Source organism: Bos taurus, chromosome X (assembly GCF_002263795.3).
Source record: "Bos taurus isolate L1 Dominette 01449 registration number 42190680 breed Hereford chromosome X, ARS-UCD2.0, whole genome shotgun sequence".
NCBI classification, from domain to species: domain Eukaryota; kingdom Metazoa; phylum Chordata; class Mammalia; order Artiodactyla; family Bovidae; genus Bos; species Bos taurus.
In genome coordinates, this window is record NC_037357.1 from 20,396,443 (window position 1) to 20,684,800 (window position 288,358).

General features: G+C 40.9%; 2 protein-coding genes, 2 non-coding genes and 1 pseudogene across 4 annotated transcripts; 1 reads left to right on the plus strand and 4 right to left on the minus strand.

Moving 5' to 3' along the window:
• Positions 1-68,569: 68,569 nt before the first annotated feature.
• On the minus strand, positions 68,570-70,895 carry LOC112445178 (RNA-binding motif protein, X chromosome-like). Its single transcript, XM_024988773.2, is given in 7 exon segments — positions 68,570-68,696; positions 68,791-68,905; positions 69,182-69,331; positions 69,834-69,863; positions 69,866-70,004; positions 70,447-70,553; positions 70,754-70,895. Coding segments are annotated over 7 exon segments (777 nt in total). The 5' UTR covers positions 70,863-70,895.
• On the minus strand, positions 70,673-70,748 carry MIR2484 (microRNA mir-2484). Its single transcript, NR_031273.1, has one exon. It is a non-coding gene; the product is annotated as a microRNA mir-2484 (primary transcript).
• Positions 70,896-87,186: 16,291 nt separating the features above from the next.
• On the minus strand, positions 87,187-87,259 carry TRNAC-GCA (transfer RNA cysteine (anticodon GCA)). Its single transcript has one exon. It is a non-coding gene; the product is annotated as a tRNA-Cys (tRNA).
• Positions 87,260-97,128: 9,869 nt separating this feature from the next.
• On the plus strand, positions 97,129-177,859 carry LOC112441455 (transmembrane 9 superfamily member 2-like; annotated as a pseudogene).
• A 7,621-nt stretch (positions 177,860-185,480) lies between these two features.
• LOC112445104 (probable G-protein coupled receptor 101) lies at positions 185,481-190,464 on the minus strand. Its single transcript, XM_059883912.1, has one exon. The coding sequence runs from the start codon at positions 188,371-188,373 to the stop codon at positions 186,862-186,864; it is 1,512 nt and encodes a 503-aa protein (XP_059739895.1). The 5' UTR covers positions 188,374-190,464; the 3' UTR covers positions 185,481-186,861.
• Between the last annotated feature and the right edge of the window lie 97,894 nt (positions 190,465-288,358).

A 288,358-nucleotide genomic window follows, 5' to 3' on the forward strand; every position in this document is an offset into this window, starting at 1 on the left:
CCGGAATATAGCCTCCACTAGGGGAGGGGTCTTGTCTGCCTTGATGAATGCTGTCCCCAGCAGAGTGCCTGGTACACAGCAGACATTTTAATGACTTAAAACCAACATGTTTTCCTTGCTAATGATTTTTGTACTTTTACTGAGATATAATTGACATAATGAATCACACATAGTTAAGATGTATGATTTAATGGATTTTGACATATGTATACATCCCATGATACAATCATGCACACACAATTCAAAAAATTTTTCTGTCATCCCCCAAAAGTGTTATTGTGCCCTTTCAACCCCATCTTCCCTCCTTTCCCTTAAAATCCCAGACAATGAACAATCCTTTTTCAATCCTATAGATTAGTTTGCATTTTCTAGAATCTTGTATAAGTGGAATCATACAGTATGGACCTTTCTGTTGTCCGGTTTCTTGCAGTTAACATCATCACTTTGAGATTCATTCATGTTGTTGTATCTATCAATAATTCTATAAGAAAGATTTGACCTCCAGATATTCAGTTTGATATAATTATATTTATGAGCAAAATAAGTATAGTCAATCAAAAGTTTTCATTGACTTTTGATCCATGACCAAATCTAGGTAATGGAAATAAAACCAAAATCCATGTGTTGATCAATGAAATTCTTAAATGTAACCTGCTTAAATATACTTTGATATCTCATTTCACCAGTTTTCTCACAAATGCTCATCAAAATTGTATTCTACAGACAAACAAATCCGGCAGTATTATTGAGGTATCACTTATATTTTTTGTTGAAGAATAAAGCCTGGGTAATTTCAGGAACCCAGCCTTGTTCAAAATAGGCTTGAGCCCACTGGGGTTATTGGGGTGAAAATCTGCCTCATTTTAGACATTGGCTATCGCAAATGACTGTAGGCAATAGAGTAAAATCAGAAAGGCAAGGCCATCTCAAAGCAGAAGAAACACTTCTACTAGTATAAAGATTGGAAGTTAGGGTTGGTATGGGCAAATGTCAAGAAAGCAAGGCATTCCAGGACAGTAGCAACCATACGGGTGAAATGACTAACCAGGGAATCCAGGGCAATGAAAAGAAGTTAATGACCTGGGGGAACAGAGTGGAGGGTTGAAAGACAGGAGATCATAGCGGCACAAAGCACAGGCTTTACATAAGAGTATGAAAAAATAAAATGCTATGCAAAAGTTACCTTGTCAAGCTTGCAAGAAGAGAATGGCAGAAGTAAAGGTGGATACATGTATCCAGAACTTGCATGAAATTACCTCACTGACTCATTTAATTCAAGCAGAAGCCTAAGTTTTCTCTTCCATCATATGAATATTAGAGTCTACCCATTTTGATGAACAACATTATCTGCTCTCCTTCTGCCATACAGAAATCTAGCGACTATTTTATCTAAGCACACAGTCCAGTTCAGTCACTCAGGTGTGTCCGACTCTTTGTGACCCCATGGACTGCAGCATGCCAGGCCTCCCTGTCCATCACCAACTCAAGGAGTTTATTCAGATTCATGTCCATTCAGTCAGTGATGCCATTCAACCATCTCATCCTGTTGTCCCCTTCTCCTCTCGCCTTCAATCTTTCCCAGCATCAGGGTCTTTTCAAATGAGTCAGCTCTTCACATCAGGTGGCCAAAGTATTGGAGTTTCAGCTTCAACATTAGTCCTTTCAATGAATAGTCAGTATTGATCTCCCTTAGGATGGACTGGTTGGATCGCCTTACAGTCCAAGGGACTCTCAAGAGTCTTCTCCAACACCACAGTTCAAAAGCATCAGTTCTTCGGTGCTCAACTTTCTTTATAGTCCAACTCTCACATCCATACATGACTACTGGAAAAACCATAGCCTTGACTAGACAGACCTTTGTTGGCAAAGTAATGTCTCTGCTTTTGAATATGCTATCTAGGTTGGTCATAACTTTCCTTCCAAGGAGTAAGCGTCTTTTAATTTCATGGCTGCAATCACCAACTGCAGTCATTTTGGAGCCCCCAAAAATAAAGTCTGACACTGTTTCCACTGTTTCCCCACCTATTTGCCACGAAGTGATGGGACCAGATGCCATGATCTTAGCTTTCTGAATGTTGAGCTTTAAGCCAACTTTTTCACTCTCCTCTTTCACTTTCATCAACAGGCTGTTTAGTTCTTCTTCACTTTCTGCCATCAAGGGTGGTGTAATCTGCATATTTGAGGTTATTGATATTTCTCCCAGCAGTCTTGATTCCAGCTTGTGTTTCCTCCATCCCAGCGTTTCTCATGATGTACTCTGCATAGAAGTTAAATAAGCAGGGTGACAATATACAGCCTTGATGTACTCCTTTTCCTATTTGGAACCAGTCTGTTGTTCCATGTCCAGTTCTAACTGTTGCTTCCTGACCTGCTTATAGCTTTCTCAAGAGGCAGGACAGGGGGTCTGGTATTCCCATCTCCTTCAGAATTTTCCACAGTTTATTGTGATCCACACAAAGGCTTTGGCATAGTCAATAAAGCAGAGATCTATTTCTGTTTTATTGACTAAGCACACAACATGATACCAGATATGAAATCAATTTCATAATAACCTTAAAAGACAGACATTGAACTTTCTGAAAAGATGTTTTAAATCTGGGTTTTCTGAACAGGATTGTAACTTTGAATTTCTATAATCTTGGTATTGTATTCAAGTAATATTGCTCAGATTTGTTAAAAGGTAGCCAGTATGTACTCTATTTTGAAAACTATATTTTTTGCAGATTTTTTCAAATTAAATTTATACATAGATTTCCTAAGATAAAGTGGAACATAAATTATGAGCAAATTTTTTAAAAAGATAAAGCAACTATATAACAATAAAAATTAATTTAAAATTAATTAATTAATTTAATGCCCCAATTTTTTTTAAATTTGAACAAAAGCTGTACTTTAATTAATAATATTGTACCACATGTTAATTTTCTGGGTTGTTTATTTTTCTTACAATGTGATATTTCTTTATGTTCTCAGAATTGGATTTCAAGCCTTATTCAATTTTTTTAAAATCACTAAGATAATAAACTTTCTAGACTTTTAGCAGTAATACTGGATGCCAAAATACGTGGAACTATACCAAAGTTTTGAGTGAATATGAGTTAAAAATGTAACATTCTATTCATACTAAGTCAAACAAGTGGAATCAAACTGTCATAAATTTTTTAGCTAGGCAAAAATCCATAAGTTTTCTAAAATATATATGTATACAAAAGCTTTTCTACTATGCTTGATAGATAAAAGCTTGAGAAAGACTATCAAAAAGAAAGAGACAGAGAAATTGGAAAACATAAACTAAATGAAATGGGAGCACTGGAGTTGATTTTTTCAACTTGAAATTACATATAGATTTCACCTAAAATAAAGTATAACATAAATTTTGAGCAAATCAAATTTTTTAAAAAGATAAGACAACTATCCTCTTATAAAAATTAATTTTAAATTAATTAAATGCCTCCCACAAAATTTTTTTAGTATAGTGCTTTTTTTCAGTTAATTAATGTATTTTGATTGGAGGATAGTTATTTTACAATATTGTGATGGTTTTTGCCATACAAAGAGCAAAGGTTTCTGGTTCTACTTCAGATCTTTAATACCACACACCTTGGGCCACTGAAACTGCCTCATCGCTGGCTTTCCCCCTTCATCCTCTCATCTTAATGAATTCCCTTGCAGAGCACAGTTTGGTTGATTTTCCAAAAACACCTCTGTAATCGTTGAATATTCCTGCTCAAAAACTCTCAAAGGCTCTCCATCACCTAAAGTAGTCATTTACAAATGACAACGTACAAAAATAATCACCTCTTGTGATGGAGGGAGGAGAAAGGCATGAGAGTGGAACTTGTGCCGATCAGTAAATTGGTAATATTATATTAAAAATAAAAAAACCTACAGCAAATAAGGCAAGTGTTAACATTTGTTAAAACTGGTTTCTGGGTACATTGGAACCCATTATGTTATTTTCTTAACTTTTCTGCGTTTGGAATAATCGTAATTGATTTTTGAAATTTTAAATCTAAGGCACTTGTTAAAAAGATTTGGGGGTTCAATTCCCTAATACCCCAGTTTAGAGGATCTGCAGTGGGACAAAGGAATCTGTATTATTAAAGTATCCCCTTGATTCTGAGGCAGTGGACCAAGGTCACACGTGAAGAAACAAGTTGTTTTACAACCTTATACTCCACCAAAATTTCTGCAAACACCGGTGATAATTTCAGTATTCACAAGAACAACAATCCAACTGCATGACCACTCAGTTTCTTGACCTCCTGTACCTGTAATTGATATAATACCTCTCACTCCCTCTTTTTATTGTGAAAATGGATCTGGGGACTTTCAGGCTGTGTTCTTTTGCCAGCAGGTTTGAAATATTTTATCTAGTAGATGGTGGTGGAAAAACCTGGCAGGAAGAAGGGGCTTTACTTCCTGTTTCCTGTGTGTTTCCTCCATAGGCTCCTGGTAAGACCACCCCCCTACCTACCCCACCCCCGCTGACACCTCACCCCCACCCACCCCACCCTCCACTTTCCTAGCACCCACCTTCTGTGCACTGGCTTCCTCAATGCACAGTGGGTGGCAATTTCCCCTGGCACCACCCTCGGGTGGTTCTGTAGCAGTGTTTCTGGTGAGATACCTCCCCTATGAATGGGAAACATCCTGGAGAAGCACGTTTTCAGCCAGTTCCAGAGGGTGGATGTCCAGCAAGTTCCTCTGACTCAGCACACCACAGGCAACTTCTCTAACAAGGCCTGGATCTCAGCTATACAGGGAAAGAGAGATTATCACAGCTCTGTGAGTAGTGACTATTACATATTGTTTTTATATTGTCTGCCATTGTATATTATATCTGCTCTTCCTATATTCTTTTAGAGTTCCCTTGACTTCTTACCAGCCAATCTCTTATTACTCCAGTCCCCTGTTATCGTTAGTAATTCTTTACGTTAAACTTTTCCTGTTAAAATCCCCCTGTGCTTTATCTGTCCTAATTGGACCCAGACTAACATGCTTCATCATCTTCAGTGAACTCACCTCCACTTTAGCTAACCACTTGCAAGGTCACACCTTGTACTTGGTCATTGAACAAACTTCTCTGCCTCCTGCATCATGAATTCAAGCACTACATTTTCTAACCACAACCAACTGTCTTTTCAGCTTGTTTATTCAGTTACTCCCACTACAATTAATCCTTAGCCACATAGCGATCCCCAAAGCATGGTTTTCTAAGATGATTATACAAATTTACATTCCCACAAGCAGGGTATGATTTCCTATCACTCCATATCATAGCTAACACTCCATATTACAGACTTTTTAATTTTTAAAAATATTTTTGTGGGTGTGAAATTTACTCTTGTATGATTACTAATAAGGTTGAGCCTTTTTTTTTTTTTTTTTGGCTGCAACACACAGCTTGGGGGATTTTAGTTCCCCAACCAGGGATGGAACCCAGGACCCCTGCAGTGAAAGCACAGAGTCCTAACCGCTGGACCACCAGGGAAGTCCCAAGAATTTTTTAGTATGTTGATTCAGATCAGATCAGATCAGATCAGTCGCACAGTCCTGTCCAACTCTTTGTGACCCCATGAATCACAGCACGCCAGGCCTCCCTGTCTATCACCAACTCCCGGAGTTCACTGAGACTCACGTCCATAGAGTCAGTGATGCCATACAGCCATCTCATCCTCTGTCGTCCCCTTCTCCTCTTGCCCCCAATCCCTCCCAGCATCAGAGTCTTTTCCAATGAGTCAGCTCTTCACATGAGGTGGCCAAAGTACTGGAGTTTCAGCTTTAGCATTATTCCTTCCAAAGATATCCCAGGGCTGATTTCCTTCAGAATGGACTGGTTGGATCTCCTTGCAGTCCAAGGGACTCTCAAGAGTCTTCTCCAACACCACAGTTCAAAAGCATCAGTTCTTCGGCACTCAGCCTTCTTCACAGTCCAACTCTCACATCCATACATGACCACTGGAAAAACCATAGCCTTGACTAGACGAACCTTTGTTGGCAAAGTAATGTCTCTGCTTTTGAATATGCTATCTAGGTTGGTCATAACTTTCCTTCCAAGGAGTAAGCGTCTTTTAATTTCATGGCTGCAGTCACCATCTGCAGTGATTTTGGAGCCCCCAAAAATAAAGTCTGACACTGTTTCCACTGTTTCCTCATCTATTTCCCATGAAATGATGGGACTGGATGCCATGATCTTCGTTTTCTGAATGTTGAGCTTTAAGCCAACTTTTTCACTTTCCACTTTCACTTTCATCAAGAGGCTTTGTAGTTCCTCTTCACTTTCTGCCATTAGGGTGGTGTCATCTGCATATCTGAGGTTATTGAGATTTCTCCCGGCAATCTTGATTCCAGCTTGTGCTTCATCCAGTCCAGTGTTTCTCATGATGTACTCTGCATAGAAGTTAAATAAGCAGGGTGACAATATACAGCCTTGACGTACTCCTTTTCCTATTTGGAACCAGTCTGTTGTTCCATGTCCAGTTCTAACTGTTGCTTCCTGACCTGCATACAGATTTCTCAAGAGGCAGGTCAGGTGGTCTGGTATTCCCATCTCTTGAAGAATTTTCCACAGTTTGTTGTGATCCACACAGTCAAAGGCTTTGGCATAGTCAATAAAGCAGAAATAGATGTTTTTCTGGAACTCTCTTGCTTTTTCCATGATCCAGCAGATGTTGGCAATTTGATCTCCTGTTCCTCTGCCTTTTCTAAAACCAGCTTGAACATCAGGAAGCTCACGGTTCACATATTGCTGAAGTCTGACTTGAAGAATTTTGAGCATTACTTTACTAGCATGTGAGATGAGTGCAATTGTGTGGTAGTTTGAGCATTCTTTGGCATTGCCTTTCTTTGGGATTGGAATGAAAACTGACCTTTTCCAGTCCTGTGGCCACTGCTGAGTTTTCCAAATGTGCTGGCATATTGAGTGCAGCACTTTCACAGCATTATCTTTCAGGATTTAGAATAGCTCAACTGGAATTCTATCACCTCCACTAGCTTTGTTCGTAGTGATGCTTTCTAAGGCCCACTTGACTTCACATTCCAGGATGTCTGGCTCTAGGTCAGTGATCACACCATCATGATCATCTGGGTCGTGAAGATCTTTTTTGTACAGTTCTTCTGTGTATTCTTGCCATCTCTTCTTAATATCTTCTGCTTCTGTTAGGTCCATACCAGTTCTGTCCTTTATCGAGCCCATCTTTGCATGAAATGTTCCTTTGGTATCTCTGATTTTCTTGAAGAGATCCCTAGTCTTTCCCATTCTGTTGTTTTCCTCTATTTCTTTGCATTGATCACTGAAGAAGGCTTTCTTATCTCTTCTTGCTATTCTTTGGAACTCTTCATTCAGATGTTTATATCTTTCCTTTTCTCCTTTGCTTTTCTCTGTTGATTGGCCACAAATATTTCCTCTTCTGTAAAATCTTTGTTCATTTCTATTGCCCCTCTTTTACTAGGTTGTTTGTCTTTTTGTTATTGAGTCATAAAAGTTTGTCATACTGGGACTCCATGCTTCCACTGTGCAATGGGAAGGCGGGCAGGTAGGGGGTATCTGTGTTTGTTCCCAGGTCAGAGACCTAAGATCCATAAGCTGAAGTGTGCAACCAAAATAAAAAAACAAAAAAAGTTTGTCACACCTGGTGGATACTAAGGTCAATGTCAGTTATTTGTTTGCAAATAATTCATTCTGTAGCACATTTTTTAAAATTTTATTTTATTTTTAAACTTTACAATATTGTATTAGTTTTGCCAAATATCAAAATGAATCCGCCACAGGTATACCTGTGTTCCCCATCCTGAACCCTCCTCCCTCCTCCCTGCCCATACCCTCCCTCTGGGTCGTCCCAGTGCACCAGCCCCAAGCATCCAGCATCGTGCATCGAACCTGGACTGGCGACTCGTTTCATACATGATATTATACATGTTTCAATGCCTGTAGCACATTTTAAGAAACAGAGGTCCTCAATTTTTTAAATAAGAGACTTTATCTCACTCTCATATAAAACAAATACAGAATTTGGCAGTCCAAGGCTAGCATGCAGCTTCCTAGTCATCAGAGATCTACTGATGCTACTTTTCAGTTACTTTGCCATTTTTAGCTTCCCACCTCATAGTTCAAAATGATTCTTTGTGTGAATTTGGATTAAGCAGTGGGTTTGATGTTGTTGTTGTTGTTGTGGCTGCACAACATATGGGATCTTAGATCCTGGACCAGGGATCAAACCCACGCCCCCAGCAGTGAAAGCACAGAGTCTCAATCAGTGGACCACCAGGGAAGTCCCCTCAACGGTTTCTTAGATATCACACCAAGGCCACAAGCCACAAAAGAGAAGAAGAGATAAACAGGTCTTTCTCAAAATTAAAATTTTTCCTTCAAAGGACACCATCAAGAAACTGAAAAGACAACTCACAGAATGGGAGAAAATATTTGCAAATCATATTTCTGATTAGGGACTTGTATCCAGAATATATATATATATGTATATAAAACTCTTACAACAACAGAGAGACAAATAGCTAAAAATGGGTAAATTGTCTGAAGAGACATTTCTCCAAAGATATACAAATAGCTAATAAGCACAAGAAAGGATGCTCAACATCATTAGCCTTCAGGGAAACACAAATCAAAACCACAATGAGATTCCAGTTCACACCTATGAGGATGGCTATGGTAAAAAACACACACACACACACACACACAGACAATAACAAGTGTTGGCATGGCTGTTGCGAAATTAGAGCCCTCATACATTGCTGGTGGAAATGTCAAATGGTACAGCTGCAGTGGAAAACAGTTTTGCAGTGACTCAAAATGTTAATACAGTTATCATATGTGCTAACAATTCCACTCCAAGAGAAATGAAAACATGTCCACGTAAGATCTTGTACACAAAGATTCATAGCATCATTACTCATAATAGCCAAAAAGTGAAAACTCAAATATCTATCACCTGATGAATGGATAAATAAAATGTTACAAGTGAATATTATTCATTTTACAAAAAGAAATGAAGTACAGACACATCCTACACATGGATGAACCTTGAAAACTTTATGTTAAGTGAAAGAAGCCAGTCACAAAAGATCATGTATTGAATGATCAGTTATATGAAGTGCTCAGGATAGGCAAATCCACACAGATAGAAAGTAGAACAGCAGTTGCCTAGGACTGAGGTGAGAGTTGAGGGGAAATAAGGATTGACTGCCAATGGGTATGAGTGGGACTTCCAGGCGGGGAGGAAGAAGTGAAGAAAATATTCTAAAATTGATTTAGTGATGGTTGCCCAACTCTGTAAATATACTAAAAGCCATTGAATTGTACAGTTTAAATAGGTAAGTTATAAAAAATAAATAAATAAATAGGTAAGTTATACAGTATGTTAATCATGTCTCAACAAAATTGCTATTTTTTAAAAGGCCATTGTGGGACTTCCCTGGTGGGCCAGTAGTAGGACTCTGCACTCTCACTGGCGAGGGCCCAGGTTCAATCCCTGGTCAGGGAACTAAGATCCCACAAGCTGTGAGGTGCAGCCAAAAAAATAACAATAAAATTAAAAGGCAATTGTGATGAGCAAAAAATAAATAAATAAAACAGACTGCTTGGACACTAGTCATGACATTTGCATTCCAACCAAAATGTCAGGATGGGGGACTAAAACTGAAACTCCTCCCTCCCCACACACAGTTTAATAAGGAAAATGTATAACTTACTGAAAGACTGAGGGAATATGATGATCTCCTTTGTCCCCAGCATCTAGATTTAATCATTGGAAACATTCTGCCATATTTCACTTGCCTAAATAGGCACAGTGGCTATATTTTTCTAAATAAATGATTAAATAAGTTGCAGACATCCTATCACCCTAAATCACCCTAAATACTTCAGCATGCCTCTCCTCAAATTAAGGATATTTTGAACATAAGCAAAATTCACTAATGCCATCCAATATTCAGTTCATATTAAGACTTTCCCATTTGTCCCTAAAATGTTTTTCAAAGATTTTTTTTTCAATACAGCATCCAATCAATTTGCCCCTCCTCCTGTCGTAGAACTGAATTTGCCTCTAGGCAAAAATCTGAGTGACCATAGGGTTCTTCCCCCTTTGTTTCCCTTCTCTTGGGGATCAAAGTCCTGTGCTGCTGGTTGTCTCAATTTCTGGAAAGAGTTGTTTCATATATTCTGACTGGTTTTCAAGTTGTTTATATTGAGAGGAAAAGTCCGTACCACATAATCCTTTATGGGTAGAAGCAGAGGTTGGCTTAGCCTACATTTTTTTTTTCTTTTTTGGTGTGCACCATTTTTAAAGTCTTTATTGAATTTGTTACAATATTGCCTCTGTTTTATGCTTTGGTTTTTTGGCCACAAGGCATGTGAGATCTTAGCTCCCTGACCAGGGATTGGCCTGCACGCCCTGTATTGGAAGACAAAGTTTTTGGGGTTTTTTTGGCTGTGCTGGGTCTCTGTGGCTTTTGGGTGGGCTTTCTCTAGTTGCGGTCAGCGAAGGCTACTCTTTGTTATGGTGCTTGGGCTTCTCACTGCAGTGGCTTCTCCTCGTGGAGCACAGGCTCCAGAGCACGCGCGCTCAGAAGTTGTGGTGCGGGCGCCTAGTTGCTCCGAGGCCCTGGAATCTTCCCAGACGAGGGAATGAACCCTTGTTGCCTGCACTGGCAGGCGGATTCCAATCCACTGTGCCGCCAGGAAGTCCCAAAGGCAAAGTCTTAACCACTGGGCTGCCAGTGAAGTTCCTGGCTCAGTCTACTTTTAATTATGTCTTCTATATCATACAAGTGAGACTGAATATAGTTTGTTTTTGTTCACTTATAATCCCTCTTTGGATATTAAGGATACTAACCTTTTGATATATACTTTTTAAATTGTTTCCTCGTTAGTATTTGCCTTTTTTACATTTTATTAATTTCTTAGCAATTACTATACAGAAATTTTAAATTTTGTACATAATAAAATATACCAATCTTTTCCTTTATGATGTACATCTTTTATATCATGCCTAAAGTTTTTCCTCAAGGTCATTTTAGAAACTTATCCTAGGAAAATATGACAAGTTTGGAAGATTATAAAATCACAATCTACAGAACAAAAAAAAGTTAAGAAATTAGGTTTCATCAAAATTAACAACTTTTGTTCTTTGAAAACCCATTTGAAGAGGATGAAAAGACAAGCTACAGACTGAGAGAAACTCTTAGAAACCATATATGTGATAAAGACCTACTATCTAGAATACATGTTAAAAAGCCTAAAACACCTTTTAATACATTTTAAGCTCAGTGTTAAAAAATAAACAATCCAATAGAAAATGGGCAGAAGACATAAACAGCTCTTGAAACAGGACATGCGGATGGCAAATAAACACATGAAAAAGATGTTAAATATCATTAGCTACTAGGGAAATGCAAATTTAAATCACAGTGAGATCTGACTACACACATATCAGTAGAGCTAAAATAAAAAAACAGTGACAACACCAAATGCTGCTAAGGATGCAGAGAGACTGGATCACTCCTATATCACTGGGAGGAATGTATAATGTTGCAACCACTATGGGAAAATAGTTTGTGGGGAAAAAAAGTTGTGTGGCAGAAACCAATATGACATTGTAAAGCAATTATCCTCCAATTAAATATTTTTTAAAAAAATCTAAAAAAAAGTTGTTTTTAGTTTGTTAAAAAAACCAAGCATGTACTTGCCATCTAACCCAGCAATTATACTCCTGGAAATCTAGTCCAGAAAAAATAAAAATATCAATATCTATACATAAATGTTCAAAACAGCTTTATTTGTAGCAGCCCAAACTGGAAATCAACCAAATGTCCTTCCTTCAACAGGCAAATGGATGAACGAACTGTGGTCCATCCATATCATGGAATCCTGCTCAGCAATAAAAAGGAACAAATTATCGATACGCACAACAGCCTATGTGGATCTCAAGTGAATGATGCTGAATGCAAAAAACCAGTCCCCAAAAGTTACATAGTGTATGATTTCATTTATATAACATTCTTGAAAAGACAGATACCCACAGGTCTCACAATGCCAGAGGTACAATATACACTTTAAAAAAAATTATTTATTAATTTGGCTGTTCCATGTCTCAGTTGTGGCATGCAGGATCTTTTAGTTGCTGCATATGGGGTCTAGTTCCCTGACCAGAAATCAAAACCAGACTGCCTGCCTTGGGAGCTCGGAGACTTAGCCAATCCTTCCCTTAGGATCATGAGGGAAGTCTCTGGATTCACTTTAGTATCTCACACCTTGATTGGGCCTTTAGCACTACCAAGTAATCTTACTGTATTTCTCTAGTTCAATTACTGTTCCACTTTATCAGAAGATTATTGAAAACACTGGCTTCTCTCATCAGATCTGCATCTTCCTCTCTACGCTCCTCACTGCCAGATGATGATCTTGCATATTTAACTGAGAAAATTGAGCCAGTTATCTCCCCTTCTCCAAGTCAACCAAGCTATCTGCATCTGTACTCATCTGCTCTGGCCTCCCTCCTATTATAATCAATGAACTGTGGGTGCTCCTTGCGAAGATCAACCTCACCCACTCAAGGACTTTGCTCTTGCAATTATCGCCCCCTATTTCCTGCAACAGTATTCTCTTAGTCTGCTACTATAATAAGGAAGAAAAATCTTACTCCATATTGGATCCATTTCTTTTCCTTTAACCTTTGTGTTCTATTGCTTTTGTTACAAGTTAATCACTAAAGAGATGTTGCCTATAGCTTCAGTTTAGTTCAGTTCAATTCAGTCGCTCAGTTGTGTCTGACTTTTTGCAACCCCATGGACTGCAGCACGCCAGGCCTCCCTGTCCATCACCAACTCCTGGAGTTTACTCAAACTCATGTCCATTGAGTCGGTGACGCCATCCAACCATCTCATCCTCTGTTGTCCCCTTCTCCTCCCACCTTCAATTTTCCCAGCATCAGGGTCTTTTCAAATGAGTCAGTTCTTCGCATCAGGTGGCCTAAGTATTGGAGTTTCAGCTTCAACATCAATTCTTCCAATGAACACCCAGGACTGATCTCCTTTAGGATGGACTGGTTGGATCGCCTTGCAGTCCAAGGGACTCTCAAAAGTCTTCTCCAACACCACAGTTCAAAAGCATCAATTCTTCAGTGCTCAGGTTCCTTTATAGTCCAACTCTCACATCCATAAATGACCACTGGAAAAACCATAGCCTTGACTAGATGGACTTTTGTTGACAAAGTAATGTCTCTGCTTTTTAATATGCTGTCTAGGTTGGTCATAATTTTCCTTCCAAGAAGTAAATGTCTTTTAATTTCATGGCTGCAGTCACCATCTGCAGTGATTTTGGAGCCCACCCGCCAAAATAAAGTCTGCCACTGTTTCCACTGTTTCCCCATCTATTTGCCATGAAGTGATGGGACCAGATGCCATGATCTTCCTTTTCTAAATTTTGAGCTTTAAACCAACTTTTTCACTCTCCTCTTTCACTTTCATCAAGAACCTCTTTAGCTGTTCTTCACCTTCTGCCATAAGGGTGGTGTCATCTGCATATCTGAGGTTGTTGATACTTCTCCCAGCAATCTTGATTCCAGTTTGTGCTTCATCCAGCCCAGCGTTTCTCATAATGTACTCTGCATATAAGTTAAATAAGCAAGGTGACAATATACAGCCTTGACATACACCTTTTCCTATTTGGAACCTGTTGTTTCATGTCCAGTTCTAACTGTTGCTTCCTGACCTGCATACAGATTTCTCAAGAGGCAGGTCAGGTGGTCTCGTATTCCCATCTCTTTCAGAATTGTTGACAGTTTGTTGGGATCCACACAGTCAAAGGCTTTGGCATAGTCAATAAAACAGAAATAGATGTTTTTCTGGAACTCTCTTGCTTTTTCAATGATCTAGTGGATGTTGGCAATTTGATCTCTGGTTCCTCCGCCTTTTCTAAAACCAGCTTGAACATCTGGAAAGTCACAGTTCACGTATTGTTGAGCCTGACTTGGAGAATTTTAAGTGTTACTTTATTAGCGTGTGAGATGAGTGCAATTGTGCAGTAGATTGAACATTCTTTGGCACTGCCTTTCTTTGGGATTGGAATGAAAACTAACCATTTCCAGTCCTGTGGCCACTGCTGAGTTTTCCAAATTTGCTGGCATATTGAGTGCAGCACGTTCACAGCATCATATACCTTAAAGTAGACATAATGGTCTATTTCCCAGGACCCTGCCTCCTAAGCAATGAAGTTAAGCTAAAATATCTTAGCTCACAGGAAACATTCTGACCAGGGCCACCTGTAAAAGGCTGCAGGAAAGAAGACATCAACACATCTCCTCTGGAGTCTACCGGAACCAGGAAATATTTGCAACAACTTATTGTCTTTTGGGGCTTCCCTGGTGGCTCAGATGGTAAAGAATCTGCCTGCAGTGCAGGAGACACAGGTTTGATCCCTGGGTCAGGAAGATCCCCTGGAGAAGGGAATGGCTACTCACTCCAGTATTCTTGCCTGGAGAATTCCATGGACGGAAGAGTCTAGTGGGTTACAGTCCATGGGGCCACAAAGAGTTGGAGATGACTAAGTGACTATCACACACACACACCTCCCCCTCTTTGTACAATAAAAGAAACTAGCATCCAAACCTGGGCAGGATGTTTCTTTGGGACACTGGTCCACCATCTTCCCAGCCTGCTGGCTTTCCTAATAAAGCCACCACTCCTTGCCCAACAGCTTGTTTCTCCATTGACTGGCCTGTTGTGCTGCAAGCAATATGAGTTTGGACTCAGTAACACTGGGGTTGCCATAACAAAATACCACAGACTGGGTAGCTTAACAGCAGAAAATTTATTTTCTCACAATTTTGGAGGTTAAAAGTCTGAGATCAAAGCTTCAGCAGTCTGGATTCTCCTGAAGCCTCTCTTTGGCTTGCAGATGGAGGCCTTCTTGCTGTATCTTCATATGGACACCTGGCTGTCTACACACGTCGTGTCTGGTGTCTCTGTGGCCTTCTTTTCTCATAAGAACTTCAGTCATACTGGATTAAGACCCACTGTAAAGTGAAAGAGGAGAGTGAAAAAGTTGGCTTAAAGCTCAACTTTCAGAAAACGAAGATCATGGCATCTGGTCCCATCACTTCATGGGAAATAGATGGGGAAACACTGGAAACAGTGTCAGACTTTATTTTTGGGGCTCCAAAATCACTGCAGATGGTGACTGCAGCCATGAAATTAAAAGACGCTTCCTCCTTGGAAGGAAAGTTATGACCAACCTAGACAGCATATTCAAAAGCAGAGACATTACTTTGCCAACAAAGGTCTGTCTAGTCAAGGCTATGGTTTTTCCAGTGGTCATGTATGGATGTGAGAGTTGGACTGTGAAGAAAGCTGAGTGCCAAAGAATTGATGCTTTTGAACTGTGGTGTTGGAGAAGACTCTTGAGAGTCCCTTGGACTGCAAGGAGATCCAACCAGTCCATACTAAAGGAGATCAGTCCTGGGTGTTCTTTGGAAGGAATGATGTTGAAGCTGAAACTCCAGTACTTTGGCCACCTCATGTGAAGAGTTGACTCATTGGAAAAGACTCTGATGCTGGGTGGGATTGGGGGCAGGAGGAAAAGGGGACGACAGAGGATGAGATGGCTGGATGGCATCACCAACTCAACGGACGTGAGTTTGAGTGAACTCCGGGGAATGGTGATGGACAGGGAGGCCTGGCGTGCTGTGTGATTCATGGAGTTGCAAAGAGTCGGACACGACTGAGCGACTGAACTGAACTGACTGAAAGACCTCACTTTAACTTAAACACCTCTCTAAAGACCTTATCTCCAAATATAATTACATTCCAAGGTACTGGGGTTTAGGACTTCAGCATACGAATTTTGAGAGGCCAGAATTCAGCTCATAACAATCTCCATGTTATCAAACCCAGTGGTCAATTATAAAGACACATTAGTAGTTCTCAGTGGCATTTGAAACATCAGATTACTCTCTCCTTGAAATCAAGGTCACTACATATGGTTGTTCAGGTTGTCCACTGCACAAGTGCCTTATATCTAAGTCAGTGCCATTCACAATCATAGATACTTTAGTTATTAGCAAAATGTTCATATTTTTACAATTTGAGGACTCTAAGTTTAAAATCTGCAAGCTTTTTTCAACTGGTGATTTCAGTATTCATGTATATGATCAATTCAATATCTGTTTTCTCAGTTGCTTGAGGAGAAATGAGTTTGGAGAGTATCACAGAATCAGTTTGTGGCATATTATCACAATTGAAATATCACAGTTATCACTATAGGTTATCGGCCTACAGGTGCCCTTGAAAGCATTGAAGGAACTTAGAAATTGTTTGACAAAAAGTGAACCATGATGTTTAAGCTAAATATATTAATGATGCTAAACAAACTAAGGCCTATTAAAATAGAGACTAACCTCTTCAGTGTAAAAACATAAAACGGGAAAAGACAACTCATTTAAACTGTATATCTATGGTGATCAATTTCAAGCTAAGCTTTTTTCTATATTGTATACAGTATCATATTTAAAAGAAAAGTTTATAATAATTAAAGACTATCATGGCTGTATTCATTTCCTAGAGCTGCTATAGCAAATTATCACAGAATTTTGTGGCTTAAAACAACAAAAATTGGACTTCCCTGGTGGCAAAGTGGATAGGAATCTGTCTGTCAATGCAGGGAACACAGGTCTGATCCCTGGTCCAGGAAGATCTCACATGCAGTGAGGGTAGGGAGCAGCTAAGCGCATGTGCCACAAGCACTGAGCCTGAGCTCTAGAGCCCACGAGCCATAACTAATGAACCACTGTGCCACAACTACTGAAGCCCAAGAACCATAGAGCCAGGAAATCGCAACTGCTGAGCCTGCGTGCAGCAACCACGGAAGCCCATGCTCCTAGAGCCTGTGCTCCACGAGGGAAGCCCACGCACTGCATCTAGAGAGTAACTCGCACTCTCTGCAACTAGAGAAAGCTCGAGTGCAGCACTGAAAACACAGCACAGCGAAAAATAAATAAATAAAGCACTGTGAAAAGAAAAACAACAAAAAGTTGTTCTTCCATAGTCCTGGAGGCCTGAAGTCTGAAATCAAATAGGGCCCTGCTGTCTTTAGACATTCTAGCGGAGAAGCCATTCTCTGGTCCTACCAGCATTCCCTGCCTTCTACCCACATCACTAAAACCTGTGCCTCTATCTTCTTTTTGGCCGCACTGCACAGCATCCTAGTTCCCCAACCAGGAACTGAACTTCTGCCCTCCCTCTGCAGTCGAAGCACAGAGTCTTAAGCCCTGGACCACAAGGGAAGGCCCTGCCTCTCCTTTATAAACACACTTGTGATGGCATATAGCGACCACCTGGAAAATTCGTAATAACCTGAAGGCCTTTAATCACCTCTGCAAAGATCCTCTTTCCAAATAAGATTACATTTACACGTTCCTGGGTCCTGACTATTCAGACTAGTGGGCTTCCCTGGTGGCTCAGCAGTAAAGAACCCACCTACCAATGCAGGATACCTGAGTTCCATCCCTGGGTCAAGAAGTTCCCCTGGAGAAGGAAACGCAACCCATTCCAGTATTCTTGCCTGGAAAGTCCCATGGGCAGAGGAGCCTGGTGGGCTACAGTTCATAGGGTCAAAAAAAGTCAGACATGACTTAGCAACTAAACAACAACAATTCAGCCTAGTACAAATCTGCCTTTTCAGTGTTTCAAGCAATATGTTAGAGAGTAATAATACAAATAGAAAATATAATTATGATTTATATTTAAATAAACTTCGAGGTGGTGCTAGTGGTAAAGAATGTCTCCTGCCAATGCAGGAGATGTAAGAGATACAGGTCGAGAAGATCCCCTGGAGGAGGGCATGGCAATACACTCTAGTATTCTTGCCTGGAGAACCCCATGGACAGAGGAGCCTGGTGGGCTGCAGTCCATGAGGTCACAAAGAGTCGAACACAACTGAAGCGACTTAGCACGCAAACAATAAATATATAATTTATAAATACCTATATATATATTTATGTCATTAATACATATAATATATAAATATAAAATAATAAAAATAAGCTAATACATCTAGGAAGGCTTAAAATGGAAATGACTGATGATATTATGTAAGAAATGAGATATTGATGATCTTTGATGTATGAGGAACTGAAATATGGAACTGAAAAGCTGGTTACTAAAATCTAGTAAGCCTCTTGTTGAAGTACGCCATATATTTGCAGCAATGTTGCTGTTGTTATTGAGTTGCTAAGTCGTGTCTGACTCTTTGTGACCCCATGGACTGCAGCATGCCAGGCTTCTCTGTCCTTCACTATCTCCTGGACTTTGCTCAAAGTCATGTCCATTGAATCGGTGATGCCATCCAACCATCTCATCCTCTGTTGCCCTTTCACCTCCTGCCTTCAACCTTTCCAAGCATCAGAGTCTTTTCCAGTGAGTCAGCTCTTCACATCAGGTGCCCAAAGTATTGGAGCTTCAGCTTCAGCATCAGTCCTTCCAATGAATGTTCAGGGTTGATTTCCTTTAGGATTGAATGTTTTAATCTCCTTACTGTCCAAGTGACTCTCAAGAGTCTTCTCCAACACCACAATTCAAAAGCATCTATTCTTCAGCACTCAGCCTTCTTTATGGTCTAACTCTCATATCTGTACCTGACTATTGGAAAAACCATAGCTTTGACTAGATGGACCTTTGTCGGAAAACTGATATCTCTGCTTTTTAATATGCTGTCTAGAATTGTCATAGCTTTTCTTCCAAGGAGCAAGCATCTTTTAATTTCATGGCTGCAGTCACCCTCCACAGTGGTTTTGGCGCCCAAGAAAATAAAATCTGTCACTGTTTCTGCTTTTTCCCCATCTATTTGCCATGAAGTGATGGGACTGGATGTCATTTTCTTTATTTTTTCAATGTTGAGCTTGAAACCAATTTTTTCACTCTCCTCATTCACCTTCATCAAGAGGCTTAGTTCCTCTTCACTTTTTGCCACTAAAGTGGTATCATCTGCATATCTGAGGTTGTTGATGTTTCTCCCGGCAATCTTGATTGTAGCTTGTGCTTCATTCAGCTGGGCATTTCACATGAGGTACTCTGCATATGAGTTAAATAAGCAGGGTGACAATACACAGCCTTGATGTACTCCTTTCCCAATTTGAAACCAGCCCATTGTTTCATGCAAGGTTCTAACTGTTGCTTGTTGTCCTGCATACAGGCTTCTCAGGAGACAGGTGGTGGTCTGGTATTCCTATCTCTTTATGAATTTTCCAGTTTGTTGTGATCCACACAGTCAAAGGCTTTAGTGTAGTCAATGAAGCAGAAGTAGATTTTTTTGGGGGGGTGGGGGGAAGGAGCAATTTCATTCTTTTTTCTGTGATCCAATGAATGTTGGCAATTTGATCTCCAGTTCCTTTGCCTTTTCTAAATCCAGGTTGTACATCTGGAAGTTCTCATACTGCTGAAGCCTAACCTGAAGGATTTTGAGCGTAATCTTGATAGCATGTGCTATGCTGTGCTTAGTCACTCAGTCGTGTCCAACTCTTTACGACCCCATGGACTATAGCCCTCCAGGCTCCTCTGTCCATGGAGATTCTCCAATCAAGAATACTGGAGTGAGTTGCCATGCCCTCCTCCAGGGGATCTTCCCAACCCAGGGAGTGAACCCAGGTCTTCCTCATTGCAGGCAGATTCTTTACCATCTGAGTGACCTAGGAAACCCAAGAATACTGGAGTGGGTAGCCTATCCCTTCTCTAGGAGAAGTCCCCAACCCAGGAATTGAACCAGGTTCTCCTGCATTGCAGGCAGATTCTTTACCAGCTAAGCTACCAGGGAAGCCCTGGTAATGTGTTAAATGAGTGTAACTGTGTATAGTTTGAACATTCTTTAGCATTGCTTTTCTTTGGGATTGGAATGAAAACTGACTTTTTCCCGTCCTGTGGCCACTGCTGAGTTTTCCAAATTTGCTGGCATATTGAGTGCAGCACTTTCACAGCAACATCTTTTAGGATTTGAAATAGCTCCACTGGAATTCCATCACCTCCACTAGCTTTGTTCATAGTAATGCTTCCTAAGGCCCACTTGACTCCACACTCCAGGATGTCTGGCTCTAGGTGAGTGACCACACCATCGTGGTTATCTGGGTCATTAAGACCTTTTTTGTACAGTTCTTCTGTGTATTCTTGCCACCTCTTCTTAATCTCTTCTGCTTCTGTTAGGTTTTTGCCATTTCTATTCTTTATTGAGCCCATCTTTGCATGAAATGTTCCCTTTGTATCTCCAGTTTTCTTGAAGAGATCTCTAGTCTTCCACACTATTTTGTTTTCCTCTGTTTCTTTGCATTGAGAAGGCCTTCTTATAACTCCTTGCTATTCTCTAGAACTGTGCATTCAGTTGGGCAGTAATAGTTCACCGGATACATTTCTGAATACTTCTAGAGCTCTCAGGATGTATTTAATTTCATCAATAATGGTCACCAATAGAGAATGCAGTTTCCCCCAATTAAAATGTATTAAGAACTGCTTAAGGACTTCCCGGATAGTCTAGTGGTTAAGACACCACCTGCCAATGCAGGGGACACTGGTTCGATTTCTGATCTGGGAACTAAGATCCCACAGGCCACGGGGCAACTAAGCTGATGTGCTACAATTCCTGAAGCATACTTGCAGAGTGGCTTGCTCTGCAGCAAGAGAAGCCACTGCAATGAGAAGCCCGCACATGGCAACTAGAGAGTAGCCCCACTCACTGCAACTAAAACAAACCTGTGCAAGGCAAGGAAGACCCAGCACAGCCAAAAATAAACAAATAAAATAAAAAACATAACAAAAGACACTTTAAGAAAAGAAAAAGAACTACTTAATGTCTACAGTCTCAAAAGAAAACTGTCATATATAGTGATTATTTCTATAGACAAAAAGCAAGTCAGTATTGAAACTGTCATAAAGATTTCTGTTTTCATAAAAATAAGATGTAAAACTGTTAAATAATAAATTATTAGGCGCTGACAGTTTTGAGCTCCTAATGTTGTGATTAAATCTTTGAGTTGTTTCTACTTTTGTCTTCAATATTTGATTTGTATAATTTATACAGAATGACTTTATAGTTTTATAATTGTTATACTGGAAAATAAATAGCACACTAACAATTATTTTTTTAACTTGAAGAAGAGATAGGGCTTCTTGTTTGTCTTGTTATTTGCTTTATTTTTGTTTCACAAAGGAATAATATGGCTTAGCAGTTGCTCCACTTGAAACAGATTCTTCATTTGGCTTCCAGACTGCCACGTAGTTTTCCTCCAGCATCACTGGTTTCTGATTGTCTCTTTCATGGGTTCCTCCCCTCCTTCCATAAGTTAAATATTGGAGCACAGCAGGGCTCAGTTGTTGGGCACCCTCTCTTTTCTATCTATGTTCACTCCCTAGCTGATTTCATCTAGGGTCATGCTACATTTCCTCTCAAATAGAGAAGACTAGTTTAAAAAATAAAAATTAAAAAAGGGATTTTACCCACAAGGCAACTTTCCTTTCCATAAGGAAATGTTATAAAGGTACAATAATTAAACACGTGTGGTGTTGACTCAGATAAGTGAACAAATCAGTACCTCCCTTGAAAATAGAGTGCCCAGAAACTAACCCATGCACATGTGGGAATTTGGTATATGTTAGACATGGTATTTAAAACAGATAGGGTGGGAGGAAAACATATATTAATGCATATATGTGGAACCTAGAAAAATGGTGTATATGATCTTACTTGCAAAGCAGAAACAGAGACATGGACATAGAGAAAAAATGTACGGATACCAAGAGGGAAAGGTGAGGGGGTGGTGGGAGAATCAGGAGGTTGAGATTGACATATATACACGGTTGATGCCATGTATAAAATAGACAGCTGAGAGGAGCATACTATATAACACAGGGAACTCTACTTAATTCGCTGTGGTGACCTCAATGGAGGGAAATCCAAAAGGGAGCGGATATATGTATACACGTGGCTGATTGATTTTGTTGTGCAGGAGAAGCTAACACAACATTGTAAAGCAACTATGCTCCAATATAAATTCATCGAAAAAAAAGAAAAGGAAGACTTCCCTGGAGGTCCAGTGGTAAAGAATATGCCTAATGCAGGGGTCATGGTTTCGATCACTGGTCCAGGAGGATTCCACATGCCTCGCCGCAGCTAAGCCTGTGGGCGCAACTACTGAGCCCGAGCGCCACAGCCCGTGCTTCTCAACGAGAGAGGCCACCACAGTGAGAAGCCCACTCACTGCAACTAGAGAAAGCTCACACACAATGAAAACCTAGCACAGCCAAAATAAAGTGAAATAAATATTTTAAAAAGAAAAAATCAATAGGGTGGGAATTCCCTACCCCACACTTCCACAGCAGGGAGCCCAGGTTCAATCCCTGGTTGGGGAACTAAGATCCCACATACCAAAACTAAAGATCCTACATACTGTGTGACATGACCAAAATAAAAATTAATTACATTAAATTAAATTTACAGGGAAAATATTGACTTCTCCATAAATGATGCTGGGACAACTGACTATCCATTTGGAAAAGAGGTAGATCACCAACTCATACACTAACAAAAACAACTTTCAGAAGAAATGAAATAAATCTTTATGTACAAAACCATGGGCTTCCCTGGTGACTCAGATGGTAAAGAATCTGCCTGCAATGCAAGAGGCACGGGTTTGATCCCTGGGTTGGGAAGATTCCCCTGGAGGAGGGCGTGGCAACCCTCTCCAGTCTCTTTGCCTAGAGAATCCCATGGACAGAGGACCATGGGGTCACAAAGAGTGGGACACAACTGAAGTGACTTAGCACGATGCACACACATATTATAGCAGCCATGGTTTCTGTCTCTTTTATGACCAGTGTACCCATTTTCCAGCTCCTGGGAATGCTGCAGCCAACAGCTTACAACTGCAGCCTTCTCCTTGGATTTGCTCTTAGCTGTTGGGGACTATCTTGCTGTATTAGTTTTTTATTACTACAATTTTAGGGGCTTTAAACAACACTAGTTTGCTATCTTACAGTTCTGTAATTCAGAAATCCAACATGGGTCTCATGGGACTAAAATCAAGGTGTCAGTAGGACTGTGCTCCCTTCTAGATGCTAAGGCAGAATTCATTTCGCTGCCTTTTCCAGCTTTTAGAGGTTACTTACTGCTATGTTCTGAATGGTTGCCTCCTAACCACTAAATTCTATTGAAACCTTAACCTCAAAAATGATGGCATTAGGAGATCAAGCCTTTGGAAGGTACTTAGGCTATGAGGGTGGAGCCATAATAAATGGGATTAGTGTCTTTTTTTTTTTTTTTTTTTTTTTTTGCACACTACATAATCTTAGTTCCCTTACCAAGGATTGAACCCAGTCCATGGCAGTGAAAATGCTGAGGCATAACCACTAATCCCAGAATTCTTGGGATTAGTCTCTTATAAAAGAGGCTCCCAGTCCATCCGACCATGTGAAGGCAGTTGCTATGAACCAGGAAGAGGTTGTTTTTTAAACTACCCAGTATATGGCATTTTCTTGTAAGAGCCTGAACACCATTCCCTGGCTTTTGGGCCCCTGTCTCCATCTTGAAAGCTAGCAACAACTAGTTGAGTCTTCACATCGAATCTCTGACCCACTCATATGCCTCTCTCTTTCATTGTTTAAGAACTCGTGTAATTAGATTGGGTTGCCATGTCCTTCTCCAGGGGATCTTCCCCACTCAGGGATCAAGCCCAAGTCTCTCTGCAGCTCCCTGCATTGCAGGCAAGTTCTTTACCACTAAGCCACCAGGGAAGCCCAGCTGGATTAGCACCTGGATAATCCAGGCTATTCTCCCCATCTCAAGGTTTATAGCTTTAATCACATCTCCAAAGCATCTTTGGCTATGTAAGGTAACATTCACAAATTTTAGGGATTAGCACATGGGCGTCTTGGTGGGGGTGGGCGTAATTTTGCCTAAGCTGGAGAAATACAATTAAAAACAAAATCTCTCCAAACTCAGAAATCCCTTGCACAGTGGTAGCAGAGAAAGAAAAACACTTAAACCAGAATGTGATGTGGATCACAGGTAATCTACTAAGAGATTTCAAAGACTGAAAGCAATCTCACCCTTTTGTATGGCCAGGCAAATACAACCTATTATACACATGGTTTGTTTGTTTTTGTTTATTTTGGCCTTGCCATGCGACTTGTGGGATCTTAGTTCCCCAACCAGAATTGAACGCGGGCCCAGCAGTGAAAGTGCCAAGTCCTAACCACTGGACTGCCAGGGAAGTCCCTAAACGGTAATTACTTCTTCAGCAAAAGGACCTGACAGCACCATTTGTCACACAGTTAATCCGAACTTTACTTGGTAATTGGGGTGATCATCTGTGTTAGCGAATTTATCAAGTTAAAAAACAAACATCTTATATCTTTATGGCAAGTTGTAGTTTTGCAACTTGAGTGAAGTACCTACCAAAGTTAGGCTCGTACCCTCCCACAGAAGCTAGGAGATAAGGGGGCAATCTCTCCTGAGGTTTATATCAAAGAGTTGGTTCCCAGGTCCACAAGAGAGAACTTCCTGGGTCACAAAGCTGGCACAAAGTCTATAGTCTTCAAAAGGATAGCACTGAAACATGTATATTACCATATGTGAAATAGATCCCCAGTCCAGGTTCGATGCATGAGACAGGGTGCTCAGGCTGGTGCACTGGGATGACCCAGAGGGATGGGATGGGAAGGGAGGTGGGAGGGGTTCAGGATGGGAACACATGTACACCCGTGGCTGATTCAAGTCAATGTATGGCAAAAACCACCACAATATTGTAAAGTAATTAGCCTCCAATTAAAATTTAAAAAATGGAGGTGTCAGTGTATGGCAAAACCCACCACAATATTGTAAAGTAATTAGCCTCCAATTAAAATAAATAAATTAATTTTAAGAAATAAAATAAATTTCAAAGAGATGAGAAAATGCTTATTATTACAAGTTTTCTAAAATAAGTGCTTTGAGAAAAAGAAGAAGGAAATCTCACACTTTATTTTCAACCAGGAGAATTAACCTTCTTGAACTGATACCATTTGCAGCAACATGGATGGACCTAGAGATGATACTAAGTCAGAAAGAAAAAGATAAATACCATAAGATACCAGTTACATGTGGGATCTAAAATATGACATTTATCTATAAAAACAAGTTACTCTACAATGAACTTATCTACAAAACAGAAAAAGATTCACAGACATACAAAACAAACTTATGGTTATTGAAGGGGAAAGGGAGGAGGACAGATAAATTAGGAGTTTGGGAGTAGCAGATACAAAGTATTATACATATTGATAGAATGAATAAACAACAAGGCCCTACTGTATAGCACAGGGACTATATTCAATATTCTGTGATAAACTATAATAGAAAAAGAATATGAAAAAGAATGTCTATATATGTATAACTGAATCACTTTGCTGTACATTAGAAATGTTTTTTTTTAATTTTTATTGAAGTATAGTTGATTTATATGTACAGTAGAAATTAACAATTACGTGCATGTGTGTTAAGACGCTAAGTCGTGTCTGACTCGTTTGAGATCCCATGGACTGTAGCCTGCCAGGCTCATCTGTCCATGGGATTTCCCAGGCAAGAATACTGGAGTGGATTGACATTTCATTCTCCAGGGGATCTTTCCAATCCAGGGATCCAATCCACATCTCCTGCATTGCAGGCAGATGCTTTACCACAGAGCCGCCTGGGTAGCCCATTAAATCAACTATGCTTTAATAAAATAAGCTTTCTTAAGAAGTGTCTTCCTTGTTTAAAATATTTATGTATTTATTTTTGGATGTGCTGGATCTTCGTTGCTTTTCAAGGACTTTCTCTAGTTGCAGCGAGCAGGGGCTACTCTCTAGTTGTGGTGTGCAGGCTTCGCGTGGGGGCTAAAGCATGGGCTTTAGGCATGTGGGCTTCAGCAGCTGCAACACATGGGCTCAGTAGTTGTGGCTAGACACATGGGCTCTAGACTGTGGACTCGGTAGTTGCAGTGCACAGGTTTAGTTGCTCCTTGGCATGTGGAATCTTCCCAGATCAGGGATCGAACCTTTGTCCCCTGCATTGTGAGGCAGATTCTTAACAACTGCTGCTGCTAAGTCACTTCAGTTGTGTCCGACTCTGTGCGACCCCATAGACGGCAGCCCACCAGGCTCTCCCGTCCCTGGGATTCTCCAGGCAAGAACACTGGAGTGGGTTGCCATTTCCTTCTCCAATGCATGAAAGTGAAAAGTGAAAGTGAATCGCTCAGTCGTGTCCGACTCTTAGCGACCCCATGAACTGCAGCCCACCAGGCTCCGCTGTCCCTGGGATTCTCTAGGCAAGAGTACTGGAGTGGGTTGCCATTGCCTTCTCCCAGGAAGTCCCTAAGTACTTCTTAATAAATTTTAATTTTGGGAAACTGTATCCCATGAGTGAAGTCCAAAGAGTCTTCCTTTTAAGGGCAATAAATGTATCCTGAGTTTCCACTGATTATACAAGTAACATCACATTTACATGATGTTAGGCCTTTCAATAATTGTTTCATCTTTCCAAATATTTTTTTTCAGATGTGAAATACAAAGAGACACACGTCCATCATCTAGCATCAAAGTCTCATTATGAGACACCAGTTCAAGAATACAGATTGAAACTGTACATGATTTCATGTACATGATTCTAATGTTTTACGTCTTGAAGGCAAACTCATTTTGTGGGCCATTTTCACGTTGGTCTAAATCAATACTTACACTATTGTAACAGTCCATTGAATATCTATAGATAATAGACATCCACCTTTGTTTATCCCGTCATACTGAGACGGGAGAGACTTGTCTCCAAGTGTTAATCAGACCTGTCTTCTGGAGTTCCTATCTGTAGATGCGAGCTTTCCATTTGTCTGCTAATTAGATGATTTTTAAAATTACATCAACCTTCCAATCAAACCAGCTGAAATATTCTGTGTTATATTTAGAGCTCAAGTACATAGATGCAAGACCCTGAAGCTGGGAAAGACTGACCCTGAAGCTGGAAAAGACTGAAGGCAGGAGGAGAAGGGGATGACAGAGGACGAGATGGTTGGATGGCATCACCAACTCAATAGACATGAGTTTGAGCAGACTCTGGGAGCTGGTGATGGACAGGGAAGCCTGGGGTGCTGCAGTTCATGCGGTCACAAAGAGTCAGGCATAACTGAGTGACTGAACAACAACAATCAAAAATTATTAATGAGGATGGTCCCACTTGTACTCTGCTAATAATTGGATTGTTAGATTTTAAATTGAGATCAAGTCCAAACTGAGAGTACAAGTTAGAGTTGATTGGAAATATGTGGTTTGGGGAACCATTAAGCATGCAGAAAGAAAAAGTTATGTCATAATGTTTCTTTTCTTAGTAAATTTGATTCTTAAAATAATTAGAATAAGCACTGCTGTGAGTAGGACAGCCATGTAGCTTCTGAGAACAGTAATCAATTTTCTAGAATATCTCTTTTCAATTGAGTTCAGTATCAATATCGGTGGTTCTAGAAAGATCCTTTGTGGAAAACATAGTGCAATTTTCCTGCAGTGGGAAGCATGAATCCAGCTAAGTTTCTCCTTTACCTTTATAGCCATATGGGTGATCAGCAGCGCTTAAAAGCGTTCAACTCAGCCCATCTTTTGACTGGAATACCTTAATACAGATGAAGTTTTCCAGTTGGTAGAGGCGGAAGACTTCCTCCGATGGGTCCTTCCAGGTCCTATAACGTTGTCTCAAGGTTTCCAGGGAAGAGAGAAGCCTTGTTTAAAAAATCTTTTGCCCATGCCACATGGCATAGTTCCCTGACCAGGGATGGATCCTGTGTCCCCTGCATTGGCAGTGTGGAGTCCTAACCACTGGATCGCCAGAGCAGCCCCCTGACTTCTATCATTTCATGGTTTACAAGTTATCATATTTCCAGGGATTTGATTATTATCCTATTTTCTGTGGTCTTATATATAAGTTTCTAAGAGTCTCATAAATGTATCCTCCTATAAATATGAAATTTAAAGCTGTAATTCCTACTTTATGATTCTTGACCTTTAACATATCTAGTTTTTCTATCAGAAGCACTTAATTTAAAACAAGATTAAAAGAAAAGTTAGATTTGTCTTTTACACAGGCTATGTTGTATTAAAAATAATTTTAAAAAATCTACCCTGCCGAAACTGGAAGTGAACCCAGGTTTACTAATTCAAACCAAAAGATCCTGATTAAGATCACCTTCTCTTTCTCAGGCCAAAGGAAGAGAAATTTTATTCAATTCTGTATGTATTTACTTACTTTTGGATGCACCTCACAGCATGTGGGACCTTAGTTCCCCGACCAGGGATGGAACCCACCCTCCCTGCAGTGGGAGTGTGGAGTCTTAACCCCTGGACCTCCAAGGAAGTCTCAAGAGAAAACTTTCCAAGTATTGCACATGGTAACGAGAAAATTCAGTTAAATCAGGCACAGGACCTGGTGGTCTCAGACCCAAATTCATAAAGCTGCCAAACTTGCAAAGGGAGAGATTCCATACTTGCTTGCAGGCATGACTTAAATTTTAAATAAGGCTCTAGGCCATGTTAACATGGTAGATTGCTGAGTCTTAGCCAAGGAGTTTGATTCTTTGCTCTACACATCCAGAGGACTGAGGCTTACAGGAATCTGCAAAAATTTGCATACTTCCTGAACAACAGTAGAAATAAGGTGACTTCCTCTGTCCTAGCCAATATGCTCTAGTATCTCAAAAGGGGGAAATATATACATTGAGAGGTTTACCATCGCCTGAATATTGGCTTTTGAAGTAGGCAACATTTCAGGCCATCCAAACATCGTACATACCATAACCAGACACAGTCTCTTACTTTTCACAACCATTATGAAATCCAATCTATGGAATCCAATCATCACCAGGTTCCTGGTTAAGTTGGTTAGGGAGATTCTCCTGTGTTACCTTGGGAGAGGCCTGTAAAGAATTCTGCTGACAAATAGCACATCCCTTTAAATGTTTTTGCCTTTAAAATACGTTTTTTATTCAGATGGATTTGTTGAAGACACACTAACCACGACACAAGGATTATTACTAGGGGCTTCCCAGGTGACTCACTGGTAAAGAACTTGCCTGCCAATGCAGGAGACATGGGTTCCATCCCTGGGTCGGAAAGATCCCCTGAGGAAGGGAATGGCAACCCACTCCAGTTTTCTTGCCTGGAAAATCCCATGGACAGAGGAACCTGGCAGGCTACAGTCCAAGGGGTCGCAAAGAGTCGGACACAACTGAGCATGCACTCAAGATTATTGTTAGGTAATTCCCACAGCCCAGATTTACTGCAGGGTTTGGGGCACTGAGTGTAGCAGTAAATTTGGGCTGTAGGAATTACCTAACAATAATCCTGAGTGCATGCTCAGTTGTGTCCCACTCTTTGCGACCCCTTGGACTGTAGCCAATGTTCCAGATGTTCAAGCTGGTTTTAGAAAAGGCTGAGGAACCAGAGATCAAATTGCCAACATCCACTGGATCATCAAAAAAGCAAGAGAGTTCCAGAAAAACATCTATTTCTGCTTTATTGACTATGCCAAAGCCTTTGACTGTGTGGATCACCACAAACTGTGGAAAATTCTGAAAGAGATGGGAATACGAGACCACCAGACCTGCCTCTTGAGAAATCTGTATGCAGGTCAGGAAGCAACAATTAAAACTGGACATGGAACAACAGACTGGTTCCAAAGAGGAAAAGGAGTATGTCAGGGCTATATGTTGTCACTGTGCTTATTTAACTTCTGTGCAGAGTACATCTTGAGAAACACTGGGCTGGATGAAGCACAAACTAGAATCAAGATTGCTGGGAGAAATATCAATAACCTCAGATATGCAGATGACACCACCCTTATGGCAGAAAGTGAAGAACAGCTAAAGAGGTTCTTGATGAAAGTGAAAGAGGAGAGTGAAAAAGTTGGCTCAACATTCAGAAAACTAAGATCATGGCATCTGGTCCCATCATTTCATGGCAAGTAGATGGGGAAACAGTGGAAACAGTGGCAGACTTTATTTTGGGGGGCTCCAAAATCACTTCAGATGGTGACTGCAGCCATGAAATTAAATGACGCTTACTCCTTGGAAGAAAATTATGACCAGCCTAGACAGCATATTAAAAAGCAGAGACATTACTTTGCCAACAAAGGTCCATCTAGTCAAGGCTATGGTTTTTCCCATAGTCATATATGGATGTGAGATTTGGACTATAAAGAAAGCTGAGCAATGAAGAATTGATGCTTTTGAACTGTGGTGTTGGAGAAGACTCTTGAGAGTCCCTTGGACTGCAAGGAGATCCAACCAGTCCATCTAAAGGAGATCAGTCCTGAATATTCATTGGAAGGACTGATGTTGAAGCTGAAACTCCAATACTTTGGCCACCTAAATGCAAAGAACAGACTCAAGACCCTGATGCTGGGAAAGATTGAGGGCAGGAGGAGAAGGGGACTACAGAGGATGGGATAGTTGGATGGCATGACGGACTCAATGGACACGAGTTTGAGTAAACTCCGGGAGTTGGTGATGGACAGGGAGGCCTGGCAAGCTATAGTCCATGGGGTCACAGAGTCGGACACGAATGAGCGACTGAACTGATTAGCCCAAATTTATTTATTTATTTGTAATTAATTTATTTATTTTAATTGGAGGCTAATTACTTTACAATATTGTAGTGGTTTTTGCCATACATTGACATGAATCAGCCACGGGTGTACATGTGTTCCACATCCTGAACCCCCCTCCCACCTCCCTCCCCATCCCATCCCTCAGGGTCATCCCAGTGCACCAGCCCTGAGCACCCTGTCTCATGCATCAAACCTGGACTGGTGATTTGTTTCACGTATGATAATATACATGCATCGATGCTATTCTGTCAAATCATCCCACCCTTGCCTTCTCCCATGGAGTCCAAAAGACTGTTCTATACATCTGTGTCTCTTTTGCTCTCTTGCATATAGGGTCATCGTTCCCATCTTTCTAAATTCCATATATATGCATTAGTATACTATATTGGTGTTTTTCTTTCTGGCTTACTTCACTCTGTATAATAGGCTCCAGTTTCATCCACCTCATTAGAACTGATTCAAATGCATTCTTTTTAATGGCTAAGTAATATTCCATTGTGTATATGTATCACAGCTTTCTTATCCATTCGTCTGCTGATGGACATCTAGGTTGCTTCCATGTCTTTGCTATTGTAAACAGTGCTGTGATGAACGTTGGGGTACACGTGTCTCTTTCAATTCTGGTTTCGTCAGTGTATGACAAGCAGCGGATTGCTGGGTCATATGACAGTTCTATCTCCAGTTTTTTAAGGAATCTCCACACTGTTCTCCATAGTGGCTATACCAGTTTGCATTCCCACCAACAGTGTAAGAGGGTTCCCTTTTCTCCACACCCTCTCCAGCATTGTTTGTAGACTTTTTGATAGCAGCCATTTTGATCGGCATGAGACGGTACTTCATTGTGGTTTTGATTTGCATTTCTCTGATAATGAGTGATGTTGAGCATCTTTTCATGTGTTTGTTACCTATCTGTATGTCTTAGGTCCCATTTGTTTACTTTTGCTTTTATTTCCATTACTCTGGGAGGTGGGTCATAGAGGATCCTGCTGTGATTTATGTCAGAGAGTGTTTTGCCTATGTTTTCCTCTAGGAGTTTTATAGTTTCTGATCTTACATTTAGATCTTTAATCCATTTTAAGTTTATTTTTGTGTATGGTGTTATAAAGTGTTCTAGTTTCATTCTTTTACAAGTGGTTGACCAGTTTTCCCAGCACCACTTGTTAAAGAGATTGTCTTTTCTCCATTGTGTGTTCTTGCCTCCTTTGTCAAAGATAAGGTGTCCATAGGTGTGTGGATTTATCTCTGGGATTTCTATTTTGTTCCACTGATCTATATTTCTGTCTTTGTGCCAGTACCATACTGTCTTGATGACTGTGGCTTTGTAGTAGAACCTGAAGTCAGGCAGGTTGATTCCTCTAGTTCCATTCTTCTTTCTCAAGATTGCTGTGGTTATTCGAGGTTTTTTGTATTTCCATTCAAATTTTGAAATTATTTGTTCTAGTTCTCTGAAAAATACCATTGGTAGCTTGATAGGGATTGCATTGAATCTATAGATTGTTTTGGGTAGTATACTCATTTTCATTATATTGATTCTTCCAACCCATGAACATGGTATATTTCTCCATCTATTTGTGTCATCTTTGATTTCTTTCATCAGTGTTTTATAGTTTTCTATATATAGGTCTTTTGTTTCTTTAGGTAGATTTATTCCTAAATATTTTATTCTTTTCATAGCAATGGTGAATGGAATTGTTTCCTTAATTTCTCTTTCTCTTAATTTCTGTTTTTCATTGTTCATGTATAGGAATGCAAGGGATTTCTGTGTGTTAATTTTATATCCTGAAACTTTGTGATATTTATTGATTAGCTCTAGTAATTTTCTGGTGGAGTCTTTAGGGTTTTCTATGTAGAGGATCTGGAGAAGGCAATGGCACCCCACTCCACCACTCTTGCCTGGAAAATCCCATGGATGGAGGAGCCTAGTAGGCTGCAGTCCATGGGGTCGCTAAGAGTCAGACACGACTGAGCGACTTCACTTTCACTTTTCACTTTTCACTTTCATGCATTGGAGAAGGAAATGGCAACCCACTCCAGTGTTCTTGCCTGGAGAATCCCAGGGACGGCAGAGCCTGGTGGGCTGCCATCTATGGGGTCGCACAGAGTTGGACACGACTGAAGTGACTTAGCAGCAGCAGCATGTAGAGGATCATGTCATCTGCAAACAGTGAGAGTTTTATTTCTTCTTTTCCAATCTGGATTCCTTTTATGTCTTTTTGTGCTCTGATTGCTGTGGCTAAAACTTCCAAAACTATGTTGAATAGTAGTGGTGAGAGTGGAACAGCCCAAAATTAATCCCTTTTTCAATCCATTTTCCCATTTCCTTTTCTGAAATATATTTTTAAAAATAAACAGAAATTTCTTATCATATTAAGAATAAGGCTTCTGAGAATTCCCTGGTGGTCCAGTGGGCAAGGGTTCAATCCCTAGTCAAGAAACTAAGATCATACAAGCTGTGCAGCAAAACCAAATCAACCACTACAAAACAAATAAGGCTTCTACAACCTAAATGTCCATGAACAGATGAATGGATAAAGAAGATGGGGCATAGTTTCCAGTGGACATTCATGACTGGCATGCTGTCCCCAATCTAGGCCACAGACAGTTATACACGGTGCCTTTGGAAAGCCCAGGGCACAGTAGCCAGGGTCCACATTGGCCAAGTCATAATGTCCATCCACACCATGTGGCAGAACAAGGAGCACGGGACTGAGGCCCTCCACAGGGCCACGCTTGCGTCCCCTGGCCACCAGAAGATTCACATCGCCAGGAAGTGGGGATTTACTAAGGTTAATGCTGATGAATTTGAAAACATGGTGGCAGAACAGCAGCTCATCCCCGATGGCTGTGGGGTCAAATACATCCCTAAAATTTGGCCCTCTGGACAAGTGGTGGACCCTGTGCTCATGAAAGCCTTGGCACTGGCCCCTCCTTACTCATGCCCACCAATAAATCCTAGTTTCTTTCCAAAAAAATGTGGCATATATTGCAATGGAATACTACTTGGCCATAAAAAAGAAAATGTTGCCATTTGTAGCAACATGGAGGAACTTGGAGGGTATTACATTAAGTGAAATAAGTCAGACAGAGAAAAGCAAATACTGTACAATATCACTTATATGTGCAAACTAAAAACTATAATAAAAAGAAAAAGAGGCAGACTCACAGATAAAGAGAATGAACTAGTGATTGGAATTCCCTGGCTGCCTAGTGGTTAGGACTCCATGCTTCCACTGCTGGGGCCCTGGATTTCATCACTGGCTGGGCAACTAAGACACTGTAAGATGCAAGGGGTGGTAAACAAAAAAAGAGAGAGAGAGAGAGAGAAAACAAGGGCTTCCCTTATGGCTCAGTGGTAAAGAAACCACCTACCAGTGCAGGAGACATGGGTTCGATCCCTGATCTGGGAAGATCCCATATGTGGTGGAGCAACTAAGTCAGAGCATCACAACTATTAAGCCTGTGCCCTAGAGCCCGGGAGCCACAACTATTGAGCCCACACAGCCCAGAGCCCATGCTCCACAAGTGAAACCATCACAATGCGAAACCAGAACACTGCAACTAGAGAGTAGCCCCCACTCCCCACAGCTAGTAAAAGACTGCTCGCAGCAGCGAAGACCCAGCACAGCCATAAAGAAATAAGAACCAATTAGTGGTTCAGGGGCAATATACCAGTGGGAGAGTGGGAGGTGTAAAGTACTGGGTGTGAGACATGCTCACAGATACATTGTATAACAGAGGGAATACAGCCAATATTTTGGAATAACTGCAAGTGGAAAGTGACTTCTTAAAAATTGTACAAAACAACAAAAAAAATTGTACAAAACATTACATTTTTTAAAAAATAAAATCTCCCAGCTGAAAAAATAATAATAAATTACAAAAAAAAAGAATAGGGCTTCTAAGTTTGTGAAGTCTGCCATGTTTTAACAGCAGTTTTTGCCACTCTGTCAGCAATGTGAACTATTGGTACCACAAATCACCTTGCGGTTTTCTGTGAGATTTTGTGTTTTTCACTTCTAAATAAAGTGAAAATTCTCCATTTTTTAAATTGCCTTGTTGCATGACAGACACCAAACATACATTTATTATTAGTGCTGTGTGCTTAGTCACACAGTCATGTCCGACTCTTTGCAACCCCATGGACTGTATGCAGCCTGCCAGGCTCCTCTGTCCATGAGGATTCTCCAGGCAAGGATTCTGGAATGGGCTGCCATGCCCTCCTCCAGGAGATCTTTCCAACACAGGGATTGAACCCAGGTCTCCCACATCGCAGGCAGATTCTTTACTGACTGAGCTACCAGGGAAGCCCTTTATTATTAGTCTATACATTATATATTTAAGTCCAGACCAGAGACTGTAGCTCTAGTAACTGATATTAACTCATCTGCTTGTGTTGGCTTAATTCCAGACAAAACGTGAGTTTCAATGACTGTATGACAAGTCAGCACAGCATTGGAGGACATAAGTGGGTCACTTTTAGCTACAGTACATTGCCCATTGGTAAATATCATTAAATCTGAATTTATTTTCCTTTGGCAACCCCACACAGTTTGAGGGGTCTTAGTTCCTGGACCTGAGATTGAACCCAGGCCACTTCAGTGGGTGGAAAACGCTGAATCCTAACCACTGGACAACCAGGGAATTCCCTTAAACCTGCATTTTTAACAAGAACAGCACATAAAACAAGTCAGAATTTTTTTTCAAAATTTGGACTCCTCAAAGCTGAAGGAGAGGCTATCATCAATTTCAGTTTTTCAAATCCTCTTCAGATTCTAAGGACCAAACCAGAAGATCTGGAGGTGAACCAGGCAATTGCTTCATCAGAAGATTTGTCCCCTCTGCAAAAACTGGAATCTACTGTCTACAGCTCTTTTGTGCTCATCACAAAATTATCTCAGGTTTTTTAAGTAACAGATAGATCTGCAAAATGGGCTAGGTCCCAGGCTGCCACACACTGTGGCCTACAGCTGACAACAGATGTCCTGTTTTACCTCAGATCAGCAATATTTTGATTTGTCCAGTGAGGCCTTATGCTCCTGTGAAGCAAAGAACTGTACCAAAGCCAAAGTATCAATCAGTTTTATATTGTTCTTTGGTTTCTGAGATTAGTGACAAATCATCTACAACACTAGTGGAACAAATTTCTCTGTTTTCCTGTAAATGACTAGAAAAAACAATAGAGGAGTCTCAAAACCCATGAGGAATTCTTTGCCATAAATACTGAACTCCTGAGGACTTCCCTGGTGGCCCAATGGGTAAGAATCTTCCTGCCAATGCAGGGGACACGGGTTCGATCCCTGGTCTGGGAAGATTCCACACGTCATGGAGCAGCTAAAGTCAGTGTGCCACAGCTACTTAGCCTGCATCCTGTACACACTGAAGCCCACGTGCTACAACTATTGAAGCCCACATGCCTAGAGCCCATGCTCTGCAACAAGAGAAGCCACTGCAATGAGAAGACCGTGCACTGCAACTAGCGAGTAGCCCCCTATCACCACAACTAGGGAAAACTCTGTGCAGCAACAAAGACCCAGCACAGCCAAAAATAAATAAAATAAATATATAAAATTCTTAAAAAATTGACTCTTTCATTAGCAAAAGCAGATAAAGATAGATTTATCCACTAGAGAAACAGAAAGAAAGGAGGGTGAAAGGAAGGAAGGGAGAGAAGAAAGAGAGAGAAAGAAACAAAGAGGAGAACAGGGGAGGAAGGGAGGCTGTGGATGTGAGCCAGGGCTTATGGTAGAAGATGCTATTACAGGACTGGACTCCCTAGTAGCAACAGGGGTGATAAGATTCTGGAAAATGTGAGGTCAGGTGGTAGCACTTAAGCATGAGAAGCACGGTGGGTATAAATACTGTAATGGGCACCGAAGGTACAATCTCACCAAAGTGTGCCTGACCCATGCATTTCAAATGAGATGATTCATAGAACACTGAATTCCTAGGGGCAAGACCATTCTCTTTCATAGAGAGAGAATGAGATGGTTGGATGGCATCACCGACTCAATGGACATGGGTTTGAGCAAGCTCTGGGAGTTGCTGATGGACAGGGAATTCTGGTGTGCTGAAGTCTATGGGGTCGCAAAGAGTTGGACATGACTGAGATACTGACTAATATATATATATTAAATAAGCAGAAGTCTGAGGTTGCTATGGAGAAGGCAATGGCACGCCACTCCAGTACTCTTGCCTGGAAAATCCCATGAATGGAGGAGCCTAGTAGGCTGCAGTCCATGGGGTCGCTAAGAGTCAGACACAACTGAGCAACTTCACTTTCACTTTTCACTTTCATGCATTGGAGAAGGAAATGGCAACCCACTCCAGTGTTCTTGCCTGGAGAATCCCAGGGACAGGGGAGCCTGGTGGGCAGCGGTCTATGGGGTCGCACAGAGTCGGACATGACTGAAGTGACTTAGCAGCAGAGATTGCTATAGACTGAATGTTTGTGTCCCCCTCAAATTCATATGTTGAAACCTAATCCCCAAGGTGATGGTATTTGGAGATGGGACCTTACAGAGATGATTAGGTCCTGAGGGTGGAGCCCTCATGAATGGGATTGGTGTCCTTACAAAAGAGACCCCATACAGATCTCTCATGCTTTCTGCCATTTAAGTTACAATGAAAAGATGGCTGCCTGTGAACCAGGAAGTGGGCTTTCACCAGACAACAAATCTGCTGTCACCTTGATTTTGGACTTTCCAGCCTCCAGAAGTGTGGGAAATAAACGTTTATTGTTTATAAGCTACCAAGTCTCTGGTGTTTTTATTTATAGCAGGTCAAATGGACTAAGACACAGGTCAACTGCCCCAGTGGAAAGTCACATCTCTTTTCCCAACTTCCAGAACTGAGACAGTTCTCAGATCCCAAAATCCATAAAGTGAAGATAAGGCCAGGTTCCCATAAGGAAGGACCCTAAAAAAACATGGCACATATATCTGGTAGAGATTTCCTCAGTCTGAAAGTCAGGGTCTATGACCATTTACTCAGCTGGGGAAAGGAGAGTACACTTTCAAGGTCTATTGGAACCAGGAAATAAGTTGACACTGATGCGCAGCAGCCTAACCTGCCATGTGGCTGCCCTGCTAGAGAGGGCTATATGAGGGTCAGATGATAATGAGAAAAACAGTATCAGCTCAGGTCTGTCTCTGTAGGTCCAGTAGTTATCTCCATGACTCCCAGATGAATAATTGCAATGAATATATTAGCAGTTAGTAGATATCTTACATTAGTTCCTTGATCTACAAAGTAAGAGATATTATAATAGGAAAGGCCCTATGAAAGACCCTGAAACTCTCTCCCACCCCAAAACATTCCAAGGGCCAAAATGGTAAATTAAAAAAAAAAAAAAAAAAAACCTCACATCCCTGCACAGGCATGGGGGTGGGAGCAAAGATTAGTGTCACTCTCAAAACATTAAATGATGTAAGAGTCATGATCCCAGGCTTCCTGGGTGGTCCAGTGGTTAAGAATCTGCCTGCCAGTGAAGGGGACATTGGTTCCATCCCTGGTTAGAAAACTAAGACCCATATGCCATGAGCCAACTAAGCCTGTGCACCACAACTATTGAGCCCACACTCTAAAGCCCGGGAGCCACAGCTACTGAGCTCGCATGCTGCAAGAGCTTTCACTGCAATGAGAAGCCCGTGTACCAGTGAAGTACGCAGTGAAGAGTAGCCCCTGTTCACTGCAACTAGGGAAAGCCCATGTGTAGCACAGCCAAAGACCCAGCACAGCCAAAAATACAAATAAATAAACTTTTTTTTTGAAAAAAGAGCCATGATCTCTATCATATGCCCATTTAATCAGTCTGGATGTGGTCTCTTTACTAGAGCAGATTACCAGGTGGCCACAGATTTGGGCAGATATATTCTTTTCACACACATCAGGAAGGAAAATCAGAAACAGGTTCCATTCACATGGGACAGACACCAAGACTATATATTCACAGTCTTACCCCACGGCTATGTTATTTCTTGTACTCTCTCTCATAATATAGCACAAAGGATACTAAGCCATCTGGATACTTCCTAAAGCATTGTATCGGTCCACCATACAGATGGTATCGTGTTAATTGGACGTGAGGAGCAAAATGCAAAAGTACCCTGGATGCCCTGATAAGACACACACTCTAGAGAGCTGGAGAGAAACCCTACAAAGATTCAGGAGGCAGGTTGGACCCTTTGGGTCTGGAAGCAACATTCTGCACTTGGAAATACTGCACTGGTCCATTTATTGAATGACGCAGAAGGCTACTCATTTTAAATGGGGCTCAGAGCAAGAAAGGCCTCTGTAGCAAGCCTCAGCTGTAGTAAATGCAATCCTGTTATTTGGGTTAGTGAAATGCATGATCCAGAAAGTTCCATGAAGGCAGAGGTATTGGTGGTTTAAAAAAAAAATGCCATGTGGAGTCTCTGACGAGGCCAAATAGGAGCAATGCAGTGCTATTACTTAGTGTTCTGGAGCAGGGCCACGCCATCAGGAAGCAGAGAATTATATACCATTTGAAAAGAGCTCCTGGCAGGCTGCTGGGCCCTAAAAGAGATTGAACACCTGAACTTGGGACATCAAGTGACCACGTTCCCAGAACTGCCTATCATGAGCTGGATCCTGTCTGATCTACCCAGCCACAAGGCTGGGCAGACCCAGCAGAAATTCATTCTAAGATGAAGTGGTACATCCAACGGGATTGGGATCAAGCAGAGGACACAAGGAAGCTGTAGGAACAGGTGGTCCAGACATTTATGTCACCCACCACTGTTGCACTGGGGTCTCTCCTTCAAATCTCACCTATGGGCACATGAAATGCAGCATCCCTTATGACAAGCTGCAAGCAAAAACAGAGCTCAAACTTGGTTCCTGGATATGTCGGCCCAGTGTTTGGGTATAAGCTGAAAACGTGCAGCTGCTTCCCTACCACTCCGCTCAAGGATGTCCCGGAAAGACAGTGGGCAGAGCTTTTGATGGTACACTTGGTCATCCACTTTGTGTGGAAGAAGTGGCTTGAGGTTATAATATATATTGGTTCACGGCCAACAGTGAATGGTTTGGTTGGTTGGATAGGAGCTTGGATGGGAAAGATGGAAAGATTGGGAGGTCTGAGGAAGAGGCATGTGGATATACTTATGCGAATGGGCACAAAGTGAAGGATTTTGTCTTTTCATAAAATGACCAAGGAGACAGGATGATCTGGTCAGTTGATATCAGCCAGTCTGTCCTCTGCCATCCCAGTTCTTGAACAATGGAGTAGGCACAGTAGCAGTGATGGCAGCTATGCATGGGCCCATCAGCCAGGGCTTCACTGTTGTACACATTGCCATGGCCAAATGTTAACATTCCAGCAAGAGACCAACACCAAGTCCCCAGTATGGCACCATCCCTTGAGGATATCAACGATTCACTTGCTGTCAAAATGATTACATGACCCCTTCCCTTTGACAATGTCAACTGTTCATTTTGACACACATGCAAATTATGGATTTGCCTTGACTAGCCCACAAGGTCTCAGGCAGCATCTCTATCTGAGGGCTCACAGAGCATCTGCTCTAGCAATACATGCCAAATTCCTAGTCCCATAGGGAGAAGCAAGGGAGGGGGACAGAGGAGTCTGGAGTGTTACCTCAGTGGGTGTTCCTCCACCTGCAAACTGGGGGAATGAGGAATAAATAGCTCCCTCATCTTGGGTTGGGTTCCCCAGAAGCAGTTGCTGAAACGTACATGCAATAACTTAAGGAAGTTCTCCCAGGACAACCTGATAAGAGAATGGAGGAAGTGGAACAGGAAAGAGGAAGAAGCTAAACAAATATGTACTTTCTGACAACATCTTGTGGAGGGTTGCTTCAGTGTGATCCAGCAGGAGAATACTGAATGGAAATTCTGCCTCAGAGCTTGTCCCTACTTGAGGCAAAGGAACTACATACACATACTCTCACAGCAGTCAGTCACTGGGTAAAGACTGTCCACGACTGGCAGATGGGAAGAAAAGGGGTTGTGTAAGGATGACTATAAACTCAGAGACAATGCCAGCTCTCTGCATGTACAAGCAAAGTGGCTCCATTAACCCAAAACCAGGCTTCTAAGAGCAGTAGAGACACAGGTACAGAAGCAAAGCGACAACAAAAGCCAGTGGAATTGTGCTCACAAATTGTTAAAAGAATTCGAGGTTTGCTAGAGTGGCTCATGTGGAGAAGGCAATGGCAACCCACTCCAGTACTCTTGCCTGCAGAATCCCATGGGCAGAGGAGCCTGGTAGGCTGCAGTCCATGGTGTCGCTAAGAGTCGGACACGATTGAGCGACTTCACTTTCATTTTTCACTTTCATGCATTGGAGAAAGAAATGGCAACCCACTCCAGTGTTCTTGCCTAGAGAATCCCAGGGACAAGGGAGCCTGGTGGGCTGCCGTCCATGGGGTCACATAGAGTTGGACACGACTGAAGCGACTTAGCAGCAGCAGCAGAGTGGCTCACTGAAGTCAGGAAAAAGTTTATGGTTAAGCCTTGAGTAACACGGGTTTGAACTGCGAGTATCTAATTATATGCATAGGTTTTTTTTACAGTAATAAACACGACCTACTATACCATCCGCCATTGGCCGAATCCGAGATGTGAAACCTCAAATATGGAGGAACCACCCAAATGGAGCAGATTTTCAACTGCTCAGAGGGTTGGTGCCCCTAACTGTCGAATTTGTCAAAGATCAACTGTAATTACTATTATCAGTTTATTATAAAAGGATACAACTCAGGAATATCCAGATTGACAAAATGCATTGGGCAAGGTCTGTGGGAAGAAAGCAGAGCTCCATGCACATTCCAGGCATACCATTTTTCCAGCACCTCCATGTGGTTACTAACTGGGCAGCTCTCTAAATCCACACTTTTGAGTTATTATGGAGGTTTCATTCCTTAGACATGAATGATTAAATCACTGGTCATTGGTTATTGATTCAACCTCTACCCTTCTCCCATCCCTAGATGTTGGAGGTTAGTGCTGAAAGGTCCAACTCTCTAATCACAAGATTGGTTCCCATGGCAACCAGCCCTATCTTTGGGGGCTTTCCAAAAGTCACCTCATTAATAGAAACTTGGTTGTGGTTCAAAGGGGGTTGTTGTGAATAAGAAAAGATACCTTACATCAGTGTCTCTTTTGCTGTCTCGTATACACTGATGTATAGAACAGTCTTTTGGACTCTGTGGGAGAGGGAGAGGGTGGGATGATTTGGGAGAACGGCACTGAAACATGTATAATATCATATATGAAACGAGTCGCCAGTCCAGATTCGATGCACGATACTGGATGCTTGGGGCTGGTGCACTGGGACGACCCAGAGGGATGGTACGGGGAGGGAGGAGGGAGGAGGGTTCAGGATGGGGAGCGCATGTATACCTGTGGCGGATTCATTTTGATATTTGGCAAAACCAATACAATAGTGTAAATTTAAAAAATAAAATAAAATTTAAAAAATTAACAACAAAAAACTTTCAAAAAAAAAAAAGAAAAGATACCTTAATATCTCTTATCACTTAGGAAATTTCAAATTTTTTAGCAGCTCTGTGCGAGCAATGATGAGGAAAACCAAGTATATATTTCTTATTGTAAATCACAGTATCCCTGGAGGGGATCCAGGCAGAACAACAACAGTAATGACTACACATCCCTAACACACATCAGTTTTTTAAAAATATAACTTTATTGGGAATTCCATGGTGGGCCAGTGGTTAGAACTTCATGCTCTTCCTGTTTGTTCAAACTCTGGTCAGGAACTAAGATCTCATAAGCCAAGTGGCAGAGCCAAAAAATGTATTTATTTCTTTACTGATGCAAATTTACATATCATATAATTTACCCATGTCAAGTGTACAATTCCATGATTTTTGGTAAATTTACCAAACTGTATGATTGTCACCATAAATCCATTTTAGGACATTTTCATCATCCCAGTAAAATCCTATTTACTGTTAATGCTTGTTCTCATCATGAGGCCCATGCAACCACTTTCTGTCTCTATGGATTTGCTTGTTCTGGACATTTCATATAAATGGTATCATATAATACATGTGATACAGTATGTGTATCAATACATGTAGATACAATCTGCAAACTTTCTTATCTGGTTTATTTCACTTACCATCACATTTTAGAGGTTCAGTGGCATAGTGGCATGTATCAGTACTTCATACATTTTTGTGGCTGAATGACACTCTGTTGTATTACAGTTTGTTTATCAATTCATCAGTTAGTTGACATTTGGTTTGCTGCTTCTTTTTGGCTATAATGTAGCCCCTCCTTGAAACATTCTTGTACTAGTCTTTTCTTGGGTACTCATTCACCCTAGAAAATAACTGCTGGGTCATATGGTAAACTTATAACTAAACATTTTAAGAAACTGCCAAACTGTTTTCCAATGCACATTCCCATAAATATTCTGCACCATGTACATTCCCATCAGCCATCTGTGAGGTTTCCCATTTCTCTGTATCTTTACAATAACAATAATTGTTATTGTCTACTTTTTTTATTTTAGCCATTCTAGTGGGTATGTGATGTTATCGCATTTGGGTTTTAATTTGCCTTTTCATAGTAATTAATGATATTGATCATATTTTCAAATTTATTAAGGTATAGTTTGCATACCATAAAATTCACCTCTGTAAGAGTTCACCAATTTTTAGTAGATCTACAGAATTGTGCAATCATCACCTTCATGTTCATTTGCAGTTAATCTTCACTCCCAAACCTAGGTAACAGCTAACCTAGTTTCTGTCTATATAGATACGTCTTTTCTGGACATTTAATATAAATGCAATCATAGAATAGGTAGTTTTTGCACCTAGTTTCTGAATGTTTTTGAAGTTCATCCATGTTATAGCAGGGCTTCCCTCATAGCTCAGTTGGTAAAGAACCCACCTACAAGGCAGGAGATCCTGGTTCAATTCCTGGGTCAGGAAGATCCTCTGGAGAAGGGATAGGCTACCCACTCCAGTACTTGGGCTTCCCGTGTGGCTCAGCTGGTAAAGAATCTGCCCACAATGTGGGAGACCTAGGTTCGATCCCTGGGTTGAGAAGATCCCCTGGAGAAAGGAAAGGCTATTCACTCCAGTATGCTGGCCTGGAGAATTCCATTGTGAACTGTACAGTCACAAAGGGTCGGACACGACTGAGCAACTTTCACATATTTAGCAGGAAACAGTAGTCTGGTTGTTTTTAATCTCTAAATAGTATTCCACTGAATGAATATATTTCATTTTATTGTTCTCCAGTTGATGGAGATTTTGGATTGTTTCTAACCATTGGCTATTATGAATTAAGCTGCTACAAACATCCATGCATAAGTCTTTCTGTGAACACGTTTTCATTTCTCTTGGATACATACCTAGGAGTAGAATTGTTGGGTCACATGGTAACTGTGTGTTTAAGTTTTTGAGGAACTGTCAAACTGCTTTGCAAAGTGGCTGAAACATTTTATATTTCCAACATCAATACACAAGGGTTCAAATTTCTCTACATTTTTTGCTAACATTTATCATTATGAGCTTCCCAGGTAACACTAGTGGAAAAGAACCCACCTGCCAATGCAGGAAACATAAGAGATGCAGGTTCAATCCCTGGGTTGGGAAGATCCCCTGGAGGAGGCCATGGCAACCCACTCCAGTATTCTTGCCTGGAGAATCCAATGGACAGAGAAGTCTGGCCCACTACGGTCCATAGGGTTGCAAAGAGTCAGACCTGACTGAAACTACCTAGCACCCATGCAAGTAATCATTATAAAATATCATTTGTCTCTAGTAACATTTTTATCACATTGTATGAACACATCTTCTTTTATCTTCTCACTTGCAACATATTTGTGTCTTTGAAATTAAAGTACATCTCTCATAGATAATACATAGTTTCATTTTGGGTTTTTAATCCACTCTGATAATACTACCTTTGATTAAGTCACTTAAGCCATTCACAGTTAATGTTATTATTGGCATGGTTGGATTTATGTTGGCCATTTTGCTAATTTTTTATGTATATGTCATCTGAGGAATATTCTGTCCCTCTTTTAATTATTGCCTTATTTTTTATTAAACACATTTCTACTGTATCTTCTTCATTCCTTTGTTGAATAATTTCTCTATTTTTTGAGTTATTTTTCTTAGTGGTTGCTCAAATTTTTTGTCATAACATAGATATTACCGCTTGTGGCATTCTTTTTTTTTTCCTGTGGTTTCAACTTACTGTTTTATGTCATTTATTTGTTCTAATATAGTTTCATTCCTTCTCTCCTCTGCTTGATATTATTGTCATATAGATCACATCTTTTTATGTTAAAAGCCCAATAATACAATTTTATAATTATTATTTTATGGAGTTGTTTAAAAAATCTATTCAGATGAGAAAAGAGACGTACTACAGATATATAATTTCTGTCTTTGTATAACTGCCTACATAATTATCTTTAGTATGCTCTTTGCTTCTTTGTACAGATTTGATTTACTCTCTGGTATAAAATCTTTTCACCCTAAAAAAAAACTTCTTTTGATATTTTTCCCATTTAATTTAATTTACTTATTTTTTGCTATTTCTTGTGAAGTAATTATGCTAGCAATACATTCTCTCACAGGTTGTTTATATGGGAATTTGTGTTGCCTTCAGTTTTTTATTTGTTTAATTGCAAAATGATCACCACAATAAACACAATAAATCTAGTTAACATCCATAAGCACACATAATAATTTTTTTCCTTGTGATGTGATCATTTTTTCCTAAGATCTACTCTGTTAGCAACTGTCTTCAGTTTTGAAGAATAGTTTTCTGGATATTGGCTTCCCTGGTGGCTCAGCTGGTAAAGAATCTGCCAGCAATGTGGGAGACCTGGGTTCGATCCGTGGGTTGGGAAGATCCCCTGGAGAAGGAAAAGGCTGCCCACTCCAGTATTCTGGCCTGGAGAATTCCATGAACTGTATAAGTTGCAAAGAGTCAGACACGACTGAGTGACTCTCATATTCATTTTCTGGATATAGCACTTTGGTTTGACAGATTTTTCTTTCAATACTTTGAAAGTGGAAGTGTAGAACTAACTGTTCCATTGAAGAGGCAAAGTTAAAATTTTACATAACCTCCTGCTCCTTGCAAAGTTTGGATCACATAGGTCTCAGAAAGTGGGGACTCACAATACTAGGAACTGGAGCTTATCTCACTCACCCTTGTCCTGCTGTTTGCAATCTCCCAGCCCCTGCAAACCCACAAACCCACAAACCCGCTTAATCATACCTGTCTGTGTATAAAAACTCTGTAAGCCCTTTGTTCAGGGCTCAGAGCTTAGAGTGTTAACCCCTCTGGGCCTGCTGGCATAATAAATGTGAGTTCTCCAACTCTCCAAGTGTGGTGCTTGGTTTCTCGAGTACTAGTTTCTGCAACACCATCATCGCAAGATTCCTTCATGCAATCTCTTACACCAACCTCAAAACCTTCCATGCCCCAGTGCCCAGTCCTTGGCAACTACTAATCTGCTTCTCATCTCTATAAACTTGTGATTTTAAGAATGTCATATAAATTAAACTATATATTATGTAACATTTGGGATTAACTTTACTTAGTACAATGCTCTGGAGATTTACCTAGTTTGTGGCATGAATCAAGTTCATTCTTCTTTATTGCTGCACATTACTCCATGCTATGGAGGTAGCACTTTTTTGTTTTTGGCTGTGCCAGGTCTTAGTTGCAGGATATTTGATCTTCATTGCGGCCTGCAGGATCATTAGTTGTGGTATGCAAACTCTCTGTGCCATGTGGGATCTAGTTCCCTGACCAAGGATTGAACCCCGGACCCCTGCATTGAGAGCTTGGAGGTTTAGCCACTGGATCACCAGAGAAGTTCCCAAGATTTCTTTTTAAGGAGCTTTTTTACTTTGTGAATTCAAACATCTTTCGTGGTAAAAGGGCTATTCAGATGATCTATTTTATCTTGGTTGAGTTTTAGTACAGGCCCACCTCATTTCATTGTTCTGCACTTTATTTCACTTCGCAGATACTGTGTTTTTCACAAATGGAAGGTTTATGAGCATCAGACAAGTCTATTGGCACCATTTTTCCAGCAGCCTTTTCTCGTTTCGTGACTCTGTGTCACATTTTGTTAATTTTCACAATAGTTCCAATTTTTTCATTATTATATTTGTTACAGTCATCTGTGATCAGTGATACTTTATGTCACCATTACAAAAAGCTTACAACTCACTGAAGGCTCAGATAATGGTTAGCTTTTAGCAATAAAGTATTTTTAAATTAAGGTATGTACATTGTTATTTTAGACATAATGCTATTGCACATTGTGTGGTTAGGCCACTCAAGATGGTTGTTCTCTTGCTCTCTGTATATCCCCTGCCCAACCAATGCGTGCTTCACCTACACTCTACTCACATGACTGACCTTCCTATGTACTTGCCTCAGGCCCCAGCTAGTTATTGTTCTTGTCAAAGTTGTGGTGAGGGGCTTGCCCCTCTGCTAGTTGCCCTGGTAACTAATGAGCCCACCTGATGTCAATTCCCCTATAACTGGAGATCTCCCCTCCATCCACCACACACAGTGGGTGGGGTATCTCTGCAGGACCTTGCTTCTGTCATGTAAGCTCCTCCCATCCATCAAACCAGTGATGTCTCTGTCACTGACTAAGGGCTCTTTCTTTGGTCTTGAAGCTGGGGAAGCACAGGACTTGTAAGCCTGCAAGGGGCAGTCTAACACCCATTTAATTAACTACAGTATAGTGTAAACATAACTTTTATATGCACTGGGAAATAAAAAAACTGGTGTGACTCTCTTTATTATGATATTTGTTTTATTGTGGTGGTTTGGAACCTAACCTGCAATATCCCTGAGGTAAGCCTGTACTGTATTAGTGTTCTCCAGAGAAACGGAACCAACAGGATATAAATAGATATACAGAAAGAGATTTGTTATGAGGAAGTGTCTCATAATTATGGAGGCTGAGAAGTCCCATCTCCATCTGTAAGCCCAGGAAACCTGGTGGTATAGTTCCAGTCCAAACCTGAAGGCCCAAGAATTAGGCAGGGGTGGGGGGGCAATGGTATAAGATGAAAGTGAAAGAGGAGAGTGAAAAAGTTGGCTTAAAGCTCAATATTCAGAAAACGAAGATCATGGCATCTGGTCCCATCACTTCATGGGAAAGAGATGGGGAAACAGTGGAAACAGTGTCAGACTTTATTTTGGGGGGCTCCAAAATCACTGCAGATGGTGACTGCAGCCATGAAATTAAAAGACGCTTACTCCTTGGAAGGAAAGTTATGACCAACCTAGATAGCATAATTGAAAAGCAGAGATATTACCTTGCCAACAAAGGTCCGTCTAGTCAAGGCTATGGTTTTTCCAGTGGTCATGTATGGATGTGAGAGTTGGACTGTGAAGAAAGCTGAGCACCGAAGAATTGATGCTTTTGAACTGTGGTGTTGGAGAAGATTCTTGAGAGTCCCTTGGACTGCAAGGAGATCCAACCAGTCCATCCTAAAGGAGATCAGTCCTGGGTGTTCTTTGGAAGGACTGATGCTGAAGCTGAAACTCCAGTACTTTGGCCACCTCATGCGAAGAGTTGACTCACTGGAAAAGACCCTGATGCTGGGAGGGATTGGGGGCAGGAGAGAAGGGGATGACAGAGGATAAGATGGCTAGATAGCATCACTGACTCGATGGACATGAGTTTGAGTGAACTCCGGAGTTGGTGATGGACAGGAAGGCCTGGCGTGCTGCGATTCATGGGGTCGCAGAGTCAGACACGACTGAGCGACTGAACTGAACTGAACTGAATGGTATAAGTTGGTTCAAGTCCAAAGGCCTGAGGACCAGAGCATAGATGTCTAAGGGCAGGAGAAGATGGATTTCTCAGCTCAAGCAGAGAGCAAATTCATCCTTCCTCTGCCTGTTTTGTTCTTTTAAGGCCCTGAATCTATGATGCCCATCCACACGGATGAGGGCAGTCTTATTTAGTCTACCAACTCAAATGCTAATCTATTCCAGAAACACCTTCACAGACACCCAGAAATAATATTTTACCAGTAATCTGGGCTTCGCCTAGACCAGTCAAGTTGACACATAAACATCACAGGTACCTCGTGGGTTTGGAGGAGTTGGTACATTTCTTCTGTTTTCAAATATGTGAGTGTCAAATTGTTCCTAACATTCCCTTTCACATCTTTTCAGTGTGTGTAGGATCTTAGTTCTATCCTTTGTTTGATTCCCAATATTGGTATTTATAATTTTAAAAAAATCTTTGTCAGTCTTGCTAGAGGTTTATCAATTTTATTGATTTTTTAAGAGAATCACCTTTTGCTTCATTGATTTCTCTACTGTTTTCCTGTTTTTAATTTCAGTGATTTCTGTTCTTATTCTTTCCTTCCTTCTGTTTCCTTTGGTTTCATTTTGCTTTTTGTTTTCTAGTTGATTGAAAAGGGAACTTAGATTATTGAATTGAGACCTCTCCTCTTTTCTAATGTAAACAGCATTTAGTGTTATAAATTTCTCTTTTGTGGAATTGTAAAATGGTGTAGCCACTTTGGAAAACAATGTGTCTTGTTTTCTTTTTTTACTCAAAATGGTAAGCAATGTGTTACCATATGACCCAGCAGTTATGACCCAGCAGTTTGACTCTGAGGTATCTTCCCAGGAGAACTGAAAACATGTTCACACACACCAAAACCCACACAGTATTACTTATGACAGCCAAAAGGAATAAACCACTCAAATGCCCATCAGTTGTGGAATGGGTAAACAAAATGTCTTATATCCATACAATGGAATATTACTTGGCAAAAAAGTAAGTTCTGATACAGGCTACAACATAGATGAACCTTGAAAATACTGTGTTATCTAAAACAAGCCAATCATATATATTGTATGATTTCATTCACATGCAAGTAAAAAGCAGGCAGATCCATAGAAACAGAGAGTAGATTAGTTATTTCTAAGGCCTGGGAGCAAGGAGGAATGGGAAACTGCAATAGGTACGGGATTTCTTTGGGGGGCAATGAAAGTATTCTTAAATTAGATAGTGGTAATGTTGTACAGCTCTGTGAATACACTAAAAACCACTGAATTGCACACTTTAAGAGGGTAAAGTCTATCTCAAGCTGCTATATAAAAAAAAATTTCCCTTTCAGCACTGCTTTAGCTCAGTCCCACATAGTTTGATCTGTTTTATTCAATTCTGTGTCTTTTTTAATTTCCTTTGAGAGTTTCTCTTTGATCCATGGGTTATTTAGCAGTGCTAAAGATTTATTTCTAAGTGCTCATAGATTTTCCTATTGCATTTCTGATATTGATTTCTAGCATGGTTCTATTATAGTTAGAGAACATATCCTATATGATAGGCAGAATAATGGTTCCCCCAAAGATGTCTACATTTGATCCCCAGAACCTATAAATATGTTATATTACATGGAGAAAAGGAGTTAAAGATGTAGATAGAATTAAAGTTACTGATCAGTTTACATAAAGTAGGGAAATTATTCTGGATTATCCGTGTGGGCCCAATCTAATCACAAGAATTGTAAAAAGTGGAAGAAAGAGGCCAAAGAGGTCAGAGAGATGTAACATAACAAGGACTTCACCTGCCATTGCTGTCTCTGATGTTGGAGGAAGGGGGATACAATCGAAGGAATCTGGTAGCCTCTATAAGCTGGGAGGGCTTCCCTGATGGCTCAGCAGTAAAGAATCCACCTGCCAATGCAGGAGACGCAGGAGAACCAGGCTCAGTCCCTAGGTCAGGGAGATCCCTTGGAGGAATGGTGACCTGCTCCAGTATTCTTGCTGGAGAATCCCATGGACAGAGGACCCTGATGGGCTACAGTCCATTAGGTCTCAAAGAGTCAGACATGACTGAAGCTACTGAGAACACAGAAGCTGGGAATATCCTTCAGTTTACAACCTGCAAGTAAACACGGACCACAGTTCTGCAACCACAAGGAAATGGAATCTACCAACAAGGCAACTGAGCAAGAGAATGGATCTTCTTGAGCCTACTGAGAGGAGTGCAACTGTCCTAACACCCTGACTTTAACTTGATGAGACTTGGACTCTACCTCCCTGTGTTACAGTCTGGAAAGTGTCCCAGGCCAGAGAACTGGAGTGAATATGCGGCTCCCCTCATGTGTTTCTCTTTTCTCGGGATTGTATTCCTGTAATACTTACTAAGCAATGCCTGAAAAAGTTGTCTCATATTTTATCCAGTTTTACTGTTGCTTATGGTGGGAAAGTGGGTTCAGTACCAGTTACTCCATCGTGGTCAAAGGTGGAAGTCGCTTTCTTGACTTTTCCGTGTCGCACTTCAATATTTTTTAAAATGTTTTTTAAAAGCTAAAGAAGATTACTATAACACACAGATAGTTGGACTCCTCAGGAATGAAGGTTTAGGTTATATCACCAAGTAAAATACCATTAACTGAAGTAAAAGGGTATAATAAATGGATCTTTTAGGGAGAATCTTATAAATACCAGTTATGGCCTTGTGACTAGTCACCTAAGCAAGGGCTATAGATTCCACTTGAATTTTGTCCCTTGTTGTATCATACTCTTGTTTCCTCCCAATAGAATGTTAGGGGAGAAATTTAGCATTTTTAGTCCATATCTAGGAGAATATAGAGGTAAGATCCAAGAAATTCTGCATTTGGAGTTGAATGCAATTATTCACAAAATTTGGGTTATCTTTCTTTGGGGTTGGCCGTGGAGCAGTATGGTACTTCCCTGGTGGCTCAGTGGTAAAGAATCCACCTGCCAATGCAGGAGATGCAAGTTCGATCCCTGAGTAGGGAAGATCCCCTAGAGAAGGAAAGGGCAACCCCCTCCAATATTCTTGCTTGGGAAATCCCATGGACAGAGAGGCCTGGTGGGCTACAGTCCAGTCACAGAGAGTCGGACATGCCTGAGTGACTGAACAACAAAATGGAGCAGTATATTTGGGGTATATGCAAAATAGTCAAAGTGTGTTAGGCAGAGACATTTTGGGAAGAGTAAGGGGAGAAAAGGGTATTCAACCATTCAACATATTTGTTGAACTTTTACTCTGCCAGGCTTTTAAGACACATCAATAAACAAACAGGTAGTTTCCTAATCTCTCAGAGGTTATATTCTAACAAGGAAGGACAGAAAATAAATAATGGTTATAATAGTAGGTAAGAAAGTAATAAAATTATGGGGGAAAACTAGAGCAGGGTAATGGAGTTCAGGCCTGCTGGGCACGGGGAGAGATGGGATGCTTTGCATGTGTGCTCAGTCATGTCTGACTCTTTGCAACCCCGTGGACTGTAGCCTCGGAGAAGGCAATGGCACCCCACTCCAGTACTCTTGCTTGGAAAATCCCATGGACGGAGGAGCCTGGTAGGCTGAAGTCCATGGGGTTGCTAAGAGTCAGACACGACTGAGCGACTTCACTTTCACCTTTCACTTTCATGCATTGGAGAAGGAAATGGCAACCCACTCCAGTGTTCTTGCCTGGAGAATCCCAGGGATGGCTGAGCCTGGCGGGCTGCCGCCTATGGGGTCACACAGAGTCGGACATGACTGAAGCGACTTAGCAGCAGCAGCAGCAGCAGGACTGTAGCCTAGCAGGCTCCTCTGTCCATGGGATTTTGCAGGCAAGAATACTGAAGTGGGTTGCCATTTCCTTCTCCATGGGATCTTCCCAACCCAGGGATCGAACCCATGTCTCTTGTGTCTCCTGCATTGACAGGTGGATTCTTTACCACTGAGCCACCCTGGAAGCCTGGGATGGGCAGACTGCAGCATTAAATAGGAGAGTCAGAGTAGGCCTCATTGAGGGGATGAGATGAGCAAAGACTTGAGGAAGATGAGAGAGTTAATCAAATGGATGTTTTCAACCCAGTTAGGTTTTCTGCTTAGGGTCATCTACTGCTACTGCTAGGAGAAGGCAATGGCACTCCACTCCAGTACTCTTGGCTGGAAAATCCCATGGACAGGGGAGCCTGGTGTGCTGCAGTCCATGGGGTCGCTGGGAGTCAGACACGACTGAGTGACTGCACTTTGACTTTTCACTTTCATGCATTGGAGAAGGAAATGGCAACCTACTCCAGTGTTCTTGCCTGGAAAATCCCAGGGATGGGGGAGCCTGGTGGGCTGCTGTCTCTGGGGTCGCACAGAGTCGGACACGACTGACGCGACTTAGCAGCAGCAGCAGCAGGGTCATCTAAGGCTAATATTAAGGCACTGCCTGGGCCAGGCTATTCTCTTGAGGTTCCGGGGAAGAATCAGCTTCCAAGCTAATTTGGGTTGATGGTATTATTTAGTTCCTTTTCCTTGCTGGCCTTTCTCAACTTCTAGAGGCTACCCTTCGGAGAAGGCAGTGGCACCCCACTCCAGTACTCTTGCCTGGAGAATTCCACAGACAGAGGAGCCTGGTGGGCTGCAGTCCATGGGGTCGCTAAGAGTCAGACACGACTGAGCGATTCACTTTCACTTTTCACTTTCATGCATTGGAGAAGGAAATGGCAACCCACTCCAGTGTTCTTGCCTGGAGAATCCCAGGGACGGGGGAGCCTGGTGGGCTGCCGTCTATGGGGTCGCACAGAGTCGGACACGACTGAAGTGACTTAGCAGCAGCAGCAGCAGCAGCAGAGGCTAGCCTTATTCCTTGACATGATCCCCCTCCATCTTCAAGCAAGTCATGGCATATGAAATCCTTCTCATATTTGAATCTCTCTGACTGCCTCTGTGCTAACAGCTAGAGAAAAAAACCCTCTGCTTTTAAAGAGTTCATGAGATTATATTGGGCCTACTCAGGTGATCTCTCTTTTGTAAAAGTCAAGTGATTAATAACCTTAATTATATCTGCAAAATCCCTTTTATCAAGGAACATAATTGTGACTATGACATATCATGTCCCAGGGACTAGGCAGGGAAATCTGGGGGGCCATTTTGGAATCCTGCCTACCACAGATACAAAAAGAAATAGAAAACCTGGATAGACCTATATCTACTTAATAAATTAAATTTGCAATTAAAAAAGAAAAATCTTTCCACAAAGAAAATTCCAGGTTCAGAGGATTTCATTAATGAATTCTATCATCATTAAAGAAAAGACAGTAGTACCAACCCTGAACACACTCTCAGAAAAGAGAGGAGGAAGGGGAGTTCCCTGGTTGCCCAGTGGTTAGGACTCTGTGCTTTCACTGCCAGGGACCTGGGTTCAATCCTCTAGTCGGGGAACTAGGATTAAACAAACTTCGCAGCATGGCTAAAAAAAAGAGGAGCAAACACTTCCCAATTCATTTTATAAGACTAATTTACCTTCACGCTGTTGCTGTTTAGTTGCTCAGTCGTGTCCAACTCTTTCACGACCCCATGGACTGTATCCCGCCCGGCTCCTCTGTCTGTGGGATTCTCCAGGCAAGAATACTGGAGTGGGTAGTCATTTCCTTCTCCAGGGGATCTTCCTGACCCAGGGATCAAACCCTAGCCTCCTGTGTTGAAAGCAGATTCTATACCGCTGAGCCAATGGGGGAAGCCTGTTAACTCTTTGGTTAGGGTTTTTATGAAGGTATCATTATATAGGCATGATTACATCACTGACCACTCCTCTCCACTCCCTGAGGTCAGGAGGTGGGTCTGAAAGTTCCAGTCCTCTAATCACAGTGTTGGTTTCCTGGCAACTAGCCCCACACCCTTAGGGACTTTCCAAAAGTCATTCTATTAGCACAAACCCGGGTGTGGTGAAAACAGGCCTGCAACAAAAGACAATCATCACACATTTACCACTCTGGAACTATTTGAGGAACTGAGGACAAAAACTAAGTATTACAGCAAAAGATGCTCTTTTCATGTCTATCATTCTGGAGCTGTTTCAGAAGAAGCTGGGGATGAAGATCCAACTACTTACTTCTTATCCCATCACAACATCATATTACGTTTTGTCAGTAAAGGACACTGTAGAGAGATTATAAGAAGAAAAAAGGACTTTTGCTTTTGGGGTGACATAGGCTTGCCTGGCAGGCTCCTGCAGCATGTGTTTCTCCAGCCAGGGCAGCTTCTTCTGGTGGAGGTGGGTGTCTCCAGCCTCAGGCCCTACTGTGCTCACAGCTCCTGCAGTGTACTATGGGCAGCAGTTGCCCCAGAAACTCCCCTCCCTGCTCAAGTTTTACAGCTCAGAGAAGGCAACGGTACCCTACTCCTGTACTCTTGCCTGGAAAATCCCAGGGACGGAGGAGCCTGGTAGGCTGCAGTCCATGGGGTTGCTAAGAGTCAGACACGACTGAGAGACTTCACTTTCACTTTTCACTTTCATGCATTGGAGAAGGAAATGGCAACCCACTCCAGTATTCTTGCTTGGAGAATCCCAGGGACGGGGGAGCCTGGCGGGCTGCCATCTATGGGGTCGCACAGAGTCAGACACGACTGAAGCGACTTAGCAGCAGCAGTAGCAGTAGCAGCAGCAACCAAAAGCCTCCTTCAGTACCCTAAAGGCTTCCCAGGTGGCGCTAGTGGTAAAGAAATCGCCTGCCAATGCAGGGGACGAAGGGGACTTGAGTTTGATCCCTGGGTAGGGAAGATCCCCCGGAGAAGGAAACGGCAATCCACTCCAGTATTCTTGCCTGGAAAATCCCAGACAGAGGTCCCTCGTGGGCTACAGTCCACGGGGCCTCAAAGAGTTGGACACGACTGAGCAAGTGACACTTTCACTTTCAGTACCCTAAAGGGTAGAGTTCTAGCAAGTTCTGTGGGTGTGGCACCACAGTGACTTCTCTACCATTCAACAAGTAAAGGCATGCCTCCCCAACAAGGTCTAGATTTCACCCCTGGGGTGGGAGTGGGGCTCTTCCTTGAGTACTCCATCTTGGCCATAGGAATAGTGGTTACTACATATGCTCTTAAGATTTCTCTTTACTTCTAAGTAATCCCTCATTATTCTACCCATGTTAAATAATTCTTCATGTCAAACCTTCCCTGATCAAAGTGCTGTGTAGTTTCCCTCTCCAAATAAATACTGAAATGGCCTGGAGATAGACCCTGAAAATTGACAACTCCAGACCCACAAAAACAGGATTTGGAGATTGATTTGTTCACGCCTTTGGGCTTGAGGGAGAGGAGTGACCCCACATAAAGAAAGGCAATGCCAAAGAATGCTCAAACTACCGCACAATTGCACTCATCTCACACACTAGTAAAGTAATGCTCAAAATTCTCCAAGCCAGGCTTCAGCAGTACATGAACTGTGAACTCCCAGATGTTCAATCTGGTTTTAGAAAAGGCAGAGGAACCAGAGATCAAATTGCCAAAATCCTCTAGATCATGGAAAAAGCAAGAGAGTTCCAGAAAAACATCTATTTCTGCTTTACTGACTATGCCAAAGCCTTTGACTGTGTGGATCACAATAAACTGTGGAAAATTCTGAAAGAGATGGGAATACCAGACCACCTGACCTGCCTCTTGAGAAACCTATATGCTGGTCAGGAAGCAACAGTTAGAACTGGACATGGAGCAACAGACTGGTTCCAAATAGGAAAAGGAGTACATCAAGGCTGTATATTGTCACTGTGCTTATTTAAGTTATATGCAGAGTACATCATGAGAAATGCTGGGCTGGATGAAGCACAAGCTGGAATCAAGATTGCTGGGAGAAATATCAATAACCTCAGATATGCAGATGATACCATCCTTATGGCAGAAAGTGATGAAAGTGAAAGTGGAGAGTGGAAAAGTTGGCTTAAAGCTCAACATTCAGAAAACGAAGATCATGGCATCTATTTCCCATCACTTCATGGGAAATAGATGGGGAAACAGTGGAAACAGTGTCAGACTTTATTTTTGGGGGCTCCAAAATCACTGCAGATGGTGACTGCAGCCATGAAATTAAAAGACGCTTACTCCTTGGAAGGAAAGTTATGACCAACCTAGATAGCATATTGAAAAGCAGAGACATTACTTGGCCAACAAAGGTCCGTCTAGTCAAGGCTATGGTTTTTCCAGTGGTCACATAGGGATGTGAGAGTTGGACTGTGAAGAAAGCTGAGCACCAAAGAATTGATGCTTTTGAACTGTGGTGTTGGAGAAGACTCTTGAGAGTCCCTTGGACTGCAAGGAGATCCAACCAGTCCATCCTAAAGGAGATCAGTCCTGGGTGTTCATTGGAAGGAGTGATGCTAAAGCTGAAAACTCCAGTACTTTGGCCACCTCATGCGAAGAGTTGACTCATTGGAAAAGACCCTGATGCTTGGAGGGATTGGGGACAGGAGGAGAAGGGGACGACAGAGGATGAGATGGCTGGATGGCATCACCAACTCGATGGACATGAGTTTGGGTGAACTCCGGGAGTTGATGATGGACAGGGAGGCCTGGCGTGCTGCGATTCATGGGGTCGCAAAGAATCGGACACGACTGAGCGACTGAACTGAACTGAACTGAACTTGGGCTTGAGGCAAGTGCTCCTTGCAAATGAGAAGAAAAGATGCTAGTGATCCGTGGCACAGTGAGGCAATCACAAAGCATCAAGAAGTGCCAACTGAAGCAGTGCTTTGGAAGATCAAGTAGCTGCTGTGCCTAACCATTATACCAGTAATGATGACCATCAAACTGTGATGTTGGGTGGATTTTTCTGAGTTCGGCTGAGTGCTTACAAAGAAAAAAACTATAAGCTCAAGTCCATTAATTCTCAGTTCAAATCAAAGAAAATCAAAGAGCTTGTAGGACAACCCTAAAACAAACCTCTTAAATCACAGGGCTGATATTCCTGAAAACCAAAATCATAGGATGTTGAATTACAGTGACAGTTGAATTCAGCCTCAAATTTCTCTTGTGAAAGGCAGTGATTGATAAGGAATGGGACCCTGAAACTTAGAATGGAGTTTGGACCTAGGTGAAACTGTTTGGACCTAGGTGAAATGGACAATTTTGAAGCCCCAAGCCATTTTCAACTTCCCTTACCAGTTGAAGCAGCTTGTCCTGCTATATCTGGAGAAATAAGCCTTCCTCTGCTTAAAATCCTATGATAACTTCACCTGAGGCAGAGTCCTTGAAAGGGGGTGGTATTCTCTTTAAGACCTACCACAACCACTTAAACTGCCATTAAATCCATAGCTACAGGCAAATCTCAGTCTACTCTAGGCAGTTAGATACACTTAAAACCCAGGAAGAACAGTTTATACACCAAACTGGGAGAGTGAACAGGCTAAACAGGGGAGGAACACCTTCAAATACTAAGCTAGTTAGAAGCAATGGACTAGATATATATTTGCAACATCTTCAAAACTTCAAAACTGGTGATAAGAAGTTGTAAGAAACAGAGTAAGGTATATAATATACCATTTAACTTAAAATATATGCCTTTGATGGCTGAGTTGAAGATCTCCCTTGGTAAATGTCACATAGCACTGGAAAATGTGGGTTATTTTCAAATATCTTTTGATAGTGATTTCTACCATAATTCCACAGTGATAAGAGAACTGACTCTGTGTAATTTCAATAACTTTAGACCATAAAATTTTTGCACCTTGTACTATGTCCCTGGATATTTTCCAGTGTTTCCTAGTTTATAGTCTATGGGAACTTGAATAGAATTTGTATCCTACTGTTGTGTGAAAACTGTATAAATCTAATTATGTTGAATTGGTTCACAATGCTTTTCAGGTCCACTATATCCTTCTACTTCCCTGTATATTCATTCTATTAATTTTTGAGAGTTTATTATTGAAACTCCAACTAAAACTCGTAATTTATCTACTTATAAAATAATTGTAACATACAGTGGAACTTCATGTGAACTTGTTCTGTATTTTCCAAGTCTCCTGTAAATGTGTTTGATAACACACATTTATCCTGTAAAAAGAATGATAATACTTTCATAATTAAAAAATAAAAATTAAAAAATGAATAAAATGTATACATATAAAACATTGATATATTCAATAAGAACACACAAAGAATATAGATTAAATCAATTAGAATTATTGCCACTGCTGGGCAGGGGAATGGGAGAGGGAATAAAAAGTGAAAATTAATGACAAGGGTCCTGTGTGGACTAATCAAAACAATTAAAAATTTGAGGAGTATGACTCAGGAGAGAAAGAACGAACATTGGCTTGCAGTAGGGACTTTCAGTCCTTGACAAGATGCTGGTCTAACATAAGGTGCTGCCTCCCTGCAATTCCAGCCCTAAAGATGACACACAGAAGGAAAATTGACAGATAATGTTGAAATCATTCTGCAGCATTTTACCATGCGCCAGGCACTATTAGCTCATTTAAATCATCCCAGCCAATGCTATATTAATCCCATTATACAAATGAGAAATCAAGTACAGAGAGATTAAGTAACTTGCCTAAAGTCACAGAGCTGGTAATACTGGAGCTGGAATTCTAACTCAGCCCAGATAGAACTGAGGACCACCAGAGACTGGAAGGGGCGAGTCTGGGGTGGGGGATTGGAGGTCAGGGACAAGCGGCCTAAAATGGAAGAGGTCACGCCAGGGACGAGAGAGGCCAGAGGAAACTTTCTGATTGTGTCCTTCTGTTCCCCCTTCTGTGTTGTTCTGGGCGAATCACGGTCTACTTTATCAAGCATAGCAAGACAGAACAGTGGTGTCAAGTGTCACACAGGGCAGCACCGGAGTTGCTGGGGAGCAGGGGGTATATTACACTGGCAGGTACACAGGCCGAGTCATCTCCCACCCCCACCCACACAGAGAAACCCCAGCCCTACGTCTAGAGCTAGTAAATAAACACAAGACCCTCCAAGGCAGGAATTGACCAAGATTTCGTTGAGGAATGTGAGTATCCCAAGAGAAAAAACCCAAAGGCAATGGCATGAGGACTTCCCGAGCACAGTACTCGTAGTGAGGCTGTGAAGAAGCCCTCAGAGCTTACAGACATGTTAATCCCCTAACTCATAATCATGAGCACCAAACCAAAAACCTCCACTCTTTGAGGCAAACCTTTACCATGGAAGAGAGTTTGAACGTCGTAAAGTAGAACTAAGTGACAATAACCAGCGTGCAGTGGTTAAGACTCTGGGCTTCCACTGCAGGGGGGCATGGGTCTGAATCCTTGGTTTGGGGAACTAAGATCCCACAAACTGCGCCATGTGGCCAACAAACAAGAAATGACTGTGGAACCACACCACCCCATCCACTAAAATGGTTAAATGGAACAGATCAACAGCAGCAAATATTGAAAGCAACCAGAACTTTCATAAATGCTAAGGACTAAAGTGGGTAGTCACCTTTGAAGAAAACTTTTGGCAGTTTCTTAAAATCAAGCATGTTATCATCTACTCTCTTACTACATCAATTCCACTGCAGGCTATTTCTCCAGAAGACGTGAAAATGTATGTCCAAACTTGCCCAAGAATATTCCATAGCAACATTATTCCTGATAGCCCCAAACTGAAAACACACCAGATGTCTATCAATATAGGGATAAATTACACACTGGAATTTTACCCTGCAACGAAAGGAACAAACTACTAATACAACTACATGGATGAGCCTCAAACATGTTGAAGCTAAACACAGAAGGTACATTGATGTAGATTTAATGTATATAAAGTAGTAAATTAAGCAAAAAATACCCTATCACCAGTAGAAATCAAGTCAATGTTGCTTCTCTAAGCAGGTGGGAACCTTCTGGAGGGAAACGTTCTCTCCTGATGTGCAGGTACAGCCTATTTTTCAGGACTAATCAAACTGAGCACTTGAAATCTATGCATTTCACTGTAAATATTTCAGTTCAAAAAATATAAAATACTGGGGCTTCCCTGTGGCTCATGGTGAAGAATCCTCCTTCCAATGCAGGGCAAGTGGTTGTTCCCTGATCCAGGAAGATCCCACATGCAGTGGAGTAACTACGCCTGTGAGCCCCAACTACTGAGCCCACGTGCCCTAGAGCTGTGCTCTGCAACAAGAGTTGCATCATCACAATGAGTGGCCCCCACTTGCCACAGTGAGAGAAAAGCCCGCACAGCAGCAAAGACCCACCACAGTCAAAAATATGTCAATTTTTAAATGTAGATGCTACCACTATTCACTGGAGATACACAAATTTAAGCCACAATGATACATTGATGGGGTACAGAGTAACCAAAACTCACACTGTTAGTGGTGACACAGCTTGGAAAAATCATCTGGCCATTTTCTTAACAAAACTTTCTGCTTTACATAATATCCAGCAATTTCTTACCTGTTTCATCTCTAAACCATGTACAAGACTTGCATAAGAACACCATTATAGGGATTTATTTGTAATGAAAGTGAAAAGTGAAAGTGAAGTCGCTCAGTCGTGTCCGGCTCTTTGCGACCCCATGGACTGTAGCCAACCAGGTTCCTCCTCCATGGGATTTTCCAGGTAAGAATACTGGAGTGGGGTGCCATTTCCTTCTCCAGGGGATCCTCCCGACCCAGGCTATTATTTGTAATAGCCAAAAGTAATGTAAAAAAAAAAAAATCAGTATCATTCATACATACACAACATCCTGAATCTCAAAAAGCCATCTGCCTAATGATAGCCTTATACAAGGACCCATATCTTGCATTTGTAAGTTCCAGAACAAGCAATTAGTCTGTATGTCTGGGGATGAAGGAAAGAATTGTTGAGGAAGGGCCACAAGTAACACGGTGAGGTGACAGCAACGTGCTCTACCCTGAGAAGTGTGTATGTCTTTACCAAATCTCATGATATGCTTTAGGTTGAAGTCCCTTCAAAATTTGTTCAGAGCTTGTTACTGTTCTATTGTTATTGTTTTCAGGTTGACGTGTGCAACTAAACAGAAGTTGATATGGAATGACATAGATATACCTATGGCTGATCATGTTGATGTTTCACAGACACCAACAGAATACTGCAAAACAGTTATCCTTCAATAAAAAATAACTTTAAAAAAATAAAAATTGATGGGATGGTTAAGTTTTTCTGAACAAACTGGTATACAGAGCTGAGGCTATTCAGGCTTCCCAGATGGCTCAATGATAAAAGAACGAGCTTGGCCAATCCAAGAGACCGGGTTCATTTCATCACTGGATTGGGAAGATCCCCCAGGAGTAGGAATGGCAACCCAACCAGTATTCTTGCCTGGAAAATTCCATGCACAAGATGAGCCTGGCAGGCTACAGTCCCTGGGTCACAAGTCCAACACAACTGAGCATGCACGCACTGCATGAACTGCCTGAGGTTATTTTACAGAATGAGTGTTAGTCACCAGTGTCCTACCTTTGCCACCCCATGGACAGTAGCGTGTCCATGGTAGGCAAGAATACTGGAATAGGTTGCCGTGCCCTTCTCCAGGGAATTTCTCAACCCAGGAATGGAAGAACCTGGGTCTCTTGCATTGCAGCAGCTTCTTACCATCTGAGCCACCAAGAGGGGGTTCGGTGATGAGTTTTCAACTGGCTAATATAATCTAATCACAGTGTAATTAGAAGGAGAACAACAGAGGATGATAGATGGTTGGATGGCATCACCGACTCAATGGTAAGAGTTTGAATAAGCTCCAGGAGTTGATGGACAGAGAAGCCTGGCGTGCTGCAGTCCATGGGGTTGCAAAGAGCCGGACACAAACTGAGTGAAATGAAATACATGTAACGGGAACCACAAATTGAAGGCTGTTGCAGTGGCCTGACTCAACCTCACAAAGGCAACCTACAAAGCCCATGCTTACAGGAAACCACATGTCAAGGTGGACCTTTAACATGTTCAATCATGTCACTTGCAGTTACTTGTAGCTGGCCAGGTTCCTCTGCCCATGGAATTCTCTGGCAATACTAGAGTGGGTTGCCATTCTCTACTCCAGGGATCTTCCCAACCCAAGGAACGGAACCCTTGTCTCTTAATATGGCTGGCAGATTCTCTAACCACTTAAGCAACCAGGCAAGCCAAGACACAATTACAATCCTCCAACTCGGCTTATGGAGAAGGCAATGCAGCCCACTCCAGTACTCTTGCCTGGAAAATCCCATGGACGGAGAGCCTGGAAGGCTGCAGTCCATGGGGTCGCTGAGGTCGGAAACGAGTGAGCGACTTCACTTTCACGCACTGGAGAGGAAATGGCAACCCACTCCAATATTCTGCCTGGAGGATCCCAGGGACAGGGGAGCCTGGTGGGCTATGGGGTCGCAGAGTCGGACACGACTGAAGTGACTTAGCAGCTTGGCTTTATGGGTTTCCCAGGTGGTGCTAGTAAAGAATCCATCTGCCAATGCAGGAGATGAGACATGTGGGTTCAATCCCTGTGCTGGAAGATCCTGGAGAAGGAAATGGCAACCCACTCCAGTGTTTTTTCCCTAGAGAATCCATGGACAGAGCCTGGTGGGCTACAGTCCACAGGGTCACAAAGTCTGCCTGTATCAACTTAGCCAACTCAGCTTTAGCGAGCTCAACCTTCCCCTACAAACAGGGGCCCCACAGCCAATGATACCCTGGGAACAGTGCTTCGCTGCCTGTGAGGTACTGGTACTCAACCCACCGATTGCTTCCCTTAAAGGACAGCTGTCACTAAATAGTTTTATCAAGTGCAAATGAACATGAGTCAGATGTACATAGAGCCAACAACACTAATCTTGTGCTGATTTAATGACAATCCCCAAGGGACTTGGTCTGAAGTGGGACTCACTGCCAAGTGAAATTAACCAACTTGTTTCTCCAGGAGCCCAGCAGGAAATACTAGAAACATTACAATCTTTGGTACTTTAGCTCCAGTTTTTTGGTGTTATTGCTCCATTTCAGGGCAAGGATCACCTGAATTACCTCAAGTGCCTACCCGAAGCTCCCTCCCCTAGGAAGCCAGCCATAGGCTACTTCAATGACTATGTTCCCTGGCAACTGGCTGCAAGGGCGAACAGCGCCTAAGAACTAGGGTTTGGGGGTGGAGGACGTTTGCAGATCCTTAATTAAAAGCCAAAATAAAACCCTTTTTATAATAAAGACCCCAAGCCACAAAAAATGGCACGTCAAGTTTTATTAGGTCAATACAACATTCCAAAAAGAGAAAGCCATCTATTGTATCTAAGTACTATATTCAACTACCAGTTAAACGAAGAAACACGTTATTCTGTTTCTTTTAACAACCAGTATAAATCAAGACCAATTCTTTTCCCAACAGGAGCAGAAATAAGTCTGCTGGGTCAGTAAACTATTTGGCCAAATAGCTGTCTGGTCATTAAACATTCAATTTAGTATTGGTTTACTATGTTAGTCTCTATGTTCTACACTATCTTCAAGATACCTAAATAAAATCTCAAGAGCCAAAAGGTCCTTGGGAGCCAGACCCAAGGTAATTTCGATTACAGAATGATTGAGGAAGACAGCTATGTAAAGTGCAATGGCTTTTTAAAATTTGGTCAATACCCTCATGATCTGTGATTGGAAGAGCCTGTCAAAATGAGGGTTACATTCTGCATATTTTCCACAACTGCAAACGTAAACATGACAGTACTGATATTTACTAGTAAACATTCAGAAGGTGAGTTGGTTCCTTCTAACCCAACAACTCAAATCTGTTTCTTTGAGAACATTAGCTTTTACACCATTGGCTCTAATCTTCAATGCAATAAATGATAAAGCTGTAACGATTTGTTTGCAAGACATGAACTGGGGTAGGGGGTAAAGGAAGCTTACAAAACAACTATTCTTTAAAAAAAAAACAAAAAAACAAAAAAACAAAAAACAGCAAAAGCCAACCGGCCCAATTTTGTCTCCAGTTTTCAACGTGTGCTTTCGAGCATTTCAGCTGTTTCCAGTTACTTTAGTTTCCAGATATTAGTCTTCCATTTAGTTTTAAGACTAAATCTCACTTTTGGATAAACACAAGGAAATATTTTACTTGCTGAAAAATCACTTTACTGGATAAAGTTACCTCTTATGCCTTTCAGTTTTCTAATCCAACTTTCTGACAACCAGTGGTAATTAGGAAGTTCTAAGTTGCAGTTGTCCCTATGACTTTGGGCTTCCCTGGTGGCTCAGCTGGTCAAAAATCTGCCTGCAATGCGGGAGACCTGGGTTCGATCCCTGGGTTGGGAAGATCCCCTGGAGATGCAAAGGCTACCCACTCCAGTATCTGGCCTGGAGAATCCACGGACTGAATAGTCCATGGGTCACAAAGAGTTGGATAGGACTGAGCAACTTTCACGTCACTTCTATGACTTTAGCTAAAGTAAAGTCAAAGCTGAAAAAAGAAACCACAAGAACTTCCTGACTACCTCCACTTACCCATTTCCTTAATTACTCCCCTTTCTCCATCTTGTCAATTACTTATTTTAAAGAAACTGCCACTCCCTAGTTAAGAGTGCTAACCAACTGGGGTTGATGCCTTCCTTAGAGCCACGGGAAACCTGGAAGGCAAAACTTGTCTGCACCAAACCAATTCTGATGAGTATGCTTATGCAACTGTGTGCCTTAAGGACAATCAGCAATTCTTCTGCTTCAACAGCTCTGTAAAATGAAAAGGGTGCTATCAGGTCACAAGATATTTACTGTTTCATTCAGGAAATAACCTAGGAAGCTCAAAAAAAAAAAAAAAAAAAAAAAACACACCCATCGGAATTCCCTGTTATCATTCTACCAGTAAAACTGCTACTGAAGCTAAAGACTTAGTGGCATCTGTTATCAGTTAGTTCACCCTTTAGCCAAACTGGAAAGATAAAGTATCCTTTTAAAAAGGCTCAGGAAACAGTTAGAACCTCATACAAGTTGTTCACATAGCAAAACGCTACACTGTATCACTCCAGCCAACACCTGGTAACAAGGACTAGCAAGCTGTAATACATGAAATACATTCAATACAGCTATGTTTGAGAAACCTTACTCCTTAACGTGCAGGTGTTACAGATTTACCCTGCTAATCCTAAATTAACCCATTAACAGATAACTTGCCAATATCAAGGCATGCAACATGGCAATGCCATAGTATTTATACCTATAAAAGCAGTGCAAAAACTTACCTTAGCATTGCATTTCTCTGTTGCCAGCTTTATCTAGTGTGAAAAAAATCAGCACTCCATGACCATCATGACCATGACCAAAATTCTCAACCTGTAAAAATTAAATAGGTAACTAGTTATCTCTCTAAGGAAATTCTCAAAACTTGCCTATAACTGCCCTCTTTTCCAGAAAGAAAAGGCAAGTTCAGACTTGCAGCTTAACGTATTTCGTGTTCTAACTATTTCTCTTAAGTGGTGGAAGCTTCACTGGCTTGGATGGACTGGAATGGCTAAATGGTTAAGTTGCATGGCTTATGGATTCCCATTCTGTTCCAATGGTGCACTGCCATGTTAAATCCATAAGTTGAACGGACAAAACTTATTTGAAGGAATTAAGTGCAGTGTAAGGATTTTTAGTTGGAGGTCTTCAAGTTTACTATATTCAAGAGCATCTTTTCAACTCATGGCTGGACCTGGGTCAATGCTGCCTCAGGTTTTGCTTTTTAAAGACCACTTGCAATAGATTTTCTCCATAGAGTGTAGTTTCACAGAACTAAAAACAAGTCAGGCACCAACTAAATGTCAGGTTTGCAATGGCTTACAGGGGGTAAAGAGAGGGGACCCCAAACTTAAGCATTTCCTATATTGACTAAAGACTAATTTGAAAAACGTTAAAACATGAAGCATGTTTAAAGGTCTTCATCAAAAATAAGATTTAAAAAATACCCCCTCCCAAGCCCCAGATCGCTACTGGTAAACAGCTGTATTAGGGCCTTTAAGTGTCACACATGCTTTAAAAAAAGAAATCCAAGTGTTGAATTTGGAGGACTTCTAATATGCTATCGAACACTTTGTTTTCCAAAAGTTTTTTTTTTTTTTAATCTAGAAAGCATTTCCATTGCCATGAGGTACAGTATGTTTCACTGTACTATGAGGAAGGTAAGTGTTCAATTTCGACTTAGACGGAAAAACTAGTTTGCTTTGCTTACCATCTTTGCTGTTTCACAGGCATTTGATGCTTTAAATCTGATGTGGAATGCTGATAGATTCACTTTTAGAATCATAGCCTTTGAGAATTGGGAGATAACTTCATTGCTTATCGATTCTACCTTTGCAATCAAGCTGTTCCTTAAAAGTGAGACACTACAGAGTTGCAAAAATTGAAACAGTAAGAGCAAGCATCGTTTGCAGCTTCATGGTTGGTTTTGGCCAAACTTTTATTTAGTATTTCTGTAGTTGCTTAACACACACTTAAATGGTCTTATTGGGGAGGGGGAAAAGGGGAAGGTTCTTGTAGATTCCCAAAGGAAATGTCAGAAAGGCAAAATATGGCCAGCATTATCCATTTGCTTTTTCTGGGTTTACTGGGCGAATAGCACTTTCCTTACATATATGCATCTGATCTCAGGTTTTCATACTGAGAACATTTGAGATTTCAGTTTGAAGACACTCTGAAATCCTAAGAGTAGCATACCCCGACCACCCCTAATAGCTAGCTTGTTTATATAGGCAGGAGGATTCATCTCTCCATTTTAGATGACTAGATATTTTGTGTAAAGATAAACTGCTTGCCTCATCATTTACTGGGAAAATCCTATAGAAGTGGCCTTTAGGGACACTTTTACTTGGAGATTACACCACTAGTACACATGTCAAGTCTTAACACACTTAACATTTCATTTGCTTGTTGAAAGCAATGTCATAAAATCAAAGATTAAACATGTTTTACTTTCTTTCCTCACAAGAACATAAAAATTAATGGAAAGGGAACTTAACAGGAAATTTAAAAAAAGTAACACAATCTTTCCTTTTAGTAGTCCTTGGGTAAGTTATGATAGAACAGGTTCCACTTTTGTTTGTTTCTTTGAACAGGGATTTTGGTCCAAGTTGTTTGTTTTTAATATCTGCTTCTGCCTCCCCTCTATCAGATCGGCTTCCTCACGGCCACCACCGTCTTGGTGCTCCGCGGCTTGAACTGCCTGTAGGAATCTCGTGGAGGAGGGTAACCCCTTTCCATAGAAGGGGGAAGCCCTCTTTCTTGTCTGCCAACCCGATCACGACCACTTGAGTAGAGATCACTTCGGCTGCTTGAGTTAACTGTCTCGACTTCCACCATATCCGTCACGTGAGCTGCTGTAATCATCATAGCGACCTGCTTCCACCATAAGATGGCGGGGGCCTCGTGTAGGTGGAGCACTACGTGAGTTACCTGCAGGGTCAATGGTCAGGTAATATGGCAACACTATAAATTGTATATATACAACATTTAAATCTGAATTTACAGAATTCTTGTATTAAACGTTTACTGTCTTACTGGGAGGTTTTAAACTCTGCCATTGCCTGGCCATTAACAGGGATTTGCTCATCTGCTGAGACACGGAAAATGGGTGGGTTTTAATGTTTGTTTGAAAAGACTGAAGACGGTGTGTATTCAGAGGATATTCCAGACAGCTTGTTATTTTATAGTAGACACTCAGCCAACTTTCCAGTGATAAAGTTGCAATTTTGAACTGTAGACTTTCCTTCATATTGCAATGGTAAACATTTGATCTTGTTATAAAGTTTAAATGTATTTCACTGTTGGGGGAAAACACATAAGGCTGGCCAATTTAAGCAAGCAAAATCCCCTCCAAAGCAAGCCAACAGCCCAAAAAAACTTAGAAAAAACAAAAGCCCCTCACAAGACTAGGAAAAGCCCAGCTGAATAAATTACCCCTTAAAAGCAAGCAAACATCCCTTTAAAAGCAAGCACCACAACAGCCTAAATAAACTGGCTCATGAACTAAAAACTCAAGCTGGTGATAGTCAGAGACCCTCAACCAAAATCTTACCATAACTCTCATAATGAATCTCTGTAGGAACCTCCACTTGGATGATCTGAATAGTCACGATCACGACCAATAGCCATCTCTATCACTATATTAACAAGAAATATGTACTAAGCCCCAGAACATTAGTTTTACAGCTAAAAAAAATGTTTTTACATCAAGCCATGGCAGCAAGAGCAAGTCACATACCTATAAGCCTCTTGATGGATAGTCATCACGTGAACTGGAATGACCATAATCACGGTAAGTATAATCTCTTGGTGGTGGTGCATAATCTCTTGTATCACGAGAACTTGGGTAATCTCTGCTTGAATAGCTAAAGAAACAAAAGTAACTTGGTTCATACTTCTGATAAGCTCTCCTTCAACCTTAAGTATTAAGAGACAAAAGCTACTATACTTTTCTGTTACCTGTCTTTAGTAGAATATCCATCATCTCTTGGGGACAAATAAACATCTCTACGAGAGGGCAAGGGCTCCCTTCGAGGTGGACCTCCATAACTATCTCTTCCACGTGATACAGGAGCTTAAGGAGAAATAATTTTAAAAATACAGCCAGAGCAAAGTAAAAATACAAATTTGCATTGAAGCAATGAAAAGCAGTGATTCAACCAAATATGACAATATGGATGTATATGAGGAAATCCTCTAAAATTTCTTAATTATGCAAAATTATTTTCAATGCTCTGCATTTAACTTCATGACTTCAAGTGATCTAGATACAGTTTAAATATCATTTTAGGATTCACCTCAATCCTTGTGTTATGATGGTAGAATAGACTGTCATATACAGAACATTTACCTCTTCCTCCCATTCCACTGCTGCTTCGAACTGGTCCTGAAGGGGCAGATCTTTTAGGAGGAGGACCCCCACTTCGTGGTGGTGTCCTTTTTACCGGAAGTGGTCCCCTGGAAGAACTCATGTTAAAATTCATGGAATAGCCACCATCATCTACATTAGAACAAAAAAAATCAATGTTAATACATGAAAAAGCTACAAAAGTTTTTGCTTGATCAAGAACAAGACCATTTCTGTTTGGGGGGGGGAATCTTTAGTTGTTAAGTCTATATAGAGACTGTGAGACGTGTTAGTCTATATAGACACACGAGTTAGTATAGATCAGAAAGTAGAACTGAAGGGTTCTACTGAGGTTCAAATTACTTCAAAAAAACCCCCAAGTTATTTATACCTATCAAAATTTTTCTATAACTGTTTTTCCCTATAGAATGAGTTCATCTGGATAAATAATAGCTTACTGTTAATTATTCAAGGCATGTTAATTTAACTGAGTATGCCTTCTATATTTCCCTTAAGGAAATCACTTGGTAGATGAATAAAATGTTCTCAATTTCAAAAGCTAAGGCCTTTAAAATAAAGATTAACCAAAGTACACACTGATGTATTTACAGTTCTTAATTTATATACCAAGCCTAAATCAAACTTAAGTCATTACCCATGTGCCCTCCATGGGATGGAGGTCCCTGGTTCCTCCACTTCCTCCTCTTCCTCCCCGAAGGCCTCTGGGAGGGCCTCTGCTTCTTGGAGGTGGAGGTGGTCCACGTCTACCACTTTCAAATGACGGTTTAGTGGCTTGTTCTACCTTGATGGCTTTTCCATCTAAGGACTAAATAATATCCATGGTTAATTAAAAGTATTTAAAAGAGAACTTGCTGATCCACTATGCCACTGACACTAGTAGGTCCTTCAAAATGTTTTTACCTTTCTGTTTAGCATTCAAAGTTTAAGATATTATTGAACTAAAAACGTTAAGTAATCGGTAAAGTTGCTAAAATTTAACAAGGTGAAACAATTACCAACTTATTAAGACAAATAACCAAAAAGCAAAGCCGAAGTATAATACAAAGTATCATACATAACATTTAAAACTGAACGATTTTTTGTTAAGAATACACTGAGTACAAAAGGTCCTTCTGAATTACAAGGTGCTGTAGCAGGGTCATGGAAAGGTTTATACTCAAATTCAAGAGCAGCCCTACACCAGACGTGGGTAAACAATGTGCTATTTTACAGTACTAGGAAACACTGTATCCTAAAGACACTCTTACCTTTCCATTCATGTCTCTGGCTGCATCCTTAGCATCTGCTGGGCTTTCAAAGGTGACAAAAGCAAATCCTCTAGATTTGTTGGTTTCACGATCTTTCATCAAGAGAACTAAAAAGTAGTTTTCAGGGGGAAAAAAGTGTTACTCTAGTTGAAAAGGAAAAACAAAATTAATCTGTAAAAAAGAAAGCAAGCTCAGAACTTCTTAGAGGACAAAGCACATTATCATTTCATGTGATCAATGCAATCAAAGTCATCATAGCTCACCTTTTTAATTATAATAACCCTGCATACATTTTCAGATAACTCACCTTCCACTATTCGTCCATATTTGCCAAATACTGCTTCAAGGGCTTTCTCATTGGTTTCTGTATTGAGGCCACCGATAAAGAGCTTTCCTGGGCGATCTGCCTCAACCATTTTCCCCCCTGGTTAAAATCTGTTGGGAAAAAAAAGTTACCCTCCCTTAAAAAAAGTTCAAGTTTACCCAATGTTATGTATCATGCTTATTTTTTGTTTACTAAAATCATTAACATAATACACGGAAAGCAATTCTTAAGCCTCACCAGAAAACCTGTGTAATTAGTTTAGTGACAGTTTAATAAACTGGCTTATAAAGCCAACTTAACTAATTCCTGCATCTTTAATCCACTTTGGCAGTCTTAAGTAACTACAACACTTCAAAAAGCGCATTTTACTTTAAACACTATATTTATTGCATTTTAAAAATTCAATTGTTGTTCTTTAGTTGTTAAGTCGTGTCCAACTCTCTCACGACCCCATGGACTGTATCCCACCCGGCTTCTCTGTCCATGGGATTTTCCAGGCAAGTATACTGGAGTGGGTAGCCATTCCCTTCTCCAGGGGATCTTCCCCACCCAGGGATCAAACCCTGGGTGTTACGGGCAGATTCTTCACCGCTGAGCCACCAGGGAAGCCTTAAAAAATTCAATTATCCCATCCCAATTACCCTAGTGATTTTTAAAAACCTACTCAGTCAAGGTCACAGACCAAACGCAGGTCCTCTGACCAATCCAAGAACTCTGGCTCCTTTCATTACGATTTCCTAATAAATCTAAGCAGCAATTTAAAGTTTTAACCAAGTTATGACTCTCCGTCAACAGCCCCTGCCCGCTCACATTACCGACTTTTAAAAAGCGTCAGTATTATCTCATACGAAATAACGGAATGTGGAAGCGCGCCCTGTAACCCAGTACTCAAAGGCTGCAGTGGAACCCAATTAAAACCCGTCATTAAAAACGCGTGGAAATACAAAAAATGGCGACACTTGGATTGAGCCCAGAACAACCTCCCCGGTCAAGGAGTAACTTTTGCCACCAGCGGCGCTTCAGAATTCAAAGGGCTTCCTCTCCAAGGCCGCCAATGAACAAGGACGCCGCGCAAAAAGTGCACGTGCCTGCCCGAGGTCAGGGCCATCCCCACGCAGATATCGGCGGAGGAAGCGCGGTCCTCCTCGTCCCGCTCCGGTCTAACTCCGCCACCCCCCACCCCTCAGGAGAAAACAGCCAACTTTTCCGGGGAGGCACATTACGAGCGCCCCCCTCCCGCGTCGGTTTCCCGTCGACACTCCCAGCTTTGCTAAATAGGTCGGCACCTCCGGGTTTCTATGGGCCCGCCACCCCTCATCTCCAGGGAGATAATCCAAATTGTAACGTGGCAAAATGGACGCAAGATACAAAGTAACGAAAAGGACTCACGTACTGGAGAGGTGACGACGGTCTCAAGCTCCTGCGAGCTCGCCAACCAGCGGCTTTCCTAGCAGCTCGGGCAACGCGGGAGGACAGCCGATCCTCAGAACGGAAGCTGTAAGGCGCTCGCACTACTGCGCACCGAGGGCGAACAAAGGAGACAGCAAACTTTACGGCCCGGGAACGAGGCTTCAAGGACCCGGATGGAGGCGGGGCTTAGAATTTGAAACGTGCAGGGAGGGGGAGCGGTTCCCCAGTATCCCTCACTGGCTGCCCCCGCTGTTAATCACTCTTCGCTCCTCCCTTTTTCCCGGCCCTCGTCTCGTCAGCCGGCCCCAGTTTCTAACCGTTTCCCAGCCCCCACCGGTGCTCCCACAAACCCGCGTTTTTGGCTTTCTTCTAAAATGGTTCACGGACTGCATATAATAAAGAATTCAAATTTTTGCGTGTTCTATGGTCCCCGGCAAGGTGCTAAACTTTACACCCATTAACTCCATTTAATTCTCGAAACAACATGACGAGGGTAGAACTATGCCAGTTTTGCAGAAAGGAAAAACAAAGAAAGTTTAGATAATAAAATATATTTCCCCAAAATACCTTTAACAAGAATTTTTGGTGAATGGGGAAAATTCTGATAAATGTCAGGTGGGGGAAAAAACCTGTATTAAACAGCGGGGAGATAACCCGTTTTATAGAACAATTACTGAGCACTCTACTAAATGCAGGCAGGCTCTGGGCTTGGCCGTGAGGGTACAACCCAGAATAAGCAAGACGAGGTCAAACGCGCTTCATGGGTAATGCTGCCAGATTTAGCAGGTGAAAATACAGAAAACCCTTCAGGTTTGAATTTCGGATACCAAATACTTTTTTCAGTATAATAGCTTCTCAATATGATGTACTTATTAGCCGTTTATCTGAAATGCAGATTTAACTGGAGATTTCTTTTTACCTGTCAATCCTACTCGCGGAGGGGATCATAAACGTTTTGATTTGCTAATTTCTTTAAAAACTGAAGAAGAAAATTTAAATACAATTAATAAATAAAACAATTGCATTCTGTGATTAGTGGCCAGGGAGGAAGTAAACTCCGGTGTTTTTGATGGACAATATTTAAGAGACCAAATTCGATCTAACCCTCAGGGAAGGTCTACCTGAAGAAGTGACTTTGGAGGTCAGATCTGAAGGAAGAAAAGAAACCCTCCATGGGTAAAGCTGGAGGGTAGGGGAGGATCAGAAGCTTTCAGAAAAAGAAGCACAAAGTAGAGTGAAAGACCTTGCATGTTTCAAGGGACACAAAAGGGATCCAGGGTGACCAGAATTTAAGGGGCATTTATATGAGGGAGCCAAAGGCAGGCAGAACATTCAAACCCACTACAAGATTGGCAGGGGGTAGGTGTGGAAGTAGGGACAACAATGGGGCTGTGCAAATGGACCAGGAAACCAGAAGACAGTGCCTTGAATTAGGGTTTGGTTGGCAGGTGTATATGGCAAGCAGCGGACAGGATTTGCTCATGAATCAGATGGAAAAAGCATTGAGGTATAATTTGAAAAACAGGATAAGTCATTATGGATGAGTAAATACTTGGTATTAGTAAGGGGTGGCCATTTGCTAAAACAGCTGCAAAGGAGGCAAGTTTTGGGGATGTGGGCGGGGATGGAAAAATCTGATGTGCAGAGTAAAGAATCAGGGCTAAATTTGTTGCTTTAGAATAGTAATAAAACTCATCAGAATGAATGATACCACCAAGAGAGACTAATAGTGGGGAAAAGAAGTCCCCCAATCGCACAGTACTAAGTAATCAAAAAATACAAATGTGGAGAGGAAGACACTGGAAGGAAATAGGTTAAAACTGTTACCAGTTTATCTCACCGGAAGGATAGAATTTGTGAACAGTTTGTTACTTTTCTTCTACACAGTTACAGTTGCTCTGTCTGCCATGGTGAATCTATGGTTTAATGCCAGGGAGGTGGTAGTAAATGATGCTCAACTCTCGGTCATAGTAAAAACCCCAAGGAACTTTGGAACCAGCTCTGAGTTATTAACATTAACGGAGGGAATAGTGCTCAGTAAGCATAAGAATATTTGTTGTTTTTTCTTTTCTCAGCCAAATAAAGAAAAAGCAAAGCAAGTACACGTCTACTTGTGTTCAGAATAAGTTATATATATATTATCTCTGCCAATAGTTGGGAATGGCCAGGTTGGCATAAAACACTTAATGTATGGCTCAGGAAGCAGAGTCTGCACCTCCAGGCAGAACTGCACCTCCAGGCAGAAATCCCTCCCCCTGAGGCCAGCAGGCACTCTATCTGTCTCAGATCCAGACAGAGGATGACAGGGTCTCTTCCAGTCTAGGGCAAAACAGGGCTGACTCTACCATAGATGGCTTGTCCCTTGGGTCTCAAGAAGGGCAACCAGATCACGCAGGTTTTGTGGTTGGTGCTCAGGAAATGGGGATGGGGGTGGGGAGTGGAGTGCTCTAGACTAGGGTAGACAGCACTTTCAAAGGACCGCAAGAGAGAGGAAGATGTGGTGGGGCATGTCTAGTTAAAGAATCTGTAAGAAAGGATCATTATGGCTGTGGCTTAGAATCTAGAGGTGAAACAGAGAGGACAAGCAAGTAACTGGAGAGGGAGGCAGAGGGTGTACTGATCTGATCAGAAGTGGAGGTAATCAGATTTCATCTTAAGAGATCACCATGGCTGTGCTGGGGAAGGGAGGGGCAGGAAGCAGGGTGTTGCTGATGTAGTTCCAAGAGAGAAGGGATGTGGGCAGCACTGAGGGTTAGCAACTCTGGTCCACAGGCCAGTCCGGTAAGCAAGTCTCACACTGCCCCAATGAATCTCTGAAGCCCCATCCTTCCTCTCCTGGATCTTCTAGATTTTTCTCTTTACTTCTTTCTTCCTATTTACTCCTTTGGATTATCATTAAATGTGGTTATAGTTTTCTTAACTCTGATTTTTCCTTTGCCCATTTGTTTCTCTCCAGATGTCATCTCAATGATTGATGGTCTGAGTCAAGTGATATTAAATGTGCCCCTGTGTATCCTGGACATATAATCAGTGCTAAATAAATATTGAGTGAAATGAATTACAGGGCTTCCAGGTGGTACTAGTGGTAAAGAATCCACCTGCAATGCAGAAGATGTAAAAGACATGGGTTTGATCCCTGGGTAAGGGAAGATCTCTGGAGGAGGGCATGGCAACCCATTCCAGCATTCTTGCCTGGAGAATCCCATGGACAGAGGAGCCTGGCAGGCTACAGTCCATAGGGTCGCAAAAAGTCGTACTGAGCAACTTAGCACGCACACATGAATGAAACAACAAGCTGTTTTTATCCTCCGTGGTACTTAGTATGAGATGGGTGTATAGTAAGTATTATAATGAATACTGATGGCCTTTGTCTCAAAATCCCAATTCACCTGAAAAGGGCTCACTTTTTTTTCACTGAACAAACAAAATAAAACAAAACACTCCATAGTTTTAAAAGCTTCAAACCATTAAATGGTTAAGAAATAACCTTCAGTCATCAAGCTAAGGGTCACTTTTGTGATGAGTTAGTTAAAGGAAAGCTCTCCCTGTTAGCCTTGCATTTTACAGAAAGGGCAAATGTGAGGTCACTCCTGCAGCCAGTTATGCCTGTTTTCCAAATTACAGAAAGATACTCTGCCACTTGTTCTAAAAATGTCTGTTATCTGGCATGAAACAAGGAGGAGGGAGGGAAGAATTGTATGTGATTAAAAAATTGGGAGGCTTTCCCAAGACATTTTCCCAGAAGATAGCCTACTTTGCTACAAACAAGCAAGGAAAAAAACTTTGTAACCAGTGTACAGCTTGATATAGAGTAACTGGAAGGTTGAGTGAAGATACAATTCTACTGTATCTTTTCTCTACAGTGGAGGAGATGATGACTTTTTAACCAGGCTTCATACTTGAGCTTCCCTGGTGGCCAAACTAGTAAAGAATCTGCCTGTAATACAAGAGACCCTGGTTTGATCCCTGGGTCCAGGAAGATCCCCTGGAGAAAGAAAGGCAACCCACTCCGTATTTCTTGCCTAGAAAACTCCATGGTCAAGGAGCCTGGTGGGCTACTGCCAAAAGTTGGACACAACTGAGCAACTAACGCTTTCACCTTTCATACCCCCTTAAAAAGGAACTGAAGCAAACCATAAGAAATATCTCAAAATGGTGGGGGCTGGAAAGATGATTGCATTTTCAATAACTTGTGTCAAGGCAATTAGAGAGCCTTTGGAAGGGAGAAAGAATCTGGATTGTTAGGAGAACCACTTGACCTAAATCCTACCCTGGCCAGACACCCACAATAACCATTGTATGAGTTGTTTTACTACGGAGGTCCTGGCAGGGAACATAGAACTGACAAGCCACCAGCAACCACAAGAATTCAGGAAAGGTCAAAAGGAGACCGCCAGTCTATAAGTGCTACCACCTTCCAGGATCCTTCTTGCTCAAATATCTGGGTTAAGGGATGCATTCACCACCAGGAAGGACCTGTGTCAGAATGATTGGCCAGAGACAACCCAGAAACTAATCCCATCACCATAAAACCCAAGACTGCAAGCCATGTGGCAGAGAAGTTCTCCTGGGCTCCCTTACCCTCCTGCTCTCCTTCCAGGCACCCTTCCCAGAAAAACAGCATCTGTGTCTCCTCAGACAATTCCTGAGTGATAAGCAAGAGCCCCCGCTTGGGCCCTTGAAGTGGTCCCCTTCCTGCAATAGATTCATACCACACTTTTTGAAAGAAAGTGTTAGTCACTCAGTCGTGTTGACTCTTTGTGACCCATGGACTGTAGCCTGCCAGGCTCCTCTGTCCATGGATTCTCCAAGCAAGAATACTGGAGTGGGGTTGTCATTCCCTTCTCCAGGGGATCCTCCCAACCCAGACATAGAACCTGAGTCTACTGCATTGCAGGTGGATTCCTTGGCCGTCTGAGCCACCAGGGAAGACCACATTTTTTACTTCCAAAATAAATTCCAAATAAATAAATAAATAAATTCAGCTCCAAGGTTTAATGTAAAATGTAGAACCACTGAAGTACTAGAGGAAAAATGGGTAGATACTTTTATAATCTTGTCATGAGGAACATCCATCTGCTCATTCATTTAGCAAATATTTATTCAGTGCTTATTGTGCCTCAGCACTGTTTTGATTGTTGAGAATTCATCAGTGAAACAAAAAGACAATAGTCTCTGACCACCTGCAGCTAATATTTTAGTGAGGAGGGCTAGACAATAAACAATAAATCAAAATAAATAATGTGTGTTTGAAAATGAAAGATGCTATGAAAGAAATTCTTTGGCCTTGCCTTCTTTGGGATTGGAATGAAAAACGACCTTTTCCAGTCCTGTGGCCACTGCTGAGTTTTCCAAATTTGCTGGCATATTGAGTGCAGCACTTGCAACAGCATCATCTTTTAGGATTTGAAATAGCTCTGCTGGAATCCCATCACCTCCACTAGCTTTGTTTGTAGTGATACTTCCTAAGGCCCACTTGACTTAGCATCCAGGATGTTTGGCTCTAGGTGAGTTTATCACACCATCGTGGTTATCTTGGGTCATTAAGATCTTTTTGTACAGTTCTTCTGTGTATTCTTGCCACTCTTCTTAATGTCTTCTGCTTCTGTTAGGTCATACCATTTCTGTCCTTTATTTGCCCCATCTTTGCATGAAATGTTTTGAATAGACAGACTGTAAAAATATAAGAAATATTAATATATATAACATATATAATAACATACATATAAACATATATATATAACATATATATATATATATATATATATTATATATATTTGATTTTCAACAAGAGGTGCAAAGACCAATTTATACAGGGAAAGGATAGTCTTTTCACAAATGTACTGGGAACACCCATATATTCTTTTTTTCTTTGTTTTTATTTGCTTATTTGGCTTCACTGGGTCTTGTTGCAGCACACAGGATCTTTAGTTGGAGCATGTGGGGATCTAGTTCATTGTGGTTATTCAGGTCATTAAGATCTTTTTTTGTATAGTTCTGTGTCTTCTTGCACCTCTTCTAAAGAAATTAGAACAGAGTAAGCAGGGAAGGGTGTCAGGAGACAGGAATGAAAGGATACAAAATTAAAAGGGTGGAATCTGAGTTGGCTTCAACCAGAATGTGCCATTGAAGTAAAGATAAAGGAGGAATAAGCCATCTGGGGGAAGAGTGTGCCAGAAAGACTGAAGCATACCTGCCCCCTTCTAAAAAGAGCAAAGGGATCAGTATGGATGAAACTGATGAACGAACACAAAAATAGCAGAGTCACAAGGCTAAGGCCAGATCGTGGAGGGTTTGTAGGCCCATTGGTAGAGACTTTGCCTTGTTGGGGAGGAAAAAATCATTTTCCTTCTACTCTTCAAGGTTCTTGGTTGAGATTCCCTGCCTCCCACTGTAATAAAAAGACATTAATAGAGAAAAAGAAACAAGTTTAATAACATGCATACCTCCCGTATACATGGAGGATAACCAGGAAAACTGAGTAATTCAGGAATGACTCAAGCCATCATTTTATTTCATTTTTAATGAAGTATAGTTGATGTACATATTATATGTTACAAATGTACAATATAGTGATTCAAATTTTAAAGTTATACTCCATTTATAGTTATTGTAAAATATTGGCTATGTTTTTGTGTTGCCAAGTATATCTTGTAGTATTGTGGAATCCGGAGTGGCCCAAAAACACACCTCGGAGGACACTCAAAGACAGTGGAGTACAGTTTATTACACCAGCTGGTCCAAAGGGAATCATTCCAACAAGGACCTGATGTTCTGAGCGGCCAGTTTTAAATAACCCCCGCCCGCCCACACCCTCTATGTGACTGGTACATGTTAGGCAACTTCTTATTGTAAAACTCAATCATGGACACAATGATTATACATTAGAAGGGTTCTCCATGGTTAATCTAACAGGGGCATGCCTGACTCAACTACAGTCCTCGTTTGCCATCTGTAGGGTGGGATTGTCTCCAGGAGACCTGGTTTTTCAACTAGCAACAGTTTCCTCACTCTTGGGCGGGTTCAGGCCCGTTTCCATCCTGTCTTTAGATTGATGACAGGCTCAAAGATGGAGTCTCTCCTGCTTTCCTCACACTGGCCCAACAGTAGTATATTTTTTCAAAGTTTCTATTTTGAGTATAGTTGCTTTACAATGTTGTGTGTAGCTTATTTTGTGCACAATATGGGTTGGCCCAAAAGTTCGTTGGAGTTTTTAAACTGAAAAATGGGTTTTGTTCGGGTTTTTAAAGTAACTTTTTGGCTAACCCAATGGTCTGTCCCTTTTATCCTCTACCCCAATCTTGGCCCTCCCCCTTCCACCAAGCCACCATTTTAAATACCTCGTCAGCTAAAACAGATGTTGTAGGAACCAGATACCTAAGACTATCAAGCCAAGCACAGTAAACAAAGAATATGATTGTGATGCAAATCACAAAATATTCACTCTCTATTGATAAGAGTTTCTAAAGATAAGATTATCCTTCTGTTCTTCTGCATAGGGAGAAAAGACCACTTACAAAATGGAGATTTTCCTTGTAAATGTAAATGTCTCTTACAAAGGGCAACTTCTCATGATTTTAAAACTTTTCCTGTGTCTGCTGTTTCTTCAATTATTTATTTTTGGCTGTGCTGGGTCTTTGCTGCTTGGCTTAGTCTTTAGTTGCGGGCAGTGTGCAGACTTCTCACTGCTTCCCTCGTTGGGGAGCACAGGCTTTAAGGCTCTCAGGCTTCAGTAGTTGCGCCACATGGGCTCCGTAGTTGCAGCTCCTGGGCTCTCGAACACAGTCTCAATAGTGGTGGCACAGGAGCTCAGCTGCTCCCAGGCAAGTAGGATCTTTCCAGCCTATGGGATTGAACCCATGTCTCCTGCATTGGCAGGCGATTCATTACCATTGAGCCACTTGGGAAGCCCCCTGCCTGTTTCCTTAGTAGTCATCTCAATTATAATCCTCATGGCAAAAGAGGATTTTTGACTTGGATGTGCCATTTCTGCTCTCCTTCACCTTTTGTTTAGTCGCTCAGTCATGCCTGACTCTTGCGACCCATGGACTGTAGCCTGCCAAGCTCCTCTGTCCATGGGATTCTCTAGGCAAAATACTGGAGTGGGTTGCCATTTCTTCTCCAGGGATCTTTTCCTGACCCAGGGATTGAACCCAAGTCTCCTGTGTCTCCTGCATTAGCAGGCGGAAGTTTTACAACTGAGCCACCAGGGATTAAAATCAAAAGCCACTGGAGGCTTTGACGCAGAGGAAGGACAGATTTGTCTACCCCAGAACAGGATTACATTGCTGCTGTATGCAGCAGACAGTGTAGGGAGTGTCAGCTGAGAAAAATGAACAATCCTAAAAAGTTGAGAATTTTGTTTTATTTGGTGGAATTTTTGAGGACTTGAGCCTCTCAGATCGCTCTGAGGGACTGCTCCAAAGAGACAAGGGAGGAGCCAGGATATATAGTAGTTTTTGCGACAAAAACCCAGGTAGTTGGAACATCACAAGATTTTTTGTTGTTGTTCAGTCCCTAAGTCATGTCCCTCCGACTTTGCAACCCCATGGACTGCAGCACAGCAGGCTTCCCTGTCCTTCACTATTTCCCTGGAACTTGCTCAAACTCATGCCCATCTGAGTTGGTGATGCCGTCCAAACCATCCCATCTTCTCTCACCCCCTTCCTCTTGCCCTCAATCTTTCCCAGCCTCACGGGTCTTTTTTCCAATGAGTCACTCTTTGTATAGGCGGCCAAAGTACTGGAGCTTTCAACTTCAGTAATCATAAGTTACTGTTAATTAAAAGAAAACCAGACATTTCAGGTTAATGAATCTAGTGCTTTTTCTTTGTATGGGAAGATACAAAGTCTGGACTCATTGAAATCATTCTTTTACTATGCGCCTTAACTATCCAGGGCTGGTACCCCATTCTTTCCCATCCTGAGTCCCCCAGGGTGCACATTTGGGGGCTCCCTCCAGTCTCACCCTTGCACGGTGGCAGTGGCTGATGCCTTTGATGATCGCAGCATCTTTTGTTTGATAATAAGGCAGGCAATATTTTCTTTCATGGGAGCAGGGCTGAGAGCAGGGAGACCTAGTGAAAGCTACTGTATATAAGGCCTTGCGTGCTGGGACAGCATTGCTGCTGGTGGTGGGGAGAAGTTGTCTGATTCTGGATATATTTTGAAGGTAGACCTAAAGGACTTCTTGACATGAAACCCAGACAGCACGAATGAAAACACTGATTCACTTAACTGTAAGAGCATTCGTTCATTCTCAAATTGCTTGGATGGTTCACTCATTCTTTTTTTTCAAACTGCAAACTAACTTTGTTCAAACCATGGTTCTCAACAGCCTTTGATATTTTTCATAACTTTATTAGAATTTAAAAAGCTAAGGGGGCTTCCCTGGTGGTCCAGTGGTAAGACTCTGGACTTCCACTTTTAGGGGGCAAAAGTTAAATCCCCTGGTCAGGAGAACTAAAGATCCCACTAGCCAAGTGGTTTAAAAAAAACAAAAACTAAATGTATACATGAAAAATAACTGAGAATAAGGAACTCTATAGCTTATTAGCTGCAGTAATCAATATTGTAATTATATATATAAATTAGAAATGGGCATCCCTGGGTGCTCATAGTCAAGAATCCACATGCAATGCAGGAGACCAGGGGGTTCGATCCCTGGGGTCAAAAGATCCTCTGAAGAGGGAATGGAACCACTCTAGTATTCTTTGCCTAGGAAATGCCAATGGACAGAGGAGCCTGGCGAGCTACAGTCCATGGGTCACAAAAATTCAGAAACAACTGAGCCAACTAAATAACAACAAATTAGACAATTACATGTAACATATATGTAACAAAAAACTTTCTCATTTTGAAAATATTTCTTCAAGAATTTTCCAGTCATCTTTAATATTACAGTTTCTTCAGTCTCATTGACACATCTCTTGTTTTTCATTCTCTTCTCACCCTTAAGTAATCTCATCCATTCCCAGGAAGCCACTACAGTAATATCTCTGTGGTCTCAAGGGTTTTTTGTTTGTTTGCTTGCTTTTTAGGGGGCAACCAGGGAGGCTTTCAGGGATCTTAGTTCCCTGATCAAGGATCCAACCTGGGTCCCTGGCAGTGGAGTGCAGAGTCCTAACACTTAGCCACTAAGGAACTCTCTGCCTCAGCATTTATATTTCTGTGGCAATCTCTCTGTTTTGGCTCCTCAACCTGAAGTTCAGCTTCCTGAGTGACATTACTACTCAGATACCATCCAATTAATTAACTCATTCTCTTGCCAAATATTCACGGGGTACATACTCTGTTGATCACTATGGTAGGAAACTGGTACACAGTGGTGACTAAAATGTACTTGGTCCCCACCTCGTGAAGTTTACATTCTACTTACATTCTAGTTGGGGAGGAGGTTGTGAGAAAACAAGAAAAAAACAATAAGTAGTGAAAACCTCTGTGATCAGCTGCAACAATAGAGATCTTTCTTTTTTTTTTTAATGTCGTGCATGAGGAGACTTGCAATAGCCAGAGGAGATCTCCGGGGTAGTGTCTATGTAGGCTGAGAGTTAAGGATGAGAAGCAACCACCAGGGGAGACATTCTAGATTGTTGTAGCAGCATGTGCAAAGGCCTGCTGAGGAAAGAAATGAGATGTATATGAAGCACTTAAAGGAAAGTCATATGGTGATTTAGGGCAAACAATGAAGTTAATCCAGTGGAAGGTTAGGACAGCATCAGATCAACCCAGGATCCTATAAGTCATAGTGAGTATTTGTGAGTGTATGCTAAAACGATGGGGCCACTGGGAGCTTTCAGTCTGGAGAAGCACTGGAGCTGATGCTAGTTTGAAAGATACTCTGCAGCTCCATGGAGAATGAGCTTCAGTGGAAAGCATGGAAGCTGGTAAAGGAGTTTAAGGCTGCATAAGCTCTGATGTGGCATGGATTAGGGATTGTGGACAGGATGAAAAGTGGAGAGATCAGAAAGATAGTTGGAGCAATTTGCTGGTTGTCCAGTGCTTAATGTACCCCTGATCAGAGAATTAAGATTCCCCCATGCCCTGTGATGTGGCCTATACACGTATATATATACATATATATGTATATGTATATATATGATAGATGGGAAGTTGAAACAGTGCAGAATAGTCTACCTAAGAACTAACCCCTGGTGCTAGAATGCCTGGTTCGAAGCCTGGCTCTCCCACTTTTTAGTTGCATGTGTGCATGCTAAGTCATTTCAGTTGTGTCAGACTCTTTGTGATCCTATGGACTTTGGCCCACAAGGCTTCTGCCCATGGAATTTTCCAGGCAAGAATACTGCAGCGGGTTGCCATTGCTTTCTCCAGAGGATCTTCCCAACCCAGGGATCGAACCTGCAGGACGGATTCAGGCAAATCCGTAATTTCTCTGCGCCTCACTCAGTGTGTGCATCTACAAAATGATGATAATAATGGTACTTATAGGAAGTGTCAGGATGAAATGAGTTAATATACACAGCATGTTTACCACATTTTCTAAAGTACAGTAAGCACAATTGATATTGTGTGTTAACTATTAATTTTGATGACGCACTGCGACTGAGGGAGAAATCAATGGTGGTGTCAGGCTTCCAGCTTGAACTACTGTTTGTCTCCTTGAGTCATTAGAGTGGCAAAACCTTGGTCTTGAGTAAAACTGATAATTTATGTTCTCCGTGGCTACTGGAAAAAGTCACATAATTGGGCAGGTTGGGCCTATTGTAAAATTCATGATCACAGACCCCAAATGAGACTTCAGTATTGCCTAGTAATTTTATTACATATTTTTGGTCAATCCACTCACCTGCCTTCTGCAACCATTTTTTTACAACCTTCCCCACTCTTCTCTAACCTCCTACCCAAGCACCACCTCCTACTTGCCCTCAAACATTCAATACTTGACCACAACTCTCATTTCACAGAGAAAATAGAAGCCATTAGATAGGAACTCCCTCATCTTCTGCTGGCCAAATACACGTATCTACCCATCTCCTCACCTACCCTGTCTTCCTTGCCTCCTGCTACATAGGATAGTGGTTCCCAAAGTGTAGTTAATCCGCCAGAACAGAGCAACAGAATCAACACTGTCTGGGAACTTGTTAGAAATGCAGATTTGCAGATCCCACCTCCAAACCTACATAATCACAAACTCTGGTGGAGGAGGGGGCAGTGATCAGTTTTAAGACGCTCTCCAGGGAATTCTGTTTTATTTATTTACCTTTGTTTTGTTTGTCTTTTGCTCTTGTTGTCGCCAGGGAATTCTGAGGCTCAATCCAGTTAGAGAACCAATGCAATAGAAGAAAGATGCCTTTTTCCACGTAAGGCCATTCCTTCTATTTCTTCTTGGGATAATGTCCTCCTCTGCTCTCCTGGGAATGTTATGTCATTAATTGTCTCTTTTTCATCATGTATATGCAACCTCTCCTTCTCAACTGGAACTTTCTCATGCACATGAAAGCATGCTCTGGGATGTCCCTGGCAGTCCAGCAGTTAGGACTCAGTGGTTCCACTGCAGGGGGCAGGGGTTGATCCCTGGTTGGGAAACTAAGATCCCACATGCCTCACAGCAGGGCCCCGCAAAATGCTCTAACACAACATTGTAAATTCAACAATACTCCAATAAAAATGAATTAAAAACAAACAAAAAAACACCCAAAAACATACTCTTGCCTTTCTCATATACAAACTCTCTCTTCCAATCTTTCACCCCTTCTAGCTACCAGGGGATAGTTTACTCCTCCCCAGCCAAATATCTTGAAAGAGTTGCTGCAGATGTGGGATAAGGGGGTAGTCAGTAGTCTTACTAGTCTCTCACTGCTGATGGGAGGGAAAATTGGTGCAGTCATTTGGGAGGGAGGGCAGTTTGGTATTGCAATTGTGTCTATTTGAAATTTAAATGAGCATACTCTTCCTTTTGCCTTCTTTGACAAAGTCAATGTATATAAGGCAGTGTTTTGCAGAATTGTGAGTGACTTGGGGGAAAAATAAAAGCACTTAAAAGACTATCAGTAGAAGAATGTCAAATAAATTATAATATAGTATGTGATGATCTGTGGTGCATTTATTTAAAAAATGAAGTAGCTCCATTCCATATATCATATTATACTATATAATATATGTATTGATATAAATGGGCTTCCCAGGTGTCAGAGAAGGCCGATGGCACCCCACTCCAGTTACTCTTGCCTGGAAAATCCCATAGATGGAGGAGCCTGGTGGGCTGCAGTCCATGGGGGTTGCTAAGGATCAGACACGACTGAGCGACTTCACTTTCTCTTTTCACTTTCATGCACTGGAGAAGGAAATGGCAACCCACTCCAGTGTTCTTGCCTGGAGAATCCCAGGGATGGGGGAGCCTGGTGGGCTGCCATCTCTGGGGTCACACAGAGTCGGACACGACTGAAGTGACCATAGCATAGCATAGCATTATTATTATTTTGCCTTTTTATACAGTTCATGGGGTTCTCACAACAAGAATATTGGAGTGGTTTGCCATTCCCTCCTCCAGTGGGCCATGTTTTGTGAGACCTCTTCACTATGGACCTGTCCATCTTCAGTGTCTCATAGCTTCATTGAATTACACAAGCCCCTCCCCACCGACAAGGCAGTGATCCATGAAGAGGGATGCAAACAGCTGACTCATTGGAAAAGACCTGATGCTGGCAAAGATTGAAGGCAGAAGGAAAAGAGGGCGACAGAGAATGAGATGTTGGATGGCATCACCAATTCAATAGACATGAACCTAGGCAAACTCTGAGAGGATGGTGAGGGACAGGGAGGCCTAATGTGCTGCAGTCCGTGAGGTCACAAAGAGTCGGACACAGCTTGGCAACTGAACAACAACTTTGTTAAATTATGCTGTTACCTATAACAGTAATATATTAATATATAGAAAAAGCCAGGAAGGACATACCCAAACAAATAACTATGGTTACCTCTGAAAGATGGAGAAGAAAACCAGGATTGGTGGCAGTGATCAAAGAGGAGTTTAGTCTTGTTTGTAATGTTTTAATTTTTTTTAAAAGGAAAATATATTTATATATTATTATTTAATTAAAAATCAAGTAAAAGAAAGAGTTGTCAAAAAGAGTTATCTATACCAACTACTCCATTTTATCACCTCTCACTCAATTCTCAACCCACTCCAATATGGCTTTTATCCAGATCATTTCCCTGAATAGCTCTCTTTCATGTTGCCAATGACATCTGTGTCACCACATCAAAAAGATAAAGATGTTTTCTGCTCTTTTACTTGGCCCTTTTTTTTTCTTCGTGGCCACTCTCTCCTTGAAGCACTCTCTTCCTCTGACTTCTAAACTTTCTTATATTTAACGTTCTGGTTTTCCACCTACCTCTCTGCTTGCTCTTTTTCTAACAACCCTGCACCTTATCCTTCTCTACTAGACCACAAATTCGTTGAATTTTTTTAAGACTTGCCCTAGATCATCTTCTTTTCTCATTCAGTACTCTCCCAAATGTGTGCCTGTGCTCTGCAACAAGAGAACCCAACACAGTGAGAATCCCATGCACCATAAACAGAGAGTAGCCCCCTCTTGCCACAACTGGAGAAAGCCCGCCTGCAGCAATGAAGACCCAGTGCAGTCAAAAATAAAGAAATAAATAAACCACAAAGAGATATCATCTCACACCGTTGCAATGGTTATTATCAAAAAGAACAGAAATAACAAATGTTAGCAAGGATGTAGAAAAGAGCATGCAGTGTTGGTGGGAATGTAATTTGGTACAAAGGAAAAGGAAAGTGAAGTCACTCAGTCGTGTCTGACTCTTTGCAACCCCATGGACTGTAGACTACCAGGCTCCTCCATCCATGGGATTTTCCAGGCAAGAGTACTGGAGTAGGTAGCCTTTCCTTTCTCCAGTGGATCTTCCCAACCCAGGGATCAAACCCAGGTCTCCCGCATTGATTGTGGATTCTTTACCAGCTAAGCCACCAGGGAAGCACAAGAATGCTGGAGTGGGTAGCCTATCCCTTCTCCAGCAGATATTCCTGACCCAGGAATCGAACCAGGGTCTCCTGCATTGCAGGCGGATGCTTTACCAACTCAGCTATCAGGAAGGAAAGAAAATTGGTACAGCCAGTATGGAAAACAGGCTTTGCAGGTGACTCAGCAGTAAAGAATCCACCTGCCAATGCAGGAGATGCAGGTCGATCCTTGGGTCAGGAAGGTCTCCTGGAGAAGGAATGGCTACCCACTCCAGTATTCTTGCCTGGAGAATCCCCATGGACAGAGGAGCCTGGCGGGCTACAGTCCATAGGGTTGCAAAGAGTTAGACACGACTGAACAACTAAACGGAGAAGGCAATGGCACCCCACTCCAGTACTCTTGCCTGGAAAACCCCATGGATGAAGGAGCCTGGTAGGCTGCAGTCCCATGGGATCGCTGAGGGTCGGACACGAACTTGAGCGACTTCACTTTCACTTTTCCCTTTCATGCATTGGAGAAGGAATGGCAACCCACTCTAGTGTTCTTGCCTGGAGAATCCCAGGGACAGGGGAGCCTGGTGGGCTGCCATCTATGGGTCGCACAGAGTCGGACACAACTGAAGCGACTTAGCAGCAGAACAACTAAACAACAACAACTATGTAAACAATATGGAGGGTCCTCAAAAAATTAAAAATAGAACTACCATATGATTCAGTCATTGTACTTCTAGGTATTTATCTAAAGAAAATGAAAACAGTAACTGGAAAAGATACGTTGCCTCTTCCCCCACATCCTTTGCAACATTATTTACAATGGCCAAGATACAGGAAAGCAACTTAAGTGTTTATCATCCATGGATGAATGGATTAAAGAAAATGTGGTAGAACAGATAGATACACAGTCACGCATGCAACACACAAATGGAATATTATTCAGCCACAAAAAGAAGGAAATCTTGCCATTTGTGACAATATGGATAGACCTGAGGGAGATATTCTAAGTGAGGTGAGGCAGAGAAAGAAAGATAAATACCATATGCTGCCATCTATATGTGGAATCTAAACAAAATAAAAGAACAAAAACTGAGCTCATGGGTATAGAGAAGAGATTGGTGGATGCCAGAGGTGGAGGATTGGGGTAAATAGGTGAAGGGAGCGAAAGGTACAAACTTCCAGCTATAAAATAAGTCCCATGGGGTGTAGTGTTTATAACACAGTGACTATAGTTAATAACACTGTATTGCATATTTGAAACTTGCTAAGAGAGTAAATCCTAAAAGTTTCATCACAAAGATGAAGTATGTATAGTGATAGAAGCTAAATTAGACTTATTGCGCTGATCATTTCTCAATGATCCCCATAATAAAGGGATATAGTGTACCCTTTGGATAATAAATTAATATTGGTGCAGAAATATGACTCACAGAAACTCAGCAGTATCAAGGAAAAAAGGAAACCTCTCTGTTCTCACCATATCATAGAATATATAAACTATACGAATAATTACTTGAATGGAAAACTCAATCCTCAAAGTTTTTTTTTTTTTAATCCTCAAAGTTTTAAACCTGTCTAATCAAGCTATTTTAATGTCTGCCTTGCTGTATGAAAGTCATAGGTGTGGCTAGAAGGAGAAGACCCAGAGTCAACAACTGATTAATGGGGGAGACAGAACTATAATACAGTGTAAAAGTGACAAATCGCAAAAACGCATAGGGTGTAGTGGGAGCACATATAAAGGACACTTAATCCAACTCTGTGGTGTATCCGTGGGGAGGGAGTGGTATATATGTGGAGTAGGGGGGCGGGTTTTCAGGGAAGATTTGCTAGGAAAGGTAACTTTCCAAGAAATATACAAACAAGATTTCAGCCAAGCAAAATGTGGAAGAGGAGGTGGCAGGATCAGCAGGGCCTACTAGATGAAGAAACAGCAAGGATCAATTTGTTCAGAGGCTAGAGAGAATGGCCTTTTCATGTAACTGAAAGTAGTTTTTTGGAGTGGAATCAGAGAGTGGCCTGACTGTGGGAGTGAAATTCCCATCCTTCCCCCCACCCCCCGCCCTCCGCCTCCTTCCCTGCACTAAATTTTGATGCTGGAGCATGTACGTATGTGGGGGTGAAGGGTTAGGTCATGCATGTCTTCCTGAGCAAAGGCAAAGAATTTGTACTTAATTCTTAGGGTAATGAAGAGCTAGGAGAAGATTTTTTTTTTCCACTTTTTATTCTGAGATAATTTTAGATTTACTAAAGTGTTGCAAAAATAGTACAAAAAGGTGTCATATACGTATTCACTGAGCTTCTTTTAACATGAACCTCTTACATAACCACGGTAGAAATGATCAAACTAAGAAATCAAGATTGGTACAATACTATTAATATTAACTACACTACAGACTTTATTTGGATTTCACCAGTTTTCCCACTAATGTCCTTGTGTGTGTGTGTGTGTGTGTGTGTGTGTGCACGCGCGCGTGCGGGCAGCAGGATCCAATCTGGACCCCATATTGCATTAATTTGCTCAGTAAGGGATTCTAATTATATTTATTTATTTATTTTTTTACTGTGCTGGGTCTTTGCTATGCTGGGTCTTTGTTGCTGTGTGGGCTTTTCTCTAGTTGCAGTGAGTGGGGGCTACTCTATAGCTGTGGTGTGCGGGCTTCTCATCACGGCGGCTACTCTAGTTCAGAGTACGGCCTCCAGGGCGCACAGGCTTCAGTGGCTGCAGCACGTAGGCTCAGTTTGCCGTGGTTCCCTCCAGTGCACAGACTCTGCCATAGTTGTGGCGCACGGGCTTAGTTGCTCCGTGGTTATGTGGGATCTTCCCGGATCCCAGGATTGAACCTGTGTCTCCTGCATTGGCAGGCAGTTTACCACTGAGCCTCCAGGGAAGCCCCAGTAAATGATTTTAAAGAGGAGTGTGACATGATCACATTGGTACTATCAGTTTTGAGAGAACATATTTAGACTGTGGGCAATGGGGAAGGAAAAAGTGAGCCAAGGTGGGAAGGCCAAGGAATAAGCTAATCTGCCCCATCTATGAAACATGTGCTGTAGTTTCTGGAGCTGACACACTGACCTACCATGGCAGGTTAGTTCTCTTTTTGATGTTCCAATATGCTGATTTAGAAACATGGCTTAAATAGAGTATGATTCTGCTGGATTCCAGTATTCCTTTGTTCTACTCAATTTTGGTATGGGCACGTTGAAGTGAACTGGAAAGAGGATGGGGATTGTAGCTTGGATACCTTTAACTCCACCATGGTTAGAAACATGGGGAAAAATAACTATTAAAACCTAATAGTTGCATTGGTCTGTTTTATACATTTTCACTAATGTCCTGAAGCATCTGCTTTTGTGAGGTGCCATTCCTTGTGTTTCTCTCCCTTTACAATGTTGTCTGAGTGACACTGCATTTCACAAATCCCATGGTTAAATCTATGTGCCTTTGTCAAAGATAGCTCCTAACCTGATATTTCGGAGAAGGCAATGGCACCCCACTCCAGTACTCTTCCTTGGAAAATCCCATGGATGGAGGAGCCTGGTAGGCTGCAGTCCATGGGGTCGCTAAGAGTCGGACACGACTGAGCGACTTCATTTTCACTTTCCACTTTGATGCATTGGAGAAGGAAATGGCAACCCACTCCGGTGTTCTTGCCTGGAGAATCCCCGGGACGGGGGAGCCTGGTGGGCTGCCGTCTATGGGGTCGCACAGAGTCGGACACGACTAAAGTGACTTAGCAGCAGCAATCCTTTACCTGCTTGTTTCCAGAACATTCTTAGTTAATGTAGCTGGAAATGTAACAGCTACATTATAAAATGAGTTTATTTCTTTTTTTTTTATTACCAAACATTTTTCACTCCCTTTTAAAACATTTCTTTATTTTTGGCAATGCCACAAGGTTTGCAGGATGTTAGTTCTCCAATTAAGGATTGAACTTGGGGACCCTGCAGTGAAAGCATGGAGTTCCAATTACTGGACCATCAGAGAATTCCTTCACTTTTAATTCCATTAATTTAAGAACTATATTAGATATCAGGAGGCCTGTTTTCCAGCCTTGACTTGGTCATCGATTATCTGTGTGACCTTGGACAAGCAAATTAACTTCTCCTGGTCTCAGTTACTTCACATTAAATAAATACCCTGCCTACCTCTTAATCACTTGAAGTAATGGATGGGCACAAACTTTGCAAACTCTACTGCTACATAAATAAAGGGGGTATTATCCTTCTTATCTGTACTTACTCTTATCTGTCCTTTGATTGCATCCTCTTTTGATTTCCAAATAAGGTAAAACACAAAATGTCTGTGACAGTGTGAGTTCATGTATTAATTCATATTTTCATTTATTCTGAATTACAAAGGGCCCAGATGTGCGCTATGGATTTGAAAGATAAGAAATGGATCCTGTGCTCAAGAAGCTTACTTTCAGTAGAGGTAGAGAGACAAGTAAGCACATACAATTAATACAGTGCTCATGCTCTACTTTTCTACCAACATTCATCATGGCTCAGGAGAGAGAACCCATGTCTTCCTGGAGTTTGGGGCATAGTCTACATTAAGAAACTAATTTCTTTGAGAATGGAAAGATATCCCATGCTCTTGGATTAGAAGAATTAATATCCTTAAAATGGGCATACTATCCAGAGCAATCTAGAGATTTAATGTAACCCCTATCAAATTATCCATGGCATTTTCCCAAGGAACAAATAATCCTAAAAACGCTGTGGAATCATAAAAGACCCAGAACTGTCAAAGCAATACTGAGGAAAAAGAATAAAGCAAGTGACATAATCCTCCCAGACTTCAGATAAATCTACAGTTATCAAAACAGTGTGGTGTTAGCACAAAAAACATACAGATAGATCAAGGGAACAGAATAGAGAGCCCAGAAGTGAACTCACACACCTATGGTCAATTAATCTTTGACAATGGAAGCAAGAATATACAAAGGAGAAAAGACAGTCTCTCCAATAAGTGGTGCTGAGAAAACTGCCACAGCTAAAAGAATAATTGTAGAACATTCTCTAACACCATATACAAAAATAAACTCAAAATGGATTAGAGAGTTAAATATAAGACATGACACCATAAAACAACCTAGAAGAAAATACAAGCAAAATATTCTCTGGCATAAATTGTACCAATGTTTTCTTAGGTCAGTCTTCCAAGGCAATTGAGTGAAGAGGCAGAATACAAATTCCTAGAGCCTCTACAGCACAGAGAATATGCTGTATCTCCAGGTCCAGCAGAAGGCTGGGGCTGGTGATGATCACACACTGATAACACCAGGAGGGCTATGTCTTGTTGCAGAGAATTGGAGACATAGCTTTCTGTGATGCTTCACTTCTAGAGGTTAAGAGACACAGCGTGGCAGGGAGCTTTAATGGAAAACCTTGATGGCACTATTGGAGTTGTAGAGGGTGAGGATGGTAATCTGCTGACCACTGCTCTTTCCTGCTTCTCAGAATCTCTCTGGAGAGTGAGCAGAGGGGCAGGGGCAGGCATCCTGTAGAGGACCTGGGGGGCACCCCTCCTCCAGGCAGTGCCCAGAACCCCACCCCCCTGGGTTAGCAGAATCCGCAGGCACTTGGCAGGCTGCCCAGGCTGCAGCAGTTCCGGCCTGCTGGGTTATCCTGTTTTTCAAATCTTTACAGGGGCTTCTCCAGTTTTATTGGTCAAGTTTAATCCTTTTACTAACAACATGACTAATTCTGATCATTAGTACATTTTCTCCATTCATTTCCCCAACAAACCTTTCCTACCTCTTGGGTCCAGGAGTTACCTCGCTAAAATTTCTACCAGCTTCTGCTATTGGCCAGTTAGCTGCCTTTGTTTGGTCTTGAATCGCCCCTGCCAATCTGCAGAAGATGCAGAACTCTTGGAGTGAGGGAACTTGCACAGAAATGCCCTTGGCCAGGGACACACATCTCAACATAAACAAATGACCTCTGTTCTCCAAAACTCTTGAGACACAAGGAGGGAAAATAATACGCTCTTCTATTTTTGTCCTGTGATGCCTACAATACTTCCCTGGTGGCTCAGCAGTAGAGTCCACCTCCAATCCAGAAAACTTGAAGGAGAGTGCAGGTTCAATCCCTGGGTTGGGAAGATCCGCTGGAATGGGAAATGGCAACCCACTCCAGTATTCTTGCCTGAAAAATCCCATGAACAGAAGAGCTTGGCAGGCTACAGTCTATGGAGTCACAAAGAGTCAGACAAGATTGAGCATGCACCTACAATACTCTCTAGGTGCAAATACAGACACTTTGCATTAAAAGACAGAACAAGGAGCAGAAGGTAAGGATTCTGACAGAGGCTGCAAAATAAGATCCCTGCCCTAAGAGAAAGAAAAGTTTCTTTCAGAATCTAAGAGCAACCCCCTTCCTTCTACTCTCTCTTCTTCAGTTTCCCTCCCTTTTTCCTCCTTCCCCAGATTGTGCTGTCCAACAGCATATATAACCTTAAATGTTCTAGTAGCCACACTTAAAAAAATGAAGAAATGGACAAATTCGGAGTTTGAGATTAACAGATGCACATTATTATTATAAAGTAAACACAAGGACATACTGTATAGCACAGGGAACTATATTCAATATCTTGTAATAACCTATAATGGAAACAACTCTGAAAAAGAATAGATATATACACATATATAACTGAATCCCTGTGCTGTACACTTGAAACTAATACAACATTGTAAATCAACTATAGTTCAATAAAAAATTAAGTCACAAAAAAGAAACAGATGGAGTTAATTTTAATGTTTTATTTAATGCAATATTTCCCTGGTGGCTCAGACAGTAAAGAATCTGCCTGCAATGCAGGAGACCTGGGTTCGATTCCTGGGTTGGGAAGACCCCCTGGAGAAGAAAATTGCTACCCACTCCAGTATTTTGGCCTGGAGAATTCCATGGACAGAGGAGCCTGGTAGGCTACAGTCCATGGGGTTGCAAAGAGTCGGACATGACTGAGCGACTTTCACCCTAAATATTATCATTTCAACATGTAATCAATATGAAGTTGGGGAGGTTTTGCATTCTTTTTATCATGCAAAGTCTTTGAAGCCTGGTGTGCAATGTACCATTGCAAGGCAAACCATCCAGCATCACCATAATCCAATTCTATGTCCCAACCACTGATGCCAAAGAAGTTTAAGTTGAACAGTTCTGTGAAGACCTACCACATCTTCTAGAACAAGCACCAAAAAAGATGTCCTTTTCATCACAGGGGACTGGAATGCAAAAGTAGGAAGTCAAGAGATACCCAGAATGATAGGCAAGTTTGGTCTTGGAGTACAAAATGAAGCAGGGCAAAGGCTAACAGAGTTTTGTCAAGAGAACACACTGGTCATAGCAAACACCCTTTTCTAACAACCCAAGAGATCATTACACATGGACATCACCAGGTGGTCAGTAGTGAAATCAGATTATGTTCTTTGCAGCCAAAGATGGAGAAGCTCTATACAGTGAGCAAAAACAAGACCTGGGGCTGACTGTGGCTCAGATCATCAGCTACTTATTGCAAAATTCAGGCTTAAATGGAAGAAAGTAGGGAAAACCACTAGGCCTTTCAGGTATGACCTAAATCAAATCCCGTATGATTATACTGTGGAGGTGATGAATAGATTCAAGGGATTAGATCTGGTAAATAGGGTGCCTGAAGAATGACAGATGGAGGTTTGTAACACTGTACAGGAGACAGTAACTGGAGCTAACCCAAAGAAAAAGAAATGTAAGAAGGCAAACTGATTGTCTGAGGAGGCTTTGCAAATAGCTGAGGAAAGAAGAAAAGGGAAAGGCAAGGAAGAAAAGTAAAGATATACACAACTGAATGCAGAGTTCCAGAGAATATCAAGGAGAGATAACAGGGCCTTCTTCAATGAACAATGCAAAGTAGAGAAAAACAATAGAATAGGAAAGTCTAGAGATCTCTTCAAGAAAACTGGGGCTATCAAGAGAACATTTCATGCAAGGATGGGCATGATAAAGGACAGAAATGGTAAGGACCTAACAGAAGCAGAAGAGATGACAAGAATATACAGAAGAACTATACAGAAAAGGTCTTAATGACCCGAATAACAATGAAGGTGTGGTCACTGATCTAGAGCCAGACATACTGGGGTGTGAAGTCAAGTGGGCTTTAGGAAGCGTTATTACAAACAAAGCTAGTGGAGGTGATGGAATTTCAGCTGAGCTATTTCAAATCCTAAAAAACGATGCTGTTAAGGTGCTGTATTCAATATGTCAGCAAATTTGGAAAACTCAACAGTGACCACACGACTGGAAAAGGTCAGTTTTCAAACCAATCTCAAAGGGTGATGCTAAAAAATATTCAAACTATCGTACAATTGCGCTCATTTCACATATTAGCAAGGTTATGCTCAAAATCCTTCAAGTTAGGTTTCAGCAGTATGTGAATCAAGAACTTCCAGATGTACAAGCTAGGTTTAAGAAAAGGCAGACGAACCAGAGATCAAAATTGCCTACCATTAGTGGTATCATGGAAGAAAGCAAGAGAATTCCCAGGAAAACACCTACTTCTGCTTAATTAACTATGATAAAGCTTTTTGGGAATGTGTGGATACAACAAACTGTGGAAAATTCCTTAAAGAGATGGGGGCCGAAGCAAGACCGCCTTACCTGTTTCCTGAAAGCCTGTATGAGGGTCAAGAAAGCAATATTTTGAACCAGAACATGGACCAATGGATTGGTTCAAAGTTGGGAAAGGAGTATCGAAAGCTGTATATTAACACCCTGCTTATTTAACTTACATGCAGAGTACATCATGAGAAATGCTGGATTGGAAGAAGCACAAGCTGAATCAAGATTGCCCTGAGAAATATCAATAACCTCCGATATACAGATAACACTCTGGTGGCAGAAAGTGAAGAGGAACTAAAGAACCTCTTGATGAGGGTGAAAGAAGAAAGGGAAAAACTGGCTTGAAACTCAATATAAAACAAAACTAAGATCATGGTATCTGGTCCCATCACTTAATGGCAAACAGAAGGGGTTAAAGTAGAAGCAGTGACAGATTTTATTTTCTTGGACTCTCAAATTACTGCAGACGGTGACTGCAGCCATGAAATTAAAAGATGCTCCTTGGAAGGAAATCTATGACAAACCCAGACTGCATGTTAAAACCAGAGACATCACTTTGCTGACAAAGGTCCCTATAGTCAAAGCTATGGTTTTTCAGTAGTCATGTATGGATATGAGAGTTGGATTATAAAGAAAGCTGAGTGTGGAAGAATTGGTGCTTTTGAACTGTGGTGCTGGAGAAGACGCTTGCGAGCCCCTTGGACAGCAAGGAGATCAAACCAATCAATCCTAAAGGAAATCAACCCCGACTATTCATTGGAAGGACTGATGCTGAAGCTGAAACTCCAATACTTTGTCATTTGATGTGAAGAGATGACTCATTGGAAACGACCCTGATGCTGGGAAAGATTGAGGGCAGGAGTAGAAGGGGACGACAGAAAGATGAGATGGTTGGATGGGATCACGGATTCAATGGACATGAACTTGAGCAAGCTCCGGGAGATAGGGGAGGCCAGAGGAGCCTGGTCTGCTGCAGTCCCTGGGCTTGCAGACCTGGGATATGACTTAGCGACTGAAACAGTAACATGCAATGTACACTTACAGAACATCAGTTTTGGATTAGCTGCATTTCAAGCCCGTAATAATAATCAGCGGGCAACAAGGTCCAGGAATTTCCTGTCTTCTCCCTTCCACCCACCTGCAGCAAGACCTGAAGATGGCTGGGCGGCTTACCGCCCGGTAACCCTGCTATTCTGGTACTGCGAGGCAAAGTCAAGAGGATGCCAGACTTCTGGGATGTTGGAAAGTTGAAAATCTCTCAGACTTCATCCCCACCTCTGCAACCATTCCCCAACCCTGCACCCTCCCTCCAGACTCTGCGAGGAACCTCTGAAGGAGGCGCGCGAGAAGTCGCCCAAACCGCGGGAACGTGTTCCGCAGGGATGCTGGGAGGGAGGGGAGGGGGTGATGCTGGGAGGGGGGAGGGCGGGGGAAGATGCAGCAGGACCATCACGCATGCGTACGGCGCGCGCGCGCGCGCGCGCGCGCGCGCGAGCTCATAAAAGCAGCCAGGTCGCGTAGCAACCGAGTTCCAAGCCAGTATCTCGCCTTAACAGTTGGCCTTCCCCAGAGTGCTAAGTCTCACTAGCTGGTCTGGGCTTTCCTCTGTCCTTTCTGTTCTCCTCATCATTTCCGCTTCTTCTTTCCAGTGGGTCCAATCACGCCCGCGGTGGGTGTGTCCCCAAGCGCAGAACCGGCTACTTAAATGAGTATCCGTTGTTTCTGCATGGGAACCTACCCCTGGAGCCTATGGCCCACCCTCTCCGGGCTCAGGGGGTTGCTGGTGCTGGGACTGATCCTGGGCCTTCAGACCGCCAGCTCCAACGCTTTCTATCTTCCCGGGTTGGCGCCAGTCAATTTCTGCGAAGTGAACGGAAAGACCAATTACTGTCAGGTGAGGACTAGAGGGAGGAAGTGAGATGTGAGGGGAAGGCTTCGGGTTGGAGTATCAGGCACACCGGGGCCGACCAGTGCTGAGAGCTATCTGACTCTACCCGGAATGCCTAAGCCCTCTCTGTGGGTGTGTCTCAGGGTCTCGATCGCAGAACCTCGCACTTGGCAGATCCGGATCTATCTTTTTCCCTTGATCCTCTTTCTCTCCCTCTCGGCTCAGCCCCTCCCCTCCGGTCCCCTCCCTCTCAGCTCAGCCCCTCCCTTCCCCTCTTCTCCTAGGTTCCGCCCTCCCTTTTGCCCCCGCCCTCCCCTTGGCCCGCCCTTCCTTATCTCGGTTCCCCCCTAGTTCCTGCTCCTGCTTGGTCCTGCCTACTCCCTCACAGCCCCTCCCAAGTGGTTCCAACCTACCCTCCATAGCTCCTCCCCGTTATAGCCCCTCCCCGTCATAGCCGCTCCCCCGTCATAGCACCTCCCGTTATAGCTCCTCCTTCGTCATAGCCCTTCCCTACCATAGCTCCTCCCCATCATAGCCCCTCCCCCGTCATAGCCCCGCCCCGTCATAGCCCCGCCCCGTCATAGCCCCGCCCTCCATAGCTCCTCCCTGTAATAGCCCCCTCCCCCGTCATAGCTCCTCCCATCATAGCCCCTCCTTCGTCCATAGCCCCTCCCCTCCATAGCTCCTCCCCATCATAGCCCCTCCCCGTCATAGCCCCTCCCCGTCATAGCCCCGCCCCTTCATAGCTCCTCCCCTCCCCCTCCGTCTCGGTGGTTCCTTCCTCTTCCGGTGGTTCCTTCCTCTTCCCCTACGTATAGTCTTCTCCCCACTTCCCCTTCTTGTTGTCCCCTTTTTACAATCTGCCTTTCAAGACACACTTCTCACTTGATCTTACATATAGTCACATCATGTGTGTGTCACTCCTCCTGTGGTCTCAGACATTTACCTGTTTAATTCTTGTTAATTCATGTTGTTTCCCTTGGGCCCTCTCTGCAAAAAGCAAGATAATATTTACCTCTCAGACTTGTGAGAATAAAACGAGACAAGGTATGAAAAGCACTGACAAAAACATCTGGGCACATGGTAAGCTTTCAATAAGTGGTGACCGTTATCATCATGAGTTTTCTTTAGCCAGAGATTTCTTGCTCAGTTCCTCTTCCACACGTCCCCCTGATAAATTTTGACTTCCTTCCTTGGCAGCCTTATTTTTTTAAACTAGAAACTCACTGTAAAATTTTTTTTGCAAGTAATCCATTCAAAAAGTATTAATCAATAGTAAGACTTATTTTCTGATCTCAAGTTGGCCAGTCAAGTGTGTGCGCAATGTTTTGGGTAGAAGGAACCGCAAAGGCTTTAGAGCTAAGAACAGTGCTAGGTGTGGCTTGACTACAGACTTAACAAATTGAAAGTTGGGGTTTTAGAGACCGCAGGTCTTGGTGCAGCAAATTTGCACTTAAAACCTGGAGCTTGCCTTTTCCTGTGAGAAGTATTGATAGTAGTGTTTTGAGCCATCATCTTGCCAAGTACAGTAAGTAAGAAATGTCATTAAAAACTATTTTACACCTGCCTTTTCTCTGACTGGTAATGCCTAGTCCTGTCTCTTTCTTCTTTATTTCAGCAGACTTCCTAGCAAAAATAATATAATCTTTAACCATATCAAATGTCTGGAATTTCTTTTTTTGTAAGCTCTTTTTAGATTTACTTGCCTCCTTGAATGTGTTTCTACTTTTGATTCTGAGATTGTACCTTCTTTCCTTTGGTGAGTCTCTCATTTTATGTTTAGCATGCCAAACTTCCCGAATTCAATAGTGTCCAGCCTCTTGATTTCCGATTGTTGAAATCAGATAGTGTTCTGGCCTCTTGATTTTCAGATAGGCAGAAAATTGCATAGTGAGATGAGATGATTGGAATGGCATCACAGACTCAGAGAACAGGAATTTGAGCAAACTCTGGGAGACAGTGAAGGACAGGGAAGCCTGGTGTGCTGCAATCCATGGAGTCCCAGAGATTCGGACACAACTGAGCGACTGAACAACAGTGCACATTTATACTTTGAATAAACTATATTTTTTGAGGAGTTTGATTCACAGCAGAATTGAGGCAGAGAGTATATAGAGTTACCATATGCTTGCCCCCCCTACCCCCACCCCACCCCCGACATGCATAGCCTCTCCCATTATTAACATCCCCAATCAGAGGTACATTTCTTACAGTTGGTAAACCTGCACTGAATAACATCATCACCTAAAGTCCCATAGTTTACATTAACAGTTTAATCTTTAGTATTGTACATCCTATGAGTTTGAACAAATGTATAGTGATGTGTATCCATCATTATAATATCATACAGGGTAATTTCATTACCTAAAAATCCTCTATGTTCTCTGCTCACTCATCCTAATGTCCCTTATAACCCATGACAAACCAGTGATGTATTTATTGTCTCTACACTTCTCCCTTTTCCAGAATGTCACATAGTTGAAATCACTACAGTATGTAGCCTTTTCAGCTTGGCATCTTTCACACAGTAATATGATTAAAGTCGCTTTCATGTCTTTTCATAGTGGACTAGTTCATTTCTTTTTAGTGCTGAAGAATATTCCATTGTCTAGATGGTGCCACAGTGCATTTATCTATTCATCTACTAAAGGACACCTTGGTTGCTTCCAAATTTTGACAATGATGAATAAGCTGCCATAAACATTGTGTGTAAGTTTTTTGTATGGACATGTTTTCAAACTGTTTTGAGTAAATACCAAGGAGCAAAATTCCTGGATCATGTGGTAAAAGTATATTTAGTTTCGTGAGAAACTGCTAAACTGTCTTCCAAAGTAGCCATACCATTTTACATTCCCAACCAGGAGTGAATGAGAGTTCACATGCATTTTTTTTTACCAAAATAAAATCAGAGTATACATGTTAATGACAGCAACAGCCATAAGGAAAGAGACATAAAATCTTTACAAACAAGTTTATATTCTTTGGTAGAGTTGAGGAGTGTGGGTAGTGGGGGTGTGAGTAGTCATCTCTTGCCATTCAGTTTTGGGGCAAATAACTCTTCTCATTTCAGTTGATCCTGAAGATGTCATAGAGTCAAAGCAAGTGCAATGGCTGATGCTCAAAATGACCCTGAGTCATCAAGAAGGTTAAATTGTGATCATAATGTTTCTGTTTATAGATAGGAAAGAGTGAAGTGTATTTTAGAATAATTATAAAAATAGTTAAAAATAATGCAAAAAAAAGCACTTATGCAGGTAGCTTAATTATTTCAAGTTCTTGAGTTCCATGGATGCTAGGGTCCCTATGAAGCCTCTTAAAGCTGAATATGGAATTTGGTGAACGTGTGTGCTTTCTGGGGAGATGGGCCATAGTTTTCATCATATTCTCAAAGGGTTCTATGATTTTAAAAAGTTAAGAATGGCTGAGGTATCTGAAAAATTCATATGTTCAGAGACCCTGATAATGCCAGATAAATGAAATGTTATGAATTTATCGCTATACTGTGTTAAAATTTATAACTGTACTGTGTTATAAATGTATTACACTACACTAAGTTATAAATTTATAAATATACAGTTATAAATTGGTGGGAGTAATAAACCCAATTACCTTTCAGTTACTTCATTATGTATTTTGCAAGTGCTACCTTATTTTACTTTGTATTATTAATGTTTTTTTTTCCTTCTTGCAGTCATCAGTAGAACTGTATGTAAACAGATTGGACTCAGTAGAGTCTGTGCTACCTTATGAATATAATACGTAAGTTATAAGTATTATAATTATATCTGATATAGTTGATAATAATTGTGATAATGTATATTAATTATATTATATAATATATAATATACAATATATTTATATTATATATTGTAGTATATAATATATATTATAATATATATTATAGCTATTATATATTATATACTATATATACTATATATTATTATATTATATACTATATATATATAGTATATTATATATACTTTATATATATTATATATATATATAATTATATACTGTATATTATATATACTATATTATATACTATTATTATTATATTATATATTATTATATACTATAATATATATATAATATATTATATATACTATATTATATACTATTATTATATTATATATTATTATATTATATACTATATATTATATACTATAATATATATATAATATATTATATAGTATATAATATATGATATATAACATAATATAATATAATATATAATATTATATATAAATTTTATATTAATTTATATTAATTTATGATATAATACTGTTAAGATGTGCCTTCAGTTTTTAAAGTTAGTGAATGCAAGCCATGGGTATATTAAGAAATGTGGTAAATATTATAATAATATAATAAAGGTAATAATAAAGGTATAATAAAGGTATAATAAAGGTAACAGAAAAAATGATTAGAATACAGAACTTTCAATGTAAGACAAATGCTTAAAAGATTAGGAAGTTTCCATTCTTGATTTTTCTTTATAAGAAAGGCAAATTTATAAATTTGCTACACTTTGAACCTTGAAAAAATATCTTTGCAGTTGTACCTTATTTCTAAAACATCGAATAGGTAGGTTTCTACTAAGATTTTAATGGATGAAGGTGATTAGTTTAGTAATGAGTAGTTATTATATATTGAAGATTAAAGTATGAGCATTCATTTGACAATAACAACAAATGATGCACTTCTTGGGAAAAAATGATCATAGTTTCCTTTGTATTGCTTTACTACCTCTAATTAAGCAGAAATAAAATCAGGTCTCATTTTCATTAAAATACCAGGTGTAAATGTAGGGTGTTAGTATGAGTATTAAAAATATTACTCAGGCCTACTATTTATTTTATCTTCTACGTAAACCATTTTACATTCAAATTCACTTAAAGGTAGTTGTGATTCTTTTCAGTTAGTAACCATTTGATTTGTGAATATGTGAGAATGTGTTTGGGGGCTTTTTTTTTTTTAAATTCCCTTTTGGTCTGAACTGATAATTACAGTTTCTAAATGTCTCAGTTAGAATCAAGTACAGACTTTAAGCCATGATTTCCTTATTTGTGCTTACATGTCATTTGAAGTTTAACCCTAAAAATAGTGTTAGTTTCCTTCTGATTGTGATTACCTACATTACAAAAGTCAAGAGCAGTACCATGAGCATTTTGAATCATGAATTCATAATTATCAGAGGTTGAACAATTTAAAGAGAAACATAGAATCTATCATGAAAGGTGGAGCAGCTATATAAATGATCAGGACTGATTTCTTTGTTGAATTTTTTTTAACCTTACTTAAACTTTTCTTTTTTTAGATTTGATTTCTGTCATGACTTCAAAAAGCAAAGTCCTTCTGAAAATCTCGGACAAGTACTGTTTGGAGAAAGAATAACATCGTCTCCTTATGAGGTTATTTGGTTGATCTTATTTAAAATTTTATTTTAAAATGTATCCATGAGAAGTTGGTTCCAGGACCCACTGTGGATGCCAAATCCACATATGCTCAAAGTCCATAGTCAGCCCTCCATACAGGCAGGTTCTGCATCTGTAGATTGAACGAACGTGGTTCACGTGTTAAGTTTTCCATCTGCCATCCACAGTTGGTTGAATACGTGGATGTCGAACCTTTATTGAAAAAAAATCCACATATAAGAATGACCTAGGCAGTTCAAACTTGTAGTTGTTCAAGGGTCAACAGTCATACCAAAGAGATCATTGCTTTAAAAGGAAAAGAAAAAGGAAAGGAGGTAGAATCTGGTGTTGCCAGAAGAATGCATTAATATAGTCCGGCCCCTCCAAATCTGAGGGTTCTGCATCTGAAGATTCAACCAACTGAGAATCAAAAATATTCAGGTAAAAAAATTCCAGAGTCCCCAAAAGCAAAATTAGAATTTACACGGTATTTACATTATGCTTAAAACTAATTACACAGCATTTACATTGTATATTAAGTATTGTAGGTAATCTAGAGATGATCTGAAGTATAGTTGACCCTTGAACAACACAAGTTTGAACAGTGTGAATCTAACTTATACGCAGATTTTTTTTTCCACTATATGATCTATATGGTTGGGCTGAATCTGTGGATGTGGACTCATTCAGAGGAACCGTCTATGTGAAAGCCCCACCTATAAGTTGTAGGTAGATTTTCCAGCTTCAGGGAGGGTTGATCCCCTAACCTCTGCCATTGTTCACGGGTTACCTATATAGGGGAGGATGTGTATAAGTTATATGCGTATGCATGCATGCTAAGTCACCTCAGTCGTGTCAGACTCTTTGTGACCCTCTGGAGTGTAGCGCACCAGGCTCCCTCTATCCATGGTGCTTCTTCAGGCAAGAATACTGAAGTGGGTTGGCATGCCATCCTCCAGGGATCTTCCTGACCCAGGAATGGGAACCAGTGTCTTCTGTCTCCTGCATTGACAGGCAGGTTCTTTACCACTAGCGCCACCTGGGAAGCCCCCATATGTGTATACTCTACCATTTTATATCAGGGACTTGGGCAATGGTGGATTTTGGTGTCTGTGGATCTTGATGTCTTCCACTTCGATATACTTCACTGGGCTTCCCAGGTGGTGCTAGTGGTAAGGAATCAGCATGACAATGCAGGAGAAGCAAGAGATGCGATTTTGATCCCTGGATTGGGAAGATCCCCTAGAGGAGGAAATGGCAACCCACTCCAGTATTTTGGCCTGGAAAATTCCATGGACAGAGGAGCCTGGTGGGCCTATAATTCATGGGGGTCAATATGAGAGTTAGACATGACTCAGAGACTGAGCACAATGACATACTGTGGGATGACTCTATGCTCTTTAAAGCTTTCTGCAGTAGTTGGTGGTTCCACACAATGATTTTGCCTTTCACATTTTATTTTTGCTTCAATAAAGAGTAAAAAGTTTAATTGTTTGTTCTTATATATTTTGCGGTAGGGTTGATAGTAAGTAGATATAATTGGACTCTCAGTGTCTATTGATATTGCCCTCAATATCTTAATAGATGTGAGGATAGAGTAAGGATGTTTCAATGAGCAGTTATGATTACAAAGGGCACTAATTTTTTCTTCTTTTTTTCCCAACTTCATGGAAGTATAACTAAAGTACAATAAACTATACAATATTAAAAGTGTATAATTTGATCTATATATGTGAAACCATCAGGCATTAGCCTGTTTTCCAACTTTTTATTTTTGAAGTAATTAACAGATTCACAGGAAATGACAAAAGAATGAACAGGGAGGTCTCATGTACGCTTTGCCCAGGTTTGCCAATGGTAGCATCTTGCACGTTAAAAGGAGAAGAGGATGCAGAGGATGAGAATGGTTAGATAGCATCAGTGACTCAATGGACATGAGTTGAGTAAACTCTGGGAGATAGTGAAAGTACAGGGAAGCTGGAGTACTGCAGTCTGTGGGCTCACAAAGACATTGGACACGACCTGAGTGACTGACAAACAGCAACACACATCTTTGTATAACTACACTTGAAGCAAAACTAGTAGACAATGCAACAGAGCTTATTACAGATTTCACTAGTTTTACATGCACTTATATGTGTGGTGTGTGATGCAGGTTTGTGTACCTACTACCACAGTCAATACATAGCATAGTTCTATCAGCACAGAGCTCCCTAAAGTTCTCATTTACTGTTCTTTTCTGTTTAGTTTCAGAATTCTTATGTATTCTATGTTATGATTCCCTTTGTTTGCAACAGTCATTTGCAAATAGTTTCTGCCTGTCTGTGACTTGTTTTTTTTTTTTTACTTCTTATTAGGGTCTTTCATGAAGCAAATACTTTAAATTTTATGTGCGTCCAATAATCAAGTTTTCCTTTTTGAATCATGCTTCTGGGTCTAGTCTAAGAAGACTTTGTATAGCCTTCAGCTAAAAACTTTTTTTCTATGCTTTCTTCTAGAAGTTTTTTAATTTAGCTTTATATCTTTAAGTCTGTGATCCATTGTGAATTATTTTTTGTATAAGGTATGAGGTTTGGGTTGAAATTTTTTTTCTTTCTTTTTTGCCTGTAGGTGTGCAATTACTTCAGTACCATTTGCTGAAAAGACCTTTTCAACAATTTCAATTCTTTCTCCACTACTTGCTTTTGCACCTTTTGTAAAAAAAGTCACTTGGGCCTAGTTGTGTAGGTGTAATTCCCTAGGTTCTCTGTTGATCTGTTCCATTGTCTGTGTGTCAGGCATTTGCTTTTTGATGATTAAAGTTGCACACACTCCCCCAATTTACCATTGTACTAAAAGAAAAGCGCACCTTTTCAAGAAATGCTATGCTTTGCGCACTGAAGAAACATGACAGTTCAACTCCAGTTTGGGGTTAATATTGTATGATTTCAGGATATCAGGTGTTGAATTTTCATAGTTATTCTTGCTCATTTGTTTCTGATTAACAAACTAGCACTTCACCTTGCTCATCTCCAGTAGCCAGACTTTGTAAATAAGAAGATTTCATATTAAAAGTTCAAATATTTTTCTTCTCATTTTTTGGGTAACACTTTTATTAAGGGATCATTTGCATGCCGAATAATTTACCCACTCATAAGTGGTCCCCATTTCAGTGCTTTTTTAGTATATTCATAGAATCTATAACCATCACTACAACCCAATTTTATTATAGTTTTAAGTGAAGTGTTCTAGATCAGGGTAATTTATAGAAAGCTGCAGTGGATTTTATACCCCACCTTATATAGTACTGAAGAAGGCAGGTTCTCTTGAAAAGCAGATGCTGGTGTCTAGTTTAATTCATTTCAGATGTGTACTGAAGTGTAGAGGAAATCGTTGTTGAATCATGGCATACTAATCTCTGAAGAAAAGTTTTATCTATAAGATAAAGTGCTTACTTTGTGGACATTTGGTTTGTACAACTTAGTCCAATCTCTTAATTTTTAAATTTTCTTTCCTAACAGTTTTCCTTTAACAAGTCAGAGACATGTGTGAAAGTTGTATGAAATCTTATGACACAGCAAAGGAAGATCAAAAGAAAAAGCTGGATTTTTTGAAGAAAGGAATACAACTGAATTATCAACATCACTGGTAGGTTTGCATCTGACATCGTATGACTTAAATTTTCAATTCCCTTCAGAAGCAGTTTTATAGGTTTTATTTACCTTTGGAGAAATGTATGTTGTGATAGTATAAATTAGTAGTTTACTGTAAAGTAATTAACCAGTTTGCATTCTTTGAAAATATGCTGGCATTTAGGAATGGATTGGGGGAAATCTTGATTGGGGAGTTAAAAATCATCTTCAAGGAAAGAGAACAGAATGAAAAACAATGTTTGACAGTTGGTAAACTTGTGGGTGACTTCTTTATTTGCTAGATTTTATGTAGCATCCTTTTTATTTCTTATCTGAAAACAAATTTATGTATTAGTGCCTAGCATATGGCAGGTGTTCAGTAAATAGTTGTTGAATGGGTAATGAGTGGAAGAATTAAAAAAATTTTTTTTTTCATTTTTTTGGCCATGCCACACAGCATGTGGGATCTTAGTTCCCTGACCAGGGATTGAACCCAGGCCCTTGGCAGTGAAAGAGTGGAGTACTAACCACTGGACCACCAGAGAATTCCTTAAGTTCAGATTCTTAAAAAGATTAAGTATTGGAGTACAAATAAATTAATAAAAATAAATTGGAATGTAATTTCTTTACATGTTGTGTTAGTTTCTGCTGTACAGTAGCATCAATCTGCTGTATGTATACATATACCTCTTACTTGTTAAGCCCTCCCTCCTACCTCCTCCCCATAAGTTAAGATTTTTAATCAAAGCCAATCCACAAAAAATAGTATATAATTTCAGGTAGATATTAAATAGATTTTAAAACTGCTTCTGGAGAATTCCTTGGCAGTCCAGTGGTTAAGACTCAGCACTTTCACTGCTATGGGCCTGGGTTCAATCCCTTGTTGGGGAACTAAGATCTTGCAAGCCATGTGGTGTGGCCAAAACAAAAATAAACAAGAATCTGAACTTAAATATATGTAAGATGATGTTAGTTTTGCTTTATATGAATTGCTTATTAAATCTTTTCCTTAAAAATATTTATATTTAGGATTATTGATAATATGCCAGTGGTATGGTGTCGTGATATAAATGGTGGGAATAAGTACTGTACAACAGGATTTCCAGTAGGATGCTTTGTTCCCCAAAGTGGTGAATCCAGTGATGCTTGCTTCATGCATGTAAGTATTGAGAACTTACTATAGAAATATAAGAATGTTGCTTCATTTACAATTTGCTTTCTAGTTACTTAAAAAAAGGTAAGTCTTTATATATATAAATATAGAAATGAGATAAAAACTTTTAGATAAACTATTAAAAATATTTATATTTATTATAATCTAAAATAATCTCCTAGGATTGGGATAACTTAAATTTCTAGAGTTGTACTAAACTAAATAATAAATTTATTAAATAGCTAGGTCATTTCCAAATAAAATAAGATTTTAAAACATTAATTACTAAATATTAACTTCCTCTTACGAAAAGTTTTTCTTACAGAAAAACTAAAGAGATTTTAATGTATTAATAAATATATAATGTATAATATATTTATATATAATAAATATATATTATAATATGATATAATATGGAGAAGGAAATGGCAACCCACTCCAGTGTTCTTGCCTGGAGAATCCCAGGGACGGGGGAGCCTGGTGGGCTGCCGTCTATGGCGTCGCACAGAGTCAGACATGACTGAAGCGACTTAGCAGCAGCAGCAGCAGCATAGTCACTTAAACATGAATGGGACAGCTACTATTGTCTCCATTTTATGCTAGAGGTTGAGGATACACAGACAAGTGGTCCCTTGCCCTCTAGAAGTTCATAGTCCTAAGTAGGAGATAGACTTGTGAGCAAACTGATGCAATAAAATGTTTTATGGTAGGAGACTAAGGAGCAAGGAGGATATAATTAAGGGAATGAAAAAGTATTTGTTAGACGAATGGGTGGGTGAGCATTTCTAGAAGGGAAATCAGTGTGAGATTGGTCAAGAGATTGGAAGTCTGAAATAGCATGCTGTGATTGAGGGACTGTGAGTAATTGGGTATATCTGCAGCATAAGGTTTGGAGTTTTGGGGATGCATGTAGAGATGAAGCTCAAAACAGGGGTAGGTAGAAGCCAATCATGGCAGGAGGTCCTGTATACAGTGGTAAGGAAAGTCACATTAAATGCCTATTATGAGCCAGAAGCAATGTTATATCACCCTATACACAGTGATTAATTTAATCCTTGAAACAGCCCTGTTGCTAGAATCTACTATTGCTGTTTTACAGATGATAAAATCCAATCTCAGAAACAGTAAGGGACATGACTAGGGGCAGACAGCTAGTAAGTGGGAGACATAGGACTCCAACTCAGATCTTTTTAGCTTGGAAGTCCCAATCACATGGTTTGAAATTTATCTTGTGGTTCTCAAACTGTTTTCTATTGGGTCCTAGAGTAACAGAAGTGTCTTGGGGCTGCCTTGGAGGCTGAATGGTCATGGAAGGGCAGCACTACTTAGAATCTTTCTTATATGGAGAGATTCAATGTGGATCTGCAATGGGCTGAAGGGGAAGGGAGACAGAGGAGCAGAGGCTGCCTGCCAGGTTTCTGTTTTGGAGTCTAAATGATGGTACCCTTCATTGTTTCTTTCCAGAGAAAGGGGCTGTGCTTCTTGCATTTCAGTCATTCAGGGACCACCTTGGTGATTTGTGCCATAACTGAGGCACTTGTAATTATTATTTATCTGTAATTTAAAAAATTTCTTTAAAGTTTTATTGTTATGAATTTAGAAAGGAAAGTTATATTTGGTACTGCTAGTTAAAATAGCTATAGCAAAAAGTATAGTGACCATGATATATAAAGCAATAGATATTTAATCTTTAATAGATTTCAGAGGTATTTTTTTAATATCAAAGGCTTGACATATCTAACAAGACTCATGGGGCCTGAGGTGTAGTTTGTATACATGTCTCAGGGATTCCAGCATATCAGAGCAGGCCACTAAAAGTCCTAGTTACATGAAAACTCCATCTCTTCTCCCATCTCCAGTAAAGACATCCTAGGAAAAAGGGGGCTTTTTTTTTTTTTTTTTTACACAAACATTTGTAACAATTTATGTCAGCTAACATCTGCAAACAATGTGAATGCCGCTCAGCAGGTGAGTAAATGAAGACGATATGGGGTATTCATTCCTTGTACAACAACTCAGCAATTAAAATGAGCAAACTGTTGACACATGCACAACATGGAGAGATCTCAAACTTGTATAAGCGAAAGAAGCCAGAAATAAAATTTTACAGGTTGTATGATTTCATTTATGAGATATTACTAGCAAAGGTAAAGATATAAAGACAAATGGCTTTAGATCTGACAAGCATAAGGATTTGGAGTGGAATACAGAGAAGACCAAGGCCAGAAGCTCCAATTCTTGGAGCACAGAGAAATCACTCCGAGGTAAGAAAGTTGAGATAAATGGGATAGAGTTTAGAAGTAGTAACAAAATAATTGTTTTATTTTTCAAAAGTTTTTCTTTCCTTTAAAAAAAACTGGAATATAATTGCTTTATAAAAGCTATTGTTTTGTTAAGGACCTCAATAGTCATGTGGCTCAGTCTAGGAGGCTTGTTAATACAATGCTCTGCAAAAGAGATGGCAAATATGTATTTATTTCTAATTTAACTTATAAGAACTTATTTAAAAGGAAATTATAGAAATTACAGGCTTAGTGTACATATATATTTTATTCATCTATTTTCAAGTACATAGAAAAGTAGAATACAGATTGTTTTTTCATCTACTACCTAAGATTATCTCATATATCCCCAGTGATATATATTCTTCACAATGGTAAACATTGACATAGGGAATGTGGGAGGAAAAGCAGCAAATAGCAGAAGAGAGAAGTTAATGAACAGGAGAAATTTGGGTAAATAAAGTCTGTGTTTGATACTCTAGATGAAATTCTATATGGAATGGTTCTTATTTTTGGCTGGGTCATGTAGTTTATGGGATCTTAGTTCCTTGACCAGAGATTGAACTATGGCCATGGCAGTGAAAGCGCCAAATCCTAACCACTAGACCACCAGGGAACTCTCCAAAGGATATGGACTTAATAAAAACCCTTTTTGTTAAAACAAACAAACAAAAACAGATAACAGAAAACCACACAGAGCAGATATAAAGTTTAATGAACTATTATAAGGGGAACACCTTTGTAAATGTCAGCCAGATCAAGAAATTGAATTTGGTCAGCCTCCTCAGAAGGTATCCATGTATCCTACCCATTGAAACTCTGTCGCGTCCCTTAAAATAACCACAATCCTAACTTTTCACCCTAATCACTTCCTTGAGTTTCTTTTACAGTTTTATGACCCAAGTCTACATCTCTCAACACTATGGTTTAAACTTGAGCATTTTATATATCTTTTATCAATATTTTCTTGTGTAAGTGAAAGTGAAGTTGCTCAGTTGTGTCCTGACTCTTTGCGACCCCATGGACTGAACATTCTCTTTTTGGGGGGAGCATTTTCAAACACACAGAAAAGCTGAATGAATTGTATAGTGGACACTCAGATACCCAGCACCTAGATTCTATAATTAGCATCTTTGGATTTGATTTATCACAGATTTATACATTTGTCTATTCCTGTATCATTCATCCAAACAATGGTACATTTTCCTCTGTCCCTGTTTTCTTTGAAATTGATAGATGGATCTAGTGGCTTGATTAGATTCAGGTTTGATCTCTTTGACAAGATAAGGTAGTGATGTGTTCTTTCATCAGGATGCACATAATGTCTCTTTTTAAAAAATAGGTTTATTATTTAGAGCAGTTTTAGGTCAAGAAAAATGAAATGGCAGGTACAGAGACTTCCCAGGTGCCTCTGCCCTCACACATGCATAGCTTCCCTCATTATCAACATCACTCACCAGAATGTGGTACATTTGTTACAACTGATGAATCTTCATTGATACACAGTGAAGATACACACTGTAGCACTATGTGATACACATTAATTAATGTGATACACATTTCACCTAAAGCCCATAGTTTACATTAGGGTTCACTCTTGTGTGTATTTTATGGGTTTGGACAAATGTATAATGACATGTGTCCACTGTTATAATATCCTACAGAGTAGTTTCACTGCCTTAAAAGTCTTCTGTGCTCTGCTTGTTCATCCCCCTCCACCTGGTGTCTTTTGTTTCTTTCTTTTACTGTGATAACTGGATCCACTATTCCTTAGAGGATGCTGAGGCTTCAGAAACCGTAAGCTTCCATTAACCAGGAAACAAAAACCTTTTCTCTCGCAGCATCTAGGCAGCGCCCTCTACTGACAAAGCTTCATTCAGTGCCAGCTTGCAAAGGAAACCTAGTTAAAATACTCAAAGGGCCCAGATAATTTTCACAGAGGTCAAAGAGCATGAATTTGGCAATGAGAGGCAATAAATCAATAACTGGCATACCTTACACGCATGCACTGATCAATACTCTGATGAAAGAGAGCCCTCGTTTATCTCCCAAAATCTCTGTGCAGCTTCCCTGTCTCTGGTATTCTGCCCCACAAAATCCAGCCCCCTTGGCCTCTCTGGACTTTGAACTTTGTCTTCCCAACTGGGGAGATTGCGGGGCTTCCTTGGGTACCCCTTCTCTGCACCACAGCCTGGAAATTCTCTCTGGGAAGGAAGCTTGAGGCTTCCCCTTCTCTAGGTGATCACTCTCTTAATGTTCTTTGCTGTCCAAGGTCTGAAAACCGTTTTCAAATATTTTAACCATTTGAAAAAATTGTTTAAGGTGAAAGAGTAAATCTAGTCTCGTGTTCTTCCATCATGTCTGGAGGAGGAGATTCCACTCTCCTGTTTTCTTTTTGCATACATTTGCTTGGTGTGACTTTGCCTATCCTTTCAATTTAACTTTCCAGATCTCTTTTGGATGTGTCTCTTTTATACAACATGTTGTTGGGTTTTGCTTCAGGGCATCTTCTGAAAAATCTTTTCCTCTTAATGGCTGAGTTAAGTCCATTTACATGTATTGCTATGACATTTACTCTCAGTTCTGTTATATTACATTTTGTTTACTATTTTGATATTCCACATTTTATTGATTCTAAGACTCATGTTTCCCCATATTTTATCATTTATGAAATCAAGATGTGTCTTCCAGTTGATGGCATGTTAAAGTTTAATTGGCAGTGTATTTTTTTAGCAGCACATAAAATGATATTTTGCAAATGGTGGCATTTTCAATTCCATGAAATATGATATTTCTTTGAAAAGTCTTTATGTGGTCTACATTTTATTGTTGTAATTCTTCTAATATTTAAGGTTTGAATTTCTGTTATAGTCTTTTCATTTCTACCTACTTCTTAGTCACTTTTTTTTTTTGGCCACACCATATGGTTTTCAGGATCTCAATTTCCTAACCAGAGACTGAACCAGGGCTGAGGCAGTGAAAGCTCAGAATCTTAGCCACTAGGCTACCAGGGACCTTCCAGTCACCTGTTTCTTAGAGGGTGTTATTCAGTTTCATGATTATGCATCTGGTTATGGATTTTTGTTTTGCTGTGTTTTTAATCGTGGTGTTAATTCCTTGAGTTTCCTGGATTGGTGCCTTTTATCAGTTCTGTAATTCTCAGCCATAGTCAGATCTTTTCTTCTTTCCTTTTTAGACTGCAATTAAAGCTATGTTAAGTATTTTTTTCTTCTCTACATGTCTTAAGTTTTTTTCTGTATTTTCTATTTTTTTTTCTGTACTGTGTTCTTCTGGTGTATCTTCTAGTCTATAAATTCTCTTTTCACATGTTCCTTCTTTTAAAATTTCAGTAATAATCTTTCTCATTTCTACAAGTTTTGTTGTTTTTCAAATCTGCTAGGTCATTATTTTATACTTATCTATTTTATGCACATGCTTTCACACTTGTGTTTGATGTCTTTGAAATATATTAAGTTTGGTTAATTTTAAATCTGCCTCTATCATTCCTGGATCTGAAATCTTTACAAATTTGTTTCTGCTAGTTCCCGCTCATGATTCCTTTTTACCTTGTATGCTTCGTTATTTTGACTTCATATTCATTGTTCTCAAGTAGTATTTGTGGAGTTTGAGTCCTAGGGTCAAAGTACTTTCCTTCAGAGAGGATTTTCATTTACTTCCACATTGGTGTCTTTGGGAAAGACCAGTCCGGGAACACCTTAAGGCAAATTCATAATTTAAACTTCCTGAGGCAACTTAGATGATGTAAATCCAGCCTGCAAATCTATGATTTTTGAGGACAGTTTATTTCTCTCCCCCTACCCGCATCTGGTTCTGTTTATCTTTGAGGCCATCTTCCCAATAGTCCATTGGGACTATAGGAGTAGGCTCACTTCTGGCTCACCTTTATCCTGAGTATGTTGCTTTTGGAAGGGGTAGGTGGTCTCAGCTTAGTGTGCAGAGGGTTTCATATTAGCCTTCTCATCTGGGAGGGCCCTCCCTGAGTGCCCCTTCCTCCTCCTTTGGAAGCTACCCAAACCGAAGTTCAGGTTTGCCCAAATTAGCAGGTGTCCTCAGGGCAAGAGCAGCATCAGTGCTTCCTTACCCAGCTGACCTCTCTGGCTTGCTGCTTCCCCTTAGAATTTGGCATTGGGACCTCCCTGGCAGTCCAGTGGTTAAGACTCTGGGCTTCCAATGCAAGGGGCATGGGTTTGATACCTGGTTCAAGGAACTAAGATCCTATATGCCACATGGCATGGCCAAAAAATTAATTAAAAAATAAGAATAATTAAAAAAAAAGAATTTGGCATTGGTAGTTCCTTACTTTCTTGTCACCTCATGTTGCTTTTTTAAATTTTAAAGCCTATTTCTTTAGAGCAGGTTTAGGTTCATAGTAAAATTGAGAGGAAGGTACAGAGATTTCCCATATACCCTCTGTGCCATACAGACATAACCTCCTCCATTCTCAGCATCCTCCACCAGAGTGGGACATTCATTACAACTGATGAGCCTGCATTGATGCATCACATGGTGACCACTTAAAGTCCATAGTTTACGTTAGGGGTCAATGTGCTACATCCTATGCTCATGTTGCTTTTAAGGAGATATTTGTTATGTTTATCATTTGTGCTTTGCAGCAGGAGATTTGGCCCAAATAAGATGGGAATTGGAAATCTAGTTAAAGTTTTAAAGCATAATTTTAATATGTAGTAGGAAGGAATCTTTTAATGACTTCCTTATTCTGTGCCAAGTACTGTACTAGCTCTTTCCATATGATTTCTCACTTATTCCTCTTAATAATTTCATGAATTAAGTGATGGTAGCCCCATTTTATGGACTTCCCTGGTGGTTCAGTAGTAAAGAATCTGCCTGCAATGCAGGAGACCTGGGTTCGATCCCTGGGTTGGGCAGATTCCCTGGAGGAGGGCATGGAAACCCACTCTGGTACTCTTGCCTGGAGAATCCCCATGGACAGAGGAGCTACAGGTGGGCTACGGTCCATAGTGTAGCAAAGAGTCGGACATGACTGAGCAACTAAGCAACAGCAGCAGCAGCCCCATTTTACAGCTAAGAAAACCAAGGCCCAGAAAAATTGACATACAAAAGATTGTATGTGGCAAAATATGAATTCCATCTCAATGTTGTTGTTGCTTTTTGGCTACACCATGCAGCTTGCAGGATCTTAGTTCCCCAACCAGGGACTGAACGCAGGCTATGGCAGTGAAAGCACTGAGTTTTAACCACTTGACCGCCAGGGAATTCCCTCATGCCAATGTTTTTTTGATCCAAATTCTGTTCTCTTTGCACCATCCCAAACTGCTTTTTGTATTTTTTGAACATCTACAGGATATTAGCTCTGAGAACATGTTTGAGAAGTGCCGGGCACATAGTAGATGTTCAAAAATATTTGTTGAATGAATGAATGAGCCAGACAAAATTCCTAGCCTTGTGATCATATGGGGAACACAATTTACTAGGGGATGTAAACATGTAAATACATCGACTACAATCTGATATAAGTGGCACAGATATGAGCTGAGTGCTGTGAGAGCACAGAATAAAGAATTCTTTTGTAGTAACATCAGATTTTAAGTAGAGGCTATGGCAGCAGATGAGTCTGGAGAGATAAGCAGGATTCAGATCCTGAAGGACCTTGTTACCATGTTATCTCTCAGATCCAGTACTTTATGCCTCATGGTAGTTGAAATGCTTTTCATGCGTTGATTTAATGCTTCCAGCACCCTGTAGTTCAGATGGTAAAGAATCTGCCTGCAATGCAGGAGACCCGGGTTCAATCCCCGAGTTGGGAAGATCCCCTGGAGAAGGGAATGACAACCCACTCCAGTATTCTTGTGTGGAGAATTCCATGGGCAGACCATGGGGTCACAAAGTGTTGGACACGACTGAGCAACTAACACACACCCTGTTATGATGTCTACAGTAAAGGTGCAGAAATCAAGACACTGATTGGTTAAGCAACTTGGCCAACATCACACAGGCTGGTACATGCCATACCTGAGTCTTCAACCTTGGCAATTTGACTGTGGAGTCCACTTCTTTAACCCCTATGCTGTGCTGCTTCTGGGGCTTTCCTGGTAGCTTAGCCGGTAAAGAATCTGCCTACAATGCAGGGGACCCCAGTTCAATTCCTGGGTTGGGAAGACCCTCTGGAGAAAGAGATAGGCTACCCACTCCAGAATTCTTGAGTTTCCCTGGCAGCTCAGATGGTGAAGAATCCACCTGCAATGCGGGAGACCTGAGTTCAGTCCCTGGGTGGGGAAGATCTGCTGGAGGAGGGCACGGCAACCCACTCCAGTATTCTTGCCTGGAGAATCCCCATGGACAGAGGAGCCTGCAGGGCTAGAATCCATGGGGCCACAAAGAGTTGGATGTGACTGAGTGACTAAGCACAGTGTGCTGCTTCTATTAGTGTCTATCATGGCCATACCTCCATATCAGTACGTGCAGATCTACTGTAGCTGCATTGTATTTCTCTGTATGGTTATATTATCTTTCATTTCACTGTACTGGGGGATAGTCCAACCCATCATAAGTCTTATACAGAAGCTTCTCCCACATCCTTATGGAAAAATAATCATTCACTCTCCCTTAACCACTTTTACCAGAAAAGAGCAGTCAGAAGTTTTCTTTCTTCTGAATTAGAGCAATGGTTCTCAAAGTGTGTTCCAGGACCAGTAGCATTGGCACCACCTGGGAGCTTGTTAGACATATAGAATCTCAAGTCTCACCCTAGGCCCAGTGAGTCAGAATCTGCATTTTAACAAGATCCCTGGGTGATTTGAATAAACTTTCAAGTTTAAGAAGCATTGATGTAGGATAATTACCTACAGATATAGTTGTGGCTGTTAGGGAACGAACTAAAGAGTACTTGACTGATAGAGTTTAATTCACTTTTTGGTGCCTCTGTTTTATGCCTCTGATTATAAATGTAAATATACCCTCATTATACAAAATTTGATAAGTACAGAAAAATCTAAAGAACCAGTGGACAAATGAATGCCTGTAGTCTCACTACCCAGAGACACCACAGTTTGCATTCTGCAACACGTCTTCTATTTTTTCTTGTTTCCTTACTTTAACCATAAATAAAGGCCAAACTCTTGATATGCTTAAACTTTAAGTACCTATAACATTTTATTAGTTTATTTGCATTACTTCATATTTTTGTGTGGTTAAAACCAGCAATGTATACATTTGTGAATTTTACATTTTCAATATTATTCCTTTGTAACAACTGTTTAAGACAATAGAATTAAGTAACATATTAATTTTAGGCCAGATGTTCAGGGCTGCACTTTTAATCTTATAAAAACACATTTACACTTCAGTATTCTTAATTTATAGCTTGGTTTTTTAGAACTAATATATCCCATTTTCATTCCATGCTCACAATTTATATTTTTGAGTTTATAGGAAACATTCAAACTTCTTTTAAATTTCTTTATATTTTTGCAGCCTGAATTCAACAAAACTAATACTTACTACATCTTCAACCACGTTGATATTACCATTACATATCACAGTGAAAATGAAGTAGATTGGTATGTTTCAAAATTGGTTTCTGCTAGACTTGAGCCCAAAAGGTAATTATAGAATATCTTTTAAATTAGTTCCATTAATTTAAAAATTAATTCAAAATGTAGAAGATCTCACCAGAATTTTCATTTTTAGGATATATGTGTGATATAACCTTAGACATAAAGTTTAAAAAATCAAATAGACAATTTTATACCCTTTTACTTATAGTAAGCATGCGAGTAACATGTAGTGTGAGAAAGAACTGACAGATCTGGAAGAGAATAGCCTTATTGAGGGTGTCCTAACTCTTCTTTAGTTGCTGCCACATGACAGAGATTACCTTAAGGTTTGTGTTTGTTCAGAGGAGAATTCTAGTTACAGTGGAGTCTATTAGGCAGGTACCAGCTGGGTTTGAGGAAGAATCTGCTAGCAGTTAGAGCTCTCTAACAGTTGAATAAGCACTCTCAAGAAGTAGTGAGTAGTTAACCCCTAGATGTTGTAGGAAGAGCCTAGATGACCCAGCTCTTAGAGATTTCATAATTAAGCACCCAGCATAGTGTCTGGTCCCTAGTAAGTGAATACTTAATGAATTTCAAGGGCAGTTCTGCATTGGGTAAGAGACTGGATAGGTGCAAATGATGTTCTAACTTCAAGATTCTTTGAAACTGTAGGATAAGATTGGTACTCTTCAATTAAAAGAGGGAGGAGAAATAAATCATACAGTATATCAAATCGTGATTGATATGGGTAAAATGTTACAAAATCTGGTATATTAGGATGGAGGAAGTTATCCTTTGAGACTAAGGTGAAATATTAAAGGAGGTAAGTATGGTATAGTTTTCTGAACACAGAACAAGGAATTTGGAAATTTGGATTTTAGTCTCATATCTGCTGGTTCCATTTTGGAAGTCAACCCTAAGTTCATCAAGATGGATCAGATTTCATTGTTTTTAAGTCTACCAGCCTATTTTATTTTAGCCAAGGTTGTTCCATCTGTCACAACTAATGACCAAAAGGAAAGAATAGTTAAAGAATGTACTGTACCAAGCTTTTGGCCCTGGGTACATTAACTTGATGTCTCACAGGCTCAATTTCCTCATCTACAAAAGGAGGGCACTGAATTAGGGGTTAGGGTTAATTTTAATATAGATGCTGAAGCTGAAACTCCAGTACTTTGGCCACCTCATGCAAAGAGTTGACTCATTGGAAAAGACCCTGATGCTGGGAGGGATTGGGGGCAGGAGGAGAAGGGGACAACAGAAGATGAGATGGCTGGATGCCATCACTGACTCGATGGATGTGAGTCTGAGTGAACTCTGGGAGTTGGTGATGGACAGGGAGGCCTGGCGTGCTGCGATTCATGGGGTCTCAAAGAGTCGGACACGACTGAGCGACTGAACTGAACTGAACTGAATATAGATTCTGATGCATCAAACCCAGTTTTTATTGATGTGTATTTTTCTGGGTAAAAGGGTCCATATATTTCATTAGATAAACAAGACCCCAGAAGATGAAGAACACTGGTACTTTCCAACTCTGATTTATCTTTATAAAAAGATATTCTTTTGGAAATTAGTGGCTATGTTAAATTTTTTTGAAGATTTATTTCATAAGGTATTGCAGATAGGGAATGAAAGAAAGATTAAAAGGATCAGGGCGTGTTTATCATTAACAGGATAAACAGAGCTACCCAGAGAGGCCAGGGAATGCTAACAATTGTCAAGGGCAATCACCCATGCTTCTTTGTGTATGTCACTTCTGATAAGTGGGAATAGAATTTTAGGTTCATGGACTGTGAGATCTGACTCAGAATGGCTGCTCCTGTTGAAAGTCATTTGGGTAGAAAGGTAGTTAACATACAAAGTATGATATAGGAAGCTAATCTCATCAGCTATATGAAAATCAAATTTAGTGCTTACAGGCACATTTCATACTCTCAGGCTCAGACAGAGTTAAAAAAAAGCCAAGAAAATCATTTTTTAGAGCTGTATTTATCTATCCTGCTCATGGTAATCACTTATGTATGCATGCAATAAAACTTTATCTAATCACAGTAAAGCTCATTTATTTGGTCCCCCTGAGTATAAGGACTGTGTTAAAAATTCATCTTTTCAGAATTGGGGCAGTCTGCTCAAGGTCATAGATGTGAGTTAGGCCTAATGGTTTTCTAAGTCTGAAGTCTTGTGTTTTCTTTCAGTACTGTACCCTGTTAATTTCCCTGATGGTTGCCATAGCTGATTATCTCTTTTTCCTTAAAACACCTGCTGCATGGGCTTTTGGGTTACCCCTTCCTGGTTTTCTCTTGTCTCACTGGTTGCTCATCAGTCTTCAAATTCTCAACCTCTTTTTCTTTTTTTTTTTTTTTTTGTCATTTTTGGGTTTACCACACGGTTGTGGGATTTTAGTTCTCCAACCAGGGGTTGAACCTGGGGCCCTTGGCAGTGAGAGTATGGAGTCATAACCACTGGACTGCCAGGGAAGTCCTCTTTCCTCCAAGCTCTTAATATCAGAGGGCTCCAGAACTCAGTTTGAGCTCTGCCTCTTTCTTTATACTCACCTTGGTGATCTTACCCTGTCTCCTGGTATCAGATACCACAATGACACTTAAGTCTCTGTGTGTGTTGCTCAGTTGCTTCAGTCATGTCCCGACTCTTTGCTACTCTATGGGCCGTAGCCCACCAGTCTCCTCTGTCCATGGGTTTCTCCAGGCACGAATACTGGAGAGGGTTGTCATGCCCTCCTCCAGGCGGCTCTTCCTGACCTAGGGATCAAACCCGTGTCTACTGTGTCTCCTGCATTGGCAGGCAGATTCTTTACCACTAATGCCACCTGGGAAGCCCTCTTAGGTCTCTAGACCTGTATATTTAGCTGTCTATTTGCCACTTGGATGTCTAATAGCATTTCCAACTTAACATGTCCCCAATAATCTTCTAATCTTCCGTCCAAACCCACTTCTCTTGTTGTCTTCTCCATCTCAGTAGATGGCAACTATATCCTTCTAGTTGCTCAGACCCCCAAACCATGACATCACCCTTTGATTCTCTTTATCATTCTTCCCTCATACCCTATATCTGGTCAATCCTTTAGTATATCATGTGGCTCTGGCTTTTTTTTTTTTTTGGCACACCATATGGCTTGTGGAATCTTAGTTACTAGACCAGGGATGGATCCATGCTCCCTGTGATGGAAGCCCAGAGACCACCATGGAAGAACCCATGTGGCCTATTTTAAAAACGTATTTAGAATACACCACTTGTCATCACCTCCAGCACTATCAGCTGGTCCAGACATCGTCATACTACACTGGTTGGTGCAGAAACCTAGCTGTCTCCTTGCTGCTACCCTGTCTTCTCATAACCTTTTCTCAATACAGCAGTCAGAGCATTCCTTTTTATTTTTTTCATTTTAAACTTTTATTTGTGTTGGGTATAGATGATTAACATGTTTCATAGTTTCAGGTGGAATAGCGAAGGGACTCAGCCGTACACGTACGTGAGCCTTTTTAAATTTCAGCTCATGTCAGTCCGCCACTTAGACTCTTCCAGTGACTTCCCATCTCAGAGTAAAAGTTGAAGTTGTGAAAGTGGCTTGGGAAAGCCTTATACAATCCATGTATAAGGCCAGTGGTTTAAAATAGGGCTTCTAACTTGATTAGAGACCTTTATAGAATTTTTGCCACACAGTCTCTTAAATGAAATGCAGATCTTCCCTGTACGGGGTTTAAGACCCGTACTTCAGAGCATACTTGATATGCATTATCATGCCAGTAATTTAAATTTTTCCCTTCAGTGTGAAATTGTGACCTGTAGCCTTAACAATTATGATTTCTCTAATTCATAGCTATTTTAAAATGTATTTTGGCTTTAAAGAATACGTTTTATCCTACACTTGTAAGGGCACATATGACCAGACAGTAGGGTTACAAGAATGAATACAAAGATGTGCACACCAATAACCTTTTGCAGTTGTGAGTGAGTGGTTTGATTGTGCATGTATGTGTAGAGACTGCATATTAATCTTTAGACAGAAACCATGGGGGTAAACTGTATGTTGAGTTAACTATTTCATAAATGAAGCAACATGGTTTCTCCTTTTGATTTTTCTCTCTCCCCTTTATTCTTTTATTTTTCAAGAAATGGAAGAGTCACTTTATTTCTGGACCAGGCATTTGCTAGCTTCACCAGTCCTGTCTAGTTTGGAAGCTTCTCTATTTTTTGTTTTCCATCTTTGGGGTTTTAATAATCATTCTCTTTTTCAAAACACAAAAGGTTCACATAGATATATCCTCAGGCCCTTTTATGGCTAAGCATGCATTTTAACACACAGTAGCCCTCAAATCTCTGGGTGCTTATAAATATGACTTCTGTCTCATCTATTTGATTTTCTAACTATAGTTGAGGTTACAAATAGATTTTTTTTTTTTAGTATATGGAAGAGAGGGATGGGATGAAAGATGAAAAATAAAGCCATTTACTAATAGAAGGATTAAAAAAATCTATCCACAGTCAAAGAGAAGTTCTTAAGTGTTTTGTTTTCGGCAGGATATTGAGTCTATTTGCATGTTAGGGACATTTAGAAACAAGAAATATTTTAAATTGGTAAAGAGTTTTAAATGCCAGAATATAATGAAAGGCCCATTTTTATCATCCTGCTGTTATTACATGCCCAAAGAGCGCATGAATCAGAAATTTACAATTCAATTTGATATCAAAATCCCCTTCCCTTTCTTTTCTCCCTCTCTTTACTAGCTACAACATGTAGATGGAAAACCATCTAACTTGCAATGGAACCCTATGAAATCCCTGGAGACTATACAGATAAGTTGAACATCATCTACACTTATTCTGTGAAATTTGAAGTAAGTATTCATGCCATAATCTTACTTTTTCTTCCAAATCAAGTAATATAACTGTCCTATGAAATGAAAATAAAGTTGCTCAGTCGTGTCCGACTCTTTGCGACCAGATGGACTTGCATTCCTACCAGGCTTGCATTAAATTCCTAGAAGTAGGAATTTAGATAACAGGGTGGTAAACATAAAAAGACGTATTTATTGTTTGCCTGCTCTGGGTTTTAGTTGCAGCACACAGGATCTTTGATCTTTGTTGTTGCATGCAAGATCTTTAGTTGCAGCATGTGGGATCTAGTTCCCTTATCAGGGATCAAAGCCGGGACCCTGTATTGGGAGCACAGAGTCTTAGCCACTGGACCACCAGGGAAGTCCCAGGGTGTACACATTTTGATAACACATTACCAAATTCTTCACAAGAAAGTTGCCTAGGTTGTTCCCTAGCATGCTCAGCAATACTAGGTTTCTGTCAATTAAAATCTTGCTCAGAATTTTAATTCTGTGAGTATAACAAAGTTAAGATAGATTCATACTAGGCAAAACTCCTAAGGGTCTAATATCTAAACCAGAACACCAATTTCATAATTTATTTGGAGAAATCTAAATGCTTGTTGACCACATCATTCATGTTAGCTGTTAGCACATCTGCCTATGATAAAGAGATATGAGAAAACAAATATAACAGAATAGAATAAGTAGAAAGTTTCTTGGTGAACATAGGACCCCAGAGAAAAAGGAAGACAAGTATTAAAAGATCGATATTCGTATGCACATGGACCAGATGTTTATATTCATGGGTCAGGTGCTCTTAGCCTTGGACAGTATTAGAGGTACTTCTCCAGAAAATGAACACTGGGGCTTTCCTTTCATAGGGAAAACTTTTATCACTATTGGTAGTATATGTATTTCTCTTTATAGTTTTTCTTAAAGACTGTGTCATAATTTTTGATTCAGCTTTGATTATACTTGATTTTATCAAGGCTTATTTCTTACAGCTTTGGGATGTGCTTTCCTGAGACAAAACCCTAATCACCTTATTTGGGATCAGGTCTCAAATCTCTTTGAACACTTACAAATTGTGCTTGGTTTGTGTCATTTCTATAGATGGCCTGACAGCCATTATAACACAATTCTTCCTAATCTCATTCTCAAAGCAATTCCAGTTTGGGATGCCTTGCTTTTGTCCCTATGTATCACCTAGAGTGGTTATCTCCATTTTATAAATGAGGATCCTGAAGCCAGTGAGCTGAAGTAATTTTCTCCAGATCATAGCTAGCAGGAGGTGGAAGTGATATTCAAACTCAGGTCTGTTTGGCCCCAAACTCATAGTTTTTCCACTATTCCATTCTGGCTTTCTATATTAAAGGTCTATTATATTTTCTGCCTACAGAGTTACTGTAAAGAAAATGAGAAGCGTTTATGTTAGAGAGGTGTGTGTGTACTTTGAGTCATCCACTAGAGGTCAGGATTACTTGATCCTACATCCTGGCAGTTTACCCAAAATACAATTGGTGAAAACAGGCAATTTACCAGTCCAATAAGTATAGTCCAGTCTTCTAATCTCTGGATGAAACACAGAAGTGTAATCTGGGAAAAGGAATGAAGTACAACCCTGAAGAAATTAAAATAACCTTTCCCTAGTGATTGAAAATAGTATTCCGACTTCAAGCTATTATCAGAAGTAGATTGAAGAGTGGAAGCTCTTATACATTTTTATCACTTATCAATTGGCTATATAAATTAAGTGTAGGATGGTAACAGACTTATTTGTGGTGATCATTTTGAAATGTATAGAAATATTGAATTCACTATGTGTGTAAGAACTGACAGATTTGTAGGTCAATATACTTCAAAACAAACTGAGAGAAAGAGATTGGCTTTGTGCTTACTGGAAGCAAGGGGATGAGGGGAGGGAGAATTAATGATGGTGATCAATAACTAAAACTTGGAGTTATAAGAAAAATAAGTGCTAGGGATGTAATGTACATCATGATAAATATAATTAATGCTGTATGTTATATATGAAAGTTGGGGAGTAAATCCTAGGAGTTCTGATCCTAGGGAAAACATATTTTTAAATTTCTTTAATTTTGTATCTATATGAGATGATGGATGCTCACTAAACCTATTCTGGTCATGATTTCATGACATATGTTAAGTCCCATCATTATGCTGTACACCTTAAATGTATACAGTGCTGTATATCAATTATTACTCAGTAAAGCTGGAAGAAAAAATAAATAAATAAAAAATTTAAGTGTAAGACGCTTTATGTTTACAGGAAATGTCAAGGGAAAGCAACAATTAAACTGAAGTTTAGACTCAAGCCAGAAGGCCTACATGGTTAATGGTGTTGTGGTCTGTCTTGCCTGCTGGAAGCAACTGTGGCAGTCAAAAGAGCTAAGGTGCAGGTTTAGATGCAGCTATAGCATATGGGCGGAGAAGGCCACGGCACCCCACTCCAGTACTCTTGCCTGGAAAATCCCATGGACGGAGGAGCCTGGTGGGCTGCAGTCCATGGGTTGCTAAGAGTCGGACACGACCTGAGCGACTTCACTCTCACTTTTCACTTCCTGCATTGGAGAAGGAAATGGCAACCCACTCCAGTGTTCTTGCCTGGAGAATCCAGGGAACGGGGGAGCCTGGTGGGCTGCCGTCTATGGGGTCGCACAGAGTCAGACACGACTGAAGCGACTTAGCAAGCAAGCAGCAGCATAGCATGTGGGGTTTTGAGGAAATTGCCTTATTTGGGGTTAGATTCTTAACTCCTTGTTCTTTAACTTTCCTTAATCCTGGAAGCTATTTCAGAAGAGGAATTTTCCTTCCCACTGAAACTCATTTAAGGTGCTTAGAAGGGCCTGTGGCTTCCAGATGTGGTACAATGGAAAGAACCAGACAAACCCAAGGTCTGAATCCTGGCTTTGACATTTCTTAGCTGTGTGAACTTGGGCAGGTTACATTGAGCCTATATTCTGACCTGTAAAATGGGGAATAAATAGTCACCTCATGTGATTGCTAGCAGAGATAAGTGAACAAACATATAAAATATTTTAGCACAGCTCCTAGCCGTAGTAGAACACCAGTGTTCCTGTGCCTTCTCTCAGATACAGGACCGCTTGCTTACAACTCGTCCTTTATGCAAAAGTGCTCATCGAGGTTGCAGAGTACACCTTACACAGTGGAGAATGCACTAAGCCACAATATTCTTTTTTGCCTTTACTTAATTGCTTTTACCACAATATTCTGTATCTGAACACCGGTGAAAGTGCTGTTACAGTTGTGGGGAGGGTGCAGGAAGAGTTGGGTTATGAATATCTCTCATGGGTGCTGTTTCTTTATTTTCTGTCTTGGGGTTCAAAAATGTTTGTGTTTTTTTAAAATTTTTTACCCAGTGATAATCGTACATATCAACATGTCCCAAAGTGCATTCCCAAGAATGCTAGTCAAATTTGGAAATGCTACTTCCTACTGTCTGCTTTTGTAGCTTCACAAAGCACATGAGTGTTTGATATTGGTTTTTTAGTTGCTATGTTTGACTTTTTTTCGACCCATGGACTGTAGCCCACTGGCTTCCTCTGTCCGTGGGATTCCCCAGGCAGAATACTGGAGTGGGTTGCCATTTTCTTCTCTAGGAGACCTGCCCGACTCAGGGATCAAATTCACACTCCTGCTTGGTAGGGCAGATTCTTTACCGCTGAATCACCTGGGAAGCCCACATTAGTTGTTTTAAAGTCTCCTAATAGAGGAAACCTTTGGATGAGTCTAACTCAACAGTTTAGACTCCTCTTTGACTATGGAGTACTATTCTGGAGTAACATTTCTATCCCACTGCAAGATTCTACTATGTGCACACTAGGTGTATAAGGTGGTTGTGTCTTATCGTACCTTACAAGATTCTATTAAACTAGAAATTTTTTACATTTTAAATTTAAAAAATTTATTGAACTATAGTTTGATATACAATATCATGTAAGTTCAGGTGTACAGCACAGATTCAGTTACACACACGCATTATATATATATAATATATATATATTCTTTTTTAGATTCTTTCCCCTTATAGGTTATTACATAATAGCGAATATAGTTTCCTGTCTATTTAGTAGGTCCCTTGTCAGTTGTTTTAAGTAAAAAAAAAATTATAGTAGTAATTCATGTTCATTTTAAAAATATAGAAAGATCACAAAATGTAAATAAAAGTCATTTAGAATACCACCATGTGCTGAGAACCACCATGAAAATTTTGGTGTATGGAATTAAGAGATAATTCTGAAATCATACAGCTGGGTTTGAGTTCCCTGTTTTCTACCACTACTTACTATACTAGATCTTGCCTACCATTTACCACTTCGATCTTCAGTTTCTTCATTTGTAAAACGGGGTCAATAATAGTAATATCCTACATCACAGGTGTGAAATTTAAATAAGGAAATATAACTAAAGGCACGTGGTATAGTTTCTGACACAAAGAAGGAGCTCAAACAATGCTTGCTACTAGTAGTATCATTAGGTTGTGAGAATTGGATGAGCTACATTGTTTTGTAACCTGCCCTTTTAACTTAACCATATAATGTAAACACTTTGCCATATGAATTAAATTTTCTTCTGCATTATTTAAATTTTAAACTTGGTGAGATTATATTATTTTAAATTTAATATTATGAAAATGAAAGTTCAATTCTCTACAATAAAAAATTGTATTGAACCTATAACATAGCTTTCAGTGGACAAATGAGAAGCTGTGTACTTAATTATCATTATTGAATTGCTTCAGTGGGAATGACAGAATTTGAAAATAAGTCTCTTTTTCTGGATTTCCCCAGTGGTTCAGTGGTTAGAACGCCTCGCTCCAATGCAGGGGGCACAAGTTCAGTCCCTGGTTGGGGAATTAAGATCCCACATGCCAGACAGTGCAGTAAGGAGAAAAAAAAGAAAATAAGTCTCCTTTTATCCTCCAACTAAATAATTGATTCAGGTCAATAATTGATTAAAGGATATTAAAACTGTAGATGACTGAGTGCTGGAGAAACTGGGTTATTCTCACAGTGACAAAGTAGCACTCCATAGATTATTTTCTAATTGTAAATGGGAAAATATAAAATAAATGGATAAAAATAATATGATAAATAGGAATTCATACTGATCTCCCTGATCAGTATGTCAGTATAGCAGTGGTCGTGCTAGCCCTTTCCCCTTGCTGATCTGTAACTTCTTTCTCTGATATTGAGAACCTGGCTCCCATTATCCACAAGTTCAGTTCAGTTGCTCAGTCGTGTCTGACTCTTTGCGACCCCATGAACCACAGCACACCATCCTCCCTGTCCATCACCAACTCCCAGAGTCCACCCAAACCCATGTCCATCGAGTTGGTGATACCATCCAACCATCTCATCCTCTGTTGTCCCCTTCTCCTCCTGCCCTCAATCTTTCCCAGCATCAGGGTCTTTTCAAGTGAGTCACCTCTTTGCATCAGGTGGCCAGAGTATTGGAGTTTCACCTTCAACATCAGTCCTTCCAATGAACACCCAGGACTGATCTCCTTTAGGATGGGACTGGTTGGATCTCCTTGCAGTCCAAGGGACTCTCAAGAGTCTTCTCCAACACCACAGTTCAAAAGCATCAATTCTTTGGTGCTCAGCTTTCTTCACAGTCCAACTCTCACATCCAACATGGGAAAAACCATAGCTTTGACTAGACGGACCTTTGTTGGCAAAGTAATGTCTCTGCTTTTTAATATGCTGTCTAGGTTGGCTTGCAGAATCTTAGTTCCCCGATCAGGGATTGAACCCAGGCCACAGCAATGAAAGTGCCAAGTCCTAACCACTGGACCACCAGCAATTCCCTTTAAATCTTCATTTTATAGACTATAAAACTGAGACTCATAAAGTCACTTGCCCAAGGTCACAAATGTAAAGGATTATAAATCTAGATTAAGTTGGCTACAGAATCCAGGCTCCTAAAACAACCACTTTAATGGTGTGAGTTTATTTTAATTTTTTATTTATTTTTTGACATGTGAAATCTTGCTTCCCTGACTGCCAGGGAAGTCCCCAAGGTATGAGTTTACAATGGGCAGGAAACTATGCCTGGAAACAAAGGGTGGGGATGGGAGGGCTTTACAGACAGCCCCCAGGGAGGGCGGGGCTCTGGCAGGAAGACAGTGTCTAGAGGCCAGCAGGCCCTGGGGCATCCAGAAGGCGAGGCCCTGGGGGCTGGTGGAGGGGCTGGATTGGTTCCCAGAAGCCCCGGGGTTCTGGTGGGCAGCGGAGGCCAGATCCCACCATCCAGGCCCAGGCTGGGCAGAACTCCCAGGTGCTAGGAAGACTTTTAAGAGAGAGGGCCTTGAGCTAGTCCTTGAAGGATGCTGAGGAAGGCATTTTGGGAAAGGTCATAGACTGAGTTAAAAGACCTGGAATTTAGGAATTTGGAGGGGGGCTAGAGGAAGGGCTTTCCAAGTGAGAATGTACATGTGTATGTGGGGAACAGTGAATAGATTTGTCTGAAAGAAATTTTTTCATTTGTTTATTCATTCAGCAATAGGTAATAAGTGCATCCTAGGTGCCAGGTGTTAAGTCCTGGGTATATAAAGGCCAAAAAGATTCAGTATAATACCCCAGACTTTAATCGTTTATGTGTAAACAGTATTCGTAGAAAGGTAGATTTGAAACACATTTTGAATGGCCTTGAATGCCGGGCTAAGATATTTCTACTCATCATATTTTACTTTAAAAAACTTACTGTTTATACCACCAATTAAAGATTTTTTTGATTTCACTCTAATCACATTAATTTTAGCTATGTATCTGTGTATGTGAGTTATATAAGCTTTAGCTGTGGGCTAGCTGAGACCCTAAGCCACAGGTCTTGCATTTTTTTGCAAGATGCATTCCTGATTTTCAGGCACCATAGACTAATAACTGAATTTGAGAATCAGAGAGTTTTGGTACTGGTTTACTTCAAACTCATACTTGACCTTGAGCAGGTTCATTTCTTTTCTGGACTTCAGTTTCCCTATAGTAAAGTGAGGGAATGGAGCTCAACCCTATCAGATTAATATCTTCTTTTAATAACAAATGTTTTATCCTTCTCCCTTTGCTATTGTAAAATAATTTTAATAGATACTAGATAATTAAACTTGTCTTACACATAGTTTCAAGAGACATCAGTATAACACCACAACTATAATATAAAGGAGAAATTAAAAATCAATTTTTAATAAGATATATTTCAGTCATTGTTAGATGCTTGCATCTATGTGTATTCGCATGCTCAGTCATGTCCCGCTCTATGGGACCCTATGGACTACATACAGTCTCCCAGGTTCTTTGGTCCATGGGATTTTCCTGGCAAGAATACTGGAGTATATTGCAATTTCCTCCTCCAGGGACCTATGTGTATAATCATTGTAAATATGATATATATATGAATACAGATGAATGTGAGACTATTGTATATTGGTGGCTCAAATATCACATCTTTCTAAAGGATGCCATGATTTTCTGAGATGTTGATCAATTTTAATAAAGTTTCAAGCCAAACAGTACCATTTTCCCTCAATTTACATGGGTAGTTGCATTCCTGGGGGAAAAATAAATGTATATAACTTGCTTGCCAATGCAGCAGATGCCAGAGACAAGAGTTCGATCCCTTGGTCAGGAAGAGCCCCTGGAGGAGGGTACGGGAACCAACCCCATTATTCTTGCCTCGAGATTCATATGTACAGAGAAGCCTGGCGGGTCACGGTCCATGGGTTGCAAAGAGTTGGACACGACTGAAAAGATTTAGCACACAAAAATACTTTAATTGTAAATGAAGTTAGAATCTAGCTGCAGATAATCATAAGCAGTTTTTCACGCACATAAATGGTGGATGGGGCTTTTGGAAGTTCTCAATTTTTTGTGTGGGTCTCCCAATGCCCTGTCTGGCATTCTACTATGCTTCTAATTCCAGTAGTATCCTCGCATCGTTTCATTATGTCCCCTAGAGGGTACTGTTCTCCCTGTTGAAAACAACTAGACTAAAAGAAGCTCTAGTTGCCTACCCCTTGATTTCTTTGATTCCCTGCAGGTGTTTTTACTGAGTGAAACCCATCATACACTGGGTCCTGAATCAAGAACTCTCATCTATATTTCTGCCTTTGCTTCTTGTGATTTCATTAGAAAGAGCATTAAAGACCTGCCTACCTCATATGCTTTTATGTCTTATAAAAGATTTTGAAACTCTGGGATGTAAAGATGCAGAATAATTGCTTTTAAATGGATTTAAACAATGGGTTCCACCATTTAGTTATCTTTTTACATTTGTCATTTTGTCTCAAATATGCCTTAGGATTTTAAAATAATTTCTTATTGTCTTATGGAGGAGTAGTATGTGTTGTGGACTGTTATTTCCAGCAGATGGCAGTGTTTGGTGCAAAAACTACTTGATTTAACAACTGCAGATTTTCTAGGCTCTCTTTGTATTTAAAAGCCAAACTTCGTCATGTATATTTGAAAGTACCTCTTTTTTTACGTTTTATTTTTTCTTCCAGTTTTATTGAGCTGTAATTGATATACAGCATGGTATGAGTTTAGGGGCTTCCCAGGTGCTGCAGTGGTAAAGAATTCTTCTGCCAATGCAGGAGATGCAAGAGATGTGGATTCAATCCCTTTGTTGGGAAAATCCCCCAGAGCAGGGCATGGCAACCCACTCGAGTATTCTTGCCTGGGAAATCCCATGGACAGAGGAGTCTGGTGGGCTACGGTCCGTGGGGTCACAGAGTCGGACACAACTGAGTGACTGAGTACTGTATGAGTTTAAGGTGTACAGCATTATGGTTTGACTTATATCATGAAATGATGACCACAATAAATGTGGTCACTACATAAATGTAGTGAACATTCATCATCTCATATAGATACAAAATTAAAGAAATAGCAAAGCAATATTTTTTCCGTGTGATGAGAACTCTTGGGATTTAATCTTGTAACAACTCTTATATGTAACATACAGCAGTGTTAATTACACTTATCATGTTGCACATTACATCCCTAGTACTTGTTCACCTCATAACTGGAAATTTGTCCCTTTGACCACCTTCATCTAATTCCCCCTCTCCCCACTTCCATCTCTGGTAACTACAAATATGATCCCTTTTTCTGTGGATTGATTTATTTGTTGGTTTAGAAGTATAATTAACTTACAATACTATGTTAGTTCTTGTTTGTTACAAAACAGTGATCCGATATTTCTATCCATTTTAAAATGATCACCACGATAAGTCTAGTCCATCTGTCGCCATACAGAGGTATTACATAATCATTGACTCCTCACCCTGTACATTTCATACTTGTGACTCATTTATTATGCAACTGAAAGTTTGGACCTTTTAATTTCCCTCACTTATTTCACTCCTTGTTAAAGGGCTTGATATGCGTTAACTTGCTTAAGGCAATGGACAGTAGTCTGGTGAAGAAATGCATGCAATTCAAATTTTGACAAATTAAGTCACACTTTGTTATAATAATAATATTTTAATAATAAAATGGCTAAGACAAATCCTTTCATGCAATGAATATCTATCCCTGAATTTGTCAGTCTGTAAATTCAGATTTTCTAAAAGTAAACAATTTCATACTACAGAAAAATTGCTAAAATAACACAAAGAACTCTTATAGTCCCTTTAACTAGATACTCCAATGTTTAACATTTTACTTCATTTGCTCCATTATTCGCTCTTCTCTCTGTGTCCATTATCATTAGTCTTTCTGTGAATCCTTTGAGAGCTAGATGTTGTCTCATCACCCCTAAATCTGCCAGAGTGTCTTTCCCTAAAACAAGTATACAACTGTGCAAACCAGGAATCAATATTGGCATTACAGCATTACATTACCATCTGATTCATATCCATCCATTCAGATTTTGCCAGCTGGCCAACAATATTACTTTTCCCCCTTCTGGTTCAGTATCCTTTCCAGGATTACATGTTATATTTAGTTTTTGATCTCCTCCAATCTGGGCCAGTTCTTCAGTCTTTCCCTATGTTTCATATTCTTGAAAATTTTGAAGAGTACAGACCTTACATTCTGTAGGATGACCATCAACCTGGGTCTGTCTGATGGTTCTTCATGACCAGGCTCAGGCCATGGATTCTCAACAGGAAGACTGCAAAATGATACCTCACATCAGTAGATACAAAATGTCAACCTGACCTTTCATAGATGATGTTCATCATGAACACTGGGTCATCAGGTGTTAGCTAAAGTCTACTGTTGAATTAAAAGTCATTTCAATTAAAATCCATCATTTCCATTTTTTTAAAAGCAGTGTACATTGACTTTCTTCATACCCATCCCCCACACTTTACAAAAAACATAGATACCTAATTTTATTAATTTTTTCTGCCCATTTAAAATTTTTTTAAATTATAAAAGTATGATAATACATCTATAGGAGACTTGGAAAATACAGAACAAAGTTACTATAGTTCCATTATATATTACAATTATTTTTAAGTAGATAAATTAAGATTTTTAGTTGGAGCTTCAATATCAAACTCTCAAACATTAATAGGATGAATAGACAGAAAAGTAGAAGGCTATAGCAGACCTGAAAAGTACTATGAACCAATTTAACATAATTAAGATTTATGCAATTTTCATACAACAGCAGGATACAAATTCTATTCAAGTTCCCATAGACTATAAATCAGGAGACCCTAGAACATATCCACGGACATAAAACAAGGTGCAAAATTTCATGGTCTAAAAGTATTGAAATCATACAGAGTCTGTTTTCTTATCACTGGAATTATTTTAGAAATCATTATCAAAAGATATTTGAAAATAAACCACATAATTTCAAGTGCAATGTGACATTTACCAGGAGAGATCTTTGACTTAGCCATTGAAAGCCTCAATGAAGTTCAAAGACTGAAGAAACACAGTGGGTGATTGCAGAGAAGAAAGCATTTAAATGAGAAACTAATTAAAATGAGAAATTAATATTAAAGGTACTTTAAAAACCCTGTGTTTTTTTAAATTAAATATCCACTTTTTAAATGATGGGTGCAGATACCAAATTTTAAATAATAAGTCATATTTGGTCCGTTTGTTACCTGTGTTTTCCTTTTGCTAAGAGTATGCCATTAATTTAAGGGGTAATCATACCACATTAATGGTTTAAATGTTTATCAGGGATTATCTTTTAAGATATTCATTTATTGGGGCTATTTTATAAGAAAGCTATTGAAAGGTTCAGTTTGATCATACATCAGCAGAAACAACTGGTGATTATATTTTCTTAGGTTTTAATAAGTATTGAGAACCACAGTATTAAAAAACTTTTTATCAGTTTGTTGCTGAAACATTTCAAAATACTTAAAGTACAAAAGTAAAATATTAGAATATTCTGTAAGAAATAATGACAGAAATTGAATACTGTTTTCTAAGTAAACAAAATAATAATAAACCTATTTGCAGGAGGTGGATTTGGTATGTTGTAGTGAAGCAAGTTGTCTTATAGTTCAAAATTTTAGTTCAATTAAAATAATAATATTGATAATACTTATATGTGGTGAAGGCTTCAAACCATATAGAAAATGTATAAGTAAAATTCTGCCTTCCTTTACTACCCTTCCCCTAATTTCTAGTCTCTTCCTCCGAAAGTATAACCATTGTTTTTTCTTGCAGAAAAATGTTTGCATCTACAAAATATGTATTTTTTTTGGAGGGGGAATAGAATCTTGCTGTACATACGTGTCTTACTATGTACTTTCCACCTTTATTTTTTCATTTAATGCTATTTCATAGACATGTCATCACCTAGAGATGTACATCATTCTTTTTAATGGTTACATAGTATTTCTTAGCATGGACTACCATAGTTTGTTTATTCCTATTCTGATGGGGATTTTTGATTATTTTTAGGTTTTTAAATTTAAAAACAAACCACAGTGACTCTCATTATATATGCCTATGAAGTTTCAATTAAGATGAAAATGTGGTCTGGACAAAAAGAAATGAAGTATGGGGTGGATTTAGGGTGACAGAAAAATAACAAAAAGGTGCTATTATTTCTGATGAACAGTAAACTAAATTTTTTTTCCTAGTCCCTTTCTGAAATGAGATAGTGAAGTGAAATTGCTCAGTCTTGTCTGACTCTTTGTGACCCCATGGACTGTAGCCTACAAGGCTTCTCCGTCCGTGGGATTTTCCAGGCAAGAGTGCTGGAGTGGGTTGCCATTTCCTTCTCCGGGGGATCTTCCCAACCCAGGGATTGAACCCGGGTCTCCTGCATTGCAGGCAGATGCTTTACCATCTGAGCCACCAGGGAAGCCTGAAATGAGATAGGATATCAGTAAATAAAAGTAAGATGAAAATGTCAGGCTAGATTGCATGATTCCATGAAGTTAGCAGTAAAGAAATGGAGAATGTACAGGCAGAATAACTTTGTTTTAGGATTATAACCTTTAATAAAAGGTCAGTTAAAATTTGGTCATGTGATTTTTGTATTTTTGTTTCTAGGAAAACAAACAGATCAGGTGGGGTTCTAGGTGGGATTATATTTTGGAATCTATGTCTCATACCAGCATTCAGTGGTTTAGGTAAGCACTTTATGAATTAAAGAGTAAGTAGCTTCACGGTGGGAAATGTATATACACACACACACATATATATGCATATGTGTATTTTAAAAATTATTTTGTTACCAGAGATGATCTTTTGTTCCTTCCAGTTTTATTGAGATATAATTGACATATAATAGTATAAGTTTAAAGTGTGCAGAATAATGATCTGACTTGTATTGATGACCACACAAAGTTTAGTGAATATCAGTGATCTCCTATAGATACGAAATGAAAGCAATGTAAAAAATTTCCCCTCAGTGATGAACTCTTAGGATTTACAGTCTTAACAACTTTCAGTATAACGTACATTAGTGTTAATTATATTTATCATATTGTACATTATATCTCTAGTACTTATTTAAATTACAACTGCACGTTTGTACCTTTTAATTACTTCACCCAATTCCCTTTCCCCTAACCCCCTATCAGAGATGATCTTGAGTGACAGTTTTTCTTCTCTCTGGCTAATTTCCCCTCTTCTTCTCCTCCCCCACCTCTCTACATACACAAAGAGAAACAAAAAGGAAAATCTGTTGTAAATATACTAATGTTTATGCTCAAGGGAAAAAGAAGGCTGAGATGTCCAAGAGATAGCATGTCTGCGTGTAAAGAGTAATACATGCTGGGAAGTAGGCAGGATAGGACTGTGATAGTGGACCCTGTGCAGAAGATGGAAGGAGAACAAGACAGATGCTTTCATTTGTGGGGTCAGAAAGTCTGAGCAAAGTAGAGTGTAGGAAAAGCAGTAACCAACTGGAGTGGAGGAAGGTAAAGATGTCATGAAACACTGGGAAAAGAGCAGAGAAAGATGAAAAGATTACAGATGAGAAACCAAAGCACTGCAAGTGGTCACTTAATCAAGGCAAGTCATTTAGATGAGACAATTGTGTGGAGATAATGTCTGTGAGTGAAGGTCGATTCATTCTCCAGGTGTTCATTTTCATCCCTATTAGGATGCCAAGCACTAGGGGAGGTGCTCAGACATGCCAGTGAATAAGGCACCCAGGCTTCTTCTCGAAGGAAGCTTACATTCTAGTGGAATCACAGTGAAGGGACTTGATTCCTCAGGAATCTTCAACAGGATCAAACCACAGAGTTAGAAGTCCTTCGTGACTGTGGAAGGAATAGTTTCAACATGAAACTGAAGGATGGACCAGCTGAGAATGTGATGATTGAGGCTTTCCTAAAGTGCTGACAGCGAGCATAGGATCTTCAGTTAGTAATTTAGGAGACTGATCAGAGAAGCTGATGAGAAATAGATGAAACTGTACACATAGTACCTTTCCCCCTTCATCTCTTATAATAAAGCAGTTTTGGATGGAGGAAGACTATAAAGGTAAAGATGAAAGTAAAGTGAAAGTGAAGTCGCTCAGTCGTGTCCTGACTCTTTGTGACCCCATGGACCCTACCAGGGTCCTCTGTCCATGGGATTTTCCAGGCAATAGTACTGAAGTGGATTGCTATTTCCTTCTCCAGGGGATCTTCCTGACCCCGGGATCAAACCCAGGTCTCCCACATTGTAGACAGACGCTTTACTGTCTGAGCCATCAGGGAAGTCCAAAAGATGAAAGTAAGGAAGGGTATAATTCTATGAGTATGGTCTTCTGAGGTAATGATTTTCCTTATACTGCCATTGCCTTTGTTTTTAAAAAAATATTTTATTTTGGGATGGAGGACACATGTACACCCATGGCTGATTCATTTCAATGTATGGCAGAAACCACCACAATATTGTAAAGTAATTAGCCTCTAAGTAAAATTAATTAAAGAAATATTTTATTGGTGTATAGTTGCTTTACAATATTGAGGTAGTTTCTGCTGTACAGCAGAGTGAATCAGCTATGTGTTTACATATATCCCCTCTTTTTTGGATTTCCTTCCCATTTAGGTCACCACAGAGCACTGAGTAGGGTTCCCTGAGCTAACAGTAGGTTCTCATTAGTTATCAACTTTATTTTTTAAAATTTCATTTTATTGAAGTACAGTTGATTTACAATGCTATTGCCTTTAAAGTGAGAATAGCTCCCATTCTCCTCCTCCTATTTCTATCCTCAGTCTTCCTTCTCCTCTCCCTCCTTCTCCTCCTCATTATAATGATCATATCTTAACTTTTCTAGAAAATCTTCTGTTGGGGCAATAGTCCACGTCCCATTTTGTCACACCTCCAAGGAGTCTCTTCAAATAAAATTTTTTAAAATGGTTTCTTTAAAGGGGTCATGAAAGGAAAGGGCATCCAGATCAATGGTGGGGCTAATCTCTAGTATTAATATTTATGATGTAATAATAAATGTACTTTAGTTTCTGTCTCGAGCTAATTTACTTATGACATTTAACAGACATTTTAGACATCTTAGCGGCACTTTTCTACAACAGTGCTGGTCTTTTCAGAGATTCTGGTGAAACTTTTTTAAATGTGTCTGGATTTGGCTGGGTGGTGGGATGGCTAAAGGTCTTGGTTTTCATTTGGACATAATTTTTAAGATTCAGTTTTGGAACCAGTAAGAGCTGGTAGGTAAGTGGTCCATGGGATCTTTACCCTGAAACTTGATAAAGTTAAAAGCCTTGGTCCATCTAAGGATCTACCCAAGGACAGTCAGGCAGTCATCAATTTAACCTTGACTCCTGGACTTCCATTCTCAGTTTCATGTTCTGGAACTAAGTTTGCGTTCCTGATCTTTTTCATTTCCCCTTGTTTATTTTTGGGAATGTACTCTTAAAAAGTTGTAAAATAACCTTAAGAATAGTGTTGCTTCTATTGCTTAATTGGTAATGAACTTTTGTGATAGAACTTTAAGTTCATTTAATATATTGAGGTATTATCCAAATGTATTAGCCTTTGATCCAAATGTAACTTTAGAAAACTGATTGACATGACAATTTGAATGTCTTTTACATGTGCACAAATTTTCTTTTTTACTGTTCAAATAAGAAATTTGAGGTTTAACTTCTATTTTTCCTTCTTTCCATTTTGTAGTATCTTGAATTCATTTGTCATTGTTCTCTTCTTAACTGGAATGGTGGCTATGATCATATTAAGAACTCTCCACAAAGATATTATCAGATATAATCAGGTTTGTTTTCCTGTAAATAAAAATGCACATATTTGATTCAGCCAATATTTGAATGCCTGCTTTGCCCAGTTCTCAAGGTTATGTTTCTACTTAGAGTATAGCACCTTGAATATAACACATTTTAATGTCTAGTAATTTTGCATATTGTGCTGAATCAAAGTATAGAGTATTGTGTAGATTCTTAAAAAGTATAGGTAAGTTTATTAGAGAGTTATTTGCTATCGACTCTTTGATTATATACCTTTCCATGTTCTGATCTTTCAAAATATCATTATTTAAGATTTTCATTAATTTGGAACATGAGAATATGTACAAAACATTGCAAAATACTACAATTTATGGCAAATTTAGTTTTATCTAATTTATACTCTTCTGACTCTTATGATCATTTATGTATTGATGAATTTTTAATTTCTATAGAATTAGTTGAATTCTTTTTTGTATGTTAAATCATGTTGCTTTTTCCATGAAAATCAAGCCAGTTGTGTGCTTTACATAATTAACACACTCCCTTCAGTGCAAAATTTAGAGAATGGCTCATTTGTATGGCAGGATCACATACCTGCCAGAGACCTACTTTATCCAAAATGAGCCATTAGTTTGTCTTTAGAGGAAAATTAGTTTTCTGCTAACTTTCAGAGCTCTTGTAACTTTCTGTCATAATAACTCCTGCGTTTATTAAAGACTTTCTCTTATGCAGGAAGATATCCAGAAGGATTACGGTTGGAAGCTTGTTCATGCAGATGTATTCAGACCTCCAAGGCTTGGAATGTTGTTATCAATTTTACTGGGTCAAGGAACACAAGTTTTGATTATGACATTTATTACTCTATGTGAGTAGGCTCAGATCAATATGTGTCATCTTCAACATCCTGACATAGGTTAAACTTTGATTCATGTGTACAAAAGAACTGAAAATTCTACCCTAAAGTTTAAGGAAATGTGTATTTTATAGTATATTTTAATGAGTATTTGTAGTATATTTAAAATAAAATTTGTATTTTATTTTAAGGGTATGGATCTGAATATGTTCCTATATCAAGGACCTTTCATAGTTTCTTCAGTTCTGAATAATTTATTGTAATGTCCAATATACATGTTCCTTGCTTTGCATGTGGGTAGATCATATTTTAGGTGGGCTCAGGGAATTGTAATTCAGAGATTAGGATTTTGAAATGCTAAGGCAAGCCTAAGCGCTGGTCTTGAAATGTATAAATGAAGTGGCATCGTTAGTAGGTTCACAATGGCTGATGAACTCTCTCTGCCTTCATTATCAACCAAGAGTAGAGTTTGTCAGTTTTTGATAACCAGAGTGGGGATTTTCACAAACAAAGCTTCTGTAAATAAATGGCTTATTAGGTGTTTCAGATGTCAATGATAACTTCTAACTTTAGCTCTTAAGGTTATGTTTTCCTGGGACCGAGTCTCATTGTGATGTTCCGCCCCCCCCCCCCCCCCCGCCTTGAATAAAAGGAAACAGAAGGAAATTTTTGTGGGGAAAAATGATTTGCTCTTTAGGGAGTGACTACTGGAGTAGGGAAAGGGACGATCTTCTCTTTGATTTTGATTTAAAATAATATAATTAATGATTTAAACAAGGAGGTTAAAGACTAAATTGAAAACACAGTTTGCCTTGTATGGGATCAGACTTTTCGTTAAGAACAGATTGTCAAAAAATTAGCTAAGTAAGTAACATCAGAGAATTTCCCTGTATGCTGTTTCATAAAAATGTCTTAATAAGGTGTCTTTAATATATTATAAAGCCTTATGTGTTTTGAGGCTATCATTGTCACTGGTTTGATATTTCTTCTTTGTGCTTTTAGTTCTTGCCTGTCTTGGTTTTCTTTCTCCCGCTAATCGTGGTGCTTTAATGACCTGTTCTGTTGTGTTATGGGTCCTTATGGGAGCATCTGCTGGATACGTGTCTGCTAAGGTGTACAAGTGTAAGCATTACTATTATTATTCCAAGTTGGTGTGTTAAATATAGAAATTAAAAAGCTTGAAAATTTTAAAAATTGCATCAGGAATTTTAGCTGACCTAGCAAAATATAATTGTGTCCTTGTTACTGTAAAATATTTGTAAAGTGGACTAAATCTAGTTGCCCTAGTAATTATTCTGTCCTTTACTTCCTCAGCGTTTAGAGGTCTGAAGTGGAAGACAAATTTCTTTCTGACGGCACTGCTGTGTCCTGGGTTAGTATATGATGTTCTCCTTTCTCTACACAATTATAATCTTTCTTATACTTTACCTTGGAAAAATCATTGTACACAATAATGAAGAGTAGAATGGAGGTGAGTGACCACTGTTTTTTCTGTGGCTGCAGCATTCTTTTTTGGTGTATTTGCATTCTTTTCATCTTTTTGTAACCCTTAGTACAAAGAGATGGTGATGGTGCTGCAGTATTCAATTTTGATCTTTGTTTTTGAAGCAGGTTTCATAAATGCTCATCTCAGTTATGCATCTTGCCTTATGTATCATGTTAGAGTGGCAGCTTATATACCACATTGTGTTATTCTCCTTGTCTCTGCCTTCTGTGATTATTTCTTCCTATCTCACCTTGTTACTGCAGTGTCATTAGTGACTGCAGACCCCAGGCAGAGTCATGGTCAGAGAGGGAGTCAGGGTGGTGCTGCACAGTGGCTCTTAGGGAGCTCTTCTGGTGCCCTAATTCTAAAGATGCAGAATCAACATGTTCAAGGTCATACGTGAAGTCAGTAATGGAGCTCAGGCTATGTATTGGCTTGGCCAAAAAGTTAATTCGGGTTTTTCCATCTTGTGGAAAAGCATGAGTGAACTTTTTGGCCAACCCAATATCCCTGACCAGTGCTCTTCCCATAATGCCTCACCAATAAGGTGCTGACTTGTTTTGAGTTTTATCTTCAGATTCTTTAATATGTTTTATCTTAGTCAGCTCGGGCTACTGTAACAGAATACCATAGACTGGGTGGCTTAAACAACAGCCATTTATTTTCTCACAGTTCTGGAGGCTGGGAAGCCCAAGATCAGGGCATCAACAGGATAGAGTCCTGGTGAGTGCTCTCTTCTTGGTTGCTGATGGCTGCCATCTTGATGCATCCTTACATGGCAGAGGAAAAGAGAGACACTGAACTCTACAGTATTTCTTCTTGTAAGGGCACTAATGCCATAATGAAGGCTGCACCCTCATGACCTCATCTAAACCTAATCCCTCTCCCAAGGCCCCATTTCCAAACACTATCACATTAGGGATTAGGGTTTTTTTTTTTTTTTTTTTAAACTTTTTATTTTGTTTTGGGGTATATGTGATTGACAATATTGTGATAGTTTCAGGTGAACTGTGAAGGGACTCAACCATACATATACATGTATCCATTCTCCCTTAAACTCCCCTCCCATTCAGACTGCCACATGACATTGAGCAAAGTAGGGATTAGGATTTTAATATAAGATTTTTGGGAGAAACAATTCAATCCATAGCATGTTTGATTTAAAAAAATTCTTTCTTTAATATGTTCTGGAGGACTTTTTTTTTTGTAGGAAATGTCATGGATTATATCTTAATTGTTACATGGAACTTAAAAAAAATTGTGTCTTTTGGCTGCACTGGGACTTGATTGCTGCATGGCTTTCTCTAATTGTGGTGCACAGACTTCTCATTGCGGTGGCTTCTTCTGTTATAGAGCCCAGACTCTAGGCGCGTGGGCTCAGTAGTTGTGCCTCATGGGGTTAGTTGCTCCATGGTATGTGAAATCTTCCCAGATCAGGGATCAAACCCATGTCCCCTGCATTGGTAGGTGGATTCCCAATCACTGAACCACCAGGGAAGTCCTGTTTTGTGGTAATTTAATTTCTATTTGTTGTAAAATTCCCATGTCCTTAATGCTAGAAGTGTGTCACAATAATGCATATATGTATGCTCAGTCACTCAGTTGTGTCCGACTCTGTGACTCTATGGACTGTAGCCCACCAGACTTCGCTGTCCATAGGATTTCCCAGGCAAGAATACTGGAGTGGGTTGCCATTTCCTCCTGCAGGGGATCTTCCCAACCCAGGCATCAAAACTGTGTCTCCTGCATCACCTCTCCTTCATCACCTGTATTGGCAGGCAGATTCTTTACCACTGAGCCACCTGGGAAGCCCCGTCACAATGGTGGAAATTCTATAATGGAAGTTATACATAATAAATTCAGTTACATTGTATACTAATCAGTGACAAAATGAGAGCAAATGCTCTGTGACTGAGTATAAAGCCATCATCAGTGCAATGCAGTGATAGATGATACATTCAGTAGACTCATAATGTTTTATCTACGTGTGGCTTTTCCCTTCAACTCCAGGGAAAGGCTTGAATATTCCAAGTTTGCACATCAAATACATGTACCACAGAGTTTTTGATTTATTTAAAATAAGGACAATGCACTCCTTTTCCCCTTGCCACCTTGAATAGAGCCATCTGCTTTTTCTATAACTCTTTTCAAGTGAACTAGAATGGGTGGTCTTTCCTGAGCTTTAATACCTTTATGTAAGAAAGCAATGTCCTTGACGATATTTCAAATATTTGTTGCTTCAAGTTCAAGACTCAGATGAATCTGAAATTGAGTAACTTTGGCACAAAAGTGCCATTGTGCAAAAGTCATTATACTGGATTGTAATACAAGGGATATTGTGAGCAAGAACTAGTCAATAAACCATCTACTATTCTCTTCATTATTTAGTTACTCATTCAACTTATTTATTGTATTTTTGAAAATTTTTTTTTACTATATTTAATGCATTATGCTAGGCACTGGAGAGGAAATAAATGTAAATCTCTCCTGAAACTGCCTTCATGGCTTCAGATGAATAATAATGGCCTATTTTTTTTCATCAGACAGATGTTCCATCTCATTGTAAAAAGAAGTTACGTACGTCATTAGAATAGAAAATTTAAAAGAATTAGAATATGCTGTGTCACTAAGCTTGATTAACTAAATTGAACAATTAATGTCTGGAAATGAATTAGCATTTTCAGTGCACTATGAGCTGTTTTTATCTTGTTTTCTATGGGATCAATTTTGAAGGATGTTTTAGACAGCAAAATTAAAAAATTCGAGTGGAAGTCCCTAATAACATGGCTCAGGGTTACAGGGACTATGAAATGGTTCAGTATCAAATCACAGTTTTATGAAAATGTATTTTTTTTTATTTGAAAAGCAGCTGTTAACAGTAGTTGTCCCCTAGGTGGGTTGCTGCATGGCTGGGGGACAGGAGTGTGAAGGAGACTGTTTTATACTTATTTTCGCTGTTTCTCTATGTTTCTTTTTCTTTTCATATTGTATACCATATACATGTGTTCAGTTCGGTTCAGTCGCTCAGTCGTGTCCGACTCTTTGCAACCCCATGAATCGCAGCACACCAGGCCTCCCTGTCCATCACCATCTTCCTGAGTTCACTCAAACTCACGTCCATCAAGTTGGTGATGCCATCCAGCCATCTCATCCTCTGTCGTCCCCTTCTCCTCCTGCCCCCAATCCCTCCCAGCATCAGAGTCTTTTCCAATGAGTCAACTCTTTGCATGAGATGGCCAAAGTACTGGAGTTTCAGCTTTAGCATCATTCCTTCCAAAGAACATCCAGGGCTGATCTCCTTTAGAATGGACTAGTTGGATCTCCTTGCAGTCCAAGGGACTCTCAAGAGCCTTCTCCAACACCACACTTCAAAAGCATCAATTCTTCGGTGCTCAGCTTTCTTCACAGTCCAACTCTCACATCCATACATGACCACTGGAAAAACCATAGCCTTGACTAGACGGACTTTGTTGGCAAAGTAATGTCTCTGCTTTTCAATATGCTATCTAGGTTGGTCATAACTTTTCTTCCAAGCAGTAAGCGTCTTTTAATTTCATGGCTGCAATCACCATCTGCAGTGATTTTGGAGCCCCCCAAAATAAAGTCTGAAACTGTTTCCACTGTTTCTCCATCTATTTCCCATGAAGTGATGGGACCAGATGCCATGATCTTCATTTTCTGAATATTGAGCTTTAAGCCAACTTTTTCACTCTCCTCTTTTACTTTCATCAAGAGACTTTTTAGTTCCTCTTCACTTTCTGCCATAAAGGTGATGTCATCTGCATATCTGAGGTTTTTGATATTTCTCCCGGCAATCTTGATTCCAGCTTGTGCTTCCTCCAGCCCAGCATTTCTCATGATGTACTCTGCATAGAAGTTAAATAAGCAGAGTGATAATATACAGCCTTGACGTACTCCTTTTCCTATTTGGAACCAGTCTGTTGTTCCATGTCCAGTTCTAACTGTTGCTTCCTGACCTGCATACAGATTTCTCAAGAGGCAGGTCAGGTGGTCTGGTATTCCCATCTCTTGAAGAATTTTCCACAGTTTATTGTGATCCACACAGTCAAAGGCTTTGGCATAGTCAATAAAGCAGAAATAGATGTTTTTCTGGAACTCTCTTGCTTTTTCCATGATCCAGCGGATGTTGGCAATTTGATCTCTGATTCCTCTGCCTTTTCTAAAACCAGCTTGAACATCTGGAAGTTCACAGTTCACGTATTGCTGAAGCCTAGCTTGGAGAATTTTGAGCATTACCTTACTAGCGTGTGAGATGAGTGCAATTGTGTGGTAGTTTGAACACTCTTTGGCATTGCCTTTCTTTGGGATTGGAATGAAAACGGACCTTTTCCAGTCCTGTGGCCACTGCTGAGTTTTCCAAATTTGCTGGCATATTGAGTGCAGCACTTTCACAGCATCATCTTTCAAGATTTGAAATAGCTCAGCTGGAATTCCATCACCTCCACTAGCTTTGTTCGTAGCGATGCTTTCTAAGGCCCCCTTGACTTCACGTTCCAGGTTGTCTGGCTCTAGGTCAGTGATCACACCATCGTGATTATCAAGAGGTTTAGGGGCTTTCTTAAGTAGATGAGAGGGAGAATCTTAAGGTATTGGGATTCTTATTTGTTAAAATGTGGTAATTTGAAAGAGTTTCAGTGCCTCATGGTATGGACATGGACAATGTAAAAATGGTTTTGAATTTACATGGAGAAGCAGTTCAGTTAATGAGCATACACTTCCTAAGAGAAATTGAAAAAAGTAAAATTATTAAATGATGTAATTTTGCTGCATGTAGCCCCAAAAGCGGTAGGTAAGAAAGGGAAGAGTCAGCAGAGGTTGATGGGCATGTACCCAAACTTTAAAATTAGAAGAAGGAAGGTTGAATTCTAGTACTCAGTATTAGCTAAGTGACTTTGGATATGTCCTATAACCTTTCTGATTGTCCATTTCCTTGCGTGTAATGCTTGTGTCACAGAGTCATTTAGAAAAGTAAATGAGGGAAAGGCACCCAAGCAGAAGGCACAGCAGGGGCGAAGGCACAAGGCAAGCAGCAGTCTGGTCTGTTGGGAAAGTCTGAGCAGCTTGGAGCTGCAGAGGCACCGAGGAGGGGTGATGGAAGGCCAGGGAGCCAGGGCTGGACCACAGAGAGGCCTGAGCACCAGGCTGAGGGACTGGGACTTTGTCCTGCGGGAGCTGGGGAAAAACAGGATGATGGTGGGGGCACAGGGTCAGCCCTGGGTGTAGGAAGCCCCCTCCAACTCCAAGGCTGGGAAGGGAAAAAAAAAAAAAAGAAAAGTAAATGAGCTAATGGATTGTGAAATTGTTTTGTGATCTACAAAGCATTTTTGGTCACTCTCTTCTTCTGTGTTCCTACTGTTTTATATCTATTATCTGCTATAGTATTTCCTATGTTGTAATTTGTTTATCTCTGTCCGCCACTAGACTGAGCTTTTTCAGAGCAAGGATGTTTGTTTTATTTATCTGGAACACCAGGGCCTAACTCATAGTACTCAATAAATGTTTGATGAATGTGTGAATAAATGTTTCAAGTAGGAGATGGACCCAGGTAACCTCTTAAGTTTCCTTCTAGTTTTGCTGTTTAAGATTCTATGAAAAGGTCTAGAAATAATTAGACATCGACAAAGGAAGAAATACTTAGAATATAAAAACATGAAATGGAAGACAGTTACAGAATTGTTAAACACATATTAGCATTCTAGAGTGTACTTTCAAAAGGGAAATCGTTGAGACGGTTAATTGAGTTTATATATAAGAAAGAAGGTTATGATTTGTCAACTGAGAAGTAATTTTTCTGGCTATGGAAAGATAACAGTTAAAATGAATTTTCCAAAGCTAGAAAATGTGGCAGAGGAATATTGCGGCTAAACAAATTCATTAGAGCAGAAAGGTATTAAGAAAACATTTGAGGAAGTATGGTTAAATCATGGGAAACTAAACTCCCTTATTGAGAAGCCAGAAACTGATGAGACATAAGGTGGAGGTTTATTGTTGTACATGCTGTTGTTCGAAAGGACTGGAAGCTATATCTCCAACAGGAGCAAAGTATGAGCCTTTAAAGAGCAGAATAGATATGCCTACTGAAAAAGTGTTAATGGAAGAGTCTGTAAATGCAAGGAGGAAGGTGAAGTAGAAATGGTAAAATGAAAGAATGAATGAATAAAAAAGATAAAATGAAAGAAGGTTTAGAAAGGACAAAATCACTTATAATGAGGGATGGGGAAGGATCCAAAACAATGATCCTAAGTAAGAAATTGAAAATAGATGGAAAATATGAAGGAAGCTTAAAATACTAGACTGGAATGGGCCTTGAGAGAATTTCCAACTGAAGACTGAAATCAGAGATTCTCTAAACAGTAGACCTCAAGCCTAACCTGGTGCAGCATCAAGTGGTGTCACCACATTCCCTGTCTCTGATCTTTGACAAAATGTTTTGGGGAGGAGAAGGTAGATGCGATTGTCTGGTTGGTTCCTACTGTAGACGCTTTAATTATAGCACAGTGGGATGGAAGAAAGCTTGCTGTTAAAAAACACAACACACACACACATCTGAGTAAGAATCCCAGCTGTTTGATCTTCAGCAAATTACTTACTATCCTAAAAGATATTCAGAAAGAACTCTATCCATGTAACTTGTTTTACATTTACCTGGGTTGATCATTATTTTTCCTTTTTTTTCTTGCCTGTTCTTCATTTCTTTCTCTTTTTAAACTGCTTCTAAGACATTTCATCAGCTTATCTTCAAACCTTTACTAAGGTTTAAATTTACCTTATCATTTAAAAAAAATTGGAGTATAGTTGATTTATAGTGTGTTAGTTTCAGGTGTACAAAACAGTGATTCAGTTATATGTGTATATATACATATATATATAAATGTTCTTTTCAAAGTTATTTCCATATAGGTTATTATAAAATACTGAGTATCATTTCCTGTGCTATACAGCAGGTCCCTTGCTGATTATCTATTTTATATATAGTAGTGTGTATATAGGACTTCCCTGATGTGTATATATGGGCTTCCCAGGTGGCGTTAGTGGTAAAGAACCTGTTCTGCCAATGCAGGAGACACCAGTTCAATCCCTGGGTTGGGAAGATCCCCTGGCGGAGGAAATGGCAACCCACTTCACTATTCTTGCCTGGAAAAATTCCATGGACAGAGAGGCCTGGTGGGCTACATATGTTAATCCTGACCCCCTGATTTATTCCTCTCCTCATCTTTCCTTCCCTGATAGCTGAGTTGGTAAAGCATCCACCTTCAATGCCAGAGACCCTGGTTTGATTCCTGGATCAGGAAGACCTACTGGAGAAGGGATTGGCTACCCACTCCAGTATTCTTGTGCTTCCCTTGTGGCTCAGCTGGTAAAGAATCCGCCTGCAATGTGGAGACCTGGGTTTGATCCCTGGGTTGGGAAGATCCCTGGAGAAGGGAAAGGCTACCCACTCCAGTATTCTGGCCTGGAGAATTCCATGGACTATAGGAGTCTCAAAGAGTCGGACACCACTGAGCAACTTTCACTTCACTGTCCCCTTTGATAACCATATGTTTATTTTCTATGTCTGTCTCTTTCCATTTTGTAAATAAGTTTATTTATTTTTTTTAGATTTCACATACAAGTGCCTCTGGTCATACTTTTAATGCCTAAGACCTCTTCTAGGAAATTTCCTGGCAGTCCAGTGGTTAGGGCTGTGTGCTTCTGTTGCAGGGGGCTGGATCCCTGGTCAGGGAAACTAAGATGCCACAAGTCCTGTGGCACAGCTGACACAAAAACAAAAACACAACAGCAAGAACTCTTCCATTTTCTCAAAACTCTTAAATTTCCTCTTCCTGTCTCATGGCTCAATGTCTCCTTTAATTTCTCTGAGGATCTTAAATGGTCTTGGTAAAGTTTTTCCTGAGCTTCAGGAATCTTCTCTAAGGAACTAACCCTCCTGTCTTCTGCAGGGGTCGTGAAATGATGTTTGTTCTGCAGAGTTGGGGGTGGGGGACAGAATCTGCAGGTCTGTCCACATCTCAGGCTGACTTTGAACCAGTCCTTCTGGTTTTAGCCACTCCTTCATCCCTACCTGTAGAGTACCTGGCACCACAAATTCCCAAGCCTTTTTGGAGCTCTGTGGTATAAACTGAGTTGCCTCTCAGCTTTTTCTACTGACGACTTAGGATACAGGTTCGCACTCCAACTAATTTGGTTACTATTTGTCTGCTCTCTGGTTCCAAACTTTGCTGCTAATATCTTCTCCCCTTTACAACATCCCCCCATCCTTATGCCTTTAAAAAATCCTTTTGCTATAATTTTATCAGGGTTTTGATGAGGGAGCAGAACTAATATGCATTCAATGTGCCATCTTTAACCCAAAGTCTTTTAATTCTTCATGTCTTTTGTATACATTCTTTACATTTTAACCATCATCACATTGTACAGATTCTTAACACTTTATATCTAGTCTCCTTGCCTCTAGTATCTCCTCCTTTAGATTTGTCCTTTGGAATGCTGTAGATTCACCTTTCTGGAAAATTGCATGGAATATCTCACAGCTTTTGAGTGTAAAAACCCTTCAGTTGCTCCTAGTGTTGACAGGATAAAGTCTATATTCCTTAACTGGACATTCAAAGCCTTCCCAAGTCTAACTTCTGCCCATCTTTTCAACCTCATCATTTAGGCTTTCAGAAACACTCATGGACTTCCCTGGTAGATCCAGTAGTTAAGATTCCATGCTCCCATGCAGGGGGCCTAGTTCAATCCCTGATTGGGGAACTAGATCCCACATGTAGCAACTGAGACCCAGCATAGCCAAATAAATAAATGTTAAGAAAGAGGGAAGGGATGAATCCCTGTCAGAAAACACTACAATCCGCACCACTGATACCCATACTTACCTGTAGCTGTGATTAAACTTGTCTGGAACATCTACAGGCATAGTAGCTGGGCTTGCCTGGTGATTTATCCATTAGACTTTAGGGGTTGATCTGCTGATTTTTGAATTTAAACACTTTGTTTTATTTTGGGGGAAAATTTAAATTATTTTATTGTAAAATTTATACAAAATAAACCATAAGCACACAGTTAAACTTTAAATAGAATTAAGCCAGTCCATAAAACATTTCAAATAAAAAAGTAATAAAACCTTATCCAGCTCATTTGAAATTATTCATCTTTAGATACATGATGGCTATTTCCTAGATTTAAAGTAGTGATTTCCATTACACTTAGTTAGGCTGTAAAATATTAAATACTATTTTTAAAAGACAGATTCTTTAAAAAATGTTTTTATTTTTAATTATGGAGTATAACACATTTACAGGAGACTTGGAAATACAAAACAAAGTTATATGTAGTTCCACTATATATTACAATTATTTTTTAAGTAGATAAATAAAGATTTTTAGGGGAAAGTTTCAATATCAAAACTCTAAAACATTAATAGAATGAATAGACAGAAAACTAGAAGGACATAGTAGACCTGAAAAGCAGTATGAACCAATCAACATAATTAAGATTTATACAGTTTTAACACAGCAGCAGGACACAAATTCTATTCAAGTTCCATAGACTATAAGCCAGGAGACACTGGAATATATCCAGGGACATAAGGTGCAAAAATTTCATGGTCTAAAGGTATTGAAATCATGCAGAAAAAAACAGATTCTTATACTCAAGGATTAACAAATACTTGCAAATTGATCACCAAAATCTTTGTCACAAAAATTATAAATCCAGAATACAAAAATCTACTTGAAATAATCTAACCAAATACTAATTACTTAAATGAGACTCAGTTTCTGAGGTGGTATCAAGAGGAAAAAAATCTATTTTACATACAAGGTTGTATACACAAGTAGGTTTTTGTCAATATACATTAAAAAATTTTTTTATTGAAATATAGTTGAATTACAGTGTTGTTGTTAATTTCTGTGTACAGCAAAGTGATTCAGTCACACACACTTGCACAGGTTTGGCCGAAAAGTTTGTTCAGATTTTTCCATAACATCTTAAATTCTTTTCATTTCTTTTCCCTTATGGTTATCACAGGATATTGAATATAGTCCTCGTGTCTCTACAGTAGGACCTTGTTGTTTATTCATTCTGTGTATACCAGTTTTGCATCTGCTAATCCAAAACTCCCACTCCTACCATCTCTCACCCCCACTTGGCAAATACACTCTTTAAAAACAAATCAAACTGCACCATTCCCAAAAATGCTTCTTACACTATGCTGGAATTTAAAAGGACTTTTTAATAAACTTTGAAGCCCTATTTGCACTACCTGTGAAACAGCTTTTAAGATTTCTCTACCTCCTGTACTGAAGGTCAAAAAAAAAAAAAAAAGCTGAAAATGTCTGCATTGATAGTAAACATTTCCCCCCACCACTTAGAGCTATTAATAGAAATTGTATGGCAGAATCTTTGTTAGGAAGGCTCTGAAAAAAAAAGAGGTAGTATAAGATAATTTTTAATGAACTTTCTTACAGGAAATCATAAAACTCTTGGTTTTAAATGAATACTTGTTTACAAGAGGCTTTATATAGCCCATTTCAGTCTAGTATTCTAAAATCTGTTTTAATATAGTATTTTCTTAATTGTGTTTACTCTATTGCATATTGTTTTCAATGGTATATTATTCCACACCCTATTTATTTCTGCTAGGCTCTGGAGCTGCAAAGATGAGTGAGATGTAGAAATTATGTCCTGTAATAAATTGCTATCTTGGTATATATATGGTATTGAGTTTAAGCTCCAACTCAATAACTGGGTTTACACAGAATGATTTATATTCTTCTGGGTTTAATGTTCTAACATTCATATCAAGTATGTTTATAACATTTTCTGAAAATCGTAACATTTTCTGATGTTTTTCTCCCCTAGTGTGGTCTTTGTTGACATCTTATCATGAATTTAATTTCTTTGGATTGAAGGGTCATCATCTGCTATCTCATTTGGTACCTTGGGTAGGAATCCTTGCATTGTGTTTGGGAATTTCAGTGCCATTAACATTTTTGGGTGGCATACGTTGGAAGTTTCCAAAAGGTAAACTTTTAAAATACTGCTTTTGACCATCGAATGATGTCTGAAATAATACCTCAGTGTGAATAGACTATACAGGAAATGGAAGATGTACCATTGGAGAAAATGACGAAGAATAATCATTTAGGGATAAAAGATTTTTACAAACTTTAAATGAAAGACAGTAACACTTTAAAAGACATTCTTTAATGTATTTCACATTTTATGGGTTGTTTATATTTCCCTCTCTCTCTGATGGGCAAAATTTAAAAGATATATTATAGGAAGGCTGACTTTAAGAAAGTCAGAAAAATGATGAGATTATATAGTTGGGGGAAGAAAGCCAAGATACAATCCAAGAAATGGGTTCTGTTGACGGATTTTTTTTCTTTTTTGTTATGGTTTATCCCAGGATATTGAATATAGTTCCCTGTGTTATACAGTAGGATCTTGTTGTTTATCCATTCTCTGTGTAATAGTTTGTATCTTCTCACCCAGTGTACATATTTGATAGCTTATTCAACATATAGGGAAAAGGAACAGTATACCAAAAAGACTAAATGAGGCCACACTACAAAAGGGTTGTATTATGAGGACATAGCATGAATTTGCATGGGAGAAGTCAGACAAAACAAAACAGGAAGTGGAGTTCCATATAGAGCAGAAAAAGAAAAATTTCTGAAAACTGTTGACAAATTTTCAGAGATAAATTATTAGACAAATTCTAAGAGAGAACTTTTTGACGTCATATATTATTTTACATTGAAACAGTCACTAGTAAGTTTTGTCCAATATCTCCCTTGAAATGTGTAAGGAAAGATAAACATCCTTATTGTTTACCTGTGTCCTATCTAACATGGTGGCCACTCAACAACTATAGTTTTTGAGTACTTGGAATGTGGCTAGTCTGAATTATGTGCTGTAAGTGTAAAATACACACTGGTTTTCAACCACTTAGAACAACAACAACAAGAAGAATGTAAAATATCTTGATTAATAATTTTATATTGGTCACAAATGTAAATGATACTATTTGGGCATGTTAGATCATTAGATCAAATAACATATATAAGAAACTGGATACTTACTGCCTTTGTGGCTTGCATCATAGTATTTCTGTGGCAGAGCATTGGTCTAGCCTTTGCCCATATAACTGCTCTTGAAAATGTTCAGATTTAAGATTGTGTATTGTGATGCTGTCTGTATAAATTTACTTCAGTTTTATTTCATTCTGATTTTCATTTGATTTATTTTCGAGCAGTTTGACTATCCGGTTGGTACAAACCAGATTCCTCGTCATATTCCTCACCAGGATTTCATTAGAAGACCACTTTTTAGTATCATCATCGGTGGCGTTTTACCTTTTGGTTGTATTTTTATCCAACTATTTTTTATTCTAAACAGCATTTGGTGAGTATCATTATCTTCTTTTTAGCTTATTTATTTTTTAATTGAAGGATAATTGCTTTACAGAATTGTGTTGTTTTCTGTCAAGCATCAACATGAATCAGCCATAGGTATTCATATCTTCTTAATCTCCAAAATATTAATTGTTAATAAATTAATTTTCCTATATGTCGAGGTCAAATTCTGGTATAGTAAGACTTCATGTACTACCCTGTTTTATCCAGGGAATAGCAATCTGACCCGAAGGAATTTCCTAGGAAACTAAGACTTAATTTACAACATTTAAAAGCCACTTTTGGATGGAAATGTCTATAAAGCTTTCCTTTTTGAAAATTAATAGCCTCTTTTTAATCCTTTCCAGGTGACTTAGAAAAGTTGGTCTCAAACCATACTTCTCTGAGACTTTGCAGGGGGTTGAATGGGGGTGTCCCTTGGAGGGAGGTACCTAAAGATGGAAGGGGAAGCTTTGATTTGTATCGTTTTTCCATACTGGCCTCCCATGCAAGATTTCATTTATTTTCTCTGCTAAAAATAACGTGAATAGCACTGATTTTGGGTCTTCATCTGTACTGAGCTATAAGTCATGGTTTTCTGTCTTCCTTTCTGTCAACTGTTAGTTGTGCTGTCAGATGCCTTTTCCTTAAAGCCTTCCTCTTTTTATCTGCTACTTTTAATCTGTTGTAATTTAAGAATTCTAATAACCAATATGGAGCTTCCCAGGTAGCTCAGTTGTAAAGAATCTGCCTTCCAATGCAGGAGATGCAGGAACCTCAGGTTTGATTCCTGGGTTAGGAAGATCCCCTGGAGGAGGAAATGGCAACCCACTTCAGTATTCTTGCCTGGAGAACCTCATGGACAGAGGAGCCTGGTGGGCTACAGTCCATGGGGTCACAAAGAGCTGGACACAACTGAGCACACATGCACCAATAACCAATATACAAATGCATGTGAAGTAAGAACCAGTGCTCTCTGATTAAAGTGCTACAGTTTTAGTGCCCCTGCTTTGTGACAGCTATTTCAGTTGCTCCAAGTCCCTTTTTTTTCTTACTTCCTGATTCTTGACAGCATTTTGGTTTTGGGAGCTGCCAAGTGGGATTTACTCTGGAGGGATTTTTGGAGATGGGGCAAATGCACAATAAAATAAAATGCAGTCACCAATTGTGCATGTTTATAACACTTCTGTCCCCAAAGAATCTTCTAGACAAAGCTTTGATGTACTAGGAAATTAGGTTTAATCATAGACATTAATTGCCCACCTTTTATAAACAGCACTGTGTCAAAGTTGTTTGAAAGATAAGCAGTAAAATCTGTTACCTTTATAGTAACCAAATTTTGCAGATATTTTTGATGGGAAAGTATTTTTAAAGCAAAACTAAAAGATTATTTGAAGTGTTAGTCGCTCAGTCGTGTCCGACTCTCTTTGCAACCCCATGGGCTGTGGCCCACCAGGCTCCTCTGTCCATGGAATTCTCCAGGCAAGAATACTGGAGTGGGTTGCCATGTCCTTATTCAGGAGATCTTCCTGACCCAGGGATTGAACCTGGGTCTCTCATATTGCAGGCAGATTCTTTACTGCTTGAGCCAAGATTCTTTAGATGATTTAATTTTTGTTTCAATGAGAAACCAGGGTGCTTGTTGTGTACAACTTTGTATATATTTATGAACTCTAGAGATGATTCTTCCCAACCCCCATCCTTCATCCTCACCCCCAGGTGTATATTTTACATGAGGTTTTAAAATGGAATATTGATCAGTTCACCAGTTTCTTCTCTTCAGAAGGCTTTTTGAAATGACTATTTCTTATCCCAATTTAGTCAGCTTGCTCTATAATAATGAAAGGAATTACTTCATTCCTTTGAAGTTTGGCCTAAATGTAATCTACACAGTGATATTTTTAAAGATGCATGTTTGAAAGTAGATTTAACAGAATTATGTGTGTTGTGCTATAAAGACCAATTTGGAGAAGCTACCTGTTAATAGACCTCCAAAAACAAAATTTGATTCTGTGGTTTTCTGTTGTATAATATAGTCGCTGGTCGGAGAAGGCAATGGCACCCCACTCCAGTACTCTTGCCTGGAAAATCCCATGGACAGAGGAGTCTGGTGGCTGCAGTCCATGGGGTTGCGAAGAGTCGGATACGACTGAGCGACTTCACTTTCGCTTTTCACTTTCATGCATTGGAGAAAGAAATGGCAACCCACTCCAGTGTTCTTGCCTGGAGAATCCCAGGGACGGGGGAGCGTGGTGGGCTGCCGTCTATGGGGTCGCACAGAGTCGGACATGACTGAAGCGACTTAGCAGCAGCAGCAGCAGCAGCATGCTATTTGCGTTTCTAAAGAGAAAACATGTTTTCAACTGTGTATAGAGAAAATTGATGGGTTTCAAGTGAAAACTAAATTATAGGAGCAGACAAATATTGGTGAGTAGCAATACTATTTCTGATGAGAGAGAATATGGCCAAATTCTGAAGCTGTGTAGGTGAGGGAATATACGTATATATTTGATACTACATGGATACTACATGAATTTGATGATATTACATGAATAGATGAAGTCTAGAATGAAAATCTCAAGGTGAGAAAAGTGTGTGACAGTTTACTGTTTAGAGTTGGATGGATCTTTCTGTGTGTATCCTTAAGTTAAAGCTTATTTTAAAATTGTCATTTTTCTTTTCAGGTCTCATCAGATGTACATCATGTTTGGCTTCCTTTTCTTAGTCTTTATAATTCTTCTGATTACTTGTTCTGAAGCTACCATTCTGCTGTGTTATTTTCATTTGTGTTCCGAGGTAAAGACATAAGAAAATAGTACATCTGAAGCTTTCTAAACTTGCATTATTCGAAGTCTGTTGAGATTGGAGAAGGAAATGGCAACCCACTCCAGTGTTCTTGCCTGGAGAATCCCAGGGACGGGGGAGCGTGGTGGGCTGCCGTCCATGGGGTCGCACAGAGTCGGACACGACTGAAGCGACTTAGCATCAGCAGCAGTCTCAATCTGTCTTTACCTCTAAGTAACTTTTAGAGGTAATCCATTTAGGATTACTTAGGCTAATCCACCTGGCTGGGTCTCAGTTTTACATCCTTAAAAATAAGGAGAGAGGCCAGGTATTCTCTGATATCCCCTATAGCTTTGAGATTTTTATAATCTCTCCAAATAGATTGTAAAATGCTTTGTTATGTGATGACTTCTTTTTTAATCTACTACTTTATGTATTTTTATGTTCACAAGAGCTCTTGAATAAATGAGTCTTTGCACCAAAAAAAAAAAAAAGTCTGTTGAGAAAGGGATTAAACTAAGTGTTAACTGCATGGTTTGTACAACTTGAGATCACTTCTATATTGTGTTTTCCTAATGACACATTTTGATTTTGATGCAGCTATCAAGTTAATGCTTTTTTAAAAAATTAATTTATTTTAGTTGGAGGCTAATTACTTTACAGTATTGTAGTGGGTTTTGCCATACATTGATATGAATCAGCCATGGGTTTACATATGTTCCCTATCTTGAACCCCCCTCCCACATCCCTCCCCATCCCATCCCTCTGGATCATCCCAGTGCACCAGCCCTGAGCACCCTGTCTCATGCATCAAACCTGGACTGGAGATCTGTTTCATATATGATAATATACATATTTCAATGCTATTCTCTCAGATCTTCCCACCCTCGCCTTCTCCCACAGAGTCCAGAAGATTGTTCTATACATCTGTGTCTCTTTTGCTGTCTTGCATATAGGGTTATTGTTACCATCTTTCTAAATTCCATATATATGTGTTAGTATACTGTATTGGTATTTTTCTTTCTGACTTACTTCACTCTGTATAATAGGCTCCAGTTTCATCCACCTCATTAGAACTGATTCAAATGTACTCTTTTTAATGGCTGAGTAATACTCCATTGTGTATATGTACCACAACTTTCTTATCCATTCATCTGCTGATGGACATCTAGGTTACTTCCATGTCCTGGCTATTACAAACAGTGCTGTGATGAACATTGGGGTACACGTGTCTCTTTCCCTTCTGGTTTCCTCAGTGTGTATGCCCAGCAGTGGGATTGCTGGATCATAAGGCAGTTCTATTTCCAGTTTTTTAAGGAATCTCCACACTGTTCTCCATAGTGGCTGTACTAGTTTGCATTCCCACCAACAGTATAAGAGGGTTCCCTTTTCTCTACACCCTCTCCAGCATTTATTGTTCATAGATTTTTGGATGGCAGCCATTGTGACTGGTGTGAAATGGTACCTCATAGTGGTTTTGATTTGCATTTCTCTGATAATGAGTGATGTTGAGCATCTTTTCATGTGTTTGTTAGCCATCTGTATGTCTTCTTTGGAGAACTGTCTGTTTAGTTCTGTGACCCATTTTTGATTGGGTCATTGATTTTTCTGGAATTGAGCTTCAGGGGTTGCTTGTATATTTTTGAGATTAATTCTTTGTCAGTTGTTTCATTTGCTATTATTTCCTCCCATTCTGAAGGCTGTCTTTTCACCTTGCTTATAGTTTCCTTCATTGTGCAAAAGCTTTTAAGTTTAATTAGGTTCCATTTGTTTATTTTTGCTTTTATTTCCAATACACTGGGAGGTGGGTCATAGAGGATCCTGCCTTGATTTATGTCGGAGAGTGTTTTGCCTGTGTTTTCCTCTAGGAGTTTTATAGTTTCTGGTCTTACATTTAGATCTTTAATCCACTTTGAGTTTATTTTTGTGTATGGTGTTAGAAAGTGTTCTAGTTTCATTCTTTTGCAAGTGGTTGACCAGTTTTCCCAGCACCACTTCTTAAAGAGATTGTCTTTTCTCCATTGTATATTCTTGCCTTCTTTGTCAAAGATAAGGTGTCCATAGGTGTGTGGGTTTATCTCTGGGCTTTCTATTTTGTTCCATTGATCTATATTTCTGTTTTTGTGCCAGTACCATACTATCTTGATGATTGTAGCTTTGTAGTAGAGCCTGAAGTCAGGCAGGTTGATTCCTCCAGTTCCAATCTTCTTTCTCAAGATTGCTTTGGCTATTTGAGATTTTTTGTATTTCCATACGAATTGTGAAATTATTTGTTCTAGTTCTGTGAAAAATACTTTTGGTAGCTTGATAGGGATTGCATTGAATCTATAGGTTGCTTTGGGTAGTATACTCATTGTCACTGTATTGATTCTTCCAATCCATGAACTTGGTATATTTCTCCATCTATTTGTGTCCTCTTTGATTTCTTTCATCAGTAAGTTAATGCTACTTTGATAGAAAGTTTTCAAGAGAAAGCAGTTTCTCTCTGGCTAGTTACTGTAATTTCTGTATAGTATTCAGTTAACATAGGAAAACACAGGGAACTGATTTGATAGTTCTGACATAAAACATCTGATTCAATGATGTTTTCTTTTTAACAATTAACATTTTCTTGTAGCTTAAGGTAAGGTAAGGTAAGTCACTTCAGTCGTGTCCGACTCTGCGCGACCCCATAGACGGCAGCCCACCAGGCTCCCCCATCCCTGGGATTCTCCAGGCAAGAACACTGGAGTGGGTTGCCATTTCCTTCTCCAATGCATGAAAGTGAAAAGTGAAAGTGAAGTCGCTCAGTTGTGTCTGACCCTCAGCGACCCCATGGACTGCAGCCTACCAGGCTCCTCCGTCCATGGGATTTTCCAGGCAAGAGTACTGGAGTGGGGTGCCATTGCCTTCTCCTCTTGTAGCTTAGGCCAGGATTATATTTTATGGGCTTGAGGTTGCTGCTAAAGGCCCTTTCTCTTTCTTTTTGTTGCCTTTTGGTTACCATGGACATATATAATTCTTTTTACCCAGTGCCACCCTCAGTTTTTCCTGATGTCATTTTGAGTAACTGAGCTAGTGGTGAACATATTTTCTTAAATCCTCTAGATCTCTCTTATTTTGGTAATTTAATATAACTTTCTAAAGGTAACAAGAGAGTTTCGGGAATGATTATTATATACATGATGTCTTAGAGCATTTTTTTTCTTGAGCTATAGGAATAAATGTAAAAGATATATAATTATGTACATATTATACTTAGGTACTCATTCATTCTATGATACATTTTGTCATAGGAATTCTGTAACAATCATTAATAAAACATTAATAGGTATAAGATCTATGTGTATATATATATATATATACACACACACACACATATATTTCTTAGAAAGGTTTGAGTGCCCCCAAAACCACCCACATATTTGGTGACTCACTAGAAGGACTCATGGGACTCAGCGTATAGACATCTTCTTGGCTAAGGTTTGTTACTGCAAAAGGATGCACAACAGGATTAGTAAGGGAAAAAGACACAGGTGGAACCTGGAAAAAAAACCCATGTGAAGTCTTCCTGTGTTTTCTCTCCCTCATGAGGGAACACACCCAGCATGCTCCTTCTGCAGCAGTAAAAAATGCAGTAGTATATGTGCAGTGTGTCTGCCCAGGAAAGCCCACAAGAGACTCAATAGCCAAGGTTTTTATTGGGACCTAGTCACACAGGCACACTCTGCCTAACAACTCCAAACTTTCCAGCACGTGTTCGCCACGGATCACATAGTTTGTACAGTCTAGGTATAGAAAACCAGTCTTATCAGTCAGGGAATGATTAAATGCTAACTTCCCAGGTATTAAGCCAAGAGTCAACCTTGTAAGCAGACCTTTCTAAAGATGGCAACCTCAGACCTGCTATGTTAACTCTTTTCTGCACAGTTTATCCCCTTGGCCCTTGACCATGGTGCTTTTATGGTAATTTTATTATCAGGAAGGACCCATGGGCAGGGTGTGACTAACCTGATTATTGACCTCTGTCATGACTCCATGGGTCATGAATTTAGCCAGTTAAAATAATTCCCATTAACCATAAAGGTCTATCTTGGACAAACAAACTTGTAGAAAAAGAGATCAGACTTGTGGTTACCAGAGGCAAGGGTTAGGGGGAGGGAGAATTGGATGAAGGTGGTTGAAAGGTACAAACTTGCAGTTATAGGATAAACAAGTACTAGGGATGTAATGTACAACATGATAAATATAATTGACATTGCTGTGTGCTCTTTATGACCATTGTTAAGATAGTAAATCCTAAGAGTTCTCATCACGAGGAAAAATATATTTTTCTCTATTTCTTTAATTTTGTATCTATATGAGATGATGGATGTTCAGTAAAATTACTGTGATAATCATTTCATGATATGTTAAGTCAAGTCATTATATTGTACACCTTAAAATTAGACAGTGCTGTATATCAATTATATCTCAATAAAACTGTAAGGGGGAAAAAAGATCTATCTTAAATTTCTCTACTAACCTTTTTTACCTGAACTGAGGCATCAATTCAGGCCCAGCACAACTCTGGCCAGTAAATTGAAGCTGATGTGAAAACCTTCCAGGGCTGAGGCAGCGTCTAGAGAGAAAGGATGTGCATATTAGAAGTACAGTCCCTGAGGGCACACACGGTCCCCCTGGAAACCAAGAGTTTATCATTGTGAGGGCGCCCCAAGCAGGATGTACATTAGTCAGACTGTACATATGAAATTAGATTTCTTATGAAACTTCCTCTTTTATTTCTTTTAATCCATAATCCTATAGAGCCTATTTTATGTTGCCTCTTATTATAATTACTAACCCATGTATAGTTAGAGTTTCATCTAAAAAGTTGTTTTTTTCTACCTCTTCTCACAGGATTATCATTGGTGGTGGAGAGCCTTTCTTACCAGCAGTTTTACAGCTGTTTATTTTTTTGCTTATGCAGTCTACTACTTCTTCGCTAAACTTAAAATCACAGACATTGCAAGCATCATTTTGTACTTTGGGTACACGATGATCATGGTCTTGATTTTTTTCCTGTTCACCGGTAAGCACAGGATTACATTTTGTGTATTTTGGATTCTCCAAAGAGACTTGGAGATAGCCGTAATATAATAAGCATCAATTAACAATTAATGGAAGGAAGAGGGAACAAAGTCATCATGTTCATTTCTATGCTTTGGGGATAAAAGATTGCAAGGCCTGGGGAGCTGGAGGGACCTTATGTACTTAGCTACAAGACCATCTCTTGTGAATGTTTTTAAACAGTAGGGATGTGTTCCAAAGCACAGTAAGGGTTGTGTGTAATCACTTTTGAATTCCTTCCAGGCATAAAAAATTAACTGACTTGAATAACTTTTAAATTAGTAAATTAGATTAAGTCAATATAAGCAATTATAGGTGAGGAACAAGATGGGTACTTCTCAGGATTACTCATTTGGATTGTTATTTTGGTTCAGATGTGATGGCAATTCTTGTTTAGATGAATGCTTAAAGCAGGTGAAAAAAGGCATGGTTTCTAAATGATCCCATTGGAGAAATAATGAATTTGGAGAGCTTTATGGCCTTGCCAGCCCAAGGGAGCAGTGGTCCACCTCTACCTGCCTCACTTCTTAAGTTCTGGTTTTAGCTCAAGTCACATCATTTGTGTAGGTCAGTTTGGAACATTTCAAGCATTTTCCTATGCTTTTAACCCTCCAGGTTCAACAAATATGCAAAAATTAACAATGAAAATTTGTCAGAAATCAAAGCCTTAAGACACAGGCAAACGTTATCTGAGAAACTGGGCATCTCGGTGGTGACTTCTTTCTGTCCTTTTTGTGTACCTGCTGCTCTCAACTCTTCAGTAGAGAGAAGACTGTGCAGGCCTCCTCTCATCTCTCAGTTCTATTTAGGAAATTCCCTGGTGGTCCAGTGGTTGGGACTCCACGCTTCCACTTCTACTACAGGGAGCCTGAGTTCCATTCCTGGTTGGGGAACTAAAAAATGAGTTGGGTTTTAAGAAGGCCTGAGAGTGTCTCACTATTTTAGTCTAATGAGGCTCCTCATGTTTGCTTTTGAGGTTTTTAAACTTTTTACTGAAATATGCCTGCAGAAAAATGCACACATCATAAGTGTACAGCATTGAACACACTCTATAACTGACAGCCATGTTAATAAAAAGTACATGATCCATGGACCCAAAGCCTCTGTTGGGCGTCTTTCCACTCATTTTCCCCAAAGGCAGCCACTATCCTGACTTTTAACAGCATCAGTTAACTTGTCCTGTTTTTGAATTGTAGGTTAATGGAATCGTACAAGATATACTCTTCTATGTCTGGCTTTTTTGAGGTCAGGTTTCTTTTTCTCCAGATTGTTTGTGAATTTCACCCATATTGCTGTGTGTACATGCCATCTCTGCCCACAGTGTCTTGTTTTGGATTTCTCTCCTTTTAAGTTACTGGCTCTTCTATTTGTGTAATGTGCAGTTGAATGGATTGAGTGCAGTGATTTCAGGCTAATGTTTTCTTCATTACCTAACACTTTGACTCAGGCTTCCTTTTTCTGGGAGTCTTATATTACCAGCAGCTTCTTTCAAAAGTGAAATGTCATCCCAAATGGTTCCATTGCTGACAAACAGCTATCCCCATTGGTAGTCTCCACCACTTAAATTGCTTCTGTCACTAATATCTGACTTTTCAAGGTTCTCAGTGGTCTCTTGCAAAAACCTAATGGCCGTTCCCTAGTCTCCATCCTCCTTGGCTTCTTGGTTAAACACTACTCCACACCCATTCTGTGAAATTCTTCTAGCATGATTGGCATTCTTCCTGTGCCATATTGTGAATTCTTTTGTTTCCCTCCTTCTTCCTGTCACCTAACTCTAGGCTTTATTGAAGGTTCCAGCTTCAGCATTTCAGTCCTTTCTTTCTGCACTCTCCCTTTTAGAGTTTATTTAGTCCCAGGGCTTCATTTATCTCCTTAGTGCTGACAGCTCCCAAATCTCTGTCTCTAGCCATAATCTCTCTTCATGTATATTCTGAACATTTGCATGTCATGTTGGTTCATGCCCCAGAAAGTGAATCTAGCACTTCCTCCCCCACCCACTGATTCATCTGAATTTCTCTCTCTCTTTGACCCTCATCTCTAATCTCTGATCTCCTTGGCTTATTTTGCATGAATTCTTAACATAGCCCTTCCATGTTTTATGGACTTCCCTGATAGCTCAGTTGGTAAAGAATCTGCCTGCAGTGCAGGAGATCCCAGTTCGATTCCTGGGTTGGGAAGACCCGCTGGAGAAGGGATAGGCTACCCACTCCAGTATTCTTGGGCTTCCCTGGTAATTCAGCTGGTAAAGAATCCACCTGCAATGAGGGAGACCTGGGTTCAATCCCTGGCTTGGGAAGATCCCCTGGAGAAGGGAAAGGCTACCCACTCCAGTATTCTGGCCTAAAGAATTCCATGGAGTGTATTAGTCCATGGGGTCGCAAAGAGTTGGACATGACTGAGCGACTTTCACTTTCATTTTCCATGCTTTATAGTTAATCACAACCTCCCTATTTATTCTTCTTCAGAAGCTTCTTTTTCTGTCTTACACAGCGCTAGACTCTGGGCTAGGTGCTGGGGACATAGTGGTGAACAAGACAGGTAAGGGCCCCTGCTTTTGTGGATGTTATATGTTAATAGATGGCAGACAAAGAAGGAATTATGGGTTTGATGAGCTTTGTGAAAGAAATGATATGAAAGAAGAGGTGGATAATCAGGTGTTTCAAACAGAGGTGACAGCATGTTCAAAAATCCTGAAGGGGGAAGGAATTTGACATCTTCAGAGAGCGCAGAGGAGTTCACCATGGCAGCGGGTGGGGGATTTCACTAGGTGGCAATAGTGATGTTAGAGATGTAAGGAACTGGCAGATCTTGCCATGGTCTCAAAAACTCTACTAAGGAATTTAGATTTTATTGTTGGAGTTATGGGGAGTTGAGGGGGTTTAAATGTGATAATTTCATTCATCTTATTAGAAAACTTTAATAGTGCCATACTTCCTTATCAAGATCTAAACTTACCTTGGTGTTTGGGCTCCTGTTCTCCCTGCTCCGTATATTTTCTAAATCTCTTAAACTGAACCATTTACTGAGTTCAGGCGTGTATCCTCCTGATTTTTTTTTTTTTTTTTGCATGTCTCTCCACCTAACTTGGAATCTTCTTGAGAACAGGGACCACACATCTTATGCCTATTTTCTATCCTTCATAGTGCTAAGCACATGGTTCTTCTTGAATTACATAGTGTATGAAAGAGGGTAGATACCCTATGTTTCCATATCTATTTTACTTTAAAAAATGTTTTAGATTGAAGTGTAATTGATATACAACATTTTATTAGTTTCTGGTCTACAACACAATGACTCTATATTTGTATATATTATCAAATGATTACCATAATAAGTCTAGTTAACATCTGTCATACACAGTTAGAAAATGTTTGGAATCAATGAGAACTTTTAAGGTTTATTCTCTTAGCAACTTTTAAATACTAATAAGTATAGTATTGCTATTTATAATCACCATGCTGTGCATCATACCCCTATGACTTATTTATTTCATAACCGGAAATTTGGACCTTTTGACCACCTTCACCCATTTTGCCCACATTCTTATCTCCCTCCCCCAGCCTCTGGAAACCACCAATCTATTCTCTGTATCTATGAATTTGGTGTTTGATTTTGTTAAGATTGCACATGTAAGTGAGAGCATGCAGTATTTGTCTTTCTTTGTCTAACTTATTTCACTTAGCATAACGCCCTCAAAGTCCATCCATGTTGTCACAAAAAGCAGGATTTTTTTGTATTTTTTATCACTGAATAATATTCCATTGTATGCATATACCACATTTTCTTTATCCATTTATACATCAGCAGACACTTAGGTTGTTTTCATAATTTGGCTACTATAAATGACACTGCAGTGAACATGGTATACGTGGTTTTTTTTTTTTCAGTAAGTGTTTTCATTTTCTTTGGATAAATACCCAGACGTCGAATTTCTGGATCATATGGTAATTCTATTTTTAATTTTTTTAGGAACCTCCATACCATTTTCCATAGTGGCTATACCAATGTATATTCCTATCAACAGTGCACAGGGTCCCCTTTTCTCCACATCCTCCCTAAAACTTTTTATTTCTTGTGTTTTTGATAATTGTCATTCTAACAGGTGTGAGATGGTATCTCATTGTGGTTTTGATTTGCATTTCCCTGATGATTAGTGCTACTGAGCATCTTTTCATGTACTTTTTGGCCTTCTGTATGTCTTCTTTGGAAAAATGTCTATTCAGATCTTCTGTCCACTTTTTGGTAATAAATTTCATACATCTATAGTAACAGGGGGAGAAGGAAATGGCAACCCACTCCAGTATTCTTGCCTAGAGAATCCCATGGACATAGGAGCCTGGTGGGCTGCTGTCCATAGGGTCGCACAAAGTTGGACACGACTGAAGCGACTTAGCATGCATGCATGCATTGGAGAAGGAAATGGCAACCCACTCTAGTGTTCTTGCCTGGAGAATCCCAGGGACAGAGGAGCCTGGTGGGCTGCTGTCTATGGGGTCACACAGAGTCAGACACGACTGAAGTGACTTAGCAGCAGCAGCATAGTAACAAGCCTAAAATCTTTCTGGAGGGTGTATATATTTTTTCCTTTCCGGTTTTATTCAGATTTTTTATTGAGGTATAGCTGACGTACAGCTCTGTATAAGTTTCGGGTATACAGCATAATTATTGACTTTCATGCATCATGAAATGATGACCACAGTGGGTTCAATGAACATTTATCATCTCATATAGATACAAAATTAACAAAATAGAAAATTTTTTTCTTCTGCTGAGAACTTTTAGGATTTACTCTTAACAACTTTCATATATAATGTACAACAGTATTAATTATACTTACCATGTTGTATATTATATTCCTAATACTTATTTATTTTATAACTGAAACTTTGTATCTTTTGACTGCCTTCAACCATTTCCTCTTCCCCTACCCCTCACATCTGCTGCTGCTGCTGCTGCTGCTAAGTCGCGTCAGTCGTGTCCAACTCTGTGCGACCCCAGAGACGGCAGCCCACCAGGCTCCCCCGTCCCTGGGATTCTCCAGGCAAGAACACTGGAGTGGGTTGCCATTTCCTTCTCCAATGCATGAAAGTGAAAAGTGAAAGTGAAGTCGCTCAGTCGTGTCCGACTCTTCTCGACCCTATGGACTGCAGCCTACCAGGCTCCTCCGTCCATGGAATTTTCCAGGCGAGAGTACTGGAGTGGGTTGCCATTGCCTTCTCTGACACATCTAGTAACTACAAATCTGATCTCTTTTTCTATGAATTTCTTTCTTTCTTTGTTGAAATATAATTGACCTACAACACTATGTTCTTAATATACAGCACAGTGATTTGATATTTCTGTCCATTTCAAAATGATCACCATGATAAGTCTAGCTACCATCTGTCACCATACAAAGATATTGCATAATCATTGACTATATTCCCCATACTGTACAATTCATCCCATGACTTCTTTATTTTGTAGCTGCGATTTTGTATCTCTTAATTTCCCTCACCTGTTTCACTCCTCCCCCCTACTCCCTACCTCCAGCAACCACCTGTTTGTTCTCTAAATCCATGACTCTTTTCTATTTTGTTATGTTTGTTCAATTGTTCTGTGTTTTAGATTCCATGTACAGTATTTGTTTTTCTCTGTCTGACTTCTTTTACTTAGCATAATACCCTGTGGGTCCATCTATGTTGTCCCAAATGGTCAAATGACAAGATTTCATTCTTTTTTAATGTCTGAGAGAGATATATATATAACATATGTGTATTATGTATATATATCTATGTTATATATATTATGTATATATATGTATCTACACACACATATACCACATCCTGTTTATTGATTCATCTATTGATAAACACTTAGGTTGCTTTCATATCTTGGCTGTTGTAAATGATGCTTCAGTGAGCATAGGGGTTCATATAGCTTGAATTAGTGTTTTTGTATTCTTCAGATATGGAGAAGGCAATGGCACCTCACTCCAGTACTCTTGCCTGGAAAATCCCATGGACGGAGGAGCCTGGTGGGCTGCAGTCCATGGGGTCGCTGACGGTCGGACATGACCGAGCGACTTCATTTTCACTTTTCACTTTCATGCATTGGAGAAGGAAATGGCAACCCACTCCAGTGTTCTTGCCTGGAGAATCCCAGGGACAGGGGAGACTGGTGGGCTGCCATCTATGGGGTCACACAGAGTCGGACACGACTGAAGTGACTTAGCAGCAGCAGCAGCATTCTTCAGATAAATACTCAGGAGTGGAATTGCTGGATCTTGTGGTAAATCTATTTTCAATTTTTTAAGAATCTGCATAGTGTTTCCATAGTGGCTGCACCAGTTTACATTCCCACGGTGTAGAAGGGTTCCTATTTTTGCACACCTTCTCCAGCATTTGTTATTTGTAGACTTTTTAATGATGGTCATTCTGACTGTTGTGAGGTTATACTTCATTGTAGTTTCGATTTTTTAAATTAATTTTTATTGGAGAATAGTTGATTTGCAATGTTGTATTAGTTTCAGGTGTACAGCAAAGTGAATCAGTTATACATATACACATATCCCCTCTTTTTTAGACTTTTTCCCTATATAGGTGCTATTACAGAGTATTGAGTAGAGTTCCCTGTGATATACAGTAGGTCCTTATTAGTTAACCTATTTTGTATATAATAGTGTGTATATGTCAATCCCAATCTTCCAGTTTATTTCCCTCCACCCCCTGGTAAGCATAAATTTATTTTCTACATCTGTGTCTCTTTCTGTTTTGTAGATAAGTTTATTTCTTCCCCTTTTTTTAAGATTCCACATAGAAGTGATATCATGTGATATTTGTTGTTCTCTGACTTCTTCACTCAGCATGACAATCTCCAGGTCCATCTATGTTGCTGCATATGGCATTATTTCATTCTTTGTTATAGTTGAATAATATTCCATTGTATATATAGTACCACACCTTCTTTATCCATTCATTGTTTATGGGCACTTCGGTTGTTTCTATGTCTCGGCTATTGTAAACAGTGCTGCGATGAACATTGGGGTGCTTATATCTTTTTGAATTATGGTTTCTCCACATATATGATATATGTCCAGGAGTGGGATTGCAGGATCATATGGTAGCTCTATTTTTAGTTTTCTAAGGAACCTCCATACTGTTCTCCATAGTGGCTGTACCAGTTTATATTCCCAGCAACAGTATAGGAGGGTCCCTTTACTCCATACCCTCTCTAGCATTTATTATTTATAGACCTTTTGATGATGGTCATTCTGACTGGTGTGAGGTGATTCCTCTTTGTAGTTTTGATTTGCATTTCTCTAATCATTAGTGATGTTGAGAATCTTTTCATGGGCCTCTTGGCCATCTTTATGTCTTCTTTGGAGCAATGACTCTTTAGATCTTCTGCCCATTTTTTTTGGATTGGGTGTTTTTTGTTTTTTTTTTTTTTTAAATATATTGAGCTGCATGAACTATTAGTATATTTTGGAGATGGCATATGAGCCCTTAAGAGCCAAACTTCAGTTTGTATCAGCTGCTTGGGTCTCATGGGTGTGAGCCCCATGGTTTTTCAAAACCAGATGTCTGGAGAGTTTATTTCTCAGGTGCCAGTCTTAGAGGTTGGAGTGCCTGATGTAGGGCATGAACCCTTTGGTCCTCAGAAAGAAGCTCCAGGTTTTGGATTCCCTCCCAATTGTGTATCACCATGCTGGATTTGGGGTTTATGGTGAGATCATTGTCCCAGCCTTTCCTACCCACTATGATGTAATTTCCCCTCTCATTTGTGCTATGTGAAGATGTTGCTATGCCAGGTTTTTTTCAGAGGAATTTGTTTCATGTATTGCTGTAGGTTTGGTGTGTCTATGGGAGGAGGTGAGTTTAGGATCTTCCTATGTCCCTGTCTTGAATCAGAGCAAATTAGTTTTCATGGCGGCGGGTGGGGAGAGGAAAAGAGATCTCCATATCTATTTTAAAATTAAATCATGAAAAACCCCCAAAGTAAATCCTGGTTATCGTTCATATCAGGAAAAAATTTTTAAATCGTCAAGTGTGCTTTTGACATCCATTTTCTACAACTGTTCTTTAAGAACCCCTTTCTGCCTAAGACTCTTGAATGGCATCTCTATATTCCATTTCACCATTATATTTTGAGGTTCACAGCAGGAAGCAAGGCTTATTGCCTCTGCTCATGGTGTTTCACTTTTGAGGAAAACATTCTTAATGAAATAATTAGTCTTGAGAATATAGATGTACACAAAAGTACAGTTCTTAATTGCTGATTACTCTTTCTTGCTACAGGCAGATCTTTCTGAGAGTGAATTTTTTTTAAATGAGAACTTTAAAATTAGCAATATCTACTCGTGTGTAAAATATACTGAAGAGTTTTACACTGCTGCTGCTGCTGCTAAGTCGCTTCAGTCGTGTCTGACTTTGTGCGACCCCATAGATGGCAGCCCACCAGGCTCCCCCATCCCTGGGATTCTCCAGGCAAGAACACTGGAGTGGGTTGCCATTTCCTTCTCCAATGCATGAAAGTGAAAAGTGAAAGGAAAGTCGCTCAGTCATGTCCGACTCCCAGCGACCCCATGGACTGCAGCCTACCAGGCTCCTCCATCCACGGGATTTTCCAGGCAAGAGTACTGGAGTGGGGTGCCATTGCCTTCTCCGAGAGTTTTACACTAACTTAGAATAATTATGCACTCATCCGAAGTTCTTCCTTGTGGTCACCACATTCCTCTTTGGTACTTGAATTCATCCATGGCATCATAATGGAAGTATAGGACCTCATAGCTATCACTTTTCAATATTGAGTATGTTCCTATATATCCTTTATATTTGCCACTTTTATGGCTGTTTAATCTGTTGAGAAGATTACTTAACTGTTTCTTCACTGTTGACCACCCCCACCGCCTTCCCCCCCGCCGACTTTGAATTATTTCCTTAGGATAGTCTGTGAAATGGGATGACAGGGTCAAAAAGCATAAATATTTTTATGGCTCTTTATGCTTTTCTGGCATCAGCAGAGTTGTATTGTTTTCACTACAGCCTCGGCTGGCATTGAGTATTATTTTAACAGAAACAATAACCAACCCCCCCCCCCAAAATGGTTTTGTTTTTTGTTAGCTCAGTATGTCTAAAATGGCACCCCAGTATTTTCTTCCTCTCAGTTTTTGAGGCAAAGGAAATGATGTGCATTGTGGCTGGTGTTCCTCTACTCAATTTTCAGTACATAGCACACTAACAGATGTGTAAATAACATTTTGAAATAGAATTCAAAGAACAGGCACAAGGATAAGCCACACTATACCAATAATGTCACCAAAGGGTACCAGGAGGGAAATGTTACATTGTAGAGACAAAGATAAACTTCAGTTCAAGTTGGGTGACTTATCCCAAATCCTAACTAGTTTCAGTATCACTAGTTTAACCAGCTGTTAAGAAACCAGCTATTAAAGAAACGAACTCTATGCATGACCAAGTAGGCTGTGATATCTTCTAATTTGATCGCTTTACTCAGATCTCTAATGGAGATTGATGGTTGGCACAGATGTGGATACTTGATCTTGATTGGAGGACAGTGAATTTTTTAAATTTGCATCAAGTTCTCTTTTTGATATCAACAAATGAATTAAAGTCTTAAAATTAATTGAAATAATGTATCTCTAGTTTGATATAATAGATATAAGATCAGAATAACCAATTCAGATCTAACGCTTAAGATTCGTTCTACTAAAGTTTAACTGCTATGTTCTATTATGATAATAGAGTTTATGGTTTAATATAAATCCTGGTTGGCATTATCATTGGGTAGTAAATTAAACATTTTATATAAATGTTTGCATTTAGCCACAGTCTATTTTTCTTGAGCAGTGGTTCTCAACCAGGGACAAATTTATCCCCTTATAGGACATTTAGCAATATCTGGAGACAGTTTTGATTGTCACGACTGGGATGGGAGGATGCTGATGACGTCTAGTGGGTAGAGGCCAAGGATAGTGCTAAACATCCTGTGATGTACAACAAAGAATTATCTGGCCCAAAATGTTAATAGTACTGTAAGAAATACTATTTTTGAACCTCACTTTTACTTGGGAGTTAATGCTATTTTCCAAATATAGTTTTGTTCATCTCAAGAGAACATGTTTAGAATCAGAGACTCTGAATCAACAGTCACTGTGCAGTGATTGAAGCCAGTATGATGCAAAGAGTTTCTAAGACCCAGAAGTATCAGCCAAGTTCAGAGTGCTTTTCTGTTGATTTTCTCACTAAGTATCTATGCTTTAAATATATTTTTATTAATTAAAAGGAGCAAATAAAGTTCAGTATATTTTGAGTGTCTACTGTATAATATTTTTGTCACTAAATTGAAGTGAAAAATGTTCTCACACAGTGCATGATGAAATAAACTATACTGAAGGAAAAGTCCAATTATCTTAATATACAAATATTAGCTATAGTGGTCTTTTTGTGCTTTATTATACCAAATTGTCTCTGTCTTATTAAAAATTTAAATTCTAAAGGACAAAAGATCAGAAAGGAATAAAGATGTATTAATGCTAATTGTTAAGCAGCCAACAAATATTTATTAAACTTTTTATGGGCTTGGCAAGGTGCTTACAGCAAATATGAAAACATAAGATATAATACTATTTATTTCTTATTGAGTCAATTATGTGTCAACTATTAACATACATTTATCTCAATTTTCACCTAATTGTCTAACTATTATGAAGTGTAAGTCATATTACTCCTATTGCATGGATGAGGAACTGAGGTCCAGAGAGATTAAGTGACTTGTTCAAGGTCACTTAGCTAGCTTAGTCTGGGAGCTATGATTCATTCAAACCCTGGTTGGTCTGACTCCACTGTTTATTCTCTTAAACACAACTCTCCACATCCTCCTTAAGAAAGAGGTACTTTCTTTAAGCTAGGGCAAACAAACCACCAAATGATGCCTGTGAAATCTCCTCTGTGGCCTTCTGTTAGATCTGGTGGACTTCCTGTAATTGGGACAATGAAGACAGGCGCATGTACCTAAAGCCATAAAACTTCACCCTCAGGGACAGATGATGATAACAGCCCATTCCAAGTCTTTTTCATGCTCTTTCAACCCTTCCAGCCCTTCTTAAAAAAATAAAGGCACATCCTTCCAATTTTTCCCCATTATTCTAGAATACAGGGAGTCAAGGCCAGTATAATCTTTGGGATAATTCTATTACCTCTTCAGTCCCAGCTCATTTTTATTTTGGCTTATATTTATGTACCAAAATGCCGGGTACTATTGGAATGAACAGAACACAGTGTTCTCTATTTTCAAGAATATTGAAAACCTCAAGGTCTTAACATTTTTTCCCAGTACAGGTAGTTACAGACCTATTCTAACTCTGGGCCCTGTGGTAGCTAGTATTCTTCTAGTTTCAAGCATCATGGTAAAATTTCAAAGGAAGGGACGTTATTCCTTTTCCCTGTGCTCAGTTGCTAAGTCGTGTCCGACTCTTTGAGGCCCTGTGGACTGTAGCCCGCCAGGCTCCTCTGTCTGTGGAATTCTCCAGGCAAGAATACTGGAGTGGGTAGCCATTCCCTTCTCTAGGGGATCTTCCTGACCCATGGATCAAACCGTCGTCTCCTGCACTGCAGGCATTCTTTACCACTGAGGCACCAGGGAAACCCAAGCATTTAATAAATAACAGCTATTGTCATTATTATAATCATCATCGTCATTGTCTTGGTCATGAAGGTATTTGTTCATATCTCTGGCTAAACTAAACCAACTAAAACCAATAAATCTGATGCCCAGGGCCTATCCCAAAGCTTCTGAATCAGAATCCTTGCTTATCTGTATTTTTAATTGCTTAACAAGTTTGTGATACTCTCCAGGGTTTAAGTACCTTTGCTATGGGAAGCTATTTATAGTTTGTAAGTAGGGGCTGGGCAATCAAATTTGTGTTTTGGAAATATCACAATCACTCTGACAGAGTGGAGAATTGATTTGAGAGGGAGACTGGCCATAAAGACAAGCCAAGAGAGATAGTTTTGTAGATGAGAGATTTAGTGAGTATGACTTAAGACCCGATGGCTATGGAGATGGACAGGTGGATGGAGGGGATGGATTCAGAAGATTCCCATAAAAAAGCAACACCAATCATGTTCTAGAAGTGATAATAAAGTTTTTAGAGAAAAGATCATAGGAAGCATTATTTTATTATTGATAGAGCATTGAGCTTGGAAAGTAAGCATAAATTAATCAAGGAATCAGTGAAAACTACATTTACCATCTCTGATTTTTATTTTTATGTTATACAATTATGCAAATGTGAGTATAAAATATGTTTATAAATTATATTAAATTGTCTCTATTAAGAGTTTCTGCAGTAAACACAGAAACAAAAAATGTCACAGGTTACCAATTGAGAGGGGAAAAGTGGTTGTATTCTGTATCACGTAAGTAGTCAGTTGAAGAAAAGTATGTATGAGAGTGATTCACTGCCCACTGGGCCATGAAGGCAGGTGAAAAGAAGTGTTTAAGTAAGAATGTAAAATAAAATATTTGCACTTCAAACAAATTCCAAGTTGGAATTGGAAGGTCTTGGTGACTGATAAAATATGAAAGTGAGAAAGACTGGAGTCAAGGGTCCTTTCCAAGTCTTTGACTGTGACCTCTATATAAGCAGCAATATGTTGATTAGCCACTGACATTGTTCCCCACCAGAGGTCCCCCCCCCGCTACTTTTTTACATTTTGACCACACCTCACAGCACTCAGGATCTGAGTTCCCCCTCTTGGGATCAAACCTGCACCCCCTGCAGTGGAAGTGAGAAGTCTTAACCACTGGACTGCCAGGGAAGTCCCTGAGCCACTTTTTCTATCCTTTACATTACCTGGCAAGTGCCAGGCCCAGAGAAAGTGTTTACTGAAAACTGAATCAAATATGGCTGAAGAGAGTCAAGGTCCCTAAGACCTTTGCTCCAAATAAGCTTTCTCTTTATTCTTCTGTGCAATGGCTCTAATTCCAATGTTAGGAAAATCTTTTCTGCATGTCTTAGTCACAGGTGCCAATTCTCAAATTAATATATATTGGAATTTAGTCCCCACAGTAGCTGTGGAAAGCCTCTTTAAAGGTTTGTTTATATTGAATAGAATGTGATAGACTTTCAAAATGTTTTATTTAGCTAGTTTCTTCTTTTTCAAGTGTACATGAAGACTTTGGGAAGGCCCTGGAGGAAATGTGTATTGGATGCCAGTCCTAGATCAGGCTGTGAATTTTGTTTTTCTCATTGTAGAATTGCATTTAGGGAAAGGATGGGGGAAAATGAGCTTCTCTGCTTGTCTTGGACTGCCTCATTCAAGATCCGGTAGTTGGTTTGTCTTTTTGTAATGTGTCTCCTGACCTAATGAGAAAAGGTTACGAAGTTTAGAAAGAAACTAGGACATTTCTAGTACTGGTTTAGTACTTTCTCTGTCCTGGGACAAATGTAGGCAAAGACATCAAAGGTATAATACTTCTCCCTTTTTGTTCCATCTCCCTTTTTCTATCCTTAAGTTGTAGTACCAGCAGTTGAGCTGTAGAAAATTTTTTTAAATTTCTCCAGATCCCTTGTTGTTACTGAGTCACTCAGTTGTATCTGACTCTTTGCAGTTCCATGGACTGTAGCCTGCCAGGGTCCTCTGTCCATAGGATTCTCCAGGCAAGAATACTGGAGTGGGTTGTCATTTCCTCCTCCAGGGGATCTTCCCGACCCAGGGATTGAATCCATGTCTCTTGCATCTCCTGTATTGGCAGGCAGATTCTTTACCACTGAGCCACCTGGGAAGCCTGCTCCTTTACATTGCTTTTAACTTGTGTGGTTCAATGGCCCTTAGAAATTTCCACACCTTTCTTAATATTTAATGTTTGTTTACAGAGAAGGAAGGAAGAAAAAGAAAGGAAGGAAGGAAGGAAACATTGAAGGAAGGAAGACAGATAGGCTAGCCCAGAGGTTCTGAACCCTGGTTTCATAGTAGCAGGACCTGGGGAGATTTAAAAAATCTTGACATTCAGGCTGCATCTCAACCAGTTAAGTAGCATAGCTGAGGGTGTGACCCAGACAATAGTATTTGTTAAATCTTCCCAGGTGATTCCAGGCTACAGTTGATATTGAGGAGTTAAGTCGAATAAATCCCAAGTGAACATACTTTTCAACCCCAGATCAGAACATCAGTGATTGATCAGAACATCATTTCTTGAGTGCCTATTTTGACAGACACTCCAATGTATTTTGTCCTTTTTGCCTCAGGTCAAGCCTGTTGGGTGGATGGGAGTGTGATTCCTTTTCAGTTATGAGGAACAAAGGAGAAAGGTAGCTTGTTCTACATCACCCAGCTAAACGTCTGCGTGACTCTAAAGTCCAGATTCTTTAGCTCAGTCAGCTCTCAGAACAGTGTGAGGGCTGATGAATTTTTGTGTTTTGGGTAGGACACATTTTGGTATTTTAAGTAGAGCATCAAAAAGTTGAGAATTCATAGACATTTTCATAATTTATGGGACTAATATGCAGCAAATGGAAATCAGGAGTGTTTTAGATTCAGACATATGTTATCTCATGAACCTTTGAAGTTGTTGGATTCAGAAAAGGGAGACAAAAGTAGGAAAAGGTATTATCATCCCCATTTTTCAGCTTAGAAAACTGAGGGTTGGCAAGATTCTCACTTGCCTAAGATCAACAAATAACCAACAGAGGACATTTGTGTCCCTCTAGAGCCCATAATCTTATCACTATACCATGTGTGTGTTCAGTCGCTCAGTCATGTCCGACTCTTTGCAACCCCATGGACTGCAGCATGCCAGGCTTCCCTGTCCTTTGCTATCTCCTGGTGTTTGCTCAGATTCATGTCCATTGAGTTGGTGATGCCATCCAACCATCTCATCCTCTGTTGTGCCCTCTCCTCCTGCCTTCAATCTTTCCCAGCATCAGGGTCTTTTCCAATGAGTCGACTCTTCTCATCAGGTGGCCAAAGTGTTGGAGCTTCAGCTTCAGCATCAGTCCTTCCAATGAATATTCAGGACTGATTTCCTTTAGGATTGACTGGTTTGATACCCTATTAACTGACAAGGAGCTGTAAAGAGTGGGAGGGAAGTGGCATGATGGTATATAGGATGGAAAGTTATTCTAAATTTAGAAATTGGCATAGAAAAATGTAACAAATCCTGCCTAAAGCTTTCTGTGATCTTGCTATTAAGATATTTTTCTAGATGGTTGACTTGTCTTATGGTGCCCCACTTAGACTATGGGATTTGATCTTATTATATCAAAATCTGATTAGAATTTTCTTCAATTAAGTCATTGAACATTAAGGTCATTTGAAAATTTATTTTTATAGTATGAACATCAATGGAATTCTATGTTAAAGAAAAATTTGTCCATAATCATGTCACTCTAAAATAGGAAAGTATCTTCTTTCATTTATGCTGTGCTCTAGTCTGTGGGTTTAAAGCTTATGTAATGTTCTCATAGGTGTGATAACCTGGAAGTTGTTTAAGACCTGGCTTTTTTCACCTAATACCATATTATAAAGATTGCCCCAGGACTTCCCTGGTGGCACAGTGGATAAGAATCCACCTTCCAGTGCAGGGGACACGAATTTGATCCCTGACTGAGGAAGATTCCACATGCCTCTGATTAACTAAGCCCCCGTGCCACAACTCCTGAGCCAGTGCTCTAAAGCCTGTGAGCCACAACTGCTGAAGCCCACGAGCCCTAGAGCCTGTGCTCCACAATAAGAGAAGCCACTGCAATGAGAAACCGCACATCGCAATGAAGATTAGTGAAAGCCTAAGCAAAGCAACGAAGACCTAATGTAGCCAAAAGTAAAATAAATAAATGTTATTAAAAAAGATTGGCCCATGCTGCTTTATATATCTTTATATTTGTCATTTTTAAATAAAAAAAATTAAACTAATCAATTAATTTGGCTGCGCTGGTCTTAGTTGTGGCACATGGAATCTTTTTTTTTTTTTTTAATTGCTGTATACAAACTCTTAGTTGCAGCACGTGGGATCTAGTTCCCTGACCAGGGATCAAACCGTGGCCCCCTGCAAGGGGCGCTCAGAGTCCCAGCCACTGGACCACCAGGGAAGTCTCTATTTGACATTTCTGCTGCCTCTCTTATTTCATCTTAGTCCATCATTTGGGGGCATTTGGTTTGTTTGTAGTTTTGCAATATTATAAATCAGTATTATGAACATTTTTTGCATGACATTCTTTCCTCTATAGGATCATTTCTTTAGGATAAATCCCCAGAGATGGGATGTTTCTCAAGCTTAATAATATAAAACTTTCATTTAGAAAACTAATATATGCTCTGATTATATAAGTAAATAGATTACTCCTGCTTTTAAAAAAATTATTTGGCTGCGCCAGGTCTTGGTTGTGGTACACAGGATCTCTAGTTGCCACACATGAACCCTTGTGGCATGTGTAATCTAGTTCCCTGACTAGAGATCGAACCCGGGCCCCCTACAGTGGGAAGCGGAGTCTTAGCCACTGGACCACGAAGGAAGTCCCAAGATTATTCCTGATTTTGCTATGCATAATGATAATGGTTATTTACATTTTCCAAATTGAAGCAAGTTATACAAAGTTTCTTGTGTTAGAAAAGTAGCCTTGGACCTTTTTGTATCCATTTTGAAATAGAGAACTTAAGCTACTTGTTTTTTGCTTTGGTTAGAGACCTGCAGTGTTCAATCAAATGGATTCTCACACCCCTTTGCAGGTGACTGCCTCCAGCCCTGCTGCTCATCCTCTTTGCTCAGCAAGAGAGCCTGGTGATTTTTACTGGATAAAGTACAGGTCTTGAGATGCAGAGAATCAGTACTCCATCTCCAAACTGACGTGCTTTGCATTTTTGAGAAAGCTATTTTGATTTTCTATAATGTCTGGTTAACAAAGATCTTTCTCATTTTGTTTCAGGAACTGTTGGATTTTTTTCCTGTTTTATTTTTATTTCTAAAATCTACAGCGTGGTGAAAGTGGATTAAAGAATCCCGCCAAAGGCTTCAAGGCACGTCACCCTTGCCTTTGAATATGTATCTGTATCTTATATGAACATCTACAGAGATACATATGCTTCCAATTGCATGCTTTTAAATATATATCAATTAAAAAATCTCACTGTCTGGCCTCAGTTTGTGTAACACAAAATGCGATTGTATGGGAGAAAAATCAAGGTGGCAAGTAGGTTTATTCTAAGTACTATTTTCCTGAAATGATACCATAAGAGGGTATTTAATTTAAAACAATCAGAGCAAGGGAGGTACTTTTTCTTAATTTAAGTACATTGGTTTTTCAGTTGAGAAGGTTTTTTCCCCTTCTTTTTCTTCCTCGTCTGTTCAGAACATCAAAACTACTGTCAAATAAATGTTAGGTAAAATGTGACATTTTCCAACTTAAGTTGATTGTACAAACAATATTACACCTTTGTATCTGGGTGATCACTTAAAAATATCCATTGGTTTAGCATACAGAGTTTATGAAATACCAGATCCTGTTGTCTTATTACTCAATTGAATCTGTACATTCGTGGTTGTTTAGTTGCCTGTTGTTTTTGCTTGCTGCCCTTGGAGAATGTGCTGAGAGTGTGTAAGCTTGACTTAGTTGTGTAGATAACAAATCTTTGAAGTCAATTCTCTTGGATTTATTTGCTCCTATTAGACAATAGTCAGGTGTCACAACTCCCTAAATATTGGGAATTTGTATTGCAAATATTCTTTGAGCTTGCAGTTTCAGGGGAGATGGCATGAAATTCATACATTGTTTTGTGGTAAATATTATTGATAAATATTTGTCTTATTGAGGTAAACATTTAAAAACCATCTATACATACCCTTCAATTCATGAATGTTCTCAAAGTCGCCCTCAAGCTGAGGAATACATGTTGGTGTGTGCAGGGATCAAAGAGGTGGTGTGGCTCTTGAAGGAGAGTCTGGAATGAAGAGGGACAAGGTCAGAGAACTGCATTCTGAAAGAGAGTAGGAGAGGGAGGAAGAGTTGACTAGTTGCATTGGGGAAGAAGAAACTCATTTGGTCGCCTGTAGTAGGCCTTCTATATTGGAAGGAGCAGGGTTGTGACGGGGGCCTGGAGCAGACTGAGGGGAGGAGTGGCTACAGACGGTCAGAGTTGTCTCTTGACAGTGGGATTTTCAGATCCTCTTAGACCTCTCGCATTCAGTCTCATAATCGAAAGCTGACCCCTAAACCCTGCCTGAGAGGAAGAGCTGTTATGAGGTGATGCCTTGGAACCAGGCCCCTTCTCCTCTAAATACTCTGCATTAAGCATTGTTCCAGCTTCAGGGGACTCAGCTCCTACCAGGTTTGCTGCCTGATCGTTTTATCTGAGCTCACTTGCTTGCACTGGTAGCTTGTTAGAAGGTATTAGTAAAAGTATTTCTATAGCAGAAGGTCACTGCCTGGTGGGCATTCACAAATCAGGGTTAAAGGTGACTGTGTGAATAAGGCAGCCATCTTTTAACATCTTGAAATACAGCATGTAGGTAAGTATTCAATTTAATTTTGGAGTGAAAATGGAGAAGGGAGGGCACTTTCTTTTGATTGAAATGGGCATGGATAGCTCCCTGAACCTCTGTAGGGCTGCTTCAGAGGTACAAGGAGCAGCTCCTTATACCACCACTGATAAGATTTGGAGAAGAAGGGCTACCAGTAGGTCAAGCACCTGGACTTGAGAGGAACTAGTAGACTCTTTAAGTTTTAGACATATTTGTTTGTCTCATCTGTGCCCCGTGCTTTCATGTTACGGTTGGTGTTAGAGGCAGACCCATTTTCTTAAACTGGGGCTTGAGGGAACACGGTCCTGCCTCTTGTTACATAAACCCTGGTGAGTTGGAACTGGATTGTGTGTGTGTGGGGGGGGTGGTGGTGGTGGTGAGAATGGTCTGTGCGTGGCTTAATTGTGCCAAGGGAGGTGTCCTGCTCATGAGTAGCAGGACAGCAGGGCCAGGAGCCCAGTGGGGGTGATCCAGGTGCTGGGCAGTACTGTTTCTTAAAGCCTATTCACCCCCACCCCAACAACTTCATGGCCTTTGGAATAAGGCTGGCGTTTGAGAGCCCCACAAGCCATCTGGCCCCATTTTTCCACTCTGACCACCCACCCTCAGTTTGCCATTTTTAAAAAATTTTATATGAGATTATAGTTTTTTAAAAATATTTATTTTATTCGGCTGAACTGGGTCTTGGGGCTTCCCAGGTGGCTTAGTGATAAAGAGTCAGCCTGCCAATGCAGGAGACGTGGGTTCAATTCCTGGGTCGGGAAGATCACCTGTTGGAGGAAATAGCAACTCCAGTATTCTTGGCTCGGAAATTCCATGAACAGAGGAGCCTGGTGGGCTACAGTCCATGGGGTCACAAAAGAGTTGGACATGACTGAGTGACTAAACAACAAACAGCCAGGTCTTAGTTGCAGCATATGAAATCTAGTTCCCTGACGAGAGATCGAAGTCGGGCCCCCTGCATTTGGGAGGGTAGAGTCGTAACCATTGGACCACCGAGGAAAGTCCCTATATGAGAGAATAGTTGATGTACAATGTTGTGTTAGTTTCAGGTGTGCCAGAAAGTGAATCAGGTATGCGTACACATATATCCACTCTTTTAGATTCTTTTCCCATATATGTTAGAAAAGAGCATTGAGTAGAGTTTTCTGTGCTATACAGCAGGTCCTTGTTGGTTATATATTTTATATGTAGTAGTGTGTATTTGTTAATCGCAAACTCCTAATTAATCCCTCCCCACCTTTCCCGTTTGGTGACCATAAGTTTATTTTTGAAATCTGACCACTCTCACTTTGGGAGGGCTAAGCAGAATCCCCTCTTCCAGCAAGCCCCTGAAGACCACTCCCCCTCCCACTGCATATTCCTTATATTGGAAAAACAATGCAAAAATATTGGAGCCCACATATTTCATTCTACCATGTACTCTGATTAGTTTCTCCCCTGTCTCCTCTGTTCAACCAAAAGAGAAGGGATGGAGAACTGGTTATGTGTCTCCCTCCTTTATGTTTTTCCCATGGAGCTCGGAACAATAACCAGATACGCATTAAAATTAGACTTTATTTAGCATATTTAAGAAGAATATACCAAGGACAGATTAACAGCACCTATTTAAGAAACACAAACATTATTTAATAATATTTAGTTAAACCACAAACATCAATCTCTCTGCATTCCCCAAGCAGGAGTCCATTATTCCTGTCCAGCAAGAACATGCGCTGTAACCATTTTAGAAAGGATCCAATTGAAGTCAACCAATATATGAAACCTTGTCCTTGGGCAGAGTCTCTGAGACTCCTGATCTGTGTAACAGTATTGATGTATGAATTTGACTGGGGTGTGAAGGGGTTTCTCTTCTTGCTGGGGGGAGGAGGATTAAGTCCACCCATTTTGTGCACCTGAAGGTAAGTTGTGCCAGTGGGAACTTGGCCCCAGGATTGTAGTTTGGCAATCCTTTGAAAAGGCACTTTTAAATTGCAAATGCTTTTTGAAAAGGAAAAGGAAAAATTCAAATTCAAAATGCTAAAGAAAACTGTTTATTGACTGAATGCATTTTCCTCCTGCTTTCAGTCTCAAAAACAGCACATAAAATTTGGTATTAAAAGGCAGTTTTAGAAATTATTCAATATATATATAGCTTTTAGCTTTACTATTTTTATTCTTAAAATATAATGAACTCATCTCATAGTTCTCTTTTCTTGTCTGATGCAAATGCTGCTGCTATATGATTGTAATTCTCAAACATCTTAGCTGGGACTCCTGGAGGAGTCCCACTACTTCTTTATCTATTTACCCATCTAAGCTCTTCTCAGGCAATCAATCAAAGAAAAAAAAAAAACAGAGCAGCCTTTTTCTGGTTTGTGGTACTGCTCTGGGAGGGGAGAGATGGTCACAATATAGATCTGCTCAATGCAAACTGTCAGTTCACAGTCAGGTACTGGTTGGATCTTGAGAGTACATCATTCTTTCCATCCTGCTAACAGGATTCCAATAGCCTGTCCTGGGGTCTTTGCTTTGTAAGGATGAAAGGATTGTCTTTTTCATTTTGCATTCTATACAATGAATGGAAAACAGGCGTGCCAGTGCCAAGCGTGTCGTTGAACTGCCAGTGACAACTTCAGCCAAGATGATTAAGTTGCCATAATGACCAATTGTACGAGAATCAGTTCTCACCTGTCGTATACTGTACCAGGGATTTAAGAAATGAAAGGCACCACTTCCTGCCACTCCACCTTGGAGCCTCTTCTACATCCTGTAGTATACACTTTAAAAAGAAAACTTTAAACACAAATATACTATGTTCTACTTTGGAAACTGACCAAGGTGTGGGTCACAAATAGAATTGTGCATGCATTTGATTCACTAACTTTACATGGACGCACTACCCATTTTTGAGGGTGACACAATCTATAGACACGTACAGTCTAATATCTAGCACCTTATCTCCAAGAACACATATTTTATATACAGTAATAGCTTACATTTAGAAGAATTACTACAGAACGGAATACACCACTGAAACGGACAAAAATACCAAAAGTTTTAACATCAAAGTTGTAGCACAGATGAAGGGGTGGGGAATCCACTCAACTTTGAAGCACCAAACTGAAACCAATCTTGTTTTTGCGTGTATTTTAGAACAAGAGAGATCCAGGAAGGAATTCTCGGCCATAGCAAACCTCTTGTGAGTGTACAAGTTACTGTGTTTTCCCCTTGGTGTGTAGACGTTGAGACAGGTGAGCTTTGAGAGGCAGTGATGAAAATACTTGACAACTATTGGCAACCTTCACTGACCTTGAGGATTCTTACTCTACTTTTTAACAAAGAGCAATGAACTTTAGTTGTGAATTTTAGCTTTCCTAGTTCTTCCTTCAGTCAGCAGTGCTGCTTTTAGCAGAAGACTGCTGTAAGCAAGTTGGGCCTTTGCCTTAGAGGAAGAGATTGTAAGTAACTGGAAAGAATTTATGGCAAGGGTCTCTCTCCTTTTTTGACTTCTAAGCTATGATCTGTTGTTTGTGGCTCACTGCTTTTGTCTCCTCATGCCTCAGCTTGGAAGGGCTTTGAGAGGGGCCAGGAGCACCTGTCTGGCCCATAGAGAAGGAGAGACAGAGATAAGGACCGAGAGGGTTAAAAGCCATGACTGACCAGATTTTCTCTCCTTATCTTGGTGACTGGCTCACAGCCACCTGTTCCTTTAATCGTTTGTCTGCTCTAGAGGGAAAAGACATTTTGCTTAGAGCAGCCTCTCCTGACAGCACAAGGGTTTGTCTTAAAGAAGAATACAATAAAAAAGATATTATGAGGGGAAAACACTTTTTTGATTTTTTTTTTTTCCCTCAAAATCTGGGAGAGGGCAGTTATGAGAAAAAAAAAATTCAGTCCACAAGTTGACATTGGTACTCTCTTTGTTTGATCTTAACAACCTCTGAGGGTTTTATTTTGGAGCATTCAAATGACCAGATGATGCATAATAATTCTCTTCCAAATGGTATATTTCAGATAGTTTTAAGAGCATTTTGGCAAAGTCTAAAAAGAAAGTGTAGTTTAATCTTACATGTTACTCTTTAGGTAGTATGAAAAATCTTTTGAAGTAACTTTACCTAGCTTAATTGGCTAATTATGTAGAAAATAAGGCAGTATCAGGCACCTTACAATTTTATAGGTAATTTTTCTACTGTTTTTCTTTTTTTGCTGAAATAATTGGATAGTATCTACAGAATTGAATGTGCTCCCTAAGATGTGTTGTAGTGGGTGTTTTTTGATAAGAAATGAGGTACCTACCCCCTCTATGATAAAATGGCAGTTTTCCTTACCTGCTGAATTTGAAGTAGATATCCCCTCATCTTTAAATTGGACTGGAGTTGGGGGAGGAGACAGAAAAATACCTTTAATTGCTGGTCCCTCTGTTTACTTCTGTTCTTCCCTGCTTCATGGGCCCCCGGGTCCCTGTGAACCTGTCAGCTCTGGGTGGGAAGGGGATGAATGGGGGTGAGTGAGCACACAGAGCTTCAAGAAGGGCCAGCACAGCAGGGGGAGGGGGTGAAGGCAGTGGGCATAATGGCAGGAGGTAGGCAGGGGGCCGGAAGTACACAGGACTTCCAAGCAGCTGGTATTTGTGGTGCCATAGAGAAGATGGACCCTTGCAATCATAAAAGTCACAGAAGCCTGGGGCTTGCTCCTTATTACTGCCTTCCCAAGCTTGTTGAAATTGGTGTGTTAGTCAAAGCACCTGCGACTCCTTGGCAAACTGGATGCTCTATTATTTTTAAATAAGGAAATCATTAAATTGGAAACCTCATCATTTCAAAGTCTGGTTTGTCTGGTCCCTGGACTTTAATGGGATTTATACTGCATGTATGAAGTGGCCTTGGCAGAAGAACACCTCCTTTAAAAACATTTAGGGAAAGCTATTGCACACGAGGATCTGTGAGGCTAATGATGACTTCTGTGTGTGCTTTCAGATTTTCAAATGACAAAACAGTATGTGCAGTAAAACCTCATTAAGTTGATAGTGTTTTATTCAAAATAGCATACAATTTGAAGCAGTTGCTATCTCCGAGCTCACTAGAGGCCCTATTGTTCGTTAAGAAGATGTCAGCAAAGCAGAATGCTCTTAATTCAAAGGTCCTCTTTTCCCAGTCCCCTATTTTCAAAAGGTTTTCGACTTTGAAAAATCCAATTTGCTATGAGAATGGACAATGACTAAATTAGGGAAAAGAGGAACTTGAAAAAGGAAATTGGTGAGTGTTGGTGCCCTGGAGGATGTTGTGTGTGTTAAGTGAACTTACCACACTCGGACAGGTTCTGCTTCCATTTGGATTTGGGATTTTGGCAAACAATTTTCTCTGATACACTTTGAAGGGGTTGCGCTTTAAAAATAAAACAAGAAGTTCAGTTTCAACAAAATATTTGGAGACACTTATGTTTGAAAACCTGTTTCCTACCCAGGTAAGCATTTCTACTTAAAGGACAGGCTACCACTACGTCAAACTCCTTTGACCATGACTGATCTTCAAGGCAAAACCCCTCCCCCCATAGAAGGATTGGTCACATGGGCCATTTCTTCACCCAGAAATCCTTTGAGGACAGACTGATACAAGAGCTTGGCAATAAATTGGTATCATAAATTTATGACTGTTAATTCACATTTTGGTATAAAAATAAATGATTTACAAAGGTAAACTTTAGCCCCCATGTCTTGTCTGAATTACCACAAGTTCCAAATTACTGGGGTTGAAATCAATATGATTTTCATGGATATATCAAATTTATGGGTCAGCTCAATGCTATTTGGGACTATCCCCAAATTTATTTCCTAAATTCTGAACATGGCAATGTCAAATTCCATGCAGACTTATTCACAGCCCAAATACACTGACTGCTGTTTACCTCTTCCCCCTTGAGATGCTCATGCTGGAATCTGTCAGGAGGAAGAGATAAAATATAAGTGAGCTTGGCTTTTAAATGAAAGAAATTTCAGTTCTAATACAGACATGGTCATCACACAAGAATGAGACTAAACCCTGAATATGGCCGTCTTTATATACAGCACCTGATCAACCATTTTTTCCATGAAATACTCTTTCCTCTCCCTCTACCCATATTAACATTGGATTTCTGCCTGAACACTTGATCACAGAGTTGCTTTAATGTGATATTCAGGAGGATCAAAACACTGTCTTGACCATTTTTTTGGTTCCATGTTATTTGGTCATGTCAATATGGTCTGTGCCCTCAGAAATACACAAGTATATACCCACTCAAAGTGATTTCAGGGTTTGGGATTTGAAATTTCTTCCTCTGTATTGACCCTAAGGATGATTTAGATATTGTAAAGGTTTTCCCAAAGTGATATACTTCGACAGAAATAATGAGGATAAGTCTGACCTGAATATTTCGATTTAGCATTGTTTGGAACAGGTCAGGTAATAGGCCAGGTATTGAAAAAGCATCCTCTCTGTTATTCCCAACTCTTATTTTTCTCTACCACATCTGTGGAGAGCTTACAGGTTTCAGAGATGGTCACAGGTAGAAAAGACTCATGGGTGTGCCTGGACGAAGGAAAACATTTATCCTGCCTTACTTTTGCCCCATGTGGAGATCATATGTGTTGTTTATGATCTCAGGGACACAAAAGACATTTCTAGTGGGCATATCTCTCTTGATTGGCAGTGTGAGTTTTGTAGGACAAGTGACTGGCAGAGGTGATTTGGAGGATTCTCATGAGCATCTCAATTCAATCACAAAGGGAAAATTGTAAAACAGTGGTGATTTCTGTCCCACTATTATTCAAATAGGAGACAGAAAATAGTTCAGTGTCAATAGACAATTTTCTATTTGCATAAAACAATTGTGGCCTCCGCCCATGCCCAAACCCAGGATTTTATAGAAAAGTCAACTGTTTAGCCCCACAGATGTGTGATTTTCCTATCTTCTCCCTTGGACTAGCTCCCCATTTCAAACATGCTCTATTATCTTCTTTCACTTTTCTGGATCCCTTTGGAGGATATAGAAACCTTCTTGGTCTTTTAACTACACAATGCCCTTAGTTTCTGTAATAGTCTTTGCACCAGATTGTGGGGGCTCTTCAGTCTAGAATTTGGCTAATACGTTGATCAGTCGTTCAGGTTCTGCTTCCTGGGCTCCGTGAATGACTTGGTCCATTGCTTTTCTTTCAGTTGAACATACGCTGGAGCCCTTCCCATGAGCTCACAAGTCCTTGAGTTCACCAGCATCATCTTCCTTTTCCCTCAGAGCAAAAACTGATACATGGTAGCTCTGGGGAGACAGACATAATACCAAGCACATGTCCAAATTGGATAGCCCTTGTTGCTTTAAGAAATTTAGAGCCTAATAACTTTTTTTTTCGGGGGGAGGGAGAGAAATTTCAGTCAGAATCCTCAAGTTTATTCTTTGAGGGGCACACTTTTTAGGGAAGACCCCAGTTCCTACCTCTTCCATATATGCATCTACCTTGTGGTGAGAGGGGCATGTGCAGAACCTTTGCCTGGAATGGTATGGGTTGGCATTAACGCGATTGTGGATGGTCCATTTAAGAGAAAGCTGCTCCTGTATTCTGTGAACAGTTCAAGGTTTACCTTAGAACCAACTTCAAGGCGAAGTGGCAGAATCATGAGAAGGGACGATCTTGCCTTCAGTTCCACCCTCGGTGCCGGCTTCGGTTCCGGGCAGGTCTGGGTGGCTGTTTTCTTTGGGGGGCTTCTCCTTGCAGAAAAACTTCTTCAGCATATCCTGGATCTCCTTCTTGATGGTCTTGTGCATGTAGCCATAGACGTAGGGGTGGATGCAGCACTGCAGGAAGAAAAGCCAGATAATTATGGTGATCACCCACTGGGGTACCTTGGTTTGGACATCCACCCACACGGCCAGGACTGCTAGAAAGCAGTAGGGCCCCAGGGACAGCACGTAGGAGAAGATGATGAGGAAGATCACTTTAGCAGCTTTGCATTGGTAGCACCTGGGCAGAGGGGGGTCACCATTGCTGTTTCGACGACTGACTGGGAGACTCTCTGGAATGTTCACCGCCTCGATGTCATCCTCGTTGAAATGGAGGTCATCCTCACCAAACTCTAGGTCATCTTCACCCAGGTCAATGTTGCACTGGGTGACCTCTAGGCGGCCCTTGTCTGCCTTCCTGCTGCTCTGAATTTTGGTGCTGCCTTTGGCCACCAAAGAGTTGCTTTCTCTGACCTCTTCACTGCCAGTGGCCTCCATGCTCCCCTCACCAGTCTCCACGCTCCCTTTTTTGGCCTTCTTGCTGCCCTCCATGGCTTCCTCGCTGTCCACCTTGGCCTTGACCTCACCTTCATCCTGGCCGTGGAACTCACTCTCACTCTGGAACTCATCCTTCTTGCCGCCCTCTTCGTTCTCATTCTCCACCCGGTCCTTGGCTCGCACTTCCAAGCTGTGGCTCTTGACGTTGTAGAGCAGCGCGTGCTGCCGGCGGGCAGCCCCGAACACCACAGAGTAGCAGGCAATCATGACAATCAGCGGGATGACGATGAAGGACACGACACTGACAATTGTGTAGCTGGGGCTGGCCCCCCAGATCATGGAGCAAAGGGCATTGCGCTCGTCGAAAGCAGCCTGGCCCCAGCCATAGAGTGGGGGCGTGCTCTGCAGGATGGCCACGATCCAGGTGCCGTAGAGGAGCAAGTAGCCCCGGCGTGGGGTCATCTTCGCCGGGTAGGAGAGAGGGTGGATGATGGACAGGTAGCGATCCACGGACACCACCACGATGGTGTTGACGCTGGCGAAGGCAAACAGATGAGTAAGGCTAACCAGGGCAGTGCAGAAATGGCTGTTGAGGGGCCAGAAGATGGGTACGGAGGTGGCCACCACCCAGGGGGCCACGAGCGAGATCTGCAGCAGGTCAGTGACGAGGAGGTTAAAGATGAAGCGGTTGGTCACCTGCAGCAGCTGAGGCTTGCGCTGCAGCACGAACGCCAGCACTATGTTGCCCACGAAGGAGGCGGTGAGGAAGATGAGCAGAACGCTCGAGCGAATGATGCCATGCGCCAGGCTGATGGGCATTTTGGAGAGGGGCATGCACGCGTGGCTGCTGTTGTTTTCGCGCGTGCTGTTGGTGCAGGTGGACGCCATGGCGGCAGGGGCAGGAGGGCGACAGGTGCGGGCGCCGGGCCGGCCCCGGCGGGCGGCGAAGGGGCGCACGGAACACACTCAGCGCCTAGGCTGGGGACGAAAGAAACACGCGGGCTGGGTTAGTCCCCCTGCTTGGGGCGCGGGGGTGGGGTGGGTACTTCCACGCTGGGCAGCAGCGCTGCAGGACCCCAGCCCCGGGGACCCCGTGCGCGTGCCCCCGTCTCTCCCCCGCGTCCGGGCAGTTTCTCTAAATCCTTCTCTTATTCTCTGGGTCTCTCTGCCTCTCCCTCTTTTGGGGGGTTTCCGAGACACCCCTCCCACAGCTGTCTCCAGCTGGCGCGTGCGCCTCCCACACTCTCTGGGGGTCTCGCAGTTTGGGTTTCTCCAGAAATCTCTCCCTGCGCTCTCCCGCTAGCGCATGCGCGTGCGCGCTCCATCCCTGCCTGTTTACGTGTGTACACTTGTCTTTTTCTCCCCAGAGTCTCTAATTAGCGCACTTTTCCTGTATCTCGTGTGTGTGTGTGTGTGTGTGTGTGTGTGTGTGTGTGCGTGTGCGTGTGCGTGCGCGCGTTACCGGTTTTCTCTGTCTCACCCTTGTCCCTCACTCTGGGGTCTGTCCCTATTTCTCAGACCCTTGCCAGCACGTGTGCGCTGTGTCTCTTCTGCCAGTCTGTCCTTCTCCTCTCACCTCCGTTTCTGTTACTCCCCTCTCGCCCTCCCACTCGCGGTCAGCTTCTCCGCCTCAGTTTCTCTCTGCTTTCGCCAGCGCACTTTCTCCGTGGCTGTGTGCGCGCGCGCGTCTCTGCGTCTCGTCGTCTTTCTCTGGGTCTTGTCCCTGTCTCGCCTTCCGTCTCTTTCTGATGCCCTCTCGTTTCTGTGTCTCTGCCAGTCACTGTCTCTGTCGCTTGCTAGTGCGTGCGCTTATGCGTCTTCCCCTGATGCTGTCTTGTCTCCCCACTTTTCTCCCACAGTCTATTTCCCTGACAATCTCCGTGGGTCCCCGGTGCACCTGTTCAGTATCACTCGCTGAATGTGTGTCTCTGACCGTCTCCGCATCTCTCCAGCTCTCCTGTCACCGTGTCTCTCTCTCGGGTTCTGTCTCTCAGCGTCTCCCATCTCTCGCTGCTCTTGCTCTGAATTTCTCAGATCCTCTCCCCTCGGTGTCTCTCCCTGTTTCCCTCCTGCAGCTTCTGTCTTCCCTGCGCCTTAAGTTCTCTCCTTATCACTATCTGCCCGTGTCCCTCAGGATCTACTCCGTGTCTCCTGATTATCTCTGCCTCTGCGTTACTCAGACTCTTTCCAGCGTGTGCACTTAAAGGGAGTCAGCTTCTTTGTCTCTCACTCTCTTCTCTGGGACTTTCGCGAAACACTTTTTTTTTTTTTTGGTATGTTTGAGTGTGTGTGCAGTCTCTCTTACTATCCTTCTCCGATGATCTCTCACCTCGGTTTATCTCTGGCTGGATCTCTGTCTCTGATCCCTATCTCTCTGTCGACTTTATTTTACCATGGAAACCAGCTGCCGCCTTGGCCGCCGCGGGCTCTAGCGGATAAACCTCCTAGTTTCTCACAGCTCAGAAGCGGCTGGATGCAGGGGGGATGCCTACTGCGGATGCCCCCCGCCCCCCAATTCGGCATCCTGTCTGCATTCTCCAGCCCACCCGGCCTCGGCGGTGGCGGGTGGAGGGATGGGTGAGCTGGGGAGAGCCGGGGAAGAGGCGAAGGTGGTGGGGGAGAAGTCTGAGAGAGACAGCGCCAAGAGATTGAGAGGCAGACAGAGAAAGAGAATAAGAAAACATCAAGAGACAGAGACAGAAAAAGATGAGAGACAGAATGAGAGCCACCCAGAGACAGAGAGAATGATAGAGAAAAGAGACCTAGAGTCAATGAATGAGCCAATTAGAGAGAGACAGAAGAAGGAGAGACAGGGCAAGAGACAGGGGGAAACAGATAGAAAAAAATTAAAAAGAGACGATGGGAAGCAGAGAATGTGAGAAAGAATGAGAACACATCGAGACGATAGGGGCGGGGGACGAGGGAAAGTGCGAGTGAAAAAGCGAGGGCTAGGGACTGGCCGAGAAGGGGCCGCGCCGGGGGTTGGGGCGGGGGGGGGGACTCCACGCGGGGCGTCTGGTGGACGCCCGCGGTGGACGGGGCGTCCGGGGCGCCAGAACATGGGGGTCCGGCTGGGCGCAGGGAGCAGGGCTGGGGCCGTTTACCTGTTGCTGCCGGAGGCGTCGCGCCGCGGGAGCTGCGTGCCAGTCCCTCGGGACGCGGTGCGCTCGACCGGGCGGCCTCCCGAGGCGCCGGCGGCCGCTAGCTGGAACCTGGCGGCGCGAGCCGCGAGAGCCGGGGCGCCCGAGCCCGCACGTCCGGCCGGCGCGGCGCGCTGCGAGCTCTAAGCGGCGGCGGGGGCGCGCGGCGTCTTAAGGCGGCGCGGGGCCCTCACCTGCGGCGCCCCCCCTCCCCCCGCGCCCGCCGCGCCCGCTGACGCACGAGGCCGCGGGCGTCCGGAGGAGCGGGCGGGCGGGGGGCACTGCGTCGGCCGCTTAGCGCCGCTCACCCGGCATCAGCGCCCCGGGCGTGTCCGAGCTCACTGGGGACTCAGACTGGGGAGCGTCACCGGGGCGTGGTTTCCTGCCCGACTAGCCCCCGGATTTCTGTCCCAGGGCCAGGCCCGAGACTGGCACGCGTCTTCCGAAGAGAAGCAGAAAGCTAGCCGGGGCCTGGGGCCTCGACCTTGGAAGACCCTCCCCCCGCCTCACTCCCACCCTCCCTCAAGTATGAACCTCCCCGGGACTCTGAGAGGAAGTGACTCTGATATCACCGATTTGCCACAATTTGCTCTAGCTCCCAGCAAGAGCTAAAGAGCAGTTCCTTTCCTGTAGGCCTTGGGAGCATTTCCTCTAAGACGAGCTGCTCAATTATCCACTCTAGTATTTGACTGAAGTCTGTCTATAAGTCAGTCTCTTGGTTCACCCACCCCCAGGTACTGTGGGAAAACTGTTTACACAGAGAATACCGTCGAATCCTTACCCCAGCCCTGTGAGATAAGTGCTGCTATTATCTTCATTTTTATAGAGACAGAAGCAGAAGCCGAGCGAGATTACCTGACTTGCCAGAAATTCAAGTAAATGTACCTGTTTTGTTAACTAGGGGCTTTCCTAGTAGCTCAGTTGGTAAAGAACCCATCTGCAATGTGGGAGACCTGGGTTTGATCCCTGGGTTGGGAAGATCCCCTGGAGAAGGGAAAGGCTACCCACTCCAGTACTCTGGCCTGGAGAATTTCATGGACTGTATAGTCCATGGGGTCCCAAAGAGTGAGACATGACTGAGCGAGTTTCACTTCACTATTAACTAAGACTTTCTGGGTCTCTCCCAAACACATGCACATCGATTGTTTGCTCTTTACCAGGCCAGCAAACACCAGACTGTAACTCCCTCTGCCTCCCAGAAGAGAGTCGTGTCCAAGAAGGTGGCCCAGGAAGGTGGTCCAGACGAGGGGTTGTTTTCATCTGGTTTCCAAGGGATGATGAGCCTCCTTCTGGGCATGACAGACGGGGAGAATGTGTTCTAGAAGGAGATGCATGGGCAAAGAGGGCTGCAGCAGAGATCTGGGTGCCAAGAGAGGCTGCAGCATGGTGAATGCCAGCAGGTGAGCCAGAAAAATGGAGTGGAGGCAAGTCCTCATGGGCCCTGAATGCCGGTTTGGACTTGATCCCAAGATCCGTGGAGGGCCGTTGAGGATATATTTTATTATGCACAGTTTCAAACATGCACAAATATGATGAGGATCATCATATAACTCCCTGTTGTTCTCACCATGCAATCTTAACAAGTATTTTGCCATTATTGTTCATTGATTTTTTTGAAGGTTTAATAAGTGAAAAAAATCAGAGTATAAAATTAGATACTATTTTTTGTTTTGATTGTGCCACAGCTGCTTGCGGGATCTTAGTTCCCTGACCAGGGATCAAACCTGTTCCCCCTGCAGTGGAAGTGTAGTGTCTTAAACACTTAAAAAGTGCCAGGGAAGTCTGCTAGATACTTTTGTTTAAAATGGCCTATATGTTTTTTATACATGAATTCAGAATATGAAGGTGGATGTGTTATAAGTTATCATCTAGTGTATGATAAGATTATATATTATTTAAAAACGATTTTCAGTTTTCATTGATGGTTTCTGTGCAGGGCCATGTGGGAAGAGTTCTGTTTTTCTAGGGTCTCCTAGAAGCAGATCTGGGGTTGGGAGTGGAGGGGGCAAGACTTTGAATGGGGAAAGAGCACAAAGAAGGCCGTGGCAGGAGACAAGACAGTCTCAACAGGTCACAACAAGGGGGCTGAGCATAGACCCCTAGACAAGCAAAATTGACAGTGGAGAGGGATAAGGACGGGGAGGTGCTGGGGAGGGTCCAGGATGATACAAGATTCTGAGTTGATTGATGGGATGGATGGAGATCCACCCCTCCCCGCACTGCACCCCATGCCTTTGGGTAGGGATACAAGGCAAGTGTAGAATCAGGCCTCAAGATGTTCTTTGGATTTCAAGTCCTATCATTTGGTGTAGATTTCTTGTCTTTTTTTGGGGATGGGAGCTAGGCCTGTTTTATCTTCTGAAGTTTGAATGGTATAACTGAGGTTGTTTTTCTTGGAGACAGTTTCCATGATAGTCACTCACAATTATTAATTCCCAGTCTCACACTGGCCATGGTGCAGAATCCTGGGTGGCATAAACTGTCATGTGGCAGTTCACTCAGACTCCATATTTTCAAATCACTTAGGAGACTGTCAAGCTGGGAGAAATGACCAAAGACAAAGGCTAGTCTAGTCTGTCCTGCTCTTTCTTCTTTTTCACTGTGGTCCTGAGATTTTTCCTGGACTGCTGGGATCCAGCAGGGCACAGGGAGAAAACCTCTCGGTACATGTCAGAAGTAAGTGCCTCAGAGAGGTGGGCTCATGGAATCAGCAGCTACACCCCTTGGTGCCAAGGGACATGATGGGAGAGCTTGAGTGCGATGAGGCCTCTGCACCCAAAGTCAGTCTGCCTGCAGGAGACAGTGCAAAAGGTGGGGAAGCCCTGAGGAAGAAATGTAAGCCACTTTTCTGTACAGGGAGTTGTTTGAGGTTTATTAATCCTCAGGTGTCTGTTTCTCCGTTTTTTCCCTCCAGGCGGGAGCAGAGTTGGTGTCCTTGAATTTCAAAGGCATGCAAGTATCAGCATCCCAACTCGAGGTATGTGGGGGGCCTTGGGGAATGTGGATCTGGCTTCAGGCCCTGCAGGGTCTGATTCCGATGGCCTTGGGAGAGCCCTTCGACTGACAAGCTTTGTTAGATTCTGTGGAGGTTCTTTGGGATGAGACAGGGAGAGTCTGGGATAATGGCACCAGAAGTCACCTTAGCAGCAGAGGTAAGATCAGGCTAGTGGTGTTATTGAAGCAGAACTGGAGGGCAGGAAGCTACTAGAAAGCCTCTAGGGCCTGATGACAACCACAAGTTGCAACACCAGCCAGCAGTGTGCCAGCCCGGTCTTCCCAGACTTGTTCACCTCATCAGACTGCCCCGACGCATGTACCAACTGCCAGGTGAGGGAAGTCAGAGGCCCAGGACCCAGTCAGGTATTGGTTCCAGTAACAGTGGGAGTGCAGGAGTCCTTCAGCACCTACCACATGCCACACTGTATGTATGCTTGCTTTATCCTATTTAATCCTCGAGGGGACTCTGCACGTTAGAGATTAATACAGTATTTTTAGAATCCAAGACATCATATACTATTAGGAATAAAAAACTGTAAATTTAACCTTCACACCACTGCTGGCAATATGCATCTTGATTTCAAAGATGCTAAAATGGGAAGAGAAATGAGCGTTAGAATCAATATATGCCAGTACCCTCCTAGTCCTTACAGAGAGGTTAAGTAACTTTACCCAAGGTCACACAGCAAGTAAGTATTGGAGCTGAGATGTAAAACCTGTTCTGACTCCAAAGCAGGAGCGTATCCTAGGCTGCTTCTTGGAAGAGTCAAGAGGCAGGACAGAAAGAAAAGCTCCCAGAGACCAAGCCCAGAAAGAGTTTTTGAATCCAGATGAATAGCTAAAATTGTGGTAAGACAAATGCAGTTGCAGTGATAATGGCTTCTTTCTGTAGGATACATGGTTCCCATAGGTGGTGAAATGACTAAATTAGCCAATCTAAATTCTAAGTCACACTCCTTCCTGCATAGTGAGTTCATAATAAGTCAATGGGGAAAAATATGTGGTTTTGTTCTGGAGTGCCTACCCGTGAGGGTATTTTAAGTTTTTCAGTGTTATGAGCTGCTCTGGTATTCACTTTAGGCCAACCCTAGGGATTGTGATTGCAAAAATCACATGAAATTAAATACCCTCTGGGTGTGAGCTAATTTTTCCCACTCAGTGGGCTTGGGCAGGACAGAAGGTCTAGATTTCCAAGCTGTATCTATCCAAATAATATGGTTTGGAAGAAAAAATCAGCAGAAAATAACCAGATGGAATACAAATAAAGAGCAGGAGACCTGATTTTTAGTCCTAATTCTGTGGCTAGAATTAGGTGTGTGACTCTGGGAAGATACCCTCCCCTCTCTGATCTCAGTTCTGTTAGTCCACCAAATGAAGTGGGGGTAGTGTTAGGTAATCTCCAAGGGTCCTGTCAGGTTTTGACTGATTCCATCTATTTTATATCTTGATGTTATTAAAAATCCCCAAACTAATCCACCTCAACTATTTTAAAACCTGAAAACTGGACCTCTGCCTCTGGTCATGGACGAGTAACAGGGGATGGATTTATCCTTCCTTCTTAACTAACTAAAGAAGTGGGCAAAATATATGAAATAATGGTTGTCCCACATTGGACAATAGGATGTGCAGGACAGTGATTGTCAAGGAAGGGAAACAAATGAGGTGAGCCCTACGATTGCCCCAGTTTACCACCTAGACAGAGTTTACCAGCTCGGAACCCAGGATGAACCTAGAAGTCTGCCCAAGCTGAGAAGACAGAGGTCAGAATTCAGGGGGGTAGATAAGGGTGGCTAGAATTTGCAAGGGATGTTTCATAGAGGAGCTTCCCAGAGAGAGAGCTCTGGAGACCTGACTCCAAAAGGGTAGGTGGAGTGATTTCTAGAGCTCACATAGGACTGGGAATAGCTCAGTTTCCCGACAGCCAGAGAGAAGAAACTCGAAATATTCAGGGCATTAGACTGAGTACTCAAAGAAGATTACCTCAGCAGTGGAGCCAAGTTAACCTTGGTGTAAAGTTTGTTCTGGTTCCATGTAGCAAAGCTTAAAAGCAAGCTTTAAAAGACTTGAACTGTTTTCAAGTATCTTTACTGCAACTTAAAGCAAGGCTCAGAAATATTTAAAGGAGTACAAAATTCTCTAGCATACCAGAAGGTAAAATTTGCAAAGTCTGAAATCTAATAAAATATTATAAGGCATGCAAAATAGGAAAATACACAACCCATAATAAGAAGAAAAATCCTTAAATAGAAATAGACATGAATGATGAAATTGGGCAAAAAAAAGTAAAGTGACTTGAAACATGTATTTTGTATGTTTAAGAAGGTAGAGGAAAGTGTAGGTATGTCAAGGAGAGACAGAGAAGATAGAAAATAGACTTAAATCTTACTTCTGGTGATGAAGAATATAATGTCTGAGATAAAAATACAAAGATGACATTATTAGCACATTAGATACTGCAGCAGAAAAGTTTAGTGAACTTGAAGACATAGAAATAGAAACTGTCCAAAATGAAGAGAAAAAATATAAGTAGAGAAACAGTGAGCTGTGGGACAATTTCAAGTAGCCTAATATAAGTGTAAGTGGAGCCCCAGAAGAAGTTAGGAAGACAGAAGTGTTATTTGAAGAGATAATCACCGAAACTTTCCCAAAGGTAATAAAAATTATAAACCCACAGATCTAAGAACCTCAGCAAAACTCAAGCACAGGAAACATGAAAATCATACCAAGACACATCACAATACTTCCTGTTTCTCCATAAATCCTTGCCAATATTTGGAGAAACTATAACTTTGATACACTGCTTTTGGAATGTAAAATAAAACAGCCACATTGATAAAGTTTGGCTGGTTTAAAAAAGTTTAATATACACTGAACATACGACTTAGCTTTTCCATTCCTAAAAGAAACGAAAGCATTTGTCCATGTAAAGATGTACATGAATGTTTATAGAACCTTTATTTGTAAGATACAAACTGGAAACAACTTCAGTGTCTATTAACAGGTGAATGGTATATTCACACGTTGTGGTTAAGAAAATATTCTAAAATTGAGTGTGGTGATGGCTACTTACCCGAAAAGAGAACAAAGTGTTGCTATATACACCAGCATGGCTGAATCTCACAATAATTATGCTGAGCGAAAGAAGCCACTCAAAGAGAATACATACTATATAGATTCCTTACTATGTAAAATTCCAGAAATTCAAACTAAGTGACATAAAGCAGATCAGTGGTTGTGTTGAGATGGGGGAAGAGAGAGGGAAGGGTATGAAGAATCTTTTAGAGATAACATATATGTTCTCTATCTTGATGGTGGTGTTGATGGTTCGTGGTGTATTCCTATCTCAAAACTCATCAAATTGTACTGTTTAGATTTTTGCAGTTGAATCTACATGTATTATACCTAAATAAAACTGTATGTAAAAATAAGTCCCCAGGGGAAAAAAACCCAAAGCGAATGGTTTGGGTGTCCAGGATCCCACCTCCAGCATTAGAATACTCACCTTTCTCTGAGGGAATCATCAGGCCTCCCAGCACCACGTCCTGGCTCTCATCAGCATACCCTTGTGTTTGAGTAATCAGTGTTCTCGCCCCTCTGTCCCTCTGTGATGGGAACACGATGTGAGCTCTTTCCAAATGCTTGCAGAATTGTGTACATCCCCTCATGGCAGTTTAGCAGCTCTCATTTACTGAGGATTTAACAGTGTACCTAGCACTTGACTTCTCCCAGCTCATTTAATGAACACTGTGCTATCATTTACCTCATTTTATATATGGGGAACCAAAGGCTTAGACAGAAGCTGTGGCTTACTCAGAGTCACTCAGAAACAGGCAGGGCTCGAATGTGAATTTAGGACTGACTCTGAATTTATAGTCCAGATGCTTAGCAGAGACACGATTTTGCTTCCCTATCCTAAGCAACTTTTAAAAATGTGTTATCACTCATACATGAGGAACTTTATACACCTTATCTCATGTGATTCTCCAACAATCTTGTGAGGTGGGTATTGTTAATATTCCTTATTTTATAGATGAGAAAACTGAAGCTCAGAGAATCTAAATAATTTGCTCTAAGCCACCCCAATAGCATATGGGTAACTACAGAGCCCACTCTCCATAGCTGCTTAGCTTACTGTCATCCTCAGGGCCAGAAAGATTTAAATCCTCTCATCTTTGGAACCATACTAAACTCTTCTTGAATCAAGTTGTTTAAAGGCTCTAGAGTTTCACAGCCTAACTTTGGTGCCGCGTCAGGTGCCAGGAACACTGAAATGGCCTGCTCTGTTTTATGACACGTGAGTGGAGGACTTGGGTGGTTAAAACTGATGTATGGTTGCTGAGTATTGGATATTCAAAATACCAAACACTTCAAATCTCCCATGTCTCTGCATGAAATGTTAGGGTCTGTGGAGTTTTCAAATGCAAATTTATATTTTGCTTTTCATTGAATTAAGACTTGGAAATTTGATGAAAAAAACCAGAGTTTGATGGTGGTTAAGAATCAGAAGGGAGCCACAGAGCCTGTGGGTCAGCTAGAGAGAGAGTTGGTTCATCGAGTATGTTCTGGTGCATTCCTTGAACTGTTAGTATTGCTTGTTGGCTGTAGAGATGTGGCCAAAGTGCCTCAAAATGGAGTTGACAGAAAGTAGGATTATGTTTCCACATTTAGGAAAATATTTCTGCCATGCTCAGATATCAGCATTAGAGGGGGAGAAAGCAACCTCTTCAAATCAAACTGTAATGACCATATAATTTTTAGAGCTTTGGCCCAGAGGAATGCAAAAGGTGGCAGTTTTCTGGAAGCTGCTCATGTGAACTTCAAAAAGAGTGTTCTGTGGTACAGTGTGGTAGAGACAGTCTAGAGACAATCTGTACTGGTTTGTGAGAGCTGGTGTACTGGTTTGTTGTGTTATCAGGAATTTTGCAAATGATGGTTAAAAATTGAATTGCAAAGTGTACAGTTAAATGAATTATATTAAAAAAGGTAATAAATACTCAAAACACATCACTTCCTAATTATTTCATCACCTTTTTCTATTATCCATGATTATCTATGCCCATTGTATATGTATAGTGCAAATACTTTATAATGGTGTGCTGCCACACAACTCCTTACAACTCCATGTTGACTGACATCACATTAATCACTTGAAATTGGCCAAGGGAGTATTTTTACCATGGAAATCATCAAACACTACAAATCACGACTTTATTTCTCTGAAAGCCAGATGCTAAACCTTTACCGACACATCACTGTCTGTAGAACATACTGTTTATTTATGTAGCTATATTGAGATGTATTCTACATGTAGCTCAGTCGGTAAAGAATCTGCCTGCAGTGCAGGAGACCCGGGTTCGACCCTTGGGTTGGGAAGATCCCCTGGAGAAGGAAATAGCAACTCACTCCAGTATCCTTGCCTGGAAAATCTCATGGAGAGAGGAGCCTGGTGGGCTGCAGTCCATGGGGTTGCAAAGAGTCGGGCACAACTGAGTGACTAACACTTACTTACTTACTACATGCCATACACCCATTTAGTGTACAATTCAACTGATTTGAATATATTAACAGATATGTGCAACCATCACCATGCTCAATTTTAGAATATTTTCATGACCTCAAAAAGAAACCCTTTAGCTAACAGCCCATTATCCCACATCCCATGTACTCACTCCTTAGCCTTAAGTAATCCTTAATCTATTTTTTGTATCAAATCTATTAAATTGACCTATTCTGGCCATTTGGTATAAATGGAATCATATACTATGTCATCTTTTGTGACTGGCTTCTTTTACTTAGCATTGTGTTTTCAAGGTTCATGCATGTTGTAATATGTGTCAGTACTTCATCCCTTTTCATGACTGAATAGTATTTCATTGTATGGATATACCACTTTTTGCTTATCTGTGTATCAGTTGATGGACATTTGAGCTGTTTCTACCTTTTGGCTATTGTGAATAGTGCTGCAATGAACATTCGTGTCCAAGTTTCTGTTTGAACATCTGTTTACAATTCTTTTGGGCATATGCCTAGGAGTGTAATTTCTAGGTCATGTGTTGATTCTTTTTAACTTATTGAAGATCTGCCAAATTGTTTTCCACAACAGCTGTACCATTTTACATGTGCACCTGTAGTGTATTGGGATTTCAATTTCTGCACATCCTCGCCAGTGCTTGTTATTTTCCTTTTTTGATTATAGCTATCCTAGTGGATGTGAAGTAGAATCTTATTGTAGTTTTGATTTGCATTCCCGTAATGACTAGTGATGTTAAGCATCTTTTCAGATCCCTTTGTAGAGCACTTTTAAAATACTTCTACTGATAACAACCTTGGAAAGTATGTGTCATGATTCCCATCTTACAGTTAAGGTAACTGAGACTCAAAAAGATTAAGCAACTTGCTGAATTTGTACACAGCTAGAATGTATCTGAAAACCTGTGCTCCCTCCGTTATACCATACTGTTTCCAAGACTCCTTCATCTGTCCACTCATGCTGCTGCTGCTGCTGCTAAGTCACTTAACAGTCGTGTCCAACTCTGTGCGACCCCATAGACGGCAGCCCACCAGGCTTCCCCATCCCTGGAATTCTCCAGGCAAGAACACTGGAGTGGGTTGCCATTTCATCCTCCAATGCATGAAAGTGAAAAGTGAAAGTGAAGTCACTCAGTCCTGTCTGACTCTAAGTGACCCCATGGACTGCAGCCTACCAGGCTCCTCCGTCCATGGGATTTTCCAGGCAAGAGTACTGGAGTGGGTTGCCATTGCCTTCTCCGCTGTCCACTCATACTTTAAGGCTAATACTCTTTGCTGGGGGTTCCCAGGTGGGGCTAGTGGTAAAGAAGCTGCCTGCCAATGCAGGAGACAGAAGAGACGCTGGTTTGATCCCTGGATAAGGAAGATCCCCTGGAGGAGGGCATGGCAACCCACTCCATTATTCTTGCCTGGAGAGTCCCATGGACAGAGGAGCCTGGCAGGCTACAGTCCAGAGGGTCACACAGAGTCGGACACGACCGAAGTGACTGAGCACACATGCATGCAGTCTTCTGTGATTGCTATGCTCCCAGTGAAGTCCTCTGGCCTGGGTTCTATTCCTGGCTCTGTCCCTCGGTCTCCATATCCTCATCTCTAGCTGGATGACCTCTGTGTCACTCCATTTATATAATAGAAGAATTAGCCCTTTTATTTTGGATGCAGATGTCCGGAGGATTCTACAAAGAAGGCTTGATTGCTTCGTGTGTTATTTTGAGTGGTTAATGGGATTCTTTTCCATGGTGCATTATGTTGTGCTTGCCTACACCGACGCTCACCTGCTACTTTTCAGCCCACTCGTTCAGCCTCTCAGCATCTTCTGCAGTTTAATCTAAAGATCTTAACATGTTACTACTCAAAAGGGTTGAGTGTTGCCTGGAAACCTGAAGTTTTTACTAGGCTGACTTTCTTCCACATAATTTTTGAGTAAGTCAGATGAACTAGATCTCTCTATCAGTTTTTTTTTTTTTTTGAGGGGAGGCCATAATGTCTAGAGGGTGTCCCAGGTGGCTCAGTGATAAACAAATTCACTTGCCAATGCAGGAGATGTGGGTTTGATCCCTGGGTCGGGAAGATCCCCTGGAGTAGGAAATGGCAACCCACTCCAGTATGCTTGCCTGGGAAATCCCATGGATGGAGGAGCCTGGGGGGCTACAGTCCATGGGGTAACACAGAGTTGGACATGACTGAGCATGCACACACACACACACACACGGGGTCTAGACTTCTCTCCTCAGAGAAAATCAGGTTCTTCCCTGTTTCGTGTCCCTGTGCCCATCATTTATCCTGATACAACTGTACTTGCACTCCAATGGTGGTTTGGAACTGTGTCAAAATCTTTTGCTTTCACATTCCCTTTTTAATCCATATGTATTTTTACTGCTTAAAAATTTCTGATAGATTGGTCTGGCATGACTTCATCTTGTGTAAACTGTTGTCCAAATGGTCATTGAGCTCATCCTTTGACTTAAAACTTATGTGTTGCCCAGCCTGTGCCCTGGGATCTCTTTAGGACCCTACTTTATGAATGGAGCTCGTATTGGCAATGTGGCAGTCTTGGCATGGGGCCCTTGCTGAGGATAGGCTGCATCTTTGGACCTAGTTTCACGTAGACGCCTTGCCCCTGAGTCCTAGTGACGGGTGCAGAGTTAAGCTATTCTGTAGGCCTTGGACATCCACAGCATTTGCCACTATCTAGTCTCATGACTTGGACACTTCTAGTGGGGGCGGGGGAGCAGACATCCCACTGATATTCTGCTTGGTATTTGTTCGCTTTTTGGTCTCCCAAGCATGGCTGCTATCCGAACTGTCAGTTGTCCCCATTGATTGTCTTGCCGGCATTCTCCTTAGGCTAGATCTCAAATTTGGCTTTTAGGTAACTCGTCTGGTTCCTTTTCAGTTCCCTTGGTCCCCCTGAGTTTTAGTGCCTTTGTTGTGACACTTTTCAGGAGCATCTTTGTTCCTTGCTTGACCACCTTTCCATTTGGGAGAAGGAGCGTTTATCTTACAGCTCCTCTCTCTCTCACTTGCTACTTAGTTGCTCAAAGTAATTCTTTCAAAGTTTCTGATATTTTGGCTTCTTGGTACACATTGCCCTGGGTTTTTGATAAGGTAACTTTCTAAACTATCTACGGCCCTCTTGTGGTTATAGCCATACTGAACCTTTTCGTGTTCTTTCCTAAGGAATGCTCATGTTTGGTCAGGGGCTTCCATTTGCTGGAATGAAGTCAGTCAGTCTGTGGTGGATTTCTTTTGGTTTTCCCTCTCCCGCTGGGATGCTGACTCTGGTTATTCCAGGATCAGCATTTTAGAAGCCTTATTCAAAATGACCTGATCAGTATCTATTACTAACTATAGGCCTCTGTCTTCCACAGGGGCCCTGGGTGCAGGGAGAGGACAGGTGAAACCAATAGGTGCTATGTGGTAATATGGGGGTGTCAGAGAAACCCAGCTTGTAGCCAGTCTCAGTCACAGTTTTCCTGAATGATAGTAGGTAGGCCATTTCCCCGCCCTGGGCTCAGTTTCATCCTTTTAATGAGAGGACTGGCCCATAGGAAGGACAGGGATGTGTAAATGTTATCCCAGTGATTCAGTTTGCATTACTACATTTTCAGTGCACGCTCTTGTCCATGGATCAATCAGGCAAGATTTTTAGATCACTGAGATACCTGAACCCTGGAGCCAGGATTTCCGTCTGGATTGGTGGCTGGGACTGGGCTGTGCGGCTCTGAAGAAAATGGCCCTGAACTTTCATCCTTGGTTTCATCATGCCCAGCCCTGTACACTGGCTTTTTGTTCTTCTTCACAATGTCATGGGAGAACTGCTGACCAAGCTTAGTGTTTCTTTGAGTACAGTGATGCTAAACTGTTTGGTTTTTAGATCAGGGACCCGTCTGAGAAACTACTGAAAGCTGGGGACCCTGTCCACCAAATATTGCATGTACGCACACACACACACACATACAGACACACCAATCTGAATATAGTTGTAGGGGGTTCATGACCTGTGAAGGCAAGTCCATGTAATCTGGAGTCTAAGGATCCCGGGTTCATTGCTCCAGCCCTAGAAGGTGGCTCCTGGCCTGTGCTGAGCTCAGCATCCCCTACTGCAGCTTGGTTATGCTCTGACTTCATGGTCTAGGACTAGTGTTGGTGATCAGCAAACCACCAGAATTGATCCAGAGCCTTGACTGTATCTGGAAGGAGTCATTTGCCCTTGGACAATAATTCTGTGCTGAGCCCCACCAACAATACAAAGGAGAGGGAAGGAGCGTCAAGTGGCAGATTCTCATGGCGTCTCAGTCAGGGTGCTTTCTGTGATGGGAGGCTTGCTGGTGGATATAGGATCCCTGGGACGTACTTCTGTGGCTGGCAAATGGGGAAGAGACTCCATTGCTTTCTATTATAGCAGCCAAAATCTATGAAGAAAACAGGCAAGAGTATGGTAAAAGCTCAATTAATAGTGAAGTTATGTTTGAATGCAAAGCCATGGTTTGACTGAAGGTGAAGGACTAGTGGATGGAATGAATAGACTTAGAGAGCCAGGGACACAAAAAAGCAGTGAGCCTAATGAAAAGTAAATGGTAGAGGAGGGCAAATGTTATTAGCTCAAACCTCTCTCATCCTGATATTTTATTTCTTGATGGAGACATCATGATTTCCTTCAGGAGAGCTTGCTCATGTGTGCCATGGAGCTCATGTGAGGGGGGAAGCTGGGATCCAGAAAGTAGACATTAAGAGTTGGGCAAACAGCACTTCAGGGCATGCACACTTTTCCTTAATGTACCTGAGTCTGGTCCATTTTGAAGCAGAATGTCCTTTGTGAAGGCTGAGCTGTGTTGAGCTCCTCACATCCACCATGGTGAGCAATTAGGGAGAGTGACTAAGATACGCAGCTTGTGCAGCAGCTTTGGCTAGACTGGTCCCTTCAGAGACATGCTCCTTTGGCACTTACAGGCAGAGGGAAAAGGGGTCAGTTAGTTGGAATTCACTGTGGCGGTCTTGAGTATCTCTTTGGCATCATGAATTTGCCCCAGCATTTGGCTGGCATTGACCCAGCCAAAGAGCTGGAGTGGCAGCTGAAGTGTAACTGCAGCAGGCAGAGAGTCCTACTTTTCCTGTGATGTATTCAAGCAGGACAAGCCAATGGGGCTTGGAGGCTGAATAGCTTTCTTTGCTCAAATGTAGCACTTTCCCTGCCTAAGGCAACACGCCACTTGTGTGGGAGGTGGGAGGTGCGCTCATGGGGTAATAACCAGGGAAATGTTTGTAATCAGCCTCTTCAGAGGTGGCAGGGGTGACCTGCTGCTAACGGACCGACCACTCACTGTCACTTACTTGCCCCACCACAAGAAGGCAGACACAAGTCTGGCCACCCAGAAGTCTTTTCTTTTTCTTTTTTTTTTAAATTTTAGTTTTATTTTTTCAACACGCTCCTACATAATTGTTATGTAGTTTTGGCCACAATATCAAGAATGAACTCCATGCACCAGGCCTATTACATGTTGCCTTCCCCCATCCTGAACCCTCACTCCCTCCTCCCAATACCATCCCTCCTGGGTGGCCGTCCCCAGGCACTAGCCCCAAGCATCCAGTATCGTGCATTGAACTGGACTGGCATCTCGTTTCATACATGATATTTTACATGTTTCAATGCCATTCTCCCAAATTCTTAAATCTCTCTTATGATCTTTATGGTCAATTATTTTGGGAGAAAAAACTCTTTGGAGAGTAGGTACCAGAGAAAAGGCGTTGAGGTGAGGTGCTGGGCCTGCCGAATTTACTGACCTCTATGAGGTGGCTGGGGAGCTTCCTGAGTTTCTTTAGGTTCACCACTTAACGTCCGTGGGCCCTTAAGAGGAGTTGACTTGTGGCTTTAACTCTTTGCCAATTCCAATGCTAGACTAGCCGGTAGCATCCCCATCAACTTTTCCGTCATTCTTTGCTTGTTGAGTTTCAGACTCAACTGCTAGAGCTGCGTGCAGGAAAGGCAGTTCCCGAAAGGTAGCACCTTCTGTTATGTTCTATGGGCAGCAGGAATGGGGTCTATATAGGACATGCTAGCGTCTCACTCAGCTTTCACTTCTAGAGCAAACAGCCTATTCTACAGCCCCCTCCCCAGGGAACTCAGTGCATATCATTTTGCATGTCTTTCTTTCTTCCCCTTTCCTGCCTTTCTTCCTCCTTCCTTCCTTTCTCTCTCGCTTTCCTTCCTTCTTTCTTTTAAAAAATTATGTATTTATTAGGTCTTAGTTGTGGCATGCAGGATCTTTAGTTGAGGCACGTGGGATCTAGTTCCCTGACCAGGGATGGAACCCAGGGAGCACGGAGTCTTGGCCACTGAACCATCAGGGAAGTCATGTCCTTCTTTCTTTATTTCTTCCTCCCTTCCTTTCTTTCCTTCTTTCTTCACTGTTTGGACCAGAAATGGGCACCTGACCCAAGAGTGATCCTACCGGGACTGGCACCAAGGGCTTGGCCTAATAGTGGCCTTGGCAATCAGCCAGACCATGCAGACAGTGCCATCTGGAATTTGGACTAGAGAATGTTGAGCGGCTTTGTCAGTTGGTCATTCGAGTGGCACGGGACACCGTGAGAGGTAATGTGACACATGAGAGACAGAAATGCAGAGAGTAGCAGGTCTCCAGAGAAACCTCACTTCCTGATGACTTTCAATTTCCACTTCCTCCAACTTCCTCCCCTCACTTTTTAATTATTTTTTATTGTGGAAATTCTCAGATATATGCAAAATTAAAGACAATAGCTTAATAAACCCCATGTACCCATCACCCAGCTTAAGCAATTATGGCTGATCTTGTCTCATTTAATTCCTACCCACTTCTTCCTCCCATCCCCTGAAGCACTAAAAGCAAAATAGGTTTATTGAGTTATAATTTACAAACTATAGAATTTACTCATTTTAAAAAATTTACCCATTTGAAGTGTAAAACTGAATGGCTTCTAGTCAATATACAGAGTTGTAGAACTATCAATAACCACATCCAGTTTTAGAACATTTTTTATCACCCCCAAAGAGATTCCTTGTGCTCATTTTCCTGAACTTTCTCACCCTGAGCACTCTGCAACCACCAGTTTGCTTTTTGTCTCTATATATTTGTGTTTTTAGGGCATTTTATATAAATGGAATCATACAATATGCAGGTTTTGCTTCTAGCTTTCTACATGTGGCATAATGTTTTTGAAGCTGTGGCGTGTATCAGCTCTTCATACATTTTTAATTGCTGAATAGTATTTCATTGTAGGGATTGGGGTCAGGAGGAGAAGGGGACGACAGAGGATAAGATGGCTGGATGGCATCACCAACTCGATGGACATAAGTTTGGATAAACTCCGGGAGTTGGTGATGGACAGGGAGGCCTGGCATGCTGTGATTCATGGGGTCGCAAAGAGTTGGACATGACTGAGCGACTGAACTGAATTGATTCCATCGTATGGACATATCACATTTTGCTTCTCCATTTACCACCTGATGGGCATTTGAGTTGTTTCTACTTTTTGTCTGTTATGAATAATACTATTATAAATATTCACCCCTAGAACATTTTGAAGCCAATCTCAGATATTATCATTTCATCTGTAAATACTTGGATATGTAGATCTAGATCAAGCATGGGAGTCTTAAAAACAGTCACAGACACACCACCATTACCACATGTAAACCAATTAATAATAATTCTTTAATACCCTAAGCTCTCCAATGAGATTAAAGTTTCCAATCATCTCTCAGATGCTATGGGATTTTGTTAGTTATATATTTTGTTAGAATCAGGTTCTAATTATGATCTACACACTGCAATTGCTTGATATGTATTTAAGATTTTTTAATGACTTTTTTGGGCCATGCTGTGTGGCATGCGAGAATCTTAGTTCCTTGACCATGGATCGAACTCATGCCTGCTGCTTTGGAGTCTTAACCATTGGACTGCTAGGGAATCCCCTATTTAAGCTTTTTAATCTACAGGTTTCCCCATATCTTCTCTCCTTCTTGCTCTCCAATTTATTTGTTGAAGAAATGAGATCATTTGTTATGTAGAGTTTCTGGGAGTCTGGATATTGCTGATTGCATCCCCATGATGTCTTTTAACATGTTCCTCTGTCCTCTGTTTTTCCTGTAAATGGGTAGCTGGATTGATGTTTGATCAGACTCACATTTGCCTTTCAGCAAGACTTCCACAGAGATGGTGTCATGTGCCTCTGTTAGGAGATGCGTGTTGTGTGGTCATCTCACTCTTTGTGATGTTAGCAGCCACTGGGGATTATTAACTAGAATGGATCCTGAATGAAATTCTCCTTGTCCTTTTCACTTCAAAGTACCTAGCTAGCCTGAGGAACTCATTTTCAAGCTGAGGCAGCATGGTGGGGTGGATCTGGAAACTCCGAAGCTTCTGCAAATGTGTGCATTTTGAAAGGAGCTGCTTGGGTGGCATACCTGGTCTAGCAAGAAGTGCCAACTATTTGGGTCTGTATATTATTTTGAGCTGCCATAATGAAAAAAAAAAACAGCAGAAATTAATTTCTCATGGTTCTGGAGGCTGGGAAGTCCAAGATCAAGGCAGCAATAGATTCAGTGTCTGGTGAGAGCCTGCCTCCTGGTGCAGAGACTGCTCTCTTTTCACTGTGTCCTCACATGGTATAAGGAATGAGACTGCTCTCTGGGGTCTTTTATAAGGGCACTAACCTCATTCATGGGGCCTCCACCTCTGTGACCTGAGCATCTCCCCAAGACCCTACCTCCCAACACCATCACATTGGGGGTTAGGATTCTGACATATGAATCTGGGGGGAGGGACACAAATATTCAGTGCATAGCACTTCATCTTTCAAGTTATGGGGTTCTGTCTATACATACTGGGACTTCCCTGGTGGTTCAGATAGTAAAGAATCTGCCTGCAATGCGGGAGATGCGGGTTCCATCCCTGGGTCGGGAATATCCCCTGGAGAAGGAAAATGGCAACCCACTCCAGTATTCTTGCCGGGGAAATCCCATGGACAGAGAAGACTGGTGGGTTACAGTCCCTGGGGTCGCAGACAGTTGGACACGACTGAGTGACTGATTACACACAACAGACATACTGCCTTGCTGCCTTCCCAGTTTCCAGCACCCCTTTTTCATCACGTTTCCTTATCAGTTCTTGCTTCCTCCTCCTCACCGCCCATCTTTCCATTTCTTATCAGTAACAGCCTGTTTGGCTACTGCATTGTGAGAGAGGGAGAGACATCCAGCCCAGCGCATCTGATTGCTACACAGCACTCTGCTTGAAGTGCGTTACTAGCAAATGGTGGAGAAGATGGGAATTCGCCAGACAGTGGTGTCTCCTATTAATATTCATTTGTATTTTGGTTTTCTATAGCATAGTGAGTACCTGTTATCAAAATACAGCTGTGAAAGAAAGATGAAACAGGGATCCAAACAAGAAGAGAGGACACAGTGAACATTACATCATGCCAAGGAAATAATTCACCTTTTCACCATTACTGTTGTCTTTTTATAAACTCTACCTGTCAGCAGGCATCAGTGTTTCAAATAAACAAACCCCCAAACTAGACGAAAAAGCAGACAGGGCCACCTTGTTTAATTGGTGGAAAGTGATAGATGTTGTGAGTAGAGATGCGGCCCTAATTCAGTTTCACAAGTCCCCAAGAGCTACTGGTTGTCCAGTGCTGACATGGCCTTTGCTCCCGTGGTTCTTGCCAGCTCTCTGTGGAGACAGACACACACAAGAGAATCAGAGAACAGGACATGGAAACAAGCAAGTCGCTACAGGGTGGCTCCTACATTAAGTACTAGGAGGAGATCAGAGACAGAAATTAATGTGGGCTGAAAAAGCTTCTGGAAGGAGGTAAGATCCTGGCATCAGTAGTTTATGCCAATGTGTTTAGTGATACCTCTGGACCACTTATTGGATGCTTTTCCATTCTGTGCCCAGAAAGCAGATCTTGCAAATGTTGGCAGGAAGCCAGGCCTGAGAGTCTAAAGGACTCTGGGTGTCTGGGGCCACTATGGCTCCTGGTGTGGGCGATCACTTCCTAACTCAAGTGGGGAAGGCTTACTTCAGTCAGTCTGAGATACTGCATTCAAAGGACACCAGAGGAAGGTTTGGGGGTTATTTCCAAGTGAAAAGGAATTAAGAGCCTGAGTTATTTTTAAAAACTCATATGCATACCTTTTAGCTCCAGTATTTCTTGCTGGATTGAAGAATTGTGTAAGCAGTCATTTGGCCAGCTGTGTTCCCCATCAGGGAGGCGGTGTGGACCATGAAAAATACACGGTTTTTCTGTGAACTTGAACAGATCCTATACCCCTTCTGAGCTACAGTTTCTGCCTCTGTAAAGTCAGGCTGAGAATGCCTGGTGGGATAGTTTTGAGGATTAAATAGAATGATTGATGTGCAAGTGCTCAGAGCGACAGTGGCAAGTACAATAGTAGGTGCTTTTCGGATGACTGTGATGCAGTCCTTAGCGGACGCCTCCTTGGTGGGTGGCACCTGGCATCTCTGAGGTGGGGTACATTCCTCAGGACAGAGCCAGCGCTAAGGGATTTGCGAGGTGCGGCAGGATGGGGTCTGATGGCAATTGCTCATTCTCAGCCGTTTAAAAATGACATTTGCTTGAGCTCCCGTGGGTGTTATGGATGCTTCCCCCTCCTTCATTTGCGTTTTGCCAGCTTGTTAGCAGAGGTTACCTGATCCGATGTTTCGAGAAGCGCAGGCCTCTCCCTGTGGGCTGCAGAGGGAGCTCCGGGGTCGCGCGCTACCGGGGGCGTGGGTGGAGGGGGCGGTGGTTCAGGCGGACGGGAGGGCAAGTGAAGCCTCGCTTCCGTCCCTCGCCTCCCGGAGGCCCCCAAGTCCCCGCCGGTCCCCGGCTCGCGGCGAAAGCAAGCTGTGCGCGCGGCGCCCTCTGGTGTCCCGGAGCTGTCACTGCGGGAGTGCCCGAGCCCCCAGCCCGCTCGGATTACCGAGAGTGATTGCGAAGACCCCTGGCACCGCCACGCGCCTCCATCTCCGTTCCCCGGGGTCCTGGGTCCCCCTGGATCCCAGGACGCAGACCTAGGGGGTGGCGCTCCGGGTCTTTTATTTCTTTAGCAAAACTGTGCTTAAAACGGGGCGCTCGGTCTTGGCCCTGAGGGCAGCGCCTTCAGTAGCGTGCAGCCGGGGTCCCTACCGCGCCGTCTCGGGACCGCTGTGCCCGCCAGGCTCAGAAGCTGCCACTTCCAGCCCCCATCCCGCAGTGCCCTGGAGGCTGCCATCTGCTGCCCTCGCCACCATTTATGTTTGGGGAAGCACTCCAAGGAGAAAGGGGGGCTTCTCTCTCTCTCTGGTACCCTGTTGGGAACCACACGAAATGTGCAGCCCCAGGAAGATGCCCGCGGGTCCGTGGAGCACAGGCGCTGCGGGTTAGAAAACCCTGAGTTTGATCAGACGTAGAAATGGATTTTCACCCCTGCGCAGCTTCAGTCTATGTTTCGACAAATTATTAAAGAAAACTGGGTTTCACAAAGGGAAATAAATTTGCGAGGGCCTGCTGTGCCGAAATGTGGGTTGCTATCAGCACCCGGCGTTTAATGAGGACTGAATTATCATTAATACGTGGACGAAATTTATAGTGCATCATTAATACTTTTGAAAGACAACATTCCAGGCGTCGTCTCCCTCTTCCTTCTGAAAAATATAGATGGGCTTCAAAATGTGTGTCTGGATCGCCTGAGCGTTTCGAACTGCAATCTAATTGTCATTCATTTCTGGGTTTGGCCATAGGGCTTGTAACACCGGCCTTCATTTCCCCCTTGCTTGGTGTTCTTAATGCTACCGAGATTCCTCTCTGCTCCCTTGTAATGAATTGTATTATTGAATAGCAGAGCCTGAGAGGCTACGTATTCATCCCTTCAAATGTTAAAATGTTTTTAACGGTAAAGGTAAGAAGAAGAATTACTATTGTCTCAATTATGGCATTATCTTCTCTTACTTGAGTTCCCCCTCCTCGCACCTCCCCTCTCCTTTTATATGAACTCGGCAGGACAGGTTTATCACAAGTAGAGTGTTCCAATTCAGTACCCATCACCAAATGTGTTTCTGTGAAAGGCAGATCTGTAAGAGGTTGGAGAGAGAAAATGATAAGAGAAATACAATTGCAAGAAACAATTGCATGTCACTTTTAAGAAAACCCAAGGCTTGCAGAAGCACTGCCATTGTGTGGGCCTTCTTAAATGTACATTTTTCTTCTTCTTTTTTCCCCCTTACCTATCCTCTCTATTTTTAATTTTATTGTTGCACATATGCGAAGTTCAAAGTTCAAAGTTGATTTCTTCTGCCAGTGTTCAACTGCTTGCTTTTCTCTGTAACTGTGCAACCTCCCTGCAAGGGGAAAATCTGGGAAGGCATAGCAGGAAAAATACTGAAGGCCACTTCCACTGCTCAGGACTTAGTATAGGTCTGTACACCTTGGGTTTAGAGGGACATGCACTGGACCACCAAGAGAAAGTGGCAGAGAGCCCCAGGGGCCTTGGTTTTTTTGTTTTGTGTACTTGGTCTTCTTGGGAGATGTGGCTGGTTGGTGGACCTAAGGCTGGACTCCCAGAAAGGACCACTGGATGTTTTCATGGTGTTTTTAGCACTTTTCAAGGAGGGAGGATGCCCCACCCAGAGTCTGAGACTCTGCCCTTGATCTCCAGGCCCGATGGTGGGGAGCTGTGGCAGCCCCAGGGGTTAAACTGGGAATTTCAGTTGTGTATAGCGCTAGTCTTTTCCAATGAGTCAGCTCTTCGAATGAGGTGGCCAAAGTACTGGAGTTTCAGCTTTAGCATCATTCCTTCCAAAGAAATCCCCGGGCTGATCTCCTTCAAAATGGACAGGTTGAACTGAGAGCTGCAAGGCTTCTGCTTTGATTCTCAGCCTCAGTTTCCTCATATGGAGAAGGAGGATGACAACCTGTAAGGCTGAGTGAGGATCAGAGGGGTTCATCAAGTGGACAGCTCATAGGATGCATTCAAGTTATAGTAGTGCTTTCCACTTTGTTGGGAATGTGGATCCTGTGAAGTGTGTGTATGTAAGGGGAGAAGACAGAGGAGAAAGAAGAGTTCCATTAGAATTCCTTTGAGATGGAAATAGCAAATTGCAGTGACTCCTAGCAGAGAGAGAGAGAGGAGCACTCATGTTCAAGTGGGACTAATGTCAGGGTGAGCATAGTGATGGAATGGAAATATTTCTGAGTTTATAAACCAGTGGACAGGACTGGATTCAAGAGCCAAGGACTTATCTCAAAGTGGCAGGATGCTGAACCTACCAATAAGGTTCAAATCTACTTACCAAATCCACCAATAAGGTAAAAGGAAAACCATCTCCAGAAAAATGAGAAGCACTGAAACCAGGGCAAGAAGAATGGAAGTTAGACCCAGAAAGAACTCTGTGAGTGAGGGCTGTGAGCAGTGTTTAGCAAAAGGAGGAAATGAAATCTCATTCTGTGGAAATACAGTATTTCTGAAGAGCCCTGCCTGAGAGCACAACCCAGCTGTGCAGGCAGGCGGTGCAGTGGCTGCTTCACATCCTCACATAAATACAGATTTCTCCTTTCTGTTTTCATCGGAAACTGAAATTGATACCTTCTGTGTAGGATTAGACTGAAAAAAAAAAAAAAAAAAGAGTTCCATGATCGAAGTTACCCCTTTCCCTGAACAGTCTTAGCAGCCCTGGAATGGATTTTATTTCGAGAGAACCTTTTTATTCATACACTTATCTACAGACACACACCAGATGCCTGACCATCAGGAAGATTTTTATTTTCACGAGACAACAAGCAGTTTTGGTTGCTATGGCATTTGTCAGTATCATTTTCACTATATAACCTCTTACAGACCCTTCATTTCTATAAAACCTACTCAAGATTCAATCCTACTATTGCTACTTTTTTTTTTTTTTTTTTTTTGCTGGCTAAGTGTGTGATGGTTATAGTATTAACAAAGCTTTCTTGGGCAATGCTGACTCTCCTTTTCATGGATTAACAATACCAGGTGAGCTGTGACATTGCAGTTCTTTAAAACTCTTTACCAGGATTTCTGTACAGACGATGGCTTTGAATGTTGCATTCTTTCCTGCCTGGCTAGAAAAGTAAGCTTTTGCAAATATATTTAAGGGAAAATTAATCTGTAACTAAGTGGGAGTGGGGGAGGTATGTGACACATTATATAAACTTCTCAAACATGTTCTTCTTTCATGGATACAATTGCAAAAATCTCCTTTTGTGACTAGAAGTCAGTTACTTCTGGAGGTGGAGTCAGCTTTCATCAGAAATGGGATGTACATTTTCTATTATTAATGGATAGAATCTTGGTTTTATGGTTGCCCTGATGAAGAAAGAATCATCTCAGCCTCAGACTGGTTTTTAAATCAAGGCTGAGATGTCATAATGCACCAAGATGGTACAAAAAAGCTATTCCATCATAAGGCGAGCATGGCAAGCTCCCAAGCATGTCCATTTAACTTGATTGAAGGAAGAGGCTAGTGGTTGTTTTGGTTCTATTGTGATTTGGGCATGTGGTAAGGGTGAGGGTTCCTTTGAAATTTTGATGGTTTGAACCTCCCTGCTGGCATGAAGGGAGGGATCACTTGGACTTTATTCCAGAGTTGTGCAAACTTGGGACAAATGAGAAAGAGGGAGTGGGCTAGAAAGCCATCAGCAAGCATAAAACATGGGTTCAGACTCTTTATTTTTGATGTAATTCATCTCTGATGTTTCACTGATGACTGAATTATGCTGTGTTTCATTTAATTGAATTTGAACTTGTTTAAGTAAGCCATTATGGTGCTCTGTGAGGTCTGCAGCCTGAGACCAGTGAGGGTCTTGAACGTTCCTTTGAATACCTGCTTCGAGAGCCTAGCATTGTGTATTCTGAAAAGTGAAATGAATGCCTTATTCACTATCAGTGATGTCTGGAACTCTGAAGAGGATAAGGAGTGTCTTGCTGGGACCTTGCAGAGACATGTGTGACCTTGATTTATATTTTGGGTAACTGTGAAGCCATAAATTCCCAGAATTCTTTACCCAAAAGGGGAAACCTTGGATAAGGAATTGTTGTTGCCGTTGGTTGGACTAGGTGACCACACCATTGGCAGTGGCCCAAGAGTCTATAAAAAAAACAACAACCAACCAAGCAAATGCTTATGGGATTGATTGTCCAGGGTATCCTCTAGTGCTAAGATGATGGCCTGTAGTTGACTCAGTTTTGATGACTCTTGAGTCCTGTCCATGATTAGGGATGTCCAGGTTGGATGATGAACAGCAGCAGCTCTCCAGCAGTGCTGCTGTCTGTAAAGTGTCCCAGTTCCCTTTGTGGATCTGAAGTTGATCCCAAGGCGCTCTTCAGGTGATCATTGAATCTGGAAGAAGGTAATCTCCTTCAGCATCATTGGATCTGTCAAGGGCCTGGGGACAGAGGAGGCCACCCATTCCTCTAGGTGAGCTATGCTATAAGGCCCAGGTTTGGCCCTATTGTGGAAATATTATTTTCATTTCAATAAGGAGGGGTGCTGCCACCATGATCAAAAGCATCCTGGGCAGCTGGCATGGAGAGTCTCCTGTGAGAGTCTCCATCTGCAGAAGGGCCTGGTATGCTCAAATAGCCAGCAGTTGTTGCTCTAATGCATGTAGCCTGGGGCTGAGGAGCAGCTTTTGCATCAGAAAAAAAAGGTTTTCTGCATAGACAACTTATGGCCATCCTAGGTGGTCCAGAGACTCCAGGAGGCAGGAGAGGAGGTTCCTCAAGCCTCTACAGTGAAAGACTCTCTGGAAGACAGTAATGAGAGTGCCTGCCATCTTGCACTTTGGACACATTCAAGTGCATTTCATTGGTGGGAACTTCATTCAGGATGGGCTGATTTGTAAGTAACAGCATAAGTGGGTTTAAGTAAAATTTGTAAAGAAGGAATATATTGCCTTGGGAACCCCCAAATGTCTAAAAGATGTTTGGCTTGTTTTAATGATGTGGCTGCTGAAATGGTCAATAGTTGTTTCTTGACAGTATTGGGGTGGAGTGGCCCTTTGGCCAAATGATTTCCAGGAATTTAGCCAAATGCTGGGGCAATAGCTCATCCCCCTTTGTGAGCTCCTTTGTGGACATTTTTTATCCTGAATCAGTGTGTCAGATGAATCTCTTCAGAGGAAGATGTCATCAGTGGGATATTATACCTGTGCTCATGAGGAAAGTTGGATGCCATTGACATCTTCCCTGCAAAGATTGTGTGTGCCATGGCAGGGTTGTTGAGATACCCTGTGTGTAGCTGGGTGAAGGTATATTATATCTCTTTGAAGATGAGGGCAGACTTCAATTGAGAGACTATGGAAATAGGCGCTGAGTAGAGCATATTCACCAAATATTTAGTAGCAGAACATTTGCCAGTTGTGGATTGGGTCCAGTAATTTCAATAACATTAGTTATGGAAGCTGTGTAGTAAAGAATGTAACCTTGCCCAGAGGCAGGTCCAGCCTTTTCCCTTAGCTTCTTGGAGATAAGCCCTTGAAATGCCATGCCCGATAGGAATATCTTCATTTGTCTCAGGACTTTGGGTCACAGTAACAGTCTGATTTAGTGTGGGAGACCTCATGAGGTCTCACTTGACCTCTGGAGGGACTGGAGTTTGAGATCAGCCATATGGACGGCTGGCCAGGGGTGTACTATCAAGCAACACTAAAGACTCTGGACTCAAGGCTCAGGTGAGCTTCCCTCGTGGACTGTACTCAATGTATATTGTCACATATTGATGCCAGGAAACGAATGCTGTCCTTGACTGTGGAGAGAGGACAACTGGAAGCTCCAGTTTGGAGGAACTTGGTCCCATGTGTCTCTTCCCTTGGCTGATTTTCATCAGGGAGGAGGTCTATATGGTTCCATTTTGTCACACCAGTTGTAAATACCAAATATTTAATTTTATTTCAATTTATTACTCATTTGATCAGAGCATCCATGCCCGCTATGGGATGTATTAGGGAAGTGGGCAGTGTGACCATGGGGACTTAGTCAAGGCAGCGGTCCTGATGGTTAAGGTGAGGCATACCTTTCCCCACCTCTACTTTATGTTTGGTAATTATCTGAAAATATAGAGGATACCTTGTTTAAATTTAGTGAGACCTACAGGTTGGCTTTAATTTGGGCCCCAGTATCAATTAAGGCCATGGAAGTTTGCCAGTTGGTTCATCTCAGCAGATGTTAAAATTAATTTAGAACGTTTTAGAAGTACAGAACCCAATCAGCACACTTTTAGCTTTCTGTTGCATAAATTGTTTTCCAACAATTTGGATATGCAATTGAGTCAACTGCAGGTCTCAACTGTAGTTTCTCTGTTTCCTCCATCCCACATCAATTTTTGTTTGTTTCGTTTTTTCGTTTTGGTCATTACTGGATATACCTTGTGTTGGAGGACTCCTCTCTACCCTGGTCATGTTTATAAGTTTCTTCCTCCAAAGCATCCCAAATCAGTATTATCAGGGTTAGGGACCTTTGTTAGGGCAATTATTGTTTTATTGGGCCTAGAGACTCTGGGCTTAAATTGAGTTTGAATTAACCTTTTGGTATGTTGATCACATGTGGTACTCAGTTGAACCCAGAGTCTTCATTGATCCATTTTGCAACCATCTAATAAGGTGATGGTGGAGAAGGAAATGGCAACCCACTCCAGTGTTCGTGCCTGGAGAATCCCAGGGACGGGGGAGCCTGGTGGGCTGCTGTCTGTGGGGTCACACAGAGTCGGACACGACTGAAGCGACTTAGCAGCAGCAGCAGCAATAAGGTGATGGTGACCCCTGGTTCTTTAAGAGGGTTGGGAATAAAGCATTAAGGATGTTTTTTATAAGGGTCTTTGCCACAGGGATACCAGGGGTGCATGCTTTCTACTATAATACTGAAGATCAAGATATTTGTTGCACCAGAGTCATTTAGGGTCCTAATATGCCATCTGCTTTTAGGCATGTGACCTCAGCATTCCATATGACAACTGTTTCTTACCCCAGTGACCACCCATGACCATCATATCGCACATGTTATCAGTCTTTTCCCTGAACACTATATAGAATAGGACCAATGCCTGGTTGAAACATACACTCAGCAATCACTGGATGAGAGTTGTTCCCCTGAGTATGGCATCAGTCATACCTTGTGCAGGAATTGAGACACGTGACTCAATCTGAGACCAATAGGTCCAGGCTGAGATACCCAACACAGGGCCACTTTAAGTAGGGTCCCAATCCCATAGTCTTGGCCTGAAATGCAAATCTTCTGACTGAGGCTTGTTAGGACTTATTAAATGCTGCAGCAACTCTAACGTGAGTTCACTAGCAGGTAGCAGCACGGTTCAAAGAGCACACTAGGCAGCAGGCCCTAGGGAGCGGCTCAGAGTGCAGATTTGCCTGCAGGCTGTGGAACCAGGTAGTTAACTGGAAGCAGTAGAAGAAAGGCCTTCAGGAGGTGCTGGGCATCTTTTAGACACTACTGTTCTCAGCACCAACCATCTTGGAGTTCCTCTGTGAAAGGGCAGTATCATACCTGCTACTCACACACCAAATTGGTTTGAATCTTGAGGCCAAAGATGCCACACATGCACCAGAGGATGTGAAAGGTTTATTATTCATATCACGAGGCTTTCTGGAGAGAGTAGGGCTGGCATTCAAAGCCATCCACTTGCCTTGTGCAAAGGATGTGTGGTGAAGGCTCTGGTTTTTAGTGTGGGTAGAAGATGGGGTTGGGGTGAAGAGTCTTGAACATGGCTCGGGGTGTACTTGGTTTGAGCTTTCTCATCAGCACCAGGCGAGAAGGGCTCAGCCTTTCTTATTGGCTTACTAGATGTGGGGCAGAAGGGGAAAAGGGAAAGTAGCTTGAAAGCTGTCAGCAGTCAGACATTCAACAATGGAGCTTTTTGTTACCATCTTCCTGTCACTTCAGATAATATATTGCATACTCGAATAAGTTATGGGAAGTAAGATCAATAAAATGATGAAACCACCAAATTACTTCAAGGGAAAATATTCACATATTGAGTTCAGAGGAAATCAGTTGGGAGTTAAAAATGATCATACACCATAGAAGCAAAAACAGAACTCTGAAATGAAATGACTTTGGCCCAAACTAAAGAAAATGGAGTACTCCTTGGCTTTGCCGTGGTCAGTTCCTGAGGGCCCTAAACTATTGAAAGAAAGTAAACACCTAGCACTATTCCATTTAATACATTTTCAGAAAGGTCAAGATTTGTAAAAAGTTCTTTGTTTATACTTAGTCCTCAAACTCCCTGTTTCCCTGATGCCTTTCCTTTCCCTAAGCTACTCAACCCACTCTGAGGGGAAGCCAAATTGCGTGCCTCTCAAGCTGCACTCTCCAGTAGGTAGTCACTAGCCCTGTTGGCCTGTTGAGCACTTGGAATATGTTTAGTATCAGTTGAGTTGTGCTGTAAATACAAAGGCTTTGATTTTGTATTCATTTCCTAGAGCTGATGTAACACAGCACCACCCATTGAGTGGCTTAAAAAACAGAAATTTATTTCCTCCTCGTCTGGAGACTGGAAGTCTGAGGTTAGCATGTCTGCAAGGTTGGTTCTTTCTGAGAGTTCTAAGGGAGGATCTGTTCCAGGCCTCTCCCCTAGCTTCTGGTGCTTTGTTGACAATATTGGGCATTCCTTGGCTTCTGCTCCATCACCCCAATGTCTGCCTTTGTCTTTACATAGCTTTTCCTCTTTGTATGTGTCTGTTTCTGTGTTCAAATGTCCTCTTTTAATAAGGATAACAGTCCTATTGAATTAGAGCCCGTTGTAATGAGTTTGTCTTTGGTGTGATTGCCTGCAAAGACCCTCTTTCAAATGAGATCATATTCACAAGTACAGAGGATTAAAGCTTCAACACCCTTTTGAGAAATTCAATTTGGCCTGTAACCGATTTCAAAGACTTGGTATGATAAAAAACATGTAAAATATCTCATTAATAATTTCTTTGTTTGTGTATGTTGAAATGATAATATTTTGATTATACTGGGTTAAATGAATATACTATTAATGTACTCCTCTAAAAATACACTACTAAAAAAATACATCTTCTTTCTTTTGGCTTTTTAAAATGTGGATACTAGAAAAATTTTAAAGTTACCTCTGTGGCTTGCATTTGTGGCACAGATTATATTAGATATAAGGACTTCTCTAAAGCAGAGTTGGCAAGCCATGACATGAACAACCAAACTTGCTCACTGCCTGTTTGTTTTTTTTTTTAATTAAATTTATTTTTTAATTGAAGGATAATTGCTTTACAGAATTTTGTTGTTTTGTGTCAATCATCAACATAATACAGCCATAGGTATACATATGTCCCCTCCCTTTTGAACCTCCCTCCATCTCCCTCCCCACCCCACCCCTCTAGGTTGATACACAGACCCTGTTTGAGTTCCCTGAGGACATATAGCAAATTCCCAATGGCTATCTCTTTTACATATGGTAATATAAGTTTCCATGTTACTCTCTCCATACATCTCACCCTCTCCTCCCTTCTGCTTGTGGTCCATAAGTCTGTTCTCTATGTCTGTTTCTCCATTGCTGCCTTGTAAATAAATTAATCAGTACCATCTTTCTAGATTTCATACATATGTATTAGTATATGATACTTACCTTTCTCTTTCTGACATTCTTCACTCAATAAAATAGTCTCTAGGTTCATCCATCTCATTAAAACTGACTCAAATGTGTTCCTTTTTATGGCTGAGTAATATTCCATTTTGTATATGTACCACAACTTCTTTGTCCATTCATCTGTCAATGGACATCTGTCAATGAACATGCTTCCATGTTCTAGCTATTGTAAATAGTGCTGCAGTGACATTGAGGGTAACGTGTGTCTTTTTAAATTTTGGTTTTCCACAGGGTAATGCCTAGGAGTGGGATTGCTGGGTCATATGGTGATTTATTCCTAGTTTTTTAAGGAATCTCCATATTGTTCTTCCATAGTGGCTGTATCAATTTACATTCCCCACCAACAGTTTAAGAGGGTTCCCCTTTATCCACACCCTCTCCAGCATTTATTGTTTGTAGACTTTTTGATGATGGCCATTCTGATCGGTGTGAGGTGATATCTCATTGTATTTTTGATTTGTATTTCTCTAATAATGAGTGGTGTTGAGCACCTTTTCATATGTTTGTTAGCCATCTATATGTCTTCTTTGGAGAAATGTCTGTTTAGGTCTTTTCCCCACTTTTTGATTGGTTGTTTGTTTTCTGTTATTGAGTTGTATGAGCTGCTTGTATATTTTGGAAATTAATCCTTTGTTTGTTGTTTCATTTGCTATTATTTTCTCCCATTCCGAGGTTGTCTTTTTACCTATTTATAGTTTCCTTTGCTTGTGCAAAAGCTTTTAAGTTTAACTAGGTCCCACTTGTTTACTTTTGTTTTATTTCCATTACTCTAGGAGGTGGGTCATAGAGGATCTTGCTTTAATTAATGTCATCGAATGTTCTGCCTATGTTTTCCTCTAAGAGTTTTATAGTTTCTGGTTTTACATTTAGGTCTTTAATCCATTTTGAGTTCCCTGGTGGCTCAGAGGTTAAAGCGTCTGCCTGGAATGCGAGAGACCAGGGTTTGATCCCTGGGTCGGGAAGATCACCTGGAGAAGGAAATGGCAACCCACTCCAGTACTCTTGCCTGGAGAATTCCATGGAGGGAGGAGCCTGGTAGGCTACAGTCCATGGGGTCGCAAAGAGTCGGACACGATTGAATGACTTCACTTTCACTTTTGTGTATGGTGTTAGGAAGTGTTCTAATTTCATTCTTTTACATGTAGCTGTCCAGTTTTCCCAGCACCACTTATTGAAGAGGCTATCTTTGCCCCATTGTATATATTCTGGCCTCCTTTGTAAAAATAAAGTACCCATAGATGGCATGGGTTTATTTCTGGGCTTTCTATCTTGTTCCATTGGTCTATATTTCTGTTTTTGTGCCAGTACCATACTGTTTTGATGACTGTAGCTTTGTAGTATAATCTACAGTCTGAAGATTAGGAAATTTGATTCTTCCTAATCTGAAGAATCTGAAGTCAGGAAGGTTAATTCCTCCAGCTCCATTCTTCTTTCTCAAGACTGCTTTGGCTATTCAGGTCTTTTGTGTTTCCATATGAATTGTGAAATTTTTGTTCTAGTTCCGTGAAAATGCCATTGGTAATTTGATAGGGGATCATACTGAATCTGTAGATTTCATTTGGTAGTATAGTCATTTTCACAATTCTTCCTACCCAGGAACATGGAATATCTCTCCATCTGTTAGTCATCTTTGATTTCTTTCATCTTATAATTTTCTGTATACAGTTTTTTGTCTCCTTAGGTAGGTTTATTCCTAGGTATTTTATTCTTAATGTTTCAATGGTGAATGGGATTGATTCCTTAATTTCTCTTTCTGATTTTCCATGTTAGTATACAGAATGCAAGTGGACTTCTGTGTATTGATTTTTGTATCCTGCAACTTTGCTAAATTCACTGATTAGCTCTAGTAATTTTCTAATGGTATCTTTAGGGTTTTCTATGTATAGTATCATGTCATCTGCAAACAGTGAGAGCTTTACTTCTTCTTTTCCCCATCTGGATTCCTTCTATTTCTGTTTCTTCTCTGATTGCTATAACTAGGACTTCCAAAACTATGTTGAATAATGGTGAGAGTGGACACCCTTATCTTCTTCCTGATCTTAGAGGGAATGCTTTCAGTTTTTCACCAATGAGAATAATGTTTGCTGTGGGCTTATCATATATGGCCTTTACTATGTTGAGGTAGGTTCCTTCTATGCCCATTTTTTGAAGAGTTTTAATCATAAATGGGTGCTGGATTTTGTCAAAGGCTTTTTCTGCATCTATGTTCATCAGTGATATTGGCCTGTTGTTTTCTTTTTGTGTGTTGTCTTTGTCTGGTTTTGGTATCAGGGTGATGGTGGCCTCGTAGAATGAGTTTGGAAGTGTCCTCTAAAACTTTTGAAAGAGTTTTAGAAGGATAGATATTAGCTCTTCTAAATTTTGATGGGATCACCTGTGAAGCCATCTGGTCCTGGGCTTTTGTTTTTTGGGAGATTTTTTTTTTTTTTATCACAGTTTCAATTTCAGTGCTTGTAATTGAGTTGTTCATAATTTCTGTTTCTTCCTGGTTCAGTCTTGGAAGAATGAACTTTTCTGAGAATCTGTCCATTTCTTCCAGATTATCCATTTAATGCCATATAGTTGCTCATAATAGTCTCTTATAATCCTGTGTATTTATGCACTGTTTGTTGTAAGCTCTCCTTTTTCATTTCTAATTTTGTTGATTTGATTCTTCTGTCTTTTTTTTCTTGATTAATCTGGCTAAAAGTTTGTCAATTTGTTTATGCTTCTCAAAGAACTAGCTCTTAGTTTTGTTAATCTTTACTATTGTTTCTTTAATTTCTTTTTCATTTATTTCTGCTCAGATCTTTATGATTTCTTTCCTTCTGTTAATTTTGTTTTTTTGTGTGTGTTCTTTTTAGGTGTAAAGTTAGGTTGTCTATTTGATGTTTTTCTTGTTTCTTGAGGTAGGATTGTATTGCTATAAACTTCCCTCTTAGAACTGCTTTTGCTGCATCCCACAGATTTTGAGTTGTCATGTTTTCATTGTCATTTGTTTCTAGGAATTTTTATATTTCCTTTGATTTCTTCAGTAACCTGTTCATTATTTAGAAATGTATTGTTTAATCTTCATGTGTTTGTGTTTTTTACAGTTTTTTTTTTCTTGTAATTGATATGTAGTCTCATAGCATTGTGGTCAGAAAAGAATCTTGGTATGATTTCAATTTTCTTAAATTTACTGAGGTTTGATTTATGACCCAAGATGTGGTCTATCCTGAAGAATGTTCCATGTGCACTTGAGAGGAAGGTGTATTCTGCATTTGGACGGAATATTCTGAAGATATCAATGAGCCCCATCTCATCTAATGTATCATTTAAGACGTGTTTCCTTATTAATTTTGTTTTGATGATCTGTCCATTGGTGTAAGTGGGGTGTTAAAGTCTCCTACTATTATTGTGTTACTGTCAATTTCTCATTTTATGTATATTAGTATTTGTCTTATATATTGAGGTGCTCCTACATTGGGTGCATAGATATTTACAATTTATAATGATCAAGGGATTGATCCCTTGATCATTATGTAGTGTCCTTCCTTATGTCTTGTAATCTTCTTTATTTTAAGGTCTATTTTGTCTGATATGAGGATTGCTACTCCAGCTTTCTTTTGATTTCCATTTGCATGGAATATATTTTTCCATCCTCTCACATTCAGTCTATATGTGTCTTTAGGTCTGAAGTGGGTTTCTTATACATAGCATATATATGGGTCTTGTTTTTGTATCCATTCAGCCAGTCTGTGTCTTTTGGTTGGAGCATTTAATCCATTTACATTTAAAGTAATTACTGATATATATGTGTTCCTATTGCCATTTTCTTAATTGGGGTTTGTTATTTTTTTTCTTTTTTTTTTAATTGGAGCCTAATTACTTTACAATATTGTGGTGGTTTTCCCATACATTCACATGAATCAACCATGGGTGTATATGTGTTCCCCATCCTGACCCTCCCTCCCACCTCCCTCCCTATCTCATTTCTCAGGGTCATCCCATTGCACCAGCCCTGAGCACCCTGCCTCATGCATCGAACCTGGACTGGCGATCTATTTCACATATGTTAATATACATGTTTCAAGGCTATTCTCTCAAATCATCCCACCCTTGCTTCTCCCACAGAATCTAAAATACTATTCTATACATCTGTGTCTCTTTGCTGTCTCGCATATAGGGTCATCGTTACCATCTTTATAAATTCCATATATATGCATTAATATACTATATTGGTGTTTTTCTTTCTGATTTAATTTGTTTTGTATAATAGGCTCCAGTTTCATCCACCTCATTAGAACTGATTCAAATGTATTCTTTTTAATATATTATTAATATTCCATTGTGTATACATAGCACAACTTTCTTATTCCATTCATCTGCTGGACGGACATCAAGCTTGCTTCCATGTCCTGGCTATTATAAACAGTGATGGCAATGAACAGCATGTGTTCCTTCAATTCTGTACATGTACACGTGTCGCTTTCAATTCTGGTTTCCTCAGTGTGTATGCCCAGCAGGGGGATTCCTAGGTCGTATGGCAGTTCTATTTCCAGGTTTTTAATGAATTTCCACACTGTTCTCCATAGTGGCTGTACTAGTTTGCGTTCCCACCAACAGTGTAAGAAGGATCCTTTTCCTCTGGCACCCTCTCCAGCATTTATTGTTTGTAGACTTTTGATAGCAGCCATTCTGACTGGCATGAGATGGTACCTCATTGTGGTTTTGATTTGCATTACTCTGATAATGAGTGATGTCGAGCATCTTTTCATGTGTTTGTTAGTCATTTGTATGTCTTCTTTGGAGAAATGTCTGTTTACTTCTTTTGCCCATTTTTTGATTGGGGTCACTTATTTTTCTGGAATTGAGCTGCGGGAGTTGCTTGTGTATTTTTGAGATTAATTCTTTGTCAGTTGCTTCGTTTGCTATTATTTTCTCCCACTCTGAAGGCTGTCTTTACACCTTGCTTATAGTTTCCTTCATTGTGCAAAAGCTTTTAAGTTTAATTAGTTCCCATTTGTTTATTTATGCTTTTATTTCCATTACTCTGGAGGGGGCTCATAGAGGATCCTGCTGTGATTTGTGTCAGAGAGTGTTTTGCCTATGTTTTCCTCTAGAAGTTTTATAGTTTCTGGTCTTACATTTAGATCTTTAATCCCACTTTGAGTTTATTTTTGTGTATGGTGTTAGAAAGTGTTCTAGTTTCATTCTTTTACAAGTGGTTTGACCAGTTTTCCCAGCACCACTTGTTAAAGAGATTGTCTTTTCTCCATTGTATATTCTTGCCTCCTTTGTCAAAGATAAGGTGTCCATAGGTGCGTGGATTTATCTCTGGGCTTTCTATTTTGTTCCATTGATCTATATTTCTGTCTTTGTGCCAGTACCATACTGTCTTGATGACTGTGGCTTTGTAGTAGAGCCTGAAGTCAGGCAGGTTGATTCCTCCAGTTCCATTCTTCTTTCTCAAGATTGCTTTGGCTATTCAAGGTTTTTTGTATTTCCATACAAATTGTGAAATTATTTGTTCTAGTTCTCTGAAAAATACCGTTGGTAGCTTGATAGGGATTGCATTGAATCTATAGATTGCTTTGGGTAATATACTCATTTTCACTGTGTTGATTCTTCTGATCCATGAACTTGGTATATTTCTCCACTCTTTGTGTCACCTTTGATTTCTTTCATCAGTGTTTTATAGTTTTCTATATATAGGTTTTTTGTTTCTTTAGGTAGATATATTCCTAAGTATTTTATTATTTTTGTTGCAATGGTGAATGGAATTGTTTCTTTACTTTCTCTTTCTGTTTTCTTATTGTTAGTGTATAGGAATGCAAGGGATTTCTGTGTGTTAATTTTATATCCTGCAACTTTGTGATATTTATTGATTAGCTCTAGTAATTTTTTGATGGAGTCTTTAGGGTTTTCTATGTAGAGGATATGTCCATCTGCAACAGTGAGAGTTTTAACTTCTTTTACAATTGAATTCCTTTTATTTTCTTTTTTCTGCTCTGATTGCTGTGGCCAAAAACTTCCAAAACTATGTTGAATAGTAGTGGTGAGAGTGGGATCCTTGTCCTGTTCCTGCCTTTAGGGGAAATGCTGTGAATTTTTTCCATTATCCATGGAGGATAATGTTTGCTGTGGGTTTAATCATATATGGCTTTTATTATGTTGGAGGTAATGTTCCTTCTATTCCTGCTTTCTGGAGGGTTTTTATCAATAAATGGATGGTTGAATTTTGTCAAGGCTTTCTCTGCATCTATTGAGGATAATCATCATGTTTTTTATCTTTCAATTTGAATTATGTGGTGTAGTCACATTGATTGATTTGCAAGATATTGAAGAATCTTGCATCCCTGGGATAAAGCCCACTTGGTCATGATGTATGATCTTTTTAATATGTTGTTGGATTCTGTTTGCTAGAAATTTTGTCAAGGATTTTTGCGTCTATGTTCATCAGGTGATTATTGGCCCTGTAGTTTTTTTTGTTTGTTTGTTTGTTTGTTTTGTTTTGGTGGCATCTTGTCTGGTTTTGGTACTTTAGCATGATGGTGGCCTCACAGAATGAGTTTGGAAGTTTAACCTTCCTCTGCAATTTTCTGGAAGAGTTTGAAGATAGGTGTTAGCTCTTCTCTAAATTTTTGGTAGAATTCAGTCTGTGAAGCCATCTGGGCCTGAGCTTTTGTTGTTGGAAAGATTTCTGATTTCTGTGCTTGGTGATGGGTCCTGTTGGAGATTTTCTATTTCTTCTTGGTTCAGTTTTGGAAAGTTATAACTTTTCTAAGAATTTGTCCATTTCTTCCCAAGTTGTCCATTTTTATTGGCATATAGTTGCTGATAAGTAGTCTCTTAATGATCTTTGTATTTCTGTGTTGTCTGTTTGATCCTCTCCATTTTTCATTTCTAATATTTATTGATTTGATTTTTCTCCCTTTGTTTCTTGATGACTCCTGGCTAATGGTTTGTCTATTTTATTGTATCCTCTCAAAAAACCAGCTTTTTGGCTTTGTTGGTTTTTGCTATGGTCTCTTTTGTTTTTTTGCATTTATTTCTGCCGCTAATTTTTGTGATTTCTTTCCTTCTAGCTAACCCTGGGGTTCTTCATTTCTTCCTTTTCTAGTTGGCTTTAGGTGTAGGGTTAGGTTATTTATTTGATTTCTCTCCTGTTTCTTGAGGCAGGCTTATAAATTGCTATGAACCTTCCCCTTAGCACTGCTTTTACTGAATCCCATATGTTTTGGGTTGTTGTGTTTTCATTATCATTTGTTTCTAGTGCATATTTTGATTTCTTCTGTTATTTGTTTGTTATTCAGAAGTGTGTTGTTTAGGCTCCATATGTTGTATTTTTAATAGTTTTTCCTGTAGTTGACATCTAATCTTACTGCATTGTGATCAGAAAAGATGCTTGAGATTATTTCAATTTTTTTGAATTTTCCAAGGCTAGATTTATGGCCCATGGGTGTGATCTATCCTGGAGAAGGTTCATGTGCACTTGAGAAAAGGTGAGATTCATTGTTTTAGGGTGAAATGTCCTATAGATATCAATTAGGTCTAACCGGCCCATTGTATCATTTAAAGTTTTGTTTCCTTGCAAGTTTTCTGTTTTTTGATCTATCCATAGGTGTGAGTGGGGTATTAAAGTCTCCCACTACTATTGTGTTATTGTTGATTTCCCCTTTCATATTTGTTAGCATTTGCCTTATACATTGCAGTGCTCCTATGTTGGGTGCATATATATTTATAATTGTTATATCTTCTTCTTGGATTGATCCTTTGATCATTATGTAGTGTCCTTCTTTGTCTCTTTTAACAGCCTTTGTTTTAAAGTCTATTTTATCTGATATGAGTATTGCTACTCCTGCTTTCTTTTGGTCTTCATTAGTGTGAAATATCTTTTTCCAGCCCTTCATTTTCAGTCTGTATGTGTCCCTAGGTTTGAGGTGGGTCTCTTGTAGACAACATATGTAGGGGTCTTGTTTTTGTATCCATTCAGCCAGTCTTTGTCTTTTGTTTGTGGCATTCAACCCATTTACATTTAAGGTAATTACTGGTAAGTATGATCCATTGCCATTTACTTTGTTGTTTTGGGTTCGAGTTTATAAACCTTTTCTGTGTTTCCTGTCGAGAGAAGATTCTTTAGCATTTGTTGGAGAGCTGGTTTGGTGGTGCTGAGTTCTCTCAGCTTTTGCTTGTCTATAAAGCTTTTGATTTTCCTTCATATTCAATGAGATCCTTGCTGGGTACAGTAATTTCGGTTGTAGATTTTTCTCTTTCATCACTTTAAGTATGTCCTGCCATTCCCTTCTGTCTTGAAGAGTTTCTGTTGAAAGATCAGCTGTTATCCTTATGGGGATCCCCTTGTGGGTTAATTGTTGTTTTTCTCTTGCTGCTTTTGATATTTGTTCTTTGTGTTTGATCTTCGTTAATTTGCTTAATATGTGTCTTGGGGTGTTTTGCCTTGGGTTTATCCTATTTGGGACTGTCTGGGTTTCTTGGACTTGAGTGGCTATTTCCTTCCCTATTTTAGGGAATTTTTCAACTATTATCTCCTCAAGTATTTTCTCATGGCCTTTCTTTTTGTCTTCTTCTGGGACTCCTATGATTTGAATGTTGGGGGCGTTTGACATTGTCCCAGAGTTCTCTGAGGTTGTCCTCATTTCTTTTAATTCTTTTTTCTTTTTGCTCTCTGCATCATTTATTTCTACCATTCTATCTTCCACCTCACTTATCCTATCTTCTGCCTCAGTTATTCTACGGTTGGTTCCCTCCAGAGTGCTTCTGATCTCAGCTATTGCATTATTCATTATTGATTGACTCTTTTTTATTTCTTCTAGGTCCTTGTTAAACTTTTCTTGCATCGTCTCAATCCTTGTCTCCAGACTATTTATCTGTAACTCCATTTTGTTTTCAAAATTTTGGATAGTTTTACTATCATTATTCTGAATTCTTTTTCAGATAGACTCCCTATCTCTTCCTCTTTTGTTTGGTTTGGTGGGCTTTTATCATGTTCCTTTACCTGCTGAGTATTTCTCCACCTTTTCATCTTGTTTAGGTTGCTGTGTTTGGGTTGGCCTTTCTGTAGGCTGGAAGTTTGTGGTTCCTCTTTATTGTGGAGGTTCCTCCCTGTGGGTAGGGTTGAATGAGTGGCTTATCAAGGTTTTCTGGTTAGGGAAGTTTGTGTTGGGGTTCTGGTGGGTGGAGCTGGATCTCTTCTTTCTGGAGTGCAGTGAGGTGTCCAGAAGTGAGTTTTGAGGTGTCTATGGGTTTGGTGTGACTTTTGGCTGCCTGTATTTTTGTGCTCAGGGTTATATTTCCGCTTTGTTAGAGAATTAGCTAGATATGTCTTGCTCTGAAACTTGTTGGCTCTTGGGTGGAGCTTGGTTTCAGTGTAGGTATAGAGGCTTTTGGATAAGTTTTTGTCAGTTAATGGTCCCTGGAGTCAGGAGATTTCTGGTGTTCTCAAGTTTTGGATTTAGGCCTCTTGCCTCTGTCTTTCAGTCTTATTCTTGTAATAGCCTCAAGGCGTCTCCATCCATACAGCACCGATGACAAAACATCTTGGTTAATGGTGAAAAGATTCTCCACAGTGAGGGACACCCAGAGAGGTTCACAAAGTTACATGAAGAAGAGGAGAGGGAGGAGGGATATAGAGGTGACCAGGAAGAGAAGAGGAGGAATCAAAAGGAGAGAGAGCAAGCTAGCCAGTAATCAATTCCCTATTTGCTTTCCACATTCTGGAACACTCAGAGAGGTTCATGGAGTTCCACAGAGAAGAGAAAAGGGAGGAAGGAGATAGAGGTGACCAGGAGGAGAGGAAGGGGAGTCAAAAGGAGAGAGATAAATCTAGCCTGTGATCAGTTCCCTAAGTATTCTCCACAGCCCAGAACACCCAAAGAGATTCACAGAATTAAGTAGAGAAGAGAAGGGGAAGGGAAGAGATAGAGGTGACCTGGGGGTGAAAAAGGAGAGTCAAAAGGGGAGAGATCAATCAAGGCAGTAGTCACACTCCTAAATAAAAATGGGTACTGAAGATTTGATTCCTAAAGGTTCAAAATTGATCAGATCAGATCAGATCAGTCGCTCAGTTGTGTCCGACTCCTTGCGACTCCATGAATCGCAGCACGCCAGGCCTCCCTGTCCATCACCAACTCCTGGAGTTCACTCAGACTCACGTCCACCGAGTCAGTGATGCCATCCAGCCATCTCATCCTCTGTCGTCCCCTTCTCCTCTTGCCCCCAATCCCTCCCAGCATCAGAGTCTTTTCCAATGAGTCAACTATTCGCATGAGGTGGCCAAAGTACTGCAGTTTCAGCTTTAGCATCATTCCTTCCAAAGAAATCCCAGGGCTGATCTCCTTCAGAATGGACTGGTTGGATCTCCTTGCAGTCCAAGGGACTCTCAAGAGTCTTCTCCAACACCACAGTTCAAAAGCATCAATTCTTCGGTGCTCAGCCTTCTTCACAGTCCAACTCTCACATCCATACATGACCACTGGAAAAACCATAGCCTTGACTAGACGGACCTTTGTTGGCAAAGTAATGTCTCTGCTTTTGAATATGCTATCTAGGTTGGTCATAACTTTCCTTCCAAGGAGTAAGCATCTTTTAATTTCATGGCTGCAGTCACCATCTGCAGTGATTTTGGAGCCCCCCAAAATAAAGTCTGCCACTGTTTCCACTGTTTCCCCATCTATTTCCCATGAAGTAATGGACCAGATGCCATGATTTTAGTTTTCTGAACGTTGAGCTTTAAGCCAACTTTTTCACTCTCCTCTTTCACTTTCATCAAGAGGCTTTTTAGTTCCTCTTCACTTTCTGCCATAAGGGTGGTGTCATCTGCATATCTGAGGTTATTGAGATTTCTCCCGGCAATCTTGATTCCAGCTTGTGTTTCTTCCAGTCCAGCGTTTCTCATGATGTACTCTGCATATAAGTTAAATAAACAAGGTGACAATATACAGCCTTGACCTACTCCTTTTCCTATTTGGAACCAGTCTGTTGTTCCATGTCCAGTTCTAACTGTTGCTTCCTGACCTGCATACAGATTTCTCAAGAGGCAGGTCAGGTGGTCTGGTATTCCCATCTCTTTCAGAATTTTCCACAGTTTATTGTGATCCACACAGTCAAAGGCTTTGGCATAGTCAATAAAGCAGAAATAGATGTTTTTCTGGAACTCTCTTGCTTTTTCCATGATCCAGCGGATGTTGGCAATTTGATCTCTGGTTCCTCTGCCTTTTCTAAAACCAGCTTGAACATCAGGAAGTTCATGGTTCACATATTGCTGAAGCTTGGCTTGGAGAATTTTGAGCATTACTTTACTAGAATAAAGTACAACCTCAAAATTGATAACAATTACCAAAAGCTAAGATTAAAAGTCAGAGTAGAGGTTAGACTCTCAAAAATACAATATTAAAAAAACAAAACAAAATCACAAAAGTGATATAAAAGAATATGAAATTTCTTTAAAAATAGGGTCTTTTTTCCCTCAAGTTAAAAGTAGGATTTAAAAATGAAATTTAAAGGATTAATAAAAAACTTAAAAATAAATTTAAAAATGATAATAGTAAAATATATCTAGGAATTTCTCTGGAGCTGTTGAGGGCAGTGTGTGGTCAGTTTAGTTTCAGATAGTTCCATGTTCCACCTTATAGTTCTTTTCAAACTCTATAGGTCCCTTCCAATGTAGTCAGTGTTAACTACAGGGTTTTAATCTGTTGAACCTGTCACTTCCAGAGTTGTTCCCTCTTCCTGGTTTATTTTGGCTTCCTCTGCTTGCAAGTCTCTTTAGTATCTAACCTCCGGCCTTACACAAGGAGGCGAAGGTGGTCATTTATTTAGGCTCACTCGTTCAGTTGTGCTGTGGGGAGGGAGGAACACTGCAAACAAATATCACTGGTGTGTGTGGGGAGTGTTCACAATGTCTGGGTAACACTGGGTTTGCCCCCGCTCACGGCATGTGTGCTTTCCCCGTCTACACTGCTTAGGCTTCAGGTTGCTCTGCCAGGGAACTTTCTGGGGCGTGCCCTGGGTTGCGTGGACTTCCCAGATCTAGACAGCTCAGGTTCAGGTTCTCGGGTACTCCACAAAGGCACAGACTCAGTTGGGCCTGCGTTTTGTGCCCCCGTTTTGTGCCCTTTCTAGGTCTGAACAGCTCAGGCGACCAGGTGCTTGGCGAGCGCACATTCTCCAAATGCGGTGTATCTTATCACCTCCCCGGTTCCAGCCACTTGTTTTCCTAGTGCGCAGCTGCATCTCAGGTGTGCCTTGTGTCTCTTCTGGGGTGCTGATCTCTGGCTGTGGCCCTCCTGATGGATCCCAGGAAGACTTGGTTAGTGACTGAGAACCTGCTTGCAGTTTGATTGGGGATGCTGTCTCTTAGGCCGAGTTTGCCCCTTTCCTTCTGGCTCTGGCTGGCACCTGCCTGCCTCTCTGCCTCCGGCGGGGGATGGGCTGGTCCGCAGCTGGCTAGCTGTCCTCTGGTATTCTCTCAGTCTTTTTTTTTTTTTTCTTATTTTATTTTTAAACTTTACAATATTGTATTAGTTTTGCCAAATATCGAAATGAATCCGCCACAGGTATACCCGCGTTCCCCATCCTGAACCCACCTCCCTCCTCCCTCCCCTACCCTCCCTCTGGGTCGTCCCAGTGCACCAGCCCCAAGCATCCAATACCGTGCATCGAACCTGGACTGGCGACTCGTTTCATACATGATATTATACATGTTTCAATGCTATTCTCCCAAATCTCCCCACCCTCTCCCTCTCCCACAGAGACCATAAGACTGATCTATACATCGGTGTCTCTTTTGCTGTCTCGTATACAGGGTTATTGTTACCATCTTTCTAAATTCCATATATATGTGTTAGTATACTGTATTGGTGTTTTTCTTTCTGGCTTACTTCACTCTGTATAATAGGTTCCAGTTTCATCCATCTCATTAGAACTGATTCAAATGTATTCTTTTAATGGCTGAGTAATACTCCATTGTGTATATGTACCACAGCTTTCTTATCCATTCATCTGCTGATGGGCATCTAGGTTGCTTCCATGTCCTGGTTATTATAAACAGTGCTGCGATGAACATTGGGGTACATGTGTCTCTTTCCCTTCTGGTTTCCTCAGTGTGTATGCCCAGCAGTGGGATTGCTGGATCATAAGGCAGTTCTATTTCCAGTTTTTGAAGGAATCTCCACACTGTTCTCCATAGTGGCTGTACTAGTTTGCATTCCCACCAACAGTGTAAGAGAGTTCCCTTTTCTCCACACCCTCTCCAGCATTTATTACTTGTAGACTTTTGGATCGCAGCCATTCTGACTGGCGTGAAATGGTACCTCATAGTGGTTTTGATTTGCATTTCTCTGATAATGAGTGATGTTGAGCATCTTTTCATGTGTTTGTTAGCCTTTTGTTCTGTGAGCGGGGCCGGTAGTGCCTTAGGTTAGAGCTTTTCACGGGAAAATTCTCTCTCTCGTTCCTCCTCTTTTTTTTTTTTTCCTCTTTGCTCTTCCACACTTTGGGTTGCTATCTCATGTTAGCTCCCTCAGATTGCCCTCAGGACATTCAGGCCCGTACTTACCCTAAGCAGTGCAGCCTGCACCTCCCTGTTCAGCCCAGCTTTCTGGTGGAGGACACGAGCGTCTGAGCTACTTCTCCTCTGGGAGTTGTAGTTAGACCCCCTAATCTGTGGGTTTTATTTATTTTATTTTATTAGTATTTATTTTATTATTTATTTATTTATATTTTCCTGGTTATGTTGCCCTCTGAGATTCCAAAACTCCCCACAGACCTGCTGGTGAGAGGGTCTCCTGGTGTTTGGAAACTTCTCTTTTAAGACTCCCTCCCCAGGATGGGTCTCCATCCCTAACTCTTTTGTCTCTCTTTTTATCTGTTATATTTTGTCCTACCTCCTTTTGAAGACAATGGGCTGCCTTTCTGGGTGCCTGGTGTTCTCCGACACTTTCAGAAGTTATTTTGTGGTATTTGCTCAGTGTTCAAATGTTCTTTCGATGAATTTGTGGGGGAGAAAGTGGTCTCCCCGTCCTTTTCCTCTGCTATCTTAGGACCGCCTCTGGGGTTTGTTTGTTTGTTTGTTTTAATTTTATTTTATTTTTAAACTTTACATAATTGTATTAGTTTTGCCAAATATCAAAATGAATCCATCACAGGTATACATGTGCTCCCCATCCTGAACCCTCCTCCCTTCTCCCTCCCCATACCATCCTTCTGGGTTGTCCCAGTGCACTAGCCCCAAGCATCCAGTATCCTGCATTGAACCTGGACTGGCATCTCGTTTCATACATGATATTTTTCATGTTTCAATGCCATTCTCCCAAATCTTCCCACCCTCTCCCTCTCCCACAGAGTCCATAAGACTGTTCCATACATCAGTGTCTCTTTGGGGGTTTGTTTTTGTAGATCTTTTTCTTCTCTTGTATTTCCTGACTATATAAGTCCCATTAACATTTGTAGTAAAGCTGGTTTGGTGGTACTGAATTCTCTTAACTTTTGCTTGTCTGTAAAGCTTTTTATCTCTCCATCAATTTTGAATGAGATTCTTGCCGGGTAGAGTAATTTGGTTGTAGATTTTTCCCTTTCAGTACTTTAAATATATCCTATCATTCCCTTCTGGCCTGCAGAGTTTCTGCTGAAAGATCAGCTGTTAAATGTATGGAGGTTTCCCTTGTATGTTACTTGTTGCTTTTCCCTTGCTGCTTTTTAATATTCTTTTTTTTTGTGTTTAATCTTTGATAGTTTGATTAGTATGTGTCTTGGCGTGTTTCTCCTTGGGTTTATCCTGTATGGGACTCTCTGCACCTCTTGGAGTTGATTGACTATTTCCTTTTCCATGATGGGGAAATTTTCAACTATAATCTCTTCAACAATTTCCTCATACCCTTTCTTTTTCTCTTCTTCTGGGACTCCTATAACTCAAATGTTGGTGTGTTTAATGTTTTCCCAGAGATCTCTGAGGCTATCCTCAGTTCTTTTCATTCTTTTTATTTTATTCTGCTCTTCAGCAGTTATTTCCAACATTTTATCTTCCAGCTCACTGATCCATTCTTCTGTTTCAGGTATTCTGCTATTAATTCCTTCTGCTGCTGCTGCTGCTAAGTCACTTCAGTCGTGTCTGACTCTGTGTGATCCCATAGACGTCAGCCCACCAGGCTCCCCCGCCCCTGGGATTCTCCAGGCAAGAACACTGGAGTGGGTTGCTATTTCCTTCTCCAATGCAAGAAAGTGAAAAGTGAAAGTGAAGTCATTCAGTCGTGTCTCTTAGCGACCCCATGGACTGCAGCCTACCAGGCTCCTCCATCCATGGGATTCTGCAGGCAAGAGTACTGGAGTGGAATGCCATTGCCTTCTCCCATTAATTCCTTCTAGAGTACTTTTAATTTAATTTCAGTAATTGTGTTGTTTGTCTCTGTATGTTTATTCTTTAATTCTTCTAGGTCTTTGTTAATTGATTCTTGCATTTTCTCCATTTTATTTTCAAGGTTCTGGATCATCTTTACTATCATTATTCTGAATTCTTTTTCAGGTAGTTTGCTTATTTCCTCTTCATTTATTTGGACTTGTGTGATTCTAGTTTGTTCCTTCATTTGTGCAGTATTTCTCTGCCTTTTCATTATTTTTTTTTAACTTATTGTGTTTGAGGTCTCCTTTTTCCAGTCTTCAAGGTTACATACTTTCTTTTGGTTCCTGCCCTCGTAAGTTTGGTCTAGTGGTTTGTGTAAGTTTCGTGTAGGATGTGACTTGTCCCTCTGGTGGGAGGAAGTGAGTTTTTTTTTTTCCCTCTGATGGGCAGGGCTGAATGAGGTGGTAATCCTGGCTGCTGATTGGATTGTATTTTCGTCTTGTTTGTTGTTTGGAGGGCTTCCCTGGCGGCTCAGCTGGTAAGGAATCTGCCTGCAATGCGGGAGACTTGGGTTCAGTCCCTGGGTTGGGAAGATCCCCTGGAGAAGGGAACAGCTACCCACTCCAGTATTCTGGCCTGGAGAATTCCATGAGCTGTGGAACTGTGCAACATGGGGTCTCAAAGAGTTGGGCACGACTGAGCGACTTTCACTTTTGTTGTTTGGATGACGCATCCTGCACAGAGTGTTACTGGTAGTTGGGTGATGCTGGGTCTTGTATACAAGTGGTTGCCTTTCTGGGAGTTCTCACTATTTAATACTCCCTAGGGTTAGGAGTTCTCTGGTAGTCTAGGGTCTTGGAGTAAGTGCTCCCATTCCAAAGGCTCAGGGCTTGATCTCTGGCCAGGAATGTAGATTCCACAGGTGGTTTGTTATGGCATTAAATGAGATTGAAACAGATACCCCAAAACGAGAAACCAAAGACAAACCCCAGACAAATGGCAATTACAAAACCAGGCAAATAATAATTAAAATAATGGAATATACAAACATACATATACACCCATAAGCAAAATCAAAACAGTCCAACAAAAATAAAGTACAATAGGTTGACCCAGCAAACAAAGGAACCCCAAAATGATATCCACCAATTAAGAACAAAACTAACTAAAGCACAAACTGGAAAACAAAACTAAAGCAAGGTACCAACTTGGGAATAAAGCAATGAAAACAAAACTAACAAATATAACAAATATGGTGAGAAAAAGAAGGGAAAGAAAGAAAAGAAAGAAAGAATATAAATGCAAAGTTAAATAGAGATAGATAAAGAAGTTTTATATATTGTAAAGATTAATTGCAAGGGGAAAAGAACAGTAGGAAAAGCAAACAAAGGAATAAATGTAGAAAAAATAATGTCTAAAAAGTTAAAAAATTTAAATTAACAAAAGAGAAAAAAGAAAAAGAAAATAAAAAAGGAAAACTCTACAGAACTGTGAAAGGCTAACTTAGAGGCAGAAGTTTATAACAGAAATAAAAAGTGTGATTTTAAAAAAAGCTTAAATAGATTTCATAGTGCTAATAAAATCAATGACTAGACAACTACAACAGACTGGAGGCGGGGTGGGAGAGAGGAAAAAAAGAAACCAAAATGAAAAAAATAATCCAAAAGAAACTACAGAACAAGTCGAAATATAAGAATAATAAATGTTTTTCTTGAGTCTTTGCTGTCAGCATCCTTTCCCTCACTGGGAGTCACAGTCCACCTCACCTCCCTAGGATGCCCTCCAACGCTGTGCTCATCTCTGGACCTGCTGTAGGGGCAGCTCAGACTCTGATCTGGTCCTACACTTGTGTGTTCTTGCCTCCAATGTCCACAGCTGTCAGAACGAGTGCATTTTCTTTTGTGGGAGGTCTCAGTGTCCTTTTATGTATTCCATAGACACAGAGTCTGCCTAGTTGATCTTGTGGATTTAATCTGCAGCTTGTACAGCTGGTGGGAAGGTTTTGGGTCCTCTTCCTTAGCCACACTGCCCTGGATTTCAATTGTGATTTTATTTCCACCTCTGCATGTGGGCCATCCACTGGGGCTTGTTCCTGAGGCTGCCCTAGAGGACTTGGGTCTGCCCCAGTGAGTGCCAGGTGTGGAGGTGGTGCAGCTGCTTGGGTCACAGGGGCCCTGGCAGCACCAGGTACTCAGAGGAGTTGGTGGCTAGGAAATACAGTGCTCTAGAAGGGTATGGCATCCCACTCCAGCATTCTTGCCTGGAGAACCCCCCTGACAGAGAAACCTGGCAGGCCACAGTCTACAGGGTCGCAAATAGTTGGACATGACCAAAGCAACCACATGTGCATAGATGCAAGACTTTTCCCCCCATGGCAGTTTTGCTCTGGTGAGGGTTGAGTGTGAAGGTGGTGCAGCTGTTTGGGTCATGGGGACCCTGGAGGTATCAAGCATGCAGGGACATGGACTGCCTCAGACGCAGGAGTTATGGCCCTATCATTGCCTTTTTTCGAGCCTCTGGTAGCTGGCGATCAGAAGGCCTCTTTGGCTAATCTTTCTGCATTGTTCCACCTGTTCAGGCACTTAGAGGGCTCCCTTGCCTGGGGCCCTATTCTGTTGTTCGGTGTATCAGGCACGTAAAGGGAGCACCCTGGGTGGGGTCCTACTCTGTTGTTCCACGAAACAGGCGGTTGATGGGCCAGCCTATCTATTGTTCAGCTGCCGGTGCTGACACATGGGGAGAGAGAGGCTATGGTGATGGCTCCACCCCCTGTGCATGACTCAGCAGTATCACCTTGCTTCCGTGGCTGCCTGACTTTCCCCCATAGGCATTTCCCACCACAATCTCCTCCCTCACGTCCCCTCAGTCCATCTCCCAGCAGTCAACAGCAGCCCTCGCCCTGGGCTTGCTCCACAATCCCTGAACTCCAGCTCCTAATCACTGCACCTTCCCGGGGACCTGTGTCTCTGTCCAGGGTACGTATGGATGTGGCAAGGATTGTCTGATTCTCATTCCATTTAGGCTGTGACAGATCAGCTGCTTCACTCTCAGCCTTAAATCTTTCTCCTCTGACCCAGACAATTGCCCCAAGGTGGGGATTGGACCCCTGTTTCAGTTTCCCCACCCACTGAGGGCAGGTCCAGTCCTACTAACACTCCTGTTTCCCCCTCTAGTTCCTTCATCCTACCGAGTTTTGCGTGGTTCTATATATTCTTTTCCACTGGTCAGGTACTCCTGTCTGCTCTCAGCTGGTGTTCTGCATGCACTTTGGTGTCTGAAGGTGAATTCCTGATGTATCTGTGGAGAAAGATGTATTCCACGTCCTCCAACTCCTCCTCCATCTTGTTCTATCTGCCTGTTTTGTTTTAATGAGGAAAGTTTTATTGGAACCCAGCCATCTTTATTCATGGATGTTTTGTCTATGGCTCTTTTCATGCTGTAGTAGCAGATTTGATTAGTTATAACAAAACTCATATGGCCTGCAAAGTCTAAAAATTTATAATCTGGCCTCTTATGAACAAAATTTGCTGACATCTGCCTCCAAGCAATGGCTCTGATTATGTCACTGCCCTCTCCAGAACCAACAGTGTCTCTCTATTGCTTATCGGAGACCCTTCAACCAGACCACCCTGGCTCCCCTTACACTTCACTCTGCCCACTGATTATCAGAGGAAACTCTTTTTTATAAAAGGTATTGTTTGTTTATTTGGCTGCACCAGGTCTTAGTTGCTGCACGCAGGATCTTCGATCTTTGTTGAGGCTTGGGGGATCTTTAGTTGTGGCATGTTTGGTCTAGTTCCCTGACCAGGGATTGAACCCAGGTTCAATGTGGAGACTTAGCCACTGGACCACCAGGGAAGTCCCCAGAGGAAACTCTTTTAGGCCGTTGGGCTGTTGTGGCTCTTCTGTAAATTCTACACTGCTTAGCCATGGTTTGGTACTGTAGGGCCATAAAAGGTGTTCCAGAATTAATTGCAAGTGTTACAGGCACTTGATTAGCAAGTAGGGTGTGGGGAAAGATGAATCCGAACTGAGATGAGCTTTACTGGACTTTGGTTGCCTCTCATCAGATACGTGAAGGAAAACCCACATCAAAGTGGTTCTGGGTTCTACCTGCAGGCACTGTAGGGCTACAGTGGTTGAGCTACTAGTGCCGCTTTAGCTATCTGCAGCTATCATTTACTGGGAGCTTACCAGGTACTAGGCTTTTTGCTAAAGGCATTATTTCATGTAATCTTCCCAAGCCGAGGAGATTGGTACAGTCAGTTCTGCTATAAAATCTTCTTTTGAGAAATGTGAATTTGTTTCTAATGGGATTGATGTTTTAGGGACCAGTTTGAGCATAACATGAACTTTGTGTATGCTTATGCACAATCTTCTCCATGAGAAACTCTCAGTGAACACAGGAAACTGCATGTAGCTGAACTGAGCCACAAAGTAGTATGCAAAGCATGTGCATGCAGGAATATGAGTACACTTGTGCATGTGTGTGCACACACACACACACACACAATCCAAACGTCCACCAGCTCTGTCAGTTCACCATGTGTGATATGAGCCACACTTGCCCACATCTGCTTGACAAATTTCTGTCTGATTTCAGATCACCCTCCCTCAACCATGGCATAAGAACTCAAAAGCTGCAACCCTCTTAACAGCTGCCTCCACAAGTCAGGTCTTTTTTTTGTTGTTGTTGCAAATCAAGTCTTTTTAAAGTGCTACCTTTATTATAGTTTTTATGTATTTCTTAACCGTCTAACATGTAAAACTGTGATACATCACATTATTGCAAAACTCACTGTAGTATTCATGTATGCTCAGTCCCTTTAGTCATGTCTGACTCTTTGCAAGCTTATGAACTGTAGCCCACTAGGCTCCTCTGTCTATGGGATTTCCCAGGCCAGAATACTGGAGTGGGCAGCCATGCCCTCATCCAGGGGATCTTCCTGACCCAGGGATCGAACCCTAGCCCCTTGCATTGCAGGCAGATTCTTTACTGCTGAGCCACCAGGGAAGCCTGACTGTACTATAATTACTCCCATTTTACAGGTGGGTAAAACTGAGGTCTCAAGAGGCAAAGTGGTTTATTCAAGATCATACAGCTAGGAGATTTGGGAACTGGCTTTTTAAGTCTAGATTTCTCTGACTCCATAACTTCAGCTCTTAACTACTCCATTGTGTTGATTTATAGCATAAAAAATAAAGTATAATTTTGGTTGTAAAGTTTTCAAATCAAAAATTGGAGAGATTTGGGGAAATTAGGCAAAAGCCTTTAGTTTACTTCTTGTAATGCTTTTGTCTTTTTGGTTGTTGCTTTTCAGGGCTTTAACAAATAGACCTGAGGGTTTTGTTGCTTTCTGCTTTTCTCCAATTTCGGTCCAGAGGATGGAGGGTGGGGAAGATTGGGAGTGGCGAATGAACAGGAACTTCTTATGGAGGGCTGGAGAGGAAATCAATTCTCTCTTTGCCTGGAGATGCAAACATAATGGAAAGATCTGGGCGTCATAGGAGACCATAGAGTGAGTCAGCAGATCAATGCTGGTTTGTTTTTTGAAAGCTAATGTGATGCTGTGATGTGTAATAATAATAGGAATACAAACCTGCAGGAATCATAAAATAACTCCTTAGCATTGATCAGGGCCTTATTAACGTGGTGTGATCAGCTTGGGGTCTGTAATTGAAGAGGGAAGTGAAGATGTCACAGAGGGAGAGAGAGTGCTGTTGTGGTTTGTTCCTGGATCCTGTGTGCTGCAAGGACTCTGTACACACCCCACCCTCCTCTGCCGCCAGCTGTGGCAGTCGCTGTTGCCGTAATGCCATACTGGGCCTATAGGCTCTGTGAAAGAAAGGTAGGGGTAGGGGATAGTGGGGATGGTTTGCCGGGAGGCAGAGAGCCTGGGGGCAAGGCAGAACAAGGGCTTAGACCAAGGGAAGCCAGAAAGCTGGATACTAGGGACTACAGAGGGACACAGCTAACTGCAGCCTCTGCCAGGAAAGCATTGTTTACACTTACAGCTGGAAATCAGGTGGATTTGGCAAGGGAGGTCAGAGCACAGTGCTAGGTTAGGACTGCAGGGAAGTGGATCTGCCCCAAGCTGTGAGAGTGAAGTTGGGACCAAGGGCTGAACTGAGCGCTGAGAACTTCAAAGTTCCTAGCTAATTCTTGATTAAAAAAAAAGTCCGAGTACAAAAGCAATGCATAATTATGGTTGGATGGCATCACTGACTCAATGGATGTGTGTTTGAAGTAAGCTCTGGGAGTTGGTGACAGACAGGGAAGCCTGGCATGCTGCAGTCCATGGGTCACAAAGAGTCGAACATGACTGAGCAACTGAACTAAAACTGAACTGAACTAAATTATTATAGGGAATTTGGAACATAAAGAAAAAACAAAAGCAGAATGTACCAATTCCTTTTTATCCTATCAGCCAGAGATAAGGTACTGGTAACATACTGGTGTTTTTCTCTCCTTGTCTTTTTTTCCCCTATAAGTGCTGAATCTGCATGGTGTTACTATATTGTTACAGAACTTAGGTTGTGAAATCAGACTGCCTGGGTGGGAATCCTAGCTCTGCCATTAGGTAATTGAGTATCCTTTGATACAATTATTTACCCTTTCAGACTTTTCAATTTCCTTGTCTATAAAAATTTGATACAATGCCAATAACTGTCTCACAAGGATTGTGGTAAGAATGAAATGTGGTATGTACACCATGTAAAGCGTTTCCCAGGTGGCGCTAGTGGTAAAGGAATCTGCCTGCCAATGTAGATAGACATAAGAGATGTGGGTTCGATCCCTGGTGGGGAAGATCCCCTGGAGGAGGGCATGACAACCCACTCCAGTATTCTTGCTTGCATGGACAGAGGAGTCTAGCAGGCTACAGTCCACAGGGTTGCACAGAATTGGACATGACTGAAGCGACTTAGCAACACATGCATGCACATACCATATAAAGCTTTCTGTGTAGAGTGTGATACATTGTGAACACTCAAATATTTTTAATCATTCAAAGACTGTGTGTTATAATGCTACATTTCAGTTCAGTTCAGTTCAGTTCAGCCGCTCATTGTGTCCAACTCTTTGCGACGCATGGACTGCAGCACACCAGGCCTCCCTGTCCGTCACCCAACTCCCAGAGCTTGCTCAAACTCATGTCCATCAAGTTGATGATGCCATCCAACTATCTCATCCTCTGTCATCCCCTTCTCCTGCCTTCAATCTTTCCCAGCATCAGGGTCTTTTCAAATGAGTCAGTTCTTCGCATCAGGTGGCCAAAGTATTGGAGTTTTAGCTTCAGCATCAGTACTTCCAATGAATATTCAGGATTGATTTCCTTTAGGATGGACTGGCTTGATCTCCTTGAAGACCATGGGACTCTCAAGAGTCTTCTCCAACACCATAGTTCAAAAGCATCAATTCTTTGGTGCTCAACTTTCTTTATAGTCCAACTCTCACATCCATACATGACTACTGGAAAAAACATAGACTATGTTTTTGAGTTTGACTAGATGGACTATTACATATTATATATATGACATTTATCCATTTAATGATTATTTGTTAAGCCAGGCACTATTACATGGCAGCCACTATTGTAGGCACAATAGACAAATTGTTTATACAATAAACACCATCAAAAATATACACATACTGCATTTGTAGTTTTGCATTTAGTTTATCCACTTTAATTATATCATGAGCATTTCCCCAGGTCATTAAATATTCCTTGAAAATACAACTTTCATTGACTGCATAGTATTCCCTTATATCTGTTACCCGATCCATTGTTGTTGGACAGATTGGTCGTCCATTTTGTTGACCATTAAAAATGTGTATCATTACATAGAATTCTTTTTCTGGATTTTGTTTCCCCACAGAGGATTGATTTCCAAATGGGGAATTGCTGGGTCAAAGGCTTATGATGCCAAGAGCCAAATTGCTTTTCAGAAAGGTTTTACCAGTTTCCATCTTCTTGGTTAGATTCTTACCTCTTCCTATTGTTTAACTTTTTTAATAAAAATTATTCTTCTAAGGTCTTGAAGAACTTTATTTTATGTTCTCTGGTGTAACATCTGTGGAGGAAAGGAATAGTATGGCGCATTCTGAGTATAAACATTTCCTTGTGTTAAGCCAGTCGGGACCGCTCTGCTACCCATGGGGTATTGGCAATGTGCAGGGCAAAGGCAAGATGAAATTGTACTGTGGCCTTTCTTTCCATTGTCCTTCTGTTTGGGTGGTGTTCTCCTTCTCCCCTATGGGCTAATGCGTTCACATGAAGGAAGCAGATGTGATGCACCACTAACACTTTGGTGGGACATTCCAGGAATGCTGGCATTTGAAATAGACCCAGGACCCCAGACAAAGGAGTTCTGATGTTGATATTTGAGACATGTGAGCACTGTGATGGGAGAGATCATCTGGTGCATGACATTGCAGCATGTAAACAATTGCCTTCTCTTTGCATGAGTGTAAATGAGGTAGCATCTCTGTCTCAAGGAGCTTGCACTCTTCTAGAGAAGACTAGAAAAACACCTGCTGCTGCTACTCCAGGTAGACTGTGATACATGTTTGAGAAGAAGCTTGTATTGATTTCTTGATGCACTTACCATATGGTGTAAGAGCAAGAGAAGATTCAAGGGTGTGGAAAGGATTGGGGAGACCAAGGGAGGGATGGTAGGAGTGGGAGTGGAGAGTTGGAATTGTGAGATCTATTTTGGCTTCCGAAGAGTTTATGTCTTGACAAGAGATGATGGTTGGCTCGGAGTTGATTATTTGCAAAAGGGAAAGAAAAGGGAAAGGGGGGCCAGAAACAAGACCAATTGAAGAGGGAGCATCAACAGGACTTAAAATTGATTATATTCTTAGGACATGAAAAACAAAAATCATAAAAGAAAAATATGATAAACTAAATATCATAAAAATTTGTAACTTCTCACCAAATGATAACATTCAGAAAATGAATACATAAATCTTAGATTGAGAGAAAATATTCACAGCACTAAGACAAAGAACTTATACCAGAATGTATAAAGAACTCTTACAACTCAATAATGAGAAAATTCAATAAAAAAATAGGCAAATGATTTGAACAGACACTTCTCAAAGGGAGAAAATACAAATGGCTGATAAGTACCAGAAAAAGTGTTAAAACATCTTTGGTCATTAGGGAAAGCATACCAAAATCATGGGATACCACTGTACATTCACTGGGATGGCTAAAATTAAAAAAGACTGACTGCCAGGTGTGGAGAAAGATGGAAGCAATTGGAATATTCATACGCCTTTGATGGGAAGGTAAAATGGCATGCCACTTTGGAAAAAAAATCTAGTAGTTTCATATTTAACTAAGCACACTTTTACCCTATGACCCAGTTATCCCACGCCTAGGCGTTTTCCCAAGAGAAATGAAATGGAAGCCTGATTCCACTTGTAAAAGAAAGCTTATACCAGTTTTATTACCTCCAACTGGAAACAACCCAAATGTCTATCAGCTGGTGAAGGGATTAAAAAAACTATAGTATAGTCATGTATTAGAGTTCTACTTAGTGAATAAATATATAGATGAATATCTATGGAAGTGAAAGAAGTCTTATCCAAAAGAGTATATGGTTTTATGTTTCCATTACATGAATACTGTGATGTTGAACTGTGGTGTTTGAGAAGACACTTGAGAGTCCCTTGGACTGCAAGAAGATCAAACCAGTCAATCCTAAAGGAAATCAGTCCTGAATATTCATTGGAAAGACTGATGCTGAAGCTGAAGCTCCGATGTGTCGGCCACCTGATGTGAATAACTGACTCATTGGAAAAGACCCTGATGCTGGGAAAGATTGAAGGCAGGAGGAGAAGGGGATAACAGAAGATGAGATGGTTGGATGGGATCACCAACTCGATGGACATGAGTTTGAGCAAGTTCTGGGAGTTGGTGATGGACAGGGAGGCCTGGTGTGTTGCAGTCCATGGGGTCACAAAGAGTCGAACATGACTGAGTGACTGAACTGACTGACTGAAGTACTAAAATAGGGCGTAGTGAGAACAGTCAGACCACTGGGGCTCTGAGGGTGGTATGCACATATATGTTTGTATGAGCATGTGTGCTGACTACAAAGAGGAATGAGGGAACTGGGGTGAGTGATATATTCTATATCTTGATTGGGATGTGGGTTATCCTTGTGTGTGCATTATCAAAACTCATTGAATGGTTCCTTTCAGGGATCACAGCCTTGTTGAAGGTGTTTGTGTAACTCAATAAAGCTGAGCCATGCCATACGAGGTCACTCAAGGTGGATGGGTCACACTGAAGAGTTCTGACAAAACGTGGTCCACTGGAGGAGTAAATGGCAACCCATTCCAGTATTCTTGCCTGGAGAAACTCATGAACAGTATGAAAAGGCAAAAAGATATGACATCAGAAGATGATGCTACTGAGGAAGAGGAGAGGGCAATTGCCCTCTCAGTTGTGGATGTGCCTGGTGGTGAAAGTAAAGTTCAATGCTGTACAGAACAATATTGCATAGGAACCTGGAATGTTAGTTCCATGAATCAAGGTAAATTGGACCTAGTCAAGCAGGAGATAGCTAGATTGAACATCAGCATCTTAGGAATCAACAAACTAAAGCGGATGTGAATGGATAAATTTAATTCAGGTGGTCATTATATCTACCACCGTGGGGAAGAATCCCTTAGGAGAAATGGAGTAGCCCTCATAGTCAACAAAAGATTCCAAAATGCAGTACTTGGATGCAATCTCAAAAATGACAGAAGAATCTTGGTTTGTTTCCAAGGCAAACCATTCAACATCATAGTAATTCAAACCTATGCCCTAACCATTAATGCTGAAGAAGCTAAAGTTGACGAGTTCTGTGACGACGTACAAGACCTTCTAGAACTAACACCAAAAATGATGTCCTTTTCATCATAGGGGATTGGAATGAAAAAGTAGGAAGTCAAGAGATGGAGTAACAGGCAAGTCTGGCTTTGGAGTACAAAATGAAGTAGGGCAAAGGCTAACAGAGTTTTGCCAAGAGAATGCACTGTCATAGCAAACAACCTCTTCCAACAACACAGGAGATGACTGTATACATGGACATCACCAGATGGTCAATACTGAAATCAGATTGATTATATTCTTTGTAGCCGAAGTTGGAGAAGCTCTGTATAGTCAGAAAAAAACGAGACCTGGAGCTGACTGTGGCTCAGATCATGAGCTCCTATTGCCACATTCAGACTTAAATTGAAGAAAGTAGGGAAAACCACTAGGCCATTCAGGTATGACCTAAATCAAATTCCTAATGATCATACTGTGGAGGTGATGAATAGATTCAAGGGACTAGATCTGGTAGACAGAGTACCTGAAGAACTATGGATGGAAGTTCATATTTTGCAGGAGGTAATGACCAAAACTGTGTGTGCATGTTAAGTTGCTTCAGTCATGTCTGACTCTTTGTGACCCTATGGATTCCTTCTGTCCATGGTATTCTCCAGGCAAGAATACCGGAGTGGGTTGCCATTTCCTCCTCCAGGGGATCTTCCTGACCCAGGGATTGAACCCGCGTCTCTTACATCTCCTGCATTGGCAGGCAGGTTCTTTACCACTAGCGCCACCTGGGAAGCCCATGACCATAAGCATCCCCAAGAAAAAGAAATGCAAGAAGGTGAAGTGGTTGTCTGAGGAGGCCTTACAAATAGCTGAGAAAAGAAGAGAAGTGAAAGGCAAATGATAAAAGGAAAAATATACCCATCTTCAGATTCATGCAGAGTTCCAGAGGAAACTTGCATTTGCAAGGAGAGATAAGAAAGCCTTCTTAAATGAACAATGCAAAGAAGTAGAGGAAAATGATAGAATGGGAAAGACTAGAGATATCTTCAAGAAAATTGGAAATATCAAGGGAATATTTCATACGAGGATGGGCATTATAAAGGACAGAAATGGTAAGGGCCTAACAGAAGCAGAAGAGATTAGGAGGAGGTGGCAAGAATACACAGAACTATACAAAAAAGTTCTGTGTATAGATGACTCAGAAAATGACCCAGAAAACCACAGTGGTGTGGTCACTCACCTAGAGCCAGACATCCTGGAATGTGAAGTCAAGTGGGCCTTAAGAAGCATTGTTACAAACAAGGCTAGTGGAGGTGATGCAATTCCAGCTGAGTTATTTAAAATCCCCAAAGATGATGCTGTTATAGTGGTCCACTCAATATGTCAGCAAATTTGGAAAACTCAGCAGTGGCCACAGGACTGGAAAAGTCAATTTTCATTCCAATCCCAAAGAAGGGCAGTGCCAAAGAATGTTTAAATTATGATACAGTTGTGCTAATTTCACATGCTATTAAGGTTATGTTCAAAATCCTTCAAGCTAGGCTTCAGCAGTGCATGAATCAAGAACTTCCAGATGTACTGCTGGGTTTAGAAAGGGCAGAGGAATCAGAAATGAAATTGCCAACTTTTGTTGGATCATAAAGAAAGTAAGAGAGTTCTAGAAAAAAAAAATCTACTTCTGCTTCATTGACTACACTAAGACCTTTGACTGTGTGGATCACAACAAACTGTGGGAAACTCTTAAAGAGATGAGAATACCAGACCACTTTACCTGTCTCCTGAGAAAGCTGTATGTGGGTCAAGAAGCAACAGTTAAAACCTTACATGGAACAACAGACTGGTTCCAAATTGGGAAAGGAGTACATCAAGGCTGTATATTGTCACTGTGTTTATTTAACTTATATTCAGAGTACATCATGAGAAATGCTGGTCTGGGTTAGTCACAAGCTGGAATCAAGACTGCCGGGAGAAATATCAACAACCTGAGATAGGTTGATGATACCACTCTACTAGCAGAAGGTGAAGAGGAACTAAAGTGCCTCTTAATGAGGATGAAAGAAGAGAGTGAAAAAGCTGGCTTGAAACTTGACATTCAAAAACTAAGATCACTGCATCCTGTCCCATCACTTTATGGCAAATAGAAGGGGGAAAGGCTCCAAAACACCGCAGACAGTGATTTTAGCCATGAAATTAAAAGATGCTTACTTCCTAGAGGAAAAGCTATGACAAATCTAGACAGCACATGAAAAAGCAGAGACCTCACTTTGCTGACAAGGGTCTATATAGTCAAAACTATGGTTTTTCCAGTAGTCATGTATGGATGTGAGAGTTGGACCATAAAGAAGGCTGAGTGACGAAGAATTGATAACTTTCGAACTGTGGGGCTGGAGAACACTCTTGAGAGTCCCTTGGACAGCAAGGAGATCAAACCAGTCAATCCTAAAGGAAACCAACCCTGAGTATTCATTAGAAGGACTGATGCTGAAGCTGAAACTCCAGTACTTTGGGCACCTGATTGGAAGAGCCGACTCATTGGAAAAGACCCTGATGCTGGGAAAGATTGAGGGCAGGAGAAGGGGACAACAGAGGATGAGATGGTTGGATGGCATCACTGACTTAATGGACAAGAGTTTGAGCAAACTCCGGGAGATGGTGAAGGACAGGGAAGCCTGTCATGCTGTAGTCCATGGGGTTGCAAAGAGTCAGACATGACTTAGCGACTGAATAACAACTTTAAATGGTACACTTAAGACTTGTGCATTTCTCTGTATACATTTTACTTATACAAATCAGAAACAAGCCAACAGGGGATGGAACATAGGTGCCAGGGATGAAACTGACCATGAGCATTTGCAGGGAGTTGGGTGCTGTAGAGGCTGGAGGAGCCCCTCCCTTACAGTAGCTTGGATTCACTGGTTGTCACTGACGAGTTCTGGGAGCCCTTACTGGGAATTGCCACAGAAGCCAGTGATCTCTCTCTGCCAAGAAAATCGCTTCATTGACCTGACCAAAGAGCTACCTATTCCAGTTCAGGGAGAGCCTATGGTTCAACTGGGACACACTTGAGCTATTATTCTTGTTTTGCACTTAAAATACGGGAAGAGACACAAGGAAATTGACTGTTTCTGAGGTGAGAAATTTCCTGCATGAACCTAAATCACTCCAGTTCTAGTTGGCTCTACTCCTGTGCCCTCCTCCTCCTCCCAGTTTACTGTTCTCTCCCACTCTGAACAAAGCAGTTGCTAGACTTCTAATTTGCCTGAGGGCTTTCTATTATGATCAGTCCAAACACAATGAGAGAGAAAGCTCTCACTGTTGCATAATTATTTTCAGTAATTAGTAGGGCCAGGGAGTATGAAATAACTTGCCGTGTTTGTGGGTGAAAACCATGACTCTGTCTTATTTGCGACTCTTCTCCAGTGCAGAAGTTCATAGGCCTGCAGGCATAGTCATTATATAAAAGCAATAAAAATAGCTTTCCGAGAAATTGATAGGCTCATGAGAGATACAGCCCAGGGCAAAATTGGGTAGAATACAACCTGTTTAAGGGCAGCCCTGTTTATCTTTGAGATTTTATTTATTTATTTATTTATTTTGGCCATGAGTGCTGGTGAATGGTCCACAGTGTTCTCTTTGCAGGTTTTCCCCTCCTTGTTCCTGAAAAGAAGCCAAGAAGCTGAGGAACTGGGTGAGTTCGTAGTCATGTTGTAGGGTTTACACAGTGTGATTCTGGAGATCAGGCTGGTGAAATTCCAAAGCTGAGTTTCCAGGGAGAAGGAGATGCTGGGTCAACCCGTGTTTTTTGGTGGCTGCAAGAGAATATGCTTCTTAACATGGAGCACTTCTCTTTGCATTCAGTGCGACAGTCAGTCTTTGCATTGAAAAGCTCAGACATCTTCCCTTGTCAGTGCTGCATGTGGGCGGGCCAGTGTGACGGGGTGCTGATGTAGCCCTGCTAAGAGCGCCTCTGTCTCTCTTGCCTATACTGACCACAGCTCCCTTTCTGTTGACACCTAGCACCTAGAGAGAGCACTGGGAGTCAGGAAGCCCGAGTTCTAGGCCTGGGCCTCTCACTGACCCACTGTATTACTTTAAAAAAATGTATTGAAGTATAGTTGATTTACATGATGAGTGAATTTCTGCTGTACAGCAAAGTGACTCACTTTTACAGATATATATTCTTTTTCATAATCTTCTCCATTATGGTTTATCACAAGATATTGAATATAGTTCCCTGTGCTACAGCTATATTACTTGGAGCAATAACATTCTATGTCTTAGCCTCATCATTTTGAAAGAGGAGAGGGTAGCACCTATCTTACCCACCCCCTCCCAGGTTGTTATGAGGAGAAATGCAGAATAACATGAGGCAAAGTACTTCATGAGAATATAACACTCATGTAAGCTGGTTTCATACACAGTTTATACGTGAACCACCAATGACACTGGGTTATTAGTTGGTTATTCATCCTGGAATGGGGTGTGAATATTTTTGTGGAAAATAGCTTGAATGAAATTGTTTAGCCATGGTTTGAGCTAATTGCCATCCTGTATACATCTGTGAGCCCAGGAGGGGTAAAGGCAATCCTATTGGCAGATGGACTCTAGGATTTGAATGGCCAACAGCCAAGTATCTGCCAGTCGGTTGCATGTAGTAAAGGAGTCACATTACCTACATATTCCCTCTCCCTCCCTCTGTCCCTCTCTCTTGCATTGTCTGATGCCTGGAGGCGGGTGGCAATAAGGCAGACACTGAGATGAGAGGGTACACCTAGCTCTGGGTCAAAGCAGTTGGTAGACTCTTCTACTCAGTCTTATTGGGAAGTGGAGTGGCTGAGTAACCAACTGGTCTGCCTAGTAGATACGTACTACATGCATGGAAGATGAGGGCTGAGAGGAGTGAGAACAGACATAACTATACTTACTGCTAAAAGCACTTTGGAATCTTTCAGCTTCTCCCAGCAACCACATGAACTTGGGTGGTCCCTAAACTGTAGATAACATTACCTCATGTTTATAAACTGCTTGAGAGTCTGCAGGCATTGCCGAGTACTTTATAGTGTCCCGTCCTCTCATCTTGATTTTAAGTGTCATAACGATGCTGTGCAGTAGATACTGTGATTTTCCTACGTGCTACTATTTGAAAACAGTTCAGAGAAGTAGAATGACTTGCCTCAGGCTCACCTGGCTTGTACAAAAGAGAAAAGATTGGACTTGAACTCAGGTGACATGGCAGTAACAAGAATCCTGGCTTAGTGTGCAGAATAAGCCAATTTCAGCTATGTTACTGGCTGTGTTTTAAAAGAACACATATTTTCCTAAAGAATAGGGGAACTGATTGCTCTTGGTTTTGACTTTTGACCATTAATTTTGGGGGGTTAAATAAGCACTATTACCATTATTCTAAGGGATTTAACTAAGCTTTAGTGCCTTTGTTGCTTCTCCCCTTCTCCGTCTCTGCCTCCTTGCTCAGTCCTGCTTGTTTAAGAGCAAATGCAGGTGTTATTAGAGAAAAACTGACCAGATGCTTATGCTGCTCCTTGGAGGCATTTGAGACTGTCCCCCAAATGGGAGAAGTCAAGGAGTCAAATTGAGTGTTTCCTTTGACCAGCGAGTTTCATCGTCAATAAGTAGTTGAATGCCTTCTGCGCAAATAAAGGGAGAAGTGCTTACAGAGTATGTTTCTAAATCAACAGCAAAAGATAGTATTGGCGATGTCATCAGGCTAACTGAGAAATCTCTCAGCAATGACAAAATAGCAGGACTGTATTCGGTTTATATTGACTTTACTGAAGATGTACACACACTTGCTAAATGGTTGTAAAATATGTTGTGGGCTTAGGAATGATTTCTCGTTTGTTTCATAATCATAAAAAGTTTGTTAAATCAAAACATGTATTAATATTTTGCAGCCCTCCCAGGGCTGTACCCATAGCTGTTCAAAGTCTTTCATCAATGCATGCTTCAAATGGTTATCAATGGATATTTAGAACATTTTTACTCTCCAGTAGGGTGGGGACACAGGGAATTTGTGGCAGTATCCATATAGGATACTGAACTGATGAAGCATTTGACCTCAAGGGGTATTTGGGGTCTGCTGTACTATCAAGGAGAGGAATTCTTTAACCAAGTCTGCAAGTATCCCAGCTCTCATGACCTAATCTTGGGGCCACTGATTGGGGGATTGCATTAGAGATTGTTTTACCACTTAGACTTCCAAGTAAATATGTGGCATTTTGTAAAAAGGTGCTAGAACAAAATAAAAGGATCTGGTCCCAGGTAGTACCAGACAAGCTCCTGTGAAATTACTTTTTGTCAAACTTGATGTGTTCACAAACTTCAGTGGCAGCAAATACAGCCTTTGAGAGGGATTGTATTCATGCTCTGAGATTCACTAGTGTCAGGCAACATGCCCTGCTGAAAAAGATGACTAATTGGGAATGTCCTCTCTGGCTAGTAGTCCCAGGAGAGCTGGGAAAAGTGCAGAGTCCTTATGATCAACCGAGTTCTCATGGGACCCACCAAGAGGCAAAGTCACCAAAAATCAGGAGTCTTTATGAAAGGAAATAATATGGCAGAGAAAAAAAAATCTGCTCCCACAGCCAACCCTTCTAGTCTAGGGCTTCCTGTTTCTGTTTATAAGAAAATCTGAATGCATTTAGGGTCATGATGGTACATTAGTGTTGCTAAGACATTTCTTGAGGCAGATGGATTTTGCTGATGGGGCAAATGTACAGCGAGCATGGGTAATGTTTATGGCTAACATTACTAACTTTCTGGCAGTGCTTATTACAACATTTCATTGGCTTATAAAATGATTTGGATATTGTCATGTGCTCAGGTTACATGTAAAACAGATTTTTCTCCCTTGAGGAAAATTAAAAACCAGACTGAGGAGGAAAATGACTGAAGAGCTCTTAGAGGCTTGTACACCACACACACAAATAAAGAGTATTTGATTGAGCCTTGACTCTGATAAAGGCAGCCTAGTAAGAGAAAAACCCTGGGGAAGAAATCGAGCATTTCCAGTTCATGTGGGAATGTGAATTTTACTCACTAGTGAGAATATTATAGATACCAATACATTTTGTGTGGAATGTGCTTTTCACAGCAGATCCTCAGTTGGGTTTCACTTGAATTTACCTAACAAAGTTAAACACAGGTCTAAGGCTGTCAGAAAGCCTCTATGTTAACCCAGAGCAGCATTTTAGACCAGGAGATCTGTGAGAGTGACCTCAGATGGCCTTCAGAGGATGAAGAGGGATGTGGGAGCCTGGGAATGAAAAGCGAGAAGAGGAAGGTGGTAGGAAGCTTCAAGAACCCAGTGAACCTCCAATAAATTGCCCCAAATGACTGCTCCCTGGACGATTTAGCATGAGATTTTCAATGGAATCTAAGAGCAAATGCTAGATTTCACAGGACCACTGATGAATGACTGAATCCACTGTCTGCTTTATTTGAAAAGAAGATCATGAAATTCCCCTGCTTTCCACCATTGCTTATTGATTATAATGCTCCCAGCCATTTCAAGGCAATATATAATCTAAGAAATATAAAATGCAATTTAATTACAGCATCTATCCCATTCAGAATGGCCTTGGATTTTCTTTCCCATTTGCTCAAGGGCTAACCACAGGTTGGCCATCCTTCACTCAGGCTATTTTTCAAGTGCCCCTTTGTTTGCAACTCCCACATCCAGAAAGTCCCATTGCTTGGCCCAGGGATGTTACATTGGTATCATATCCCTAGCACCAAAATAATAATTCCCCTTTATATCCTTTTTGGCATTCAAATGCAAAAAGCTTGACACATCATGAGAGTGTTAAAGTGATGTGCAATTTGCATGAAGGTAATTGATCCATGAAGCATATATCTTATTTACTTAGCAATGTGGTTTGGTACATCATGCTTATGTTGATTACTTCCTGCACAATAAATATACTAGAAATTTTATCAGTATGAGCAGGAGAGACAGCTTGAAATATGTATTTGATGGTGGTTGCAAGGATGACCAACTGGCAGCTGGTTTGCCACTGCCTGTTTATCTCCAAGCAACCACCTGGCAAAGGGCCTTGCTCTCTCCTCTCACAGACATACATCAGGCAAAGTAGGAATAGAGTTTTATACCAGCAGTGAATTTATTCCTGGAGTAAGCAGTTCCAACCAAAGGAGAGTTGCGGTGAGAAATAGTTTGTTTCCTGTTTCACTGTGAATAACCCCCAGGGAGCCAGTTGGTTTCTGGCCACTGCAAAGCAAAGGTCAACTAGCAACTTGTTTCCAGCAGTAGCCCTTCCAGGATCTATGAATGTCGTCTGGAGAAGGCAAACTTTCTGGGACATTATATTTAGAGGAAAAAGTTTTGTTTTCTGATTCAGAAAAGAACTTCTCGATTCCTTCTTGCCTGTTTGCCATGACATTTTCAAAAGGCAAACCAGATGCTAGATGTTGGGGAAGAAGAAGCCACTCTATTGTCAAGTTGCATTCAGAGCCTGTCACATGTTCCTTTGAATCTCCTCTGTGGTGATAAATCTTTATCCTCTCAGAACAGGCTATATTTGAACAAACAGCCCAAAGTCATTAGAGCCCACACTGGTGGATAAGGTGGGTGATCATGCCCAGCAGTGAATGTTTTGAATTTTGAAATGAGCTCTGTCTCTCTGGTGAGGAGACAGATTTTCCTGTGTAGCTTCAAAGGGCATTTTATAGGCAGTTCTGATAAAGAGGGTTGAAGAAATGTTGGAACACTGGATCAATGCTCATGTCCTTGGAATCAGTATATGTCCTCCCATGGGTGCCACTCAGAAGGTCATCATTCACTTTGATACAGAAGTTCTGGTGGTTGGTTGGAAAGGGAAACCACATTTTACTTTGTTGTCATGCATTGTATGAATGTGGATTATAACACTTGGAGTTCTTTATAATATTTGCCCAGTTCTGGAAATATGATTCTTAGTGGTGGCATGGAGGGACACCAAGGTAATGGACTTTGGAGTCAGACAGACCTAGTTCTATTTACTAGCCACACTAGATTTTGATTGTGTGTTAGACTTAGATTTACTCTTCATCTGTGTCTATTTTACAGCACTTTAAATGAGTATTAAAGAAATCCGTATACATAAATGTACATTTACTACTGTCTGGCACGTATTAGGGGCTCAATAAATTGTTGCTGTTATGACTGTCAGTATTATTACTATTACTACTGCTATTATTGCTGTTAATACAATGAAGCAGATATCCAATGGTAGAGCAATGACTAGGAGACTATTTTGTAAGTATTCACTGATAGGATGGCATTGCTGCAGGCAGGGGATATGGGAGTGGGGGAGATATGGAGGAAGGAGAATCAAGGTCATGGGTAGATGTGAATCTAGGGACATTTTGAGGACAGAATGAAGGTGATCCCCATCTGTTTCTGAGCCTTCCATTTTTAGCAGGATATGTTTGTTTTTCAGAAAAGTTGGTAATGAGAGATTTGTTTAGAGTTTATTATGCAAATGTTAGAGGTCAAAAAACCATATTGATGTTCTCCTCAATTAAGCTGGAAATATTTAAGGCATTTATTCAATTAACTGCCTTGGTTACATGAACACTATGATAAATTAAAACATCCTAGATTGGCCAGAAATCACCGCCCAGCACACACACAAAGGGGATCAACAAGGTGAAATTTTAACCAGAGCTGAGTTTTCTTTTCTCTCGCAGCCACTCTCTGCTCATCAATTTCATGCTGGTCACTTTTGCCTTGGAGTTGCTCTTTTTCACTGATGAGTTTCACAGTAATGAGGATATTTAAAGGTAGGCTCTGCTGCTGCTGCTAAGTTGCTTCAGTCGTATCTGACTCCTAGCGACCCCATGGACTGCAGCCCACCAGGCTCCTCCATCCATGGGATTTTCCAGGCAAGAGTACTGGAGTGGGGTGCCATTGCCTTCTCCGAAAGTTAGGCTCTAGGGTTTTAAATATTTATTATGAACATGTTTCATATGCATACAGTGACTCAGTTGATCCATAAGCTTTAGTTAAAAGCTCACGTGGAATGACTTTGACAGAGCTCCTGGTAATAAGGAAACACAGTAGAGATGAGCAACTGCAAATTCCCATGCACTGTTCCGTAGAGGAGATTGAATATTTCTCAATATCAATTGGAAAGCAATTGGTGGGAAAGTGCTTGTCTCATGCACTTCTGTTTTCTTAGTCCCCTGCCCTGAAGTAAAGCTCACTTGTAGGATCATAAATAAGAAGCTGCAGAAGTCATGGCAGTGGAAGAGACATGTGTGTTGAGTGGTGGGCCCTCAATTCAAAATGAACGGCATTGTAGGAGATGCCTGGGGCTGATGGCTTAATGCTGCCTCACCAAGGCCCTTGGATCACTGTGGAATCTGCATCTTCTAATATTTTTTCATTGTGCTAAAACCAACAAAAAAAATTTACCATCGTAACTACTTTAAGTGTACAGCTCAGTAGTGTTAAATATATTCATCCTGTTGTTCAACAGATCTCTGGAACTCTTTTCATCATGCAAAATGGAAACTCTGTACCCATTCAACAACTTCCCATTTCTCCCTCCCCCTAGCCTGTGGCAACCACCATTCTGCTCTCTGATTCTATGAATTTTACTACTTTATATAAATGGAATCATGGAGTATTTGTCTTTTTGCAAATGGTTTAGTTCACTAAACATAATGTCCTAAAGGTTCACCCACATTGTGGCATGTCTCAGAATTTCCTTCCTTTTCAGGGCTTTATTCATTCATGGTGGATGAACTTTTAAGTCCTTCTCCTAAATTTAAGGGGATGTTTCCTCCACTGCCCCTACCTTACAATCTCACACGGTGTAAAATGCAAAAGATAAGAGGATCTTGGCAATTAGGGAAATACATTACAAGGACTGGCAAAGTGAGGAAAGGGAAAAAGAACATTATTTATTTATCATGATTCCTGCATGCTGAGGGAATCCCACCAGCTATACTATTTTAAAGTACAAGTAAAAGTGTAAGTCAGAAGTGTCCTGGGACTAGGATTTCCAGATCTCAATTTTCACAGACAACAGAACTCTTTCTTATCATTAACACAGCTTCTAGAAAATAATGAAAAGATTTTCAACCTGTAAGATTGAGTTGATGAATAATGTGGTAAAAAGAGAAAATGTGAGTGAAAACACCTCATACAGGGACTAGTGACGTAGGAGGCTCAATAAATGTTGATTAAAGTAATAATTAACTTACTATTTTTAAAAATTTTATTGAAATATAGTTGATTTACAATGTTGTATTAGTTTCAGGTGTACAGCAAAGTGATTCAGTGTGTGTGTGTATATACACGCACAATACTTTTATAATTTATTTTTTATTTTTATGATTTTTAAAAATTAATGTGTTTTAATTGGAGGATAATTACTTTACAATATTGTGATGGTTTTTGCCATACATCAACATGAATCAGCCACACACTATACTTTTTAAGATTCTTTTCCATTTCAGTAAGTCCTTGCTGGTTATCTATTTTATATCTAGTAGTATGTATATTTTAATCCCAAACTCATGATTTAATCCTCCCCTCTTTACCCTTTGGTAATTATAAATTTATAATTAACTTACTGTTAACTATTTCATTAATATGGGTTGTGTGCTTTCTGTGTCCAAGGCCTGGTTGAACAAGTGGAGTGGAGTATAGAACTATGAATTGATATAGCTGCTGTTTCTTGAGCGTGTCAAAGACAAAATGAAGTTACAGACAGAATTAACAAGGGTGCTGATTCATAAACTTGCTGCAGTAACTTTTGTTTCAGCAGGTGGGACACATGTTAGAAAGGAGAGTAAGTTTTATAGAGTATAAAAGAGGAAATACAAAGACAGTCTTTGACTGGCAAGCATTCAATTGGTGTGGGAATTTTGGAAGCAAGGTAACTTTTAATTCAGGTATGGTTGGCAGTCGGTGATTAGCTCCATGGGGGTAAACAAGCATTTAGGGACATTTCAATAGAGGTAACATTATTCATTGTTAAGAGTGTCAGATTGTCTGTGCTAGCCATTTCCTGAAACAAAACAGGGTCAATAGGGTGTGTTTTGTGCTCAAACTGGTTATCATGGTCCTTACGGTGATGTACAGAGAGGTTAAATAACTTGTCTGAAGACCCATGTTTGGCAAGTAGCAATATTCTTTAGAAAACATGATCTGTAGTGACAGATGGGAAAGAAGAGACATTGGTTCTGTTACAGAAGAGAAGGCTGAGATGTGTGCCTGGTGGAGAGGTATTTATTCTTATTAAATCATCATCTTCATCATCATCCCCTTAAGCAATATTTATTAAGTGCCCTGACACCATATGCTGAATGAGGCCTTTGGGATCTCAAGAGAGAAGTAGTAGATCTGTTTTCTCAGCATAAAGAGGAGCATTTTGTGATTATTTTTGTTTGCTCATGCATTTCCCCCTATTTTAAGATAATCCAACTTTATTTTTCTTCAATTGCTATTGCTTCCGAAGGGGAAAATGAAAACAATTGTAGACCAAATGCTTCTCAGCAACAACAATATGTATAATCATTTCTCAGAAGTCCCAACAAGAGATTGGAAAGAGCCTTGTCGGGCCAGTGAAAGAAGAGACGGGGTGACTCATCTCAGGTATCTAAGTAAGGCTTAGATGATTTGATTTTCAATTTGATGTGTGAGAAGTCAAAATAGCATGTTTCAAAGTAATGTGTTCTGATAAATTCAGATTAGGGCCCTAAGGTCTAAGAGGGAGCCAAGGGGACTTTCTCAGGAAGTTTCCACCTTTCATTTTCCTTGGATTAGGAGAGATTAAGTAGTGTGGACACTAATAGGTGCTGAAGAGCAATGAAGCCGTTGTTCTTCTGCCCCACCTTTTGGGTATTTCTCAGATGGTTTCCAGGGTTGAGAAAAGGAAAGAAATTTCATCTTGGAAACTATTGCCATAGTCTTATCCACAAGCTCAAACAAGGGATTTAAAAACCGTAGGTATCAATGTATCATCTAGTCATCATGCTTGGGAAGGGCATGTGTCTTGTTTCTTTTCATCCTTAGAAGAACCTAGTGTGTTAAGGACTACTGGTAGCATTTCCATTTTATGGATGAGGAAATTGGTATCCAGTAAGTTAGGTAATTTGCTGAAGGTCACACAGGATAGGGGAGGAGTTTGGACTCAAATTCAGCTCTCTCTGCTCAGTCCAGTTCAGTACCTCAGTCGTGTCTGACTTTGCGTACCCCATGGACTGCAGCACACCAGGCCTCCCTGTCTATCACCAACCCCAGAGCTTGCTCAAACTCGTGTCCATTGAGCTGGTGATGCCATCCAACCATCCTCATCCTCTGTCGTCCCCTTCTACTCCTGCCCTCAATCTTTCCCAGCATCAGGGTCTTTTCCAATTAGTCAGTTCTTCATATCAGGTGGCCAAGTATTGGAGCTTCAGCTTCAACATCAGTCCTTCCAATGAACATTCAGGAATGATTTTCTTTAGGATGGTCTGATTTGATCTCCTTGCAGTCCAAGGGACTCTCAAGAGTATTCTCCAACACCACAGTTCAAAAGCATCACTTCTTCAGCACTCAGCTTTCTTTATAGTCCAACTCTCACATCCATACATGACTACTGGAAAAACCATTGCTTTGACTAGATGGACCTTGGTTGGCAAAGTAATGTCTCTGCTTTTTAATATGCTGTCTAGGTTGGTCATAGCTTTTTATTCCCAAGGAGCAAGTGTCTTTTAATTTTATGGCTGCAGTCACCACCTTCAGTGATTTTGGAGCCCAAGAAAATAAAGTCTGCCACTGTTTCCACTGTTTCCCCATCTATTTACCATGAAGTGATGGGACCAGATGCCATGATCTTAGTTTTTTGAATGTTGAGTTTTAAGACAACTTTTTCATGCTCCTCTTTTACTTTCATCAAGAGGCTCTTCAGTTCCTCTTCACTTTCTGGCCATAAAGGTGGTGTCATCTGCATACCTGAGGTTATTGATATTCTGTGTGTTCTATTGGTCTTAAAGTTTTGGGATTTCTTTCTGACCCAAATTCCTAATTTTCATATTAAGTACTAATACCTGCCTACTAGAATATGTGCAAGTTCTGCCTTGCAAGCATGTTTAGGACAGAAACTTGGGAGTCCTTGGGGTGTTGGTTTGAAAAGGCTGAAACAAATCCACAGCTTATGACTAGCCTCCTTCCTCGAACTTGGGAGACTTGGCTCTTTAAGGGGAAAGTGGCAGCCCAAGGGCAGCTGTATCTTATCCAGATGTTTCAGTGGCCGTACAATGACAGTAAAGCAAAAAACAAACCAAGTTCAAGAGAAACCCTCACAGGTTGTTCTGGAAATCGTCTTTGGACTGTCCTCATTTACTCCTCCCACTTTACTGCTGAAGAAACGGAGGCTGAGAGAATGCCAGTGCAGTTACCAGGTGAGTTAGTGGCAGATCTTGGATTTGTCTCTGAGTTTCCCAGGTCAGAGCTTGAGCATACTGCCTGAATTTGCACTTGGGACATTTCTTCTTTCTTTTAGCATCATGAATGGTGACAAGAACTGATGGCAACAGGCCTGGGAGCTAGGAGTGGGTGTTTCTGCACTTCATTAAGATGGAGGCAAAAGAGAAATGAGGACCATTTCCGAGAGCTAACTTTGAGGAGCAGTAGTGTTCATTATAATCATTTTGCTGTATATGGAATTATCAATTTCACTCCACTGAAAAACTTGAAGTGTAGAAGCGGCCATTTGATGCTGTTTCCTGATATTTAAACAGAGTCTGCAGTACAGACAGTGGTGCATCTCAGGCAAGTCCCAAGTGACTCGTCTCGGTCCCAGAACCTAAGCACATTTGGACACAGTGATCAACATTTCTCTTCTAATGAGTCTGATTAATCCATAGATACAGTTGAGCATATTCCTTATTAACAATCCTCATGCAAACCCTTCACAGAGCTAGTTTGATTTTCTCTGTCAAATGTCATATAAGGTTTCCAGAGAAAGTTTAATACAGCTCTACAAAACAGACCCTGGAAAGATCAGCTCATGAAGGTCTTTCCTGGCCATGTTGCTTTTTGCTGCACGTGTGTTTTCCCCTCCCTGCTCTCACAGCATCTTGTGGAAAACCTTCCCTACCTTGAAAAAGTGTAACAGCAGGTTTGGGGAGATGGGGGAGCATTTTCTGAGGGTTTCTTTATCCTGACTTTTGCATTTACACTTCATTTCTTTTCAGGCTCTGGATGGCTGGGCCAGTGCTAATTGGTACAGCTGGTTTGACGTTTAAATAGGCTGAGTAGCAGGTAGAGCAGCTGATGGGGGACAAGAACCTCTGGGAAAGCTAAGAGATAGCTGCTAAGGAGGAGGAAGAATCTTGTAGAGACAGTCTTCTAGAAGCTGCTAACGATGAGCAGTGAATCTCCCCTCCTCCAGTGCCTGCCAGCCCTTCTTGTTCACAAAGCCACCCAGATTCCTTCAGCCACCCTTAAACCTGGGGCCACCAAATACCATTGGCACAGCTTGTTTCAAGTAACAGGTAGTTCTTACTCAGGGCCCTGGGCTTTCCTGCTTCTTTCTCTATATCTATGCTCTTCTCTCCGGCCCTGCTCTGTTGTGTTAAATCCAGTGGTCAGTTTTTCAGACCTCCTTATCTTAATGTCTCCAGAGCATCTGACCCCAGTGACTGCTCCCTCTTTCTTGAAATTCTTCTTGGCTTCTGGGACACTCACTCCCCAGAATTTTCTCCTACCTTTCTGGCCTCCATTTTTTTTTTTCTTTATCAGACTCATTTCTTCTTCTTCCAGCTTATCAATGTTGGAGTGACCCAGGACTGAGTCCTGGACCCTATTCTCTTTTTGACATTTTCTCCTAGCAAATGATCTCATCTAACCACCACCACCACCAACAACAATTAAACAAAAACAATCTCTCCCAAACAAACAACCAACCAAAGAAAAAAACCCAACCAAATAACAACAACAAAAAAACCCAAACACCTACAACCACAGCAACTAAAAGTCCTTACAAAGACATAGAGTATGTGAAGGGAGTGTTGCGTATGGGTCAACACAGTTGAGGATGTTGATTGGGAACAAGGAAATAGAAGGAGATAGCTGTCAGGCGGAGGCTTTTTATTTTGTAGGCAGTGTGGTTCAGGATGAGGACACCTAGAGACATGTGAGTAGCTGAGTGGCATGAGCAGACCTGCAGTTTTGGAAAGATGTTTCAGGAGGCAGACCATGAGAGCTTATCTTTTCCTTTGAAGAGGTAAAGGCAGTAACAATTGCTCTTCCATTTAGACAGGTAATAAAGAGTTGCATTGAAAAACCTGCTCAAATACTTGACAAAACATGTGGGGTCTTACCTTTCACTGTCTACAGAGTTCCAATATAGCCATAGTCTTAGGTGAGTCCTTAGCAGCTTTCACTGGCTCTTAATCGTTTTCAAGTAGCCATTGAGAGGGTCAGGCAGACAAATGTCTTCCCTTTCTAGGCCTAGATCTTATGGAGAGCACTCAGACACTAAGATTCTGGGTAAAATTACATATTTGAGCTTGAGTCCTTATTTTAACTTTCCTTAGGTTTTTCTGCATTACAGTCACATATTTCAGGTCCTTAAATCCGGGATAGTTATGCAGCCAATTACAAGAGCAATTTTCCCCAACATACTTACTGACTTTGTTCTGCAAATGGCACATTCATAATTACATTATTTTTATGCATCACCATAAAATACCAAGAGTCATCTAATATATCACTGACAAGAAGGTAAGTTTAGAGAGTTTAAAATAAACTGCTGAAAAAGTTAGATGGCTTTTTATTTATTATTCCCTTAGAGCCAAAACACTCATGATCAAAAATTGCATCTGATTGGCTGGTATTAGCATTAGGGTTTGAAGTGAGGAAACTGGAAAAAAAAGAGTCTAAGCTCCTGTTTGTAATAATTTTTTTCCAACTGCTTTTCTGCATTATCCTTTGATCATGGAATGTGGCTGTGGTCTTCTGTGCTGGAAATGTTCTGATTTTCTGTTTTGCCCACAGAGGCCTCTCTCTTCTGTTTCTGATTCATGCACCCAGATAGTATCCTAAACATTAATCTAATGCTATTTGGGGACCCTACTTAAAACCTAGACTTTTGGTTGGAGGAAAGGAATAGGATGCAGAAATTTCCTATTAGTGTTCAGCAATGAGAATTTGCCTGTAATAAATAAGAAATGACTGTAAGGTCATGAGATTTTGGCTTTTAAAGCTTGGAAGGATGTCTAGGCTGCATGTAAGAATGCATCCATTCCTCAAAAGCTGGCTACAAGCAAGCTTTTTTGGGATCTGTCTTCAGAGGCAGTTTACGAGCAAAACAGAAGAACCAGGTCTTAGAACATTGGAGTCACAGGTGGTGGTTGTTTTAACTAAAATAGCATCACTTACCTTTTCACCTTTGGCTCCCTCAACCACCCTCTACCCTGAAGGCCCAACAGATGTGGTTCCAAATAACTTATGACTGCAAACTTTAAGCCCCACCCAGAGGGTGAAGCTGTGTGGCCACTGAGCACACTGGAAATTTGGACTGCAGGTCCTGAAGGCAGTTTCCCAGGAGGTAGTCACACACTTCAGATCTTCTCTGGAGAGTGGAGGGCCTCTGATGGGGTCAGCATAACACAAAGGATAGTCGTGTCTATGGTTAAGGTCTGATATCACCTTTCTTTGGGATTAAGAATGTAATAACTTTGTTGCTTCCACCCATCCCCAACCGGTTATCCATATTCATTGTGGTAATTTGAAAAACTACAATAACAAAGAAGGGAATAAAAATCTGTTAATAATACCTCCCATCCTGAATGGATACATGTGTATGCATGGCTGAGTTCCTTTGCTGTTTACCTGAAACAGTTACAACATTGTTAATTGGCCATACCCCAGTACAAAATAAAAAGTTCAAGAAAATACCTCCCATCCTGAGATAGTCCCTACTAACACTTGGTGGTTATGTTCCCAGACATTTTCTAGGCAAAACACACACTCACAAATATTCATCCACCCAAAGTCTAGGTTTTAAGTAGGGTCCCCACATGGCATTAGATTAATGTTCAGAGATAATATCTGGGGATGCTATTAAGTGCACGAATCAGAAATAGAAGAGAGAGGCCTCCGTAGGCAAACAGGAAACCTAAACATTTCCAGCAAAGAAGACCACAGCCACATTCCATGATCAAAGGATAATGCAGAAAAGCAGTTGGAAAAAATTATTACAGAACAGGAGCTGGGACTCTCTTTTTCCAGTTTCCTCACTTCAGACCCTAAAGTTGTCAGTTTGACTTGTGAAATTCATCTTGATATCTTACTGCTACTTCTAGTGTCACTAACATGATCCAAAGATCTCTTTCTGTCACTTGGACATCTGCAGTAGTGTCCTAACTGGGATCTATGCCTTCACCCTGGCCCTTGTCCAAATCATCTTCCCTCCCATGGCCACTGTGACCTTTTTGAAACACAAATGCAATCATCCGCCTCCCCTCTTCGTTAAAGCCCCTCTTAAATATGCCTGTTGTTAGGATAAAGGCAAAACTTCAGTGGCCTACAAGGATCTCATGATCTGTTCATGCTCTTTCAGCCTTATCTTCTGACAGTCTCCCTACCAGGCCCTACAGTAGCCATTCTGCCTTCTCATCATTTCCTCAACAGGTTTTTTGCCTCTGAGCCTTTGCTCTGGCTGTTTCCTAGAACAGTCTTTCATGCTGCTTCCTCCTTCAACATTCCATCTAGATTAGGCCCTCTTTGTTATCTCATTTTCCCCTGATGCTGACTTTGATTAGTCCCTGCACTACCCGTGTTGGTCTGGTAGGAGTTCCTCAAATTAGGAACAAAGGGAGAACACGTCTGGAATTGAGCAACCCCCAAAAGTACTCTTGAAGTCCTGGCTTGTTCCCATACCTTGTTCTGTCTCCATGTTCTCTGAGCCCTCACTGGTCTTCTTGCTGTATCTTACTGGTCTCCAGGTTGTGCTGTGCTGTGCTTAGTCACTCAGTTGTGTCTGACTCTTTGCGACCCCATGGACTGTTGCCCGCCAGGCTCCTCTGTCCATAGGGATTTTCCAGGATACTGGAGTGGGCTGCTATGCCCTTCTCCAGAGGATCTTCCCAACCCAGGGATCAGACCCAGGTCTCCCACATTGCAGGTGGATTCTTTACCATCTGAGCTACCAGGGAAACCTGGTCTCCAGCTTACTCCAGCCCATTTCCTGATATAACCCTAGGGTTTTGTCCTTTTTTTTTTTTGCTTCTATCATCTAAATTTTGTTCTCTACTTTGTCTGTTGACACTTGGCTCTTCTTTCCTGGGAATTCACAGAAATCTTGGAAAGGCAATGTGTTTTCCAAAATTTATGGAATGGGAGTTGAATAGTCATACAATGGTAAATTGCTCAGCAATAAAAATGAATGAAATGCTGATATATGCAATAGCATGGTTGAATCTCCAAAGTATGTTGAGTGAAATGAGAAAGACACAAAAGATTATACACTGTGATTCCATTTATAAGAAGTTCTATAATAAACAAAACCTATCTATGATGAAAAAATTGTAGCAATCATTGCCAGTGGTGGATAAGTAGCAATTGACTAGGAGAGGCTGCATAAGGAAAGTTACTAGGGTGATAAAAATATTCTACACCTTGTTAGAAGTTTGGTTTACACAGGTCCATGCATTTGTCAAAACTCATTCAGTGGTTTAGATATGTACATTATACCTTTTACAAATTTTAACCTAAAAAAAAGAACCATAAACAAATGTTAAACTTTAGTTAAAAATGCATACTATAGTGTTTAGGGGTGAAAATGTTTGCAATTTACTATGTAGTGCATCCAAAATAAGATAGATTGATCAGTGATGTGATAAAGTAAATATAATGAGATGTTCATTGTATAATATAGGTGATGTGTATGTGTGTGTTCATTGTACAGTTCTTTCAAAGTTTTCTGTATTTTTGATATTTTTCTAATAGAAATATTGGGGAAAATGCTCTAGACTGAAAACCTCTCTACATTATGAAATGTTTTGTGAAGTAAATACACTGAAAATGACAGGGTATTAGAAGTGATTTCCACAAAATTTGTCTGTTTAGAATACAGAGGGTGTTTTGAAAGAGTAAAGCCCATCTCTAATGCGTATATAGACTAAGAAACAAGGTCTTAGAAGGATTCTTATACCAGCCTGGGGATTCTGGGAGCCAGGGAGATATTTTGCAAATAAGTAAGGAACAGAAACTAGGATGTGTATATATGTATAGAGGGGGTTCAGTGATTCCTGACTCAGAGTCCAAAAAAATCTAAAATCAAAGCTTCCCCTTGACCTAAACACCAGACTCAAAAGGAGAGTAGGCTTCACAGCCTTAGAATGGGATTGTTTTACAAGCTAGGAGACCAGTTACCTTAAACTTTGGGGTAAGCGGCCTATGTTTCTCTAGCTAGGAAAGATAGGAGGGAACAGAAGTGCTCAGGGTCTCTGAAAACTCTCCTTGATCATGAACTTTCTGGAAATTCTGCTAGACAGTATGCTTTATGATGACTCATTTTGTCTTCTTCAAAACACTTTCCTTGGCATTCAGCACAGAGCCTGGCATTCAACAAATACCCATTAAATATATGACTGTGTGAATGAATACAATTTGTTGATTCTTGTGCAGCTAACTTCTTTCAGGTCTCAGGTTAGTTGCCACTTCCTCTAGGAGTCAGTCCCGAGAGTATCCCTGGCCATCCCAGACCATGTTAAGCCCTTTCTTTATATCCTGTTGTTGTTTTAACCTTCAGGGCATTTTAAAATTGCAGTTTTAATGTCTGTCTTGCCTACTTTCTTGTAAGTCCCATGAGGGCAGGAGTGGTGCTTGTCTCAGTTACCACTGTTCCCCTCGTGTTCAGTAGAGGAGATCCATAGATTCAACGAAGGAGTTAAGTCCTTCCCTGATCGGAATAAATTACCCTGCTCTGTGTTTGCACTCTGATTTCCCAGTGGGATTTAGACTTTCTCTCCCTCATTGTGCAGGGCACGGAACAGGCATCAGTCAAGCACAGTTCATGATGGCTGGATCGTCATGCATAACGATGTTTCTTCTCACTGGGAACAGCTGACACTGAAGTTTTGCCTACAATATACCATGGCTGAACAGCTTTAATAAGGACTAAACCAGCAGATGTAAATATCTGTGGCATAGTCTGACTGACAGAATGCTTTTTAATGAATCATATCTAACTGACTCTGGCTCAGTCAACATAAGAGGAGGTTAAGTAGAGATATTGAAGTTGGCCAACGTGGTTTGTGGCCCTTGGTTCTCACCCCTGCCCCTCAAGCGGTAGCTAGGAGTGGTTGCAGAGTTGTCTGTAAGTTTCCAGGTAACTGAGGGCACAGGCTGTAGAATGAAGTGAAAAGTGAAAGTGAAAGTTGCTCAGTCGTGTCCGACTTTTTGTGACCCCATGGACTATATAGTCCATGGAATTCTCTAGGCCAGAACACTGGAGTGGGTAGCCTTTCCCTTCTCCAGGGGATCTTCCCAAACCAGGGATCAAACCCAGGTTTCCCTCATTGCAGGCAGATTCTTTACCAGCTGAGCCACAAGGAAATGAAGTTGCCCCCTTAAAACTGCAGTCTAGGAGAGAGCTGGGGACTGGGGACCATTTGCGCAGGTTATGGCTATAGGCACTGCCCTGCCATGTGGCCAGTGGCCAAAAAGTGGGCAGGTGGTAGAGCTCCAAATAGAATGCCCTCTGAAGTCCAGGAAGGCATCCTGCTCGTGCTGCTATAAGGAGCAGATAGATGCAAATACAGAATAGTTCCTCATGTAAATAAACCCAGGGGTTATGAGACAAGGCTGCTTGTACCACTCTTAATTTCCCTCATGGTCTGCTTCCATGTGCTGTGTGAAGGCAAAAACAAGCCAAAAGAAAAATCACCCCCCCCCCCCCCAAAAAAAAAAAAAAAAAAAAAAACCCTTGTGCCAAATATAAGAAAGATATTTCTCTGGAGAAGAGCCTAATAAGACTTTAACTTGGGGTTTTTTCTTCTTATTGTTATGAAAACAAGTAACTTGAGTAGCAAATATTATATATTCTTGATGAAGCTAACCATAGTATCATTTATTGTGCAAATTATAACCCTCTACTTTAGCCACCTGATGTGAAGAGCCAACTCATTGGAAAGGACACTGATGCTGGGAAAGAATGAGGGCAGGAGAAGGGGGTGACAGAGGATGAGGTGGTTGGATGGCATCATCAACTCAATTGACTTGAGTTTGAGCAAGCTCCGGGAGATAGATAGTGAAGGACAGGGAAGCCTGGTGTGCTGCAGTTCATGCGGTCGCAAAGAGCTGGACATGAACAACAAATAACCCTCTTGAAAGTGAAAGAATACCATAAACATAGCCTGAGACTATCCTACACACTTTGGGATCTGTATGATTCCTCCAGCCTTGACCATCAGCTTGGATAAACTTAACGCTGTCTTGAACCCTGGCATTCAGTAGCATGGAATATTTTCTTTTCTTTTTATAAATTGTTAAAATTGACTTTATTTATTTTATTTTTATGTTCCTTTAACTTTTATTTGTTTATATATTTTTAAAATTTATTTTTTCTTAAATTTTAATTGGAGGCTAATTACTTTACAATATTGTGGTTTTTGCCATACATTCACATGAATCAGACATGGGTGTACATGTGTTCCCCATCCTGACCCTCCCTCCCACCTCCTCCCCATTCCATCCCTCAGGGTCATCCCCGTGCACCAGCCCTGAGCACCCTGCCTCATGCATCGAACCTGGACTGTCAATCTGTTTCACATATGATAATGTACATGTTTCAATGCTATTCTCTCAAATCATCCCACCCTCGCCTTCTCCCACAGGGTTCAAAAGACTGTTCTTTACATTTGTGTCAATTTTGCTGTCTTGCATATAGGGTCATCATTACCATCTTTCTAAATTCCATATATATATGCGTTAGTATACTGTATTGGTGTTTTTCTTTCTGGCTTACTTCACTCTGTATAATAGGCTCCAGTTTCATCCACCTCATTAGAACTGATTCAAATGTATCCTTTTTAATGGCTGAGTAATATTCCATTGTGTATATGTATCACAGCTTTCTTATCCATTCATCTGCTACTGGACATCTAGGTTGCTTCCATGTCATGGCTATTATAAACAGTGCTGTGATGAACATTGGGGTACACGTGTCTCTTTCAATTCTGGTTTCCTTGGTGTGTATGCCCAGCAGTGGGATTGCTGGGTCATATGGTAGTTCTATTTCCAGTTTTTTATGGAATCTCCACACTGTTCTCCATAGTGGCTATACTAGTTTGCATTTCCACCAGCAGTGTAAGAAGGTTCCCTTTTCTCCACACCCTCTCCAGCATTTATTGTTTGTAGACTTTTGGATCGCAGCCATTCTGACTGGCATGAAATGGTACCTCATTGTGGTTTTGATTTGCATTTCTCTGATAATGAGTGATGTTGAGCATCTTTTCATGTGTTTGTTAGCCATCTGTATGTCTTCTTTAGAGAAATGTCTGTCTAGGTCTTTGGCCCATTTTTTGATTGGGTCCTTTATTTTTCTGGAATTTTATTTTCCTGGTCATTTATTTTTCTGAGCTGCAGGAGTTGCTTGTATATTTTTGAGATTAATTCTCTGTCAGTTGCTTTGTTTGCTATTATTTTCTCCCATTCTGAAGGCTGTCTTTTCACCTTGCTTAGAGTTTCCTTCGTTGTGCAAAAGCTTTTAAGTTAAGTTAGGTCCCATTTGTTTATTTTTGATTTTATTTCCAGTACTTTCAGAGGTGGGTCATAGAGGATCCTGCTGTGATTTATGTCAGAGAGTGTTTTGCCTATGTTTTCTTCTAGGAGTTTTATAGTTTCTGGTCTTATGTTTAGGTCTTTAATCCATTTTGTTTATTTTTGTGTATGGAGTTATAAAGTGTTCTAGTTTCATTCTTTTACAAGTGGTTGACCAGTTTTTCCAGCACCACTTGTTAAAGAGACTGTCTTTTCTCCATTGTATATTCTTGCCTCCTTTGTTGAAGATAAGGTGTCCGTAGATGCATGGATTTATCTCTGGGCTTTCTATTTTGTTCCATTGATCTATATTTCTGTCTTTGTGCCAGTTCCATACTGTCTTGATGACTGTGGCTTTGTAGTAGAGCCTGAAGTTAGGCAGGTTGATTCCTCCAGTTCCATTCTTCTTTCTCAAGATTGCTTTGGCTATTCGAGGCTTTTTGTATTTCCATACAATTTCTGAAATTATTTGTTCTAGTTCTCTGAAAAATACCATTGGTAGCTTGATAGGGATTGCATTGAATCTATGGATTGCTTTGGGTAGTATACTCATTGTCACTTTATTGATTCTTCCAATCCATGAACATGGTATATTTCTCTATCTATTTGTGTCATTTTTTATTTCTTTCACCAGTGTTTTATAGTTTTCTATATATAGGTGTTTTGTTTCTTTAGGCAGATATATTCCTAAGTATTTTTTTTCTTTTCGTTGCTATGGTGAATGGGCTTGTTTCCTTAATTTCTCTTTCTGTTTTCTCATTGTTAGTGTATAGGAATGCAAGGGATTTCTGTGTGCTAATTTTATATCCTGCAACTGTACTATATTCATTGATTAGCTCTAGTAATTCTCTGGTGGAGTCTTTAGGGTTTCTATGTAGAGGATCATGTCATCTGCAAACAGTGAGAGTGTTACTTCTTCTTTTCCAATCTGGATTCCTTTTATTTCTTTTTCTGCTCTGATTGCTGTGGTCAAAACTTCCAAAACTATGTTGAATAGTAGTGGTGAGAGTGGGCACCCTTGTCTTGTTCCTGACTTTTGGGGAAATGTTTTCAGTGCTTCACCATTGAGGATAATGGTTGCTGTGGGTTTGTCATATATATCTTTTATTCTGGATCATAGAAAAAGCAGTGGAGTTCCAGAAAAACATCTATTTCTGCTCTATTGACTATGCCAAAGCCTTTGACTGTGTGGATCACAATAAACTGTGGAAAATTCTTCAAGAGATGGGAATACCAGACCACCTGATCTGCCTCTTGAGAAATTTGTATGCAGGTCAGGAAGCAACAGTTAGAACTGGACATGGAACAACAGACTGGTTCCAAATAGGAAAAGGAGTTCGTCAAGGCTGTATATTGTCACCTTGTTTATTTAACTTATATGCAGAGTACATTATGAGAAATGCTGGACTGGAAGAAACACAAACTGGAATCAAGATTGCCAGGAGAAATATCAATAACCTCAGATATGCAGATGACACCACCCTTATGGCAGAAAGTGAAGAGGAACTAAAAAGCCTCTTGATGAAAGTGAAAGAGGAGAGTGAAAAAGTTGGCTTAAAGCTCAACATTCAGAAAACGAAGATAATGGCATCCAGTCCCATCACTTCATGGGAAATAGATGGGGAAACAGTGGAAACAGTGGCAGACTTTATTTTTCTGGGCTCCAAAATCACTGCAGATGGTGACTGCAGCCATGAAATTAAAAGATGCTTACTCCTTGGAAGGAGAGTTATGACCAACCTAGATAGCATATTCAAAAGCAGAGACATTACTTTGCCAACAAAGGTCCATCTAGTCAAGGCTAGGGTTTTTCCTGTGGTCATGTATGGATGTGAGAGTTGGACTGTGAAGAAGGCTGAGTGCCAAAGAATTGATGCTTTTGAACTGTGGTGTTGGAGAAGACTCTTGAGAGTCCCTTGGGCTGCAAGGAGATCCAACCAGTCCATTCTGAAGGAGATCAGCCCTGGGATTTCTTTGGAGGGAATGATGCTGAAGCTGAAACTCCAGTACTTTGGCCACCTCATGCGAAGAGTTGACTCACTGGAAAAGACTCTGATGCTGGGAGGGATTGGGGGCAGGAGGAGAAGGGGACGACAGAGGATGAGATGGCTGGATGGCATCACTGACTCGATGGACGTGAATCTCAGTGAACTCCGGGAGTTGGTGATGGACAGGGAGGCCTGGCGTGCTGCGATTCATGGGGTCGCAAAGAGTCGGACACAACTGAGCGACTGATCTGATCTGATCTGATGTTGAGGTATGTTCCTTCTATTCCTGCTTTCTGGAGGGTTTTTATCATAAATGGATGTTGAATTTTGTCAAAGGCTTTCTCTGCATCTATTGAGATAATCATATGGTTTTTTATCTTTTCAATTTGTTAATGTGGTGTATTACATTGATAGATTTGCAGGTATTGAAGAATCCTTGCATCCCTGGGATAAAGCCCACTTGGTCATGATGTATGATCTTTTTAATATGTTGTTGGATTCTGTTTGCTAGAATATTGTTAAGGATTTTTGCATCTATGTTCATCAGTGATATTGGCCTGTAGTTTTCTTTTTTTGTGGCATCTTTGTCTGGTTTTGGTATTAGGGTGATGGTGGCCTCATAGAATGAGTTTGGAAGTTTACCTTCCTCTGCAATTTTCTGGAAGAGTTAGGGTAGGATAGGTGTTGGCTCTTCTCTAAATTTTTGGTAGAATTCAGCTGTGAAGCCATCTGGTCCTGGGCTTTTGTTTGTTGGAATACTTCTGATTACAGTTTCAATTTTCGTGCTTGTGATGGGTCTATTAAGATTTTATATTTCTTCCTGGTTCAATTTGGAAAGTTGTACTTTTCTAAGAATTTCTCCATTTCTTCCAAGTTGTCCATTTTATTGGCATATAGTTTCTGATAATAGTGTCTTATGATCCTTTGTATTTCTGTGTTGTCTGTTGTGATCTCTCCATTTTCATTTCTAATTTTGCTGATTTGATTCTTCTCCCTTTGTTTCTTGATGAGTCTGTCTAATGGTTTGTCAATTTTATTTATCTTCTCAAAGAACCAGCTTTCGGCTTTGTTGATTTTTGCTATGGTCTCTTTTGTTTCTTTTGCATTTATTTCTGCCCTAATTTTTAAGATTTCTTTCTTTATACTAACCCTGTGGTTCTTCATTTCTTCCTTTTCTAGTTGCTTTAGGTGTAGAGTTAGGTTATTTATTTGACTTTTTTGTTTCTTCTTGATGTAAGCCTGTATTGCTATGAACCTTCCCCTTAGCACTGCTTTTACAGTGTCCTGTAGGTTTTGGGTTGTTGTGTTTTCATTTTCATTAGTTTCTATGCATATTTTGATTTCTTTTTTGATTTCTTCTGTGATTTGTTGGTTATTCAGCAGCGTGTTGTTCAGCCTCCATATGTTGCAATTTTTAATAGTTTTTCTCCTGTAATGGACATCTAATCTTACTGCATTGTGGTCAGAAAAGAAGCTTGGAATGATTTCAATTTTTTTGAATTTACCAAGGCTAGATTTACGGCCCAGGATGTGATCTATCCTGGAGAAGGTTCCGTGTGCACTTGAGAAAAAGGTGAAATTCATTGTTTTGGGGTGAAATGTCTTATAGATATAAATTAGGTCTAACTGGTCTATTGTATCATTTAAAGTATGTGTTTCCTTGCTAATTTTCTGTTTAGTTGATCTGTCCATAGGTGTGAGTGGGGTATTAAAGTCTCCCACTATTATTGTGTTATTGTTAATTTACCCTTTCGTACTTGTTAGCATTTGTCTTACATATTGCCGTGCTCCTATGTTGGGTGCATATATATTTATAATTGTTATATTTTCTTCTTGGATTGATCCTTTGATCATTATGTGGTGTTCTTCTTTGTCTCTTTTCACAGACTTTATTTTAAAGTCTATTTTATCTGATATGAGTATTGTTACTCCTGCTTTCTTTTGGTCTCTATTTTCGTGGAATATCTTTTTCCAGCCCTTCACTTTCAGTCTGTATGTGTCCCTTGTTTTGAGGTGGGTCTTTTGTAGACAACATATAAAGGGGTCTTGTTTTTGTATCCATTCATCCAGTCTTTGTCTTTTGGTTGGGGCATTCAACCCATTTACATTTAAGGTAATTATTGATAAGTATGATTCCGTTGCCATTTACTTTGTTTTTTGGGGTTCGAGTTTATACACCGTTTTTGTGTTTCCTGTCTAGAGAATATCCTTTAGTATTTGTTGGAGAGCTGGTTTGGTGGTGCTGAATTCTCTCAGCTTTTGCTTGTCTGTAAAGCTTTTGATTTCTCCTTCATATTCGAATGAGATCCTTTCTGGGTACAGTAATCTGGGTTGTAGGTTTTTCTCTTTCATCACTTTAAGTATGTCCTGGCATTCCCTTCTGTCTTGAAGAGTTTCTGTTGAAAGATCAGCTGTTATCCTTATGGGGATCCCCTTGTGGGTTAATTGTTGTTTTTCCCTTGCTGCTTTTGATACTTGTTCTTTGTGTTTGATCTTCATTAATTTGCTTAATATGTGTCTTGGGGTGTTTTGCCTTGGGTTTATCCTATTTGGGACTGTCTGGGTTTCTTGGACTAGGGTGGCTATTTCCTTTCCTATTTTAGGGAATTTTTCCACTATTATCTCCTCAAGTATTTTCTCATGGCCTTTCTTTTTGTCTTCTTCTGGGACTCCTATGATTTGAATGTTGGGGCGTTTGACATTGTCCCAGAGTTCTCTGAGGTTGTCCTCATTTCTTTTAATTCTTTTTTCTTTTTTGCTCTCTGCATCATTTATTTCTACCATTCTATCTTCCACCTCACTTATCCTATCTTCTGCCTCAGTTATTCTACGGTTGGTTCCCTCCAGAGTGCTTCTGATCTCAGCTATTGCATTATTCATTATTGATTGACTCTTTTTTTATTTCTTCTAGGTCCTTGTTAAACTTTTCTTGCATCGTCTCAATCCTTGTCTCCAGACTATTTATCTGTAACTCCATTTTGTTTTCAAAATTTTGGATTAGTTTTACTATCATTATTCTGAATTCTTTTTCAGGTAGACTCCCTATCTCTTCCTCTTTTGTTTGGTTTGGTGGGCTTTTATCATGTTCCTTTACCTGCTGAGTATTTCTCCACCTTTTCATCTTGTTTAGGTTGCTGTGTTTGGGTTGGCCTTTCTGTAGGCTGGAAGTTTGTGGTTCCTCTTTATTGTGGAGGTTCCTCCCTGTGGGTAGGGTTGAATGAGTGGCTTATCAAGGTTTTCTGGTTAGGGAAGTTTGTGTTGGGGTTCTGGTGGGTGGAGCTGGATCTCTTCTTTCTGGAGTGCAGTGAGGTGTCCAGAAGTGAGTTTTGAGGTGTCTATGGGTTTGGTGTGACTTTTGGCTGCCTGTATTTTTGTGCTCAGGGTTATGTTCCTGCTTTCTTGGAGAATTAGCTAGATATGTCTTGCTCTCAAACTTGTTGGCTCTTGGGTGGAGCTTGGTTTCAGTGCAGGTATAGAGGCTTTTGGATGAGTTTTTGTCAATTAACGGTCCCTGGAGTCAGGAGATTTCTGGTGTTCTCAAGTTTTGGATTTAGGCCTCTTGCCTCTGTCTTTCAGTCTTATTCTTGTAGTAGCCTCAAGACATCCATACAGCACCAATGACAAAACATCTAGGTTAATGGTGGAAAGATTCTCCACAGTGAGGGACACCCAGAGAGGTTCACAAAGTTACATAAAGAAGAGAAGAGGGAGGACGGAGATAGAGGTAACCAGGAGGAGAAGAGAGGGAATCAAAAGGAGCAAGAGCAAGCCAGCCAGTAATCAATTCCCTATTTGCTGTCCACAGTCTGGAACACTCAGAGAGGTTCACGGAGTTCCATAGAGAAGAGAAGAAGGAGGAAGGACATAGAGGTGACCAGGAGGAGGGGAAGGGGAGTCAAAAGGAAAGAGACCAATCTAGTCTGTGATCAGTTCCCTAAGTGTTCTCCATAGCCTGGAACACCCAAAGAAATTCACAGATTTAAGTAGAGAAGAGAAACGGGAGGGGAGAGATAGAGGTGACCTGGGGGAGAAAAAGGAGAGTCAAAAGGGGAGAGAGCAATCAAGCCAGTAATCACACTCCTAAGTAAAAATGGGTACTGAAGATTGGATTCTTAAAGGTACAGAATTGATAACCAATACCAAAAAGCAAAGATTATAAATCTAGAGTAGAGGTTCAGTTCAGTTCAGTTCAGTTGCTCAGTCGTGTCTGACTCTTTGCGACCCCATGAATTGCAGCATGCCAGGCCTCCCTGTCCATCACCAACTCCTGGAGTTCACCCACACTCACGTCCATCGAGTCAGTGATGCCATCCAGCCATCTCAACCTCTGTCGTCCCCTTCTCCTCCTGCCCCCAATCCCTCCCAGCATCAGAGTCTTTTCCAATGAGTCAAGTCTTTGCATGAGGTGGCCAAAGTACTGGAGTTTCAGCTTCAGCATCATTCCCTCCAAAGAAATCCCAGGGCTGATCTCCTTCAGAATGGACTGGTTGGATCTCCTTGCAGTCCAAGGGACTCTCAAGAGTCTTCTCCAACACCACAGTTGAAAAGCATCAGTTCTTTGGTTAGACTCTCAAAAATCCAATGTTAAAAAAACAAAACAAAATCACAAAAGGTATATAAAAAAATATGAAATTTTCTTTAAAAATAGGGTCTTTTTTTCCCTCAAGGTAATAGTAGGTTTTAAAAATGAAAATTAAAGGAGTAATATAGAACTTAAAAATTTTTTTAAATTGAAAAATGATAATAGTAAAATATATCTAGAAATTTCTCTGGAGCTGTTGAGGACAGTGTGTTGTCAGTTCAGTTTCAGATAGTTCCTTATTCCACCTTATACTTCTTCTCAAGGTCTATAGGTCCCTTCCAATGTAGCCAGTGCTAACTACAGGGTTTTAATTTGTTGCACCTGTCACTTCCAGAGTCATTCCCTCTTCTTTGTTTGTTTTGACTTCCTCTGTTTGCAAGTCTCTTCAGTATCTAACTTCCGCCCTGACACAAGGGGGCGAAGGTGGTCATTTATTTAGGCTCACTTGTTCAATTGTGCTACGGAGAGGGAGGAACACTGCAAACAAATATCACTGGCGTGTGTGGGGAGTGCTCGCAATGTCTGGGCCACACTGGGTTTGCCCCTGCTCACGGCATGTGTGCTTTTCCAGTCTGCACTGCTCAGGCTCCAGGTTGCTCTGCTGGGGAAGAGTCTAAGGCGGGCCCTGGGTTGTGTGCACTTCCCAGATCTACGCCGCTCAGGTTCAGGTGCTCCACAAAGGCACAGACTCGGTTGGGCCTGCGTTTTGTGCCCTTCCCAGGTCCGAGCAGCTCAGGTGACCAGGTGCTTGGCGAGTGCTCTCTTCCCACATGGGCTGTACGTCTTATCACCTCCCCGGTCCCAGCAGCTTGGTTTCCTGGGTGCGCAGTGGGTGCGCCGTCTCATGTGTGCCGTGTGTCTCTTTTGGGGTGCTGATCTCTGGCTGCAACCCTCCTAATGGATGTCAACCATCCAGGATCCCAGGAAGACTTGATTAGCAACTGGGAGCCTGCTTGCAGTTTGGTAGAGGATGCCCCTTTCCTTCCAGCTCTGGCTGTTGCCTGCCTGCCTCCCTGCCTCCCGCGGGGGATGGGACGGTCTGCAGCCGGCTAACTCTCCTCTGGTATTTGCTCAGTTCTTTGTTCTGTGAGTGGGCCGCAGTGCCTTAGGTTAGAGCTTTTCGCAGGAAAGTTTTCTCTCTCTCTCTCCTCTTCTTTTTTTCCTCTCTGGCTATCCCACGGTTTGGGTTGCTATCTATATTAGCTCCCTCAGATTGCCCTCGGGGTAATCAGGCCTGGTCCTTACCCTAAGCAATGCATCCTGCACCTCCTTGTTCAGCCCCCGCTAGCTTGTGGTGGACGGGAGATTCTGGGCTACTTCTCCACTGGGAGTTGCAGTTAGGCGCCTAATCTGTGGTTTTATTTATTTATTTTTTCCTCCCGGTTGTAATGCCCTCTGAGATTCCAAAACTCCCCACAGACACGCCAGTGAGAGAGTTTCCTGGTGTTTGAAAACTTCTCTTCTTTTAAGACTCCCTCCCCAGGACCGGTATCCATCCCTAACTCTTTTGTCTCTCTTTTTATCTTTTATATTTTGTCCTACCTCCTTTCAAAGACAATGGGCTGCCTTTCTGGGTGCCTGGTGTCCTCTGCCAGAGTTCAGAAGTTGTTTTGTGGTATTTGCTCAGCGTTCAGATGATCTTTGGATGAATTTGTGGGGGAGAAAGTGGTGTCCTCATCCTATTCCTCCGCCATCTTAGGACCTCCTCTGTATGGAATATTTTCAATGGCTGATAAACTGCAGACGTAAGAGAGTGCAAGCAGCAGTCACATAGCCATGGAACCAACAAATGAAGAGCAGTTGCTATATGGGCAGAGCTGCTTGGTTATCCATCAATCACTTCTCCCACACACAAAGGTGAATGAATAAGTAGGGTGGCTGGCAGCAGCCTCATTGCCAAGCATAATGATAATAGCTTGCAACCACTGAGAACTTTCTATATTCTAGGCATTGTGTGAAACACTTTCATGCCTTAGGTCATGTTGCATATTTGTTGTTGTTGCCGTACACGTGGAAGGTTTTTGTATGTAGTGATTGTTTTTGTATTTACTACTGTGTTGCTAAGTCACTTCAGTCATGTCTGACTCTGTGTGACCCCATAGATGGCAGCCCAACAGGCACCCCTGTCCCTGAGATTCTCCAGGCAAGAACACTGGAGTGGGTTGCCATTTCCTTCTCCAATGCATGAAAGTGATAAGTGAAAGTGAAGTATCTCAGTCGTGTCTGACTCTTTGGGACCCCATGGACTGCAGCCTACCAGGCTCCTCTGTCCATGGAATTTTCCAAGCAAGAGTACTGGAGTGGGGTGCCATTGCCTTCTCCGTACTACTGTGTTACTATTTACTTATCCCCCCCCCCCCTACACACAATACAGGGATGTAGGCATTACTATGGGCTTCCCTGGTGGCTCAGGTGCTAAAGCATCCACCTGCAATGCAGAAGACCCAGGTTCAATCCCTGGGTCTGGAAGATCCCCTAGAGAAGGGAATGGCAACCCACTCCAGTATTCTTGCCTGGAAAATTCCATGGACAGAAGAGCCCGATGGGCTACTATTGATGGGGTCAGAAAGAGTCATACACAACTGGGTAACTAACATACATATACACAGGCATTACTATGCCAATTGCCAAATGAGAAATCAAGGCTCAGAGAGGTAAGATAGCTTATAAATAACTGCTGGAACTGGAACTTAAATCCAAGTCTGTTGAACTCCAAATTAATATTTTTTAATTTCTAACTTAAAAAAATTGAAGTATAGTTGAGTTACAGTGTTAGGTTAGTTTCAGGTGTACAGCATAGTGATTCAGTTACATATACATATAACTGAATATATGTGTGTGTGTGTGTGTGTGTGTGTATGTGTGTATTTGCTGTTGTTCAGCTACTAAGTCCGGAGAAGGCAATGGCACCCCACTCCAGTACTCTTGCCTGGAAAATCCCATGGACAAGGGGAGCCTGGTAGGCTGCAGTCCATGGGGTCCCAAAGAGTCAGACATGACTGAGCAACTTCACTTTCACTTTTCACTTTCATGCATTGGAGAAGGAAATGGCAACCCACTCCAATGTTCTTGCCTGGAGAATCCCAGGGATGGGGGAGCCTGGTGGGCTGCCGTCTATGGGGCTGCACAGAGTCAGACACGACTGAAGTGACTTAGTCACATCCGACTCACTGCAACCCCATGCATGCCAGGGTTCCCTATCCTTCATTACATTGACGAAAACATATATTCTTTTTCAGTTTCTCTTCCCTTATAAGTTATTGCAAAATATTGAGTATAGTTCCCTATGCTGTATAGTAGGTCCTTGTTGTTTTTATGATATATAGTAGAATGTATCTGTTAATTCCAGATTCCTAATTTATTCCCCTCCCTTTCCCATTTGGTAACCATAAGTTTATTTTCTAAGTCTGTAGATCTATTTCTGTTTGGTAAACAAGTTCTTTCAAATCTTTTTTTTTTTTTTTTTTTTAAGATTTCACATATAAGCAATATCATTTATCTTTTCTCTGGCTGGCTTACTTCACTTAGTATGATAGTCTCTAGGTCCATCCATATTGTTGAAGATGGCATTATTTTCTTTTTTTAAATGGCTGAGCAATATTCAATTGGCCTTACCAGGTGGTGCTAGTGGTAAAGAACCCTCCGGCCAATGCAGGAGACATAAGAGACTTGGGTTTGATCCCTGGATTGGGAGGACCCCCTGGTGGAGGGCATGGCAACCCACTTCAATATTCTTGCCTGGAGAATCCCATGGACAGAGGAACCTGGCGGGCTACAGTTCATGGGATCGCAAAGAGTCAGACATGACTGAAGTGACTTAGCATGCACACATGCCTACCCCATTGTGTATATATACCATATCTTTATCCATTCTTCTGTTGATGGACATTTAGGTTGCTTCCATGTCTTGGCTATTATAAATTGTTAAACTCCAATTTCTATATGCTTTTTGTGATACTACACCTGATTAATGTATTAATTTAACAAATATTTCGGAGAAGGCGATGGCACCCCACTCCAGTACTCTTGCTTGGAACATCCCGTGGATGGAGGAGCCTGGTGGGCTGCAGTCCATGGGGTCGTGAAGAGTCAGACATGACTGAGCAACTTTACTTTCACTTTTCACTTTCATGCATTGGAGAAGGAAATGGCAACCCACTCCAGTGTTCTTGCTTGGAGAATCCCAGGGACGGGGGAGCCTAGTGGGCTGCCATCTATGGGGTTGCACAGAGTCAGACATGACTGAAGTGACTTAGCAGCAACAAATATTTGCAAATCAGTCCTATGTACCAAATACTGCTAGGTGCTGAGTACAAACATGGTGGGCTCAACCTGTGAGAAAAGACAGAAATAGAAACATTCTCTGTCTCAAAGGGCTTCCCCTTTAGTAGGAGAGAAAGGCACAAAAACACAGAATTTAAATACAATAGGTATTCAATAGGCTAGATATTATATTCTATTTTTATAAAATTTTTTGAAATAGGAAATATACAATAGCATTATATGATCTATTAATATAACTTAATATGAGCTATACTTATGTATTAGAGAAGGAAATGACAACCCACCCCAGTATTCTTGCCTGGGAAATCCCATAAACAGAAGAACCTGGAGGCTTTACAGTCCCATGGGGTTGCAAAGTGTTGGACATAACTTAGTGACTAAACCACCACCACCATACTTATTATTTTATGTGTCTATTTCATCAGTAAATGTGTAGCATGTTACAAAGCACTGTGGGAGCACAGAGGAGAGGCAGGGAAGTTTTCACAGAGAGACTAACTTTTGAGGTAGGCCTTGAATGGTACCTAGGAGTTTGTCAGGTGAAGTAAGGGAACCGAGCCCACAATAGGCAGAAGGAACACACTGTGCAGAGACACAGGGGAAAGTAGACATATTTGGAGAACACCAAGCAGGTTGGTGAGTTCTCCTCTGTGAGAACTGCCCACTTGAATATTAACAGGTGAGTGTATGTGAAATCTGGGGTTTGCTCCAAAATGCTCCAGAAAGATAAAAGTCTGTGGGGTGGGGAGGAGACCAAATAGACAAAACAAGAATGACAGAGAGTGGATAATTTTGAAGTGCAATGATAGATATTAGGAAATTAATTGTCCTATTCTTTCTATTTTTGTGTACATCTGAAATTTTCCACAATAGAATTTTAAAACAAAGAAAAAATAAGAGATTTGTTATAGTTAGGACAAAGTAAAGGTGAAAGTGAGTGTCCAAAGGTGAGGCTGATGAAATAGATGGTATGATCGGGGGGAGAATGTTGGGCAAACTATGAAAAGCCCTTAAATACCAAGCTAAGGAGTTGGGTACTTGCTCCTTGGAAGCTAAGGAGTTGGGTGCTTGCTCCTTGGAAGAAAAGTTATGACAGTGTATTGAAAAGCAGAGACATTACTTTGCCAACAAAGGTCCATCTAGTCAAAGCTATGGTTTTTCCAGTAGTCATGTATGGATGTGAGAGTTGGACTATAAAGAAAGCTGAGCACTGAAGAATTGATGCTTTTGAACTGTGGTGTTGGAGAAGACTCTTGAGAGTCCCTTGGACTGCAAGGAGATCCAACCAGTCCATCCTAAAGGAGATCAGTCCTGAATGTTCATTGGAAGGACTGATGCTGAAGCTGAAACTCCAATACTTTGGCCACCTGATGCGAAGAACTGACTCATTTGAAAAGACCCTGATGTTGGGAGAGATTGAAGGCAGGAGGAGAAGGGGACGACAAAGGATGAGACAGTTGGGTGGCATCACCTGACTCGAAGGATATGAGTCTGAGTAAGCTCTGGGAGTTGGTGATGGACAGGGAAGCCTGGCATGCTGCAGTCCATGGGGTCACAAAGAGTTGGATACAACTGAGAGAGTGAATTGAACTGAACTGAAGGAGTTGGGACTTAACCCAATAGATAGTAGGGAACCATGATAGGGTCTTAATCATGAGATTGACAAATTCATGATGTATTTTAAAAAGATCATTGACTCTGTATAGAAAATGGAATATGAAGCATGAGTTGGGGAAAAGCAGGTCCAGGTGAGAGATGATAGGGGCCTAGAGAGATGAGGAAACAGAGGTCTGAGTTATGGACTTTGGGTTTTATTCTAAGTGCAGTGGGAAGCCACTGGAGGTGGGGTTAGAAAAGGATGTAATATGATATGATTTGCATATTGTGTCCATACCTCCACTCCCTACAAAAGAAGAGGGACACAAGGAAACTTTTGGAGGTGATGAATATGCTTTTTACCTTGATTTTGATAATGGTCTCGTGTGTATATGTGTATATCCAACTCATCAAGTTGTATTAATTAATTATGTACAGTTTTATATTTACATCTCAATAGTTATAAAAGAAAATTTACAAAACAGTTACAGAATACACAATATAACCCATAACCTTACCTCACTGAATAAATTATCCTTAACATTTTAGTATATTTGTATAATATGAACACATTCATATATGCCAACTATATATTTACAAACACTGTAATATTATGTAATTTTGTTGATATTATTCATTAAAATTTGGTTCAATTTTCTTTACCTTAGTATTTTTAAGTACCAAATATCCTAAGTAGAAAAATGTGTAAGATCCAGCTCCTCATCTCTACAATTTTGCAACCTAGTGGAAGAGATAGATATGTATACAATAAAGTGTGTGACAATATGTGAAGTGCTATTTTTGCAAAATAAAGTAAGTGCTTCCCCACTTCCATGGGGAAGTGCTATGAGAACTTAGAAAAAAAGATCCCTTGGGTTGTTATGTAGAAGATAGACTGGGAAGAGTGGGCATGGGTAGAAGTGGGTAGATCAATGAAGAAGACTATTGTCACAGCCCAGATGATGTAGCTTGGACTAGGTTAGTGACTTGAAGTAGGTAAGTGGCTTGGACTAGGTTAGTGGCAGTAGAGTTAGTAAAAGTAAATAGATCTGAGAAATATTTATGAAATAGAATGAATGAGAATTGGTAGTTGGCTGGTTGTGGGGATTGAGAGGGAGGGATGAAGGATATCTCCCAGAAGTATGAAGTGGAGGAAGGTGCCATTTACTAAGATAAGATGCATAGGAAGAAAATGGGGCATCTGCTATGTGAAAGAAAATGGCAGTTGGCAAAGGTTCTCAAGAGGGTGGGATTGTCTTCTGAAACTTTAACTCTATTTGGTAGTACATAGACATTATGGGAAGATGTAATTACACTGTGAAGTCTGCAGTTCCCAGAACCACTGCTAATAATTTAGGGTGTATTATTTATTGCTTTATTGTATAAAAGAGTTAATTATAAACCAAGGCACAGAAATGTAGCAGTTATCCAGCCCAATCCTCTTTTTTCAGTAAGGCCCAGAGAGAAGTGATTTAAACAAAGTTACAAAGCTAGTTAGTAGCACGTCTAGGTCTAGAAGCAAGTCTCTTTACTGGTAGCTTTACATTTCTTCTACCACACAGTTCCTTTTTCAACTGTACAGTCAGAATTGACTCTGTTGGTGGCCATTTTCTTCCAGTCTCTAGGGACCCATTTTCCTTGCCTAAGCATACGTGTATATAGAAATGTATGAGAAATTCCATCTACTTTCTTTATGATCAGGCCACATGTCCTGTGTTTATGAATACGCATTATTGAAAGAGTAACCTGATAAATTTACCATAGCAGAGCCTATTGTTCCTTTGGCTATAAGGGAATGATTCAGATTGCACTTGAACTCCAGTCTTTCCATAGAACAGACCATGGGATTGAGGGCTTCTAGCCTTGTCATTCTGGGGTTTTTGATTAGTCTGTTAAAATGCTTGCCGTTTTTTCTAGACTGAAGTCATCTTCAAAGTATCTTACACCATCCCAAGATTGCTTGATGATCCAACATTGATTTTGTAGTCTGTCAGGTGAGGAATTTTTATCATTTCCTACTACCTTAGATTCAGTTTCTACTTTCAAGGTACCTCACTGCCCAAGTTTGTCCCCCTCGTTACTTTTTGCAATGCTTTACCATTTCTCACCTCGACCATCTGTACTTGTTGAAGAAAGTATTCTTTAGCGGTGGTGGTGGGGGGCGGATAGTTACTGATTTCATTTTTACTAAAAATTATCTAAGCCCATAAAATCAGTAAGTATGGACCCCCACAGTGCCTGATATTAACTATTTTTTTTTAGTGCTTATATTAGCCAGAACCTATGCTAAATTTTGCTAGCTGCATATATTATCTCATCACATCCTCACAGCACCTGCTTGTGGAATGTTCTTGGTTAAACTGTCTTCCCCCAAAATCTACATGTTGCAGACCTAACCTACAGTACCTCAGAATGTGTCCTTATTTGGAAATAGGGCCTTTGTAGAGGGAATCAAGTTAGAATGAGTTTGTGAAGGTGGGCTGCAATTTAATATGATCCCTGTCTTTATGAAAAGAGGACATTTGGAGACAAAGACAGACAGACATAAAGGGAAGTTGATGTGAAGAGACAGAGGAATAAGATGGCCATCACCAAACCATGCAGAGACGTCTGGACTAGATCTTTCCCTCAGAGGCCTCATAAGGAACCAACCCTGCTAACAAGTCTTAAGACTTCTGGCTGGCTGAACTGTAAGACAAATACATTTCTGTTGTTTAAGTCACTCAGTTTTTGGCACTGCGGTAACATAGTACCCTAGCAAACTCATACAGGGGTTACTAGTTTTATCCCCACTTTACAGATGAATAAACTGAGGTACAGAAATGTAAGTGACATGCACAAGGTCACAGAGTAAGGGCAGAGCTGGGATTTGAACCCAGTTCAGTCTGACCTCAGAGCCTGCTTCCTACTGGCCCGTTACCTTCCTGTCTTGGATCTCAGGCTATACTCCAAAAGGCTGGCTTCTTATTGTGTTGATTCTAAAGAGTTAAATCACCACCACGATCAGTTCAGTTCAGTCACTCAGTTGTGTCCAACTCTTTGTGAACCGCAGCACACCAGGCCTCCCTGTCCATCACCAACTCCCGGAGTTTACCCAAACTCATGTTCATTGAGTCGGTGATGCCATATAACCATCTCATCCTCTGTCGTCCACTTCTCCTCCTGCCTTCAATCTTTCCCAACATCAGGGTCTTTTCAAATGAGTCAGTTTTTTTGCATCAGGTGGCCAAAATATTGGAGCTTCAGCTTCAACATCAGTCCTTCCAATGAACATTCAGGACTGATTTCCTTTAGGATGGACTGGTTGGATCTCCTTGCAGTCTGAGGGACTCTCGAGAATCTTCTCCAACACCACAGTTCAAAAGCATTAATTGTTCTGCACTCAGCTTTCTTTATAGTCCAACTCTCACATCCATACATGACTACTGGAAAAACAATAGCCTTGACTAGATGGACCTTTGTTGACAAAGTAATGTCTCTGCTTCCTTAATATGCTGTCTATGTTGGTCATAACTTTCCTTCCAAGGAGTAAGCGTCTTTTAATTTCATGGCTGCAATCACCATCTGCAGTGATTTTGGAGCCCCCCCAAAATAAAGTCAGCCACTGTTTCCCCATCTATTTGCCATAAGTGATGGGACTGGATGCCATGATCTTAGTTTTCTGAATGTTGAGCTTTAAAGAAACGTGTACACCCTTGGCGGATTCATGTTGATGTATGGCAAAACCAATACAATATTGTAAAGTAATTAGCCTCCAATTAAAATAAATAAATTTAAAAAAATAATAAATAAACAACCTTTTTCACTCTCCTCTTCACTTTCATCAAGAGGCTCTTTAGTTCTTCTTCATTTTATGCCCTAAGGGTGGTGTCATCTGCATATCTGAGGTTATTGATATTTCTCCCAGCAATCTTGATTCCAGCTTGTGCTTCATCCAGCCCAGCGTTTCTCATGATGTACTCTGCATATAAGTTAAAATTGCAGGGTGACAATATACAGCCTTGACGTATTCCTTTTCCTATTTGGAACCAGTCTGTTGTTCCATGTCCGGTTCTAACTGGTGCTTCCTGACCAGCATATAGGTTTCTCAAGAGGCAGGTCAGGTGGTCTGGTATTCCCATCTCTTTCAGAATTTTCCACACTTTATTGTGATCCACACAGTCAAATTTTAGGGTCACAGAGTCATTACAGTGATTACTGAAAGCCATATTAAAATTCTTTTTTGCTTTTAAGAACTTTTTTTGAGAGACAGGGAAAAGGAGTCACTGGAAGATAAATGTACTTATTACTGAGAAATTGTTCCTGGCACACCCAAGAGTGGTATTTCTTCACCTAAAGCTGTCAGGTCAATATTGCCTGATGAACTGACTTCTTCAGTCATTGTCACTCTGTGCAGCATGGAACCCTGGGACTCAGTTTAGTCATTCACTCAGGCTGCTTCCTGAGAGACTGGTTAAGCTAGCCCAATCTGATTTCCTCCTTTTAATTTTTATTTTATTTTATTATTTTTTAAATTTTATTTTATTTTTAAACTTTACAAAATTGTATTAGTTTTGCCAAATATCCAGATGAATCCGCCACAGGTATACATGTGTTCCCCATCCTAAACCCTCCTCCCTCCTCCCTCCCCATACTATCCCTCTGGGTTGTCCCAGTGCACCAGCCCCAAGCTTCCAGTATCGTGCATCGAACCTGGACTGGCAACTCGTTTCATACATGATATTATACATGTTTCAATGCCATTCTCCCAAATCTTCCCACCCTCTCCCTCTCCAACAGAGTCCATAAGACTGATCTATATATCAGTGTCTCTTTTGCTGTCTCGTACACAGGGTTATTGTTACCATCTTTCTAAATTCCATATATATGCGTTAGTATACTGTATTGGTGTTTTTCTTTCTGGCTTACTTCACTCTGTATAATAGGCTCCAGTTTCATCCACCTCATTAAAACTGATTCAAATGTATTCTTTTTAATGGCTGAGTAATACTCCATTGTGTATATGTACCACAGCTTTCTTATTCATTCATCTGCTGATGGACATCTAGGTTGCTTCCATGTCCTGGCTATTATAAACAGTGCTGCGATGAACATTGGGGTACATGTGTCTCTTTCCCTTCTGGTTTCCTCAGTGTGTATGCCCAGCAGTGGGATTGCTGGATCATAAGGCAGTTCTATTTCCAGTTTTTTAAGGAATCTCCACACTGTTCTCCATAGTGGCTGTACTAGTTTGCATTCCCACCAACAGTGTAAGAGGGTTCCCTTTTCTCCACACCCTCTCCAGCATTTATTGCTTGTAGACTTTTGGATCGCAGCCATTCTGACTGGTGTGAAATGGTACCTCATAGTGGTTTTGATTTGCATTTCTCTGATAATGAGTGATGTTGAGCATCTTTTCATGTGTTTGTTAGCCATCTGTATGTCTTCTTTGGAGAAATGTCTATTTAGTTCTTTGGCCCATTTTTTGATTGGGTCATTTATTTTTCTGGAGTTGAGCTGTATGAGTTGCTTGTATATTTTTGAGATTAGTTGTTTGTCAGTTGCTTCATTTGCTATTATTTTCTCCCATTCTGAAGGCTGCCTTTTCACCTTGCTAATAGTTTCCTTTGATGTGCAGAAGCTTCCTTTTTATTCATGACAGAAGGTGGTGGAAAAACAGAACAAGCACTAAATCACTTCCGTTACACGTGCTTAAAGACCAGTTTTAAGTTACTTTCTGTGCAACAATTGAACCTAAATTTACTTGATGTGGGTACAAAAGTTTCTCTGTCGAAATATACTGAGTTTATTAGAGACTCTCCTAGGGTAGGACAACAGTTTGGATTATGTAGCAAAGCGTTTCAAACCAAGTACTACGTGCTAACGGTTTATATAAATGTGATGATTAGATAAAAGGGGCTTTTGGAGTTAATGCTCGAAGACACTAATTAAATTCACATCAACAAGTCAACATATTGGTCTCATATGGATTGGAGCACTTTGGAAATGCTTCTTTTGTTTGGATACCATTAATTAAATTCACACATTTTCCTGAGATTGGAACAGTTACCTTAAAACACAGAAGGCAAACGTTAAGGCTTTGAACAGCACTTGTGAGTGCATTTCTGTGCAGCCGAGTAAATTAGAACAGTTTTTCTTTTCAAGGAGCTAATTGCCTAGAATTTTCAAAATTT

Excerpts from the sequence above, each read along its gene's own strand:
- LOC112445104 (XM_059883912.1), bottom strand. The coding sequence starts at position 188,373 with ATGGCGTCCACCTGCACCAACAGCACGCGCGAAAACAACAGCAGCCAC.